The sequence below is a fragment of the Tripterygium wilfordii genome, chromosome 23 (genome assembly GCF_013401445.1).
Source record: "Tripterygium wilfordii isolate XIE 37 chromosome 23, ASM1340144v1, whole genome shotgun sequence".
Lineage (NCBI taxonomy): Eukaryota > Viridiplantae > Streptophyta > Magnoliopsida > Celastrales > Celastraceae > Tripterygium > Tripterygium wilfordii.
Window position 1 is genome coordinate 4,969,948 of NC_052254.1, and position 268,321 is coordinate 5,238,268.

A 268,321-nucleotide genomic window follows, 5' to 3' on the forward strand; every position below is an offset into this window, starting at 1 on the left:
GGAGAGAAATTTTAGGGGCACGGGGTTTTGGGTAATCGAGAAAGGAAGGACCCTCACATGGTCTCCACATGGATGTTTTAAAAGGTGTGGTCTCCGACTCTTCTGTAGCTTCTCCTCATTCATATATACATTATCGTCCTCAATAATCACACACATCTTTGGCTAATTTAATAAATTAGTTTCTTTATACCTGTCAAGGTAAAAAGGTATTGATTGATAAATATGGGATGGAATGAAAAGGAAAAGAAAAGAAAAAGATAGAGGAGACACTCCTCTTCTTAATTTTTTTAAAACGATGATGACCGAATTGTATTCATTTATTCAAAGGGTAAGAGAGATTGATGTCCTAAAGCACTCGAGTCATCATAAAGATAGGTTATAAGAGAATTAAAAAAATACAAACAACAGTTATCGTTGGATACTCCTAGACGACACCGTATTACACTAGATATCGCTGAACAACATATTGTTGAACGACACTTTACTCCACCTGACTGAGCGGGTCTTTTCTGAATTATTAGAAGGGAGAATGATCATATAACAACGTAGGCAAATCTATGTGTGCATTGTTAATTTTCAATGGCTAATAAGGATGAAAAGCTGCATTGATTGACGTTAGTTAATATTAATATACGTAATATACAATGCAATGTGTTAGCTAGGCAAAGAATGATATCATCACATGGGAGGTATGGCCACAAGGGATTTTGGCAACATGCCATCGTCTCGGAGAATCCCTAATAAAAGGGATTCTCCGAAAGACAAATCTCTAGCTTTGCCTTTATCATCACATAAATTTCATCTTATGAATTAGAGGATATAAAGCTCCTCTTCGTATGCAATAATAATTTACTACAATTAGGTCACAAGAGCTGTAATGTTTTTTTTTTTTTCCTTCTTTCTTAGATATCTTTTTGAGTGAATTCCTCTCGTTCCTGTTCAATCCATTTGATTTCAAAAGTTATTTCTGTTTCTTCCTCACTTTTCCTCTTTTTTCCATTTGAGATTTCTTTAACAGTAAATTAATGGAAGGCATTGTAATTGGCAACCCGTTAGCCAAGATGATTAAGGCGTATATTCGAATTGTCGTGCTACCTAAATTTGAGTCGCCCTCCTTTTTATTTAACCAAAAAAAAAAAAAGAACTTATTCTCCATGCAATAATAAAAATGTGGCTCCAAGTATATGTGGAGTTGTGGACCATAAAGAGCCATACAAAATTAGTATAATATTATATATATAGGTACATATGGAGGGGTGTTGATGGGGTCCAATAATCCAAACCCAAGTGAAGGGGAGGGAATGAAAGGTCAACCCCCGTGATTAACGGGTAACCTTACAATGGACAACATTGCCCACTTAGTACATGTTTAAGATTGCAAGTAATGGGGTCCAATTTCCAAACAACAGTCGCTCACTCACTCACACACACACCGGCTGCATGTGGTTTAAGAGAGAGGAAGAAGAGAGAGCTAAGCATTCAAGTGAGAGTGGTTGCTCGTGCATGCACAACACAGTCATGTGCACACATGGCTATGGGACCAACTCTGTCTTAACAAAGGTTTACAGCTCTACAAGGGGGGTTGAAATTTGAATGATGGCTGAAACCCTCCGAAAACCTCTTTTTACTTTTTCTTTTTTAGTCCAAAAAGAAAGACCACTTGTTCCCTCTAGCTTTTTTTGTTAAATCAAAAGCAAAGCCTTGGGATTGGTTTGCTCCTCTATCAATCACATCCCTTAAATGCTCATTCATGTGTTCAAACAATACAAAATCATTAAAGCAAAATCTGCTTCGCAAAAAGTAATGCAGATCGATATATGTTGGCCGGAGGCGGCTTCTTGCTTGTATAACAAGATGCGCATATATTGGTATACTAACAAAAATCTAAAAATGACTTCATTAGCTAGATGGTAGTCAAAGATAGGCTTTTAGTTCCTTGATGCACAATTTTTACAGCCAAAAGGTCATTGAATACCGAGTTAAGTTTACCTCATTGTGATATATATATGATGCCCTTGTGACAAGCCTAATTGGTCCCTTCTAAGGTGGCCTATGGAAATAAATAAAATTACTCCGATTTTTTCTCCATTATAAGATGTGAATCGTAGACTTTAGAGAATTGTAAAGTTTTCAAATCACTTAATATCATGTGAAGGACATTGTATTCATTAAAAATGACCCGTTACTCGAGAAGTTCAGGGCAATCAGGGCATATCAAATGAAGTATTGGTATATAACTATATATTACCAGGTATCCAATATCCCATTTATCACGTTTATAATTTGTAATCCTTAAATATATCATGATGCCTGTGTTGTTTAATTTAGCTCAACTTGTTCATGCTGTTAAACTGTGCAGGCTGTCAAAATATCACATGGCTAACACCTCATGAGTTGCCACAAGATTTGATGGATGATGTAGAATTTGGTGTCATGCATGCTAAAATTCTTTGGAGTTTTATGAGGTTAAACCTTTCACAATAGCCGTTCTTCATCATCCTTCTTTAATGTATTGGTTCATTGTGTGAAGGCTTTGTTTCGTTGATTTGATGGTTATATTCTTTCTTCATTTCTAAACTATGGATTGTAAAGTTTACTTTACTGTGCTTGATTTATTTTGTTGGGTATCTTCTCAACATTTTCTCATTCTTTTCGGTGCAGATTTTCCTTGCCTTTATAACTTTTAGAGTGTATTTGGATTGAGGGATTTGGGGGAAGAGAAGAGAGGGAAGAATATTTTTCCCTCTCTCATGTTTGGATCGATAAAAAATAAAAGAAAAGAAAATTGATTTAATTTACAAATTTATCCTTATTTTTTTTGTTAAAGTATTATGTATAAGGGTAAAATAAATCTTTAACTTATAAATAACTTAATTCGTCATCAAATTCCCTCCAAATAACTTCATTTTGGAGAAGGAGAATTTTGACAAAAATTTAACGAAATCTTCCCTTCAATTCCCTCCAAATCTCTCCCCTTAATTCTTTATAAATGATCCAAACAAGGGAATTGGAAGAAAACTCTATTGCACTTCTATTCCCTTCCCTCAAAATCCCTCAATCCAAACACACTCTAGTATATGTTTGATAATGTTTTCAATACATGTATGGATGTTAAGCAGAAAGTAAAGGATAATGCTAAGTCTTGATTGGATCTTTCACATTATTGTAAAAAGATAGAGCTTTGGAGTTAAGAGTATGGTAATGGTAAATCCTTCAAACCAAAAAGCATAATTTTGTCTCATCATAGAGCAAAAAAGGACTATTTGTGCTTGGGTCTCAAGTTTGAAGTCGTCAGACGGTTATGCATCGAACCTAGGCAAGTGCGTAGACATGAGGGAAGGAAAGCCTTTTGGGATTAAAAGTCACGACTGTTATGTTTTCATAAAGTGACTACTTTCGGTTGCATTGCAGGCATTGCTCGAGCCCATTTTGGTTATCCTTATTGAGCTGAGTCACTTTTTTAGAAATATATGTTCGACTACGTTGCAAGAGAATAAACTGAGCAACATGGAGGACAACATTTTTGTGATCCTTTGTAAATTGGAGTGTATATTTTCTCCATTTTTCTTTGACTCGATAGAACAATAGCTCTTGGTACATCTATCATTTGAAGTAAGGATGAATGGTCTAGTACAATACATATGGTTTTATCCTTTTGAAATGTATCATTTACTTCATATTTTTGGCCCATTACAATTTTCCTAGCCCTTGTTGAAGAAGGCCATGAGCTTTAAGATTTAGAAAATGGGATTAGCCCAATCTAACTTTAGCTAGCCTTTTAACAAGTTTTGGCTTTCACGCAAAGCCACAAGAAAGATCCTGGAGGTACAAGTGTAAAGATAGATAGGCCACACCATTTCGTCTGTGAGTCTAGGCATGGCCCTGGTCCGCGGACCAACGCTCAGCTTGGCTCAATACACAGTCAAGCTTGGGCTCGGTTTCTGTGGTTGGACCCAGCCCGAAGCCCAACAAACTAGGCTGAATTTGGGCTGGCCGGACCCAAAAAATGCCCACTCTCTTCCTCATACATCTCATCTCTCTACTAGACTCCGGTACTGGTAGTCTAGTTCTCTGACTTCTCTCTGTCGCAGTCTGACTAGTGAGCTGTGAGTAGTGACTGTCTCTCAGCCTCTTTGATTCTCTGTCTCTCATCAGTCATATCAACTCTCACCATTCACCAATTCACCATTGCTTTTGCTTTCAAGCTTTTGTAGCTTTGCCTGTTGATTTTATAGGTGGCCGTTGAGGAAATCCGAGTATCCGACCGTTGGTTCATCAACCATTCAACCTACAAATACCCATTCTCATTCTTCACAATCTCACAATTTCTGATTCTCACAATCTCACTCACTTAGTCACTTCTCAATCCCACAATTTCTCTCTCTAAAACCCACTACTTCAATTCTTCGATCAGTTCGATGCACCTCTGACCTCACATTCTCAAATTGATCGTTCTACTTCGTAGCTTTAGTGCACCTGCACCTCAGCACCTCTCAAAGAGAATGGTCGAACGGACATAATCCACTAGGTCTGCTACTGCTACTCTGCAGTTTGCTTCCATAATACACTGCGTCTGATTAATTGTCAAAAGATGAGAGTGATACAAATATTAACAGGTATATTGTATATTGGTGTCAACCTAATTGAGATATATATATAATATATGTAATATAATTTCACCCTCTATAAAAATATTTGTTCAATATTATTCAATTATAATAAAATTTTAATGCTATTCAATTGTATATTAAAAAAATTCAAAAAGTCAAAAAATAATCAAAGCCAGAGACCAAGCACGAGCTTTATGGGCCCGGGTTTATTTTGTTATTCAGGCCTGGGTTAAGTCCGAAGCCCGATAATCAAAATGGGACTTGCGCCTAGGCTGGGCCTGATACTGAAATGAGTCTGGCTGGGCCGGGCCTAAAGACAGAGAGCTAAACGGAGAAAGAGAGAAGGATCTGGAGAACATAGCAGAAGAGGTGAAACAAGGAGGGTAGAGTGTCAATCGAATAGATTCTTTCATATAGCTGCCAAGGTAAGATCCAAACTAGAAAATTTAAGAGAATTTAACCACATGATGGAAGGATCATGGTTCTCATGCTAGCGGTTGATCGTACTATATTTTACATATTTTTAAACCTCATTTTACACTTGTTTTTGTCTCTTTTAATTGAACTAAGCATGGATTCTACATAACTTCTCATTATTTTGATTTTCAGAATATTTATGAGGAAAGTGATGAAAAATGCTTGCCTTGAGATAATCCAATACACATGAGGAATGAAGGATACTTGCAGATCAAGAAAGAGAGAAGAAAGGAAATAAATAAAAGAACAAAATGGGTTACTAGTGCTACTCGTGAAACATTGCCAAGGAAAGGACAAAGAAAGTTCAATAAAAGTCAATCTTGGGGTTTTGAAGAGTGAAAGAAGTAGAGCCACCTCTTTTAACAATGAGAAAACAAGGTAAGTAGAGATCAAGGAAGGAAAGAAATAAATAAATAAAAGAAGGAAATCAAGACAAATAAGCAAAGGAGAATGAAAGTCAAAAAGTTGCATGGAAAGTTAGAGCTATGCGTGGGACCTGGTGAAACCAAAGGAGAATGAAAATCAAAAAGTTGCATGGAAAGTTAGAGCTACACGCATGAAGGCGTTGGTCATTAAAAGAGCAAAAGCAACCATGAGATTTGCACGGCAAGTAAAGGAAATCGAATCAAATTAAGTGAAGGAAACCGAGTTTGACAAGGTGATTAATTGAAGGAAGCTTTTGTCACTATAAAAGGGAGTCCTCTAGCACAATAGAAGGCATGATTTGGAGAGCCACATTCTCTAGCTTTTGTTCTTGTCTCTAGCTTTTCTCTTTGTTCTTGTTCTTGGTTCATGATGTTCTCATATTTAGTTTCCTTGTGTTCTTATAACATGAGTAGCTAAACTTCTTTGCTAGGGCTTGATGTAGCCTAGTATGATTATTGAAAGTACTTCAAGTAATTGAATGCATAATTTTGGTTCATGATTCTTGTCTTTAATTTCTATGCTTATAATCTATTGCTTGTTTGGTTGATTGGCCACCAATTGAATGCTCAATTAGATTCATCTAGCTAGGACTAAGGAACGAACCGAATTCACGTGTCTTAGTGGAACTGAAATTAAGGAAATCAATTGTCGACTGCCATGAACAAGGTTTAGGGGATTGATTGGTTGTTATAGTTCTTTAGATCATAATGAGTTGTTAGCCTTGGATTAAAAACTGCGAACCGAACTGGATTAATCCATTGTTAATAATATTTGTTGGCACCGCGAACGAACGAACCAACATATTTAAGAAAGAATCAACCCTTGAATCGGAACCATAATTATGTGTTTGTTAATTGGATGCTTGTGATAGGATTACTAGGTGAAATCATTGCCCTAGTGTTCTTCTCATATTGATATCACAAAAATCTGAATTTTATTTCTTTGTTTTTATTTTATTTTATTTACATCAATCATTCTTCCTTCTTTCCCAAATCTCAATCATTCATCAAGTTAGGTACATTAATTAGATTAACTAGTCTCTGTGGGATCGACCTCATACTTGCATGCACTGTACTATTCGTAGACTCTTGTGCACTTGCAAGAATTATTACATCAAGTTTTTGGCGCCGTTGCCGGGGAATAGTTTAATGTAATTGTGTACTTAATTTTTTTATTTTGATTTTTTCAGGTTTATGCAAGGTAGACGCTCTTTGAAAGGAGAGTTACAACCTTACATAGACGACATTGAAAGTTTGTTGAGGAACAAGAATCAAGGCAAAAGTAACGAAGAATCCTCAACCGAAGACAAGAAGATGGCGGTGGTTGTGCAAGCCGAAACGATGGGTGATCTTGACATCCCCACTATTCCAGAGTCCCCATCTTGCATCGTACTTCCGACGGCAGCTAGGAACTACGAGCTTAAGACCATACACTTTAACATGATGCCTTCTTTTCATGGTCTAAGTTCGGAAGATCCACTTAGTCACATTCGTGAAATTTTTAATATGGTTTCTAGCATGTCTTTGTCTACAGGGGTTACTGAGGAGCACTTGAGGTTGAAAATCTTCCCTTACACTATGAAGGACAAAGCAAGGACATGGCTTAATGGTTTGAGGCCGGGTTCACTGGCGACATGGACTGAGGTACAAAATAAATTTTTGGAAAAATTTTTCTCAACTCAGAAAACTGATGCTCTTAGGGATAAGATCATGCAATTTGAACAACAACTTGATGAGTCGTTTTCTGAAGCATGGGAGAGATTTAATAATTTGTTAACTCAATGCCCCCATCATGCTTTGCCTTTATTAGTATTGATGCGCATTTTTTATAAAGCACTAACAGTTCCTAGTAAGGTTGCAGTTAATAATTACGCAGGGGGATCTATCCGGAATAAGACTCCAGCAGAATGTCAAACTTTGTTTGATAATCTAGCAGTTGAGACCCAACATTCAGAGACGCGAGGTAAGCGAGCTGGTGTTTATGAACTTAACAATTCTGATATTTTTGCACCAAGATCGCAGGTTGACGCAATTGCTAGTAAGTTGGACATGCTTTTAGCAATGAATGGGCATACAATTCCACAAGAGCTCTGTGCCTTATGTCATGTTCCTGGCCATGCCACCGTCACATGCCCTCAAGGAGTGGATTTTCCGGAGTTTGTACAAGAACAAGCAAACATGATGAACTCTTATAACCGGAATCCAAGGTTTGACCCGTACTCCAACTCTTATAACCCAGGTTTTCGAGCACATCCTAATTTTTCATGGAAGAATACCCAAAACCAAGCCAATCCGCCAACCACCACATTGGAGGACATGGTGCGGCAATTGGCTATTGGTCAACAGAAATTGGAGGCTCAAGTTGGTCAGATCGCTGAAGCATTAAGCCAAAGGGAAGCTGGGAAATTCCCTAGTCAGACTGTTGTCAACCCAAAGAATAATGAACAAGCCAAGGCCATTCATCTCCGACGTGGTAAGGTTATTAATAATGATGTTGATGACACTAATGACGTTGTGGATGTAGGTGAAAAAGAACAAGAAGAGGTTCAACAAGATGTTGAAAAATCTGAGCCTACTCCATCTGCCACTCATTCTAAGGAAGGCAGGACGAAGGCAGTCAATCCTTACATGCCGCCTATTCCATTCCCGGGTCGCCTTAAGCAAAACAGACAGGATAAGTATTTCAAAGAAATTTATGACGTGTTAAGTAAAGTTCAAATTAACTTGCCCTTGCTTGATGTGATAGAACAGATACCGGCATATGGGAAATTCTTGAAGAGTTTGAAGACTCACAAGCTAAAATTTGCACCTAATGAAGGAGTCAGGTTGAATAAAAATGTGAGTGCAATTCTTCAAAGGGACCTTCCGCCCAAGCTATCCGATCCGGGTAGTTTTGATATACCAATCACCATTGGCAACAAGCGACATGGACATGCGATGTTAGATCTTGGAGCAAGCATCAACTTAATGCCATTCTCGGTTTACAAGGAACTTGGAATTCAAGGAATGAAGAAGACAACAGTTCGCCTCGAGCTTGCCGATCGTTCTGTGAGGCACCCTAAAGGTATTGTAGAAGATATTTTGGTTCAAGTAGATAAACTCATTCTTCCTGCAGATTTCATTATTTTGGATACGGAAGAGAGTGAGATGAATGGACATGATGCACCTATACTTCTTGGTCGGCCATTCATGGCGACAGCAGACACATGCATCCGAGTAAAGGACGGTACCTTGACAATGACAGTTTTGGGAGAAACTGTGGAACTTAAAGTGTTTGAAGCTCTCTCTTTTCCTTCTACTTCACTTGATACGTGTTTTTCTATTGATACAATAGATACATTGATTACATCTACATTTGTGCAGAATAAAATTATGGATCTTGAACAGGTTTTGATAGAATCACCTAGTGAAGCAGAAGCAATTGAAAGTGTTGGAGCGGTCTTAGAGAACACCAAACCATATCAAGCAAGGTACACGCCTCCAATTGAGCCATTGGTAATGAACAAGACAAAGCTCGAACCATCTATCATCTCTCCACCAAAGTTGGAATTGAAACCGTTGCCACAACATCTCAAGTATGCCTACATAGGTAAAGATGATACTCTTCCGGTAATTATTGCTGCGGATTTGACCAAGGAAGAGGAGGAGAGTCTCATTCAAGTGCTTAAACGTCATCAAACGGCTTTGGGATGGACTATTGCCGATATCAAAGGCCTTAGCCCCACCTTGTGCATGCATAGAATTTTGATGGAGGATGAGGTAAGACCATCACGAGAATCACAAAGAAGACTCAATCCAAACATGAAGGAAGTGGTGAGAGCAGAAGTTCTCAAATTGCTCGATGTGGGGGTGATCAATCCAATTTCGGATAGCAAGTGGGTAAGTCCGGTTCAAGTAGTGCCAAAGAAATCCGGTATCACGGAGGTGAAGAACAAGGATGATGAACTCATTCCTACAAGGATGACTACCGGATGGAGAGTTTGTATTGACTACAGGAAGTTGAATACCGCCACTAGAAAGGATCACTTTCCTCTCTCTTTCATTGACCAAATGCTTGAGCGCTTATCGGGTCATTCTCACTATTGTTTTCTTGATGGATTTTCAGGTTATAATCAAATTCCGATTGCACCTGAAGATCAAGAAAAGACCACTTTCACATGCCCATTTGGTACATTTGCTTATAGAAGGATGCCCTTCGGATTGTGCAATGCCCCCGCGACTTTCCAACGTTGTATGATGGCAATTTTTTCCGACATGGTGGAGCGAATAATTGAGGTATTCATGGATGATTTCTCAGTTTTTGGATCTTCTTTTGATGCATGCCTTGAGAATTTAGCTCTAGTTTTGCAACGATGTCAAGAGACGAATTTAATTTTGAATTGGGAAAAATGTCATTTTATGGTTAGGAGGGGTATCGTACTAGGACATGTAGTGTCTCATGATGGGATTGAGGTAGACAAAGCAAAAATTGACCTGATAAAAAATTTACCTCCCCCTACTTCTGTTAAAGGTGTTAGAAGTTTTTTAGGACATGCGGGTTTTTATAGACGTTTCATCAAAGACTTTTCTAAGATCACAAGACCTCTTTGCGATTTATTGGCTAAAGATGCAGTTTTTACTTTTGACAAAGAGTGCTTGGAAGCTTTTAATGTGTTGAAACATGCATTAACCTCGTCTCCTATTATCTCTGCCCCTAATTGGTCATTACCGTTTGAACTTATGTGTGATGCGTCTGATTATGCTGTTGGTGCTGTTCTTGGCCAAAAGGATGGTAAGGCATCTCATGTTATTTATTATGCTAGTCGCACTCTGAATGACGCACAACTTAATTACTCCACCACAGAAAAAGAGTTGTTGGCGGTTGTATTTGCTTTGGAAAAATTTCGTGCTTATCTAGTTGGTTCCAAAGTAATTGTTTATACTGACCATGCGGCTTTAAAGTATTTGCTGAATAAGAAAGATGCCAAGCCCAGGTTGATTCGGTGGATTCTCTTACTTCAAGAGTTTGATTTGGAAATCAAAGATAAAAAGGGTAGTGAGAATGTGGTGGCCGATCACCTTTCACGTATTGTGGAAGAAGGGTTTTGTCAAACGAATAAGGTGCCGATCAATGAGACTTTTCCGGATGAGCAACTCTTCATTGTCCACTCAAAGGAACCATGGTATGCTGATTTTGTTAATTATCTTGCTTGTGGTGTACTTCACGAGGGACTAACTTTTCAGGAAAAGAAGAGATTCTTGGCTTCGGTCAAGCACTATTATTGGGAGGATCCTTACTTATTCAAGCATGGACCCGACCAAATAATTCGCCGGTGCGTTCCTGAAGGAGAACAAGAGAGCATTCTACGCCATGCACATGAGCTTGCTTGTGGTGGACACTTTGGAGCCAAGAAAACGGCTTTAAAAGTGCTCCAATCAGGTTTTTTCTGGCCTACTCTTTTTAAAGATGCTTTTCACTTTTGTGCTAGATGTAATAATTGTCAAAGGTCGGGCAATATTGGTAGAAGGAATGAGATGCCTTTGAATAGCATTCTGGTGGTTGAGATGTTTGATGTGTGGGGTATTGATTTTATGGGTCCTTTCCCCCCTTCTTTTGGCTATACTTATATCCTTGTAGCGGTGGATTACGTCTCTAAATGGGTTGAAGCCCTAGCTACTAGGACCAATGACCATAGGGTTGTTCTTACATTCCTTAAGGATATGATTTTTACTAGGTTTGGAACCCCTAGGGCCATTATTAGTGACGGTGGTAGTCATTTTTACAATAAACCTTTTGCGGCCTTGTTGAAAAAATACAACATCACTCACAAAATAGCCACCCCATACCATCCTCAAACATCGGGTCAAGTGGAAGTTAGCAATAGGGAGATCAAACGAATTTTGGAGAAAACTGTGAACTCCACTAGGCAAGATTGGGCTATTAAGCTTAATGATGCTTTGTGGGCATATAGGACAGCTTTTAAAACACCCATTGGTATGAGTCCTTATCGTCTTGTGTTCGGAAAAGCATGTCATTTACCTATGGAACTTGAGCACGGTGCGTATTGGGCTATAAAGAAATTAAATTTTGATATACAAGCTGCAGGTGAAGAAAGGAAGTTACAACTCAACGAGTTAGAGGAACTTCGTCTTGAAGCTTATGAAAATGCAAAGATTTACAAGGAACGTACTAAGGCGGCACATGATAAATTGATTCAGCCGAAAGAACTTACCGAAGGTATGCGTGTTTTATTTTACAATTCTCGACTTCGGTTGTTTCCGGGTAAATTAAATTCTAGGTGGACGGGACCGTTTGAGATCATGAAAGTTTTTCCCTATGGTGCGGTGGAAATTCGGAATCCGAGAGATGGTAGCACGTTCAAGGTGAATGGGCAACGATTGAAGCCATTCTTGACTGACTCTCTCACAGATGTTGACCTTGGTGTCGTTGTTGATCAAGTCCCAAATCTAACACCATAGTCAACGAAGCTACGTCTTGCCTAGACGTTAAATAAAGCGCTTGGTGGGAGGCAACCCACCCGGTAAATTCGTTCCTTTTATTGTATATTATTTTAGTTCATTATAGAAGAGCACTCATCCCACACTGAATTGAATTGCTATTTGTGCATCAAATGCAGAAAGAAAAAGTTGTGCCAAAGCGCTGGATTGAAATAATTTTCTGGAGCAACTCAGGACGAACCAGAATGTGTGCCATATATGTGCAGAAAGCTATGGATGTCTAGTTTCTGCAGAATTTTACGGTTAGTGAATCCGAGCTCAGATGAAGGAGAAATTGATGATTTTACGACAGCTGCGCAGTACAGAATTTTACGCGGGAATTACTTCCCGAATGTTTTCGTAGTCAGGTTGTCTCGCTCTAACTCAATATTTTTTCTTCGTGTTATTTTTCACATTATTCCATGCACTGAGGACATTGCATAATTCAAGTGTGGGGGTGAGAATAGCTTGTTTTGAAAAAAAAAAAAAAAATTTTTAGTTCCTTCCAATGCGATGATGAGACATAAATTGTTTAGGTCTAAAATTAGTTTGTTAGTAAAGAGAATTTTCACTAGAATTGAGCTTGAATTACAATTTTCATGGGCCAATGTTAACATGATATGTTGATTGAGAAATAAACATGTTTAGACTTGATGTAGACTTGCATAATTACCCTTGTGAGTTTTGAGCCTATATGATTGATACATTATGCATATCAATCCAATTTCTTTCTTGTGTGCTCTCATGATTACATGTTTCTATAGAACTTGCTTTAAACCTTTTTGAGAATATATTGATACATGTGATGACATGAATATGATTGAGGCATTAGGATGATACCTCTATAGCCAAATTGCCTATATCCTAATGTATTTATCCACTAGAAAACCCTTTGAGCCTAAATAAGCCTTTCTATTCATGAAACTTATCGACTTGACCCTTTAACCCGAAAAACAATTATTTACCTATTTCTAAGGGATTAGTAGAGCATACCATGAGATTTTTCAAGTGTTGATGGTGTTCAAGTATGTTGAGTTTGATGATGAAAAGAATTAAGTGTGGGGGAGTTCTTGTTTATTTTGAGATGTCATTTGGTGGAGAATAAATGTGATGTCGAACACATGTGCATTAATGTGTCGAAAAAGAAAAAAAAAAGTGAAAGAAAGAAAAAAAAAAGGGAAAAAATATATAGTATGATTCGACATGGTTGTGAAAAAGAAAAAAAAAAGAAAAAAAGAGGAAAAAAAAGAAAATTTTATGTGTATAGTGAAAGAAATCTTGAAGTTGAAAAGAATTGATGGAATATTAAATATTGAGAATGAAAGTTGGGCCAACAAGATGATTTATGCCCTAATTTTTGTGTGCTCTACTAGTTCTTTAGAAATTTTGTGATTTCCTATACCACTTTTTCTTTTTACCTTCACCCTTGGCCCCATTACAACCTTGAATAAAGACCTCTTGATTCATGAAGTTACATGTTTTTAATAGTGTAGAATGGGTGGACAAGCAAGCGTATGGTAAGACTGTTTTCATGAGATTAATTGAGTGCAAAACACTTTACTACCACTAAATTGAGTGAATCTTGAGAGAATTCCTTGTGAGAAGTTGAAATTGAGTTTGAATGTGCACTATTTCGATTGAGATATGTTGTGTTGATGTTGGCCTAATTCTAAACATATATATTTGAGCATGATTCTTTGTGAAATTCTTTAGCTAATGACTAGTTTATAAGACATATTTGGTGCTTGAGCGATATTGGAAGGACTAGTTTAAATGTTTGTGGGTATCGTTCTGGTAAACCCTCACGAGACTATAACTCGTCCACTAGAGACACCTAGGGGTTTAAAGGCTTGTGTCACATGCTGAGTGCCACCGCGATTCCTGCGAAAGTGAGTTAGGTTTTTATTTTTATTTTTATTTTTATTTTAGTTTTACTCAAGGACGAGTAAAAACTTAGTGTGGGGGTATTTGATCGTACTATATTTTACATATTTTTAAACCTCACTTTACACTTGTTTTTGTCTCTTTTAATTGAACTAAGCATGGATTCTACATAACTTCTCATCATTTTGATTTTCAGAATATTTATGAGGAAAGTGATGAAAAATGCTTGCCTTGAGATAATCCAATACACATGAGGAATGAAGGATACTTGCAGATCAAGAAAGAGAGAAGAAAGGAAATAAATAAAAGAACAAAATGGGTTACTAGTGCTACTCGTGAAACATTGCCAAGGAAAGGACAAAGAAAGTTCAATAAAAGTCAATCTTGGGGTTTTGAAGAGTGAAGGAAGTAGAGCCACCTCTTTTAACAATGAGAAAACAAGGTAAGTAGAGATCAAGGAAGGAAAGAAATAAATAAATAAAAGAAGGAAATCAAGACAAATAAGCAAAGGAGAATGAAAGTCAAAAAGTTGCATGGAAAGTTAGAGCTATGCGTGGGACCTGGTGAAACCAAAGGAGAATGAAAATCAAAAAGTTGCATGGAAAGTTAGAGCTACACGCATGAAGGCGTTGGTCATTAAAAGAGCAAAAGCAACCATGAGATTTGCACGGCAAGTAAAGGAAATCGAATCAAATTAAGTGAAGGAAACTGAGTTTGACAAGGTGATTAATTGAAGGAAGCTTTTGTCACTATAAAAGGGAGTCCTCTAGCACAATAGAAGGCATGATTTGGAGAGCCACATTCTCTAGCTTTTGTTCTTGTCTCTAGCTTTTCTCTTTGTTCTTGTTCTTGGTTCATGATGTTCTCATATTTAGTTTCCTTGTGTTCTTATAACATGAGTAGCTAAACTTCTTTGCTAGGGCTTGATGTAGCCTAGTATGATTATTGCAAGTACTTCAAGTAATTGAATGCATAATTTTGGTTCATGATTCTTGTCTTTAATTTCTATGCTTATAATCTATTGCTTGTTTGGTTGATTGGCCACCAATTGAATGCTCAATTAGATTCATCTAGCTAGGACTAAGGAACGAACCGAATTCACGTGTCTTAGTGGAACTGAAATTAAGGAAATCAATTGTCGACTGCCATGAACAAGGTTTAGGGGATTGATTGGTTGTTATAGTTCTTTAGATCATAATGAGTTGTTAGCCTTGGATTAAAAACTGCGAACCGAACTGGATTAATCCATTGTTAATAATATTTGTTGGCACCGCGAACGAACGAACCAACATATTTAAGAAAGAATCAACCCTTGAATCGGAACCATAATTATGTGTTTGTTAATTGGATGCTTGTGATAGGATTACTAGGTGAAATCATTGCCCTAGTGTTCTTCTCATATTGATATCACAAAAATCTGAATTTTATTTCTTTGTTTTTATTTTATTTTATTTACATCAATCATTCTTCCTTCTTTCTCAAATCTCAATCATTCATCAAGTTAGGTACATTAATTAGATTAACTAGTCTCTGTGGGATCGACCTCGTACTTGCATACACTGTACTATTCGTAGACTCTTGTGCACTTGCAAGAATTATTACATCAGCGGTGTGCGGTCTACAAAGCTAAAGTTCATTATATGATCGAAATTCTGATCGAAGGTTAGAAAGAGATTGTCTATATTGTACTTGTGCTTGTACGTGGAAACCTTGATGGTCAAAGCTAAAGGTTGGATTTCATGTGCTACTTGGCTCGGGTAAGCCCTAAAATCAACTAAAATTTGAATCTTTGACCTATACAAAATGGGAAGTGCTACATGCCCAGTGATGTGGTATGGTGAAAATCTTGTAGGAAATTGGAGCGTTTGGAAGTCTAAGAAATTCGGTTAAGAACTAGATTTTCAAGGGTAAGTGGGATTTAATTATTGTTTTCAATTAAGATGATGTTTGTGCTTGTAGTAAGGCAATGATCTATTGAAGTTCTATTTACTGTTGCTACTTGGTTATTGAATACTATGTCGTTTTTTTTTTACGATCAGGCGGTGGACATTGCTGCAGGATTTGGCTAGCAGCATACTTCAGGTGAGTGAGTAGATAACTTTTTCAATACACTAAACCTATACACACTTATGATCCGAGACATTCTTCAGGTTTTGTCATAGTGTGCGTATTTGTTGATCTCCGTATATCTCAATTCATGTACTGTTTATCGAATTACCTATGTGACCCTTGATAGGCCTATGTTTGGGACCAGTACTGAATTGTTTGCTACCTTCCGATATGACATTGCTATAAGTTACTCTGGTTCTAATTCTGTTTCTGAATTATGTGTTATTCTAATTTCAATTTTTTATCATATGCTATTCTGATTCCGTTCAATAATTGATTGATTAATTATTATCTGTTTCTTGGAAGTTACTATTTTTCAGAATTCTGTATGCTAACGACAGTAGACGTTAGCCTTGGTGCACCATGTTTAGCCTTAGCTAGCATGGGGTTGCTAGCCCCTTGTGTTGGCCAACAAATGTGGTTCTGATATTTGGCATTATATGTGTTATTTGATATTTGGCACTGTGTGTGCTATCTGATATGTGGCATTGAGTGTGATGTCTGATATTTGACACAATGTGCGCTATCTAATATGTGGCACTACATGTGCTGTCCGATGTTCTGATCGATTCTATATGACAGTACTCCCTTCCAACTTATTGATTGATCTGTTCTTTGACTCCCATTTGCTCGGCTTGTCCTCTTTGTATCGTCTAAGTTACTATTAATTCACTGAGTCTTGTGACTTACGCTTTATATGTTATTTTTTTAAGATAGAGTGGATCCAACAAATCCCAAACCATCCTCAGCTGTGTCGAGTTCAACTCACTTTTTGGAGAACCCGCCACTTGTTGGGTGGGTATTTTCTATGTTGTGCTCTGTTTAGCGTTTGGAACTAAACTCTATATCCAAAAGCCCCATTAAAACACAGTTATGAATTCTGGTATGTAATAGGCCTTGATTGTATTCAGATTTCTCTGTGTTATGAGTATTTCTATCCATTTTGCATAACTTATGTGTCTGTTCTGAGGCTTGCATGGTCTCAGTGGACCTCCGGGTTCATTGGGGTCATGCGTCGGTCACGTGCCATCATTTGGGTCGTTACACTATGATAGTGATATGGGAAGGATGCTTGGATGATATGAGGAGTTCCTATGGTTTTGTTCTTGGGTTAGGGTCTGGAATGTGAACATAGGCATCAAAGAAACAAAAGACAATGGCTCTCTCTTCAGCTGAAGAAGAGTATGTAGCAGCTTCACAGGCAGTGTGGATTAGGAGAGTCATGGAGGACATTGGAGTAGCTCAAGAAGGTTAAACAGTGATATCTTGTGATAGCAAGTCAGCAATTGCTATTGCAAAGAATCCTATTGATCATAATCTGACAAAGCATATTGCTATCAAGTATCAATTTGTGAGAGGTGCGATTGAAGAAGGATTTATTAAGCTAGAGCATTGTAGTACTGATGATCATTTAGCTGACATCTTCACAAAAGCACTTCCCAGAGATAAATTGTACTTTTTGAGATCCTTGCTTAGTTATGTGTTTTCGTCCTAAGTGTACTTCTAGGGTTTATGTCTTTCCCTTTGATACAATGTTAAAACTATTGAGCTCTGCCCCAGCAACTCAGATTTACAAAAGAATTGTAGTGTTGAAAGAAGATAGATCTGCTTGCATCATCTGAAATCTGTGAGATATTCTTGTTTCTACAGCTAACATGATGCAAGTCATAAATCTTAAATTGTTTTAATACTGTACCAACATTTGAATTAGATTCGCAGCTGGTTTTCAAGTTCTTTTAGCGTCGAAAGTGAATTGGCTGTGTTCTTGAATAATGTTGGTCTTTGTTTGTGGCATAATTAAAAGATTAACTAGTGATCTTCTATGTTCTGAAATTTACTAGATTGAATCTTCTATGGCATTTGTGCAATTGTGTGCGAAAACGTTCTGTGTTATATGATTTATTTCGCGATTTAAACTTTTATGAATTTCTTTGGGTTTATTGTTTTGCATAATTGTGACCAAGTCAAATTGGTGGAATATATCCAACAAAGCTGGAAAATGCAAATATGATTGACAGTCATTAGAATGTACACAAATAATATATGGCAAAACCAAGCAACACGGCACATTAACAACAAATGTTAGGAAAAAACTAGCACTTTGAACCCAAAGGAGAGTCTTCCTCTATGCAGAATGGACTAGCTGACGTGCATTCTTATTGACCCCCAAGTCACCCTTAGGTTATGCCTAGTTTAATAATTCTCTATTTTCACAAAAAAAAATAAAAACGCATGGCTTGTAAAGAAGACATTTGAGCCTCTTCAACATCTATATTAATCAACAACATTAATGGTGCAATTAATATTCGATATATTGTGGGGAAACTGCCAAAGATCTCTATTTTACATGACTTAAAAAGTCAAGAACTGTCTTTATGAGTTGAAGAATTTTTTGTCAGGAATTATTTGGATGAAGAAAAAGTTGATGTTGAATTTCTGGGAAGCCACTTCTTTTTCTTCTACCGTGTTATTCAAACATTGAACCTTTTTTTTGTAGAAGTCAAAGTCATGGTCTTCTTAAATTAGAATAATTAATAATAATTAGAATGCAACACCTCTAATAAGTATAAATGAATGGATCAGCTTGTGTGGTTGATCAACATACAAAGATATGGGACCAAAGTGGATATGTGTTATGGTAATTATATGGGTATCAATAGATGGTGGGTGGTGCCATGGGTGTTGGGAGCAGGAGAGACTTGCTCTCTTGCAACTCAAGCCTTTATTCAATCAGCTAGACTGGTTGGAGGGTGAGGAGACTTCAGACTGTTGTAAGTGGGGATCGGTTAAGTGCAATCCTGCCACAGGACGAGTAATTACACTCTCCCTTAGTAGAACATTGAACTCGCCGGTGTTGTACATCAATGCCTCTCTGTTTCTCCCGTTTGAAGAACTGAATATACTTTACTTGTCGTTCAATAATATAGTTGGCTGTATTGAGAATGAAGGTCCTCAAACGCGTATTTGGTGAAATTAATTTGATTTACTTTAATTATTTTCGAATGCGCTCTAATTTTTGTTGTGTTTTTCTTAACTACTTGCTTACAGGATTTGAAATATTATCGTCAAGGTTGAACAATCTAGAGGTGCTTGATTTGGGTCAAAACTCATTCAACCAGAGCATGTTAGGATGTCTGAGTGGGATTTCATCTCTTAGGACTCTTTATCTAGACAATAATGGAATGAGTTCAATTCCATCGGATCAAAGCAATGGTGTGCATTCCACACATATCTGCTATTCTTATGATTCAGTGAGAAGTTCTTGTGGTTATTTATTTCAATAGAAGAAGTAAAATAATGCATACGGCTCTCCTTAGTCAGACTTAATGCATGCTGATCTCTTTATTACTGCAGGTTTTGGAAGACTGTCCAGGTTGAGCAATTTGGAGTTTCTTGATTTGAGCTCTAATTATTTCGACAACAGCATCATATCGTCTCTGCATGATCTTTCTAACTTAAAAGTTTTAAATCTGGAAAACAATCAATTGAAGGGAACAATTCGTACGCATGGTTCGTATAAGGTTTCCATATTAATCAAAAAGCATACGATTGTGGAGGCTTCTGGTTTTGGTTCAACCATTTCTAGATTGAGAAGTGCTTCATTTTTTTGACAGAATTCTTCGGTCTGAACAACTTGGAGGAGTTACACATGAGCGGGAATAAGATTGAAGGCTTTGGATCTCTTCAAGGTATAAATAGAGAATGGTTACTGAATATTGTGTTTTTCCAAAAGAAAGCCTTGAATCTAATCTAATTCATGTTAAAGGTTTTAATAGTTTGCATTTCCTCTTTTGTTTTATTTTTTTCTTCTTTCTTTGCAGGCAAAAGAACTTTGAACAAGTTAAGAGTTCTTGATCTAGGAAGCCAACAAAACAATACAAGCATTCACCTGCAATCATTAGGGTCAATCCCAAACCTCAGAACACTAGTTCTTACAAATAATTACTTAAACGGAACTACAACTACTCAAGGTATGTAAGCAAATCTTTGGTTACCTATATATTCTGTAATTAATTAAAGATTGATATGTTTAATAAATTGGTGGTCTACCTACATGTGTATGTATAGAGTTGGGCAATTTGAGTGCGTTGGAAGAATTGTTCCTGGATGGTTCTATTCTACGCACAGACTTTCTCCAAAGCATTAGATCATTGAATTCTCTAAGAGTTTTAAGTTTGGGAAGTTGTGGACTCAAGGGAATCCTGCCTAATGAAGGTTTGTTTCTTTTATAATATCAATTTCACATTTTTCTCCCTCAATTAATTTATCTTATTTTTTCTTCTACAAGTAACATTTACAATGTTCAAAATTTTAATATAAGAAGCGAATCAATTATTTAATCTGCAGGCTGGTGTGAATTGAAGAACTTGCAAGAACTTTATCTCAATTCAAATGAACTTGAAGGGACACTCCCACAATGTTTACGAAATTTGTCATCTCTTCGATACATGGATCTCTCTTCCAATCAATTCAATGGAAATATTGCCTCCACTCCCATATCCAATCTCATTTCTCTTGAAGTCCTCTGGCTGCTAGGGAATGACATTGAAGTCCCAATGTCATTAAAGCCATTGGCAAATCTCTCAAATCTTAAGGATTTCTATGCTGATAACATTGTTCAAGATCTTGATAGCCAATTCTGGATTCCAAGATTTCAACTACGGAAATTGATTTTTAGGAGTTCTCTATTCAAGAAATCAAAACCACATCTTCCCAATTTCCTCTATCATCAAAATGATTTGGAGAGGATTTATCTAATGGGTTGTGAGTTTGGAGGTGTGTTCCCAACTTGGTTGCTTGAGAATAACACATCATTAGATGATATTGTTTTGGGTGGTAACTACTTTACGGGCCCATTGTTATTGCCATCACATTCGAATCTACATCTCTCTGGGATAGATATATCTGACAACCAGGTACAAGGTCAAATTCCTACAAATCTAAGTGTCATTTTTCCAAATCTGCAGTCCTTACGTATGTCTGGAAATTTTTTCCTTGGCGAGATCCCTGCTAGCTTGGTTGAGATGGAGTCATTAGAACTTTTGGACTTATCTAACAATCAATTTTCTGGAGGAATATTATGGCAGTCTGACAAGCAGAGGTCCTCATTGAAGTTTATTAAACTATCAAACAACAGATTGCATGGGCGTATACGGTCTTACTGATTTTAACTCTACCACATTGGAGAGTCTTGAATTGGATGGCAGCAATTTTGTGGGAGAGATACCTAATATCTCAGCCTTTTCCTCTTTGCAACTATTGGCCGTCAGCAACAACTTCTTATCTGGCAAGCTTCCAAGATGGCTATCAAACATCTCATATTTATCTAGTATTGATATGTCCAATAATTACTTTAAGGGAGCTATTCCGTCGGATTTCTGCAAGCTTCATGGACTTCATTTTCTAGATCTGTCCAAGAATTATCTGTCTGGCTCTATACCACCTTGCTTCGGCCAGTTACAGTATCTTAGCCATGTCCATTTAAATGATAACAGGCTGCGAGGTCGATTACCACATGATTTTCTTAACAACTCTTCTATTGTGGTGGTAGACCTTGGATATAACAGCTTCAGCGGCATCATTCCAAGTTGGATCGGCAATGTCGCAAGTTTGGGTGTTCTTCTTCTGGGAGCGAACCAGTTCCATGGTGAGATTCCCATTGGCTTATGCAATCTAAACCAATTAAGCATCTTGGATCTTTCGTCGAATAATTTATCTGGTCGTCTACCTCCCTGTTTAAGTAATTTGAATTTTGAAGCTAGAGAAGACATCAACTTGGCACATAATTTTACATTCGATGTCGAAGAAGTTGTGGAGTTTATGGCAAAGAGTAGGTCCCTTAATTACTCAGGAATAATCCTCAATTATATGTTTGGAATTGATTTGTCTTGCAACAAATTCTCTGGTGAAATCCCACCTGAATTTGGAAAGTTAAGCAATATCAAATCTCTGAATCTATCATACAACAATCTGACGGGACAAATCCCCACAACGTTCGCAAACTTGAAGCAAATTGAGAGTTTGGATCTTTCTTACAACTACTTGATTGGTATAGTCCCTCCTCAACTTACAGAGTTGAACTTTCTAGCAGTTTTCAGAGTGGCATACAACAATTTGTCAGGTCCACTTCCGGACAGGAAAGGCCAATTTATAACATTTGATGAAAGTAGTTATGAGGGAAACCGTTTTCTCTGTGGACCTCCATTGACTGAAAGTTGCAAAGAAAATGTTTCTACATTACCATCTCCAAATGCCTTTCTTGGTGAGGATGAAGATGATGGTTTCATGGACAATGGTGTTTTCTATGTGAGTTTTGTGGTGTCTTATGTTATGGTACTATTGGCAATAGCGGCAATTCTATACATAAATCCATATTGGCGACGAGCATGGTTTTATCGAATAGAAGTGTGCATCACCGCTTGCTATTATTTCGTGGAGGACAATTTCTAGAATGTGTAGCTTTTTCTACAGATGGTGGTGGTCAAGGTTCCCTGTTAGCCTTTTGTTGTTCCAACTCTGATTTTGGATCAATCAATCTGTATGAAAATTTGTCTACTAAATATCTCTCTTTTGTAGCAACTGTTTGAGAAATTGTTCAAGTTCATGTGAATTGCAGTGTTTAGTACTTGAAATTACCTCTACATCTAGTTCTATAAGAGCCCCTGGATACAGCTACATAATGATACGCATTTGATCTCCTTAAACTGTCCAAAACGTCTCATTAGCAGAATGTATTGAAAACACATGGAAATATAGTTTGAGAAGCAAAGGCATACATCCCCACCTCATATAGCTATAACATTCGGAAAAATTATTTCATTAAATTTCAACAGAGATCAGAAGAACAAAAGCTTTCAAGTTCAAGCATTTCATAACATGTGTTCTACTTATTAATTTTGATGCAAAACCATGTATGGTTGTTGCCAAAAGAGAGAAATGAAACATCAAAAAGTTATAAACTTCATTATGAACTTCCACTCGCAGTTGTTGCCTGTTTCCTAGCTTCTTCTCGCATTAGTGCCTTAACGTAGATTTCATAGCAACATCCTGCAACACACAATATAAATATGAGAGAACTGAAAGCTTCACAAAAAAAAAAAAAGTACCAGCAATTTCTTGCGACAGGCGAATCCTTTTCACATATTCTTTTCAATATTTATATATTTATTTATTTTCTTTTACCAATTATATATGCTCCTTCTTCTTCATTTTTTGAGAAAAATACATATCCCTTCACTATTTCAGGCAACCATATCAACTTCAGAAGTACATCAATCAAGAAAAGGAAAAACCAATCACGTAAATGTGGTTGAACTAATTCAGAAAGAAGAAACTACAAGTGCACAGATAAATTGAAAACACACTTTAAGTCTAGGTTTGGGGAATACCACTTGATCACATCAATCATCAGCAAGTTAATCAATGCCATAAGGCTGGAACCATAATCTCACAATTGTCATGCTCATGGCCTAGGATATCTTTGCAATTCCTAAGATATGTTTTCTTGAGCAATTGCATTACAATTTACAACAGAACAAAGACCCTCCATAGTTCAGATATTGTATCTTGAAGTGGCAGAGACAACATTAAAAGGTTGAAAATGGAAACCAAGAACTAAAGAAGCAGACTAAAAATTGCCATAGAGCATTTATTATCCTTCGACTCATTTCCATATTTCAACAATCACTCATACTCTGTCCTCTCTTATTCTCTGATAGACCTATTACTAAAATGTATTAAGAGGAGGAGAGGTCCGATACAACAAGGAGGGACATGTGGCCGATTAAGAGAGGAACACTTGTAGCTTTTCTATTAGTGTATTTTGTTATTCTAGTAGTTTCTGCTTTTGTAGTTAAGGGGGGAGGTAGTAGGAAGGGAAGTTGGTCTTTAGGGTAAGGAAAACATTGGAGGTCCAGTGGTCCTCGAAAGCTAGGGTTTATTCTGACCATTTTACTCTCTGTAATTCCAGTTTTCTGGTTTTATCCATATCAATTACACGGTGTTTTGCTCAATTTGTAAGTCCAGTGACTGCTGCTACTTATCATTCTCATTTCTTTTCCTTCTTCCAAAACAAATACCGACTGAAGATGAACAACAATGTCATGCAGCATCCTTCATTCTACGAATTTTTCCTCTATTCTACCCATACACAAAGACACCAAACAAACAACGAAAAAATCTTGCCACTTGTGCAGATCTAGATCCCTTCTCGCCTCTCCTCTTTAATTCTTCTATTCGTTTTCAAACACTAAATGATGAAGAAATTAGGGTCTATCAGGTAAGCCACTAGCAAAATTTTGAGCATATTCATATTCATGTCATTTCTTTATTATGGAGTACAAAGATTGGATAACAGAAATTTTCAAAACTGATTTCAAAATGGCCAAACGCATAGCATAGCACATTACTCGCCTACACATCATTTCTTCTAATTAAAGAATAAAATCTTACTGATTGCAGTTAATAAAATTTGAAGTTTATCTACACATTAGAAGGCGTTCTTACAAGTTACAACCAACAAAAACAAAAGAACATATCATTTCACAGCAATACATTTACATTTGAAATCTATAATCTACAAGATCAAGAAATAGAATCACATTAAGCAATTGAGAACTCAAAGGTGAAACTTTGTAATGAAACGTCTAGCGGTCTAGGTAACGTCAACATTCATATACATAAAATTTCAGCTTCTTGCTTGGAAGCTTATAAGATCTTTTAGTAAGTGAAGTTGAATCTCAAGCAAGGATCTCAAAAACCTCCCTCTAAAGAAGAAAATTTGAGATTCAAATAAAACTAGCAAACACCAATCAAAGAGTCAATAATATCTAAGATGGGTGAATTACCAACAATGAAATATAGTCCAGATGCAGAGTTTTCTTAAAATCTAAAAGGATCAAATTATATTATTATAATAGATGTCTTTGTCAGAAAGTTAAGCCAATAACTTTACATGATTGAGTATTCGTAAAGTAAATTCTATGATAATTTATAGCAGAACTGCCATCATACCTGCTACAACAATGACAGTGACGACATCACCAACTCTTTTCAGTCTCCACACAGTCTTTTTATGAGATTTGAACCGCTTAAGTGAAGGGTCCTCTGCCAAGAGCTGCAAAGAAAATAAGTAGTAAACAGTGAAAAATCACATATCAAGTACAGCAAACGAGAGGAAATACTCAAAATACTTAGAACACTCAAAACATGTCCCGGAAAGTATCAAATAAGATGTCATTTCTAGCTTTATTGAGCAAAATGTGGAAAGGATCATTCCTTCAAAATGAGTAACTCATATCAAAGAGCCCACCAATAAGAATCATAAGGGTTCCAAAAAAACACTACCTTTATAGCGAAAATAAAGAAGAAAAAAATGTATAAATTTCTTTCCTGAAGATAATAGCATATGAAATCTTAATCGTATTTCTTTCAATAATTTACCAATATAATTGTTGCCCTAGATTGGTGTCTTTCATAAGTAGCTAGATAAAATATAAAATTAACAATCCTTACAACTTGCAAGAAGCCAATAACACACATAGCAAAATCTCTCAGCAGTTCTAGTTGATTGAGAAAATCTATTATCCACGATCAGAGAAAATAATATCTAGAAGAGGCATAAGCAAAAATGAAAATAAATACGATTTTCAAAATCCAAAGGAACTAACGATCCTCGCACCAATATGCCACAAGGGGAGACAAACAAGACAGAGAGAGAGAGAGGGAGATGAGACTCACAGCTTTCTCACGAGGCCCTGGTCCGATGTGAAATCCACGACGGGACAGAGCAAGCGCGTCCTCTGACTCGAGCTTTACAACAAAACATGCGATTAAAGAGTCAGATCTTAAGCAAACGAAATAAACAATAATAGAAGGATGATTTGATACGTATGCATAACGAACCGGAGAACGGGATCGGAAGTGCGAAGCAATGGAGGTTCTGTTCAGTAGGAAGGCCATCCTCTATTCTTCTTCTCTCCTTTCGTTCGGGTCTGATTCCAACAGCAGTGAGTACAAAAGGAAAACAATCACAGACTGGGTGGGCCGTAATTGTAGCCCACAAAGCTCCAAACGTTCATCATTGGACCTTCCTGGCCCATCTGACACCGGTGGAAGCCTTTCAGCCCAATTTCATTCGAATTAAAAAATTTAGGGTGCTCGAGGGAAATTACTTTACTCTCATCTTCTATTAGTAGTTCTTTGCTTGCTATAGTTATAACATGTTTATTTTTTCAATTAATAATCATCAAAATTTAGTACCATATTATAAAAATGAAGAAGACTATTTGCACTCCTCATTTTTCCATTGACACCTCATTTCCCCCAAAGTCTAAACGCGACCCTTAGCCACCCCGAGTCTCTGACTGGTGAACTCCAATAGGGCATTTCGGTGTCAGTTCCGACAGGCCAAGAACTGGGTCTGGTTCGTCTCTGGTCGGTGAACTCGTTGGTGGTGGTGGTTCGTCATTTTATCGTCGGATTCAGTCGGATCGAAGCTTTTCTTCACAATGCCCGTCAGCTTCCAAGGACAATTCCGGAGGCTACAGGCAACGGTTTGAGACGAGGTTGGTTGGGTCATGCTCGTGAGGGTCGAGAAAAGCTTTTTCGATAGGTCAGTGGCCGGACCAAGCAGTGGCAGTGGTGGTCATTGATGATGCGCGTGAGAGTAGAGAGAGAAATGGGATGTGAATGAATTTGTTAAGGGCGTGTTTGGTGGTTGGGGGAAAAGGGGTGTGAATGGAGAAATAGGGAGTGCAAATAGTCCCGCCTATAAAAATTAATATTAGAAGCTTAACAATTAAAATATGTTAGTGTTGTGGGGTAAAGCCAAAGATATTTATTGAAATGACCAAACAATAGGAAGAACCAAAGCTTCAAGATGAGAAGAACATTGTGCAAGTCTTGATAGATGATACTTTAGACAACAAGAGTCCTGAAGTGGAATTGAAAGGACCACTTCATGATAAATCTACAAATGTTGAAATGGTAGGCATGTAATGTCTAAAATGTGCTTTTTTATACAAGGATAATTTTGTCCATTTAATAAATACATTTGCCTAAGACATGCTTTTTAAACAGTCATCATTTTGAAAAAATATTTAATGTTTATATTATCCAATATTTAGTGATACCAAATACAAAATGCTTTCAAAAAAAAACTATGAAATGCTCTATTTCTCCATGAAAAATCACAAACTCTCCTCTCCTCTCTCTCTCTTCCCATAAACAAGTTGTGCTCCTCCTCTTCTCTTGAACATTATTGATTCCCAGGCTGTTTCACTTCTTTTTTTTCAAATCATTGAGAGGTGGCCAGGTTTTATAACTCTAAATTACCTTCTTCTTTTTTTTTTGATGTTGACATATATATATATATATATATAATATATATATATATATATATATATATATATTACGGTCTTAACTTACGGACTGAAATTTTAGTCGTTGGATTTCATCAACGGGTGAGATTTCACTTTACCAAAAACGCAAAATCTCCTCTCTACAAAAACCTCCTCTGACACCTCCGACAACACACCCGAGACACATATTCTCAAAACAATAGCAATTGAAGTACACAACCAAAGATCTGAAACCAAAACACATACCCAAAGATCTTAAACAAGGGACGATTGCCCAAATCAGAGAAAAATAAATCCTCCAATAGCCCATTTTCCAAAGATCTTAAACAAATAATCAAAATCTACTTGATTTCGCAGCTCTAGATAGAGGATTCTAAAACCCAAACATGAGATGAGAGAAGAGCACATGAGGAGGTTGGGAGTTTGGGTAGAGCCATGCTACCAGGTTAGATGAGAGGAGAGCGTAGAAGATTCTGGGTCTTTGGTGTCATTTGATAGACTGATTTTCAATCGTTGATGAGATCCAATGAACGACTGAGGTTTAGTCCGTAAATTAAGACCACATTATAGGTCCGTAGGAGAGAATTCTCCACATATATATATATATGTATATATTCATTTTATATTAATTCTCCAATGTGTGGCTTGAATTTAAATTAATAAATAATAATCATAGAAATAAATATTTAAATAATTTAGAGAATGATTTAGAATACATGTACATAGAAAGAAGTAAAATAAAGATATTTCATAATTGTCATTCCAATTCTCATGGCTAAGTTTTGAAATTGTTATTGGTTGGTGCCTTGTGGAGTCTTGTCTTTTCGGTCGCATCCTTTCATGAGATTTGCCTAAACAAATACTTCCAATAAAATAGGTTATAATGTCACATTTCCCTTTTTTTTTAGGAACACATTTCCCTTTGTCTTTAACTCTTTATTAGCTACTAGACAATTAATTTCCCCGTCTTTATTAGCTCACACGACTCGTGAACCTTTAAAGGTACAATTATTTTGATTCAAACTAAGAAAACAAGTATGGTGTGGTTGTGCGGTCCAATTTGGGTCGGACCAGGCTGTTCCCATTACATAAAACCATGAATCCTTACTCTGTTGTTCTGAGAATTTGACTGCAGAATGGGATGGCTGGATGCTTACAGCAAGCCTGTAATGGCACTTGTAGCACTTCAAACAACTTATGCCGGAGTCACTCTCCTCGCAAAGGCCGCGTTTTCCGATGGTCTGAAACCAATGGTCTATTTGGTCTACAGGGCGGCGATTGCCACTTTGTTCATGGCACCAATTGCTTATTTTTCAAGCAGGTGATGATTTCATTTCATCTCTCTGTTACGTGCACGTCCCACATCGCTCAGATGTGGGGTGAAGTGCCACTTATAAGGGGAAGGTATGGGCCTCCCCTTGCAGCTAGAGTTTTCAGGGCATTGGGCCTTGGGCTCCCTGGAGACTCTAGTTACAGCCGGCCCATTAGGTGGGTGTCGGTTGGGCTTTGGTTGCAAGGAGATCCTTATCATTTGGTTGCGTTCACGGAAGGGGCGACCTGTCTTAGGGACAGCGTGGGCCAACGTGGGCATTGGCCCTGTAAGAGCGGGGGTATGTTACGTGCACGTCCCACATCGCTCAGATGTGGGAGTGAAGTGCCACTTATAAGGGGGAGGTATGGGCCTCCCCTTGCAGCTAGAGTTTTCAGGGCATTGGGCCTTGGGCTCCCTGGAGACTCTGGTTACAGCCGGCCCATTAGGTGGGTGTCGGTTGGGCTTTAGTTGCAAGGAGATCCTTATCACTCTCTTATATTTTTGAACGGAAACAGAGTGCTCTGTTTTCTCATGTGTTGATTTTGCTGGCAGGAGTTCAACTGTCCATGTTTCTTTGGGATTCAGAAGCTTTTTTTGGCTGTTTGTCGCCTCTCTTTTTGGGTTAGCCCTGGTTTTCCTTTCAATTACGTGCATAGTTTACAGTTCTGCAAATATAATTAACATATTAGTTTCACTGGCAGAACGGTGTGTAATCAGGTCACATATTTCTCGGGCCTAAAATTATCGTCCCCAACTGTAGCAAGCACAACTGTGAATCTGATTCCAGCAGTTACTTTTGTGTTGGCAACCATTGCAGGGTAAATGCACAAAACTCTCCTCATCTTCTGTCTCTTTTTTAAAGGAATTGATAACTTGAATGTATGTTCTTTCTGTACATGGGATTAGCTTGGAGAAAATTAACATCAGAAGCATAAGAAGTATTGCCAAGATTGGAGGAACAATTGTCTGCGTCGGCGGAGCCATTTCTGTGGCATCACTAAAAGGCCCTAAAATATTGAACACAGAATTTGTTCCACTAAATTCTTCATTTGGTATTGGAGGTGATACATGGTTGATAGGTTGTCTACTGCTCTTTATGAGCAATTTTTGCTGGTCAGTATGGCTAATTGTGCAGGTACTTACATTACTGCTCCAAATTGTCTTCAACTGTGCAATTTTTCTGTCGCTAATTTTCTCCGTCCCCGATTAGGTCAAGGTAACAGCAAACTGTCCTGATCACTTAGTTGCAACATTTTGGATTTGTTTCATGGGATTATTGCAAATGGCAGTCCTTTCATTATTCATAGAACCTGATATTCAAGCATACAAACTGCATTCCAATATAGAGTATATTTGCTGCCTCTTCGCGGTACGTACCACATTTTCACTCATACTCAAATTGGATATTATCTAATTAAACTGCTAATTGAAATTATGATGAATAGGGAATGGCATCAGTTGTGTCTGTGTTTGGTCAATCATGGTGCATTTCACAAAGAGGTCCACTCTTTTGTGCAATGTTTAACCCTCTATCCACTGTCATTGTCGCAATCTTGGCTGCTATATTCCTACATGACCAAATATATATTGGAAGGTAATGCACCAGCACCACTAAAATCTTCAACAACTATTGATGTTATTAATTCATGAACCAAGTAAGTCATTTTTTTGTTTCACTTCAGTTTGGCAGGTGCTATTGCTGTGATTACGGGTTTATACGTCGTGTTATGGGGTAAAGCAGAAGACATTAAGGTAATCAAACAAGAGAAGGCCGACCCAGAAATACAAAATGATCAGAGGAGTACCAGTCAAGGTCCAAGTTATGAGCCTCCAGAGAGAAATGTTGTTGAGGATTTGAAGGAACCACTCATTACTCATATCAGATAGGTCTGTCTGTTGTTTGTAATAAGGGCAAGGGAAAGATGAGATAAATGAAAGTCTGCTAGACTTAATAATACTGCAAGTATTTATAAGAGACTTATCTAGATGCATATGGGCCTACAATTGTGCCCAATTTTGAAACATAAAATTATAGTAAGCTAGAAATGGTGGTACGGGCCCAAAACTCAACTCATCTACAGGCGCAAGTCCACCTCACATGCTTTTAGTTAGGGCTAGACAAGGGACGGTTTATTGGCCAGCCGATAATCCACAATCAACCGACCTATGGAGTCGAGTCGACAATTTCACCGAACCCATACAAAGATGGGTCGATTGGTGATTTTCAGAATACTTGAAATCCGAATTTAACCTTCATTTAGCTCAATAGAAAATTAAAGGGACAAGTAACGATAAAGCCCCTATACTTTCAAAAATGGGTCAACTAAGCTCCTTAACTTTTTTTCGTGTCAAAGAAGCCCTTCAACTTTGGATAGTGGATTACATTAGCCCTTCCGTCTCATTTTCTGTCAAAACATGCTGACATGGATCTAATTTGCTGACATGACTTTAGTTTAAGTAAAAATCGAAAATAGGTGTAAAATTGAACACTTTTTACAAAAATTAGAAACAAACAAAAGAACACAAAAATGTATGTCTACAATACATATATCCACTCTCTCTCTCTCTCTTCGGAGCTCACAGCTTTCTCTCTCTACATATGTTATCTTCTTTGTTTTTCTCTAAACAATTTCTTCTAAATTGTTTACTTTTCTTAAAATAGAAAAATATAAATCCTAAATTGATTTAAGGATTTTGGGGTTTTGATTGTCTGATGATTTTGTTGTATGAGGATTGAAATGGTGAAACCGAAAGACAGAGTATTCTGCAATTGATTGAAACAAAGGGGTGAATTGATCCATTTTTAAAATCTATAAGGGCTTATTTGTCCCATTTATGAAAGTATAAGGGCTCCAATGACATGTTGGCATACACATGGAATATCAAAAAATTAAAAAAAAATTACATGTCATTCACTAACTGCAATGTCAGCATGTTTTGACGGAAAATGAGACGGAAGGGCTAACGTGGTCCACTATCCAAAGTTGAAGGACTTCGTTGACACAAAAGAAAGTTGAGGGGCATAGTTGGCCTATTTTTAAAAGTACAGGGGCTTTATCGTTACTTGTCCCAAAATTAAAAGACAAACTTAAACTATTAAGCTCCATTTGGAGCTCCGTATAGGATAATATAATTTTGTTATTCAATGTATAAGTTAATCATTGGATAAGTGGATGTATAATTTAATCCTATTTAGTGTTTGAAAAAAATTTGGTATTAGGCTTGTATAGTATAATTCTTATACAATACAATGTTTGGTTTATTGTTAGACAAAATGATAATATAAGATATGTGCTAATATGTCTGAATTAGCTTAACTAAAATAATTACTATTTTTAAATTTTTGTTACTTTTATAAATTTTTATGAAAAATTAAAGATAAACATTAGATTTTTTATCTTTAATGTGGCAAATTTTTTTTAAGGAGTATAAGCAGTGTATAAAGTGGTAAGTGGCTACGGTGTGTTAATTTGAGCATCTCAATTGTCCTTGTACCAAGAATCTCCCTCAACCACAACATTTGGGAATCCCGGAGAAAATAGCCAAAGCTTCAATATTGTCAGCATATGCCCACCGCTCTTTCTCTCTTGCTAGCTGACACTAACACCCGCCCAGCCAGCTTCATCCCCCTAGTCGAACACTGCTCTCCCACCCCCCCGCAACATTCTCGGAAACAAAGATCGCTCCGTCCACATTCAATTTGAACAATATATTTGTAATTAAACTCTTTCTTTTGCAATAGTTTCATATATATCGTTTCAAATCATATGATGTATTTAGCAACAGTTATATTAATTGTTGCCATAACTTAACATAACGCAACACTATCTTAAAAACTGTTGCAAAAGACCACATCCATCGGCAACACATAAATTAACTATTGCAATTGATTTTTCTTTAGCAACGATATAAATGAATGTTGCAAAACTTTCGACTCTATAGCAACAGTTGCTACTAACAATTGCAAAATGCGCTATCCGGCAACAATTAGTAATAAACGTTGTGAAATCGTGATATTTTGTACAACATTCTGTGTAAACGTCGCAAATAAACTAATTTGCAACATGTATATAAATGTTGCTACGAAATTGTTGCAGAATAGGAGTATTTCTTGTAGTGGTTACATGCATTTCTTCTATTCAAATATGGGGAAATTTTGAATATGTAAGACTAGCTCCAAATAAGTAGAAAGCTTGTCATGTCTTCTCATGGAATAGTGAACATAGAAAGAAGTAAAATGAAAATATTTCATAATTTGTCCTTCCAATTCTCATGGTTAAGCTTTGGAAATTGTTTGTGTATAATGCTGTCCTGTCCTACAGACTTGTCTTTTTTCTTAGGTTTTCCTCCTTTCATGAGATTTGCGTAAACACATACTTTCAACAAAATGGCTAGAGTTTTACCCAACAGCCATTAACTCACACAACTCATCATCAACCTTTAAAAGTAGAATGATTATTTCCATTTGATTGAAACTCAGAAAAAAAAAAGGGTTTGCTGTGGATGTGCCGTGCATCGGGTGTGCAGTCCCATATGCTGCTACACATGAACACTGCATAAAAGCATGAAGTTGTACTGAGAATTTGACTAGAGACTGGTATCAAGTTAGATTGGAAAAGAATGGGATGGCTGGATGCTTCAAAAAGCCTGTAGTGGCACTTGTAGCACTTCAAACAACTTATGCCGGAGTCACTCTAATAGCACACACTGCTCGCAACAGTGGCGTTTTTAGATGGTCTGAAACCAATGGTCTTTTCTGTCTACAGATTGGGGATTGCCAGTTTAGTCATGGCATCAATTGCTTATTTTTCAAGCAGGTGATGATTTCATTTGATGGTGCAGTCCCCGTGGGAACTGGAGTTGTCTCCAAATTGAACGATCTACACCTTCGGAGAATCGAGAATACCAATTAAAACTCTCATGTAGTGATTGTTGAATATAATGGGTAGCACTATTAAAACCCCCTACTTTAAACCCCTGTCTTAGATCCCCTTTTTGTCATATCATGTTAACATCATGTCATGCTAACATATATACACACATATGCCAACTGACTTTTTCACCCTTTTTTTTTTTTTTGAAAAAACCGAAGCTTAACCCAAGAAATGAGATACATTATATGCCAAAATGGTATTGTATTTTTTTTTATTAATTTTTTAATTATTATTTTCTTTTTAATTTTTGTGTAAAGAAAAGAGAAATTATATTTTTTTTGATATTAATTTAATAATTTTGTAAGACATAGACAATAATTTATTCAAGCACATGAATAAAAGTTTCAGATGAAGATTTGATGAATCCATATGAGTGCATGTACGCATCTAATCGTTCCACATACGGGGTCGCCCATGCAGCTGCGCAAGTATGACTACAGTGAACCCATTCAGGTGTGATGGGAGGCATTGGATAATCCCTTATCAAATCAACTTTGACGTAGTGATTACCATTTACGTGCCCTATAGCGATGACAACGCGCTGATAAAGTGATGGAGGAGCTGTACGTAGTGGTAGATATGTCCAACTCTCTACATGATGAAGATCATGCAATATCACATTGTATGCAGAAGCAATTAATAGACCCATGTCTGACATTGTCATCCAGTGCTCAAATGGTGCTGCAACATCATCTCGAAAAAAGTTTAGTGAGTGTTTAACACTGTATGCCCTCTCTTCACCACCAAGTATTTCAACATATTGTTTCCAAAATGCATCCAACTCTGCCATCAGGTTATACCGAACATTGGGCCATTCATCTTCCCCATGATCAAGACACACAGCTATCGATCGAAAGCCGCAATTTCCATCAGCTTTTACATCTTGTACGTCCCTAATGTAAGGATGCAGTATAGCTGGAAACTGATCAATATAGATCGTAAAGAGTAGTTTTCCTTTCTTAGCATCGAAAATATCACTCAAGTAATACATATCCACAATAGGTTCACTCTCTTTTTATCTCAAAGACAGACTACTTTGAGGCTCTCTCTCGTTTTTCTCTCACTCACTACTGCTATCTCTTGCAGCTTCTTAAAATACTCTGCAAACTCTTCTCAATTTATAGATTTCTTACGTATTGCTTGCATTGAATGCATGCATATCTTTCAACCGTTCATATCTTGGCTTTGTCAAACAAAGATTTTAACCAAGACAGAATATATTCTGTGTTGGCGTGTACATATACATATATGTATACACATATACAGACAGAGAATATACAAACATAATATATTCTCTGTCCTAGACATAGACAGAGAATATATCACTCCAAACTCGTGCAGATATAAATGATGAATGGGTCAACATTTCACATGCTGCAGGATATGTATGTAATATATATATTAGACTGAAATGACTTTAATATAACATGGACATGACAAAAAGAGAGTCTAGGATAGGGGGTTTTACACAAAAAATAATAAGGAAAATGATAATTAAAAAATTAATAAAAATAAAAATAAAATACAATACTAGTTTTGCATATAATGTATCTCATTTCTTGGGTTAAGCTTCAGTTTTTTCAAAAAAAAAAATCGGGTGAAAAAAATATTAAAAAAATAAAATTAAGAATGTGATATTTTTCTTTAACTTTTCAATTATATATATATATATGTTAGCATGACATGATGTTAACATGACATAACAAAAAAGGGGTTTAAGATAAGGGGTTTAAAGTACGGGGTTTAAATATCCTTGCCTTTTGAAAATGTTGACAAGAACAAGTAGTCAAATCTCTCTACAAATGGGTTCAAAAACTAATAACTATCTGAAGTCCTAACCCCAGCCAACTTAAAAAGACCCTAAAAGAAAAGCAACGGCTATCGGGCTATAAAACAAGGGATCTTTCTAAATACACCCAATCTATTTGCTATTTAAACTCAGCTATACATGATTTGACCGACTAAAAAGCTTTGTTGACATTGATGTTTGTGCGTGTGTCATGTTGAATAAAATTTTTTGTATTATTTGACATGACAAGTGCTAAATATGTCAGGAGAATGCAGAAAAATTCTGCCCAGACTTGCAAGAATGGACTCAGGGTCAGCTACCCAACAAATCTTCATAATTAAATACCGTTACTGTATTGGGTGGATCTCCTTGTGAAATGTATATTACTGGATAATCCCATAGGTAGAGTCAAAGAGTGTGAACTGTACAAGTTAATATATTGATTAAATGAAGAACGAAGAAAGGGGAATCTAATGTGATTTTTATTTTTTATTTATATTTTCTTTTCTTATCATTTTTTCTTTGGCTCTTTCTTGCCTCGTCCACTTTCAATGGTTCCCTTTTCCTTCACTACAATTGTATATTTTGTATGCAAGTTGAGGATAATATGTTACTGATATGATATTGATTTTCTAATTATATTTTTTATTTTTAGATAATTTAAATCAGAGAGCGTGGAGGATTAACTTTAACAGCGAATATATTCTCTTCAAACATATAACATAGGACAAGACAAGACGTGAGTATGCTTATCACTAGGCTAGGTAAAAACCCAAGATTTTTATAAAATTCAATAATAAATTCGAAACAATGCCCAAAGGCTTAAATATGTTTTGAAAACCCTAATCCAACTAAATTAAAACAAAATTAAAATAAAATATGTTAAAAAGTAACCTCCGAACTTTGACCACAAATATGAGGCCCTAAACAAACTCGGATGGCCAAAATCCATCAAACATCTACGCCAAAAGGCCTAGAGTATGATTTCTGTCGTCGTTCTGCTTCCGAAAAGGTATGGTTCGCCCGAAATGGAGCTCGTCAACAATTACTAAAACACTGACTACGTCCTTTTTTAATGATGACTATGTCCTTTTTGTATTTTGCATTTCTTTCTCTCCAATATATTCTGTATAATTAAAGACTTACATCCTTTTATAGAGAATATATTTTTTTATAATTAAAGAGTTACATCATTTTACAGGGATTTTAGAGCAAGAAAACTATCATATTATATACATCTAGTAAATGTAAACTGTTTTGAGCAATAGATTTGATTTGACATAAATATAATAAATTAAAATAAAGATAGGAAGTAGTACTTATTGATGAGTTTTGACATGTGATGACAATGCTTACACGTTTTGTCTCAAGGAATCACTCAACGTGAATGAATTTATGAAGTTACAAGGATAATCCATCAATCATAGGTAATAGACTAGGTTATTAGGGTGGGTTTGCATAGCAACACCCTAAAACAAGACAGGTCCCTGACACAAGGAGCCAACTTTTGATCCACACGCAAAGTAAAGTTTCTGAGATGACAAAAGACAAAAAGAGCTTAGCTGGACTTCAAGTGCAAGCACGTGCTACCCTGCATCATTGAATCTCTCTCTTTTTGTTTTTTTCAATCGAGAACAACCATGCCTTTTTGTACAATCCACTAAGCCCGAGCCAGGTTAGGCACGTGCAAATCTGTCCGATAAGTTAGTTGGGTCGAGACTCAACACACACCATTTGAAAATAACTGCGTCAGTTTAGAATTGAACTTCCGACCTTGGGCGAGATCCTTTACGCCCTAAGCCATGGGAGATAACCATTCTCATGTGTTGATTTTACTAGCAGGAGTTCAACTGTCAAGATTTCTATGGGATTCGGAAGCTTTTCTTGGCTGTTTGTGCCCTCTCTTTTTGGGTTAAGTCTTTTTTTTCCTTTCAATTATGTGCATATTATACAGTTCTGCAAATACCATCAACATATTAGTTTCATTGGCAGAGTTGTGAGCAACCAGACCACATATTTCTGGGGCCTAAAACCATCATCCCTAACCGTAGCAAGCACAACTGTGAATCTGATTTCAGCAGTTACTTTTGTGTTGGCATCCATTGCAGGGTAAATGCACAAAACTCTCCTCATCTTGTGTCTTTTTCTTGAAGGAATTGAAAAATTGAATGTATGATCTATTTGTACATGGGATTAGATTAGAGAAAATTAACATCAGAAGCTTGAGAAGTATTGCCAAGATTGGAGGAACAATTGTCTGCGTCACCGGAGCCATTTCGGTGGCATTACTAAACAGCCCTAAAATATTTAACACGGAATTTGTTCCACTAAATTTTTCATTTGGTATTGGAGGTGATACATGGTTGAATGGTTGATAGGTTGTCTACTGCTCTTTGTAAGCAATTTTTGCTGGTCAGTATGGCTAATTGTGCAGGTACTTTCATTACTACTCCAAACTGTCTTCAACTGCCCAATTTTTCCTGTCATTAATTTTCTCCATCCCCAATTAGGTCAATGTAACAGAGAACTGTCCTGATCAGTTAGTTCCAACATTTTGGATAATTTTAATGGGATTATCGCAAATGGTAATCGTTTCATTGTTCGTAGAACCTGATATTCAAGCATACAAGCTGCATTCAAATATTAAGTACATTTGCTGCCTCTTCGCGGTATGTGCCACATTTTTACACTTACTTTTGTTACTATTAACTTATATTATCTAATTAAACTGCTATTTGACATTATGATGAATAGGGAATTGCATCTGTTGTATCTGTGCTTGGTCAATCATGGTGCATTTCACAAAGAAGTCCACTATTTTCTGCAACGTTTACCCCTCTATCCACTGTTATTGTTGCAATCATGGCTGCTATATTCCTACATGAGCAAATATATATTGGAAGGTAATGCACTACAAACCCATCTCAGGTTGCATCGTGTTAATGAAAAAAGTAGTCATTTTTTGTTTCACTTCAGTTTGGTAGGTGCTATTGCTGTGATTACGGGTTTATACGTCGTGTTATGGGGTAGAGCAGAAGACATTAAGGTAATCAAACAAGAGGAGGCAGACCCAGAAATACAAAATGACCAGAGGAGTACCAGACAAGATCCAAGTTGTGAGCCTTCACAGAGAAATGCTGTTAAGGATTTGAAGGAACCACTTACATCAGATAGGTCTGTTGTTTCTAATAAGGGCAAGGGAAACATGAATGAAATGTAAGAAGATAGTAGCAGAACTCATGTTAATGCAGAGTCTAGGACTTAATAATACTGCAAGTATACTATTGATAAGAGACTTGTATCGAATTTTGTGACACAAAATTATGGTAAGCTAAAGCTGATGGCAAGGCCCAAGTCCACCTTACATGCTTTTAGTCTTTTCCATTGATTCTGGTTAAGCCAACAATTGCTTAAAGTCAAGGCCCCATTAGAATGCCAAAGTCTTCTTGATGGTTAATTTGAAAATTACATCCATGATTTAATTTTAAGTGGTGGGATCTTAATCTCAAGATAAATTTTATTTGCACACAACTAAAGTACCAATTGTACCTCACTTTTAAAAATTTTAATTTTACATAAATATCCTTGTTTAGAAATATCATAATAACCCTTAAATAAAAAATAAATTTATATTTACATATTATATTAAAAGTACTAAGTTTACACCATAATTATAAAAAGAAAATAGTAGAGTTTACAAGCTGAGAAGCTTTGTAAAGTAAAATAGATTTCATTGAAAAATCGTAGAAGAGAGAAGATAACGAGCTGTAGAAGGATTAGATGAATAAATATCAACTACAAAATCTTAAAATTGGGCTCTGAAATAGTTAGTATTTAATGGTGTGTAAATAAAATTTCACTAATTCAAAAGGTGGGCTTTGAAATAGTTGAGCGACTTTTCCTAAGTCCACATATAAACATAAACAATTTTGAGACTCCAAATCCAAATTATGATCTATCATGTGCCAAATGTCATAAATTAAGGATAACGAAGCTGTTAAGTCGGACGTTGGTTGATTGATTGGGACAACAGGATAAAGATGCTTCAAAGTGCGTGTACATATTCTCCTTTTCACTCTTACTTTTTGGATCCACAACTCTATTGGATTTGGTCAATTCACTAAAAGTCATCTATCTTTGCCAAACCACGACCATGTCCCCCTGCAATTATTCTAAGCTACAAAGTCCAAACAACCAACCAATTGCCATTGCAGAGTGATGGAAATGCATCCACAAACATGTTCAGAAGATTCAAAACCTCTTCCTACTAAAAAAAATGAACTGAGAACAGCTTTTCTAAGTTTATCCAGCCAAAGATCAAGATAACATGGAAACAATGTGCCAGAACTATATGGTAAATTGGTAATCAACAAAATCGTGAAAATGATACTGATAATAAGTATATAAACATGGTCTACATATCCAATAGGTTTCAAAATAATGAAAAATAAACATGGTAGCTATACACAGAGTGAAAATAGCCACTATAACATAGAAGTGCAGAAAATATGAGGAACCCGCCTAACTAATACTAAAAGCTGTTATTTCTCACCACTCTGAAACAAGCTCAAGCTTTTCCCCATCCAGGGTGATAGTTATTGTCCCTTCTGTTGTTTCTAAATGCACAGCATCCGACCGAGTATACGATGATGAGGAAGATAAGAAATACGATGTTGATAACAGCAACCTTCTTCCAGTCTCTCTTGAGGGTATCTAGGAGTCCAGCCTTGCATGAATTGCAGCTGTAGCATAAAACATCTGGATTATTCTCCCAAGCATTGCAGTCAGAGTTTGTGGAATTTGTGTTTGTCTTGGTCCAAGTAGTTGGGTTGACATAGGTAAAGCCACAATCATTTGATGGCTTACAGCAACCAGACTGCAAAAAGGAAAATATATATCAGATATCAGTTTCACAACTAAAAGCCAACATCTAGATGGGTGTGAAATCCCAATTTCTATAGATGATTCAGCAACTTAAAAACTGATTGCCAGTCAAAGATTACACCTAAAAGCATCTTATGTATACAGCTACTACTATCAGGAACTATTTCTGGTACCAAGTGCCAACAGATTCGGAGATTACTTGAAGTATGCATGATCCTATAAAAGACATCCCAACAATTTCAAAGAATTTTCATTCAAATATATAATGCTGTTGGCAATTTACAGTCTCTACTTGAGAAGTTATCCTTGGTCATGAATTTTTTTCCTCTTCCTCTCCTCTTGTTGGATTCTTCAATAAATGTAAACCTGTTAGATTCATCGAATACCTTCTCCTCCAACTATCGGTATAACTCAGAGCACCAACTGATTGAAAATTCTCTCACCATCACCATTAGAGGACATTTACACACATGTAATTACTCTACAAAAGAAAAACCACAATCTCTGTATTTTTTTTTCACTTAATATCAAAATCAGCAAGAGAGGAAATTAAATTCTATGCAATTTGACCGAGAAGATCATAACTCGACAGAATTGGAGCAAACTCAATAAGCAACAACCAGAATAGGAACAACACTATTTGAACAAATTAAACTTCTCAACTAGCATAAACAACACATTCAAGATCCAAACAAACAATCAGACATAAAATATCATAAATATAAACAAAAAAAAAGAGTCAATTAAATCCCAATCAACCCAGACCTGCAGAAAACCATAGACAAGATCCCCAAATATGAATTCGAAGACAGAAATCAAATAACCAGAAGAGTACAAAGAAGAAGAGAGATCAAAATACCTGAATAGCAGATAAGTGCTCTAGATAGAACTCCTCGACCTTATCATTGATAAAGGTATCATTAAACTTGGAGCAGACTTTGCTATCGTGCAAGCAACTCTTGATTTTGTTCCAATTCTTGGTGCTCAGGACTCTCTTCTGCAGCCAATTCGAGTAGTCCCCGAGGCGGTACTCCTTGTAGCCCCTTCCAGAGAGGGCCTCACCAGCGCCTTTGTTAGTGACAACGAAAGCAAATATGGTGAAGCAGAAGAGCACAATAATGAGCAAAAACATAACCACAAGGTAGATCCAGAGGAGACAGGAGTTCTTGCACCAAGCGCCGACTAGACCAGCGATGGAGACCACCATAATGAAGACACCGAGCACAATCACAGGTGTATCAAGGAAGCGCTCGCAGACGGTGTCTCCTCTGTGTTTCAACCACACTCCGGCCCATATGATCGGAATCGAGAGGACGAAGGTCACGACGTTGAGGATTCCGAGCAAGGTGTTGCTTAGACGAAACATTATCGCTTGCGATTTCACTCTGTGTGTATTAGTTTTCTGTAACCGTGTTTGTTCGAGTTACTGAGGATTCAAAGAGAGAGAGAGAGATGCGAGTTATATAGGAGTGAGGGATTGTCGTGGTGAAGGGGAAGTTACACGGTTATTACTCAGAAGTTTCTTCAGAATTCCTTCACGCGTTGGGCGTACGCGATTTTGTGTGCTACTGCTCGTTTCCATTAACATCTGTCCTCTTCCTATAATAGGTTTCTGAATCTTGCAGATCCTTATTTATTTTCTATGATTTTTTACACGTGAAGAGTCGTTGAGCTATCGAGAATTGAAATAATTATTTCTTAATTTACGATTTTTTTAGGCTAAAATTAAAACAATATTCCCAAATTGTGATACTTGTAGCATAAAAATTCCCCAGCATGACCTCTTTCAAATTCTATAAAATTCTTTTTTGAGGCACCATCTGTTATACCAATTCAAACATTTGTTTACAAAAAAAAAAAAAGTGACTCGATTATAATCGATTGGATTAGAGATACGTGTTCCTAAAATTTGATTATAAAAAGAAAAAATAAAAAAGTCCAGGACTTGGGAATATATGGTCAACGGAAATTAATAAAATATGGGGATCCTAATTCAGCAGTAAAGGAACGATTGGTTACGAAAGTCGAGGATGCTACGATCACTATTTTTCAACTTTTTAAATCCAAAATTCAAATTTAAAAAGGTTTACGACTTTTTGTCACCTTGCTTTACTACTAATAATAATAATAAATAAATAGATTAATAAAGTAGGTAGCGTCTGAAACAGAAAGCATTAGGTTGGTCAACACACGGTTCGTAAGGCGTGCTGTGGTTTTAATTCACACGCTACTCTTTATTTCCATTGGGCATTTTATTTAGGTTTATAAAGTACGACCTGATTTTTTTTAATTAGTACTTTTTTACATTTGTAGTGAGATTTTGTCTTTTTGGAATAAAATGTTTAAGGAAATCAAAATCATCAAATTGGGATCAATCTTAAACTATTCCCCAATCACATGCCATATTAAAGCAACTAATCTGACAAATGGAACCACTTAATTTTTATTTTGTCAACAAAACAGGTTTCGGGTATCCCGTATCCATATCAAGTAACTCGTTAAACCGATAGAATACTAATTTTTTTGTTTTAATTGAAGAATGAGTTCTTCAAGTATCATTATGAACATGAAAGCACTACATTGATATTCTTATTTTTTTATGTTTTATGGCTGAGGCTTCATTCTTGTTTTGGGAGATTTTTTTCAAGTTGGTAGGTAATGGATTTGACTCATGGTGTTCAACGCATGAATAAGTGATCATCTACAAATTTGCATGTGTCTAAAATAAAAAGCGATTATGATCCATTTCAAAATTGCATTTTAGTATAATTATCTGTAGGACAATGGTAGAGACCCCTAAAATTTGATCCCTAAAAGTTCCCCAAATCTATGTGGCATTAAAATAGCCATTGATTAAAAACACACATGTAGGGTCCACTTCACATCCAACACTCCACATTAAATGGAGGTCTTTTGGGGGTCACTTTTTTAGGGTTTCAAGCATTATCCTTCTCTATATGCAGAAAAAAAAAATGTTGGTGGCGAATTGGGTACGTATTCAAGTTATCCATTATCCGAACCTGATAACCCGAATATTCAATCCAAATAACAAGTAAACAGACGGATTCAGTATCCATTAAAAATTAACATATCGGGTTAGGTTGGATTCTACTCGAAATTCTTGTAACCCGTTGCACAACTCTAAGTATATCATGGAGGAAAAAGAGCTCAAACAGAGATTTCTCTATATTTTACAAAAAACAATAAGAAGAAGAAAAGGAAAGTTAGAAAAACAGTTTGAAGAAAACTTCAATTAAATTGGCTCTCCTTATAACCAACTACTACAAAAATGCAATGCTTCATGTGGCTTGCTTTCACGAACTCTATATTGTACGCGCCACTTGACTTGGTCTAATTAGGCTTGGTCTCAACTACATAATGATCTCCATGACCTAAACCAGTTCCTATATATAGATAAAACTATCATTGTTTTCAGGAAATATTCTTCTTATACTATCTCCATTTTCTTAACAATATTGACTATATATAAATGACTTCATATATTGATGCAAATATGGTTTGAAGTGGTGGCACAACCACTTTTAGCCTTCACTCTATTATTTGAATATCTAGGTTATTAAAATAAAAAATTTTATTGTTCATGTTTTTCTCAATCTTTGAGCGCACAAACTCTAAGAAGGTCTGTTGTATCTTGGGAGGTAACCGCTTCAATCTGTTGCACAGAGTCGTTCTTCGATGGGTGAAATCTACCTTTAAGGACAACTAACGTGCCTTGGACGTTTTGCTATCAAACACATTTATGCACACAAAAATGCTTTTACATCCTACAGCACTATTGTAAGAGAAGAAAAAATTATCTATCTAAGAGACTGTAGTTCTTGAAAGAGGCTCAAACTTACTTCAAGTAAAAATGTTAGCCTTGAATGATGTGCTTGATGTTCCTAATACAAGAGCAAATCTTATTTCTGTGACTCTATTGGGAAAGACTAGAGTTAGGTGTCATTTGAATTCGACAAGATTGTTATAACAAAAAATAATGTTTGTGGGCAAGGGGTACAATAATCAGGGACGCTCAAAAGCTTTTAATTCAAATGTCAGTACTATGTTGAGATCAAAATTAATAAGAAAATATATATTCTCTAGAAATACAATCAGAAGTATTGGGTTTAATACATACTGATCTACGAGATTTAAAACAAGCCACGATTAAAGGTGATAAAAAACATTATGTAACATTTATTGATGATTTTACTAGATATACAAAGGTATATTTGCTAAGGAATCAAGATGAGTCATCTAATATGTTTTTATCGTATATAGCATAAGTAGAAAATCAATTAAAACAAAAACAGATCAAAAGGGTTAGATCAGTTAGAGGAGGTGAATATGTATCATTTTAATGATTATTGTGAACAACGGGAAATAATTCATGAAATTACACCTTTTTATTTATCTGAATCAAATGAAGTACCAGAAAGAAAGAAAATGACACTAAAAGAAATGATGAATTCCATGCTAGTTAGACCTAATGCTCATGAATCCTGATAACCTTTGGGTTGAAGCAATTATATGAAGTCAGAGATGAACTTGGCAGATCCCCTAGCAAAACCTTTAGAAAGGAAACTCATTTTTGAAACATCGAGAGGAATGAGAATAAAACCAATAAAAATTAATCAACAGTGATGGTAACCAAGGTAGTTAAAATCGCGATTTTGATCGTAAAATCGTACGATTTTACGATCATACCTATAGAAACCTAGTTAAATAGCAATGGAATCGTAAGGGTTGTAAAATCGCACAAAATCACATAAAATCGCGAGTAAAATCGTTAAAATCGGTAAAATCGCGAGTAAAATCGTTAAAATCTGTTGCAATTGTTTGTATTTCTTTTTTCCTTTTTTTAATTTTAATATAGTTTTAGATACATATTTGGGTGTAAAAGGAGTGTAAAGGGACCCTGTCGGACCAAAATAAAACAAAAATATGGTTCAGAAATATATCCAATAAATTTTATGTTATTTTTGGAACATTATTGAGAATTATTCTTAATGTTACAAGGTATGTAAAATCTTACGATTTTACGATTCGAGTTTACGATTCCGATTTTACACCCCTTCTCCGATTCCGATTCGATTTTACGATTTAACTACCTTGATGGTAACCCAACCTTTGTGAATAGAGATCCTATGAAGTACGTTCATATGAGTAATAACAAGTCATTAGTTGATATAGTGAAGCACAATTATTTAATTTTTAATATATTCTTTCCTATGATGCATGTAGTTCAAAACTGCAAATAAAGAGAGGTTAAGCAAAACTCTTAATAAATTTCATATCTCTTATGGGTGGTGTATAAAATTGCTATATACACTTATGAAATTATCTATGTGAATGTAGGGCCGCTCTCATGAGATTTTTGGCAAGAATATCTAGAGGGCTTATGAATAACCGGGCAAGTGTATGACTAATTAACAAAACTGTTTTGAACAATAAAAGTTGTGAAGATGTGATGTGATGTGATTGATGAGATTTATAATGCACAACAAGACTTTTTGGTTCATAAAATATCTTTCATCAATAATTTTTTTGAGTTATGACTCATTTTATCTAAGCTTCATTCATAACTCAAAAGGCACCAGGTTTAATGCATTACCCTCAATTTTATTAGCCCAGATTATGTTTGATACTTTTGACATTATCTAACTAGATTTGGTCTCAACTAATACGATTGCGAAGAATTTATTGTAGATGTTGAGATTACAAATGAGAGCATGACCCACAGAGTTCTTAGTAGATCCAATCAAGACAGGCCGACTGTGATTGTCGTTGTTGCAACTACAGGTCTTGTCGAAGGGGGAGAAGATAAGAGATAATAGATAAGAATAAGGAGAGACAAAATGGGCCACATTGAATTTTCAATATCTACATAAGCAATTGTCACGTTTGTGTTGATTTATTGCCATGTAGGACAAAAGCTTGCCCGAATTTATGCCATTGGTAGTGCTAAACATTCATAAACTTAAATGATTGAGGTGACATGTCACATAAGTTTGTTGTACTGACAATTTAAAAAAAAAATTGCAAAGATAAATACTTACACTTCCCTAGACAATTTTGCAAAAAAAATTAAAAACTTAAAAGAGTTACACTTTCCTAGCCAATTTTAAAAATTTTTAAAAAGGTAATACTTTTTTTTGAGAGAAAAAATAAAAGGTAATACTTACACAGTTACACTTACCTAGACAACTTCTGAAAATTTTTTACTTTTCTTTTCTTAAACAAAATTTCAAAACAATTTGTTATCAAAATACATGTTAGATTTTAAAAAAATTTACATATTCGGATTCAACATTTAAAATTCTTTCTAACAAAATCTATTGTTGATATGTTTTACATGGACGTTCTTAATTACATTATTTTTTAAAATAGTGTAATAACAATTTGGAACACTGAAAAATAATGTGATAACAATCTGAAAACTATTAGAATCCCACATCAAAAGATGTGTGGATATATTTCCCTTAATAAGAGCAAGCCCACCCCTAACTTGTCAACTAGACATTTTCTCAAACTCAAGTGAATTGGACTTTGACCCATGGGCTTCGGCTCTTAATAGCTGGGCTTGGGAGAAACAAAGTCGTACGAGCATAATGTATCCACGAAAATCGAACAACCTAAAGTGGACAATATAGTTGAAATATATGGGGACTGTGGATTTACAACAAAAAGTAAAAAAAATATAATATAAATTTGTAATACACAAAAATAATGGAAATACATTGTTTTAAAAAAATAACGAAATTTATTAAGAAATTGAAATTAGGCCTTATAAAGTGAAATTTAGACTAAATCCGCTTTTCAAATAAGTATAAATCCTTATAATTATATTATTTTTAAAAAATATTATAATTATTTGTATAACATGAGAAAACTTATTATTTTATTACATTGTTTCTTAGCAACACATATATTTATTGTATTGTTTAAGATTTTTATTACATTGTTTTTTTTATCAAACACAGACTTTTCTTACATTTTTTCATCCTTCTTTTACAATATATTTTATTACATTGTTGAACATGACATGTTGGGAACAATTCACACTTGCTAAGTCATTTTGTTATGGAAAATTTTATGCGATTTTATGGTAGATTATTTTCTGCCTTCTTATTTACGGTATGACCGGCCGACAAGCAACATGTGGTGTGATTGACTGGTTCAATTAATTATGTGAGACAAATAGTAGAAAGAAATAAGTTAAAAATTTGAGGTTCAGGTTTATTGGATGGGCTTGGATATGAAGTTTATCCTAGTTTGGCTTGTGTTGGGCTTGGTCTTCAAAACAAAGGTTGACGTCCCATGAAGGGCCGAGCTGAGCTCACTTTTTATCAGCTCTATGCATATGGTTTAGGAAAATGACAAAGAGCCCAAATTTTTGGTGGCCCAAACTACCCAAATCTATATAGCTCTTAGTGGCATTGCCATGTTATAATCCAAGGTGGAAAATTTTTAAAATTTAAATTTTGAAAGCCTCTCACAAATACCTATTTTCTCTCCCATCATCCTCACGCTCATGTTCTCTCTCATCCTCTCTCTTTCTCCCTCACTGTCAGAACCAAAGGTCCACTGTTCGGCAACCGATGGCGGCTGACCCACCAATCTGAAGCGTAGGAGCACCATGACTCATTCCTAGCTGTCGTTTGCTGCCAATAGCATCCTATTTCGCCGGAATCTTGCCTTAAAGTCGTGGCCAATGAAACTTTTGGAGCCCGATCTGGCCACCATAGGCAACCCCTCTGCTAACCACCACCACCGTTGAATTTGTCTTGTCGAGCTCTACATGTTTCAGCCATTGAACAGCTAGAATAGTCACCGAAAAGTGAAAACTCATTTGTGGCCCAGATGTAACCCATTTTTGGAGCCATTGACCATTTATATTTTTTGTTTGCCTTCATGTTATGAATGTGAAGTGGATTTTATTCTGAAATCTATTAATTTTTATGTCATTCAGCTGTTTTTAATCTCATACAGATTGTTTTTCCATTTTTTTTATGATTATCCCACTGTTTTTAATATCAAACAAATTATTATTCCACTGTTTTTAATATCAAACAGATGATTATTCCATTAATTTTGATGTCATTACACTGTTTTTTCATTTGATTTAAAAAAATGATTTAGTTATTTTTTAATTTCATACCATTGATTTTTGAGTGTTGATATATGATTTTTTTTATGAATCTCAGTTATGATATGATAGCTAATAATAAAGGCATTATATTGGGGGATGAATGATGTCGTTAATGGGTTGAATAACAGCAATAATGAGGCGGTTGAACAAATCAACAATATGATTCAAATAAATCTCAATGGATTTTAAGGAAAAAAAAGGATTTAGTTATTTCAGTGTTTTAATTCAGAATAAGCATTGTTCTGGGACGAAGAATGGAATTAGTTATTCCACTCATTAATTCAATGGAATAACCATTGATCTGGGACGAAATTTAATGAAATTAAGTTATTCCATTCTTTTAACTCATTGAATAAATATAGGTTTGAGATGAATTCTTTATTTTTTAAAAGCAAAGTCCGGGATCCATTGGTTTTTAAAAGCACAATTCAAAATACATTATTTTTTAAAAGCACAGTCCATAATCCATTGTTTTTAATCCAGAATCCATTATTTTTTAAAAACAAAATCCATGTGTGTAAGTGTTGTTCCACTGGTTCAAACAAATGGATTTAGTTGTTCCACTGATTCAAAACAATGAATTTAACTATCCCAACAACACCACTCAAGAGGATGTCTGTTTACTTTGCCCAAGCAGACCCAACAAGACTCACTCATGATTCTACAAAAGTAAAAGTTTTTGTTCAATAACTATATATCTTGCAATAAAATCAACGATATGACATCCAAATCAGTGGAATGATGAGTAAATACATTGTTTTATATCAACTAAATAACTAGATGTCTTGAAAAATAATAATGGAATGACATACGAAATCAATGGAATAACTAGTCCAGCCATCGAAGGCTGAAACCTGTAGAGTTTAACAAGACGAGTCCAACGATGGTGGTGGTTCGCAAAGAGGTGTGGCCTATGTTGGCCAGATCGGGCTCCTAAAGGATGGCTGGGGATGAGTCATAACGCTCCGACGCTTCAGTTCGGTGGGTCGGCGTCTCAGATTGCTGGCTGAACAATGGTCTTTGGGTTTCGACAGTGAGAGAAAAGAGAGAAAAAGAAAGAGAAAGAGAGAGAATGTGAGAGTGAGGGAGATATGAAAGAGTGTAAGTATTTGTTTGAAATTTTTTAAATTTAAAATTTGTCTCAGTAGCCCAATCATCTTGCCACCTAGATTTGGGATCTTTTGGGCTACTTAGCACTACTTTATTGTTTAACGCAACTTCATATGGAATTAGCAGCCTATATTAATTTTAGTATATGACCATCACTACTTATTCTTGGGCATAATTTTTAGTGAACGAAGAATTTTCTTGTAGCTTTGTTGTTTAGAAATTTGAATTAACTATGCCAATTTTCAACTATACATATATTACTTCCAAAGCCGAACAAGTCATGCATCAGAGTGAGAACCACGAGTAGTTCATATGACACTAATTGTCTCGAGTTCGAACCTCTCCATCCCCTTCTACTGTATTAAAAAAAAAGTTATGCATTAGAGTTGGGATAGCCTGGTTAAATTATATATATATATATATATATATATATATATATATATATATATATATCCACAAAGCATATCACTCTAGTGAGTTTGAGATTAGCGATTAATTAGTACAGCTAAGTGACTTGAAACACACACTCTATTGTTCCTTCACAAAGTAACATCCAGGTTTTCATTTTAACACATAAATCATTAGATAACCAAAGTACTTATGGAAGTGTGCATAATACACATATTGCTTTCAGTTCAATACAAGTCTCAAAGTAATCAAAACATATTATTGTATTATTTTGTCTCCACCACATTATAGAAAACATTATAGTACGATATCGAAGTAATGATGGATTAAAATTAAAAAACGTAAAAATTAACTATTCGGGTAATAATTTAATTGGTAAATATTTTTGAGGTTAAATTGTATGAATTCGGAAGGTATTAAGTTCGATAGGGTAATAATTTAATTGGTAAATATTTTTGAGGTCAAATTGTATGAATTTGGAAGGTATTAAGTTCGATACTTACGAGAAGCAACATTGTTGTGGTAATGCACTGGATTTTGACACAATTTACTATATAGTTAGGTGTGAAAATTCTGTACTCACGGATCTGACGAAAATTTTAGGTCCATATTAGATATTAAAAAAATAATTTGAAAGCGTGTATTGTATTTTATAGTAATAAATGTAAGAGAAGTATCCACGAAAGTTCAGCGACACAGAATCAGAGAAACCCCCATGTAACAGTCTGCCAGCCAATTTAACCGTAAAAATAGCTCAGAGCATGTCCAATGGACACTTGAAACATAGTTTTCAAGTGTCCAAAAGTGAACTTTATGGAAAATTTAGAGTGCTAGAGTTTTACAATGGATGAAAATGAACACTTGAAAACACACTTTCTTGATAATGACACTTGTTTTATAGGTTGTTGTGGAAAATGACACTTGAAATATGAAGTATGGATATAGTTGATGAATAGTGAAGAGAGAGATGATGAAAAGGAAGAGAAAGGTGATGAAAATGAAGATAGAAGTGATGAAAAGTAAGAGAGAGATGATGGAAAGAAAGAAAGAGAAAATAGAGAAATGAGTTTGAAGTGTTGGAAAGTATAAAATGTTGATGAATAATGTATATTGTGGGACTCATTCACCCAATTAAATTATGCCACTCAGGATAGAGAAGAAGAGAGAGAATGATTTTGAAGTGCTTGATATTTGGTTTACCACTGGAGTTGCTCTCATCGCTAGACTACGCTTGATTAGATTGTAGACCCCACCAAACAAGAGATTGCTTATCTGGCATTAAAAAAATCTGGAAAATCCGAGTCAAAGTGAAGAACCACCGTCCAATTCCATCGGCTTCGCTGGCTACCCCGGTTTCCCCATTTTTGTCTCTTGTGAACTCTCCAACGCATATTCTCTTGCAGTCACGACGGATTCTTCCGGTGGACAGTAGCGTTAACTTATCAGTTATCACTATTAATTATTATTTTTTTTATATTCTGCCCTAAATTATTCTTATTAATTTTGGTAATAGGGAATGTACCCAAATTTCTCCATTTGGGGCTGGTATGGTATCCATGGTCTCTCGTTTCTGAATTAAATAATAATGAATAAGTCCACTCCCCCAAATTTATAAAATGGAATTACACTCTTAGTTAGCACACATATTGGTGTCTCAAGAAAGGATGACAGGACTTTGTCTGTTCCGGATGATTGAATTTGTTTGACCCATATTAAATCACTTATATGTCTAAAATTCGGGTCAAAATATAAATTTTTTATCCAATCCAAACATAAAAATCTTGTCCAATTTATTTATCTGGACATTATCCCGGATTAAATTATTATCCGATTTACTTATCCGGATTTAAATCAATCTAGGCTTGGTCAATTAAGTACGTCCGAAATTGTTTATAAAAAAAGTACATTTGAAATTAAGATCCGGACATATAAATATTTCGTAAGCAAGTGCTATTATCTAACCCGAGATCGACTCAAAACCAACTTCTTGCCATCCCTATATCACAGTGTGAACGCGTATTTATTTTAGTTATAGAAAGTCTACCGAAAAATAAATGAGAAAAATTGAACTTTAGTGATAAGTCACATAACAGTACTCTTGTTTTTTTTTTTTAATTTTATTATTATTTTAAATTTTCTCAACTACTAACTCGCTCGGTGGTGGTTGTTTGTCAAAAGTCCAAAAACCAAATGATCGCGAACTTCCAACCTGGCCGTCCTTAAACGCGTTCACGCGTATGCTTTGTCCTTCTCTCTGGGGTGGATTCACTATATATACCCCTCCATTACCTTCCATCGATCAGCAGGTGCGGGAAAATTAATCACCCATTATTTTCTCTGCATCTGTACGGACCACACACCACCATTTTGATCTCTCCTCCAATTAAATCTCGAAAAGAGTTAACCTTGCCTTGAAATCAAGAATACCCACTTGAATTTTAGGAGAATCAATTAGAAATCTGTTCCGAGAAAAGTGAAGAGAGAAAGAAATCAAGAATATGCCGTCGTTGGAAGACGAATTGTTTCCATCTACGCCTGGTAAGTTCAAGATCGAGAGGACTCACGCCATGAATCGCCAATTCTATCGGTGTTTCGCTTCTACAAGCACTATGTTCTTGTGGGCTCTCTTCTTGATTGCTCTCACCGCTTCGTATCTCAGTTTTCAGAGCTTTGTCGATTCTGGTAGCCGGTATTTTGCCGCTTCTTGGGGAGGAATTCAGTGGGAGAAGCAGGTGAGAAACTCCGCCCAGATCCACCGGTCTGGTGGCATGGCCGTATTAGTCACCGGTGCTGCCGGTTTTGTTGGGTCCCACGTTTCACTGCAACTGAAGAAACGCGGCGATGGCGTGGTTGGGATCGACAATTTCAACAACTACTATGATCCGTCGCTCAAGAATGCCCGCAAATCGCAACTTGACAACCACGGAATCTTCGTCGTCGAAGGGGATGTCAACGACGCGCGGCTTCTCGCCAAGCTATTCGACGTCGTGGCTTTCACTCACGTGATGCACTTGGCGGCTCAAGCCGGAGTCAGGTACGCAATGGAGAACCCTCACTCGTATGTCCACAGCAACATAGCCGCGCTTGTCACGCTTCTTGAGGCTTGCAAATCGGCTAATCCTCAGCCTGCTATCGTCTGGGCTTCTTCAAGCTCGGTTTACGGCTTAAACGAGAAGGTCCCATTCTCCGAAGCTGATCGGACGGACCAGCCGGCGAGTCTCTACGCGGCTACAAAAAAGGCAGGTGAAGAAATCACACACTCATACAACCACATTTACGGGTTGTCAATTACCGGGTTGAGATTTTTCACTGTTTACGGTCCATGGGGTAGACCCGACATGGCCTACTTTTCTTTCACCCGGAATATCTTGCAAGGGAAGCCAATCACGGTATATCGGGGCAAGGGCCGGGTCGACTTGGCGCGGGATTTTACATACATTGACGACATAGTGAAGGGTTGTTTGGGATCATTGGATACAGCAGGGAAGAGCACCGGGTCGGGTGGCAAGAAAACGGGTCCTGCAGCTTACCGGATCTTTAACTTGGGTAATACTTCTCCGGTGACTGTACCGACATTGGTGAGTATCTTGGAGAGGCACTTGAAGACGAAAGCGAAGAAGCGGTTCGTAGACATGCCCGGAAATGGTGATGTGCCGTTCACGCATGCGAATATCAGCTTGGCCCGAAGAGAATTCGGGTACAAACCCACAACCGATTTGAATACCGGGTTGAGAAAGTTTGTTAAGTGGTACCTATCTTACTACGGCTACAATCCCGGCAAGGCTGTAAATTAATTTTCTTTTTCTTCTTTTTTTGTTAAGAAAAAATTCTGTAAAAGAAGAAATTGGGTTAAAAAAGAAAATTCCGTTATGGAAAAAAGGGACACAGGATATTCTTCTTTTCTTGGGGAGCAGTCAAAAAGGCAAAACGGCTGAGTCCTCTGTAGTTTTGTTGTTTTCTTTTTATTTCTTTTGTGCAAGTAAGGAAGGCTCTCAATTTCCAAGTTCCTATTGTTTTTTCCTGATTTTATTTCTGGTTAAGTAATTTTTCTTTTCTTTTTTGTTTGAATTGGGACGCTTTGGTCAATTTATGGAAAGTGACAGCTGGGAGCTACCGTGATGGACGGTTAGATTGGTTTTCTGTATAGCTATAAATTGTACAACAGTTGCACGAGGGGTTTGGTATAGATGGGCTTAGGCATGTGACCTCTGTAATTTTTTAGACTGAAGAGGGGAAAGAAAAACACAGAAAATATACGTACATCGCTTCAAAGTGACGTACGAGAGGCTCAAGAACATATGACACGTCATTATTTGAAAACACATTTGGTTTGAAGTAATATCGAGTCCCATAAAAACCACACACTCACTACATCACCGTGTGATGTGGGATTATTGATGGGTAATGTTCACCTAGTCCTACTCCAGGCATGTCTCAAATCATTATTGTTTTTATATGCATGACGTTGGAGTAGGGAAAGGAGAAATACACGCGATGCACGTCGCTTCAAAGTGACACAAGAAAAATTCAGGGACAAAAGTAGTTTTGAGTAATGTAAAGTCTCATATACACTCATTACATCATCGAATTAACTTATAATGATGGATAATGCCTACCTAGTCCTACTTCGAACACATCTCAAAGAATAGTTCTTTTTATACGAATAGGGGAAAGAAAAATGCATATATAAGAGATGTACATCATTTCAAAGTGGCACAAGATATTAATCATGTAATTGCTTTAGGAGGATTAAGGTGTTGGGGTTCTTCTTTTTGTGCTTTATCTTGTTTTATTTAATCATACAACTTTTTAAAATTAGACAACGATGAACGCACCATTTGGTAAGTTTGTATGAGTGTATGCTGTAAACAGGAGAATCCAATGATGATTGGATTAACTGCACATTTAAATACCAAAAAGAAAGTTAAAAAAAAAGAAATAAAGCCACCGACAGTGTGTGGGGGCATGTTTGGTTGGTTAGCATGTGGTCATAATTGGCTGTTTGCTTTAAGTCCTAAATAGACTACTAACATAAAGTGAGTTTCTAGAAGTGTATAATTAAGCTAGTAAAACTTATCACATGTTAAAATATATGGTTAGATCACCATTTTCTTCTCTTGAAACAAAACTTCTCTCTATTGTTTTATTTTGGACAATTACTAATAAGGATAAAATCAACAAAATTTATTCCAATAAAGAAGGTCGGGAAAATTGTTTACTTGAAGATGGCCTACGTTGGAGAATTGACAAAGGGAATCAAGTGAAGATATGGCAACATAGATGGACTGATGAGCCACTTCTCCATGGCATAAATGCAGTTGAAATGGGATTATCCAAGGATGTTCGAGTTGAGGAATTAATAGACTGGGAGTCTGGTTGGTGGAACACAAGTTTGATTTGAACAATTATTTTCAGATATTGAGATGCAATCAATTGTAAAAACCCCATCAGGCTCTCGGTATGTTAATGATGTTCTTTATTGGAATGGGACCTTGAATGGTTTGTACTCCGTTAGAAGTGGTTATCATAGAGCAGTTGAGATTAAACACAGAAATGTATCTTCATCGGGACAGTTATGACACTTACGATTTCTTAACTAAAAGATGAATTTATACCGATCCTTTATGCCCAGTATACCATAAAAAGGAAGAGACCATACTGCATGTTCTTTGGGAATGCATAGCTACAAAGGATGTATATAGTGCTGAGTTTGAAAAGAATCTGGAAATTTGGTGGTGAAGTCCAGGATAATTTTGACCAGCTATGGTTGAGACTTTCAAATACTTCTACTCCTTTGGAGATCAGTACAGTGGCTATTACTATGCGGCTTATTTGGATACAACGCAACAAATTTCTTCATGAAGGGTACATTCATGCATCCTACCCAGATTGCTATGCAAGGAATGCTGTTGGCCACTGAATATTTTTGCCATCCATGAAGCCCCATCTACTCAAAATTTGTCCATCTCTACTTCGGATGTTCTGGTGATACTTGGAGAGGTCCTTGTGATAATTTTGTAAAGGCAAACTAGGATGCTGCAATTGATTCTCATAATAACCAAACGGGAGTTGGAGTTATAATCAGAGATAATCAAGGGGATGTTTTTATCACCCTACTTTTTAGAGTGTGTTTGTATTGAAGGATTTAGAGAGAAGAGAAATAGAGTTTTCTTCTAATTATCTTTTTTGGATAGTTTAAAAAAAATTAAGAGGGGAGATTTAGACGGAATTGAAGAGAATATTTCATTAAATTTTTGTCAAAAATATTCCACCCAAAATGGAGTCATTTGAAAGGAATGAATGACTTGTTAAGTTATTTATATGTAAAAAACTTAATTTATCCTTGTACATAATACTCTAACATAAAAAAATAAAAATAAATTAGTAAGTTAAACTTATTTTCTTTCTTTTCATTTTGTATCTTTTCAAACATGAGAGAGGGAAAATTATTATTCATTCTCTTCTCTTCCCTCCCCTTCTCTTTTCTTCTCTCTCATTCCCTTCTTTTCAAATATCTCAATCCAAACACACTCTTAAGGTGTGGGTAGAACTGTGGAAGAAGTTCCAGTTGCAATCTCAGTAATAGTAGAGAAGGATCGGTTAGCATGGCTGAATGCACTTGCCGTGACCGAAGAGTCAGCTGTTGGCTTGTTGTCTATGGTTCTTGTCTTGTTTATGGTTCATATTTCAATCTTTGGTTATCAAATGTGTGGGGAAAATAATCATTCATTTATTGTGGATGACACGATACTGGTGATAATAATTATGCGCACTTCATTTATTTATGGTTCTAGTCTTGCTTAGATTGTTGTCCATCTTTCTCACTTTCTATACTGTATTCCATCATTATGGATGACACGAGTGTCTATGGCCTCAAAGTCTCTCTCTCAGTTCGGAGAAAAAGTAGTTATCTTTAATTAGTTTATTTTGGTAAGAAATTGGGGTTTTTTTTTTGGGGTCTGTGGGTCCCTGTATCTGAGCTGATCTGTTGGAAAATGGAAAGTTTGCACCACGTCATTGTAGCAAGAGGGGGCTGGACCTTTTGGGCCTGGGCCATGCCTTTGAAGCCCGGTCAGAATTGTTACACTAACGTGATGAATGTAATGCACTATTTTGCAACATTACAATGGAATAGCTCTATCATATATGATTCCTTCAAAATGGTTATCGTTATTCGTTAACTCATAACAGTTATGCTTCCAAGTATTTGTGCATAATTTAAGAACTTTTCCATACAAACAACATTTGTATGCTTTCCTTCCTTACTTCACTAGCACACACACCTTCATACTTCATTCATGTATATAAATAACCCCATAGTTCCCCAAGTAAGTAAATTTGAAAAATGGGTTTGATTCAAGTTACTGCATTATTGCTGGTGCTGATAATGTGTGGGGGAGCAGCACAAGGTCAGATCCGGTTGAATCGATGCCTGAATCGCTGCGGGCAAGGCATACTCGCGTGTTCAACAAACTGTGTCAACAAACTGTGTCAACAAACTGTGTATCAAAGGCAAACTCATCATCACATGCTCAACCCTCTATGCAGGAGATGGCAACATGTCTGGGAACATGTGGTGCAAGAAACGTTGAATGTATGGGTCAATGCTTTGTTATGCCTACTCCATTTCTTGGAGCACCAGGAGAACCGCCCCCGTCACCGTCGAGTACAGGTACCCCAACAGCAGTTCCACCAACACCGCCACCATCACCGTCACATACTCCTTTTGCCATGCCACCACCGTCAGATATTCCACCAACGCCGCCATCATCTTCTTTTTGGGTAAATCCAACACCGCCACCGTCGCCAAAGAAGAATTCCTACCATGTCAAAGGACTATCTGCATAACTATGATATCATAACTATTGGAGGATATTGTGTGATTAGATTAGCTGATTCTATGTCAATATTTTCGGCTGATTATTGTGTGATTAGATTAGCTGATTATGTCAATAATTTCGGCTATGTCAATAATTTCGGCTAATTAGATTAGCTGATTCTATGTCAATAATTTCGGCTAATATGTCAATAATTTCGGCTGATTAGATTAGCTGATTCTATGTCAATATTTTCGGCTGATTCTATGGCATAATTCTAGTGCCTATATATGTAAGCAATACGAGTTCATGAATAATAAGAAAGAAAAGCTTTCTGTCTCTGCATCTTTATTTTCTACATGGTATCAGAGGAAGTTCGTCCTCATAAATCTGCTTCTATTTGTTTTGCCTAAAAATGGCAGAAATCACTCCTGTTATTTCAAAAGCAGAATCATCTGCTGTTGTTGTTTCTAATCCTTTTGAGACCAATTCAAATCTTCGTCTAAGTTCGAGTCTTTTAAATGAATTTAATTACCTCCCTTGGTCAAGAACTGTTTCTTTGGCCCTTGGAGGGAGATCCAAGCTTGGATTTATCAATAAGGATATTGTTGTTCCGAATGATAAATCACCCGAGTATGAAACTTGGCTTGCCACAGATCAGATGGTGCGATCTTGGCTATTGAATTCGATGGAAATACATTTAGCTGAAATCTTCAGCTATGCCGACTCTGCTGCAGACATGTGGGAAGCCATCAAAGAGATGTATGGCAACCAAAATAATGCTGCCCGTGTGTTCCAACTTCAAAGAGACATAGCTTGTCTTCACCAAGAAGGTAAATCTTTTTTTCAATTTCTTGGTAATCTAAAAAGCATGTGGAATGAACTGGCAGTGTACAGACCACATACTACAGATTCAGCAACCTTGCTAAAAAGGGCTGAGGAGGATAAGATTTTTCAATTATTGGCCAGTCTAGCACCAGAATATGAAGATCTTCGCAGTCGTATTCTAATGAATCATGAGTTACCGTCTCTCGCAAGTGTGTGTTCTACCATTCAGCGGGAAGAAGTTCGTAGAAAAGTTATGAATGTTAACATCAAATCTGATTTGTCTGAAACTCGGGCATATGTCGCTCATGTTAGGCAAACTGAAGAGAAGGGGTACAAAGGAAGACGACCAGACTTGAAGTGTACTCATTGCAACAACTCAGGCCACACAAAAGATAGATGTTGGGTTCTACATCCCGAATTGAAACCAAGATTTTCAAAAGATAATAAGGGTACTCCAAGACATTCACAATCATCAGGATACAAGGCCAATCATGTGACTACGTCTACTTCAGATGAATTGTCAAGGTTTACATCTAGCCCTGTTACTCTTATAAATGAATTTGCATCGTACCTTCAGGCTAAACAAGGTGCTCAAGAGAAGAATGAACCTGAAAATTCACAATCATATGCCTTGCTCGGAAAGTTTGCAGGTTTTTTGGCTGAGAATAAGTCTGTCTCTACCAAAGACATATCAGGTATTTTGAATGCCTTTTCCAATGCTCTAACTGTTAGTAAAGTACATAATTGTTGGGTTATAGATTCAGGTGCTACTGATCATGTGACTAATAGTCCAAACAATCTATTTGACTTTGAAACATTATTTCCTCCATCTCTAATATCTGTAGCCAATGGTAACGATGCAACTGTGGTTGGACGAGGAAAGGTAAAATTGCTCTCTAAAAATGTGGCATCATCAGCTCTTTACGTCCCTTCTTTTCCCTTTCAACTTCTTTCAGTTGGAAAGCTTGTAACTGCCTTAAATTGTTGTGCTATTTTTTCTCCTCACAAAGTTGTTTTTCAGGATCTTATCACCAAGAAGACGATTGGTGAAGGGTTTTTCTATCAAGGGCTTTATTACCTTTCCAATGATGTTCCCACCTCTCGGGGTTTTCATGTAAACGCTACTTCATCTTCAAATCAATCGTTGTGGCATCAACGCTTAGCTCATCCTTCAGAGCCCATTCTATCCAAGATTTTTCCAAATCTGCATAAATCTTCAATAAGTTGTGATGTATGTCACCTGTCAAAATCTACTAGACTATCATTTCCCTCTTCTGATTCTCATTCCAATAAAATATTTGATTTAGTGCATTCCGATGTTTGGGGTCCAACTCTTGAATCTTTTGATGGCTACAAATATTTTGTTACTTTTGTTGACGACTACTCTCGATTTACTTGGCTGTATCTTTTAAAATCAAAAAGTGATGTTGCCAATGTATTTCAAGATTTTCATCAGCTTGTTCTCACTCAATTCTCAACCAAAATCAAAGTCCTACGATCAGATAATGGCACTGAATTTATGACACACATTATGTCACAATACTTGAGCATGCATGGCATTATTCATCAAACTAGTTGTGTTGGTACTCCACAACAAAATGGAATAGCCGAGAGAAAAAACCGTGACTTATTGGAGAAAACTCGAGCATTAATGTTTCAAATGAGTGTTCCCAAAGTTTTTTGGTCTCAAGGGGTGTCCACGGCAGCTTATCTCATTAATCGACTACCAAGTCGCATTTTGCACTTTAACTCTCCTTATGAGTTGTTGACAGGTCAAAAACCAGCTTTAGAGCATCTTAAAGTGTTCGGATGTTCTTGCTATGTACACATTCAAGCTTCCCAGCGTGACAAGTTAGAACCCCGAGCTGTCAAGTGTGTCTTTCTAGGCTATTCACCAACCAAGAAGGGGTATAAATGCTACAATCCTACTACTAGACGGCTCCTTGTTACTAGGGATGTCAGGTTTGAGGAGAATGTTTCCTTCTTCCTTCAAACTAAGCATATATTCAATCAGGGGGAGCTAGATCAATTTCCTTTGCCTATCACAACATCTGAATTGTCAGTACATGATCAGGGTGCTCCTACTCCAGATTCAGTATCTTTGTCTAGTGAATCAAGTAATGGTGACATAGCTCAACAAGATACTGCAAGTGAAGTAGTGACACCACCAGCATCAATTTTGGGTGATAGTGTGGCTCTTCCTAAACAACGTCACTCCATTCGTACACGACATCCACCATCCAAACTACAAGACTACATGGTTTACTCGGTAAGACACCCAATCACTGATGTTCTTGGATATCAAAAACTGTCCACTTCACATGCAGCCTATCTTAGCAGTATTTCTAGCAACATGGAACCTCAAAGTTTTCATGAGGCAAATAAACAAGAAGTGTGGCAGCATGCAATGCAAGAAGAGCTTATGGCTCTAGAAGAAAACCACACCTGGAGTATTGTTCCATTACCACCAGATAAACAGGCAGTTGGCAGTCGATGGGTATACAAGATAAAATTCAAGTCTGATGGATCAATTGAGAGGCATAAGGCTCGCTTAGTTGCGCAAGGCTTCACTCAAACTTATGGAGTAGATTATAAGGAGACCTTCGCACCCGTTGCAAAGATGACTACAGTTCGTACATTGCTTTCAGTGGCTGTGAATCATGGATGGTCCTTGTCTCAAATGGACGTTAAAAATGCATTTTTGCATGGTGATCTCAAGGAAGAGGTGTATATGAAATTGCCACCGGGACATCCTCAAAGCAATAATTCTAGTCTTGTGTGCAGGTTGCATAAATCAATCTACGGATTGAAGCAATCTCTTCGTGCATGGTATGCAAAGTTGAGTGCCGTGCTTGAGGAAATTGGTTTCAAAAGGAGTAATGCAGACCATTCTTTATTTGTTCGCACCAAATCCAATGAAAGGTTGGTTGTTCTAATTTATGTTGATGATCTCATTATTACTGGTACTCATGATACAGGTATTCACAACCTTAAAAAGATCTTTCATCAAAGATTAGCTATTAAGGATCTCGGTGCTCTTAAATATTTCCTGGGAATAGAAATGGCCACATCGCACAAAGGGCTTTTCTTGAATCAACGGAAATATGTGTTAGATTTACTTCGTGAAGCAAATATGGTTGATTGCAAATCAGCCAAGACACCGCTGAACAGTAAGCTTCAGCTCTTTATGCATGGTGAGCCTCTTGATTCTACTCGACCTTATCAACAGTTAGTTGGCAAACTCATCTACCTTACCATCACAAGGCCGGATATTAGTCATGCAGTCAGCCTCGTAAGTCAGTTTATGCATTCTCCTACCATTGATCATATGATCATGGTCAAAAGGATTCTTCGCTACCTAAAGGGATCTGTTGGTCGCGGCATTCTGGTGCAGAATAACGGTCACTCTCAAATTCTTGGATATACCGATGCCGATTGGGCAGGTAATACTCTTGATCGGAAATCCACAACTGGATATTGTGTGTTTATCGGGGGGAACCTGGTTTCATGGAAAAGTAAAAAACAAGTTGTTGTTGCGCGTTCAAGTGCGGAAGCAGAATATCGAGCTATGGCTTCTGCTACTTCTGAACTTATGTGGTTAAAGGCGTTGCTTATTGACCTTGGTATCTCTACCTCTCAACCTATGACTCTTTGTTGTGATAATCAAGCGGCTATGCACATAGCCTCTAATCCAGTTTTTCATGAACGAACTAAACATATCGAGGTTGATTGTCATTACATTCGGGAACAAGTTCAAGCTCAAGCCATTGCTACTAGATACACTCGGACTCAAGATCAACTTGCGGACATATTCACAAAGGCTCTACCTTCGGCTCAGTTTACTCGAATACTTTCCAAGCTTGGCTCGATCAACCTACTCGATCCAGCTTGAGGGGGAGTATTGGAGGATATTGTGTGATTAGATTAACTGATTCTATGTCAATATTTTCGGCTGATTATTGTGTGATTAGATTAGCTGATTATGTCAATAATTTCGGCTATGTCAATAATTTCGGCTGATATGTCAATAATTTCGGCTGATTAGATTAGCTGATTCTATGTCAATATTTTCGGCTGATTCTATGGCATAATTCTAGTGCCTATATATGTAAGCAATACGAGTTCATGAATAATAAGAAAGAAAAGCTTTCTGTCTCTGCATTTTTAAAGAAAAGCTTTCTGTCTCTGCATCTTTATTTTCTACAATAACTATCATAATAGGTTTAACACGATGTATTGGGTTATGGTCCAATCTAAAATAAATTGAGTCCTCTCTGTCATCGTTTTCAGTTTCTGTTTAGAGTCAATTTGAACACATTCTTCAAGCAATACCAGATATATATACACACGCGCACACACACTACAATGAGGCAGCTCTACTACAAATCTAGGACTACAATATTGACCACAGTACGTAATCTTTTTTACCACAACAGTGTTAAATGCCTAATCGAAGATCTGTGAATACTAAAATATATCAAAAAAAACAAGCAGACAAAAAAATATGATGAAATGACAATTGTATAAAAGTGAACAAATTTGTTCATAACAGAACCTGATTGTAGATTTATCTTCGTGTCGCCGTATCCGAGTCTCACACAGCAGGACAGAGACCCAACCCTACGGGTATGGGGGCAATCTGACAAGGAAGACCGCCACCAACTCTCAAGAAGAGGGTCATTTTAGTATTGCAAGGAAGCAACCAATGTTCTAAAATTATTTTGGTATGTTTTTACCTAATGAATTTTGAGCAAACTAACAACAGTTGTACTTTTCCAAAGACATCTGCATGTTTTAAGCTTATGCCGTGTGGTCAAATCCCAGCAATATTAATGCCTCCTTAATTCACGATAGCAGTGTCCCATACATCACTTACACACTCCTTCAGTTCTGTGTATAAATATATCCTAAATTTGCATAATGTCATGTCCACAGTGATCCATCTGAAATTGTAAAAGATGGGCTTAAGAGACAAGTATTCAGTAGTAGTGCAGGTTATTGCATTAGTCCTAATGATATTTATGGGAGCAGCAAAAGGTCAGATGACCCAGTTGAATCAATGCCTTGGTGGGTGTGGGCAAGACATACTCATATGCTCAACTGAATGTGCATCAAAGGCATTCTCAGCACAAGAACCCAATATCCAGATCCAGGTCCTGGCTACTTGTCTTGGATCATGTGGTGCACAAAATCTTGGTTGCTTGGGTGAATGCTTTGCTCTACCTGTTCCATTAACAGCAGCACCACCACCAGCACAGCCACCAAATCCAAGAGAAAAGTATCCTACCATTTCATAACTTATCAATCTTGTATAATTGGGTTATGTTCCCATCTAAAAATAATAAAACTAGAAAAATCTTAATCAACAGAACTGCTACAAATTGAGTTGAAACAATATATTTTCTACAATTTATTTGTGTCTGTAATATCAATACAAGATATATATCACATTACATGTAATTTGGCAATCACATAACTAAATGCAGGGAGAGCATGCTTCCTCATTTTTTTTATGAAAGGGGAAAGAGATGGAGACACACGAACTCGAGTCTATAAGATACACAAAGATGAGTGTCATTTGAGCTAATCATGGTTCTTAGCATGTTCCTCATTGATCAAGTACTATTTGGCAATCCAAATATTTGTATGTTTTTCTTAAACTTTCTTTCTATTAATTTGAGGAGATCGCTTATGGATCATGATTTAATATTTGAAAGGTCTAATTGTCACAGGAGCTCAGAGTAGTTAGGGGTTCGGGAGGGAAGAAAAGGGAAAGACAAGTCCCAAACTCTTGATTGCCAAATAACATATGAGAGGTTAGGGAGGAATAATATTCATCTCACCTTCTAACCCTCCCACGATCTCCATCTTTTAAACCCCCAAAATTTGGAGTTCATAATGGCTAATTTTATTTGAAATGAAACACAAATACTCAATTCCCAGTAATAATCTCTCTAAATGTAGGTGGTGATAAGATTTGCGTACATTCTATATATCCTTGCCACCTTCATATATATAAAGAAACTTCAATATATCTTGTCAAGACTTGCAATCCCACATCGGATTAATATAACCCAATTTGAATGGTATATAAGCTAAGGTATAACTCCTCTCACACAAGTAGTGCATTTTCTGAGCCTAATTAAGTACTTTGGAGATGCCATAATCCAATTAAGTGATATATTAGCAACGACGGATGCATGATTTTATCTCAAAGCAGCAAAGTTGTGTGGGGGAGTCCGGGGCAGCGCTCCTTGAAATATTCTTTTAGGGTTATGTATTAATTATGCCTTCAAAAATATGAAAAACAACACTACAAATCAAAATGTTAAAAAATAGCGGTAAGTAATAATTGAAAGTTTATTTACAAATGTTATCGATGAGTTTCTATATTTTGAAAATTTTTCATGATAATCTTATTTGGAATAGTATAATAATATATTTCTCAATATACAGAACTAAATTAAAATTTAACCATTGGTCTCCCATTCGATCCCCGATCCCGAATCCCAATCTTGACGATCTTTACTGTAGAAAATGCTCTCTCTAAAATAACAATTGCTATTGGTAGAATCAATGTCAAATTTAGAAGTCTATAAACTAGTGTATATATGCTATGTCTTCTTGTATCAATCATTTTTTAAGCATGATCGTTGATTTCGTGAAATCAACGTTGGAGCGCACATCAATAACAAAAGTATCGATTTGATCATAAAGTGCTATAGAACTCTATATCAGAGACGTTCCTTGGATAACATGTTTTTGAAGACACTCTATCTTCTTCCAATTTATAAACCCGTCAACAATAAAAGAATCGCCAACCCCTTGATCTTCAATTTGTTTGAAAAGATAATAACAAAGGCAAAAGACAACATCACTTCTTTATCTTGTACTCCAACCAAAATATTACAATCTCAGTGTAGGCAAGACTATCATTATTATAAAAATTCAAAACTAACATTGAGGATTAAAAAAAAAAATCAGAGTAGGCAATTGCCCACCCTTAACCTTTGTGTTGTGAATTAACGAACAAAACTCGACTATAGAAAATTTGCGGAAACAAAAGAGAGAGAAGACACAAGATTTAATGAGGTTCGACACAACTTGCCTACGTGCTCAGGCGAAGAACAACGGAGAATTGCACTAATATGAAGAAATTTACGAAAGAGATGAGCTCTTGAACTCAAGAATTAACCTAAATCCCTCTCTCTTGCTCTAGACAACACTCTCCCAGTGTTTACAACTCAATATAACGTCCCTCACTAGTCAGCTCTCACGATTCCCGACCTACAAATAAAAACTATTTATAAGGACTGTTCCGAGTGCAGATCTGTGAGATCTATCCGGACGGTTCGAAGAGCTGTTTGTACGAATACTAATCTATCTTCCAAAAAAGAGTCTGTTGTCTGGACAGCTCCACTAGACATGCTCGTATGAGCTAAAAATCATAGGTAGTAAAGGCATCCCTATAAGGAGACACGTGATAGGCGCAACCCAAATCTAAAATCTGCTCTTCCTTGGAGTGAAACTATAACAGGAAAAAAAAAAGTTGAATCTTTATCTGAGCAAACATTCACATTACCAATATTCGATTTTGGACCTGTCTTCCCACGATCTTTAAGCTTCAGACACTCCAACTTGGAATGTCCAAACCAATGACAATAACAACACTGAACACTCTTCTTTGATTTACCGCGGCCTTTTCCTAAATCGTTCTGACCCTTAACTAACAGACCAAATGCTTGATTTTGGGGTTTTTAGGGTGTTATTAGATGAAGGTTTTTTTTTTTTTTTGAGCTTTTGGTGTGTACTTAATTAAGCCTATAGTGTAAATAATCGTCATCACATTTAATAGGCGACGATGCTTTTGCTCCACCACCCTATTTTGTTGAGATGTGGAAGTGCAACATCATTGAAATATGGTTCCATGGTCATCAAATTATGATTGTAATGAAACGAATTTCTCCCTTGTCGGATCTCAAGATTTTTATGTCATTGAAATATTTGTTTACTTTTGCCACTACCTAACAAAATTGAGCCGCAATGTTTACAAACCGAAGGATTTTTTCTTGATTTGCACACCGAATTGCCCCTCCTCGTCCTTAGACCATCCACAACAGATACTCTAAACATAAACTTGTTCGATACTTTTTATTGCAAGAAATACTTGCAACTCAATACCGACGGGTTTATCCCAATCGCAAGTGTACGTGCCAACTGACAGTATAATAGTGAAAGGGGTCGAATCCACGAGGACTGTATTAATTACCAACTATAACTACCAACAATAGTGTAAATTAAATTCAGATGCTTCTAATATTAATCTAGCAATAAAATTAAACTAAATATCAATGGATGAAAAACTAGCTTGGGTTTGGCTTGCCAACTACCTCCACCTGTGCACACAGATTAATATGCAATCACACAATTTAAAAGTCTAACAATGTCAATTGAAAGGCCTTGGTCCAGCTGCAGTCAATTAGATTTCCCTAAACAACGATCCTGACTTTGGTCCAGTTGCAAGATCTTTTCTTATCAAAGGAGTCTTGGTTGGTCTATCCTAAGAGTTTCCTAAGACAAACATAAGCACTAGGAAATCGACAGTTGCACAATTTAGGATAATGGTCTATTACCCAATCAATTATGTCCTATGTTCCCAAAACTTGGATCTTACGCAAGTTCTTGTTACTTCGTCAAACACCGGGTCATGGTCAGCCGAATATGTTTAACTAACAATTCCTAAAATTATGATGTTGATCAGGCATGCATAACAATAGGAAATAAACAATCAATCCAGAGAACAAAGAATTAAACTTAGTCTGATTGTCAATCAAATCTGTGCACAAGGTTTATGGTAGAAGAATCACCAAACCCTAGCTAGAAAAGAGTTTAGCTACACATGCTCATAATTAAAACCATATAAATACTCATAGACAATGTTTAAATCAATGGAAGAGTAGAAATTTGCTGAAGAATTGATGTGCCCAGCTTTGATGTTGCTTCTCCTCCTTCCTGCCGACACCCACTTCTCCAATCTTTGGTCTTCGGCTGCGCAAAGTAAAATCCCCTTGTTGTCTCAGCTTAACACTCTTTATATAGTCTTTAGCAAGCCCTAAACTGGCCCATCTATTCTTGCCACGTCAGCAACTCAATCACACAAGTCTGATTCCCGCGATCTGCGGCCGCACAGGTTGCGAACAGGTTACAAATTCTGTCCAGTAATGAATTTATTCTCCAGCAGTACCTGTTCATAAAAATACCAATATGGGCAGTATTTTGCACTAATCAACATAGAAAAATAATACTTTTAAGCCCATAAAACTAGGTGTATTTTACACCTAACAAAATCCCCCAAACTTCAACCTTGCTTGTCCTCAAGCAAGCAATCAATCACGAGAAAGTTTAAATCATTTAAGCATCAGTTGAAAAACTTCAATCAAGAATTGGCACTACAAGTACTCTCTCATTATTGCAATGCAATATTGACATCTAGTAGAAAACTGCACAGCCCTAACTCTGCTCACAACCACTTTAGTTTACACAATTATTCTCACACACCCTCACCAAGGTACACACATAATATGTAGAAGAAAATTTTCACTCAAGTGTATAAGGGTGGTGTTTACTCTCTTATGAATTCATACCCTGCAGCCATATGCTTGCATGTCCACCAACCTTACTTCACACTAAAATTCTCATTCAATGAATCAGAAGGACTTTATTGGGAGCAAGAAATTTGGCTAAGGAAGGCTCAAAAAAAAAAAAAAAAAATGCACAAAATAAATATAAATTGGACTCAAACTAAAGTCATCATAATCCAATCACAATTAAGTTCAATGCATAAAGGATAAACTGCAGGGAATAGCATAAGATATATAGAGGTCTGGTTTAACAAAATATGTGATGATCATGCCATATATCACAGTCTCAAAAAATAGGCATCCATCATAAAACTAATCCTAACTCCATCTAACCATCCCAACATAATATAGTACCAAAAGAAAACTCCCCTACTCCAAAATAACAAGTCAGATTTTCAGCAAACTAGCTAGAACATCAACATACAACCACATAACTTCAGGGTAGGCTTCCATCACGAATCAAGTCAACCATCTCCCTCTGTTGAGCCTCAAACCTCTGCATTGCCTCCTTCATCTCATGCATATGTGTTCCAATACTCATTTGAAGTGACTCAACTGTTGATTCAAGATGCTCCAACCGGGTTATAACCTGCCCCTGCAAACTCCCAACTTGCTCAACCTCGACACCCAAATCAGTCACTCTCTCCTCAACAGCTTCCAACCTTTCGTCCAAATTACCACAACCTGCACCAACAGTTCCTTCTTCAGTATTATGCACCCGAGACTCCTCAGCTGTCCCAGAAGGTTTCTGCTGCTGCCTAACAAGCTGCACTTCACTTCTATCAAACCAAAACTTGTTCAGAGGTGCTTTCCTTTTCTCCTGAACATCACCCAACTCCTTTTCCACACTTTCAGCAAGACACAAGGTAGTAATCAACACCCCAAATGGCAGCACTTGACCAGGTTTATTGTCCTCTTTCACTTTAACAATGTGATCATATATAGTACTTGCCATGCAAAAATCCAAATCACAAATAATGGCATACATCAAATAGCAAGACTTTGCATTGACAGTGGAGAGATGAGTCACAGGTATCACATTCCTGGTCACTATCTGCGCTAACAGTCTATAAGGCTGCATCAAATCTACATATAAAATCACATTTTTGTTCGGCTCATCACTACTATTCCCAGTCAGAGTTTCAACCACAATTCTCCAATCAGGCCACACAATATCAACATTCGAAGTTCCAAAATCCCTAAATTTAAAGCTAGGTTTCTTCAATGGTTCGGGTAAGCTTAAAACAGATGAAACCCTTCTTGGGTTGAAAAAGAACTGCTTACCTCGAACATATGCCATACAGTGGTTATCATTAACTATCAAATTGGCATAAAACTCATAAACCAGTTGCCGAATAGCCACACCTGGAACACTGGTGATACCGAGCTATCCCCTCTCTTTCAATTTGTAATACCAGTTAACCCGTTGGAAGTGCTCCACCACAACATGGCGTTCCACATGCAAAGCCCGCTTCGACCACACTTCCTCACACTCGATCTGCACTGCCGGGGATATGAATCGGTCAAAACCCTCTTCTTCCTCCACAGGGACATCCGCACTCTCAACCACCTTTCCCTTCTTCTTGCTTGCTAACTCCTTCTTCCTCTTTGCACTTCTTGTAGCCATTAATGAACTCGGTATTGTTGCCAAAGTTGAGAGAATTAACCCAAGTTCTTTTTTTTTTCTTTATAGAAAGGTAATCTCCCCTGTCTTTATGTGCAAGAGGTAGAAGAGAAAATTAGGGGCTGCGGCGGCTGTAGGGCCTGGCACCAACCCTACTCCATATATATATTTATTTATTTATTTTTTTAAACATGGGTCCCCGCTTAATTGTATACACTTCAGGCCACACTTAGGCTGCACACAGGCTACAAAGTCCCCAGCACTCTACTTATACACTTCTCTCCACTGTTCAGATTTCTCCATTCAACACCACACTTAGACTCCTCATAACCTTCCTAACACCTCGACCATAGCCTCATGATGGATACTATTTTATGACTTATGACACAGGCATAACACATCACATAGAATGGAAGGTTTATCGCAAGAGCAGACAAATTCAATGAAAGGATTGGAAGCAACAGCCGGGTTCAAGGTAGGCCAAAAATTAACAAAGAATGCCTTCATCACTTTCAAAGAACAAAAACATAGTATTTACTTCAGATGGTCTAATGCAAGTTCTAGCTATACAAAGTCATGAAATTCATAGCACACAAAATTTTCTGAAGGCTCCTCACAAGCTAATTGGTGTTGCAAATAATATGTAAACTCAGCAGACATTCATTGCAAAAGGTCATGCAAATAATCATACCATCAATCTCAAGAGCACTTCATAACAATTAAGCACAAGTATGCCAATTCTCTTCTCAAAACAATTTCAAAAACTTTTTCAAAAACTTTCGGAAAATTTTCGGCAAAAGCAAATTCCCTCTCCCCCAAACTTGAAATTGACATTGTCCTCAATGTTTAATAAGAAAGAACAAAAGAAAATTTGCAAGGACGAAAACAAATAACAAAAATAATGGAAAGAAAAGAAGAGATACTTAGCTGATTGAAGTTGTGTAAATTGTGCTCCTCTTCCACATGGGTTACCTCCCATGAAGTGCTAAATTTATTGTCTTCAGCCGGACATAGCCTAATACTCGGTCAGAGATCAGTTGAGTGGAGATATACCACTTCATCCACAGTAACTTGTACATTCTCCCAATAAGGCTTCACGCGATGGCCATTAACCTTAAATGTGTGATCAGAATCTTGATGTTTTAACTCTAATGCACCATGAGGGAACACAGCTTGTATCACATATGGCCCATGCCACTTTGATTTGAGTTTCCCCGGAAAAAGTTTCAAGCGAGAGTTATACACCAGCACCTTCTGTCCTACAGAAAAAGTCTTTCGTACAAGCTTCTTGTCATGGTACTGCTTGGCACGCTCCTTGTATAACTTAGCATTGTCATAAGCTTCATACCGTAATTCTTCAAGCTCGTTTAGTTGCAAGCGACGCCTATCTCCAGCTGCCTTCATGTCAAAATTTAGCTTTTTAATAGCCCAATAAGCTCGATGCTCTAATTCAACTGGCAAGTGACACTCTTTCCCATAAACCAACCGGAATGGAGACATCCCAATGGGTGTTTTGTATGCAGTCCGGTAGGCCCACAAAGCATCAGTCAAACGAAGAGACCAATCTTTTCTGTTTGGATTCACCGTCTTCTCAAGAATGGCCTTGATCTCTCTATTGCTTATCTCCACTTGCCCACTCGTCTGAGGATGATATGGGGTTCCCACACGGTGAGTGATCCCATATTTCTTCATTAAGGCCGAACATGCATAATTATTGAAGTGACTTCCACCATCACTAATGATAGCTCGTGGCATCCCAAAACGAGAGAAAATATTGTCCTGCAAAAACTTCACAACCACTCGATGATCATTAGTTCTTGAAGGGACTGCCTCGACCCATTTGGACACATAATCAACACCAACTAAAATATATTCAAAGCCAAAAGAGTTAGGAAAAGGACCCATGAAGTCAATTCCCCATACATCAAAAAGTTCAATGACTTGAATATTTGTTAAAGGCATTTGATCTCTGGCAGCTATGTTACCGGTCCTTTGGCATCTGTCACAAGTCTTACAAAAAATCCAAGCATCTTTAAAAATAGTAGGCCAATAAAAACCAGCTTGAAATACCTTAATTGCAGTCTTTTTAGGCCCAAAGTGGCCTCCACATGCATAAGCATGACAATGAGTCAAGATCTCTTGTTGTTCACATTGTGCTACACATCTACGAATAATTTGATCCGGGCATATCTTGAAAAGGTAAGGATCATCCCATATGTAATCTCTAGCCCGTGAAATTATCCGCTTCCTTTCCTGATAAGACAAATCAGTAGGAAAAGAATTAGTAACAAGATAATTCACAATGTCGGCATACCATGGCAGTGTGTTTATGGACAGGAGCTGTTCATCCGGGAAAGAGTCACCCAAAGGAAGTTCTTCATGTTCATTGTCAGGTAGCAGCCGAGAAAGATGATCAGCCACTACATTTTCGCTTCCCTTTTTATCTTTAATCTCCAAGTCGAACTCCTGCAAAAGTAGAACCCAACGTATTAGCCTTGGCTTTGCATCTTTTTTTGTCATTAAATACCTCAATGCAGCATGGTCTGTATACACAATAACTCGCGAGCCAATGAGGTAAGATCTGAATTTTTCCAATGCAAAAATCACTGCCAATAATTCTTTTTCCGTTGTTGAATAATTCAGCTGAGCATCATTCATGGTGCGCGAGGCATAATAAATGGCATAGGGTGTCTTATTTTTCCGCTGCCCCAGAACAGCCCCCAAGGAGTAATCGCTTGCATCGCACATTAACTCAAATGGCAACTCCCAATCAGGTACTTGCATAATAGGAGCTGAGGTGAGTGCTTCCTTTAATTTGTCAAAAGCTGTTCTGCACTCATTTGTCCATACAAAATCAGCATCCTTTGTCAGCAATACACACAAAGGTTGGGAAATCTTGGAAAAGTCTTTAATAAATCTCCGGTAGAATCCCGCATGACCAAGAAAACTCCGCACACCTTTTACTGTTGTAGGATGGGGCAGCTTTGAAATGACTTCGATTTTCGCCTTGTCCACTTCAATGCCACGGCTGGAAATCAAATGACCCAACACAATTCCCTCTTGCACCATGAAGTGACATTTTTCCCAATTCAAAACGAGGTTGGTTTCTTCACACCTCTCTAAAACTAGCCGCAAATGCTCAAGACATTCATCAAAATCAGTTCCAAATACACTAAAATCATCCATGAAAACTTCAATAAACTTCTCTACCATGTCAGAGAAAATACTCATCATACATCTTTGGAATGTAGCTGGTGCGTTGCATAACCCAAACGGCATCCTTCGGTATGCAAAAGTGCCATATGGACATGTGAACGTAGTCTTCTCTTGGTCCTCAGGTGCTATGGCAATCTGATTGTATCCACTATAGCCGTCAAGAAAGCAATAATGACTATGCCCAGCTAGTCTCTCCAACATCTGATCAATGAATGGTAGCGGAAAGTGGTCTTTTCGAGTTTCATTGTTCAACTTCCTATAATCTATACACACTCTCCATCTCGTGGTCATTCGTGTAGGTATCAATTCATTATTTGCATTCTTCACTACAGTAATGCCACTTTTCTTCGGTACTACATGAATTGGACTAACCCACTTACTGTCTGAAATCGGATAAATTACCCCCACATCAAGTAGCTTTAGAACTTCAGCTTTGACAACCTCCTTCATATGTGGGTTCAACCTCCTTTGTGCCTCTCGGGTAGGCTTTGCATTATTTTCCAGAAAAATCTGATGCATACATCTTGACGGGCTGATCCCTTTTATGTCCGCAATGGTCCAACCAAGAGCTGTTTTGTGCTGTCTCAAAATTCGGATCAACTTTGCCTCCTCCCCCAAACTCAGATTTGCAGCCACTATCACGGGTAAAGTGTTATGTTCACCCAAGTAGATGTATTTCAAGTGACTTGGCAGCTGCTTCAGCTCCAACTTAGGTGCTTTAACTGTGGAAGGAACAAGAGATGCATTAGTAGGCGTCAGTTGCTCAAATGGAGGAGTATTCTTACCACCATAAGGCCGGTCCAACTGGAATGCTTGGATGGCCTCCTCTATACGGTCATCCTCGAACTCTCCTTCCAAACTTGTCTTCTCGTTCAAACCATATGCCACCACTGCTTCGATTGGATCCACTCTAGTAACCTGAAAAACCTCACTCACAAGATCTTGTGTAGTGTCAACATTAAAACAATCACTATGATCATCATGAGATTTAAGAGCATCAAACACACGAAATTCCAATTCTTTGTCATTTACTTGCATAGTTACTGTCCCCTTTCTCACATTAATATTCATGTCAGCGGTAACCATAAAAGGTCGTCCAAGTATGATAGGCAAAGATGCTGATCTAGGACTATCCTCCATATCCAACACAACAAAATCAGCAGGCAAGATCAAGTCATTTACAGTCACCAGAACATCCTCTAAAATTCCCTTGGGTCTTTTGACACTACGGTCAGCTAGTTGCAGTGTTATAGAAGTCTCTTGAAGATCTCCTAACCCAAGTTTTTCATAAACAGAGTAAGGTAACAAATTAATGCTGGCCCCTAGGTCCAGCAATGCCTTTTCAAAAAATTGATTTCCCACTTTACATGGTGTAGTAACCGGTTTTCGTCCGGCCAAAAATACAAAAATATAAAATAAATATAAAAACAAAAAAACAAAAAAACAAAAAAACAAAAAAAACAAAAATGGAGTAGCCGAAAGTGGAGTAAAAAAAAAAGAGAGAAAGGAAAAAAAAACAAAAAAGAATGAAGAGGAGATGGTGAAGTGGAAGACAAGAGAGAGTGGGAGGGGAAAAGAAGTGGCAAAATTTAAGGAAAAAAGGAGAGACAAGAGAGAGTGGGAGAAAAATCGGTGGAAAAGGAGAAGAAAGGAGAGAAAAGGTAGGGGAGAAAGAGAGAAAAAGTAGGGGGAAATTGGGTAAATAAAAAAGAAAAAAAGAAGGAAAGAAAGGGGAGAGAGGAGCCGGGTGAGAGGAGGAGACAAGAGAGAAAGCCAAAATGAAGGGAGAGTTGTGGAGAAAACCTTTGGTCATTCAAGGAGAACTTTGATTCTAAGAAAAGGAGGACTTTCTATTGTTCTAAGAAGGTAATATCTCATATACACTTTGGTTCTTTGGATTCCATTTCCTCGGCTCCGTTTTCGTTTCATTGCAGATTCATTTTCTGAGTTTCTTTGGGTTCTTGGTCTTTGTTTCCCTTTCATGTTTGTCATGTTTGTTCTATGTTGATGAATGACTGAGATTTGGCCCATATTTGAGACTCTTCCTCATGTATGTGGTTTTTGTATATTTTGTATATTGGATTTGTTCGCTGTATTTGTGCCCTTGCATTTTATGTAGACATATGTTGATTTCTATATGCATATATATGTTGTATGTGTTTATATCTGTTCATATGTGATGTGTATATATATATATATGATATGTTACGTGGAGTGTATAATATATATACATATATATATATATATATATATATATATATGGCGTGTCTATGAGTTCATGTTTGTTTGTACGTGTATATATGCTGTATGTATATAAATATATATATATTTATGTTGTGGATGGATGGATTTGCTTGAATGTATATATACACTGTAGGTATGGGTGTTTATATAGACCGTGGGTTATGTGTGTATATTTTATGTGTTTATATATATGTATATGCATGTATATGTGGTTTGTAGATGTATGTGTATATTACCATATATGTTTATACGTGCATGCGAATTCTTAAATATTGGGTTTTAGTTTGATGTTATGTTTGGACAACCATTTGACCCATTCTTTGATTTTGGACATGGACCGGGCTGGACACTATTTGAGCCGGAGGGCATACTTAAAAGGTTTGGGCCGGATTGGAGCAATGGGTCCCAAGGGCAATATTGGGTTTTTGTACATTTGTATAAATTTCGTTTTGTCACGTATCCTTGTAAAATGTAAATCTTTGTAATAGTATAGTGGAAAATATTGGAAATGCATACATAAATGTTTAGGGTGCTAGAAGCATATAGACATTAGGAGATGATTTTGTGAATGATGATTGCATTAGAATGCATGCTTAGGATTTTGATTTTTCACACCATGCCATGATGATTAGACTTATGCTAGGATTATTTGAATGTCATGAAAATAAATGCAACGCGTTAGTCATTGGATTAATCCAAGCCGTCTCACATTAATAAAACACATCAAGATTAAATTATGGAATCCTTATGTTTTGATTAAATACCAAGGAGCCTTCAAGATATTGGGGTTCCATTGGCATTCATTGAAAACATTTGGATTTCGTGGATCCGGAAAGCAAATGTGTTTTTAGGGATTAGGAGAATTTATTTACGGACTCAACGGTGGGTTTAAAGATATTTGACTCATTCAATGAGCCATAAATGGATTCTTTCTTTTCTCATGAAGAACATAATTGTGAGTAAGACTTGAATTGAACATTATTCCTTGATTGTGGGCCCTTTTGGTACATCAACCAAGTCCTCAAGAGTTCCCTTTTCCCCAAAATATCCAAACCCACTCCAAGTGGTACCTTATCCAATCCTTGGCCAAGCCGGGAATGGCCCCAATGATCCCGTGCACACCTTTTTTCAAAACCCCCAAACCCACCCCAAGTGGTGTTTTCTCCAATCCTTGGCCAAGCCGGGAATGGCCCCAATGATCCCGTGTACCTTGTTCTCCAAACCACTCCAAGTGGATTTTTCATTTACATTTCAATAAGACTCAAAAGCAAATTAAAGCCAAGTAGGAAAACATTTAAAGGTAACCGATTTCGGGAGTTGTGGGGTGCCTAACACCTTCCCCATGCTCAATAGACCCCCTTGCCCATTTTTTCTCGTAGACCAGAACGGATGTCCAATTGCATCCTAAAAATCAATTGGTGGCGACTTCATTGTTTTTTAAGCCGGTTGCTTCAGCTGGCGACTTCACTGGGGAAAATTGGTTGTTGTACCAAAGGGGTCGGGCCTTTTTGTTATTGTTTTCCTATTTGGTTGATTTGTTTATTTTGTTGTACATTTTTCTTTCAACATTTTGAGGAATCTAATGTGTTTGTTCATGATTGTAGATAAAATAACAGGTTTTTGGTTTGATAAAATTTGAGTGTTTATTGAGGATATGGTATGATTCCCCCGCACACACATCACTATTCACATGCACACAAATGACCCATAAAAACCGGGTCCTACTAGTGATTAGTGAGGGTTGATCTTTGCTTTTGATGGATTTTGTCCTCACGTAAGCAAGGAAAAACATCCTCCTGGATTGACGTCCCTTCAAGATATTGGGGGATGGGTTCCACTTCCAGATATGGGGTGTGAACTAACCTGATCCAGTGGCCTCTCGCGTAGCCGCGTTATAGTTAGATATGCCACCCATATGCACATTACATAACCCTAGATCCGGTTCGAGACCTTCAGAAATTGGTAGGAACCTGATTTTGTTAGGAACAATGGGGGATTCTCCTATCCTTAACTCCATTTATTTCCTGTACATTTAAATACCATGTACCTTTATTCCTCATTTACATGTTTATATGTATTTGATACATACCTGTATATATATATTCATCAAACCATACATGTACATGTCTTATACACTTGCCATGAATATGTTAGCCTAGGTTATGATACTTGCCATACGTGTCCATATATGCTTGCATGTTTGTTAATCACTCATACATGTTCATACATATCTTATATTCATCCTTTTCATGCCCCCATGCATTCACTAGGCACATTCTTTGCAATTGGACAAGAGGATGTTTGCGGAAGCAGTGATAGGAACCAGTGACATAAGACGAGACAACCCGTGGGAAACTAGAGATGTGTTGGAGGAATTGCAGGCAGAACTCGGAGATAGTTTAAAAGACGATTTACCATTGGGAATTGTTCGGAAGACACAGTTTCAAGAACAGGCACCACCAGGGTTAGCACAGTTTTGGGAGGCACAAAGTAATGAAGCACGCAATAATTTTGGGAAAATTTACGGACGTATTGGGCATCTATTAACTGTCAAAACACCGGTAACTCTTCTTCAGGCTGCTATGCATTTCTGGGACCCTGCATATCGCTGCTTTACTTTCAATACAACAGATTTGTCTCCTTTATTAGAAGAATATGGTCAGTTGTTGGGATATGATCCACATGTGAACAAGGTTTATAATCCGGAGGAAGTTACTGATGGAAGGAAGATTGTTCACCGTCTTTTACAGATAGAGCATACCAGGACTCCTGGAAAGGATAAAGGTAATATTTGGGTGTTTCCAATTGACAGGCTTGTGGGTTTCGCTCAGGGGAGGTTTGCAACTCCGGAAGGGCAGATGGCTTTTGCCCTTGCAGTGTATGGAGCAGTGTTATTTCCTTGTGCAGGAGGATATGTAGAAAAGAACGTGATTAAATTGGTTCACCTTGTCAAGTATGGTACCAATCCAATACCTGCAATGTTATGCGAGACAATCCGGTCCCTTAATCATTGTCGCATTCAAGGAGAAGGCAGCTTTCGGGGGTGTTCGCAATTATTAGGACTCTGGTTGGTGAGTCACTTAAAGTACCCAAAAAGAATTGGAGCTCCGATGATTGTATTTGAAGATCATACCCGGATGCTTAGAGATCCCATTCAGAATTTCAAGATGGCCGAGATGCAATCTAATGTACCGGCTGTTGACGTGTGGAGACAATTCCTAGAGGAATTAGAACCGAAGGAGACATTTGATCGAGCAACGTGGTACAAGCCCAAAGGTTTGCTTTACAGATGTGGTAATTACAACTGGGTGCCTTTGGTGGGACCATGGGGAGGTACCAGTCAAGCACCTGCAATGTTCTTGCGTCAAGAGGCTGGCAATTTATGCACGCCAATTACACATGGCTTGTGGGAGTTTGAATTCGCGCATGGAGATGAGAAGGCGAAATATCTGTCTCACCAAGTGTTAGAAGCATGGAAAAGGACCCACATAATGGAGCGCGGAAGGCTTACTGCAGACCCGGAAGGGAAGTATCGATACGTGCAATGGCTCCAAGGAAGGAAGAAGACTATCACCCAGTGTCATAGCTTTGTTAGCATGAAAAAGAAAGAGACGATACCTGGTGGAAATGAAAATTCAGGTCTGGAAATACCATCAAATGAGCTTGAGGAAGCAGTAGACACCTTGATTGCTGAAGAGGTAGAAACAGCTCAGAATTCCTGGAGAGAAAAGTATAACAGATATAAGAACAAATGCAAAAAACTGAAAAAAAAGGTCCGTGGGGAGAGGGAAGCCCGAGAAGTAGAAAAAGGACAGTTTGATGCACTGAAGGAAAAGTTCTCGAAGCTACAGAAGAAGGTGAAGAAAAGAAAAGAGAAGGATGCAGCAAAACATTGTAGGACACAAGCAGAACTTCAAGAAATGCAGGAGCATATTCAGAGGCTAAATGAAGAACTTGCATCTCGGAAGGAGGACGCTTATCAACTGCAATTGCAGATGTATGTAGACAAAGAAGAGCAAAGAAGAATAGAAGCTGAGAAGAATAGATTGACAGACCAGATGAATGAGATGCTTGAAGAGAACCAGCAACAGATGGAAGGGATCACAACTTTAAGGGAACAGAATGATTATTTTCATTCAATGCTGGAGGAGGTCCAACAGGAGCAGACAAGTACCAAATTCAAAGTAAGGTTGATGATGAGTCGCTTGATGACCCTATCAGAATGGGCTGAGGTTTATGAACGACGTCTGCAGAAGTTGAGTTCCAATCCTATTTTGGAAATGCCAGAGTTGACACAGATATGGACATTTTTGGAAAATTTGAAAAGTGACTTACAGGAGCTTCAGAGGAGGTTGGATGCAATCCAAGCAGGAGGTGCTGTTATGGTTGAAATTCCGGTTGTTCAAGTGGACTGAATCAAATGTTTTTTCTTGTATGCTTCTAATGAATGAAATGAATAAAAGAAGACCACCTTGTTTTAATCCTCTTGTCCAATTACAAAGAAATCTAGGAAGCACATAAACCCACAATCATGCATATGCATAGTTAACAGATCTGATTAACTAATAAATGTTTCTTTCATCATGAAGGTGGCACATAAAAAAGAAAAAGCACCAATTCATTCATATCACCGTCATCCTTATCGTACCAGACTACAGTTGCGAATTGCTAGAACAATGGAGAACGAACAGCAGAAAGAGCTGATCCAGAAGCAGAGCCAGGAAATTACAGATCTGAAAGAGCAAATGGCTATGTTGATTACTCAGATGTCGCAGCTTATGAAAGGAAAAGCAGTTGCAGAAAGTTCAGCACAGAAAGGAGAGCCCATGCTTCAGCTTTATGACAACGCGGCAATGAACTTCTCAGGAAGTGCGCCGGTAGTTGGGCCAGCCCGGGATGGTGGATTTCCATCACTGGATTGCCAGCAGAAAACATATGTCATGCCCGTAGAGGCTAAAGGGGAGCAAGGAAGAGGTCTTACTATGGAGCAATACAAAAAGATGGAAAAATGGATGAATTCAATGGAAGGATTTGGGCCTGTTGGCGCTTTAAGTCCCTATAAGTTATGTCTGGTGAAGGATTTGATCATTCCTCCTGATTTCAAGCTTCCGGCTTTTACTCTCTTTGATGGTACTGGAATCCCTCTAGATCATCTGACCATGTATTGTCGGAGGATGCAGCCATATGTTCATGATGAAAAGATATTGATTCACTTTTTCCAGGAAAGTTTGACGGGGAGTGCAACTCGGTGGTTTACAAGCTTAGATCCGTCTACTGTTGAGACTTGGGAGGATCTGGCTAACTTATTCCTTAAGAAGTATGAGCATAACATGGAGAAGGTCCCTACCATCTATGATCTTCAGGGTACTGTCATGAAGGAAGGAGAAAGTTTTCGGGATTGGGCCCATAGATGGAGAGACTTAGCATCCCAGATGCACCCTCCATTGGCGGAACAAGATCTGGTTAATGCATTCATTGACGCACTTCGAGAGCCTTATACTTCAAAAATTGCTGGAGGGGGGCATGCAGGTTTAGGAGAAATGATCCGAGCAGGGGAACGTATTGAGAGATGCATGCAAAGAGGAAATATTAGCATTAGCGTCCCGATGCTTGAGAAGCCAGAGTATCAGAAGGGAGGGAAGATGAAGAAGAAGGAAAACGAGGTGCATACCGTTAATTATAGCAGCAATCCCACTTATGGGTCTCCTACTTCTGATTACAGGCCGCGAAGCAATGCTCCCAGGCTGTCTAGTCCATATAACCACCACCTAAACTCAAATTCCTACTCGCCACCTCAGCATTCTTATCGACCACCTCAACAGACTTACCAACCACATCAGCAAGCTTATCGACCACCTCAGCAAGCTTACCAACCACCCCGCCAAAATTACCAAAACTTTGAAAATAACCCTAGACCCCGAAGGCAGATAGAGCAGTTCGCTCCGATACCCATGACTTATGCCCAATGTTATGACAAGTTATTGTCTAATTCAGCTATTGCACCTATCCCGGGAGGAGGACCCCAGAATCCACCTTATCCTCATTGGTACAACCCTGAGGTGACGTGTGCCTATCACGGGGATTCGCCTGGACATTCAATTGAAAATTGTCTGACCTTCAAGAGAATCGTGCAAAATATGGTCAATTCCGGATGGTTGAATTTTGATGGGATCAGAAAGCCCGATGTGACTACTAATCCTTTGCCGGATCATGGCAATGGAGGTACCAATGCTGTTGAGGGTTCAGGTGAGTTTAGGAGAAAAATTGCAGAGGTAACTATGTCTTTGAGTTTGGTGTTGGGTGCTTTGGAAAATGAAGGACTTATTAAAAGAGAAGAGTTGGACTTGACTCTGAGATACGATGGTTATGATGAGTTGAAGACTTGTGAATTTCACAAAGACGTTGAGGGACATTCTCTGGAGAATTGTTTTCAATTTCAAGCAAAGGTGCAGGATTTGATTGATAGCAAGAAAGTAGTATTTGGTGTGAAGTCAGGGTGCTTGAATGCAGCCAATGTTATTGGGGATGAATTCTATAAAGGACCAAGGCCTGGTGGGAGGGCGAAGCCAATTGTTTTGCAATACTTTTTAGAAGATCAACCGTTTGTCAAAAGTCCACACCCTTCAAAGCCTTCTTATGTGAGTGATAAGGCTGTTCCATGGGTATACGAGAAAAATGATCCTGAGGTTGCTGTGGATAACATCTCAGGGGTGAGTAGGATAACCCGAACTGGACGGGTTTATTCTCGTGAGGAGTCAGGTGACCCAATGTCAGGAGAGGAAGCTGAAAGGAAAAGGAAGGGAAAGGACGTTGTAGGAGCGGAAGAGAATTTGAAAGATTTGAAGAAAAATCAGATTGTATGTGAGGAAATTAAGAAAGCAGTGACTGATGGAGAAATTCAGGAGTTTCTGAAGATTGTCCGTCAAAGCGAATATATGATTGTAGACCAGTTGAAAAAGACCCCAGCAAAGATTTCCATCTTAGAATTAATCATGAGTTCGGAGCCACACCGTAAAGTGTTGTTGAGAATGTTGAATCAGGCCTATGTGCCAGAAAAGATACCGACAGAATCTTTTGACGGGATCGTCGGAAATGTGCTCGCAACTCACTTATTATCATTTACTGAAGAGGAGATTCCAGATGAAGGGATGGGCCATAACAAGGCGTTGCATATTTCTGCCATGTGTAGGGGTTTTGAAGTGGCGAGTATCTTGATTGACAACGGATCGTCGTTGAATATCCTACCAAAGGAGACTTTTGATAGGCTGCCAATTGATAAATCATATTTGAAGCAAGTACTGGTGGTGGCTAAAGCCTTCGATGGAACCAGGAAGGAGATAATGGGGGAGATCGAGGTCCCTCTGGAGATCGCAAATGTCACATTCAATGTCCCCTTTATGGTGATGGATATATCGCCTACTTACAGTTGCTTGTTAGGGAGGCCGTGGATTCATACTGCTGGGGCAGTACCGTCGTCTTTACATCAGAATCTCAAATTCGCTCATGGAGGGAGAGTCTACATTGTTAAAGGCCAGTCGGAATGGATGGTGGCTAGCATTTCAAACTCACTCCATATTGACGCGCCCCTACAGGGAATTGAAAGCTCATTCCAATCCTTTGAGATTGCAACTGCTACTTTTGTGAAGGAAGAGCAGCTTTTGGTGCAGCCTCGTTTATCAAAAGCGGCTAAGTTTATTGGAAGAATTATGTTAAAGATGGGATTCCGACCAGGAGGAGGTTTAGGCAAAAAGGAACAGGGGATAAAGAAACCAATAGCTGTATTGAAACAGGCTGAGCGCTGGGGGCTTGGGTATAAGCCCAGTAGAACCGATAAGGTCCAGGCCCAAGCTGAGAAACAGGCAAGGCGAATCGCTCGTTTTGAGGGTCGAGAGCTGAATATTCTGAAAAGGTCAATCCCCTGGTTGTATGACAGTTTCATGTTTGGAGATTTCTTGGAAAAGGTCAATCCGCTCAGTGCAGAGGCAATTCCAGGGAAATTGACCCTTGATTTTCCCGTCGATCAAATTGAAAGGAGTCTAGCTGGGGCAAATTTTGAAGAGCTATGTGACCAGTTGGAAGATTTTCATGTTGCTGCTATAGAGGAAGATCAGAACTTTGTTGCTAAGCCTTATTTTGTCATTCCTCGGCCTCCAGGCTTTGAGCTCAACAACTGGACCAGTTTTGAACTGCCAGTCTCGATCAACAGCCTTCAAGAGTAATCTCCATATGCACTATGATCTGTGGTCTAGCTCACGGCCACTGATTGGGTTTTTGTAATGAGCATGTCTTTACTTTATCTTTTGATGAATTCGCATAGTATGGCCTTTGCGTGTTCTCATGTTTCTGATGATTCTGCTATGCTTATCATAAATAAAAATCTTTGCTCAAAATTCTCACATCTATTCACCTTATTTCACGCATCACTTCTAAAAAATCCAAATCTCACACATTCCATTTTAACAGGACTGAAATTGATGATAATAAAAAAGATGAACCGAATGAACCAGATTTTGGGGCACCCATTAACAATGTTGAATCTGATTCCGACACTGAGGATGAATTTGAGATGTCGCCAGAAATGTTAAGGCAAGTTAACCAAGAGGAGAAGATAGTTCAGCCGCATAAAGAAATAACTGAGGTTGTTAACTTGGGAACTGAAGATCAGAAAAAGGAGGTTAGGATTGGTGCAGCTTTTGAAGGAGGAGATAGAAAAAGATTGATAGGTTTGCTGCATGAATATCAGGACGTTTTTGCATGGTCATATCAAGATATGCCAGGACTTGATACCAACATAGTGGTCCATAAATTGCCATTAAAACCAGATTGTCCGCCGGTGAAGCAAAAGTTGAGAAGATTGAAGCCGGAAATGCTTTTGAAGATTAGAGATGAAGTAAAAAAGCAATTTGATGCAGGATTCCTTGCTGTAGCAAAATACCCTGATTGGGTTGCAAATATCGTACCAGTCCCGAAGAAAGACGGTAAGGTTCGGATGTGCGTGGATTACAGGGATCTTAATCGGGCGAGCCCGAAAGATGACTTTCCTTTACCCCAAATTGACATATTAGTAGACAATACTGCTAAACATTTTGCGTTCTCCTTCATGGATGGATTCTCAGGATATAACCAGATCAAGATGGCACCGGAAGATCAGGAGAAAACTACTTTCATCACTTTATGGGGTACCTTTTGTTACAAAGTCATGCCATTTGGTCTCAAAAATGCGGGAGCTACTTATCAGCGAGCCATGGTTACTCTGTTTCATGATATGATGCATAAAGAGATTGAGGTGTATGTGGATGACATGATTGCTAAGTCAAAGGAGGATGGAGATCACGTGATTAACCTGGAGAAGTTGTTCAAGAGGTTGAGAAGGCACCAATTGAAGTTGAATCCCTCGAAATGCACATTTGGGGCAACCTCAGGGAAGTTGTTGGGTTTTATTGTCAGTAGAAGAGGTATTGAAGTGGATCCTGAGAAAGTGAAGGCGATCATGGAAATGCCTCATCCTCGCACTGAGAAAGAAGTCAGAGGTTTCTTGGGCAGACTCAATTATATTGCAAGGTTCATTTCACAGTTGACAACTACGTGTGAGCCAATTTTTAAGTTGCTTCGGAAGAATAACCCATCAGAATGGAATGATGAATGTCAAAGTGCCTTTGAGAGAATCAAGCAGTATTTACAAAATCCACCGGTCTTGATGCCTCCCGTTGCTGGGAGCCCGCTTATTCTCTACTTAACTGTATCGGGCAATTCGATGGGATGTATGTTAGGGCAACATGATTCATCGGGGAGGATAGAGCATGCGATCTACTACTTGAGCAAGAAATTCACCAGTTGTGAGACAAACTACTCCATGTTAGAGAAGACTTGTTGTTCATTGGCATGGGCTGCGCATAGGCTCAGGCAATATATGCTGTATCACACTACTTGGTTGATCTCGAGGATGGATCCGATCAAGTATATTTTTGAAAAACCATCTCTTTCAGGGAGGATTGCAAAATGGCAGATGTTGTTGTCAGAATATGATATTTTGTATGTTGCCCAGAAGGCAGTGAAGGGAAGTGCAATAGCAGATTACTTAGCAGAGCAGGCGATTGATGACTCTCAGCCTATGAATCCAAGGTTCCCAGATGGAGAAATCTTGTCCTTAGAAATGGAGAGTCGGAAAGATATGGACGGATGGGTTATGTTGTTTGATGGCGCTTCTAATATCGTTGGTAATGGGATTGGGGCTGTGCTTATTTCTCCAGAGGGAAAAGTTACTCCGTTTACTGCTAAGCTTTATTTCAACTGTACCAATAATGTGTCTGAGTATGAGGCCTGTGCCATGGGAATTCAAGCTGCTATTGATGTTGGGATTAAAAAGCTTCAGGTTTATGGTGACTCTCAATTGGTGATCAGGCAATTGTGTGACGAATGGGAAACCAGGGATGCCAAGTTAGTCCCGTATTATCAACACATCAAAAAGTTAATCAAATTTTTTGACTGTGTGGAATTTGATCATATTCCAAGAGAAGAAAACCAGATGGCAGATGCTTTGGCCACTTTGGCAGCCATGTTTGGTTTGGACCCTCGAGGAGAAATGGAGGTTATCAAGATTGAGAAACGTGAAATTCAGGCACACTGTTTGAATATAGCAACAGAACCTGATGGCAAACCCTGGTATTATGATGTAAAACAGTATTTGGAGAAAGGAGAATACCCTCCAGAGGCCTCAGATAATGACAAACGCACCATCCGAAGACTCTCAAGCTCTTTTTTCTTGGATAAAAATGTATTGTATAAGAGAAGCTCGGGATTTGTGCTTCTTCGATGCGTGGATATCGATGAAGCCAAGCAGATTATGGAAGAGATTCATGAAGGAATATGTGGTACTCATTCGAGTGGATATTCAATGGCAAGGAAGATATTGCGAGCCGGTTACTATTGGCTTACCATGGAAAGAGATTGTATTAGATATGCAATCAGATGCCATAAGTGCCAGATTTATGCTGATAAAACTCATGTCCCAGTGAACCCTCTGCGGGTATTAGCAGCACCTTGGCCCTTTTCAATGTGGGGTATCGATGTTATTGGCCCTATCGAGCCCAAAGCTTCCAACGGACATCGTTTCATCCTGGTTGCAATTGATTATTTTACAAAGTGGGTGGAAGCAAATTCTTATGCTAAAGTGACAAGTAACGTTATCGCCCGATTCTTGAGAAAAGATATTGTATGTCGCTATGGGGTTCCCGAAAGGATCATTACTGATAATGGCACGAATTTCAACAGCAAGATGGTGAACGATTTATGTGAGCAGTTCAAGATCAAGCATCATAATTCATCTCCTTATCGTCCCAAGATGAACGGGGCTGTTGAGGCAGCTAACAAAAATATCAAGAAAATCATCCAGAAGATGACAGAGAATTACAAAGATTGGCATGAAAAGCTTCCTTTCGCTTTATATGGGTACCGGACTTCTGTGCGTACATCCACTGGTGAAAGTCCTTTTGCTTTAGTATACGGGACAGAGGCTGTTCTTCCCATTGAAGTAGAGATCCCCTCGATAAGAGTAGTGGTGGAAGCCAATTTGGATGAGACGGAGTGGGTCCGAACTCGTTATGAACATCTAAATTTTATTGAAGAGAGAAGATTAGGGGCACTTTGTAGAGGACAGCTTTATCAAAGACGAATGATAAGAGCACATCACAAGAGGGTGCGCCCTCGTTGTTTCAGAGAAGGGGATTTAGTGCTAAAGATGATTCAGCCACCTCAAAAAGATCACCGTGGAAAATGGACTCCTACCTACGAGGGACCATATGTGGTGAAGAAAGCATTCTCTGGTGGAGCAGTAATTTTGACAAGGATGGATGGAGATGATTTGCCTCACCCAGTAAATGTTGAGGTTCTCAGGCAGTATTATGCTTAAAAAAAAAAAAAAAAAAAAAAGAAAGAAAAATCCCACTAGAGTGAAAGCCTGAAAGGGCGCTCTAGGCAAAAATTAGGGACAATAAGAACTTTTATTGGAGTGAAAACCCTCACGGGTACTCTAATTATGGCTGCAAGAAAGGAGGTCGAGACATGAGTCTGTTGGTTGTTAACTTGTCTTGCATTGACATTGGTGCGGAGTACAGAATCGACCTCGTAGTTGCCAGATTGGAGGACAGTTATTTGGGCAAGTACCCAAAACTGGGGCAGTTCTCAGGATGCTCTTTAGGCTATCATTTGTTTGTTCGTTAAACAGAATGAGAAGTTTGTTGGCAAAAATGGAGGACTCAGAGACAGTCTCAGACGAGTCAGATTTGATCATTGTTAATTGGGTGCACACCAAAACTGGGGCAGTTTTGGTGGAATCTTTGAATTATTACATATTTCATCTTGGAGAAGTTGGGTTTGTCCCTTCTTCCTTTGACTTCTCTACATTCTTGTACATACCTTTGTCAATCGGCACTCGTCCTTTCAATAAAAATGGTGAAGAAATTCATTTCTGTAGTTTTGTCACTTGTGACATCTGTTTTCCATACCCCAACTCCATTCTCAATCCATGTTCCAAAAAGTTTATCACCTGCATTCATTAATTGACATGCATGGCTATACTATTGAATTTATCACTGATAAAGTTTTGACAGGAAATGTGGAATATGCATTAGGACATTACTCTTGCTAGGAATTTGATTGGATTTTGGCATCCTAAGCTGGAAAGGATTTGAATAAAAGACTTGAAGCCGAGGTAAGCATTAGCAGGAAAGGGAAGATCATAATCATGTGACCCGCACAACGAAATGAAAATAAATCCAGATGAATTGGCAGCCTTGAGCTCAAAAGTGGGCACACATGCAAATAAGCATAGAAGAAGAAAACAGATAGCTGAAGGGTTGAGTTTGGGAATGAGCGAGAGCCTTTGCTAATCGGCATAGAGAAGATACATTGAAAATCTAGAGTCAGAAAATCAAACCCTACAAAGAAGCAGATTTGTTCTAGCAATTCGCAACTGTACGCGTGACTGAGGAGGGCACAACCTTAAGAGAGCATGCATTCACTCATTAATGAGACATTCATATTTGAGCAAAGTAGGTCATTACATGCATCATTTTTGCATATGGTTTGTCCTTTTTGTATTATGGCAGGTTTATGCAGAAGATACAGCTTGGACGTAGTCGTTCTCCTCAAATCAAAGCATATCCTCTGCTTGAAACATCTTTCTGCCAAGGTGAGATTACAAAAACTCCCGAATACCTTTCTCAAAAAAAAAAAAAAAAAACAAAAACAAAAAACAAAAACAAAAAAACAAAAAAAACAAAAAACAAAAAAAAAAACGAAAAAACAAAAAAAAATTTCAGCCAAGCCGGGAATGGCTCCAGTGATCCCGAGCAATTTTTCTCAAACAAACAAGCATTGGCCAAGCCGGGGATGGCCCTATGATCCCGTGCACACTGTTTTTTTTCAAATTACAAAACCCACTCCAAGTGGGATTTCATTCAAGCATTGGCCAAGCCGGGGATGGCCCTATGATCCCGTGCACACTGTTTTTTTCAAATTACAAAACCCACTCCAAGTGGGATTTCATTCAAGCATTGGCCAAGCCGGGGATGGCCCTATGATCCCGTGCACACTGTTTTTTTCAAATTACAAAACCCACTCCAAGTGGGATTTCATTCAAGCATTGGCCAAGCCGGGGATGGCCCTATGATCCCGTGCACACCGTTTTTTTTAAATTTACAAAACCCACTCCAAGTGGAATCTCATTCAAGCATTGGCCAAGCCGGGAATGGCCCAATGATCCCGTGCAAACCTTATTTTCAAATTACCAAACCCACTCCAAGTGGGGTTTCAAACACAACCTTTGGCCAAGCCGGGAATGGCCCCAATGATCCCGAGCACTTTTTAAGCCAAGCCGGGAATGGCTACAGAGATCCCGCGCATCTTGCCTTATCCTTTCCGTACGAAATTCGGTTAACTACACCTTTGTCCGCCTTTTACTTCATAAAAGACATACAAAGGGGGGCAGCTGTAGTAACCGGTTTTCGTCCGGCCAAAAATACAAAAATATAAAATAAATATAAAAACAAAAAAACAAAAAAACAAAAAAACAAAAAAAACAAAAATGGAGTAGCCGAAAGTGGAGTAAAAAAAAAAGAGAGAAAGGAAAAAAAAACAAAAAAGAATGAAGAGGAGATGGTGAAGTGGAAGACAAGAGAGAGTGGGAGGGGAAAAGAAGTGGCAAAATTTAAGGAAAAAAGGAGAGACAAGAGAGAGTGGGAGAAAAATCGGTGGAAAAGGAGAAGAAAGGAGAGAAAAGGTAGGGGAGAAAGAGAGAAAAAGTAGGGGGAAATTGGGTAAATAAAAAAGAAAAAAAGAAGGAAAGAAAGGGGAGAGAGGAGCCGGGTGAGAGGAGGAGACAAGAGAGAAAGCCAAAATGAAGGGAGAGTTGTGGAGAAAACCTTTGGTCATTCAAGGAGAACTTTGATTCTAAGAAAAGGAGGACTTTCTATTGTTCTAAGAAGGTAATATCTCATATACACTTTGGTTCTTTGGATTCCATTTCCTCGGCTCCGTTTTCGTTTCATTGCAGATTCATTTTCTGAGTTTCTTTGGGTTCTTGGTCTTTGTTTCCCTTTCATGTTTGTCATGTTTGTTCTATGTTGATGAATGACTGAGATTTGGCCCATATTTGAGACTCTTCCTCATGTATGTGGTTTTTGTATATTTTGTATATTGGATTTGTTCGCTGTATTTGTGCCCTTGCATTTTATGTAGACATATGTTGATTTCTATATGCATATATATGTTGTATGTGTTTATATCTGTTCATATGTGATGTGTATATATATATATATGATATGTTACGTGGAGTGTATAATATATATACATATATATATATATATATATATATATATATGGCGTGTCTATGAGTTCATGTTTGTTTGTACGTGTATATATGCTGTATGTATATAAATATATATATATTTATGTTGTGGATGGATGGATTTGCTTGAATGTATATATACACTGTAGGTATGGGTGTTTATATAGACCGTGGGTTATGTGTGTATATTTTATGTGTTTATATATATGTATATGCATGTATATGTGGTTTGTAGATGTATGTGTATATTACCATATATGTTTATACGTGCATGCGAATTCTTAAATATTGGGTTTTAGTTTGATGTTATGTTTGGACAACCATTTGACCCATTCTTTGATTTTGGACATGGACCGGGCTGGACACTATTTGAGCCGGAGGGCATACTTAAAAGGTTTGGGCCGGATTGGAGCAATGGGTCCCAAGGGCAATATTGGGTTTTTGTACATTTGTATAAATTTCGTTTTGTCACGTATCCTTGTAAAATGTAAATCTTTGTAATAGTATAGTGGAAAATATTGGAAATGCATACATAAATGTTTAGGGTGCTAGAAGCATATAGACATTAGGAGATGATTTTGTGAATGATGATTGCATTAGAATGCATGCTTAGGATTTTGATTTTTCACACCATGCCATGATGATTAGACTTATGCTAGGATTATTTGAATGTCATGAAAATAAATGCAACGCGTTAGTCATTGGATTAATCCAAGCCGTCTCACATTAATAAAACACATCAAGATTAAATTATGGAATCCTTATGTTTTGATTAAATACCAAGGAGCCTTCAAGATATTGGGGTTCCATTGGCATTCATTGAAAACATTTGGATTTCGTGGATCCGGAAAGCAAATGTGTTTTTAGGGATTAGGAGAATTTATTTACGGACTCAACGGTGGGTTTAAAGATATTTGACTCATTCAATGAGCCATAAATGGATTCTTTCTTTTCTCATGAAGAACATAATTGTGAGTAAGACTTGAATTGAACATTATTCCTTGATTGTGGGCCCTTTTGGTACATCAACCAAGTCCTCAAGAGTTCCCTTTTCCCCAAAATATCCAAACCCACTCCAAGTGGTACCTTATCCAATCCTTGGCCAAGCCGGGAATGGCCCCAATGATCCCGTGCACACCTTTTTTCAAAACCCCCAAACCCACCCCAAGTGGTGTTTTCTCCAATCCTTGGCCAAGCCGGGAATGGCCCCAATGATCCCGTGTACCTTGTTCTCCAAACCACTCCAAGTGGATTTTTCATTTACATTTCAATAAGACTCAAAAGCAAATTAAAGCCAAGTAGGAAAACATTTAAAGGTAACCGATTTCGGGAGTTGTGGGGTGCCTAACACCTTCCCCATGCTCAATAGACCCCCTTGCCCATTTTTTCTCGTAGACCAGAACGGATGTCCAATTGCATCCTAAAAATCAATTGGTGGCGACTTCATTGTTTTTTAAGCCGGTTGCTTCACATGGTATGGTAAAACTACCAGGATCCTTGAGCTTTGGTGGGAGTTTATTTAACAACACAGCACTGACCTCTTCTTTCAAAGCAATTTTTTCATGAGCAGCAAATTTTCTCTTTTGAGTACAACATTCTTTAAGAAATTTAGCATAAGATGGAATTTGTTTAATAGCATCAAGCAATGGAATATTAATTTCAACCTTACGCAAATTCTCAAAAATATCTATTGCTTTAGAATCAGTTTTCTTTTTGGCAAACCTTTGCGGAAAAGGTGGAGGATCTCTTTCCCATTCCTGTGTCTCCACTGGTGCAGTTTTGCGGCCTGTTTGTACCCTGTCTGTAGCTTTACTGCCATTTGTGGACTCTGTTTGCAGCTGCTCTGTTTTGTTGATTTGCTTCCCACTTCGGAGAGATGTTACAGCTTTCAATTGCTCTGGTTGCCCAGCTGGGTTATTCAAGGGCTGTGAAGGTAATTCTCCCTTCTTCCTCTCACTCATCTCCTTAGCCATTTGTCCCACTTGGGTCTCCAACTTTTGAATGGCTTGAGTCGTTTGCTGCATGAATTGCATCATTGTGGTCTCCAAGTCACTCCTCCTTGCTGGTTGCTGTGCAGGAGCTGTTGTTTCAGCAGAATTCTGTTCATTCCTCCATGAGAAATTTGGGTGATTTCGCCATGGGTGAGATTGATTTCTCATGTTGAAATTTCCTTGCCCCACGTAATTGGCTTGTTCTTGGTCCGTCATAGAAGTCAATGGACAGGCTTCAGTCACGTGGTCATTATTTGAACAAATAGCACACACAATAACTGGTTTTGCTGGCACCGAAGTTTTCATATTCATTCCCTTCATGGCTTCCACAATCATGTCAATTTTTCGATTGATATTTCCCATCTCAGCTTGTACCATAGTGTCGGCACTTACTTCGTACATGCCTTGCTTCCTTGTTGAGCTTCTACCCCGTGTAGAAAACTGTTGAGAATCTTCACTCAATTCTTCGAATAGCTCCATCGCTTCCTCACTACTTTTTCGCATCAACACTCCATTACAAGCTGAATCAACCTTCATCCTATTAATCTCATTCAACCCTTCATAAAAGTGCAGCACAACATCATCCTTATGCAGATTATGAGTTGGGCAACGAGTTAAGCGGCTCTTAAAATCTTTCCAAGCCTCATAGAATAAATCACCATCTTTTTGCTGAAAATTCTGAATTTCTCGCACCAGCTGCTTAGTTCTATGGGCTGGGAAAAATTCCCTTAAAAACTTAGTTGCCATCTACTCCCACGTGCCAATAGTACCTGCTTCAATAGAGTTGTACCACATCTTGGCTCCTCCTCTAAGAGTGAATGGAAAGAGTACCAATTTCAGATTATCAGTAGATATCCCTGTCATGTGTTGAGTACGACAAAGATCAGTAAAATCCTTCAGATGTTGGTGTGGATCTTCATCAAACCGCCCCTCATAATGTGGTACAGAGTTCAGCAATTGAGGTGACAGGCTGACATTAGCAGCTCCCGTAGGTTGATATGTAATACATGATGGCTGGGCAATGTTCTGCGGAATGTATCTGTTCATCATGGGTATCCTTGCATTACCCGCTGCATTCCCAGCACCACCAGCAATTTGAATCTCACGATTGTGTGGGTTTTCAGCCATGTTTCTTTGTCTCAAAGCTCTAGTTGTTCTTTCAATTTCTGGGTCAAATTCTTCTAATGGTTGATGTTGAGAACGAGTATTGACCATGCAATGTAAGCAACAATTCTGGACCTGCACAAGAAATTTTTTTTTTTTTTTTTTTTTTTAAAAGTAAGTTTCAGTAGGATAAATCAACTAAATAAATAAGTAAATACACACTATTGCCGTAAGAAACAACCGATAATAAACTTAACAGTCCCCGGCAACGGCGCCAAAAACTTGTTCGATACTTTTTATTGCAAGAAATACTTGCAACTCAATACCGACGGGTTTATCCCAATCGCAAGTGTACGTGCCAACTGACAGTATAATAGTGAAAGGGGTCGAATCCACGAGGACTGTATTAATTACCAACTATAACTACCAACAATAGTGTAAATTAAATTCAGATGCTTCTAATATTAATCTAGCAATAAAATTAAACTAAATATCAATGGATGAAAAACTAGCTTGGGTTTGGCTTGCCAACAACCTCCACCTGTGCACACAGATTAATATGCAATCACACAATTTAAAAGTCTAACAATGTCAATTGAAAGGCCTTGGTCCAGCTGCAGTCAATTAGATTTCCCTAAACAACGATCCTGACTTTGGTCCAGTTGCAAGATCTTTTCTTATCAAAGGAGTCTTGGTTGGTCTATCCTAAGAGTTTCCTAAGACAAACATAAGCACTAGGAAATCGACAGTTGCACAATTTAGGATAATGGTCTATTACCCAATCAATTATGTCCTATGTTCCCAAAACTTGGATCTTACGCAAGTTCTTGTTACTTCGTCAAACACCGGGTCATGGTCAGCCGAATATGTTTAACTAACAATTCCTAAAATTATGATGTTGATCAGGCATGCATAACAATAGGAAATAAACAATCAATCCAGAGAACAAAGAATTAAACTTAGTCTGATTGTCAATCAAATCTGTGCACAAGGTTTATGGTAGAAGAATCACCAAACCCTAGCTAGAAAAGAGTTTAGCTACACATGCTCATAATTAAAACCATATAAATACTCATAGACAATGTTTAAATCAATGGAAGAGTAGAAATTTGCTGAAGAATTGATGTGCCCAGCTTTGATGTTGCTTCTCCTCCTTCCTGCCGACACCCACTTCTCCAATCTTTGGTCTTCGGCTGCGCAAAGTAAAATCCCCTTGTTGTCTCAGCTTAACACTCTTTATATAGTCTTTAGCAAGCCCTAAACTGGCCCATCTATTCTTGCCACGTCAGCAACTCAATCACACAAGTCTGATTCCCGCGATCTGCGGCCGCACAGGTTGCGAACAGGTTACAAATTCTGTCCAGTAATGAATTTATTCTCCAGCAGTACCTGTTCATAAAAATACCAATATGGGCCGTATTTTGCACTAATCAACATAGAAAAATAATATTTTTAAGCCCATAAAACTAGGTGTATTTTACACCTAACAAAACTCTAAATTTACAGTAAAAGTACACTTTTCACATATTTGCAGTTTCTCTAACAGTACCACCACTCAACAGATACTCTAAACCATACTCTAAATCATTTAAATATTCATTTATACTATCAATTTTTATTATTTAAATTGAATTCTTTTTACATTTAAATCAATTAACATAATAATAAATCAATTGATATTTATATATTCCAAAAATTAAATATATATTAACTACTAATATTTGACAAATTAACAAATTTGGAATCATAATTGATAAAAGTCAACCGAAGACCATGTCATGCACATAGAACCCTCTATTTTAACTTTAAAAAAGACAAAAAAAAAAAAAAAAAGAGAGAGAGAGAGAGAGTTCGCCAGTGAGAGGTTCAGAAAATGAGAGAACAAGAAGAAAAAAAAAACAAAACAAAAAAGAGACAAAATAAATGGATATTTTAATCAAAATATTATATCCAGTATTGAATAGTGAAACAAGACATTTACCGTTTCGCTGTTCACATATGCAGTTTTAGAGTATCTCATCCGGTATCTGCTGGAGCATGATTTTTAGTCAAAAACTGGAAATGGTACTCTAAATTCACAGTATATACTATTTTACAGTAACTGCTGAAGGTGCCCTTATCCAATCTCAAATGATCAATTTGATAGGGCCCATGGAGGAGATAGAATCCATATTATTCCTTGAAAAGACAAAACTCCCAACCAAAACTATGGGTGCATAATATCCCAATGTTTTCCAGGTGAAATGTACGTTATGCAATTTACACAAAAGCCGCAAAATGACATAGCTAGGGACGAGGAATACTGCTCTCTCCAATATTGTTATAATCTGTAACGCATTTCCTCTCCTCAAACAGTTTTGTCGTTTAAGGACTCTCTTTCACAAAAAATTGTCTCTTTGTTGTATCAGCGCGTGAATTTTGGTATGCCTCCCGAGCTCCATCACCGCTCATCCGGTGATGCACCAGCAATATCACAACCACAACCACAACCACCGCGACCAAAAGCGAAGCAAAAGGTTTTTTCTTTAATATTGAAGGCTATAATCATGACCTTCATTACCTCCAATTTCTTCTTGCTTCTGGGTTTGGTTTCTCTTCTTCTTTTCAACATCCTCCTCGCCACTGCTGCTCTCCGCCACCGCGGCAGCCGTGTCCAGCATTTCCACCAAGACAATCCATCAAATGGGTTCTGTCCAAAACACCTGAAGAAGCTTCCCCAGTTCAAGTTTTTGAATGGACGAGATTGCGAATGTGTGGTTTGTTTGGATGGAATTAGACAAGGGCAATGGTGCAGGAGACTTGTAAATTGCGGTCACGTCTTCCATAGGAAGTGTGTGGATGCGTGGCTGCTGAAGGCCGCTACATGTCCAATCTGTAGGACCCGGGTTCGATTGGATGGGGAAGGAGGAGGAGAAGCAAGTAGCAAATGCACTCTTGGTCGGAGCAATTTGAGAGTATGTTAGATTTTGCAAGGTAAGTCTTTATGTATTATATGTAATATAGCTTCCCTCTTGTTTCCCCTTCCTTTTGGGGAAGGAATAATTTTGATTGTCAATTATGAAGTCTAGAACCCATTCTCTTTTTCAATTTTGGTGATATAATTTCGCATGTGGGAACTCTCCTAGCTGATTCCAACTAATTTTATGATGGATTCATGTGGCAGCCCCAAATTGTTCGGGATTTATGGTTTGATGACGATGACGTGATTGTTGAGTAAATTGTGAACTGCGAGTTTTTTATTGTTAAATGATTGACGTTTAACTGAAATGAGAAGTATAAACAGCAGGAAGCTGGGAGGTCGTATTTTGATTCTTCTTTCTTCTTGGTGACTACAAATTGAAAGATTGATGCTTGATTGATGGAATGAGTTCTCTTTGTTTTTTGAATGAATTGATTAGAAAGAAAACCGGAAGCATTGGATTGGGTTATGAGTAAAGTCTAGTATATTGATTGGCTTCTCGAGAAAGATGTTACATGGATGAGCACTTGGTACAATCACTTTTCGGTGCTGGCTTTTTTGAGCACATCAGTATTTTATCTTCCAGCAAGTATAACAGATATATGGCAGAATGCTTTGCTACCTTACAGGCTTATGATGTATGGGGTTGTGGGATACAAATTACAATAAACGCGTTGCTGATGGACCAAAGTCGGCTGGACTTTTGTTTAGCCGCCTCCTAGATTATTGCTTAAATTTGTTGTATGACAAAGCAAATTATAACCGTCTCCTAGAGCCAGAAATTTGGATTCTAAAATGAGTTTTTTCATACCTGAATTGGCAACTTACTGTTACTACGTCCGTCTCTATCATTTAGGAAAATTGGATTTTTGATGTTTTCGATGGAGGTTCCTGAATTTGGGATTTGAAGCTAGAATCCCATTTTATCAGGCCGTTTTTTAGTGCTGCAGACTTTTGAGAATCCTATGGCAGAAGGCCAGTTGGGCCTATACTCGGGAACTAGATGCCTAGACAGTTTTCCTGTTTTCATCCTCGCTACTGCCAAAAGAAAGGAAAGGTTTGTGTGCATATGCACGTTCGTTCATAATCTTTAAGCAATAAGCATAATTCATTGATTTAGATTTGCATTCATTTAATGTATTTGTAACTTATCCATGCCATTTTAATCGTAATTTTGGTAACTTTTTGGCTGATCAAGTCTAAGACTATACTCATCCCTTTGAAATTAAAATTATTTTGAGTGTACGAATGTGAGCTACTGTTTTCTCTACTTTCAGGCCACTCCATCGTTGCCAAGCAGGAGGTGGGGTCTCGGTCTGGGACTGGCAGATTTTCTTTGGCACAGAAGTTGATCAACTTTTTAATCTGAGGGTGATGGTCTTAGCCTTTTAGGTAGTTTCGGGTTGGTTGGTCGAAAGATACAATCTCTTCACTGTACGACCATTTTACAAGGAACTTTTCAAAAGTTCTTATCAGTTAGGCAACCCTAACTTCCCTTTGGAAAATGTATGTGGAAATCCAAATCACCTCCAAAGATAGCATTGTTTATATGGGAATCAACTTGGGGAGAAAGATCCGACCTATGGGGTATGGACAACTTTAAAAAGGGAGGAGTTCAACTAGTGAAGGGAATGTCTTTGCATAAGTTGAAGAATAAACAAGAAGTCATTTGCTGCTAAATTGCATCTGGACAAGGAAAATGTGGTCTGTGATTTAGGCAAAGATCGATTTATCATCTGAGTTGTGCACTTGGAGATGTCTCACCAATGACCTAGCAGAAAGGGACTCTATCACGCTTTGATCTTTCAAGACGGGGAGAGGATCATTGATTTCTTCATTGATAATTGGTTTACTAGTTTAAAAACTTTGGGATTTTATGACAATTTATTTGACAGTATCAGACCAACTGTCTTATAACTTCTTTTCTTGTACCATCATGGAGATTGTGTAATGAAAGATCTTTTGCTTCAAATTTTTTTTTTTGCTTATTACCATATTCTTTTGTTTATAGTAAGATACTAGGATGTGAGTTTGTGATACTTCTAAATCTTCTAAATTTGTTTACAAGATTAGGTTTTTGTTTGGTGGTTTCATTGCCTATATTGCAGACAATTTTGACAACGGCGTTGCTATCTACACCCCCTATATTACTTTATACACCTCCCGTCAAATCATTTCACGTATTTCCTTGTAATTGTCTGCCAATTTTTTTTTTTTTTGTTTCTGTTTGTCTACTTTCTTTTCCTTTTTTCTTTTACTGGCTTGTTGGGATATGAGACTTGAATTTTATAAAAACACGTGTTTATTATTGAAAAAGTAGGAGCACTTACAATTATTTTTACATTGAAAGGAATCTGGACACACTCTCTCTCTTGTTCTTATTGGCTTCCCAAGAATAATAACATCACACGGTCAAAGCTGGTCAAAAATTAATTGATATTTTTCATTAATATCAATTATTTTTTGTTAAAATATAAATGAAATAATAATAAAATTGACGAAGGATAAATTTAAAAAATTTTAAAAAGATATCTCGTCAATCAAGTTTTGTCGGACGTTTACCCATGTATCATCTCCAAAACCAAGTAATCCAGCAATAGTCCGGATTTCATCAGCTCTTACATCTTTTATGAACATAATGTAAGGTTGCAATATAAGTGAGAACTGATTAAGATATATATGCTCATGGACAGTTTATATATACACATACATAAATAAATTCAATTTAATTAAGATTTTTATTTTATTTTTATTACCGCAGCATAAAAATATTTCAACATACACATAAAAAATTATTTTCATTTTCATTTTAAGATTTTTTATTTTAAATTTGTTTTTTTATTTTCATTTGTTATTATTTTTTTTCATTTTTTACTTCTAGTCTATCTGATTCGCAAAAGTTTAATGAATTATAAATGGAACATGCCCGATCATAACAGCTCAAATAACATTTTGATACTCAAACAATTGATGCAAATTACAACCCTGTGCCCAGAAAATCAACAACTACTCTCTGATTTTTCTGGGCAATTGGTTGCTCCAGCTCCTATATAAGGAGACCTGTAGCTTCATTTGAAACACAAGAAATTTCTCTTTTTCCTCTGTTCCCACAAAATTCCTTTCTTTCTCACCTGTTGAAACTCTGTCAAAATTCTAGTATGAGAGTGCTATTCTTACTTGGTTCGACTGTACTATCTGTTTTGGAGTGTCACTAACAAGGCGGTGAAAAGAGCGTTGTATCTTGGGAGGTGATTGCTCGGAGTTGCTAGACACCGATAGGCAGGAGCAAATTCACTTTAAGGAGATTCGCGTTAGCGTACCTCGCTTCCTCATCTAATTCCGGTTTTGGTATTTTAATTCCAGTTTTTATTCTTGTATGTGATACTATTTTGATCAATATATGATACTGTTTATGCATGCAATTTGTTATTGTTATGGTATGTGATACTGTTTTGATCAATATATGATACTGTATATGCATACAATTTGTTATTGTTATTGCTATTGTTAATTAATTAATTATATGCATGCATGTTTATTCCAACAATTTTCAACTGACAATGACATATCACTCAATCTCTACCATCCATATTTCTTTTTGAAATATATATATATATATATATATATATATATATATATATATATATTCCTTGGCGGGCTTGTCAGGTAGGCTTTTGTAGAACATAACTTGCGTGTTTTCAAAACAATTAATCCAATTTTCAAGACACGTGTCTTTTCAATAGGGAGTGTATATAGTAAAAATAGGGGGTTTGAATAGCAACACCCTTTTGACAATAGCATATATGGAAGCATATAATATTGTACAATATATGTTAGTACAAAATGGTAGCAGATATGGTTGTACTTTTGTTGGTAGCATATATGAAGTTAAAATTATTTTTAAAATTACGTGCAGGGGTATCATGTATTGAAGTTGTAATCGATTAAAATAAATAAGAAAATTTATAATAATAATAAAAAACATTTAAATTAATTTAATAAAATCAAAATATTAAATTAATTTACATGCATGCAGTAGGGAAGGGGGCTGAAATGACTTTTATATGAAATTCCTGAAATATCAATTGCCACGTCTTTCCTTCTTTACTCTTCTAATCTTCTTCCTCGACAGTCTCTCTTTCTTTACCTTCTTCATCAGTGATGAGGACCAAGAGTCCCTACACCAAGTGAGCCTGGCAAGATCAAGATCTACTTGTTCGACTTCTTGTTTTCCCGATTTAATTTTGTTTGTAGAATTTCATACGGTTTCATAGTTGACTAATGCCGGAAAACAACCATAATTGCGATGCCAAGGATTTTGAGGGTCGATAAGAAGACTTGGTCGTCTATCTGAGTAACGAGGAGTACAGGTCTATGTACTTGGGTACCAAATCAAGAAACAGGACCCGGAGCTATGTAGTATGTACTGTCGGCACCGACGAAGGAGATATAGGGTATTATAATCAGTGTAATATAAAATCAAGGGCATAATACATAAAGGCAGCCAAAATTGTCTCAGAATTGTTCAATTTCGAACAATTTCAAAAGGACCATAATATGGTCATAAAATTGTCCAAAAATTCATACCCGAAAATTGTTGTTTGGTGTAGCTATACAATATATGCTACTTGAACAATATATTGTGGTATGATATATTGTGTGTCAAACGGGTACTTATTTGATATTTTAGTTTGGTGGATGGTGGTTTCATTGTTTATGTTAAAATTTGGGTCACTGGATTTTGCTTGTGCAATTTTATTTTATTTTTTTAAATTTTATTTGTGACAAAATGATTTGAATGGATGATTCCATTCATATGCTTTCATCTGGTTTGGATTTTGTGTTAGTACTGAGCATGATTGAAATGAATGATTCATTCATGTTTATAGTGTCATGTGAAAATACCATCTCCAGCACTCCAAATGGGTACCATCTCAAGCACTCCAAATGTACAACTGTGCGTTTAAGCCACTTGCATATGGATGATCTGAACAGTTATTACAACTTCAACACTTGATAATTGCATCCTCTATTTGTTGTATTATATTTTTCACAAAATTTGGCCTTTCAGTTTTATAGAAGTTGTGCATCTAGTTTATAGGAGTGGTCATAAGGAGCGCATTGTATCCATAGAATACTACCTCTTGTGTCAAACATCGACAAAGACTTAATAACGTGAAGAAGTACGATAAATCTTCATAAGGTAGTCACTTTAGTTGTAATTATCATGGAAAACAAAATCCTTCTCAATGATATGTATAGATGAATTAAAAGGTTTTGCTTGAGAAGATCTGAAAATGATGTGTGAATAAGGAAAAAATGTCATTTCTAGTCAGCATGACAAGCGACACAGAGAGGGAAGACCTCGCAGAGAAGAGTCAACTCAGGAAGTCAAGTCAAAAGGGAAGGAAGACAACGAGGAATCAACACAAATCCCAACGTATCATGATTCTTTATATCTCAATCAATCCCAATGTCAATATCAAGGATCTCAACAGTCCCAATAACCAGGAAGTCTTGCAGGTACAACAATCTCAACAAACATACCACATTACCACAACTCTTATAAAAGAAACTATAGAATTGCAACATTTGATTCTTGATTGACTTCAAATGAATTAGTCCTAAAAATGTTGGAAAATCCACAGGTCCATCTTCACCAAGTCAGCTTTGATTGTCTTGGTGACGTAGAACGGTCCGAGGAAGAGTTCCTTGAGAAGTTGGAACGTGTTCGAAGGAATTCAAATCGAAATCGGAATTGAAGTTGCTGTTTTTGGAAATTAAAGTTTCAGTTTCCAACTTTGACCATCTATAACTTTTGATTCCCTTGTGTGTTTCCTTCTTATAATATGTTTTCGAGGACTGATTTTGAAGACCTAAAGTTTAGAATTGGAAGGAGATCGAAAAGGCATCGTTTTAGAGTCCAACAGAGTTAATTAAGTTTCCTATACGTTTTATGTTTCTAATTTTCCAATTCTAGTTTAATTAGGAGTCCAATTAGAGTTTGATTGTTTTGTCAGTCTATAAATAGTTTCATAAACGTTTGTAATTGATACAATTCAATACATTCAGTTTTATTAATAAAATTCCTTGAGGTTTTCTCAATTGTTCTTGGTGGATTCCAAGTTTCTTGATTTCGTCGTGAACAAATTCAAGTGTTCTAGCTTCCGCGCTGCGTCAGGTGGTATCGGAGCAGGTGTTATCCTGTCGGATATGTCTAACACAGAACGGAATCGAAATCCCAACGACGCTGGTCAGGGATAGGTGATCTATGGACTGCGTTTGATGAGCATAGGCAACAGATGATAGAACTGATGGCCCAACAAAGGCAGCAGATGGACCAACAAAGGCAGCAGATGGCCGAAGTTCTGCGTATGCTTGGCGAATTGCGAGTCAACGCTGGCCATAATCAACAGGCAGCAAGGGCAGATGCTCGTGATGTGGCACAAGATCTCCCTGATGGCCGAGCAGCTGTCAACCGACGGAATCAACAGGCGAACCGTGGTAGACAGGTGTTGCAACCAGCACATCACGACCTCATGGAGGATGATTCTGATGTTGAAGAAGTCGTCGATGATGTGTATGGTGATGATGGTCCGAATTACAATCAGGTCCCTGGAGGATTTAAGCTTCGTGCGGATATTCCACCGTTTGATGGAAATTTATCGATTGAAGGGGTACTTGATTGGCTTTCAGAAGTTTCACGATTCTTTGATATGACTGAAATCGAAGAACACAGACGAGTTAAGATGGTAGAATACCGTTTGAAGAGCGGGGCTGCTGTTTGGTGGGATGAATTGCAAGCAACCAGAAGACGACAATTTAAACAGCCAATTCGTACATGGAGGCGGATGGAGCAGCTCATTCGCACTCAATTTTTACCTGCTGATTATTTGTAGTATTTATTTCAGCTATATCAGAATTGCAGTCAAGGAAATCGAACTGTTTGTGACTATACGTCTGAGTGGCAACGGCTGAAGATGCGTAACAACTTGAACGAGTCTGAACATGTTCAAGTATCACGATATTTGGGTGGATTAAGACCATCAATCCGGGACAAAATTGGGTTGCAAACGATTTGGACAGTGATTGAAGCATATAACTTGGCTTTGAAGGCTGAGGCTAAAGAGAGAGCATCTAGTAGACCTGGATATCAAAGACAGAATGAATCTGAATCCTCTAGTGTTGCTGCTAGTAGAGGAAAATCGCCACAGGTGGGTAACCAGTTTCAGTCTAAACCTGCATACCAACAGTCAGAAGGAAGGGGCAGTGGTAGTGCAGGACTAAAACAACCCGTGGCAAATCAGGCACACAATCAAGCACGTTCAGCTCAAGGGGGCAGAGGTAACAATTCTAATAATCCATATACTCGTCCTACTGGTAATAAGTGTTTTAGGTGCAATAAACCTGGTCACCGTTCCAATGAGTGTCCAGAACGTCGACCAGTTAATATGGTGGCACAAACGGACGATCAGTATGATGGTTTAGATGGTGAGTGTGATGATGTCTTTGATGGAGATTATATTGAGGAGGCTGATGATGTGCCTGAGGAAGAAGGGCCTTTAGTGAACTGTGTGGTGAAATGTGTGATGTATGCACCAAAACTGGAGGAGTCTCAACGAAGGAAAATATTTATGAGCTTTTGCAGTGTTGATAATAATGTTTGCGAGCTTATTATTGACAATGGAAGTTGTGAGAATTTTGTGGCGAAGAGACTAGTGGATCACCTAGGGTTGCGTACAGAAAAGCATCCGGCGCCCTATGCGATCGGATGGATTCAAAAAGGTCCGAAACTACAGGTGACTGAGATTTGCAGAATACCTATTTCTATTGGTAAATTTTATCGGGATGAAGTAGTTTGCGATGTGGTCGATATGGATGCTAGTCATGTTCTTCTTGGCAGACCTTGGCAGTATGATGTTGATGTTAACTATAAGGGCCGAGACAATATTTATGCATTCATATGGAAGGGAAAGAAGATAGTCATGGTTCCCCGACAGAAAAAACCTAACACCTCTAAAGTGGAGGGGAAGGCTTTAGTGATTTTCGTAGATTTCGAGCAAACATTCGAGGCTGACATGAAAGCATCTGGAGAATGTCATGCTCTGGTAGTTCGATCTTTAGTTATTGGAGACCAACAAGATTTGATGCAGAAGCTGCCAAAAAAAGTTCAGTCTATATTGGTAGATTTCAATGAGCTGGTGGCGGATGAGATACCCGATGAGCTGCCGCCTATGCGAAATATTCAGCACCATATTGATTTGATGCCAGGTGCGAGCTTACCAAATCTGCCGCATTATCGCATGAGTCCAAAAGAGAATGATATTTGCAGGGGAAGGTAGAAGAGTTGCTGAAAAAGGGGTTCATCCGAGAGAGTATGAGTCCATGTGCTGTACCTGCGTTATTGACGCCAAAGAAAGATGGAAGTTGGTGGATGTGTGTAGACAGTCGCGCCATCAATAAAATTACAGTCAGGTATAGGTTTCCCATTCCACGCCTTGATGATATGTTAGACATGCTCTCTGGGTCAAAATTATTTTCGAAGATAGATTTGAAGAGTGGTTACCACCAGATTCGTATAAGGCCAGGAGATGAATGGAAAACTGCTTTTAAGACAAAAGATGGATTATTTGAGTGGCTGGTTATGCCGTTTGGTTTGTCTAATGCTCCTAGTACTTTCATGAGGATCATGAATCAGGTATTATGCCCTTTTATTGGCAAATTCGTGGTTGTTTATTTTGATGATATTCTGATTTATAGTCGTACTGAGGAGGAGCATCTTTCGCATCTTCGAGAAGTCTTAATGGCCTTGCAAGAAAATAAGTTGTATATTCAGTTAAAAAAGTGTAGTTTTCTTACGGAGAGTTTGATGTTTTTGGGTTACATTGTGAGTCACAATGGCATTCATGTGGATGAGGAGAAAGTGAAGGCAATTCGTGATTGGCCAACACCGAATAACCAGGAAGTCTTGCAGGTACAACAATCTCAACAAACATACCACATTACCACAACTCTTATAAAAGAAACTATAGAATTGCAACATTTGATTCTTGATTGACTTCAAATGAATTAGTCCTAAATGGTGGAATAAACCAACTTAATTAGTAATGATCCAGCTTTGAGTGGAAAAAAAATGTTGGAAAATCCACAGGTCCATCTTCACCAAGTCAGCTTTGATTGTCTTGGTGACGTAGAACGGTCCGAGGAAGAGTTCCTTGAGAAGTTGGAACGTGTTCGAAGGAATTCAAATCGAAATCGGAATTGAAGTTGCTGTTTTTGGAAATTAAAGTTTAAGTTTCCAACTTTGACCATCTATAACTTTTGATTCCCTTGTGTGTTTCCTTCTTATAATATGTTTTCGAGGACTGATTTTGAAGACCTAAAGTTTAGAATTGGAAGGAGATCGAAAAGGCATCGTTTTAGAGTCCAACAGAGTTAATTAAGTTTCCTATACGTTTTATGTTTCCAATTTTCCAATTCTAGTTTAATTAGGAGTCCAATTAGAGTTTGATTGTTTTGTCAGTCTATAAATAGTTTCATAAACATTTGTAATTGATACAATTCAATACATTCAGTTTTATTAATAAAATTCCTTGAGGTTTTCTCAATTGTTCTTGGTGGATTCCAAGTTTCTTGATTTCGTCGTGAACGAATTCAAGTGTTCTAGCTTCCGCGCTGCGTCACTTGGCCTATTAATACCTACTTCGTGAATTGCCTCAAGTCCTCAACCATTCATACTATTACGATCCATTCGAATTTCTATTCCCTAGGATCGATATGTCTAATTCTAGTGTTAAGTAAACTTTTGTTCCAGATTTGTGTTCTTCGTTGTGGGGTTTGTTGGGGTTTCTTTGGGGGATTCTTTGATTACTGCCATGGGTCTTTGATAGGTGTGATAATACCTATTGTTTTTTGGTAGGAATTTCCCCCTCTTAGGCTTCCTTTAAATAAATAATGAGTGTATTTATGTGTTGATTTGTATTTTGATAGGTTGATTGCGGTTTGGATGAAAAGTGATGAAAAAAGGGCTGAATTGAAGAAAATGTCCACCGACCTTCGTGTGTTCAAATACTTATAACTTTTTGTCATGTTATTGGAATCGAGCGAAATAAAAGGCATTGGAAACTAGACATCTCAAGCTTTCCGTAGACGCTAAAATATTTGGAATCATTCCACGCCTAGGCGATATATTTGTGCACGCCCAAAATCACTCCTGCACGCCCAGTCCAGAGAGATGGACTTGAAAGTGAAGTGGTGCACGCCTAGGATCGCGCCTAGGCGTGAATTCAACACGCCTAGGCGCAAAAGGCAGATTTTGGGTGTGTTTTAATTCACGATTTTCCCGAGCGGAAGGAACTTTTGACTTCGAACTGATTTTCTGGAGAGCGAAACCAGAGGGGGAAGGCGACTCTTGGAGCTAGGAGGAGAGATTCTTCAGCTCAACTTGGATTTACTCAACTAATTGGGTTTATTCATGATTTTCTCATCTCTCTTCTTGTGTTTTTCTCTCATTATGTGTAACTAAACCTCTTTGCCAAGGCTAGGTTGAAGCCTTGGGTTTGATGACTTTGTTTATGACTTGATTTACATATATATGAGTTGATTTGGGTATAAATCTTGTGTTTCTATGTTTGATTGCAATTTCTTCATGCTTGTGGTGTTTGGCCAACACTTTAGGTTTTTGGATGAAATTGTTTGGAGAATTTGCTTAGACAATAATATGTCAAGTAGATTATGCTTCTTGAAACACTTGATTATGAATGTGTCTCCCTTTAATTAGGTGACAATTTGTATGAATTCTAATCTCCATAGAACTCCATGAATTCCTATGCATGTTTAGACCAATAAGATGGCTAGAATGTATTTAGGAATATCCGACCTAGACCAATAAGATGGCTAGTAATCGATTTTAGGGAGATTTGGCTTAAGTGCGCTAAAACCGACTTAGGTATGGATTCGTTATGCCCGAATTAGCAAATATGTGTGTGAATTTGTGTCATTGCAAGTCATTTCCCAAGGGGGATTCCAAAGCCTTGGTGTTCATCTCATATTCGTTAACTAATCTCATTTGCATTAGTTGCATCCTTATTCTAAGATAATACCAAAAACACTTTGCTATTTGCTTGTTTTAGTTTAATTACCAAACCAAACAATCTTGAGTTGAACTTTACTTTTGATTGCATTGTCCATATATACATACAAATATACATTTGGATTAGACATAACACCGTCCCTGTGGATTCGACCCTTGCTTATCATTGTGCTGTAGTCGCCGACTAGTACACTTGCTAGTAAGGTTAATTTAGACCCAACAAGTTTATGGCGCCGTTGCCGGGGACGGTTGCTTATATTTGATCCATTCTTGTTTATATACATAGATACTTACATACTTAGTTTAGTTTTTACTTACTTGACAATTAGTGATCCTTATACGATTCCTTCTTGTTTGTAGTTCATGCAAGGAAGGCGTTCTCAAGATACAGAAATTCTTCCTGTTGATCTAGACTTGGAACGTGCACGAAGGAACAAGAGAGACAAGGACCCCCTTGAGGAGCAATCTTCCACTCGGTCTATCTCTCCTACATTCAGCTCTAGTTCATCTAGTGACAATACTTTGGGAGAACATTCTGAACAAGCGAGCATGGCTGAAAATCGTGAAAAAGTTGGCAACAATGCCAACAATGCAAATGCTCCTGTTACCATCATGGACTACTCTATGCCACAATTCTCTACTAGACAATCTTGCATCGTATTACCAACCATTCCGCCAAATCTATCTTATGAGCTTAAATGTCATGTGATTAACATGCTCCCATCATTCTCAAGAGCGGAAAATCAAGATGCTAGTGATCACATTGATAATTTTCTGGAGATTTGTGGCACTCAAAAAATTCAAGGCATATCTGAAGAGTTCATACGGTTGAAGCTATTTCCTTTTTCTCTTAAGGAAAGTGCTAAGATCTGGTTCAAGACTTTGCCACCAAATTCTATCACTTCTTGGGATCAACTTTCTGCTAAGTTTATTCAGAAGTTCTATACTCAGTCAAGGACACAGAGGCTTAGGGATCAGATTTTCCATTTCAGGCAGAACAAGGGAGAACCACTTTTTAAGGCTTGGGAGCGATATAAAACTTTATTGATTGGTTGCCCACATCATCAATTCTTGCCATGGCAGATTATATCATACTTTTACCAACATCTGGCTGATGAATGCCGCCATAGGTTAGATGCAGCTGCTGGAGGAAATATTATGGCTAAGGAACCGACTGAAGCCAATGAAATTATTGAGACTGTGGTAGCAAATTCCTCACAATGGGATAATCGTGATCTTGATGCTCCTAGACACATGGTTTATGAGGCTAGTGCTTCAAATTCAGAGATGGCATCTGTGGCTAGGAAATTGGATGCGGTAGTAACTTTGCTGAGCAGAAATTTGGAGCCTTGTGACATTTGTGGAGGCACCGATCATCCTACTCATGTATGTTCTAGAAGTGGGACATTTCCTGAAGCTGAAGTTAATGCAGTTCAACCTTTTCATAGGCAGCAGAATGATCCATTTTCTCACACATATAACCCAGGATGGAAGAATCACCCAAATTTCTCCTATGCTTCATCCCAGAATTTCAATCAAGGGCCTAGATCTTGGCAAGCTCCACGACAAGGACCACCTTCTCAAGATGCAAAGAAGTCTGCTATGGAGGACCTTATCACCCAACTTGCTCAATCACAAGTCACAATGCAGCATTCCCAAGCAGAGATGAGCATCAATGACTCAGTTGCAACAAACTGTTTCCAGTAATACTCAGTCCATCGCAAAGCTTGAAATGCAAGTAGGACAACTTGCTCATGCCTTGAGTGAAAGACAGCCAGGAAAGCTGCCGAGTCAACCTGAGGTAAATCCTAAGCAGTATGAGGAGGCTAATGCTATTACTGTTTTGCGAAGTGGGAAAAATGTGGATAACAAGATTGAGTATAAAAAGCTTGAAGGTGAGAATCATGATGAGCCTATAGTGGTGGAGCCAAGTGTTTTCAAAATACCTCATGTTGAGAAGGAAAAGCCGAAAGTAGAAGAGTATGTTCCAAAAGTGCCGTTTCCATCTCGTCTTGCACTGGCTAAGAAAAGCAAGTATAATCGGGATATTTTTGAAGTTTTGAAGAAAGTGGAGATTAATATTCCACTCATTGAGGCAATTAAGTCTATTCCCGCATATGCAAAATTTTTGAAGGAGTTGTGCACTAATAAAAGGAAGATAGGTGATCATGAAGAAGTATTTCTCTCCGAAGAAACGAGTGCTATTTTACAAAAGAAGCTCCCGCCCAAATTAAAAGATCCGGGTAGCTTTACCATTCCTTGTATTATTGGAGAGAAAGAAATTGAAAAGGCCTTGATGGATCTTGGTGCAAGTGTAAATATCATGCCTTATTCTGTTTACACTACATTGAAGATCGGTGAGTTGAAACCAACATCAGTCACTCTCCAATTAGCGGATCGCTCTTTAGTGCATCCTTTTGGGCTAGTTGAAGATGTTCTAGTGAAGGTGGGAGAGTTTGTTATTCCGGTGGATTTTCTAGTGCTTGATATGGAGGGTGAACCTAATCCGGGAAAAGATGTACCAATCATTCTGGGCCGCGGTTTTATGGCAACCACCAACATTGATGTCAAGATGGGAGTTCTTACTATGATAGTTTTTGATAAAACTATTCAGTTTCGGCTCTTTGAGGCCATGAGACATTCTAATGATTCAAAGACTTGTTTTTGGGTGGATGTGGTCGATAGAAGAGTTGACATGGAGCTGCATAGAAATGATAAAACCATTGCTTTGGAAGCTTTTCTAATGGGAGATATTGAGAGGACTTTGGACAATGATACTCAAGAAGTTGTAAACATGTTTGAGGCTTCTCCTAGTTATCAACACAAGTGGCGTCCGACTTTTGAAAATTTGAGGGACTCTCCAAATCTTGAGAAGCTAGTACCATCTATAGTGAGTCCGCCAGAGCTAGAGTTGAAGCCTTTGCCAGCACACTTACGATATGCATTCTTAGGTAACTCAAAAACTCTTCCTGTTATTATTTCTTCTAATCTTTCTCTCTTGGAAGAAGAGAAATTGCTCCGTGTTCTCAGAGAATACAAGAGTGTAATTGGGTGGACCATTGCGGATATTCGTGGCATTAGCCCCTCTGTGTGCATGCATCGCATTTTGATGGAGGACGGAACTAAAGCCACTAGAGAAGGACAAAGAAGATTAAATCCCAACATGAAAGAAGTTGTCTGGAGTGAGATTTTGAAGCTCTTGGATGTTGGCGTTATTTATCCCATTTCTGATTCCAAATGGGTGAGTCCAGTTCATCTTGTGCCGAAGAAATCTGGGATTACTGTCGATGCCAATGGGAACAATGTGCTTATTCCTACTCGGAAGGTCACAGGGTGGCGAGTTTGTATTGATTATCGGAAACTGAATTTAGCTACCCGAAAAGATCACTTCCCATTACCTTTTGTTGATCAGATGCTTGAGAGACTGGCAGGGCATGAGTATTATTGCTTCCTGGATGGTTATTCTGGTTATAACCAAATTGCCATTGCTCCCGAAGATCAAGACAAGACTACTTTCACTTGTCCATTTGGAACATTTGCTTATCGTCGGATGCCTTTCGGCCTATGCAATGCTCCTGCAACATTTCAGCGTTGCATGATAAACATCTTCTCTGACATGGTGGAGCGTTTTATTGAGATATTTATGGATGATTTTTCTGTCTTTGGGTCAAGTTTTGACAATTGCCTTAAAAATCTGTCTATTGTGTTGAGGAGATGTGAAGAAACCAATTTGGTTCTAAATTGGGAAAAATGCCACTTTATGGTGCAACGAGGAAATGTGTTGGGGCATATTATCTCCAAAAATGGGATTGAAGTTGATCCGGCAAAGATTGAGCTTATATCAAAGCTTCCTCCTCCGATCAATGTGAAAGGAATTTGTTCTTTTCTGGGACATGCAGGGTTCTATAGGAGGTTCATTCAAGATTTTTCTAAAATTGCTAGGCCTTTATGCAACCTTTTGGCCAAAGTTGCAATTTTTCTATTCGATGAAGCTTGTATGAGGGCATTCGATTTGTTGAAAGAGAAACTTACTACTGCTCCAATTATGATGCCTCCGGATTTTTCTTTGCCATTTGAAATTATGTGCGATGCTTCTGACTTTGCCATTGGAGCGGTGCTTTGTCAACGAGTTGACAAGAAGTCTCATGTTATATATTATTCAAGCCAAACACTCAATGATGCTCAAGTTAATTATACCACCACCGAGAAAGAGTTGTTGGCCATTGTCTTTGCCTTGGACAAGTTTCGTCAATATTTAGCATGCTCTAAAGTGATTGTCTACTCTGACCATGCAGCATTGCGGTATTTATTGTCAAAGAAAGACTCCAAGCCAAGGCTCATTCGTTGGGTACTGCTTCTCCAAGAGTTTGATTTGGAGATTCGGGATAAAAAGGGGTGCGAGAATGTAGTTGCTGATCATCTCTCTCGGCTCGCTATCAAGGAAAGCGGTGAAAGAGATATGGATTTCAATGAGACCTTTCCAGATGAGCATTTATTTGAGGTCGAGGAGGTTCCTTGGTATGCAGATATAGTTAATTACCTGGTAAGCCGAAAGTTACCTCCAGGCATGACCACACATGAGAAAAACAAGTTTCTATCCTCCATCAAATATTACTATTGGGATGATCCTTATTTATTCAGATGTTGTCCTGATCAGATTATCAGACGATGTATTCCGATTAATGAGCAAGAAAGTGTTCTTCACTTTTGCCACTCTCATGTGTGTGGAGGGCATTTTGGGGGGAAGAAAACTTCTGCCAAGGTACTTCAATGTGGATTTTATTGGCCCTCTTTGTTCAAAGATGCTCATTCTTTCTGTTTGACATGTGATCGATGCCAACGCACCGGGAATATTTCAGCAAGAGATCAAATGCCATTGAACAATATATTGACTATTGAGCTATTTGATGTGTGGGGGATTGACTTCATGGGTCCATTCCCCAATTCCCATGGAAATCTATATATTTTGGTGGCGTTTGATTATGTGAGTAAATGGGTGGAAGCTCTACCGTGCAAAACCAATGATCATGGTGTGGTTGTGAATTTCTTGAAAAATATGATCTTTGCAAGGTTTGGAACTCCAAGAGCTATTATTAGTGACGGTGGATCGCATTTTGCAACAAGTACTTTGAGAAATTGATGAAAAAATGTGGGGTAACTCACAAGGTTTCTACACCTTACCACCCGCAAACGAGTGGCCAAGTGGAGATATCGAACCGGGAGATCAAGCATATTCTTGAGAAGACGGTTTCCTCTAATAGAAAGGATTGGAGTATTAAGCTTAATGATGCTCTTTGGGCTTATCGGACCGCTTTTAAAACTCTTATTGGCATGTCTCCCTACCGGTTAGTCTTTGGGAAGCCTTGTCATTTATCGGTGGAGCTGCAATATCGAGCATACTGGGCAATCAAGGTTTTGAACTTTGATCTCCAGGAAGCTGGCAATATGAGGAAGCTCCAACTTAATGAGCTTGATGAGCTTCGGAATGACTCCTATGAGAATGCTAAAATCTACAAGGAAAAGACCAAACTCTTTCATGATAAACATATCTCAAGGAAGGTATTTGAACCAGGTCAAAAAGTCTTGCTGTATAATGCACGCCTTCGATTTTTTCCGGGAAAGCTTCGATCAAGGTGGAGTGGTCCGTATGAGGTGATTAAAGTTCTTCCTTATGGATCTGTATTTATCAAGGACCCTCGCACAGGTTTTGAGCAACAAGTAAATGGTCACCGCCTCAAGCCCTATTTTGAGACTTCTTTTGATATGGAAAAGTACAAGTTACGCTTGGAAGATCCTCCATCCCTTTGAAGATCTCAGTACCGCTACGTCTGGCTGAAGACATTAAACTTAGCGCTAATTGGGAGGCAACCCAATGCAGTATATCCTTTTGTGTATTTTTATTGGCAAAATTTTGTGTGGATGTTAGTTTGCATGTGCTGGAATCTGGCTGCAGGAAAATTGAAATTTCTGGGCAATATGTTACAGCCAGACCACGCCTAGGCGTGCATGTCCACGCCTAGGCGTACACCACGCCTAGGCGCAGCTTATCCACGCCTAGGCGTGTATATATATATATATATATATATATATATATATATATATATATATATATATATATAAAAACAAATCTTGATTATATACCACACAAACTGTACACTCACTCACATACCCACGCCGAGCTCTCTCTTTACCGCGTGCCTAGGCGCACCTCTCCAATCCTCGCCTAAGTGACAGTCTAAGCGCATCAGGTATGTAATAGTTTCTTCCACATCTGGTTTTTTGTGATCTTTGAGTTCTAAGCTTGCTCTATTCCAAGCAAGAATTGAAGTGAGAGAATTGCCAAGTTTGGCAATGGCATCTCCTAATTTTTGGAGTTTAGGGCTAAAGTAAGGGATATCTTGGTTGATTCTCTCATTCTGAGTCATGTAGGACGTATGGGCTGCCGGATCTGCTGTTTTTGTATACAAATTGTGGGATTTGGAGCTTGAAGCTCGGGTTGCCATGGCAACCCGTGCGTGTTGGGGAAGAAGGGACCACACCTAGGCGCGGTTCCCTCACGCCTAGGCGCGGTTCCCTCACTCCTAGGCGTGACTTCGCCTAGGCGCGGTTCCCTCACGCCTAGGTGTGACTTCGCCTAGGCGTGGTTCCCTCATGCCTAGGCGTGAATTCACCTTTCATTATTCCATCGTTTTCATCTTTCTGTGCAGTAATGCGTTTATGATTATCCTTGCTATTCTTAATTGTTGTACATTGCTTTTGCAGGAATTATGCCGCGGCAAAAGATATTGGCAACCATGCACAAGAAGCGCACTTCTCAGTCTACAACACCTCAGCCACCTCCTGCAGCAGAGGGGTCTACTTCTGGAGCTGCCACTGATTACTTTGACATTGCTACTCTTATGCCGGAGATATATTTATCAGCTGATCTGTTGAACAAGGTTGGGGTAAGAAGTGAGCCTTTCGGCCGGCTCTGCCACTTTTGTTCTTTCATTGCTACCCCGGATGTTTCTGCTGCTGATGTTCCGGTCTATCCAAACCTGGTGCGTGCATTCTATCGCACCGTGGAAGCAACAGGGACTGGCCTCTACCAAGCTATATTGCCTTCCGGGATGATTACTTTTTCTGCTGCTGATGTTAGTGCCAGTATTGGACGTCCTACTTCACAGCCTCCTGATAGTGGTTTCCAGCCACCTATTCCTTCTGCCCAGCTGGAAAATCATGAGTGGATTGTCCAACATTTTACTGGTCGGCGGGGAAAATTTGTTCGGAAATCTGCTCTTCCGCAGGTTATGTATCTTGTGGACCGGCTAGTGCATGGAAACTTATGGCCAACTGGGCACCAAAGTGAGAGGAGGGAGGAGGCATTGGAGATTCTTTATTGTATCTGGACTGGTACTTGGTTTGATCTCGGCCAATATTATATTCAGTCCTTTTTGGCTATCCATTGGAGCGTGGAGGACACCAAAGTAAAGGTGAAGAGGCTCTTTCTGCCGCGGATCATCACTTGCTTGCTGAAATATCTCCAGGTGCTACCTCTGACTCTGCAGTCTGTCCCTCTTCCCATGGAGGCGTATGATTTGAGCAACTGGCGTATTAGTATAGCTCGTATTCGCTCTGCCCCTGCTGGGAGAGCTCGATATGCTCCGGGTGTTCAGCAGTTTGCGGAGGAGGACGAGGAGGAGGACACCGCTCAGAGTGATGCCGATGCTGCTGATCATGATACTCGGCTCAAGGAGATGAGCGACCAGCTGACTCGTCTTGAGCAAACCTTCCAGTCTCATGCTGAGTATGTCCAGCAGCAGTTCCAGACTCAGGGTCAGCAGATTGCTGATGTCCTATCCACGCTCCAGGAGATGCGGCGCGACAAAAATCTCACTTATGTTCGCCGCAAGACCTCTGGTGGCCCCTCTCAGTAGTTTCCCCTGCAGGTTGTATTGTTCTACGCTTGTCCTCCATTTTATTTTGTTCAGTTTCTTCCTATCTTATGCTTTGAGGACAAAGCTTGTTCTAACAGTGGGGTGGTTGGGTAGTCTAATTTTATGCTGTTATTAAGGTCAAGTACTATGGATGATGCCCACTTATTTTCTGTTAATCTGTGCTTGGATGGACTCCCTTATGTTTCATATTTAAGTTGCGAACCCATCTTATCCCCTTATATGCTTGAGGAATCATTGATGCCTACTTGATTATTTACGAAATTGATTCACTTGCATTGAAATGTAGTGGGGTATGACTTGGTTGGATATATGTGTGGAATATGGATTTTCTCTTAGATGAGCCAGAACATCATGTCAGTAATATCATTGGCACTAGTTATTTGTATACAATTACACCGAAAAAAAAAAAAAGAAGAAGAAGAAGAAGAAGAAGACTCGAAAATTGATGAAAATCATGTTCCGCTCATGTGTTTTTGCTGAGTAACCGGGGCTCTTGTCTAACCAACTTGAGTTTCGCGTAAAAAGGTGAGGCAGTCATGATGAACATACTAGGCCAGCTTAACTTCGAAACCTTGTCAACTCGAGAAATTGATCCGAGGGGTGCTTTGTCACCTAATGCCCTAAACCAGCTGGTTGGGAGTCATTGGTTGAGAACTCGCTACATGGGTTGACTAGAAAGTTTAATGGAGTGAGCATTGCACAGTCCTAGATAAAAAAAAAGAGAAGACATTTAGACAGAGTAGTATGTATATAAATAAATGTGCCTTGGTACCATTGCTTGGTTGTTCTTGGGAGTCTTGGAATGTGACTATGTTTAGCATGTATAAACTCTTGGAAGCCACATTTTTATGCATTTCCTCTTAGCACTACATGCCATCTAAAAAGATTAATTGAGTAGGCTGAAAATTTTCCATGAGTATATCGTGCGGATGAAGTGTGGGGTGCTTGATATCTTGAGACTAAAACGTTTGTGGGTGTCGTTCTTGTAAGCCCTCAGGAGACACAACTCCTCCACTAGGGACACCTAGGGGTTTAAAGGCTTGTTGCATATGCTAAATGCAACCGCGATTCCTGCGTTAGTGAGTTAAGATGTTAGTGGTACATGTACTTAGTCTAGTTTTACTTGAGGACAAGTAAGGTTTAAGTGTGGGGTGTTTGATAGGTGTAATAATACCTATTATTTTTGGTAGGAATTTCCCCCTCTTAAGCTTCCTTTAAATAAATAATGAGTGTATTTATGTGTTGATTTGTATTTTGATAGGTTGATTGCGGTTTGGATGAAAAGTGATGAAAAAAGGGCTGAATTGAAGAAAATGTCCACCGACCTTCGTGTGTTCAAATACTTATAACTTTTTGTCATGTTATCGGAATCAAACGAAATAAAATGCATTGGAAACTAGACATCTCAAGCTTTCCGTAGACGCTAAAATCGTGCAAATCGGACGTCATATGGAGATTTTGGAATCATTCCACGCCTAGGCGCAATATTTGTGCACGCCCAGAATCACTCCTGCACGCCCAGTCCAGAGAGATGGACTTGAAAGTGAAGTGGTGCACGCCTAGGATCGCGCCTAGGCGTGCGCCTAGGCGTGGTGCGCCTAGGAGTGAATTCAACACGCCTAGGCGCAAAAGGCAGATTTTGGGTGTGTTTTAATTCGCGATTTTCCCGAGCGGAAGGAACTTTTGACTTCGAACTGATTTTCTAGAGAGCGAAACCAGAGGGGGAAGGCGACTCTTGGAGCTAGGAGGAGAGATTCTTCAGCTCAACTTGGATTTACTCAACTAATTGGGTTTATTCATGATTTTCTCATCTCTCTTCTTGTGTTTTTCTCTCATTATGTGTAACTAAACCTCTTTGCCAAGGCTAGGTTGAAGCATTGGGTTTGATGACTTTGTTTATGACTTGATTTACATATATATGAGTTGATTTGGGTATAAATCTTGTGTTTCTATGTTTGATTGCAATTTCTTCATGCTTGTGGTGTTTGGCCAACATTTTAGGTTTTTGGATGAAATTGTTTGGAGAATTTGCTTAGACAATAATATGTCAAGTAGATTATGCTTCTTGAAACACTTGATTATGAATGTGTCTCCCTTTAATTAGGTGACAATTTGTATGAATTCTAATCTCCATAGAACTCCATGAATTCCTATGCATGTTTAGACCAATAAGATGGCTAGAATGTATTTAGGAATATCCGACCTAGACCAATAAGATGGCTAGTAATCGATTTTAGGGAGATTTGGCTTAAGTGCGCTAAAATCGACTTAGGTACGGATTCGTTATGCCCGAATTAGCAAATATGTGTGTGAATTTGTGTCATTGCAAGTCATTTCCCAAGGGGGATTCCAAAGCCTTGGTGTTCATCTCATATTCGTTAACTAATCTCATTTGCATTAGTTGCATCAGTTGCATCCTTATTCTAAGAAAATACCAAAAACACTTTGCTATTTGCTTGTTTTAGTTTAATTACCAAACCAAACAATCTTGAGTTGAACTTTACTTTTGATTGCATGGTCCATATATACATACAAATATACATTTGGATTAGACATAACACCGTCCCTGTGGATTCGACCCTTGCTTATCATTGTGCTGTAGTCGCCGACTAGTACACTTGCTAGTAAGGTTAATTTAGACCCAACAGTCTTGAAGTTCATCTATTTCTCTATTTTGAGTCAGCTATCACCTTCAATTTTGGGGGATTCTTTGTTTTGGGTGCTCGTCGCTATACCATAGGTCAGCAGATTTGGGGGATTCACTCAACACTTCCTTTGTATCTGAAAGGATTGAAGCTCTTGAGACGAAGTAGTACAAGAAGACTCTTGTGGTGGTGGTGGTGGAGGTTTTTCAGTATCTGGGTTTGGAAGGATATGAATGGATATCTGGGTTTGGATTTGGAAGGATATGAATGTGGATCTTGATTCTCTTTCTCTCTAGCGTGGCATCAATTGATTTTTGTAATCTTTTTCCATTTGTAATTTTTTATTTAAATAGTTATTTTTCATATGAATGTGGATCTTTATTTTCATTTTGATTTTTTGCATTTGTAATTTTTTTTAATACTTATTTTCCACTTTGGCAATTGTCAGGCCATACAAGCAAACATATAATTGCAATTAACGGTCAACGCGCCACATCAACGCGTTGAATGATCGAAAAATCTATAATTTGCCCGAGTAATCAAAGTGTAGCAAAAATAATTTTTGAGTGACTGACTTGGAACACTTGATCTTTGAATGACCAAAATGAAATCTTGGATATCTTTTAGTGATCAAAAGTTTACTTAACCCTCTAATTCTATGCCAACTAGCATAGAGCAATTGTAATGATACCATTTTAGGGGGCATGGATGGTATTTGTTGTCACTTTCAATGGGACATAGAAATAAAAGAGTTTTAAGAGTAAGCACAATGGTGGTTTTTTTGTGGGACAACAAAACGTATTGAGAAAAAGGTTTTACTGATGTGGTTGGATCAATAAAATATATTGGTACAATAGTGTAAATTTGCTGGCTAAATTTTTTGTGTAATAGAAGTGGAACCCAATATTAATTTTTGTGTATAAATGTGAGTGTGCTAGTGGCGGGACCCACATAGAGAGCAAACATGGTGGCAAATCAATGTCCCCTCATCTCTCCACGCCACAACAAAAATAAACCAACAAAATCTCATTATTATATCCATCAATTCATCCATGTCCCATCAAATATTACTTTTTGAGCATCCATGCCCTCTTAAAATACTTTCATTGCAATTGTTAATGGTGTCAATTATATGGTCTCCATTTTATTGGGTCAAACATGCGGGGATGGACTTTGACATGCCGTTTTATTGGCTTGCTTGGTTGTTTTATTATCAATCGAGACCCACCTCACTATCAAGTCATACCAATAAATTTACATGCAAAAAAGTCTCTCAATACAAACAAACCAAGCTAACAAATATTTGGGAAAACATATTCAAATAAATCACTCTAAACTCCTACTATCAACTTGGTAGATTCCACCAAGAAAGGGTATTTCTGTCATATCATCCTCACACAATATATCCGGGAGGAGAATTGTGGACGAAGCGGCAGCCACCACCAAACAGGCCTCCGATCCGCCCCGAAAATGTTCGAACGGGACTCCGTTGGACTCCCCCAGGAGAGAGAAAGAGAAAGACCTTCGTCAACAAAATCCTCTTCCTCCTTCCTTCTCATCCTTCTCGATTCAATCAAAATTATCTCCAGAAACAAGCAGATCTTCTTCTCCATCTTTGCCCTCCTCGCTCTCCCTCTGTCCCTCCACCTCTTCTCCGTCTCCTTCGTCTCCCTCCCCCTCAAATCCCGCGTCCACCATCTCGAGGCCGTCGCCTTCTACTCCAGCCGTTTTGAGGCCGGCCACATCTTGAAGGAGTCCCGAGAAAGCGCAATTTCGCTCCTCCGCCTCAAAGCCCTCTTCTTCATCCCTTCCTTTATCCTCTCCCTCCTTGGCGCCATATCCTCCGTCAGCTCCACCGCCGCCGGGGTCAGGAGTCAACGCCCCAATCTTCATTCGGCTTTAACCGCAATCAAGCTGACCTGGCATCGTCCAGTCCTCACCACAATCTGTATCTACGCTGTTTCGCTGTTGTACTTCAATGTACCACGCGCTTTAACGGTTGTAATTGGGGGAGGCAGTCACTTGTTGAGCTTCTTTATTTGGGTGATTTTATCGGGTCTTCATGTGTACTTGATGGCGGTGATGGGTATTGGTCTGGTGGTTTCTATCACGGAGGAGAGATTCGGGTGGGATGCGATCCAGGTCGGGTATAGGCTGATGGAAGGGAGAAGGATGTCCGGGTGGATATTGTCCTGTTTGATGGTGTTAATATCAGGTATGATCGGGTGGAAAATGGATAGACTCCTGATAATGGCGATCGATCGCCAAGATCCATCGAGTTGGTGGATGGCAGTGAAGGTGGTTGTAGGCGGGTCGGAGAGATTCGGGTTGGTTTGTTTGTACGGGTTTGTGGTGGTTTGGAGCTATGTGATTGCGACTGTGTATTATTGCGAGTGTAGGAAACGACATGTTAGAGTAGAAGAGAATGGAGAGGAGCTAGTCCCTGTTTAGAGAGACACGCCATTAGTAAGCATATAATTACAGTTCAAGTAGCATTGAATTGAACAAACCACAGCGTTGTAGTTCGTGGGGAGTTGTGTTGTTTTTCACCATTTTTATTTGCTGTATATTGAAGTCGTCCTCAATCCCTCTTCATTATTTTACAGCGTGATTTTTGATGATTGACAAGCAGAACTAGAGTGATGTTTTTCCAATTGTACTCTTCCCCATTATATGTTAATATGTTTTCATTAGTAGCAGTTTTTCTCTAGTTTGCCTGGTAGTTTTTTCTAGGACGAGAAACCATGTACCTTCTTTGGTCCTTATAAATTCCGGATACTTGAATCGCTCTCCTCTCCCCATATACTGATCAGTTGCAGGGTGTGGATATGAAAATTGAGTTGAATTTGGGTCCCCCAACATCTAACTCGGCCACCCCTGGTTGGATAGTTTGCCTGGTAGTTGATGTTCTGAATTTTCCTTGATGAGGAAGAGGAATCATTGCCAGTTTTTCTTCTACATTTCTGCAGAGGTACTCTGCTTCTTGTGGCAGGAACAATATATTTCTGTAGTATTATTACAGGCAATTTGACCGACTAACATCGGTTGGTTTGCTAAATTATTGACGTGTGATTTCGAATCAACAGTTTCTTAATCCAGTGCATAAGGAGTTATCTTGTCAAACTTGGGAAACAAAGAACAATTTATTACTTTTCCTTCCCCTTTTTTTCAGCCAAACTTGAATATCAGAAAGTTCAGTAAGCAATACGGCGAAGAATAACTTGTCAATGAATGCTATTTTTCTTGAGTTTTGACCAAATCAAACCATCAATAGATTATGACCCCATCATTGATGGTGATCTTAAAATATCAGAATCTTCATGGCTCTTTACTGGTCCTTTGTTCAAGCTAAATTAGTAAGCAGACTTGGTAATCAACATTATATAAACCCCAGCTTTGAAAAATAAGCCTCTCTCATGGTAAACTGGTTCAATGGAAAATAAGTTACAAGGAAGCCTTCTAATAAATTGCGGCCAAGTCAATGAAGTATTCTTCCACTAGTAATTTAAAATTGCTAGCAAATGACTGGTTCCAACCACAAACACAACAAAGACTTGAATAATTCAAACAATACTCAATATATGATCCATCATATAAAGAAAATCGATTTTCACAGAATCATTCCACCATTGGAGAGATGGAATCGACAAAGGTTTTAGGTTTTGTAGAAATTCTTACACAAGCCCTCAAAATCCTCTTCAAAAATGGGAAACTCTTGGTTTCCATAGCCTCTCTGACACTATTGTTTACCTCGCTCATTTTCTTGCTCAACGTCTTCTTCATTAGTCCAAGAATCACCGACTTTATCGTCGAAAATAGCTTCCTGCTTGTCACTAATCCTAGCAGCCCCGAATTCACAACTCTCCTTGTCGGTATGAAACAAGACATTCAGATCTTCCTGGGTTTCCAATGGATTTTCCTGGTCGCCAACATCATCATCACCGTACTATCATCAATAGCATTAATCTTGGCATCCGCGGCATCATATCAATACGGTGCAAATAATCCATCATTGAAGGAACTGATGTTGATATCTTTGAAATCATTAAAAGGACCATTCATTACTTGGTTTTACACGACTCTACTTGGTGTTGGCTACATGTTCTTTGTACTGGGAATTCTGGTCCCTGCATTTATCATGATGGGAAGTATCGCATTCGCAGCGTCCAGCGTTACCTCTATGTTGCTCTCTTTTCTAGCAGCAGCATCTTATTCATACCTAGCAATGGATTGGACATTGGCAGTAATTGTTTCAGTAGTTGAAGAGAAATATTGTGGAATTGAGGCACTAGAGAAGGGTAAACAACTTGTTAAAGGCATGGAGCTATATGGGTCTGCTCTAAATTTTCTCTTCTCTGTATTGTCACTAGTTGTGTTGCAAGGGATGAGGTTGATCAACTTCAAGCAATCTGCAGCTGTTGAAATCACAATTGGGTTGATCGTGTTGAATTCTGTTTGCTTGATTAGGATGTTTTGGTTGTTGGTGTACACAAGCTTCTATTATCAGTGCAAGAAGAATCATGGAGAAGAAGTTGAAATGCAAGTAAACATGGAATATTACAAAGCAGCTGGTCATGTTCCCTTGATCAATGAAATTGTAGTATGAAGAAAATTGGACCTTGGTGTTGTACAATCTTGTAAACAGCTTTTATGTACTAATTCCTTGTTTTGTTATGAGAAAATCTCCTTGATTTAATTTATCAATCTAATTTTAAAAAATATTACATGATATATACTCGACCTTGAACTCCCGAGACAAAGAAAGGGGCTGAGAATATTACAAGTTGATTCTTGAGAATTGAGATCGAGAGAGGAGAGTGAGAGATTGAGAGAGAGAGAGATCAGACTGAAAATGAAGGGTTTGGGCTTTTGGGCTTGGGGTCGAACCATGGTGATAGTGGATTGGAGACCTGTTATGTTTTGGACCTTTTGTTTCTGTCCAAATTTTTAATAATCGATTGGCCAGGTGATTATCGACCATCAACTATCGAGTATATATGTTGGCAACCACCAACCGACCCATCTTTATATTGGTTGGGTCAAATTATCAGCTGAACATTATGGGTTGGTTGTCGATTGATTATCGACCAGTATAAATGGGTTCATAATGGGTCAGTTGCCTTGTAAAACCGATTCATTCCCAACCCTAGATGTGATTGGTTAATAAATAAATAAGTGCTTTATTACGGCTCATCCATTGAGATAGGATGGGTGGAAATCTCGAGGTTGTTTCAAGGAGGTGACCAAGCAACCTTTCAATTGAAGTCTTAGTTGTGATTGGTCAAGACCAAGAACGAGGCTAAAAGTTAAAACGAATGATGAGGGCAAAGAAAGGGGAGCAAGTTTTGTGTCAAATTGTCTGAAATTTGCTGTCCCTATATGCATGTTATACAATCTGTAAAGGTGAGAGTAGGGGCAGAGCCAGGAATCTATGCAATGTGAGGGGGTTCAAAAGGTTGGCAGGAGCTTGGGGGGCAGCACCCTAGGATTTTATTTTTTTTTAATGATTATGTGTTAAAAAATTACCTAATTTCTCATTAATTATAATAAAATTAAAGTGAAAAACAAAAGTATCATTGAATGTATAAAGATAATGTATTTACAAGAAGTATAATCACCACCGTTGAATCCATTGATTCAGATCATGCATATGCAAAAAAAAAAAATCATAAAGTATTCAACATAAAGTCTTGTAATAAGGTTTAGCGTTGTGTTGGTGTTGCTTCTTTTTCTAAATTCCATGTTTTATAGGTTAGGAAAACAAATAGGAATCATATGACCAAACCATAAAGAGAGGTGATACACATGATGACCACTAATTCAAGAAAACTTACTCAAACAATCCTCTCTTGTTACCCATTTCTAATCCTCCTAAAAAAAGTGTTTTGATATCTAAAAGTTAGAACCTCATTTTAAGAACTCATGAGAGAATTTCTATATATCATGAGAGAATTTCTATATATACCTAAAAAAAATTTAGGTATCTTGCCCAACTCTAATGACCAATCTATGCTTAAACTTGAGGCTTCCCTTTGGCAGTGGGAACTCGACTGCCATAAAGATAAAGATAGGTTGCTATCATTTTAACCCCATCCCTTTTCTCTGGAGAAGTAGAAGTAGAACCAATTCCACTCCAACTCCCACCCTAAACAGATTTCCTGCATGAAAATCCTTTTTGTAAAGCATCCCTCCAAAGGTTTCAGGTGTCTTACATATATATGCTTTTAGTTTCAGGATGGAAAAATATTTCAACATGCATTACACACAAATGCCAATACATACATAGATGTCTAACTTTTTTTATAAATTAATTAATTTCCATTGTTGCAATTCATAGTGGGAGGCAACCATTGCTAGCCTATGTCGACTTCATACAACACTGGTTTCAGGTTCATTCATATGATAAAATCCCTCTCAGGCGTGGCATTGTTTAGAGTAAGGCTGCGTTTGATAAAACTTATTTGTAAAATATTGTCCTCCTTTATTTAAGAAAAGAGAAAAAAAAAAAAAAATAACTCCTCAGTTAGAGAAAATCATACAGGCAGACCTCTAAAAATAGGGTATAGCCAGTTCATACTTTTTTAGGGTCCACAATATTTAAACAAAATTGACTAATCAAAGAAAATGGAGAAATAAATCATTGATGAGAAGAATGCTTCATCGTATTACTTCATCATTATAAATAACTAAAATAAACAATGTATTATCAATTTCTATATATATACACCCGAGCTACTAGTTAAAGTGGTAAAGATGATCTGTATCACCCTGACGACCAAAGTTCGAATTTCCTCCCTCGTTTCAAAAAAAAAATTCTACATATATATTTTTTCTAATAGCAAAAAAAGGAATAAGAAAGTGCTAGACATTCTCAGACAAAGGTCTCAACGTCCCCTTTCTTTCTAACGGTCAATTACTCTTCACCCGCCAAAAACAATTTTTGTTGTTGTCGAGTAATATTTACATTTCTATATCCAAACACCCAAGTGTACAACCAAACTCACAACCCATCCACCACAACCTTGATGCTACTAGGCAACAAATCTCCATTACTACTGTTATCAGAATTTCCTTCTGGTCCGAGCCGGACGATGACGACCCCCAAGTCATCCACATTTGTTGGTATCCGTAACTTGAGCTGGTGCAAGCTTGGAACAAGAGCTTTCTCCATCCAGTCCTCCATACCAGTCTGGCCTAACCATACCCCACCAGCAATTTTTTCAAGAGCCTCATCTTCTATTTCAATTGAGAGCCCACCGCCAATGATGGTGGAGAACTTTTTCTTGATGGAGTTAGCAATGTCGCGTCGAATGGGGCTGATATCTACGGGCTTGAAGACAATGGTGTCATCTACAGAACTTTGCAGCTCGTGAGATGCTGATGAGGTTGTGGATGATAATTGTCTGCAGTTAATGACGACGTTCTCGTCTTCATGGTCGATTGTGAGATCGCTTGAATTGTTTGACCCGTCAGCTTTATCATCCCCTGTATCAGCAGCTTCATTCAGATCGAATGAAGGTGCTGGAGTGGACTCCTTCCGAGTCTTATTGGACCTTTCTTCATCACAATGCCAACTAGCTCGTCGCTTTGCAGTTTTTACTTGAAGGCAAAGCATCAACTGCCATCCTCCCCTTGATAAACAGGCAAGCTTTTTCTCATCTAGTGAAATGCCACTTGTCAAGGACTTGGGATTGTCTGGCAACCAATTTTCAGTAAGAACGAAAATAACGTTCCCAACACTGATTTCGTAGCCGTATGAATCCGAAAGTCTACCTCCTTCCATGGCCCGCTTAATGCTCGCACGAACAAGCATATTTGCTTCATCAATGTCCTCAAGCATGATGACTGAAAAGGGGTTCCTTTTAATTGCCTCAACAATTCGAGATAAAACAGTTTTACCACGGAAATTTACATCAGATTCTTCACCATCACGTCGCAAGCCAAGACTGATAATTACTGGATCGGTACCACATACCATCTCAGACAATGCCGACACCATCTTTTTCTTGCCAACCCTATCAGGACCTGTGAACAGTAGCCATGTATCACGCTTTGATCCAGCACCCCTCTGTTTTCCATTGCCCAATTTACATTGTGTCACAGTTGTAGCCACTGCAGATGCAGCCTCTTTCTGCCACCACACTTTTTCCATTAAACCTTTGAGAAGCTTCTTGAATGAGTCGGCATCTAATGAACTAATAAGCTTGTTGCTCTGCAGTTCATGTGACCTGTTCTGTGGATCAGAAGGAATGCATCCCAGAAAATCTTTGGTTATCCCCCTCTGAGTTTCCAGGGTTGTCTCCTTTACCTTTGGCCACCCTAGAACAAGGTCTGTTTTCACTGGGCTTGCTGGTGGTGAAACTACCTGCTCAGATGGTGGAAAAAACATCGCATTTTGATTCAATTGTGGTGTTTCCCCAAGGTTTCTATTGTGTTGTACTTTAGGCTGCAAAGGTTGGCGAACAAACAAATTTGGATTGTACAAGCATGGCATCGAGAAAGTGGGAGCAATTCTCTGAGAATTGCTGTTGGACAGATGATGAAAATTAGGATGAAGGAATAAACAAGTGTCATCCCATTTCTTCCGTAATTCCATGTATTTTTTCTTCATTATTAGTTCTTTATCCTTCGTCTGCAAAACAGATAAACAGAAACAACAGTCAACATGATCTGTCTAAATGCAAGTAGGTCTTTGACAAAAAACAAGTAAGTTAGCTCAGGCCTATTTAAATCAGTAGCTTCAGTGGAGCAGAACTTACTGGTGTCTGATCAACTGTTATAGCACTGTCATCCTGCACCTTGGCATCTTGCAACCACTGAGGGAGTGCTGGCCGGTCTGCTTCGGATTTAGTTTCAGATGAGGTTTTCTCATAGTCCTCAAATTCAAGTTTTTCAAGCTCTTGTTCATAACTCTGCATGCATTGAGGACAGCAGCTTGACTTTCGAGCAGGATCCAAGATCTCAGGCACACACCTTGTCAAAGCAGATGTAGTTTGAAAACATTTTAATGGAGAGAATAAATCGACCGAGCTCCCTAGAATCCCATTGTTCCCAAGCCTAGATCAATATCAATAACAAATATTATTTTGAAGCAAAATTAAAATTTACAATTTTGTAATATCAAAACTGTATGATAATTTTTTTTTAAAAAAAAAAGTGAGCACAAAACCATAGTACGCAAGAATCTGTCTTTTTATCCAGAATCATGCTTGCCTCCCCCAATGTCAAAAATCAAGCAAAAACCCAGCTATCACTATTTGCCTTTTCATCTTAATTAAGAAAGTTTCATACTGACAGAAAATATAAACTACGTACAGATCATACGTTTTGAAAGAAAACTCCTCCAATGATCTATAATCTACAAACAGTTACAGTTAATGCCAGCAGGCACGCCACAAAAATAATTAACACACCAAAATTAGCTATTAATCTCAAGCTAGAACAAGTCATTAACACAAAAATCAATTCACAAAACTCCGATGACGGAAATCATTCACCTTCAACACCCAGTTTAAGCACTGAACTGTTCAAATTAGAGCAAGTACCAAGAGAAAAATACCTTGGAAACATCCCTGCAAGAGGTGCTCTGGCAACAATTGGCACAGCCTGCAAATCCCAATCATTTTCCATTGAAGGATGATAGACCTGGCACCGCAAATAAGTTTCACAAGTGGCAGTCCCAGTTAACCAAAGCCTTCTCATGCCAGCACCACACTCCGCAAACCTCGCCAACAGCTTCCCCATCTCTGCAACCGCAGCCCTCCCTGCCTCTGAAACCACCTGATGCTGCTGCTGCAGGGGCACAGCACCGAGGCTCGTAACCCCAAAGCTCACTGGCTGCTCAACCAGCCACTTCAAATCACCCAAATTAAGAATCACCCCTCCACCCTCCAAATTTGACATCTGGGCCTCAAACAATCCCCCTAATTCCTTAATCTTAACTGATATGTGTACCTTGTCTGAAAGATGCTCTTTCTCTACATGAATCAGCTTCTCCAACTGAATCACCTGAACATTCTTCAGAGGGCCATCTCCGATTTCCTTATTTTCAATTCTTCTCAATAGCTCCTTTAACACCGCATCCGGCTCTGATTCCCCTACCAAAACAGGGTTCCTCTTCTTGGTCCTCAATAATATATCCAAAACTCGTTTCACTTCCTCATTCCTCTGATGCCCGGATTGGGCAGCGTTACTGTGCTGTTGCAATCGTGGATTTAAATACAAATTCCGACCTGCAAGACCCGGAACCGCCGTTACCGGTGTCGGTGCCCGAAAGCCCAACCCAATTGAACCCGAATTAGCAGCCACCGTACTCGACGAATTCAAAGACTGCTCAATTATATCCTTCACGGCTGGACTCGAAAAGCTGGCTTCGCGCATGACTCTGCTCACACTTGGATCATCGAGTATGGATATAACAAACTGTTCAAGCTCAACTTTGACGGCCAACAGCGGTTGCTGCTGCTGCTCCGGACATCCACGGCGCTGATGAGCCTGAGCCCGCTTGAGGGCGGCCATTAAAGCATTCGATATGGGAGGTTCAAGGACCGGGCTGAGGTTCTGAGCCGTCGGTAGCCGATCCAAGGCAACACTAAAGCAGAGCTCGAGCGCCCGACACTGTAAAGGATGGGACGAATTGGGGTGGGACTTGATGCAGGCTTGCCGAAGAAACCCAGATGGCGAAGCAAGAAGAGTCGCCGCCACATGTAGAGGCGTAGTCTGGCCATGATTCCGGCGACCCGCTTCAGCTATCGAATGGTTCAATACGCTCGCCGCCTCCGGCGTCAGAGTTTGCTGGATCGTGCTAAACCCGGCTCTCATTTCTTACAAAAAAGAAGAAACAGAAACAAATGTCTCTGTAATTGTATAATTATTACTATCTCCCCTTCACTTCTCCTACCCAGCTAATCGAAAGAGTCCAAAAAATTATCAAGAAAAGTAATATAGCTTTTCCTTCGCCTGGGGTGATCTTTATCTCTCCCTCCGTCAACAAACAGTGTGTGTGAGAATTCAACGCTAAAAAGGAAATATCAGATCAATAATCCCATTTCTCTCTATCTATATGTCTTGCGTGTGCTGATTCAGTAACCGAAATATCCAGGAAAAAAACCCAGAAAGGCTTCTTTTAAAAAAAACTAAACAAATGTTTGTGAAAAGTACATGGACCCCAGTGAAGTAAAGATTACTAGATTAGTTATATAGTGCATGGAAAATGTTTTGTTTTTATTGACTCCATTAACAATTACAATAAAAATGTGAAAAAAAAAAGGTTTTGTGGAGAATGATTCTAGAAATTAGAGAGAATTTCTTGAAATAAGAAAGTTGAAAGTAAAAGCAATCAGAATGGTGGTTTTTTATTGAAGCATGAATAATATATTGGTATTTGTGTTTTATTGATGTAACTGTATTGGAGATATATTTTGTAGATGTGACTGAAACAACAAAATGTATTAACACAATGATGTAAATTTACTCACTTTACTTTTTGTGTAATAAAGGTGGGACATAATATTAATTTTAGTGTATTGGAAGATGTGTTGTGAGTGTGGTATTAGTGAGATCCATATGTAGGAGTCAACATGGAGGTCATCCACCTTTCCTTCTCCCATGTTGTTCCAAGTAAAAATGAGACAACACAAATACACCATTGGAACCTCTTTTTTCACATCTCACATCTCCTTATAATGGACAACAAATAACATCCATGAACCATTAAAAACTACCCATTGTGATTGCTCTAACATCAATTTTTTACAAGGATTTTTGTGGTGTCATCTTCTTCCATTTTATTATTATTATTATTGATAGAGAGAGAGAAAAAAAGTGTAGTAATAGGCTAGAGATTGACATTCTTTATTATCTACATTCTACACAGTCAATTAGTCATAGGCTATTATAGATTGACTGCCTATTTTTACCTTCCCTCTCCACGCTCTTCCCTAGCACGTGGCAGTCTATTTATACGATCCATGAAGTCGCATGGGAATCGAGTCTCTCTACTTTTCTTCTCTCAATTAACTTTTTACTTTTCGCACGCTGCAAAGCGACCGCACGACTTTGACCTTTTTATACTTATTATTCTCTCTCACTACAACTTTCACACTTTTCTATCTGATTTTCTACGTCAAATGAAAGAACACATACATAATAATTACGTAGGCAAATTAGGCATGGAATATGACTAGGTTGAAGTTTGACAATAGAAGCTGATTTTGAGTGTATTTTACGTCTGTCTAATTTGCTGCACATGATAAATAAATAAAAAAAAGTGTTAGTGTGACTGCTAGTCGATAACTCGGATACCCAAATGCGAAATTTTGAGAGTTTGGTTTTGCTTTGGTTGCATGTTTTCAAAATGATTAAAAAAAATGTGTCTTTTGATGACAAAGGTGAAGTGGGTATGTGGAATATGTTTCAATATTCGTGCCCTTGAAGCTAAGACAACCATATCAAAAGTATTTAAGGCATGCCATGATTCATGATTTCCTTAGTAAAGGGAAAAAAAAGTGATCTTCATCTTAAATTTATAGATATATAATTTTGTTATTATATCCTTTTTCAATGAAGGTAAGTCACTAGTAATTGGATGAAATTATTAATTGAGATGACTAGGTTAGTTTGGCAATTCATTTGAAATATATATGCTGCTTCACCAACCAAACGTATATTTGAAGTTGCATTCAAAAACAATGAAGGCGTCATTCTAAAACCATTTGCGGAATTGTCTCTCGACCAACCAGAATGCCCCACTTTTTCAAATATATTCCAAATACATCATTCTATTATCTTCACTCTTCACTGCTATTTTCCTCGCGTAGTTATGGTTATAACTCTCTAAGGAGCAGTCAAATTGAAACAAAAAAAAAAAGGGTGTATCACACGACTCTTTTTCTTCAACAATTCCGATCATTAGGGTTTGGTGTCGCATGTTCACCTCCAACATCTAAAAAATCAACCATTTTCGGGTATGTCATTTTCACCAATTTCATGTATCTAAAGCTAGATACATGAAAAATCATTAATAATAGAAGAGTTAATGAAGAGGATCATTTAATGCAATGAAAATGATACAATCCTACCCATATCACATGTGCAACCGTCCAATAAAATCCCTCATTAAATTTGGTTTGCAACTTAGCCCAACTTCATTTAAAATCAAACTTTCCTATCTACTTGTCTTGCCTCAATAGTACCATTACCAAATTGCATGGTTGGTGACAGAGAGATCCCCAACTTCGTGGTACATGCATCTTTCTTAAATAATATTTTGAATAACATATATATTAGCATTTTAAAATGCATTGTAAAACCAACATATATATATGTTAAATTGTCTATTGAACGGAGCCATGGTCTAAGTTATATTGCAACTTGCTTGGTAAATAGGTTCTAAAATAAATGTTAGCACGGCTTGTTAGAGTTTTTTTTTTTTTTTTTGAGAAGTTGTTAGAGTTAATTTAGTGACTAAACAAACCCTAAATATTTTCATGATATCATCTAAAAATGAGAAATAATTAATTAAGAGACCCCAAAAAGGCATGCTTTTGCATAGGAGGGAAGTAGTTTGAACTTTTGAACCAAAGCACCACCTCTTTTGAATCAAATCATCATCTTCCAATGTCTAAAAAGGAGAAGAAAAAGAAGGTAATAGAGGTGTCAAGGGGTCATGATTAAAATGTTAATTAAACAAACATAATAATACAAAAAGATTAGTACTAATACTTTAATAATTAACAATATTATTATTTCTCTCTTTTGTATTCCTTCACTTTTCTTTTTAAATAAAGGGAAGGAGATGGGAGGTTGGAACTCAAAATTTCTAAGAGATATCACGTATATGAATATCATCTGAACTTTTCGGGCGTCTCGGATTCCTTCACTTTCAACAATATAATAACATCATCATCATCATATATTCTTCTTACCCCTTTTTGCAACGCACGCCCTAATTAACATGAATATCTCCCTACCTTTTACGCGTTTTTCGAGCTCGTCAACTTCCACAAACCTTTTTACTTTTAACGGGTCTTTTTTAGACAACTCTCTTTTCACGCGATTGCTTGGCGCGTGTATGTAGTCGACCTACACGTGTAGGGTAGACCGCGAGAATAGCTAAAAAGCTGACGCGTAACAACTTCTTACTCATTTCCTTTTCAGCGGGACCAAGTGCAACTTTCAACTTTTTGCATTTATTATCTTTGACGTATCACATGCTTGTTTCCACATGTGCCCTAACTCTTTCTTTAATTTTCGGTTATTGCCCTTTACAACAATTTATTTTATGTTGGAATCCAAAGAAATTGATCTTCTTTTTACACTAATATTTTTTGGTATTAGTATAATCCTTGATCTTATTATCAAAAAAAATAAAAAAAAGAAGCAATAACAATTCCATATAAGGTAAATAAATGTTAATAAATTGAATAAAGGGTACCAAAATTTGTGCTTTCAAAGTAGTAAAAGGTCTATTTGGACAAATATATCCAAAACAATTTTGATCTCTTCTATGTTATGGGATCTTTTTATGTTAGATAGAAGGCATCCTCCACATAATTCAAATTGAAGCAATTGGATGCTACCCAATATTTAAGATATCCTTTCCACGAATCGATACGCATTTATGTATTTCTTACAGTAATCGGTTTGTCTAAGCCCGTAAGCGGCTAAGGACTAATTGTATCGCTTAAGGCCCTAATTGATTAAGTCATCGTCTAGGTCTTCTTGTACGAGGGCAAGCTCTACTTGCCTGATTGACAAACCGCTTCGTTTCCTATTCTCCTTCGCTTGTGCAACTATGTAAGTGTGTAACCGTGTCTGTATTGCTTCATAAATTTGTCTCAAGACTCTCAACTCTCAGACCCCATCAACTTTTAGTAGTCCCCTCCACATCAATTTCTAGCTCCACCCCTGATCCTAACCCATATATTCTATTTGTTGGGTTTTGGATTCACAAAATTTACAAGTACGATGGAGTGTTAAGACGACAATAATCTCACATCGGTTGGTGAAAGCCAAGTAATTTACTTCACAAGCTTGGTCCAACATCATAACACTCGACTTGAAACATCTTTCAAAGGACAAAACCATGAGGGTCTTGGATCCATAGTAAATGATATCTCAAATAGATTGGGTGAAACGACTCAAACCGCTCTCTTCTCATATCTTTCAAATTCTTCACATCATAACATTCCCAACCTCCCAATACCTATGATCCCACTTGCCAAATATGTAAATAATAAAAATATTAGAATAACTCAGGCGGCTAACACGCATAATTCTTATAGTAGAAATTGGAAAACTTAGACTTATAATAAAAGTATTGACTGTCTGTTTCAATGCTAAAATATTCAAAGGCAAAGAGGGGCGCACTTGCTTTTACTTCGCTCCCTTGCACAATAAAAGCAAATGTATGATATCATACATGCTCGGTCATTTTAAATTAATTCAAGTTATTTGCTGATAGATTTATGTCATTTATAATTTTAAATTACTTGGAAATTACTTTCAAAAATACTAATAAACTATGAATACTTGAGTAATTAAATAGGTCTGCCCTATTAGTCCAGTCAGACCAAGTTGAAGTAATTAAACTCCTTCCTTACTGGTAAGTATTTGCTCCCTTCCTTCCTGCACAAGAAGCAAATGTAAGCTACGGTAGGGTTCGGAGGTGTGCTTGGGAGGACCTCTTCGACACTTAAGTCAGTACGGTGCTAAACTTGGGAGAATGACTCGTTACTTGGAGTATTGCTCTTGCTTATTAAGTAATTTAGAGTGCAGAGTTATAATCTTTACCTAAGGGTGGAGGACTCCTTTTTATATGAGCTGAATAGTTTAAATTGTAGTAGGAGTCGTACTCTCTTTCATTGGTCTTCCTGAGGATTTCTCTCATTGGTCTTATGTATTATATGATTAGTACTAGAAAATGGATCTTGAATTATGTTTTCCACACCAAAGATTGATCAAAATGGATTCACTAAACATCTCTTTTACATGCTCCTCTCCTCCACATTAATTGTTGGGTTTTAAGCAAGTATTTTTCTTTCTCATGATCATGGGGCCGGGGTAATTCACTATATTTATTAAAGTATGTTATTATTTTTTGGATGTCTAATTCCATGCAATACATAACGACTAATTTGATTATGTTTTTGCAAATGAGTCATTGGTTGAGTGACAATGACTTTGCATGTCCCTGACTGAGGTCATGAGTTCTAGTCTCACCTCCTCCGAATATTTATAAGGAGGTGTGTGGGCTTAGTCTGCCCCTACGTGGGCTTGATAGTTTGCCCCTGCGTGAGCTTGATTTGTGCCCCTGCGTGGGGCCTGTTGACACTTGTACTTTTATAGGCTTGATCTGATGGTGTGTCGTATATTGTATTTGTACTTATACTCATTTGATTATGTTTTTAGAGCTAACATATGGCGTATTGAATCCATTGTCACCTTATCTTCCTATGCCTTTTGGAATACATCTTTTTACGAGTAGAAAGCTTCCTCCAACATATCTGAAACATCATGATACCATAATATATATATATATATATATATATATGTATGTATATATATTCCTTCAACTTTACAACAATAGACATGACCTCCTCATCACTTTTGGTTGATTCATTCACAAAGGGAAAAAGGGGTTTCCCCACTACACCAAAAAGCCTTCTAGCCTCACCAATAATAGAATAACCATTATTCAAAAAGACCCTTTTAATTTCTTTATTTCTTTCTCCTCCAAGGATGAATATTGTAGATCCAGCCAATGACATAATTTCCTATTCAAAAAAAGGCCCTAACTTTTCATGCCACAAGATTTCAAAATGGCAATCTATTACTAGATGATCAATTCTTGGATTAACTTTGCTCACAAAGTCTCCAATTGATGCAATATCATGAGACAAAAATGGGCCCATAAACTCTTCACTTGTGCAATAAGCCAAACCCCACCTAGCTAGCTTTTACAAATGTACATAAAATGTATATCTATATACATGTAATCATGTCATGAAAGGTCAAAATTTAAGCAAGCACATAAAAGAACAAATCATTCAATTCATAGCCACCACCAACACCATATAAAAAGTTTTTAGTAGCTTCTTGCACTCAAACAATTGTAGACTTTTTTTGGGCCAAGAATAAAGGAAAGTGACCCTACTCTTTTTGATAGGGAAAAAACAACATCAATCATCAATTAAGCAAAAGATGACCATTGGTTTTTCCCTTTTTAAATTGCAAGACTTGTACTATCATTTCAATAATAATAACATGGAGGAAAAGTTTGAATTTGATATAAGGTTGTTTTCCAAACAAAAAAAATTAAATGATGTTGGATGCATCTAGACCTAGAAAGGGCTATCTATTATGTCTTTAGTACCATGAAATAATGTATTATCAAATCATACTTGAAAATTTAAGAGCATTATTATAAGACTACCGTATTGGTAAAATAATTTGGAGAAGACGGCCTAATTAACCATTACATTTTTTTTATCATAACCATCGGATAACATTATTAATTTGTTGAGAGAGAAAATATCGAGATATAAGTGGTGCGGTGCATTGCCATCAATACTATACCATTAGAGTTCAAATGTTATTTTTGATTGTGTAATTTAAATATTATATTTACGACTGAACTAGAACATAAATTAGGGCGTAATGCTCTTCGAAATGTACTATACAAGTTAAACATAAAATTGGTATCATGAATCAGAATTATGGTTTCATTGAATTAATATTATTAGGGGGGACACCGACCAATCAAAGACCTATACATTCACTATCAAATCATCCATTTCTTTTCAATTGAAAGGAACAAACACAAGGTGCCAAATATCCACCTCAAAAGCATTTTTTTAGAAAACATACAGCATCTATTATTATGTACACTAAGCTTCCTTTTTTAACTTTTGGGGAGTTTTGGGAATCCTTAAAGATTTACCCACAATAGAAAATCCCACCCAAAAAAGAGCAGATAAAAAAAAAAGTTCTCTTTTTATTTTGGCCACTAATCCTATGTATACTTTACACAGAAGCATTAACGAACCTCTTGGACACATATGAAACACTTGGAACATATTAAATCAATGTATGTTTTGATGTTATTATGGGGTTCAATATTAAACCCCATAAATTAGGGGTTTAAAATGTGTTTTTAAAAGTAAAGACAAATCTTTTAAGGGCTTTTGCATCAGATTAAATTAACTAAAACTTAGGTTAGTGCGAGAAAGTATGCTTTCAATAAATAAAGAGAGGCCTGTTAGAAATGTGTAACCCACTCACATCAACAACACATCAACAACATTGTTCATTTTGTATTATCCGATCCTTGTGGTGTTGCAAAACGGGGTTTTTCACAAACAACCACAGATTATAGAACAATATAGAGAAGCAATCGAAAAGATAAAGAGAGAAGAATAACACAAGATTTACGAGGTTTGGCAATGTGCCTACGTCGTTGGGGTTTGCGGCTGCCAAGGTTGTCAAAATCGGGATCTTATGTAAGATCAGTGGAAGGCATGCAAAATCGAATCGTGAAATCGTAAGATTTTATAAAATTTAAAAAATAAATGTAAAATAATATAATTATTTATTTCTAAATAAATAATTAACATGATATAATATACTATAGTTTATAGGTAATAAAAAGTTCAAAAATGTGATTATTATTTATTTATAGACATGTTAATATTTCATAAAATTGTAATTTTTTAAGACCTCCAGAGAACTATGAAAAACAAACATAATAATTGTGCACGATTATATCATGTTAATAAATTAGAACCAATTTTTCAACAAAAACTAGAATTAGAAACATAAGCACATGATTAGTAGACCACAACCCATAAGCCCATGGCCCCATAAATCTATTAAGGTTAAAATCGGTAAGATCTTAAAATCGATAAGATCGGGTAAAATCGTAAGGTAAGATCGATGAATTTTATCAATTTTGGGATTTTACATCGATTCAAATCATTTTGGTTACCTAAGATCGTAAAATCGTACGATCTTACGATTAAAATCGGGATTTTGACAACCATGGCGGTTGTTTTCAATATAGGAAATTCTTTAATACATTCGATTAGGGTTTTTAACCCTTATATACCAGCTACATTCGGCAACCCGCTCCCCTCTCTCACAACTTTCCCATTTCTCAGAGCTTTTAGGTAGTAAATAATAGTATACTTCTAATATGATCCATTATTTAACATGTGAATACATCGGGCCCACACGATTTTGTATTTTCTGGACCATCTCACTTACTTAATGATATTTAAGCCCAAAGAAAATGTTTTGTTAATGAAGATGGAGTGAGACTTTTCTTATAAATCAGATTGTTTGGATTTTCCCAAGTAATATGGGACATTTAACAAGTCTTTGAGTCTCAACAATACCTGATGACCATTCAATTAGTTCATTAATAATATCGAACTAACTGATGTCTACATGCTAGTTCCAGATTCAATGTCCTACGACCCCAAGCCATTAATTTGGGATCATGAATTGTCAATTTGTTGTTTATTTTCGACAGTGTGGGATGATAAGAGAAAAATAGCCCTAACAAGGCATGCCTATTATACCCACCTACTTCAGTCTTTATCGCATTTATGTGTTCTTTGATCAAATTCGAAACTCAAAACAGCCAAAGTCTCTCTCACAACACATGTTTAAGTTTGCAAAAAATAAAAGAAAAAAAAGAACTTGTAGTATTAAGATTGTAATGATCAGAAGATATATATATATATATATATTTCTTTTTGCTACACCAAAGCAAATGAGATCCTGAGAGAATCAAAAAAATCTTCTTATGATTGTATTTGGCCTTTAAATGGTTAATACAAAAGATTTGTGTCGGTTGTAACATTTTAATCTTTTTTTAATTAAAAGGGGGATTCAAGCTATAATTAGCCTTTAACCTTCCCATTTAAGCTTGCAAACTTAAACATGTGTTGAAGATTAATTTGCAATTCCAATTCTTCCATTAATTAAAATTGTCATGATTTCATTTAATAATTGGAACAAAGAAGAAGTGAAAAGATAAGGGAAATAATAAGTATAAATCTTTTGAATACAGGGAAAGGGGATGGAGGAGGCTCGAACTCGAGACATCTATGAAATACCACATACATGAGTATCATCTGAGTTACTCATGTTCTCTAATAAGTATTTATCTATACATTACTGATTAGCATGTTCTCTAAAAGTGTATTGTAAATACAAGACAAAAACCACATGACACACTCTACTGATACACTTAAAAAAAAATATTGTGTGCCTACAATACTACACAAAAAGGCTGTCTGCGCACAGAGCTTTTACCAATTCAATCGCAGGTCATGAAAAATAGACATGTGAGGAGGCAAACTGACCAAAAATCCAGAACCTTGAGATTTTATTCATGAAAAAAAGGAGAGCTCATGCCAAACCCAGAGAAAAGCTGACGATGAACCACTATCGTGTCAGGGAAAGCATGCATGCCACAAATGCCAATAAAAAACATCTTTTGAACAAAACAACTCTCTGGTCTGGGGTGATAAAGATGCTCAATAGTACACAACTTTATTTTTTTTACTTTTCTTTTTCTGTTTTTCCTTTCACCAAAACAGCCTTGAAAAAACATGTATTTAGGCTGGGCTCACATCTACTTCTTCATTGGTGGTATTTGAAATCCATATATAATAGAATATGTGTGGATCGGAAAAATCATACTCAGTCAGCAGGACACGTGGAAAGGTTTGAATTGCGGGAGAGTTTTCATTAGTGAAAATAGTTGCAGAGAAGCTTCCTTAAGCAGTGTTATCAGAACCGGCCCGGCCCGTCGGTCGGACCGGTTCAACCAACAATTTTCATCTATGTCAGGTCGATCCTAATGTTGAACCGAACAAGCAATTGACCAGTGCCAAACCGGTATGACCCGCGGTTGATTCTTGAACCGCACGGTTTAATGATTCACGGGTTAAAAACTTTTTTAAAAATTATAACTTTTTTATTGAAGCACTCAGCATTTAAGTCAAAATATTTTACCTACAAACCCATGTACTTGTCATTCTTTTATGTTAAGCTTGTGTTGATAAATTTTGTAAGACTTTGGATTTCCCACCAAAGAGAGAAAATCAGAAAAGATATAACAATAAATTAATTGAAAATTGTTCAATCATATTCACTTCATGGATTGATGGGCCCATGACAGGCGTGGGTCCCATATTTGCTTTGGTTTGAAGCATTTTGTTTTTTATTTTCTCACTACTTTAATAATAAATTTTTTTTATAACTTTTTTTATATTATTGTAAGTTCATAACTGTTTTTTTATGAAAATTCTTAAAACTAATTTCAATACCATGTTTATTACTGTCAAGTATGATATTATATTACTATATTTTTTTCTTTCTATCTTAAATTAATTAATTATCATTGTTGATCTATTTAGTAATTGATATAAAACGACACATAATTAAGTTAATATTTATTTATTAATATTTATAAATAAAATTAATTAATTAAAAAAAAGGTACAGTTCAACCCCTTAACCCTTCGGGTTAACCGGTTGAACCTTCAAAATTTCTTCCACGGGTTGATGCGCGGGTCGAGTTTGATAACTTTGTCCTTAAGTCAATCCATGAAGATACGGATTTAAATTCAAACCATGACATCAAGAGGAATCGTTGAACTCAAAATTCAAATTAAATTGGGGATAAGAAAATCCCAACAAGAATCACTCCACAACAATTATAAAAGGGACATCAGGCTTGTGAATGAGGTATGCATTAAAAATTCTCTACAGGAATTTCTTGCTTTCTCTCTTTGAAAAGATTTTTAACTTGAGTGCCGGAGTGTCTCCAGGCTGCAAAGGGCCGTCGGTTCTTGTCTTGTAGGTAGGAAGGTTCACCATCCATATTATTCCTCGGGATTGGAAGTTAACGTGTTAGTCGTGCAGAAAAACGCATGGACAATATGCTTATACGATATGCTTTAGTCATTAAATTAGATGTTCTTTTGTCAAATTTTCAAAAAGCAAAAACCCAGAAGAGGAAGTGGGGTGGGCTGAGCCCACTGGATTTAACCTAGCCCATCGCTGATGTATGGGCCTTTCCATGGGGTTAAATATTATTAATTGTATATATTATAATAAAATTCTTTTTTAAGACAAAGAATTATAATCCAGTTAAATAGATTTCAAATATAATTACCATACAAGTTAAATATAATTTTATTTTTAAATAAAAAAATTTATTGACTACCATCTTACGTAGCGTAACGTATAACTTTATATGTTTTAGTTTGTAATTGAGGGTGAATAATTCAAGATGAACACGTGGTACAGGACACATCAAAGAGTTGACCAAGCCATACTTAATGGCTCCAAGATTTCCTTCCATGATAGACCATCAAATCAATTAATCCCGACTAATTAGTCGACTGAACGGAAAAGCACTCAAGTCTTCTACTGTATAAAGAGGAGAAACACTCAAGACAAAGTTGAGCTTTAATTTGTGATTATTAGATTGGTGATAACCTTGAAGACTTACTTGAGCATCGGAGTGTTCGCGTCGTCCCACGACCATTGGCAAGGGCGGAGTCAGGAATTAAGGTTGGGGCTACTTATAATATTACACATATTTAAAATGATATTATCGATGTACATTTATCTTGATATTTTGTGGCATAAATATATATTAAAATTGATGAAAATTAATCAGAAATTATGTAAGATGAAATAAAATAAATATATATTTACATGTACAACACGTTTTAAAGAAACTAACTAAAGACTAAGCCCATGAGGACTGAGGGAGATGGACACATAGTATATGGGGAAAATTTCAAGCCGGTACCATTTGTGAAATTTTTGCACACTTAAGTCCAGTCCAAATAATTTTATCCCTTTAAGGTATCACTAGTATACTAATTACTTTTTTACCCTTGTCTTCTTCCTCCCACAACAACTACACTTCTCTTCTCTTTCTCTCTACTTATTTTTGCCTATTGGCATCCAACCTAAACTGAAGCTCACATCACCTCAACATATACTCCGACCTTCCACCACCACCAACGACCGTCCATTTGACCGAAAAATGATCGAAAAGCCGCGACCATCGCAAGATAAAGGCCTCAGATCCTGTCAATTTCGGGGATGGTTTGTTATACCACCACTATCGTTGGACTCCTCTCATTGAGACGCACAATGTCCAACTAGAAATGGACCAAAAAGGCCATCGAAAATGAACGTTTTAAAACAATAACATTGGTCGGCCAATGTTACTATTTCAAAACAATAATATTGATAAGCTAATGTTACTGTTTGGAAAAAACTTCAGATTCGACTGATTGCGGTAGCGATTCGCCATACCACCATCACTGTTGGACTCCTCTCATTGAAGCACACAATGCCCAGCCATATACAGCCCAAAACGGCCATCAGATATGTCTCTTGAAATAGTAACATTGGTTTGCTAATGTTATTGTTTTAAAATAGTAACATTGATAGAATAATGTAACTATTTTAAAACAGTAACATTGGTAGGCTAACGTTATTGTTTTGAAAAAAACTTTAGTGTTGGCTGATTCTGACGGTGATTCGCCACACTACCACCACCATTGGATTCCTCTTAAGGAGACGCACAATGCCCAGTCATATTTGGACGAAAACGGCAGCTAGAAAAAGAGATGAGAGAGAGAGATAGAGAGAAAGATGTAATGATAAGAGAGATATGCAGCTGGAGAGAGAAAGATGCACTGATGAGAGAGATGTAGTAGAGAGAGAAGATGTAGTGAGATGAGAGAGATGTAGCATAAAGAGAAAGTAACAAGAGATAAAACATATTAGATCTATTCCTCCTTGAAAAAAGGGTAAAAAAGAAATTTGATAAAATTTAAATGATTTAAATAATTATAAAAAATAAAAATGAACTTACGAGGGATAACGTTTTTTGAAGTGGACCTATATATCTAACTGTTTGAAAGTGGTATTTATATGTCATTTTCCATAGTATATGTCTATATGACAAGAACCTAGACTAAGCCCAACTGAAGACTAAAGACTAAGCCCAACTAATGACAGCCTATATGTCCCAACTAAAGACTAAGCCTAGGACTAAAGACTAAGCCCATATATATATATATATATATATGTAATGGTAGTAACTTTTTTAAAAAAATTGGTCGCTATAGCTTAGTGTAGGCCCCTCCCTCCATCCTTGATAGTCGGGTTCATCGATAATTTTTGTTTTTAGGGTTAGGGCAATCGGATCAAGGAGGAGTAACTAGTTCAATAGCCCCTATCAACACTATGGAGTGTTCAGCCAATGTAGTGATGAATTTTCGTTGACTACAGTAACCATTATATATTGAGAGATTGCTTTGTTGTTTTATCAATGACTTAGCTTCCCCAGTTCCATTATATTGGATAAAAACAATTCTTCTTCTCATTTAGTTTGTTTGACTTGCTCTTTGACTTGCTTCTAACGATCATTCATCTTTTAAAATTTCTTTTTTTTTTTTTTTAAATTTCATTTGGTTGCACGTTTCATGTTACAATGATATCCTCTTTCATTATTCAACATTCTTGCATATCCTAACAACATCTATCCCAAAAGTATCTCAGAAGTGGATGTTACTGAGATTTTTATTATTTTCCTTCCTTATCATCTAGAAGTGGTCAGGGCTAAGAGTTAATATTTCAAATTGTTAAGAATCTCACATTGAAAAACCGTGGGGATCCCATTTGGCTTATAAGGACAAACCCACCCCTACTATCAATGAGGCCTTTTCCTAAGGCTTAGTGAGTAGGGCTTAACTCATTTGCTAGGCCTAAGAGGAACAAAGTCATACGGACCCTATATATCAGGTATGTGAGTGCCCACCCCTTATTACTAACAAAGGCTTTTTCCTAACCCAAGTGAGTTGGGCTTTTGACTTATGGGCTTCGGTCCTCAGTAGCTATGCTAGGGAGGAACAAAACCTTATAAGTCTGATGTATTCTTGAAAATTAAACAACTTAAAACGGACAATATTGTTGGTGCCTGGATTTACAACAAAAATTGAGCAATCTTCCAAGACAAAGGCGCGATTGAATTTCAAAGATAATAGATTGAGTTTGCGGTAGGCCCAGCCCATTTCTGGCCTCATTAGAATTGCGGTCGCCCCAGCCCATTTCGACCTCTACATTCAACATCAGTGAGTCAGTGACCAAGGTACGCTCGAGCTTCACAGCCATGGCGAGCACAAAAGTTCAAAGGATTATTGACACAGAAAGCTCGCATCCGGATTTGGCTCTTCGAGCAGAAAGATTTAAGGATTGAAGGCCGAATAATAGTAAGTTCCTTGCATATTGCATTTGTCTAACATCTTTGAATGTAAGTGCATATGGGTTTTAGGGTTTATTTGTTGCCTAATTAACCACATGCTCATGCTTATTGGCTTGTTAGGTTGTACACAAATGGTGCTGTATTTTATTTCTGGGAATTTTATTTTGGCTCTGTGTAATTCTCCATAGAAACCCGAATTGTGATAAAATTAGTGAACGACTCTTGGGAAAAGTCATTATTTATGAATTACCTTCCAATATAATGCTGGAGACCTATCAGTATTCGTGACTTCCGCAATAGTTGTCTCTTCTGCCAATGCTATAGTATTTGTTGAAGGTATAAAGGCGGACAACTACCATGCACGAGGCTCTTGTAATGGAGTCAAAATTGGGGAAGACCCATATAATTTAGCTTTTGACTTAGAGGGTACCATTCATTCACTCAAATTTCAGATGCACTCATCGACTTCGTCTAACCAGCTTTAGGGTGATTTCATTTCAAATTTCTCTAATTTTTGAAGTCTCCCATCAAAATATTTGTCGCATGAAATCAATTCATTGAAAGAAGTCACAAGATGAATTTGAGTTTGCAAACTTCTACTTGGTGAGGATTTAGTTAGGTACGCACTAAATAGTTGGTATAGTTGAATAGAGGGAAAAGACTGCTCATGTTAGAATACGTAGAAAACTAAAACTTGGCATTATTATTTTTTGTGAAATGATTTGATTCATTTTTTTTCTTTAGATTTTGAAAGAAAATTTTGCCAAGCCTGAGTTTGAACATTCTCACCATTAAGTTCGTATTTGTCTAAGAAAATTTTGCCAAGCCTGAGTTCGAACATTCCCACCATTAAGTTCATATTTGCTTACATTTATTTGTGGTTTGTATGTTTTGTTTCTGAGATCTAGTTATTGGTTTGATCATCAAACACCAATTCTGAATTTGCTGTCGGAAAACCATTTAAAATGTCAGTTCAGTTGCACAGATAGCGTAAGTAATTCTTTCAACTTTCCTGTCCACTCTAACGTGAAATAACTTGGAGATGAACAAAAAATTTTGTGATTTTGGAGCTTTGCAGCATTCTTGGTAAGCAATATGATATCTCTGATTACTGATTAGACAATGAAGCAAATTCTGAGTTACTCTTTTTCTAGCTCCTCGCTGTCCACCTCTGTTAACAAAGGAAAAAAGGTTTATTTGCTTGTTTATCTAATGGTAATCAGGATTATGTTTTATTATTTCATTGATTACTGTGGTCATCATGCTGTTGCTCTCATACAGGGTTTTGATGAGTACATGAATCTAGTCCTGGATGATGCTGAAGAGGTCAGCATTAAGAAAAAGAGCAGAAAGTCTTTAGGTGAATAACTTTCTGAATCCCCATGCCCTGCTGGGTGCAAAAACCTTCTATCTATTCTTCTCGTTGTGGCTTTCATGCTCTAAATTGTTTCCTTCCTCTAAATTGTTTCCTTCAGGAAGGATTCTTATTAAAGGAGACAACATAACGTTGATGATGAACACATGAGTGCACTGAAATAGACCTCGCTCTCTTTTTCTCTATATCAGAGTTAATGATATTCCTTTTCTGTACTGTGCAGAGGAACATAATTTGCATCACATCCGCTACGCATAGTGCCTTTCAATCACTTGGATGTTGATGTATTTTTGCTGCTGCTATTTTGGTTTGCTTCCTGAATGCTATATACTAATTAGTATTGGATGTGATTTGTGTACCCATCTATGATATAGGCAGAGTTTATCCATTCTGATAACTTGAGCCAGGGGTCTGCGCTTGGAAAACGTCTCTACAAGCGAGTTAGTGACACCATCGTGCTGAAATTGGGTCTTCAGTTCCATATTAGATATGTGGAATGGGCAACTGTGAATTTGCTCAAACAATAGGAATTCTAATCCAGATTCTCAAATGCTGTAACTTTGAAGGAGAAGGATGTCTCACCATTACTATTTTACAGCCCCAACTATCAGTAACATACACAATGCTAGTTGATTGCATTAACATTTTCTAGGCCGTTATATTAGTTTTAGGATTTGCTTTACGTGGAGCAATAATGAAAAATGTCAGTGGCACTTGTGAATTTCCTTGGAGAATTTCACCATTTTGTGACTTGAGAAGGAAGTCTATTACTTACTTGTATTGAATGTATGGGTAGACCTGGAAAACATAACAAGTCTAGGAAGCTAAGCTATTTAGTGATGGATCCTATTCCTAGAGAAGGGAAGCTAACCTAGCAGCCAATAGCCTCTCAGTCGAGGTGATTAAGGTATGTACTTGAATTGGGTGCAAGGTGGTATTCAAGTTCGACCCTTCACTAATGCTTACATACCAAAAAAAGCGGTAAAAGACTATAACCTAACATTTTGATTGTTTGGTGAAATTGGTTTTTACAAGTGGATCATGCTTGCCTACAATACTTTACAAGGGGTTTTCTATGGTTTAATTTGTCGTCTGTGTCTTGGATCATAAGAGAAGTAGTATTCTCACCCCCTTAAATTGGTTATCCCACCCTCAAATCATTGAATTGTAATTTTTTAATATTATTTTATATGATTTGATATTTGATTCTTTTGATTTGCGTGTGATTTGATATTTGATTCTCATTCTAAAAATTAGTTTTCTCACCCCCTAATTGGTCTTCTCACCCTCATCAATTAATTAAAGTAAACTTATTATAATACATCAATGCAAATTAGCGAGTAGGAGTCGACATCGGACCTGGCCCTAGCCTGTGCCTGATTTTGAGAATCGAGTTTCAATTCAGGCCTTTGGGCATTAATTGATGGTAACCCAATGCTTCCTATTATGATTCAGTGGTTTAAATACATGTATGATTATGTGAACGAATGAGTCACTCCGTATAGAGAATAACTTGCAATATACATTAAATGTATCAGTTAATCTGCATTGATATGATATACTAAGTTTGCTTTAAATAATTGACAGGGATGAGAAAACTAATTTTTAGAATGAGAATCAAATGTCAAATCATACACGTAATACAAAAGAATCAAATATCAAATCATATATAAATTAATATTAAAAAAATAAAAATCAAAAAGTGGGGGGTGGAATTATCATTTTTAAGGGGTGGAAGTAATATTTCTCGGATCATAAATGGAAATGGTCAAGTAGAAAGTGGTGAAAGTGATAGCCGTCCCTTGGGAGGTTGGAGTGGGTGGGCAGGCCAGGGCGTAGGAGGAAAGCGACCAGAGAGGTTGAGAGGTTTTGAAGGTGGTGGGGACGGTGGGGTCTGTTCTTGGTGCAGTACCCCCTGGTGTCTTTAGACAGCAATTTGTGGGTAATGTGTCTGCTATTGCAGCAGCAAGTGTTCTGAGTCTCTGACCCATTTTACTTTTTTATAATCACAAAGAGATACTGATGACTGACTCAGCCTCCACACAAATCATATCCCACTTCTCAGCTTTAGTGACACTATTTTCTGTGCACTTGTTTGGTTCTTCTTTGATTACTGCATCAGCCTCATATCAAGTTGAAGAACGCATTATTGCGACTTTTCAGAGGTCTCATTAGTGATGACATCAAATAAAATGATTCTCATCCTCTGTGCGTGTATATCTAGGTCATGTAACTAATGTTAATATTTGTTGGGCTTAGATTAATTACTGTATTAGGCTCATTTTCAAGTTAGATAAGATTGAATTTATGAACATTTTATAGAGGTCTGGCCCAAACCAAAAGACCGGCCAAACTGACCAAAACCAATTGGTTAATTATGGTCAAAACAATTACAAGATTGTTGGTCAAAAGGTTTTTAGATATATTAAAATCGAAATGTTGGACGGTTTCAAAATATGGTAAAAACCGACCAAAATTGACTGTCGACGTCCCTATATATAAGAAATCTCCTACGTCGACTTAAAATGGGAAGAGTATGAGATAGAGATTCGAAGAAGAAAGACAAAGAAAAAGGTGGATTTATTGTGGGTAAAGATGTGACTTGTGAGGGTGATTGCAGGTAGAGATATGGGCTCTAAGGGAATCACTTTGGAGAAATTGAGTGCTGATTTGGTGGTTTTGAGGTTTTCTAGGAGTAAAGATTGAAGTCGGAAATTGAACAAATTGCACGATAATAAGTAATTTTCAAGCCACAAACTTGTTAGGCCACACCAGCTCAAAATATGAGTATATTGACTTGTGATGTTGTGTTGGGTCATTGATGTAAGTTTAATGATCAAAACGTAACGTTTGAAAAATGTATGACGGAGTTGTAACATTAGTCATCTTTCTTTACCCATGGGTAGATAGATAATTGATGCGCATGCATGTGTTTGGGTATATAAAGTAAGAATGTTCTTTCTTGTCACCATGTTAACAATGCGATGTACTTTTGACATAAAATACTTATAAAATGATTCTTATCACATGAATTTATCAAGAGTGGGAGCCACCAAAATGATATGCTTTTTCATAATATTCTGATTGGATCATATAATATCTACCATTCAAGAATGTCATTCATTCTTTCCCATTGGTGAACTAACTAATTCATTGATTCCTTGACATGTGATTTACTTCCATAATTTACCACGTGCTTTAGTACAACTTTTGCAATTCTACTAAATTATTGAATAGATTATGGTTTCTCTCTAATATCGAAAAAGATAAAGATCTCAACAATCATATGCACATTAAATAATGTACATACATCTCAACAATTAGGATAACTGACGTCCGAACAATCGTAGCACTTATGCTCTAATATATGTATGTGTTGGATTTGAATTTGGAGTTTTGATAGCAAACAAGGCATGATTACAAAAGGATTTTCAAGATGTTGTATGTTGGGGGCATGTTGGTCCCTCTTGCATTGTCAAATTATGTTGTTAGTTTGTGTGGATGGCAAAAGGAGGATTAAAAGTAAGTTGGTTTTGGGGCAAAAGCACATGGTCATTTGTTTGTACTCATTCCACATGGTACCACTTGGTGTAAAGTGATCGATGTGTTAAAAGAAAAGATAGAAAGCTCTCCCCTTTTCTCTCCGTGCAAGGCAAGACAAACAATGCGTTGAACTTGACAACCATTCTTGCACCAATCTCTTTGTTTAATTGATCAATAATCCTTGCTTATTTGGTCCGATAATCCTCGAGTACTTAATACTTAGATCGGCCTCCTCTTCTCGAGCACAATGGGTGTGCTTGGATGATGGGTTTGGGGGTGCTTTGGAGGGGTTACTCTCTAACACTATGTTAGAAATTAATCCCAACCTATTGACATCAACGAAATTATCCATTTTGGGTTTATCGGTTCACCACATCGCTTAGGTTATGCTAAACGATGTTGCATATTATAAGTCGTAACACTCCTGCACTTAGAGATCTTTCCAACAGGACTAAAACTTTCCTTTCATACCATGTCAGAAATTACAGTTCACTCACATCAATGACATCGTCTGTTTTGTGTTTACCAGTTCCCGTAGATGCATCGGGCTCATACGTCTTTTGTTCTTCCTAGATCATCACACTTAGATAATTAGGCCCATGAAAAAAGTTTCGTTAAGTGATAGAAACATGCGTTTTTCTTATAAACCATATCGTTGGGATATATCAAGCAATACGGGATATTATAAGTCGTGGCACCTTAGTCAATGTGTTGTTTGATAGATTCAGTCCACTTGGTGTTTGTGTTGCAGAAGACACATTCTTTTAAAATCTCTTTCAAGTAATATTCAAAGTATGTCTATTTCTCAAAAAAGATGAAAAAGGGGTTCAAGATTTCCGTGAATTTGATGAAGTTTGCTTCATACAATCTAATAATTCACCACTACTACTTTTGCTTCTTGTCTATATATATGTCTATATAAATATCATATCCGATTATAAGAGTTAATTTTGAGTCAATAATGAGATGGGGAGATTCGAATCCTAATCATCAGAGTGATACACACCATCTTTACCATTTTAACTGGTGGCTCAGACGTATCCAATGAGGAACCCTAGTTGTAGTTATAAAAAACAAAAAACAAATCCCTATTTGTATCTCTTCTTTTCTACTTTTCCTTTTCCTCTTTCGCATACAATTATTGTCCATCATGACACAAGTTGCCACTGTAAAAATCAAGACTCAATGTTTGAGTTTAACTGCTAATTCATGGGTTCCATCACTTGATCCTCTCAAAAACAATCATTAATTTAATTCTCTTTAATTTTTTTATGACTATAAATTGCTAGTGACTAATCATTAATATTTCCACATTTACAATATTTTAGATCCTGCTATCAACATCACAATTTTATATTGCACTTAATTTAATTAGTTGTTAATTCGATCATCAATCACAGAGCTAGAGGACACAGACTACTCGTGGCACCTTCCACTAATTTTTCTTTAAATTTATTTAATTAAATGCGAGTCGTCAGACCCGAAAACACATAAATTTCTCATCGAACAACAGCATAAGTTGGGCATACACCCAACACGTAAGCACAAGAGTATTGCTTCCAATGAGACTCAAATTCAGGACCTTTCGAGTTTATACGATTTGACTCCAAAGAGATTGACATGGCATACCTAGTAAAATTGGATTGATATTTTCATTATGCAGTATATGTATCTTCACCAATAAATAATTTGTCATATTTTATTCTTAAAGGTACTTTTATTATATATATACACACAATGAATTACTTTAAGGGTGCTTCCAATTAATTAAACAAAATACTTAATATATGTGCTTTGCTTCTCAGCTTGTATTATTCTCTAACCACATCATAAATTTTGTATATTATTGTTTCAAGAGAAAGTACATGTGTTAATTGTACCTAGGACATACATGTCCATGTACCATTAAAAAAAGCAAATGTTTCTAAATCTTCAAATGCTTTTGTGCCAAATCTGATACCCGTAGTCTATATTTACAAACCTTATCTACATTGTATTTAATAATTATATAGTAGTTTAATATGAAACAAATGCTACCATTGAGTTTGATTAATAACACTTATTAACCCACTAAATAAACACTTATTAGCCACTTTATCTCAACATTTTTTTTGTTGTTGTGACTATAGGTTCCAACATTATCCTGTCAAGTTATATATATAGGTGGGCGTCTCTATATCTATTATCTATGTGTGTAAATATATGTGTGTGTGTGTAATTTACGCAGCCCTGTATGATTAAAGTGAGATTATGTGCATAAACAAATGGTCCAATCTGTAGCTGTGTTTGAGTGCCTCATACCCTATATCTTAATTAATCAAGTGTAGTGTATTAGGACCAACTTTTCTTAATCAATCAATGAGAAAAGAAAAATTAATCAACTTTAGGGAACTTATCCTGTAAGCAATCGAAAGCGCTGCCTGAAAAAATGAGAGCAGCCAGAGCTTAATAATGGTTTTGGTGGTAACCCCCATTAAGCAATCAATCACACACACATATAAAACTTATTTGGTTAGGAGGGAGCCTTTACTTTGTGCAGGTCGTGAGTTCGATTCCTACCATGTCCATACATTGTCTAACATGTATGATTTGTATTTTTTTGGTAACGTGAAACCCCCACTCAGCTACTCATTGGACAACTGACTGGTAAATCGTGGGCCACATGGAAGACCCTGCAGCCCCTATGGACTAATTGAGATTTGGGCTGAGGCCTAATACGAGAAGATAACGCGGGATGATATTCACACGTGGACTCATCTCGATAATTGTAGCACTTATGCTCTAATATATGTATGTGTTGGATTTCAATTTGGAGTTTTGATAGCAAACAAGGCATGATTACAAAAGGATTTTAAAGATGTTGTATGTTGGGGGCATGTTGGTCCCTCTTGCATTGTCAAATTATGTTGTTAGTTTATGTGGATGGTAAAAGGAGGATTAAAAGTAAGTTGGTTTTGGGGCAAAAGCACATGGTCATTTGTTTGTACTCATTCCAGATATTGGACCACATAGTAAGTCTTTACCAGTCCAACAATGGTGTAAAGTGATCGATGTGTTAAAAGAAAAGATAGAAAGCTCTCCCCTTTTCTCTCCGTGCAAGGCAAGACAAACAATGCGTTAAGCTTGATAACTATTCTTGCACCAATCTTTCTGTTTAATTGATCAATAATCCTCGCTTATTTGGTCCGATAATCCTCGAGTACTTAATACTTAGATCGGCCTCCTCTTCTCAAGCACGATGGGTGTGCTTGGATGATGGGTTTGGGGGTGCTTTGGAGGGGATAGTCTCTAACACGTTGTCAGAAATCTCAGTCCATTCACATCAATGAAATTGTCCACTTTGGGGTTTGTCGGTTCGCCACATTGCTTGGGTTATGCTAAACGATGTTGGATATTATAAGTTGTAGCACTCCCGCACTTAGAGACCTTTCTAACTGGACTGAAACTTTCCTCTAATACCACGTCAGAAATTACAGCCCACTCACATCAATGACATCGTCCGTTTTGTGTTTACCAGTTTTTGTAGATACATCGGGCTCGTACATCTTTTGTTCTTCCTGGATCATCACACTTATAATTAGGCCCATGAAAAAAGTTTCGTTGAGTGATAGAAACATGCATTTTTCTTATAAACCACATCATTGGGTTATATCAAGCGATATGAGATATTATAAGTCGGTGACACCTTAGTCAATGGGATGTGGGATAGATTCAATCCACTTGGTGTTTGTGTTGCAGAAGACACATTCTTTTAAAATCTCTTTCAAGTAATATTCAAAGTAAGTCTATTTCTCAAAAAAGATGAAAAAGGGGTTCAAGATTTCCGTGAATTTGATGAAGTTTGCTTCATACAATCCAATAATTCACCACTACTACTTTTGATTCTTGTCTATATATATGTTACTATGTATATATAAATATCATATCCGATTATAAGAGTTAATTTTGAGTCAATAATTGTCACACTTGATTCGTACCCAATCAGCTTTTTTTTAAAAAAAAAAAGAGGAGGGGAGATTCGAATCCTGATCATTAGAGTGATACATAACATATTTATCATTTTAACTGGTGTCTTAGATGTATCCAATTAGGAACCCTAGTTGTAGTTATAAAAAACAAAAAACAAATCCCTATTTGTATCTCTTCTTTTCTACTTTTCCTTTTCCTCTTTTGGGTACAATTATTGTCCATGCATGACACAAGTTGCCACTGTAAAAATCAAGACTCAATGCTCGAGTTTAACTGCTAATTCATGGGTTCCATCGCTTGATCCTCTCAAAAACAATCATTAATTTAATTCTCTTTAACTTTTTTATGACCATAAATTGCTAGTGACTAATCATTAATATTTCCACATTTACAATATTTTAGATCCTGCTATCAACATCACAATTTTATATTGCACTTAATTTAATTAGTTGTTAATTCGATCATCAATCACAGAGCTAGAGGACATAGACTACTCGTGGCACCTTCCACTAATTTTTCTTTAAATTTATTTAATTAAATACACAGTTTTTCATTTTTTAAGAAACTGAAAATGACATCATACAAACTTGTTATTTGGACATTCGATATGAGATTAAACTCGAGTCGTCAGACCCGAAAACACATAAATTTCTCATCGAACAACAACATAAGTTGGGCATACACCCAACATGTAGGCGCAAGAGTATTGCTTCCATTGAAACTCAAATTTAAGACATTCTGAGAGTTTATACAATTTGATTCCAGAGATATTGACACGACATACCTACTAAAGTTGGATTGATATTTTCATTATGCAATATATGTATCTTCACCAATAAATAATTTTTCATATTTGATTCTTAAAGGTACTTTTATTTTATATATATATACACACACAATGGATTACTTTAAGGGTGCTTCCAATTAATTAAACAGAATACGTAATATATGTGCTTCGCTTCTCAGCTTGTATTATTCTCTAACCACATCATAAGTTTTGTATATTATTGTTTCAAGAAAAAGTACATGTGTTAATTGTACCTAGTACATACATGTCCATGTACCATTAAAAAAAGCAAATGTCTCTAAATCTTCAAATGCTTTTGTGCCAAATCTGATACCCTTCTAGTATATTTTTACAAACCTTATCTACATTGTATTTAATAATTATATAGTAGTTTAATATAAAACAAAAGCTACCATTGAGTTTGATTAATAACATTATTAATTAACCCACTAAATAAACACTTATTAGCCACTTCATCTCAATATTTGTTATGTTGTTGTGACTATGGGTTCCAACATTATCCTGTCAAGTTATATATATAGGTGGGCGTCCCTATATCTATTATCTATGTGTGTGTGTGTGTATAATTTACGCAGCCCTGTATGATTAAAGTGAGATTATGTGCATAAACAAATGTTCCAATCTGTAGCTGTGTTTGAGTGCCTCATACCCTATATCTTAATTAATCAAGTGTAGTGTATTAGGACCAACTTTTCTTAATCAATCAATGCGAAAAAAAAAATAATCAACTTTAGGGAACTTATCCTGTAAGCAATCGAAAGCGCTGCCTGAAAAAATGAGAGCAGCCAGAGCTTAATAATCGTTTTGGTGGTAACCCCCATTAAGCAATCAATCACACACACATATCAAACTTATTTGGTTAGGAGGGAGTCTTTACTTTGTGGAGGTCGTGGGTTCGATTCCTACTATGTCCGTACATTGTCTGACATGCATGATTTGTATTTTTTTGGTAACATGAAACCCCCACTCAACTACTTATTGGACAACTGACTGGTAAATCTCGGACCACATGAAAGACCCTGCAGCCCCTATGAACTAATCGAGATTTGGGCTGAGGCCTAGTACGAGAAGATAACGCGGGATGACATTCACACACGTTGAGCTAGACAATGACTCATCTCACAAATTATGATTATTGAAACACGCATGTGACTTTTATGTTTTTAACTCATGTCATGCATGATTTACGTGTTATTACTTATTACCCATATCTATGTGTTTATCCAGAAGACATTCGAACGATAATGCTGCGAGTTTTCATGTCAAAAGAAATAATGGTGGCGGCAATCCCACTTTCAACAAAATAACTAATATTTCAGAAAGGAAGTTGTGGAATTATTATCTTTGTGGCTGTGCCTTCTATCTATTTTTGGAAAATTAATTAATCCAAAGATAATCTATTAGGGGAATAATTAACAGATTTAACTTTTGGATTTTTTATTGACTTAATTAGCTAATTATAGTGGGGTAGTAGATTACAAGATTGTTAATGGTTTTGAAAGAAAAAAAGAAAAGAAAGGTCATTACTGCAATTTTTTTTTTTTTGCTTGGAGTCTGCATCAATTGTAATTAATTAATTAAATTACAAGATAACAACCCCATCTTTTTTTATTACAACCTAACTTGACTATTGTCAACTTAAGATGGAAAATCACCCAATACTTGCTAATAATGAGATTTAAATAAAGGAAAAGAAAAGAAAAGAAAAGATGTTTTAACCAATCAGAAGAAATTAAGAGAGATACGTTTAGTTAATTTAACCTGAATAAATTAATCAACGAGTGGGATTTGGTTAGCATTTGTAGGTCCCATTTATTATTTTTTTACTATGGAAGTTCTTTTTTTTCTAACGAATCCATCTATTTTTTAATAATAATTAACAAGATAAATATAATTTGAGTGGAGAATTAACAAAAACGAATAATATTTATTTAAAAAAAGAGTGAAATGACGTGGAGGAAAACGTATCGTAGGGGAAATTGGAAAGGATATGCAGTTTGTCCTTGGCGTGTACGTTTGGGTGGTGGAAGCTGAGTAGCTGACGATATAAGAGGATGGACCCCACCCACTGCCACTTACTTTTGACGACTGGGACCCACGTTCCACCACCAAAAACCTCTCTGTTTTTAAAAAAGCTTAAAATGATTGAAACCAAAATTGTGCCAAATTGTCATCAAGGATTAGATGAGTCATTAGTCATTCTCGGTTTCATCCAAATTCCGCACGATTTTATCCTTTATTAAAAGGCGTCTCAAGTATTATGGAAATGAGTCATCTTTATAAAACACATGGTTTTAAATCGATATACGATATTTAACATTTCACCTAATTGATTTAGGGTTGAAGTTTGTATTTCGGAAATTATCAATGATTTATCTGGCGTAAGTGATATAGGGTTGGATTCTAAGTTTTTGAATTTATCAAATAGGGTAGATACGAGAGTAGACTAGTTTATCTAAGGTTTGAAGGTAAAGAAAGAAAATGAAATAGTGACTGTTATGTTTGGGTTGCAGAGGGACAAAGAAACACCACTTTGAGTAATGCAATGTCTAATATGATATCCTCAATTTGCCAACATGAAATATTGCTGCTTATATGGAAAAGAACCCTACATGCACTACTTTAGTGGTAGACCCATTGAGTGCCACAATCTCTATTGGATGATCACTCGAGGGATAAATTGGATCCATATATTTATTTAGGATCGATATTAAAGATTTAAAGACATGAAATTATTTAATTATAATGAAAGAAATGGATTTTAACCCTATTAAAACACATATCCCACATCGGTTGGAACATTCTCAACCGATGGGTATATATGGGTAAGTCCCTCCCTTAATAATCAACAAGGCTTTTTCTCGTCCTAAGTAGCTGGACTTTGACCCAGTGAGTTAGGTTTAGGCATGTAGTAGCTTGGCTAAGGAGGAACAAAGTCGTGGGGGTTTGATTTGATGTATCTATTGTAACCGAATAACCCAAAATGTGGATTTCTGATAAACCCTACTCAGAATTGTAGATTTTAAAGTGTATAAGCTAGATAAACCATCTTTGCACAACGTATGAAAAATCAAGATGGAGTGTTGTAATGGAATAGACAAATAAGTTTAGAAATCAAATTTTATTCCAACAAAACTTGGCTTCAATTCCATGTTATTTTTTAAAAAAAAGACCACTATATGCATAATTTGATTCTAGGGTTTAATTATTAATGACTTTTTAATTGGAGTAATATTATTTTCGCATTAATATAATAATTAATGAGTCACTACACGACAACATAGCTTTCATCCTTCACCCAACGACTCCTCCTCCACCACCATCTTTTCCTTGTCTTCGCAGCTTTTTCTCAAACCGTTTTGGCTATCGCAATTATACTCGAGCATGTTTGTTTGTTTGTTTTTGCATTCAAAATCAATATAAATCAAATCAAAAAGAATTATTTATTTTTGAAAATATTATATGTATCAAATGGAGAGAATAACAAGAGACTAGGGCATAACCACTATGAACAAAAGTATTAGTAAATGTCAGTCCATTGGATTAATCATGTGTCTGATGAATTGTGCCCACTTTGGAGCTTATTCGGATATAATCTCGAGTGCAAACGCGACCTTATAAGACTAACAAATCATAAATAAATAAATAAAACATTGGGGTCCCACAATGCATATCACGTCACACCATAAGCAAACAAAAATAATAAACATCCTAGTAATAACAATCACATAAGCATCCCAGCAGTGTGTGACATGCATTCATTGGGTATGCTGACATTATAACAAGGGATCCATTGAAAACCACACCCAATCAATGCATGTCACACACTGTTGGGATGCTTCTGGAATGATTATTACTGGGATCTCTAGCATTGTTGATAAACAAATGATGAAATTAAATAGAAGTGATAGGAATCCCAGTAAATGGAATCTCAGTCATCCCAGTGATTTAGATGTCACTGTCTGATTTAATCACCAAGTTTTGTGAGCTCCTATACTTACATCAATCGAGGAACGAGATGAATTACTAGGATGACTAGGATCCCATTTACTAGGATCCATAATATTTTTGGAAAATAAAAGAAGCATTGACTTTCTTTTTTATTTTTTTAATATAATTAGACTATAGTAAATATTGGGGCTGTCCAAAAAAAAACCGCATCAAACTAAACCGACCGATTGATCGGTTATTGTCAAATATATGTTAGTGAGGATTGACAAAAAAAATCGATTAAACCGACAATAACTGATCAAATGATAGGATTAATTTTTGTCAAAAAACCGACTACGGACACCCCTAACAAGAACGATAGAGATTTCCATCAGCTAATATATCAGTTATCTCAATTGTAGAGTTGTACACACATGATTTCATGTGCTTTTATGTGGGGCATGTGGAACTCACAAATTTACTTGAATAATATATATCGACGCAATAACTGGGATAATCGATAGAGCTTTATCATTTTCGATTAGATTATATGAATCATGATTTTGCATTTGTATTTTGTGCTGCCTGTGTAAGTGCGTTTTCACTGTTGTTGTGTGCTTGCTGTATCTATCCAAACCTATCCCCCAGGAACGATGGAGATTTCCATCAACTAATATATCAGTTATCTCAATTATTGAGTTGTACACACATGATTTCATATGTTTACGTGGGGCATGTGTAACCCACGAATTTATTTGAATAATATATATCAACGCAACCACTAGGATAATCGGTAAATCTTTATCATTTTCGTTTAGATTATATGAATCATGATTTTGGATTTGTATTTTGTGGCGCCTGCTGTGAGTGCGTTTTCACTGTTGTTGTGTGCTGTATCAATCCAAACCTATCCCCCAGATATGGGCCCCACCTTTCTCATGCAAAATGACGATATCAATCACTCAGAAATTTACCAAAAACGCCACCCTCCTTCACCATCTCTATTATAAATACCACTGCCCTCTGTTTCACCTCTCAAAACCTACTAGTCTACCACTCTTATATTCTCACTAAATTTATTAATTAATCTCTCTCTCTCACACGCAACAATCACCAAATGGCAGCAAGAGAACCATTCAACGTGACGGGGACGGCGGGGGCGGCGGCGACTCCGCAACACTCGCCGTGGCATTCGCCGGTGCCGTACTTGTTCGGCGGATTGGCTGCGATGCTTGGGTTGATTGCGTTTGCTTTATTGATCCTGGCATGTTCATACTGGAAGCTGTCCGGGTACTTGGAGGGCGGAGAGGGAAGCGGTGACGGAGAGCGAGATTTGGAGGCCGGAGAGGGAGGCAAGGGCGACGACGTCCAGAAGGTGCCGGCGGTGATGGAGGAGAAGATATTGGTGATTATGGCTGGGCAAATGAAGCCGACTTACTTGGCTACCCCAATGTCAAGTAGAACGTGGTCTTTTGGTGATGGGAGTGAGAAGAGCTGCTGCTGCGATGAAAAACAGTGTGAGAAAGAAAAGAGTGGTGATGGAGGGGTTGAGTTGGTTAAACAGGAGGGTGATGTTCAGGTACGGATAGGGAGTAACAATGAATCATCAGATCAAACCCATTGAATTTCTCTTTCCATTTTTCGAGTTTTTTGTTTTCTTTTTTCCCATCTTTCTTGATGGGTTCTTGGGATAGGGCAGCTTTTTTTTGTGAGGGATCTGTATCTGTATAATGATGTTATGAAATGTTGAAGAGTAGTGTTCACTTCCTTCTCTTTCGGGAAATGTAAATTTGATGGAGATTGAATGGAAAGATTAGTTAATCACTGAAATCTTACGATGTTCTTCAAGTTTGTTCCTTTTTACTGCTGTTGATTTCCTGTAAATTTCCCATTTTTGAATTTTTATTTACACTGCTTAAAATTGTTACAAAAAGAAGAAGAATTTTTGTTTTTTTGGGTGGATTTCGGAATTATTATGTATGAAATATAAGGAAGAGGACAAAAATATGTATTTAATTACAGGATGCTCTGCTTTTTTTACCTCTGACTCTGAGAAAACAGATGGAAGGGTAAGCGAAAGAGCAGGTAAGAGGCAGGCACGTGTGGTGAGACCTAGCTACGACCACCTTGACGCGGCGAGGTGAAGCTGCAGAGATTGCGCAGAGATATATTGATGAGATGACACAAATTTTCTTGACTTTTGTTTGTGGCTAATTTTATGTTTGTCAAAGGTTTCAGACTATATCTGTTTCAACTATTCTGAGGTCACGCCATTGTCTACATTGAATTCAATGCCAAACCATCAAACTACTGACAATCACTCATTCCTGTACATTAGAAAAATGATTGAGACCTCCCATTTATAACTTAATTCATCTGCAGTATTAGATGTTAAATCGGCTCTACGTGTGTATCTATAATCAAAAATTATCACATACCCCACATAAAACACCGAGTAAAATGAGGATTATAAATTAGGGGTATGTAGCGTTGTTATTCTTTTAATAAATCCGAGTTAATTTATTGAAAGGAGATTAAAAAAAAATTGTACAGAGAGCGAGGACAGTGTTGCAAAGCTCCAAAGCTAGAAACACCCCAAATCATCCTTCCAAAGCAGTAACAGGGGGATCAACCCAACAAGGGGAACAAAACCACAAAACCCATATGTGATTAGACAAAATTGAATTCTCGATGAAATTAAGAATGTTTATGCAAGGTCGTAGATTTGTGAATTATGGTAGAAAAATGGGGGTGGACACTTAGAATGGCGCACTTTTGTACAAAGCAAAGTGGGTACATACTAATTTGTGGTCACCAAGGCGCAATGTGTCCATTCTAGTCGTATATCATTGGTAACTAACTAGGACAGTATGTATACATAGATATTGCTTTGTGAGGGAAGAAATGCATGCACACTCACGGAGCCCATTCTGAGAAAATGATTTGCTCCTGAATATGTTAGAAAGAAACTACATCGATCAATTCAAACTGTTTGGAGTGGTATGTTACGTTGAAGAAATATTCAGGCTTCGCACAAACTGAAACCACTGAGTTCATAGACGACGCGGCAGCCAGAGAATGCATTTATGCTATATATATATATATATATAATACTTGAATGTTGTGTATGCATGTGAGATAAAACCGTAAGGGGAGGATAAGAAAACCCGCAGAGGTATATATATACACACGTATAGTACTAAACTACTAATTGAGAGAAAGTGATAAACCTTGTACGATCCTTTGGAGCTAAAGAGCCCATAGTTTCTGGTTTGTTCACTTTCTATGGCAAACTAACGTTTCAGAACCCTATTTGGCCTTATGTACATGATTGGAGTAAAAGAAGAGCAGCCTCCCCTTTTTTCTCATTAATTTTTAAAAAATCTCAAAACACAACACATAAAAAAAAGTTTGTAAGATTTTGATTTTTTTTAAAAATGACATATATTACACATTTTACATCCAACGGATTAGAACCATTCGAATTATTCGTGCATTTTCTGTAATAAATTTTATTTTTTTTATTAATATAAAATACAACATTAGATTTAATATCATTGATATTTACCACAATCCGAATCCCTTATCCGGCTATCCCCCCACTGAATTATAATAACATGCATGTGCCAAGTGTTTCGTGTAGTATTAGTATTCTCTTTTTCCTTTTCTTTCTTTGCCTTTTTGAAAACTCCAAACACTTCTTTCTCTCAATTTTTGCTAAAGTTGATGATAGATGCTTTTGATTTCTCTTGCTTTATTTAGTTCAATTTCTTCTTTACTCATCTTTGGTCGATTTCAATTTTCGGTTTTTGTTTTCTTCGGTGTTTTTATTAAATGAATAATATATATATATATATATATATATATATATATATATATATATATAAATTCTCCAATGCGCACCTAATTTGTCCAATATTTCCAATTGTGGGTAGTTGATTACTCAACAAAATACAGCATTAATGGGAATATAAGAGAAATACGAAGAAATTAATAAAGAGGGTTTAACATCATTTTCGTGAGTTTAATTATGGAACTAATCTCTAGTACTATCCTTCATAGGTCATAACCAGCAGCAACTTTGATTTGAAAAAAACGATTTGTACACATTATATTAAGTATGGGGCAAGATATTTCCTTTTTCAACTAAAATGGACCCAAGCCATTAACGTGTTAATTTCTCTTCCTTTAGTACCGTACAGCTGTTTTTTAATGGACAATTGACGTCCCATGGATTAATTCATACATACTTGGATATAATAATAAATATTCTCTGTTTTTAGTTGTTTACCACTAAGTTTCTTACAACACAATGTTTATGGGATTGGGGGTAGGTTCAGTGTTGAAAAATAATGGATCTAATCGATGCACCAAAAATTTTTAAAAACTCTGAAAATTATAAATGTGTAGTATTTATCATGACGATTCCGATGGTATTTTTTTTTTCAAAAAAAACGAAATCCATCGCGATAGAATGTTTTGAGTTTATATCTGATGGTCTAGCATTGTCCTGTCTTTTTCATGTTGAATTTGATTTTTTGTTTCGAACAAAAAAATATCATTGAATTCGTCATGCTAAATACTAAACATCTATAATATTTCCGAATTTTTTAAAATTTGTTTGTTGTATCGGTTGGGTCGAATGTTTTTCAACACTAAACCTGCCCGGATCTATGTTTATGATGTCATGCACAGTGAATGAAATATTCATTTGATCATACAACTTTACATGCCTTGGTTATTTAAGCCATTGTTTACCCTTTGTTCTTCTTTCACTCTTTTCATGTGGGATTACATGTGGATTCACTCTCTAGAAAGAAAGATTATGGAATAAACCGTATAACGTTGAGATCAAACTCTTAACTTGACATCATCTCATGGATGGATCTCATGATGGATAGTTTTTAAAATATATTCAATTTAGGAAATAGTTTTAGTAGGGTTTTGAACCAAGAAACCCTAGAGAATAAATAGAGAAGTTAGCCACATATTGAAAGGGAGCCAGAAGAAGACATAGCCGTAGACATAAACCTAGAAAGAGGGAGCTTTTCTTGCTTTTATTTTTCTGCGTTTCTATGGATTTTTAGCTTAGTCTTATTGATTTTTTGTGTCTTATATGGGGGAACTAAACCTCTTTGTTAGGGCTCTAATGTGGCCTAGTTTTGTTTGTTCTATGAATTTGATTTTGTTAATCTATGATTAGTTTCCATTATTGAGTATCTATTGGTGTTCTTAATACTTTTGAATACTTATCACTATTCGAATGATTTGATATTGCTAAAATGAGACTGGAAAGTGATGTTTAGATTTTATTTCTTGCAATAGATATCATAGGTTGCATGCTTCATAGGAATGTAGGAGTATGACTTGTGTGATTGTTATAATTTTTCGTAGTTCTTAATGGGTTCTTGCTATCTTAATTCGAATGTTAGGAATAATAGAAGTTGGTAGTGAGAATACTTTTGATATTGCTAGGAATAGAGTATTGCATATATGTCAAAATGAAAAATCTTTATGATTAACAAGTCAAAGGAATTGAATAGGATTAATTGGTGATGGTGAAATTAGATGTTCTACTACCTTTTATTGCTTGAATTCATCAATTGTGTTATGTTTTATTTGCTATCTTATTGTTTTAGATTAATTAGCCAATTCAACTATTCAATTATTCCAATAGGATTTAAAATTAGGCACAATCGGTGCTTGACAAATTTTAAACAATTTTCACAAGTTCACATTCTATTTGTCACTATGTTACTTGAGCGATCCATACGGTTACGAATGTCACACAACAATAATCATTGCTCTTCAAAAAAAATAAGATAAAAGAATAGCACAAGTCATGATGTCATTGCTAGTGTTAGAGGAAGATGGTGGATTGCTTAAGGTCAGCAACACAAGCCACATTGGGTTTTTGATTGGTACAATTCGTAGATTTACACGGCTAATATTGAAAGACTGCTATTCTCCACAATGCATGTGTACTTAAACCTTTGAATGTGTGTATATATATATATATATATATGACAGTGAAGTGTCATTACAGCAACATCCATTATATATGTTGTATATCATGATTATATTTGTACACTCCAATGTTCAATCTAAATTGGTTCCACTTGCCATATATATATATATATATGAATGGGAGACCCCTTTTGACTTTGAGACCTCCCAATTTGTAGTTTCTTGTGGTTGAAGATGAAGTCATAGCTAGTCTTGTAAGAAAGAAATTTTGTGGAACTGAATCACCAAATTATTTGATGTCAATTCACAACATTAATTCCAACAAACCAAAATATAATTGGTAGTAAGAGGAAGGAATATAATGTACCATGACAAGTGCATTTTTTTTCCTAATTTTGTTTTTATTTTTTATTTTTTATGTGATGATCAAGTTGTGAAAGTAACAATTCATGTGCATAGCACACACACACACACACACACACACACATATATATATATATATATATATAGAGAGAGAGAGAGAGAGAGAGGTGTATCTAACCAGAAATAGTCCATGTCGACTTATATGTATACTTGGGCAATATGTTTTGTGTGTCTATGTTGCTCCTACAACTTTCTTTTGTGAGGTTTGAATTTTTAGTAAGGGTTCCAATTTTCAAACATGGGTACTAATTAAAAAGCATTTTCAAACATTTCAATGCATGTTCATAGAGGTAGTTTTAAGGAACCAAAAGCAACAAATATTGGCCATAAATATATATATACTTGCAAGATATACCACATTAGTATAAGACAGTGTTCCAAACCAACGAAAGGTGGTTCGGTTGACAATCGGTTGGGTTAGATATATGTGTACTTAATGTTCGATTTCAATGTAAAGCATATTTTTCAATGATATTTAAAAAAAAAAGACAGGGTTAGGTTTGGTGCAAAAAATCAATGCTTTAACTACTATAAGTTCTATATACGCGCTGTCGTCACCGTTGTTGTCTATTTCCGATCAAGTATCTGTTGGATCCACGACGCAATATGTTTTTTGGCTTTTCCAATACAATTGCAGGGGCTTTCTTCTAAACTAATCAGGCAAAGCGATTCATTCATATAAAACATATATATTTTTTTATTATTGGGGAATCAAGGGAAAAAGATAAAGAACTCCACTTTATCGGAAAATACTTGTCCGGCCTTGATCGAGAAAAGATCACAATTTCCCTTTGGTTGGAGAAAAGAGTTGTGTGTTTTGTTTATTGGTGTAGACTTAACAATTTCCAATCTAATATTTTAATAGTTAAGGTCATTTTGGTCTATTCATTCATTTTTTTGGTATAGGCTTATAAAATTTTGGTGCAAACTAATAATGTGAATTAAGTGGTGTAAACTTAATGTTTTAGTGGTGTGCAAATAAAATTTTCCTTTATGGTGCGTTTGGTACAAGGGTAATGGGGTGTAATAGTTACAAGGGTAATTATATTTTAAGTTTACTTGTGTTTGTTATGTCAGTATAACTTTTACTCCTGTAATAAATTTTAGTAATTGAGCTTATTTTTTACACATAAAGTTTACTAATGGGGGACCTGGGTAATCAAAAGTAATGAGAAGTTTTACTCCAACCTATTACCCGTTTAAATAAAAAATTCTAAAACTTCATAAGTTACACACACACACATATATATATATATATATATATATATACACATATACACAGACACATATATACACACACACATATATATGTACACACACACATATGCACTTATATATATGTATATATATATGTATGTATAGATATATATACACACATGTACATACACACACATACATATATATACACACACACATATGCACTTATATATATATATATATGTATATATATACATATATATATATATATATACACATATACATACACACACCCACATCTATATATATATATATATATATATACACATATGCACAGACACATATACACACACACATATGTATACACACACACACATATGCACTTATATATATATATATATATATACACATAAACATACACACACACACACATATATATATATATATACACATATACACAGACACATATATACACACACACATATGCACTTATATATATATATGTGTGTATATACATATATATATACATATACACACATACACACACACACATATATATACACATATACATACACACACACATATATACACACACACACATATGCACTTACATATATATATATATATATGTATACACATACATATATATATATATATATACATATACACATATACATACACACACACACAAAAATTGTTAACAATTGTTGTTACATATATATATATATATATATGTCTGGCTGTGTGTGTATATATATGCATATGTATCTATATTTTTAAAATTTTGGTACATGATAGTCGTAACAATAAAAAACATAATCTCACTTTTTTCTAGTTTGGTTCATTACAATAATAACAAACAAGGGTAATGGTATTACACCAGTAATGTATAGTCGTAACAAACAAGAGTAATGAATACTTGGGTAAATTTTACCCTTCTTTACCAAACAAGGGTAACACTTATTCTCCATAATTGTTATTACCCTTGTAACATTTACATGGGTAACAAATTATACCTATAAATTCTTACCCCCATAGGGTGCGTTTGGTATGGGAGTAAGAATTTAGGGGTATAATTTGTTACCCATGTAAATGTTACAAGGGTAATAATAATTATGGAGAATAATTGTTACCATTGTTTGGTAAATAAGGGTAAAATTTAGCCAAGCATTCATTACTCTTGTTTGTTACGGCTATATGTTATTGGTGTAATACCATTACCCTTGTTTTTTTTTTTTTTTTTTTTTTTTTGAAAGACCTACAAGCCACACTCACGCTAAACCATGCCCGAGGGGCATGAAGGCCACCACAACAGATGGAAAACTACCCAAATCCCAAACCCCCCTGATGAGAATAGAACCCTGCACCTCAAGGTTCTGGGCAGACAACCTGACCAACCAGGCTATCTCTCATTCTCACCATTACCCTTGTTTGTTATTATTGTAATGAACCAAACTAGAAAAAAATAAGATCATGTTTTTTTTTTTTATTGTTACAACTATCATGTATCAAAATTTAAAAAATATAGATACATATGCATATATATATACACACACAGGCAGACACATATTATATATATTGTCCACAACAAATTAGAGACAACAAATTACCACCATTGGAGCTATTTTATTCTCATTCCCCATTAAAAGAAACAACAAAAGGGTTGCATGCTCCTTTAAAATTGAGCCATTGTAGTTGCTAAAACATACGTGTTTTGCAGGCTATTGTAATTTGTACGGACCAATGAATTTACTCCTCGGATAATGATTAATGACTGTGGATTCTCATGTCATAAGGAAAAAAAACCACATTATTAGATCTAGGGACTAGGATGATCCATCCAAAATTTCTAGCATAAATGATAAAACTAGACATTAAAAGCCCAAAGTTGGTATAGGCTAAAAAGACAATCCGGGGACTATGGGCCTGGTTAACAAGGTTGGATTTATTGTTGGGCCAATGAAGACAGATCAAGGGAGAAGAACTAGTTGGACATAAGATCACCAACCCCAGTTTTGGGTAAAACGAATAAATATTATGATTATATACATGGTTAGTGGTTTCTGAGAACTGAATGCAAGTAAAATCCAAGCCAATTAAGATAAAGATTTTGGAGAATATGTCGATGAGCACTATTTGAATCCCATTTTTTACTAAATACATTTCAATTTTAAAAAATCCCCATTAAAAACATAATAATACTTAGTACGTCCTTTTTTTTGTGTTTTTTTCCTTAAAAGCATAGTTTACACCCCACTTTCCCCTTCCTCTATAATGATATAATAGAACCCTATAAATTTGCATGGATAAAACATTCCTATGTGCCATCCGGATGCTTGTTGCCCCTTCTTGCGGTGCTTATCAAGAAGAGGATTAGCCAATGGCATGTGATGGTTTTGGTGGTGCTCTGCCCGTCCACCAGAAGTTCATCAAATCCCAAAGGATGCTGACGGTGATGACCCTCCTGTAGTCGGATTTTCTCCAGCGAGGTGCCTTGCCAATTCCATTAAATAGAGGAATGAGAAGGATTTTCTAATTTGGGTTTGGAAGAAGAAGGAGAGAAAGAATTTGGGTTTGCGAATAGTAGGGTCAATGGGGCGTGGAAAGATCAGAGTTTTTGGAGAGTTAATAAGGTGTACTTAGTTAAATGTGTTGCAATAATTGTATGCATAAAACAGATGCTTGAATTAAAACAGAGCACATTAGCATATATAGAACAAGCAACAGGAGCACGGTAACATTTGAGAACAAGAATAATTGCTTGAATTAAAATACCAAACCAACAGTTGAAGCAACTAGACTGGAGATGAGGGAGCAAGGTACGCGTCAACGAATCTCCTAAAAGAGAATTTGCTCTAGCCAAATTGGTGCCTCCGGTTTCTAGACAATCTCTTCCCAAGATACAACGTTCCACTCCACGAGTTTGCGGCACAACAATATAGGTGGACTCAATCAAACCAAATACAAATAGCACTCTAAGACTGAAGGGAGAAAGAAGAGCAGTAAGCTACACAGACTCTAGGAGAAAGAAGAAGAATGCGTTTGTTGTGGTGTGTTAGACTTGTTGCCAAGCTCTCCTTATATAGGAGAGCCTAGCAACCACCAACCCAGAAAAATCAGTGCAATTGACCAGAACACGCAACCACCAGCCATTATCCTTGGGCTGCAACAGATAGATATTACGGGTCTGCAATTGACCAGAACACGCAACCACCAGCCATTATCCTTGGGCTGTAATAGATAGATATTACGGGTCTGACTGTCTTTTGTCCACATTCAATGTATTTGGATTAATTGGTCAAAAATAAAAAGAACTTTAGTGCAAAAATAAAGGAGACAATTGGGCTGTAGAAAGCCCAAATTCACGCACGGGCCCGGCCCGCCCGCTCGCCTTGCCTCGCTATACTGGCTTGGCTTCGGCACCGGCGCCTGCGTGCGCATGCATGTTTTTAATCCAAGCTCATAATGGAGAGTCTCTCACTCCTACAAAGGCTTGGGTGCCCTTGGGCGCAAAGTTTTATTTCAAAACTTAAGTTTATAAACAACACATCCACATTGAATTTCTCCAATGTGGGATTATTCAATGTGGGATTCTCATACACACATTTATTGTACTTTATTCTTCATAATTAACATGGCTATTTTGGAGTCAATTTTCATTCAACCAAAAAATGGTTTTGAACCAAATTAAACTCTAAACTCTTCTCTTTATATTGAAGATAAATACCCATCTATTATTATTCTATTACTCTCATTCATTAGTCATTAAATTTAGGTTAAACTATGATTGACCATTTTTCCAACAAAATGAATGGTGCAAATATTGCCCATCGAATCCATTTGGTGCGTACAAAAAACAATCAATTTGTCGAAGGTGAAAGAAAATGACATAAGAGGAAGATTGATTACCAAAAGATTCTCCATGTGAGACAATTTTTTATTTAAAAAAGCTTTTAATCAAAATAATCTAGGAAATGGAAAAATAATTAATATAAACCCATACATATTGATGGAATTAAAATATAGCCGTAGAATTTATTTCACTTGAAAACCTAAATCCATAGTATTGCAATTGACGGAGGCACCCGCAAGACCAAAGACAAGCAGTGGCAAGATCTAGAAAATGAATCTAGGAGGAGTTTGGTCATAGGAGGGGACACTCTATTTATCACTATATTACTTTACCGATTCATGCATTTCCCAATTTCACACAAGATTATTGCTCGTTAAAAAAAAATAAAATAAAAAATAGCACAGGTCATGATGAGCGAACAATCATTGCTAGGTGTTAGAGGAGGATGGTGGATTTGCTTAAGGTCAGCAACACAAGCGACGTTGGGTTTTTGATTGGTACAATTCGAAGACTGACACGGCTTCTAAAGAAAGACTGCTATTCTCCACAATGCATGTGTACATAAACCTTTGAATGTGCACAAACATATATATAAAGCTAAACAAGATATGACAGTGGTGTCATTACAGCAACATCCATGATATATGTTGTATATCATGATTATATTTGTACACTCCAATGTTCAATCTAAATTGATCCCACTTGCCATATATATATATATATATATATGAATGGGAGACCCCTTTTTACTTTGACACCTCCCAATTTGTAGTTTCTTGTGGTTGAAGATGAAGTCATAGCTAGTCTAGTGAGAAAGAATTTTGTGGAATGAATCCCCAAATTATTTGATGTCAATTCACAACATCAATTCCAACAAACAAAAATATAATTGGTAGTAAGAGGAAGTAATATAATGTACCATGACAAGTGCATTTCTTTTCCTAATTTTTTTTTGTTGTTTTTTTTGTGATGATCAAGTTGTGAAAGTTACAATTCATGTGCATAGCATATTAACACACACGCACACACATATAGAGAGAGAGAGAGAGAGGGGTGTATCTAACCAGAAATAGTCCATGTCGACTTATATGGAACGTATACTTGGGCAATATATTTTGTGGGTCTATGTTGCTCCTACATCTTTTCTTTTGTGCGGTTTGAATTTTTAGTAAGGGTCCCAATTTTCAAAAATGGGTACCAATTAAAAAGTATTTTCAAACATTTCAATGCATGTTCATAGAGCTAGTTTTAAGGAACCAAAAGAAACAAATATTGGCCAAAAATATATATATACTTGCAACATATACCACATTAGTATGAGACACTGTTCCAAACCAACGAAAGATGGTTTGGTTGGAAATCGACTAGATTAGGTATATGTGTGCTCAAGATTCAATTCCAATATGAAACATATTTCTCAGCGGTATTTAAAAAAAAGGAAAAAAAAGACAGTGTTCCAAATCCATTCAACATTTTCTTCTTCAGAGGCATTATCATCGTATGATCAACCACATTAATAGGAAGTCTTTCCTTTTTGGAGGTCGTGTGTTCGATTGCACCACGTCCAGTACATAGAATTGTCATGTGCTTATCTAATATACGTGTTTTGCAGGCTATTGTAATTTGTACGGACCAATGAATTTACTCCTTACACACTCAAAGGATAATGATTAATGACCGTAGGTTCTCATGTCATAAGGAAAAAAAAACCGCCACATTATTAGATCTAGGGACTAGGATGATGCATCCAGAATTTTTAGCATAAAACTAGCGGAAAATGTTATTTTAATACCCACTTGATAAATGTTGGACACATAAGTCAAATAAAAATTCTCTTTTCCATTGAAATACTTTTTTTTCTTATAAGTATCTTTTAAAAAAACTAATAAATACATAATCTCACATTTACCCTTCTTCTTTAATAGATAGGAATCTAAAAAAAACCTAGATCTAAGACACATACTCTATCTCCATCATTGTCATGTTTGCCTCCATCTCCATCTCTACCATTGTCCGCCCCCATCTCCATCACTGCCACCACCATCGCGCCTCCACAATCATCTTCTTCATTTTTTTATTATCCTTCTTCTTGTTTTTATTAGTCTCCGTCTTCATTTTGTTAGATCTGATATGTAATATGATATCTGAGATGGTAATCTAATCGTTCAGATCTGAGATCACACAAATCTGAGGTCATATGTTACTGTTTCAATGTTGTTATCGATCTAAGATCATATGTTACTATTTCAATGTTACTGTTTGAAACAGTAACATTACATGAGCAAAACGAACCAACTTCGGGTCTCCCTTTTCAGTGGTCATTTTGGATAAAATCAGTCTGGGCATTGTGCGTCTCAGTAAGGGGAGTATAACAGTGGTGGTGATGTAGCAAACCGTCACCGGAATCGTCTGAATTTGTGACAATGGTTTTGTTTATTACGTTATTGTTTGAAACAGTAATATGAACATGTCTGAATGATTTTGTAGAATTTGGCAGATTAATTATTTCAGATCCAACACTCATAAACTCAAGAAAATTCTGAACGAAAATCATATATTCGACATCTACAACTAAATGAAAGTAAGAAAGAATAGAAACAATAAATCTAAAGTTTTTTAAGCTTTAATTGTGAAAAAATATATCTATAGAGAGAGAAGAAGAAAGAGAAGAAAGATACGAAGAAGAAAGAGAAAGAGAAAAAGAGAAAAGAGAAAAGAGAGAAAAGAAGAAAGAGTAACGAAGAAAGAAAAAGAAAAGAAAGAGGTTGAGGGTATAAAGGTAAATGATTATGTGTTTTTTTTAAACTTAAATGTTCAAAAATACACTAATGAGTATTGGTTCGTCATTATCCCTAAAACTAGACATTAAAAGCCCAAAGTTGGTAAGGGCTAAAAATTCATAGACTATGGGCCTGGTTAAAAAAGTTGGATTTACTGTTGGGCCAACGAAGATAGATTAAGGGAGAAGAACTAATTGGACATAAGATGAGCAACCCCAGATTTGGGTAAAACTAATAAATATTAAAGGCAAAACCAAACTTTATGTCTTTGAAGTTTCACGGAATTCTCGTTTATGTCTTTAAAGTTTAAAATTGATCTATTCTATTCTCGATCTTTCAAAAAGCTATCCAAATCTATCCTAATCCACATTTTCCGGTTGTTTACTCGACGGAAATTCCAGATGTGGCAATCAAAATCCAACGTGGCATGACATATCTATTTAAAAGGCAAATTAAAAAAGGAAAAAAGCCACGGGGTATTTTTTTTTTAAAAAAAAACAGCTTCCATGAAGAGGGATGAGTTCAGGATTGGGAAATTGCTTGAAGACCTTGATGCATTTACTGGGACCATCTCCTTCCCTCCGCCTATGCCGCAATCTCAAGCTCTAATTCCTATTATTCTTCTTCAAGACCCAACTCTCTGATCACGTTCGAGCACCAAGGCAATTCGAGACCCATTTTGCGATGGACACGGCGACCCACCCGAGGAGCTCACCCAGATCTAGTATTATTGTTGGGCAAGATTCCTCATTTGTCACAATTTCACAAGATTTATGAGGAAAATCGAAATGGGTAGATCCCAAATCATTGTCTCTATGAAAACCCGAAAGGAATTTGTACCCAAAACAGAGCTGGTTCTACATGTTGGACCTTCTAGCTCTCTTGAGCTCTCACTTCCAGATCCAATAATGGCTCTATAGTTAAAGACGGAGGGTGTCGATGAATATTATGATTATATGCATGGTTGGTGGTTTCTAAGAACCTGAATGCAAGTAAAAGCCAAGCCAATTAAGACAAAGATTTTGGAGAATACGTTGATGAGCACTATTTACACTCCATTTTTTATTAAGTACACCTCAATCTTAATAAATCCCCGTTAAAAACATAACAATATTGAGTACATCCTTTTTGTGTTTTTTTCTTAAAAACATAGTTTACACCCTACTTTCCCCTTCCTCTACAATGATCTAATAGAACCCTATAAATTTGCATGGATAAAACATCCCTGTGTGCCATCCGGATGCTTATTGCCACTTCTTGCGGTGCTTATCAAGAAGAGGATTAGCCAATGGCATGTGATGGTTCTGGTGGTGCTCTGCCCATCCAGCAGAAGTCCATCAAATCCCAAAGGATGTTGACGGTGATGACCCTCTTGTAGTCGGATTTTCTCCGGCAAGGTATGTTGGAAAATTGATGGTCAATCATAATTTGACCATCATTAATTGAAAGCTCAATAATATCTATTGAATGAAATTTATGAGTAATTAATCCTTGTTATAAGGACAATAAATTGGAGCAACTAGTGTGACAAAATCATTTTTTGGTTGAATGAAAAAAGACTCCAAGGTGACCATGATGAGCATGGTGAACAAAGTGCAATAAGTATGTGTGTGGAACACCACATTGGAAAAATACAATGTGAATGTGGTGTTTATAAGCTCAAGCTTTGTAGTAAGACTTAGGGCCCAAGGGCACCCAAGCCTTTGTAGGAGGGAGAGGCTCCACATTATGAGCTAGGATGAAAAACACACACACACGTGCTTGCCGTTGTCCGTCTGGCTCGAGTCGGTTCGGTTCGGTCGCTCGTGGTGGGCTTGGGTTAGGCTCAGTCCAATTCACATCTTAAATATTTTGCACATTGTTACAAGCCCATTAACCTAAATACATTGAATATGGACATGAGACTTTTTCAAAGTCATACCTGGTTTCGCAGCCCAGCCCACTCTCATGACTTGGTCAAGTCTGTTGCAAGATATGGGCTCGTGGTTGCACTTTGCAGGCCCGAATAATCAGTGATAGGTTCACTGATTTTTTGGCCATTTGGTTCCATGCTCACCTATATATAAGGAGATCATTGCACCAAGCTGAAAAGAACACCGACTCTTCTTCTCTCTGCCTGTACTCCATCTTCTGAGAAAGTTCTCTATTTTACTCCCTTTCATCTTCATCTGTCTGAGAGAGTGTTGTTCTAAATTGGTTCGTTAGACCACTGGCTTTGGAGTGTCGCAAACAAGGTGATGAAGGAGCGTTGTATCTTGGGAGGTGATTGCCCGGAGTTGCTGGACACCATGAGACAGGGGCAAATTCACTTTAAGGAGATTCAGTGCTCACCGTACCTCACTCTTCCTTGTTGTTCTTCTCCAGTTGTTACAAACTTCGGTTTCGATATACTTAATTCATGCAATTTATTTGTGTTACTGTTTTTTGCCAGTGTCACTGTTTCTGCTAATGTTATGTTTCATATTGTGTAACTAGACTGCAGTATATTCAATATATTAATTACTACATTTGTTAATGCATGCTATATATCCAACATGGTAGTTATAAGAGAGAAGACTTTTGAAAGTTTTGCACACTTTTATTCACTGCCTTGTATTCCAATATATACAGAATATGTTTTGCCTAAGGATGGTAACAACGTATAAATAGAATTCACAATTCTAGCCTTTATACATGTATTTCCTTTAGTGTTTCCTTATGATTTGCCTAACATTATAGTGTTTTATTTGTTCATGATTTGTTGATGCTGGAATCATGGCTGGGATCCACATGCCTTCCATTATTTTCTTCTGATTTATTGTTGTGTTTGACTTGCATGGAATCGTGCACGGAATCTTCCTTAATAGTACTGAGGTACCTTGTCAATTCCATTAAAGAGAGGAAGGTGAGAAGGATTTTCTTATTTGGGTTTGGAAGAAGAAGGAGAGAGAATTTGGGTTTGAGAATGTTAGGGTCAATGGGGCGTGGAAAGATCGGGGTTTTTGAAGTGTTAATTGGGTGTACTTAATTAAATTAAGGATGTAAATATTGCCCATCCAATCTGTTTGGTGCGCACAAAAACAAAACAATGAATTTGTCGAAGGTGAAAGAAAATGACATAAGAAGAAGATTGGTTACCAAAATAATTAATATAAACCCATACATATTGATGGAATTAAAATATAGCCGTAGAATTTATTTCACTTGAAAACCTAAATCCATGGTATTGCAATGGACGGAGGCACCCGCAAGACCAAAGACAAGCAGTCGCAAGATCTGAAAAATGAATCTAGGAGGAGTTTGGTCATTGGAGGGGATTAAAAGTTTATGGTATTCAGGGATAATTTCTGAAAGTTTTTAGGGCTATGGAATAGTGATAACAAAACGTAAATATTTATATAGTCATTAAATTACACATCACAAAGTGACCGTGAGGGCTTTCAAAGTAGGTTTGGGCAAATAGGTTAAGCAGCTTAGCTTAAGAATTAGGATTTTAGTACTAAATCTATATGAAATGAGTTTAATTTAATTTTTAAGGGACTTTCGCTCGAGTGCTCGACTATTGAACTAAAATATAACGGTGTTACTAGGGAACCTACATTTATGTAGCCAGGGGCATAGGTAGGGGGCTATACTAGGTTGTAGCTCTAGATTTTTATATATATAAAAAATATTACTACATATAACAAGTGCTACTTTAAAAATGAGTAGTTGCAAATTGCAATTGTTTGTAAATAGTCTTTGGACCTGCTAACTTAATAAATAATGGGCCTTACAAATTCAATGAAAGAAAAAGTGCAAAATGCTCTATAAGAAAACATTTCATGGCCCAAGTAAGCCCATATACCAATAATAGTTCCAGGTTTTCAACTCTACAATGACTCTCTTGATCCAGCAAAGCCTTACGAACAGTGAAACCGTGGCCCACATAGCCATTTAGAATTAGAGGTAGAGGGAAATTGCAATATCCGCTCAAGGTTGACAATTCCTATTAGTAAAATCGATGGAGGTTCATCGATAATATCATTTATTATTGTAAAATAATCTTCATATTTTTTTCTAGGGACGTTGTTCTCGAACCCCTGTTAAATTTTTTTGGACAAATCAAAATACAGTAGTCCACCCTATTGTCACTTCATGGCTTCGCCCCGGAAAAAAAGTATCGCGGTTGATAGTAGTTTCTGTAGTGTAAACCACTGTCTCCATAAAGAAACAGTGTCATAACAAATTTATACATTCCAAAATATTTGAAAAGAGTGTATGTAGTGGCGGAGTCAGGAATTTACGGAAGGGGCGAAAATGTGGACGAGGCTGCCCCCGAAATTTTGTTTAAAAACAATTCACTGAAAAGTGATCGAAAACATGTAAATATCTATATAATTTTTAAATTAAAAGTCACAAGTTAAAACATAAATATCCAATATAACAAAAAAATCATTTAAGTTGTGTTCGACGATATTTTATTTAGTATAAATCATTTATATTCGAGTCTGAACTAAAAGTGTCAGCAATCTCCCTTTCAATATAAAGAACCACGCAACCTGCAATAAACTCATTTCCGAAGTCACGTTTTGGTAACATCAAGATGATAATGCTGCAATTGAAACTTCAAAAGAAGTCTATCTTGTTCCGTAAAATCCTCAGGATAATATTTTTCAACAATAGTACAAATATTGCTTGCATTTAAAGATCTATAAGCTAATGACAAACAATTGTCTGATGATCAACAAATGTGTAAGGATCAAGGGAGTGATAAGGTGTTGTTATGGAGTGATAAGACAGTCACATGGAGAGATAAGGAAGACTACTTGGAGAGATAAGGCAGGTCCTTCACATATTCCTCCACAACTGGATTGGTTTGCTGAATAATGAGTTGTCCCAGGTGAAACTTCCTCAAGGCAAGTATTAGTTCAATCAAACAAGAGCAAGATCAAGCTTATTCTTCCTACCAGAACAAACAGTACTTAACAAACATACTGATCAATCAAGGGTGGAGCTTATTCTTATCTACAAGTCATGTTTCATGTTTACTCTTGTACAACAACTTAATTATGATAGGATTAGTTATCATGTACAGCATTAGGTAATCAAGGTCTTGATATATAGCTGCTTGTGTTCAACGTTGTTGAAGATCAATAAAAACTGCAACTCTCAATTTCTATTCTAAGCATTCTTAGAATCCAACAAGGAAACTATATTAAAGAGAATTGGGCCTAAATTGATTAAAAGAGAATGGAGCCATGATATTGATTGAGTTTTCATATTATTTATAAACTCATAGTATAATAGTAAAGATGAATTATACTTGTATATTTACTATTATTATATTAACAAATTTCTTTTTGGGGGGGGGGGTGGCCGGGCCCCCCTAGCCACTTCATTGTTTGGTGGGTGTATGTAACATGCTCAGAGACACTGCTGTCATCTTGCTACACACTACTGTTGCAAAAAATCATACATAAAAGCTATCATTCAGTTTCCATAAAACTAATTACACGGTCAGACACAACAATTTCTTAATTAAGCAATTTTATCTCTATATATAACAGTGTCATAACAATTTTATTCATTCCTCAAATATTTGAAAATAGTGTATGTAACATGCTCAAACAATGCTATCATCTTATTACACTCCACTGTTGCAAAAAATCATACATAAAAGCTATCATTTATACATTCTAAAATATTTGAAAAGAGTGAATGTAACATACTCAGACAATGCTATCATCTTATTACACTCTACTGTTGCATAAAATCGTACATAAAAGCTATCATTTACACTCAAACATGGTATGTAACCTACTCAGAAATGCTATTATGTCTTTCCACTATACTGTTATAAAAAAAAAATCTTTTAAAATGCTATAACTCAATGTCCCAGAACACCTAATTACATTGTGATCCTTATAAATCATGAACAGAACCAGTCGAAAATTGCAATAAAAATGGTTAGAACGTTTACATTTTTAAAGCTTTTTTTCCATGAAATTACCCTGTTCTTCTACCGACGTTCCTAAACTTCAACTATGGAGAGAATTAAGTTGTAATCATGAACCTAACGATGGCATTTAACCGGAACAAACGATCCACCTCACGAACCCTGCTGTTTGCACTGCAAATCACTCGCAAAAAATGAAAATTTGCTTCGCTCAAAGGCTTCGGATGTTCTTCGAAGATTTTTTGGAAAGCTTAGGGTTCTCGTTTAAAAAAAAAAATTACAACGTACCTATTTAGCATCAATTTCGGGTTTGCTTATTTTGAAATTTTGAAATTGTTGAGTCATTAGACTAGGTGGCATACCATGTCATTTATGGAGGATTATGGACATAATCTCTATGTCCGTGTAGTACTACCGCTCTAAAAACTTATGCTTGTTTAATAAGATTAAAAACTAAGGTGGTCATAATAATCATGCCTTTGCTTCCCCCCTACTACATATTATTAAGAATTTTACTGTGTTCACATAATCATAAAATCAAAGTATCAAACTGACTGAAACTGAACATCACAACGATTCTACTCTGCAATGCACAACCATGTTAAACCTTCATCTCCTGCTAAAATACTTGCAGGAATTTCTTTAGAACCAGAAGACAGCAAAGAAATTCTCTCATGGGCAAACAAAAGTGTATTTACTTTAACAATTATGTTTCATTACTTTCATATATACGAGGATCTAGGCTTCAATGGAACATAAAAGAGACAAAATAGAGTGAATTCGTAGTTGCCCAACATGACATGAAATAGTTCCTGGAAAAGTGCTACATAGATATTTTGCAGAATCCAATGTTATGTCATGTGTTGATTGGTCGAAAATCTAGCTATTACAATAATTCATTGATGCACGAATATTCACGTGGAGAATTGTCAGTTGACGACAATCTTATTATGTTCGACCTTTTAGTCTAGTCAATGCTCAGTCTCAGTCGGTTGTTGGGTTTCTGTAAACAGCTTTGAATTGTCATGAGCGTGTAGACAAAATTATAAGAATGGTTGAGAGAAAAAATAACAGGTAAACCAAATGTAAGGAATCTTTCATAAATTATACGTGTCAGTTCTATATACAAATTCGGATAAGAATCGAACCCATGCCTACACGGCGTTCAACTGAGCGGTTGTGCTGGGCGGGTAGTTGGCATCAAACGCCTCACAATTTTTTCGCTAACATTAAAAATCAATCTAACTGCTCCTCCAAACGGATTCTAGTTGACGTATGAGAAGTGGTGAAGTGGAATGGGCAATATCGGAAGCAATGTGAAAAAGACAAGAAGAGCCCACCAGGATGTGGCGTGGCGTGACGTCGGTGGGATGGCCACGTGAAGAGCTGATGGGTCTGGGCCCAACAACATGTCCCACTCTGGACTGGACTGTTCTTTGATAGCTACTTCCACGTGATCTACTTTTACTGACATTTTTGTCTATTCCCAAAAATCCAAAACTATATTTTCCCCTCATTATTTTTTTTTCGAGATTTTAGAGTAATTAAACAGTTTAATTACTAACCTATAAAAACTGTTTAATTTCTTAATTCATTTTTAAACAAATTCAAAGAAAGAACAGAATCAAACTTGTGGAGATTGAATTATAGGAGAGTCCACAAACAACATGTGATACTGTCATTAGTAGAGTTCATGATTATCTATTTGTTTTGGTATGTAGTTAATCTCGTATCACATATATATATATATATATGTTAATATCAAAATATCTCTCATTTAATACACTGAGACCTGCCTATTTCCAAATAATCTACATTGGGAGCACTTTGGCATAACCGAGTGTCACCTCGGTCACCAAGATGATCCTTATCGACAAATCGATAAACCATCCCATCATAAATGGGATGCGCATTTTCCACTCCCACGATCATAAAGGAGTTACAATCACAAAAGAGCAGTTACATACGAACCATATTAAAAGGAGATCTTCATTTAGGTAATCTCTCTCACTTTTTCACTTATTACTATTGGCAAAATAGAAAGCTCTCAATACCGGATAGTCTCCTTAGCCTTCTATGCTATTAAAACTAACTTAAGCGTCGGAGTGTCCCCTAAGGAAAAGCTTGGGGACCCCGGAGTTCACATGTACTACATGTGTAGTGAAGATTAGCAACCTAACAGTTCCTGATCTAATCAACTAAGACGATAACACAGTCATGCAGTAGCTTACCGAGCAAATCACAAAGCAAGTCCATTTCTGCTCGTCATCAATATATAATAGGTAGGTAGTGTAGATGGTAAAATCTAAAATTGATGTGATATCGATGGGGTCACCAGCAACCTATAGAGTTTAGGAAGAAAACAATCGTCATGAGAGTTTTCCACATCAATATATGAGGTAGTGTCGGCCGATGAGTCTCCGAAGGTCAAGTCGGTGAGGAAGCTGAAAATTTAGAGAGAGTGGGAAATTTTTAGAGATAGAGAGAGCTTGTGAATGATACCGCTGGAATTATATACTAGTTAAAGAAAATAGGCAGGAAAAGTTCGTACTTAGACAATTGTTGGTCGTTTTGGAGACAGCTGCGTTAAGAAAACTAGGGAAAAATGGACCCAAGAAAATAAAATAGAACTTTCCCTAATAAAGTATGTGTGAAGCTTTAAATTATCCTACCTAATTAAAGATTTGGCTCCCAAAAGGCACAACTTTTATTGGTATGATTAACTTGGTATCTTATATTATCAAATATTTAAGTGGCCAATTAGAGAGAAGCATGAGAACCTGAATTTGCCTTAAACATCCAAACCGGTACTTTTTTCGTGCAAATTTGGAAAGCATGCTTGGTCATAGTGTGCATGCCATGCCCTTTATGAGGGAAAGCCAAAGAAACTCTCTCGCTATCATAAACTTTAAAATGGTTGGAGCTGCATTCCCTATTAATTTATCGAATGTCCAAAAGACAAACATTTATGTTGTCATTCTCGGTTAAAAAAGTTAGACATGATCGTAATCTATAATATAAAATATATTATTATCTGGATCAAATTTTCTATGGGTTAATTATACTTTATAACACTGAAAGATAAGGTTTGTTACATTTTAATCACGCAAAAGAAATTTTGTTATAAAATCATCATCTAATATTTCCAAATGACACAAATTAGTGACCTGAGCATATTTCATACTGTTTCAGTCAGGGTTTGAGCTAATGTGGCATCTAGTCAACAAATTTTGACCGACATATACTTATTTGTCTTCCGACTCAATAAAAGCTTATGTGATTGCTTAGGTGGATACCGATGAGGCTTAGGGCTCACATAATGGGCATGAGAAGACATCCAAAAGATGTTTTAACCCCAATCACAAATCAGAAACTTGCAAACCCTTCTCGTCTCAGATTGGACTAAAGGATCATCTTGGTGGTGAGGCGCCACTGATGAGTGCAGCTAGTCAATGATAGCGTATCGTCCCACCACTGTTTGAAAATATCTCGACACGTTCTTTATTGGGTATTTATTTGCCAGACTATCCTGTCTCTAAGGCATCAAAGCATTTGTTGACTAGCTAAATGCCATATCAACGGAAACCCTGATTGGAACTGTATGAAATCTGACCTGATCACTAATTTGTCTCAGTTTGAAACATTAAATGACGATTTTCTAACAAAATATCTCTAAGTGATGAAAATATAACAAGTAATATGTTTCGGTGCTATAAAGAATATTAAATTTTCAAGAAACTAAGCAGCATACAAATTTTCTATTCCACTTCCCTACTACTGTGGCCAGGTTGGTTGGGGTAATTAGTGGTAATTAATTAGCATTCAATTATGATTTATAGTAAAGTTTTATGACGTCGATGTGAGAGCCAATCAGAATAGAGAAATAGATCTACAATCATTTTCAGAGAGTTTGAAAAAAAATCTTACTAGAGATCAGCGAGCAGGACAGAGAGTTGCAGAAGCCCCAGAAAATTATAGAAAAAGAAAGAAAAGGAAACAGGCTTTCTGATCAATATGCATAATGATGATTATTTTACTTGCAAAATAATATAAGTTGTGAGAGTACAGGATGACAACAATAGGAACGTCGGAGTCAAAATGATGGAACGATGCCGTATTGAGTGTCAGCCATGAACGCTACAGATGCCTGAGAACCATAGAAGCGATCCATTCCTACTTGCTTATCGACTTCGGTTCGTTTCGCGAATCGGCCTTTAATTCTTGGTCTGGTCTCGGCGTAGGCTTTGCGTGAAGCATATCGAATGGTTTTCTCAAATTTTCTGTTCTTTCTTTTCTCCCTGTATCTCAAAACCCTCGCTTCCCGATCGATTCCACACAATTGGACCGCTTGATTCGCCCCCGCTGAGACCCATACGCTGGGGTCGACGCCGCCGTTTGTCATGGTTCCGCTAAAACTGTATGATATGTCGGACATGGAATTACCATCCGGAACAACTCCTGCATCCATCGACGACGATGAAACCTGAAAATTCGAATTCAAATTAAATTTCAAAAAAACTATTCTTCTCAATCCATTTTCAGTCCCAAAGAAACCACTTAATTTCAAGGAATTGAAGTAATTACACTTTGACTGAGTGTATGAGCTGCGTAGTTGAACGGAGAGATCTTCGATTTACAGAAATCGATGTCCAAACAATTCTTGTTGTTCATTACCGCAATCGGAGCTGGTTTGGTCTGTACCGGTACCACGCTATCGGTAACCGCACGGTGATGTTGTGGACCGAACCTTACATCTATGGAATTCGGGTAATCGAAATCCAAAAAAGGATTCGGATTCATTTCGGAGAACAACAGGTCCGCTGCTAACTTAACGTCGTGATTTTCCAGGCCGAGTTTTGACGGCAGGTTCTGATTAGGCACAAACCAGGAGGTCCCTTCAGTGTCTTCGTGCTGACACGTGGATCCAATCAAATCGGTTTCAATGGGGACTAGAAAATTGATTGGCGACGATGAGTTGACAATGGACTCCGCGGAGTCGTAGAACGGCTCCACCGGGACCCGCTCGTGGCGTCGCGCTAGTGGATTGGCGGCGTGGATGTCAGCATCGCAAGTAACACACAGAGAGGCCGCGTCTGCCTTGCACGTGACGGCCGCAGGCGCCTGCTCGCACACCTCACACATCCACACGCGCTCGTGTCGCGACGACAGCTTATTCACTTCGTGAATCTTGGTGTCGCAGTTTAGGCACAGGAAAGCCGAGTCAGAGCGGCAAAACGCAGCTGCAGCTGCCGTTTTGCAATAATCGCACCGTTTCCCCGCCCCACTCCACCCGCCGGAAAAACCTTTCAAGTTCTCTATTTCAATTCTCATTTCTTCGGCGATTTCTTGTTTTCTTTTCTTTTGGGTCTCCAAAATCTGTTGCGGAGCTCTGCGTGGGTTCTTCGTGTGAAGCTGAAGAGAAGCGCCTGACTTGTGAGTAAGATGTCTGGGTTTAAGATTTGAGAGACATTATTTATTTCTATGGAGTCGGAGAGAGGAAATCTGGATGCTGACGAGTAAGAGAGGAGTACGTGGAAGATCGTTGGCCACACAAAGAGGGTACCAATTTTTGGCATTTTAATAATGGTTTTTGAGTAGAAGTAATTGTCATTGGTCTGTGCCGACATGGGTCCCACTTGACTTTTGAGGGACTCTATACGATATAGGATTTCTATTTTTAGGAACGGCGCCACAAGCCCTTCATATGCTCATGACCCACATTGCATGTGGGTTGGATCCTGAACATATGGTATCCTATTATAGACACTGTTTTTAGTAAGTGGAACTCATCCAATTGTTCATTGAATAACTAATTGATAGATTTCAAGCTACAAGGAAGATTCGGCGAATCCCCTGGACCAGTTACGACTAGCACAGAGACTTTGTACAGGAGATAACGCATGAGACTTAAAATTTATGAGATCTCGTTTGCGTCAAGAGTTATCACAGTTAAGTTCACCATTTCAACCAATGATCCATTATTATCCTCTTATAGACACATAACATATGGAATTCTGAATATAACAAGAAATTCGGGAAGAAGTTGAGTTCGACTCTTCACCTATGACGTTTCAAGGTATTTGGAGAGAGATGATTCAAATAATTCATGATATAAAGTTATAAACTGACCTTATATTGTAATGGTGTTGATATCAAAACTGTTTACAATTCAGGGAAAATCAGTAATGAAGATATTTATACACTAATTGGTTAGGAATGAGTTTTCCTTTTCGAAAGTCGTGGGTTCAATTCGTGTTGAACTCGTACATAAAATTACTATATACTTAACTTGCACACGTGATTTGTATATTAATACTTAACTTATGAGTTTACTCAGTACATACAAGAACAAGGATGAAGGGTGGGGGTACACTAGGCTGTAGTACAGCCCCAAAAAAATTGTTAAAAAATATATATATACTACTACACATATATTGTATATATTTTTATGCGTATAAACGTTTTTTATGAGTATTTTTTAATAAGTGTATATATATGTTTGTATATTTATACTATAATATTTGAAAATTTTCCTTTTACGAATCACCTAATTAGTGAACAATAAGTAACAATAATAAATTTGAAACTATTCATTCTATTATTGTTAATATTGAACAATAATACATAACCATACTTATGTGTTCTAGTTATACATTTATATATTATTTCATCTTACATGGTCTTTATTTAATTTTCATCAATTTTACTATGTTTTTTTTAATCTTTCGAATTACTTTATGATACCAAATATTAAGATGAAATAATATCATGTCAATAAATTATATTGTTGTAAAACAACCCTAAATTTGTTTTTTTCCCGAGCAAATTGAAATGCATTAATCCACCCGTCGTCAAATCCCCCAGCTCCGCCCTGTACAAGAAGATAGTGATTTTGTAGAGTTTCCATCTAAAAAAAATTGTGACTGTTGTATATGACAAACATTTTAGATATTAATGTCAAAACAGCATTACAAGCTAGAAAATGACTATATCAATTGAATTTAGCCAACTTTGAGAGCTATTCCTTGTACCCAAAAGGCTTTTTATCATCTTCCAACTTCAACTTTTTTACAATGATAATGGGTTAAAGAAGGCCAACGCCCCCACTCAGGACACATCCATGAGATCTCTCCCTGTCGCACGGTCCACTACTACAATTTATCACTGTAATTTGATAGTTTTGGATCCAACGTCATCAATTGCGTGAGCTGTAGCTATAAAATAGTATACCCACTAAAGAAATTGATTGGATAATTTTGGCCTTGAGTTATAAAATGAGAGAGATATCGTGGCCCCAAAATCTAGAACAGCACTGTGAGAGTGCCAGATCAGATGTGGCAGACAATGGGTCGGCCAACCCTATTTCGTTTACTGATTTGGGGATTGAGTCGTTTTCTTATTTTTTTTTTCAAAAAGTTTTAAAGATATTAATAATTTTGAATATAATTTTCTATTTATGCTGAATAAAAAATCAAATTTATTATAAAATACATGAAAATCTGAATAGTTATAAATTGTTGGATACAAGATGTGTTATATGATATTTTTTTCAAAATTTTTTTTGTGTAAGGAAAAGACATATAATAGTTGAGGAGATGGCTTCCATCTTCTCCTCCTACTCCATTCTCTCCTCTCTTTTTTTTATTTGTTCTTTTAATTTGTTGCTATTTTGTTGACTAAAGATTACATGCAAATCATAGTTTTCTCCCTAAAATTCCATTTGGGATATAATTTTGCTTCAAGAACGTTGTATAGTCGGAGATTCTTTAGCAAATTCTGAGATCCAAACTCCAAGATCAAGTATGGATAGTCATGACTTCAGTTGAGTTGGATTTAGATTTAGATCTAGATCTTGATCTACTTCCATATCTGTTCGAAGGAGTTCTCAAACGGTCAGATTTGTTTCGTTCATGTTTTTTTTTTTATTTTTAATTTTATGTTTGTTTGATTAATCCAGCAAAATCCGGTGTAACTAGGTATCATTCGGTTTTCGACGATATCTGGTGGAATTCATCGTTGTCCGGGGGTGTCCGGTGACGACCGGTCTTGTGTTTTTATTTTTTCTTTTTCATTTTTAGTCATTTTGATTGTAATACATTTTTATCGTGGCTCGAGTGCCTTAAAATCTCAAATTCTCTTTCTCAATCTGAGTTAATGAATATATTTCAGTCTCCATGACCTTTTTTGGAAAAAAAGTCAAAATATTAAACACTTTCTATTTACTATTTTTCAGATATTTAAAAAATATTTGTATCTCAACAATTAGGAAAATGAGGTAGTGCCTACCAAAATTCCAGATTTGGACACTCTTTCGAGTCTTTCATTTCTTTATTCAGGGACGTTTCCACCCCACTTTTTGTCTTGACAATCTGTGTGTTCTTTTGGATAATTTATTGTTGCTAAGAGCATGTCCAATGGACACTTGAAACATAGTTTTCAAGTGTCCAAAAGTGAACTTTATGGAAAATTTAGAGTGCTAGAGTTCTACAATGGATGAAAATGAACACTTGAAAACACACTTTCTTGATAATGACACTTGTTTTATAGGTTGTTGTGGAAAATGACACTTGAAATATGAAGTATGGATATAGTTGATGAATAGTGAAGAGAGATGATGAAAAGGAAGAGAGAGGTGATGAAAAGTAAGAGAGAGATGATGGAAAGAAAGAGAGAGAAAATAGAGAAATGAGTTTGAAGTGTTGGAAAGTATAAAGTGTTGATGAATAATGTATATTGTGGGACCCATTCACCCAATTAAATTATGCCACTCAGGATAGAGAAGAAGAGAGAGAATGGTTTTGAAGTGCTTGATATTTGGTTTACCACTGGAGTTGCTCTAAACCCAAATATGTATCGGTGATCTGTCCAGTAAGTGTAAGAGCAAAGAGGATTACGAGACAAGGTTTACCCTACAACCACTGCCATTCAACAATACATACGGGTCAGTTGATTCATAATTAAATGAGTGTGAGTGTTGTCAAATCACAGTTGTATAATATCAAGCAAGAAATCAATTCAAAGATTCAGCAGATTATAGGAGTCTAATTGTAGAAAGAAGTCAATGATTAGTTCCTAAAATCACTCTGTAAAATATTTCATTATTCTCTGTATATAATTAGTCTATCACGACATATTGAAAAGGTAATAAGATTATTCCACTCTTCCAACTTTGAGATGGTATCAGAGGAGTCGATACTGGCCGTCTCTTAATCAAACCCTACTCATTCATTCATCACCAAACACAGTCTGTTGAAACTCATTATCTTCTCATTCTTGAGTCATCATCATGACAAGTGAAGATGTCTCTCCCAAATCAAATTCAATCCCTCAGATTGTCACCATACAAGGAGACAATTCCAACTTCTCAACTGGCATAAAGTTAGATGAAAATAACTATTCTCTATGGCACCAAGTCATGGAGATGAAAATTGCTGGACGAGAAAAACATGGTCACCTAACCGGTGATACTATCCAACCTGCAGCTACAGATCCAGCATACAACAAGTGGCGTGCATCAGATTGTCAAATTAAGAGTTGGCTAGTTGATGCCATGCACCCCAGTCAGATGAAACGATTCATTCGTTATGATACAGCCAAGCAAGTATGGGATGCCATCAAGAAAACATACTCTGATGGTTCTGATGAGGCAAAGATTTATGATCTACATCGACAATCATTTATGATGAAACAGAATGGTAGATCAGTTGCAACATACTATAGTGATCTCACAGAGATATTTCAGGAACTTGATCAGTTAAGCCCCAGCAACATGCAACACCAAGAAGATATGGAAACAAGACGCAAGGAGATTGACCATCTTCGAGTTTATATTTTTCTTGCAGGTTTGAACAATAATTTTGATCAAATCCGAGGAGAAATTTTAAGGATGGAGCCTAAACCTGAACTCGGGGCAGTATATGCACATATTAAAAGAGAGAGTAATCGTCAAGGCACTATGTCTGAAGCAGATTCCACATCTGAAACCGTAGCCTTGGCTACCACAAGGTATAAGCAATCTCGCTCTCAGAATTCAGGTGCTACTCGTAATAGAACTCCAATGAAGTTTGCAAAATGTGGTCTTGAAAATCACACAATTAAAGGATGTTACGAGATTATTGGTTATCCAGAAGGATGGGTTCATAAAGGCCGAAAGAAGGAACCAAGTCGGGCTTCATTCGTCTCTGCTGGACCATTCCAGGAGAAAGACTCTGAACTTCCATCAGGTACATCTGAATCCAAGGCTTTGGCGACCTCAGGTACTTCTTCACTTACTTATAATAGATCATGGATTATTGACACTGGTGCTACTGACCATATGACATCTAGCTCAATTGGATTACACTCCACAAAATCATCATCTCAAACTCATGTTACTAGTGCAAATGGAACCACTTCCCAGGTTTTGGAAGAAGGGTCCCTCTCTCTTACACCTTCATTAAACCTAGATCACATCTTGGTTGTCCCTTCCCTAGACTATAATTTGTTATCTGTTCCTCAGATTATTGATTCCCTTAATTGCACTGTGTGTTTTTGGCCATCTTATTGTCTTTTTCAGGATCTACTCACCAGGGCCGTGATTGGATGTGGTACTAGGAAGGGAAAGTTGTATTATTTGGACCTATCAGATGATTGCAGTAGCAGATTGAGTCGTGTGCATCATGTAAGAGGTACAGAGTCAGACAGAATAAAGCAGATTTGGTTATGGCACAAGCGACTAGGACATGCTTCCTTTGGTTACCTAAAACTTTTATTTCCAGATTTATTTTCTCAATTTGATTTATCAGACTTTCATTGTGAAACTTGCATTTTCGCCAAAAGTCATCGTGTTTCTTACCCATTGAGATTAAATAAAAGTTCTATACCTTTCATGGTTGTCCATTCGGATGTTTTGGGACCATCAAGAGTTCTCACTATTAGTGGCTTTAAGTGGTTTGTGACTTTTATAGATGACTGCACCAGGATGACATGGGTATTTCCCATGAAACAGAAAAGCGAAGTTACTGCAAAATTCAAACAATTTCATCAGTATGTTGCTACACAGTTTGACAGGAAGATCATAACACTACGGTAGATAATGGCAGAGAGTATGTCAACAATGATCTTTCTTATTTTTTTAACCAACAAGAGATTGTTCACCAAACCATATGTGCTTATACGCCACAGCAGAATGGTGTAGCAGAACGAAAGAACCGCCATCTCCTAGAAGTTACTCGTGCATCTTTATTCGAGGCTTATATGCCCCACAAATTTTGGGGGGAGGCTCTTTGTTCTGCAGCTTACCTCATCAATCGGACACCATCCAGTACTCTCCAATATCAAACTCCATTTCAAACATTGACCAACCTTCTCACAGTGCCACCTACACCAAACCTTGAACCACGGATTTTCGGGTGTGTTGCTTACATTCAGTTACATACTCACCAACGTAGCAAGCTGGACCCATGTGCATTACGTTGTGTCTTTGTAGGCTATGCTACCACTCAAAAAGGCTACAAGTGTTTCCATCCACCTACACAAACCTTATATGTTACATCTGATGTTACTTTCAATGAAAGTGAATTTTATTACTCAAGGAACACTTCTGAGCATCCTCTGCAGGGGGAGAACTCTATATTTGCAGAAGATACTCAAAACCAAGTTGTCCATGTTTCCCAGTGTTCCGATGGTAATATTGATGGGTCAACTAATCCTGTGGAAGAACAACTTCAAGTAGGTCAAACCATAAGGGACGAAGAGCAAGGACCAGAAAATTAAATTCAAGAGGAGATTGACCCAGACCATGCCAATCCTACAACAATGCCAGAACAACCACCTACGAATCCAGATAGTGTCCCAAATACAACGTCCCCTATAGTACCATTGCCAGTCAATCAGTCCAGTCCTGAAAACCCTACACAGGTACTTGAACAATCTAACTCTGATTCCCTACCTGAGTCAAGTCATTCAAGTTATAAATTGCCTCCTCGTTCAAACCGAGGAATTCCTAAACAGCAATATGAACCTGATCCAACTTCAAGTGTTAATTACCCTATTGCTAATCATGTGTCTCTTCATAGGTTATCCCCGTCATATGCATCATTTGTGTGTCAATTATCTACTGTATCTATTCCAAGTAATGTGCAGGAAGCTCTTAAGGATCCCAAGTGGACTCAAGCCATGAATGACGAAATGGAGTCTCTCCAAAAGAATTCTACTTGGGAGATGACTCCTTTGCCAGAAGGGAAGCAAACAGTAGGCTGCAGATGGATCTATACAATCAAATTTAGAGCAGATGGAGCAATTGAACGATACAAAGCAAGACTGGTGGCGAAGGGGTATACTCAGACATATGGAATTGACTATTGGGAGACTTTTGCACCTGTAGCTAAAATCAACACAATTCGGGTACTTATCTCATTGGCAGCCAACCTAGATTGGCCTTTACATCAATTTGATGTAAAAAAAATGCTTTTTTACATGGAGACCTAGAAGAAGAAGTCTATATGGATCCTCCTCTTGGATGCAAGATTAAGCCAAGTCAGAGCAACATGGTATGCAAACTCAAAAAGTCTCTTTATGGATTGAAGCAATCACCCCGAGCATGGTTTGGAAGGTTCAGCAAATCAATGAAGAATTTTGGCTACAAACAATGCAATTCTGACCACACTCTCTTCTTGAAACATAAGAAAGGTAAGATAACTGCACTCATTGTGTATGTTGATGACATGATAGTTACAGGGAATGACCCGGAAGAGAAGGAAGCGTTGCAACATTATTTAGCAGCTGAGTTTGAGATGAAAGATCTCGGCGAACTAAAGTATTTCTTGGGCATTGAAGTGGCACGATCAAAGCAAGGAATATTTCTATCACAACGAAAATATGTCCTTGACCTTCTAACCGAAACTGGAATGTTAGCCTGCCAACCAATAGAGACTCCAATGGAGGTGAATCTTAAACTTCATGAAGATGCTGATCAAGTACCTACCAATAAAGAACGATATCAACGTCTTGTTGGTAAGTTGATTTACTTATCACATACAAGACCTGACATAGCATATCCTGTTAGCGTCGTAAGTCAATTTATGCATGCATCGAGAGAGGCTCACATGGATGTTGTGATTCGAATTCTGAGATATCTTAAATCTGTCCCGGGGAAAGGATTGATGTTCTCAAAACATGTTCATCTTGATGTTAAAGGGTATGCAGATGCAGATTGGGCCGGTTCAGTTACTGATAGAAGATCAACATCTGGTTACTTTACTTTCGTGGGAGGCAATTTAGTCTCATGGCGTAGTAAGAAACAGAACGTGGTGGCTAGGTCAAGTGCTGAAGCAGAATATAGGAGTATGACACATGGAATATGTGAACTACTCTGGATAAGAAATTTGATGAGAGAATTGGGGTTCAAACAAAAAGAAGCAATGCAATTGTATTGTGATAACAAGGTTGCAATAGACATCTCACATAATCCAGTGCAACATGATAGGACCAAGCATGTTGAGATTGACAGACATTTCATTAAGGAGAAACTCGAGGCCAAGATCATTGAGGTACCATTTGTCAAATCTGAAGATCAACTTGCAGATATTCTCACCAAAGCAGTTACAGGCAGAATCTTTCACAGCTCACTTAGCAAGTTGGGCATTAAAGACATATATGCACCAACTTGAGGGGGAGTGTCAAATCACAGTTGTATAATATCAAGCAAGAAGTCAATAATATCAAGCAAGAAGATCACAGCTGTATAATATCAAGCAAGAAGTCAATAATGTCAAGCAAGAAGATCACAGCTGTATAATATCAAGCAAGAAGTCAATTCAAAGATTCAGCAAGATTATAGGAGTCTAATTGTAGAAAGAAGTCAATGATTAGTTCCTAAAATCACTCTGTAAAATATTTCATTATTCTCTGTATATAATTAGTCTATCACGACATATTGAAAAGGTAATAAGATTATTCTACTCTTCCAACTTTGAGAAGTGTGAGTGTGAGTGTGAGTGTGAGGTGAGTGTGAGGTGATCATGGCCACATTTGATATGAAATAAAGGGATAGTATGAATATAAGAATTTTAGTAGTATGATTTTCATATTAGCCCACCAGATGCCCCATTAGTGTTATTGTTCGGGTTTTATTTTTTCACTAACAAGTATTTTCATTGGTCCTTTTTTTTTTTCGAATTAACAAGATGGGAAGCAAGAAAAGAAGAAAGCCCTGACAAAACAATGAACCCAAAAAAAACTTAAAGTGATTATTGAAGTTATCCATATTTTGTTGCCCTTTTAACCAAATAGTGGCAACAATAATACTCAAAAACGAGGACACAAAATTATCAATTGTCGGCAAGCATGGACATGCCAACAATCCCTCTGTCGAGCTGGTTAAGGCATACACTCTATTTGATGGTACCCAAGAAGTTTGAATTTCCCCTCCCCCACTTATTTTTTTTTTTTTAAAAAAAGGGGCAAGCATGGACATATATGTAAAACCATGACCTTTCCATTGATGGACATTTTGAGTATTAATGTAAGTCCTGGGCTTATTCTGTAACTGGGCTTAAGCTTTAGTTACTAGTTCAAAATCTATGACCGTCTTCACAGGGCCTCCCCCTTGGGTGCACACAATACACAAAACCTTCGGCTCTTGAACACAATGGCAAAAGAAAACAAATTTACATACCTAAAAAAGAACTCTATCCGGAAGATTTACCCTTACACCTTGATCATTCTCCCTATTATATCAAAAGCCTTTGTTTGCTGTTCACTTAATTCTGAACTACGGTCCATAAGGTATCTGGGTTGACATGGCTGAACATAGTGTTTAACGACTCAGGGTTGGACCCTTAAGTTTGGTGGTGATGGAGTTGGTGACACTAAAAGCAGAAAATAAGGCCATAAGACAAAGAAAGAAAGGTGCTGGTGCCTGGTGGTGGAGTTTGCTGCGTTTATGCTTGCACTTCAGAGCTTATTAACATATATTTAAATTGGAGATATTATAACAATCACACTACCTAGACAAGTACTCGATCTCCTCGCAACATTTGATGCCTTCTACACGTACATTCCTACTGTAACCCCTTCTTTCTTTTTGAACATCCGATCACCTTCTCTTTCTCTTTCGCTTTCTGAGTCTGTGTGTGTCACCTGAAGCACGGGTTAAGTACACATTTGATCGCCGAAAGATTTTCCAAATTCTAATTTGATCACCGAAAATTCAAACGTTGCAACTTAATATATGAAAGTTCAAATTTGTTTCAATCCAGTCACTCGGACAGATTTCTCATTTTTTTGTGCAGTCAACTCGTTGATATGGCATAAAAAGTCAATATAATTGTTATTTTAATTGGTGTGGCATGAGAAGCTTGTGACTATATATTTTTTATTTTTCAAAAATGAAAATAATGACACCAACAAAGATTATAACACCGTGTTGAAATTGGCTCATGTTTGAAATTTTGACATACTTGTCTGGACAACAAATGGGGATTCCTAGATAGTAGGTGTTATTTTGGATACAGAGAACAATACGTCCAGATTGTTCTTTGAGCCGTCCGGATAGATGTCGCAAATCTGTAATTTTCGGGATACTCCTTTATAGAGAACTATAGGGTTTTATTTTTAGAGAGAGAGCTAGCATGACCAAGGACGTAGTCAGGATTTGGATTGAGAGAGGATACTGCGGGAATTCGAGGCAGCACTTCCAAATATTTTTAGGGCTATTTATATGTTATTTGTTAAAATTTAGTATGGTAAATATAATTTGTTCAGCAAAATGATACAGAGAGCAATACGTCCAGATTGTTCTTTGAGCCGTCCGGATAGATGTCGCAAATCTACAATTTTCGGGATACTCCTTTAAAGAGAACTATAGGGTTTTATTTTTAGAGAGAGCTAGCATGGCCAGGGACGTAGTCAGGATTTGGATTGAGAGAGGATACTGCGGGAATTCGAGGCAGCACTTTCAAATTTTTTTTAGGGCTATTTATATGTTATTTGTTAAAATTCAGTATGGTAAATATAATTTGTTCAGCAAAATTAGAGTCGTTTTATTTGAATTATTATAAGAAGAGTGAAGACCTTGTTTGATTCGAACTCGATCATGGAGGGAATGCAACAAACACTCTGACGATCGCACTAAGCAACATTTCTTTGTTAACATTCCAAACTAATAGGTATGCATAGTAATTTAAAAAAATTCAAGGGGGCACGTGCGTGCCCCCCTTGACACACTGAGCTCCATCCTTGAGCATGGCCACCTCCTATAGAGAGAGTACTTTCAAAGGGGAAACACTTGAGAAAGAATGAGGGGATCCAAGAGATAGGCGAGAGTGCGACTCTGGGGTTTCGATTGTCTTGTGGGTAAGTGGTTTCTTGTCTTTGTTGTCTTCTTCATTGGTTTTCTTGTTGAGAGAACTTGTAGAAACAATATAGTATCTAAAGTGGGCTTGTTCTACATGTATTGAATAGTCTCTTGATTTGTAAACTTCTTCATATAATGAAATTGGTTCTCTATTACCTAAGGACGTAGGTCTTTGTGTGTCGAACCGCGTATATCGTTGTGTGTTGTCTCTTTACCGCTTTGATATTGTTTATTACTTGATTTTCTGTATACCTAAGTTGGATTGTTTGATTTAGTCAATCATGTGGTGCTATTAATAAGTTGGTATTGGTAATTTAGCATAATAAGTTGGTATCAGAGACTAGGTTTGTGATTCTAAGTGAAATGGGGGGTTTCCACTTGTGGTATCATAGTTGTTTCACAGCTTAGACCTTTGATTTTTGCTTGAAATTAATTGAATACTGTTAGGTAGAAGATGAGTGAGGAGAATCCAAAGAGGGATACACCATCATTGTCATCTTTCACATCGAGTCCATCTTATGGGAGGGCTATTTCCAATGCTAGGTTTGAAGTAGAAAAATTTGATCGTAAGAGAAATTTTGGTTTGAGGTAGCATGAGGTTAGAGGGTAGGTAAATTTTGGAAGCCATATGTTTAACTTACCCGTATACGTATATGCTTTGTATTTGGGCTTCTTGGTTGGTTTGTGATTTTTTTTGGTGCGGTGTTGGTCTACTCCTGGTGGTGGAGTACACTTGCTTGTTGGCGCACATGCTTCCTTTTTAAGTTTGACTTTGCAGTTCACATTCTTGCAATCCTTGATGGTTGGTTAGTAGGACACTTGGGCTATGTATTGGCCACTTGGTTGCTTGGATTTATCGATAGCTTTTTGGACGAAAGTTCACCACACTCATATGTGCACTGTTAATGACTATGTAGTTTGTATGGTGGTGCATGCTTGGGATCTATGTCCAATACCCTATGGACATGATCAACTTTGGCTTTGACATTGTGGTGCCATTTGGAGGCAGTAGAGTTTAGTTGGAGATAGTTTTTGCTTGGTGACGTCGACATTGACTTGTTCACGCTTGATAAAGTTTGTTTGGAGCACACGTAGGTGTTGGCTCGATTCTTTTTGCCAAGGTGGAGATTTGTGTTGGCTCAAGTTGAGCATTGGTTGTTGATGTCATGATTACTTGCTTGTTAGAGTTCTTTGTTGATTTATCCCATTCTTGCTTGGTGAAGTTTGCTTTGAGTAGGTGAAGATGTTTGCTTGCTCGGTATTTGCCAAGATCTCTATTTGCTGAAATTGGCTCATGTTTGGATTTTTGACATAACTGTCAAGACAACAAATGTGGCTGTCTAGATAGCAGTTGTTATTTGGAATATAGAGGGCAAATAACATGTTTTATGGGCTTAAGAAATTGAACACGTTAGTAACATTCACATAATATATGAATCAAAACAAGAATCAAGAATGGAAAACAAACCAAGTCAAGGTGTTCTCCCCAAAAATTTCGCTCGCAATTAAGGGCAATTAGTAATTCAAAATTCATATAAAATGATACCTCCACTCAAGCAAGTCTCTCTCACTTTATCACTATTCAATATTAGCTAAAGTGAGAGCTTCAAGCATCGACCAATTGCAGCGTCCCCCTAAAGTATAGCTCGGGGACCCCAAAATTCACCATTTTTAATTGTGCAGATAGAGAATAGTCATATTTTAATTCTTTGTTTCGGTGAACATTGTTATAATTTTCAATGTCTTATGCATGACGACTTCTCAATTTCTCTTATATTTGGTGCACGATGATTATCGTGATGAGTTAAGCAATGTTAATTTCACCTTTCAAAGAAAGATAGGTGCCCGATGGTCATACAAAGTATTAATTTTTAATTTTGGTTTAGGCAATTTAGCTAATGGACTTAGGTTGTTTGATAAAAAGTAACATGTTAACGTAATCAAAAGGATAATTTGTTACACTTGATTTTCAGTTATTTAATATTTATTCATTTTTTTGTTTTTAACCATACTGATGGCAAATCGTAAAGTCTAGATTGAATGTTCACGGAAGAGTTAAGGGAAAGAATCTAGCAATGGAGAGAGAAGAATCTCTTTTATGTAAAATGTAAATAATAACATATATTAGTGACATGCTCAAATCCAACATTTGAAGAGGGATATAACTCTCGGCAAGTAGATTATATTTCAATACTAACATTTTTTTATTTTGTTTGAAATGTGCTTTTTCAACTCTACAAGAAAAATTATTCTTAAAATATGCTCTCCCGCTCCATATCGCGATTTTTATATTAGCTCTTTCTTGAAATATGCTCTTCCGCTCCATACCACAATTATTATTGATATGTTACCTCTTAGTATATTCTACATTATAGATTATTCAACCTATCTGAGATATGCATGAAAAAAAGTCATTCAACTTATAATGTTGCATTATTAATATCTCCTGTCTTGTCTACTATTGTCTTGTTTAGGGCTGTTACGGTAATGGTAACCGTTACCAAACACGGATTACCGTTATCGTTACTGATAATATCGGTATCACATAATTAGTATCCATTACTGTTACCGGTAATATTGGTAAATGTTCGGTCGGTATACCATTGAATTGGTATTGGTAGCCGGTAATCATTATATTTACCGATCTACAACAACCAGCAAATTAGCCTTGAAAGTCTGAAACAATACCATATTACTGCTTCCAAAATCCAAACTTACCAACTAAATCTAAGCATCAAACATTCAAACAAGTGAAATAAGAGAAACGATAAAAGTGAAAATATATAAATATAAATATAAATATAGTTATATATATATATATACATATATATATATATATATATATATATATATATATATATAGTGACAAATTAGATCTGCATATAGTGGATTTACATGTTACGGATACAAGACACACGTATTTAAATACATTGTAGCCATTGTGAAAGTTTTTTTTTGTGTCTGTCTATCCATATTTACATGCATTGTAGCCATCCATGATTGATTCATCTCCATATTTAAATACATTGTAGCCATCTATCAAAACTTATAAACTATGTTGTTCACCTTAATGCAACTACCTTCTGGCATATTTTGAACACCAAATTTCCCCTATCTCTCGTCCAACCTAATGTATCTATTTTCAAATGGTAAACAACATTCCAATTACTTGTTGATAGGCCATAGGCTCAGCCCGTTGCATTTATAGTAGGCCTGAGCTCGTTAGGGCCTTAAAAATCCGAGCTTAGCTCTGTAACAAACCCAAAACTTGAGCTCGTTTTATGCAGTCAAATTTGAACAACAAAGCTCTTCAACCAATTCAAAGATCTAATTCATCGATATGACCTTAGATTTCATTCATATAACTACAAAAAGGCCACAAAATGAAAACCATAATTCATTGATGTACAAACCTCCATCGATAGGAAAACTAGAGAGTGACAATTGATTAAACAAACACCAGACAGATATGCTACACATTCAAGATCAAAGAACCGACACTTCAAAATAACTTCTCTTTGTCAAAACTCACAAAAGCTAGGCAGCTGATACAAATGTAACACATATCAAAATTTACAAAATGCCAAAGAGGGTTATTAATAGTGAGAGATGAAAGTGGGTTAAGTCGTCTTAGGGCGGCTCACTTTCATACTCTCAAAGTCTTTTATGACACTCCTACTCTTCATATTCTCAAAGACTTTTAAGGCTTTCCCTATTTTGCCAGATTTTGCGTACAGTCCTACTCTTCTTCCAATTCCATATGCAATATCATATCCTCCGATGTTGGATTGCTCTCTGACAGGTCATGGTTTTGTTGAGTATGGAAGTGGAACAATCGCCATTGCAGAAGCTATATACACACGCACACTATCATGTACATGAATGCTATTGCTTCTTTGATATTTATGACTTTCGAAAATAAGAATCCAGATCATATAAATTGAAGTCGGTAACTGCATGCTTCAATTGTGTATCCGGGCTTGCGGCTTCATTATGTGCATAGACATCAAGACTTCGTTAGTTTTTTCTGTGTTAGATGATTGAATTACACAATATCCTGGATCAATTATTCTGTCTTCTTATTTCTAGTTTAGTTAATAATTTTTAAAATCATTTAGAACAAGTGTCAATTACTAAACACTCAAATGGGACACATTATCAGAATCATAATACTAAAAAAAAAATACTTATTTCATAATTGTTAAATGACTCTCTTATTGGAGAGAAGATGGATTGGTTTTATGAGGCAGAAACCTGTTCATATTCTTATCCTATTAATCTCTATTTGTCACACTATAATTTGCTTATAATTGATGGAGAGAACTCACACTTTTGCTTAAGCAAGTCCTGGTACATTTATTTTCATTGAAACGTTCGAGCTCATTTAGGGACTAGAAAATGAGCTCATTATGACATTAATTATCTTCACAATTTTTTTTTGCCTTTATGACATGCAGGAGGAATCGTGAACAACACATTACTACCGTAAATTTCAGCATAGTGTGATCTAGAATGAAAGTCTTTGATGGAAAGTTGTTGGGCATCTGATCTTGCTGAGAGGCCATCGTTTCTCAGAAATCTCTCAAAAACTAAGGAACTTGGCTGCTATAATCAATGTGAAATGATTTTTAATTTATCACGGCAGTTGATTTCACTCTCTGGCATCTTCCTTGGTATATGTAAGAAAAATAAGAGTTTGCATAGGAGATATATGTCAGTTTACGGTAACTTGCTAGTTTTGAATGATAAGACTAATAAATTATACTATGTCTTGGCTCATGTCTCAAGCCATGAGATGTCATTGTTCTTTATTTATTGTAGCTCAATGCATTGTACTGAAAATATACCTTGAAGTTGAAGGATCATGCTTAACACAAGAGGGAGGTGAATTGTGCCCCAAATTCCAATTGGAATCCCTTTTTACAAAATCAAACAAATTAATGCCAATTAACATATCACACAAATTTGGACTCTAATGATTATCCTAGTCAATATTTAATCCAATGCAAGATGTGATACAATATGGTAATGATCAAATATCAAATAATCAAGAATTGCACAACACAGACTTTTCAAACAACCCACTGTGCACAGATTTTGCAATACAATGTTCACTTATCAAATGATGTCTAAATGCAACGAAATTTTATATGCAATGTCACAAAACCTTGATAAACACTATATCAAAATTTCATATAAAAATTCAAAGATTAATTGAGCCTGCGAATTCCGAACAGATTAGGGTTTTTGAAAATCCTACAATTTGAAACAAGTAGCAAATAGGAGCAAGTAAACAAGCAAAATCAACACAACGATTTATAGTAGTTCGAAGACCCTTCTCCTACGTTTACTACCTAGATTCACCAACCTAGGATTTCCCAACTCCAGTAAGGTGTGGTTTTAAGAGACCCACAAAACTACTTACACAAGGGTTATTTGAACACCCCCAAACTCAACAACACAAGTTGCCCTCTCAAGGGACTTTGTACAGTGGTTAAAGAACAAGGTTCACACAAGGCTATTTGATGTGGAACTCTCTCAATACAACAAAGACCTCACGTTTATGGATGGAATTTTAGGTTTAAAAGGTACTTCGGTATACAATCAAGTAGAGCCTAAAAGGATATAAGAACTTCTTTTTGCAAAAGCAAATGTAGTGAGAAAACTTTGAGTATAGTGGCTCAGTTGGAGAAGATTTTCAGTAGCTAGTGAGTGCTTGATTCACAAGTAGAAGCTTCATGTAGCAATAGCAAGGTAGTTTGAAGATTGATGAAAGTAGTAGCAAGAATTTCTCTAGTTTTCTCTAGTTTTCCTACTGCATTTGTCTCTACACAATCTCCACCATTGGATCAATCTTCAATCTCTCAATCTTGGCCTTCCATCTTTCTTTAAATCTCAACCCTTGATTGGTTTGAATAGAACAAATCCTTGCCATATGATTTCTAACCGTTGCCCACATCTTCAAAGGTTAGAGTTTGGCACATTTTGATATCAACCATTGGATCTACATGTACTTGTAAATCTTGACCATTCAAACTCTCTTTAATTCTCAGCCATGGATGCATTTGTACTAGCTTGATCTTGTCCATAGATTTTGGCTCCAAGAATCAAGTAAGATTTTCTTTTAGTAAGTCTCCTTTGGTTGCAACAATGGAATCCCCAATAAAGCTCAAGTCTTGAATAAGAGAATGCCAAACAGGGAATATAGGTGGTGTGGCCTCTTTTCCTCCAAGTATATTCCTTCTCTCCTTCTTTTCTTGACATTCACGAAATGGTGCCACTGCACGTGTTTTGATCGATCGGACTTGGTCACTGATTGATCGCGAATCAACTCTGTCATAAAAGATGAAGTGCTGTCATCCACTTCCGATCGATCGAGAACCCAAACTGACGATCGATTTTCTACTCAGGTATAGAATTTTACACATCTTCATTTCATGCCTTTTTGACTCCAATGACTGCTTGAATACCTTCCATATGAACCCAATGCTTAGCCCTAAGGCTCGTTTTGATCATCATGTCAAGTCCTTAGTGGTAAGTTTGTGAAAATAGGATTTTCCATAGTTTCCTAGAGTTCCAAGCTTATTCTTGAAAACCAGACTTCAAATCTCTTGAAAATACTGAATTCTGAGTTATATGAGACCACAATGATGATTAACTTACAAGAAAATGGGAGGTAGAACTCCCTAGTTACATGTAAACTCAAAGAGCTTCATATCAAGAACATAGGTTAATTATATTTGAAAAATAACCCAGAAAATCAGATTACTACATGATAAATCATTTTATACATATTAGAATGCCCGTATAAAATTTCATAACAATCGAAAATCGTTTGGTCACTCAACCAAGTACAAAGGTCACTAATAGTGAAAACCGATAAATTCTAAGTGTAAATTCAATGTCATTTTGCCAACTCAGTGTAAATGATCATTTCTATTGAACTTTCCTTAGTCAAATATGTTCATAGTGATGAAATTAAGGTGCACACAAATTTTCATTGAAATCGGGGTTCATTTGATTCACCACGTTCGGAAAAAACACATATGCACAAAATTAGGTTAAATCTAGTTTTGACGGAATTTAAGCATATGAACAAACTTGATGATGAGAAATCAAAATGTGAGTTCTTTTGTTTTATCCTTTTGTTTTATTTTTTATTACTACAAACTTGATGATGGTTCTTCTCTTCAAGATGTAAAGTGCATATGATAATTATGCAAGGACCTTGTATTATCTTTTTGGCTGCATTGAGATATCAATGAAGGCATTGGATCATAGAGGAATGATTTTCAAATTCCTGAATCCCTGGTAGATGTAAACTGTAAAATTGTAAACCTCTTTATTTGTGGTACGTTCAGAATACAATTATGTAATAGTTTATTGAATTATAAATCTTATAAACATTGTACATTGCAACATCTTATGAAGCAGAATCTACAGTGTTTGGTCTGATTTTATGACATGGATGAGGATTCAAAACTATGGTCTATCTCAATAGGGGATGCTTAATTGGGCAATATCAAAATATGTTGGGTCCATGGAATAACAGATACATATTTTGTTAGATTTGAGCACACACATTTTCAAACCCCCCCAGTTGACTCTATTATTATTCTTTTAAATTCTTCTAATTACACAAGTCATATCATGTGCTTGGGAACATCTCATCAAGTACTAACAACTCCTACGGAGGTCAAATTCTATGACACCATCTCATGACTTCTCCCCAAAATTTTGTCCTCTATAGAGGAGAAACTATTCACTCTCATGACCTAACACACGGTTATGAAGGGTCTCTATCTATTGCAAAGAAAGTAGCCAATTGTGTTGTTACAATGTCAAGGGATTTTGGTACCAAACACAGGAAAATGAAGGGATAGTTGACGAATGGTACAAGTTTTGAGACCCCATTACCATTAGTTTTGAGCTCAGCAACTGCGTCCATTTGTTGCATCTCTCACATTATATTTTACATAAAGTGCATGCAAGACGACAATGACTCTTAGAGTAATGTATATATCTTCAGTTCTTCACGCGTTGGGTTTTGGTTCAACTTACCCTATAATCAAGTGGAAAATTTCTATGCACACAGGGCTGACGACCCGAGTTTAGACACATAACTGATGTACGAAGAGTAAATTTGTAAGGTGTCAATGTCGGTAATATACTAAAAAAATATTTTTTCAAAAGTTGATCAAAGTCATTAGGACTGATTTCACTTACTGATTCACTGTCCTGTTCAATGAATTGAACAATGTAATCATGTATATAATACTATTTTATTGCTATAAGAAACAGGTAATCTCCCTTGAATTTTTAGTCCTTAACTTTACTATCAAAGAATTAATTCAATCTTATCTTGATTAACCCTTGTTTAGGAGAGACAATAAGGTCTTATGTTAAAGCAACATAATCACCGCATATATGACTATTTGTGCATGTGTTTTGACCAATAATATTACTGAGAACACAATAATCAAAGAATTTTTTTAATTAATATGTGAAAAGCTTAGTAACTTTCAAAAACCTTGTATATTATTTATTTGAGAAATTAGTTTTATGTGTGCACATGAAAAGCTTCTAGTAAGTTTGGAGAAAAAATATTTGTAATTAATGAAAAATTAAAAGCTATCGAATAAAGTTGGTTATTATATGAGTGTAATTAAATAGAATAATGTTTGAGACCCCAAAATATGATCCCCATTCCACCCAGAATTAATGGGAAATGTTGAATGTTAAGTTAGCCCTACATGTATGTTTATAATCAATGAATATTTCACATGTCACATAAAATTGGAGATAAAAGTGAGTGTCATATTTTGGGGGTCCGTAGCATTACTCAATTAAATATTAAAAGAACTTGACTTATAATTTAGAAATGTAGGGTAGTGACATAAGCAAAAGCACCAATAATTATCTACTTGCAAGTCAAGCTTATCCTCTAATCAGGATCATCCTCACCAGCTCTCACTCAAAGAGTCTCAATTAGTTTGGTCTTGCTGATGATGAAATGAAGTTAGAGATTCTACAATTGAGAGAAAGACAAGCAGAAGCATGTTTTCTACCTCACAAAGAATATATGAGTCTGCATTTGGTGTTAAGATATAGTATTATTATTGTGTGGGAGTGAGTGAGTGCCTTTTGAAATATGGTGGTTTTCTTCTTGTAATTTCTTTGTGGGTGTGGTTCTGTGCCTCTTTTTTCCTTCTCTTTTTATTAAGATAATCATGCTAAGAATTATTAAAGTAGGAATCCAATAAGGTCAATGTGTACTTGCTTATTTTAAAAGGTTTAAATTCTCATGTGTTTCTGTTTGGTTTTTATTGCATTCATGTCAAAATAGTGATTCCTTCTTCTTCTTTTTCTATTGAACCTATAGCTAGCCCAACTTGTAAAATATTTATTGCATTATACTAAACATTATCATATACTATATAAAATAATAACTCATAAGAGACTGGTTTCATGATCTTGTAAAGTAACTGCTCAATCAAGCTTAACAGATTCGTCGATGTATTCTCTGAAATCAGCATCCTCAATTACATGCACTCAAATGAAATTGTGCAAAATCATGCATGTAACCACAATCTTCACACACCTAATGTACGCTCAATATATTGCATAACTATGAATAATGCCTCCCAGGGACCCGATATATATGGACCGTTACGAAATACTTCAAGGTGATATTTTGTCTTTAATATATCACAAGTTATCCCCTAAATTATCGCACTTGTTCTTAAGTTGGGTTTGGTCATATATTACCTGTTTTTTCAAAGAACAACGCAATCACTTTCCTCCAACCTTAACGAATGCATTGAGTATTGGGTCTATCACCGGCTTGACTCACATATATTTATAGAGTTCAAATACAATTGCGTACAAATACATTATTTTTTATTTTTAATAAATTCTAATTGGCTAACACCACGTAGCGCGAGGTATAAGTTCTAATTAAATGTTTCAAGCTTTAATTAGTGTATACAGAATATATGAACAAAAAAAGTCCAATATAATAAAGTCAAATTAGAAGAATATAAAAGGATAAAATGGTAGAGGTTTGCTCCAATAAAGACGGCTAAAAAAAATTTAGAAATAAGAAAAAAATTACAAACTTACCAAAGTGTCTTTCCTTCTTCTTTCTTTCACCGTAGAAGAAGGTTGCCCGTCCGACCATTGTTCTCGAGGAACAAACCACCAAATGAAGCTCTATGACAGCCTGACCAAAACTCAATCATCACCGACCGTCGATAATCACTTGAGTCGTCGAAAAAGCTTGGTAAAATCATGGACCATCGTTTGGAAATAGTTCGATCCAACCAATGCCGGTGACCAACAACACCACCAATCAATTCCTAGAACCAAGGTTCATCACTTCTTTTTTTATATTTTCTTTTTCTTATGGTTCTGGTTATATGGAATATTGTATTAACTTTATGTTTTTATCCAGACAAAACTAATTTGACTATCTTTATTGGAACAAAACATTTAATTGGGAGCTGATTTATCTCTAATTTTTCCTCAAAAGAACAACTAGTTTCTACAATTCATGTCTAAAGTCTAGACCAGTTGCTTTTTATGGTTTACAAAAATATGGACCAGCTAACTACTCCAAAAGCAAGAGAGAGACCTAACAAAAAGTATTAGTAAAAAACCCTAGATTAGGGTTGAATTGTGAGGTACTTGGACTTTTTGTCGTAGTAAACCATCACATCACCCACTCTCTCTCTCTTCCCACCCTATAAATCTTGGTCTTCCTTCTCCAAACTTTCCCAACAGTACCTCAAACACAATAACAAGAAGATGGGTAGAGCCCCATGTTGTGACAAAACCAATGTGAAGAAAGGACCATGGTCTCCTGAAGAAGATGCTAAGCTTAAGGCCTTCATTGACAAGTTTGGCACTGGAGGCAACTGGATTGCACTTCCTCAAAAAATTGGTATTCCCTCACTCACTTATATATAGATATATATGTACATGTTTGTATTATAAACTAATTATGTTAATAATGCTTTGGTGGGTATTGATTAATTTCTAGGGCTGAAGAGATGTGGCAAGAGTTGCAGACTAAGATGGTTAAATTACTTGAGGCCAAACATCAAGCATGGTGGATTCTCTGAAGAAGAAGACAACATCATTTGCAGCCTTTACATTAGTATTGGAAGCAGGTGTGGGAGCTATAGCTTTCTAACTTAATTGCTTGTCAATTAGCTCTCTTTCTTTTACTTAATTAATATGTTATTCATATATTCTTTTTAATGTATGTATAGGTGGTCAATTATTGCTGCACAATTGCCTGGAAGGACAGACAATGACATCAAGAACTACTGGAACACTAGATTGAAGAAGAAATTACTTGGAAAGAAAAAACAATCTAATTCCATCAATAGATTATTATCTTCTGAACCATGTGAAGCTAATAGCAGTATTGGAGAAGACAATTCACAGCCTTTAAGTAACACAACTATTGAAAGGCTTCAACTTCATATGCAACTTCAAGGCCTTCACAATCCCTTCTCAATCTATAACAATCCTGCACTTTGGCCTAAGTTACATCCTCTCCTTCAATCATTGAATCAAACCCCAAATCCTCTTATAGCTCTACAAAATGGTATGTGTAGTGCTACTCATTTTGTGAATCATGGAAAATCAATGGCTCCTGCCACACTGCTTCAACAAGGAATGAATGGTTCTTTAAGTACTCCTCTAACATCCTCGGAAATTATGGAGCGATCCGATGTGGGATTACAGCAAGTTTCGAGCTTCGAAGCTGAGCTTGAGAACATTCTCAATACCAAACCAGTTGCTACTTGTTATGATTTAGCGCAAGAGAATCATCAAATGGTGGAGTTTGATTGTTTTAAAGAGATGAATAATGGCTCAAAGGACAACTTGATTTGGTGGTCCAATGGCAATTTGGACTCGAAATCGGTGTCTCCGAACTCCTGGGATTCGACGAATCATCAGTCTGAGGGAATGTTCCAAGATTATGAATTGCGTTACAATATTTGATTTGGGGTTATGTTTTTATTAGGAACTATGTTAATTGTTTCTAGTCATAAGCTGGAGAAGTAGAATATATATGTGTCTTCATGCTCTGTAAATTGTGTGCATTATACATGTTTGATCTTGCTGTTACTAGAATCAATGAGTCTCTCTCTCTCTCTCTCTCTCTGTCTATATATATATATATATATATATATATTTATGGGCACATAAAAGAAAATTTGTGTGAGTTGTATTACACTAAGGACAAGTCCAAAAAAACTTTCGAAAAAAGAACAAAATTTACAAATTTACTAAAATGCCATTCCTCCTTATTCTTCCTTGAGCCACTATAAGGGAAGATTGCCGTCCGATCATAGTTCATAGAGAGCGAAACACCAAAATGAAGCTCTATGACAGCCTGACCAAAGCCCAATCATCACCAACCGTCGATGATCACTTGAGTCGCCAAAAAAGCTTGGAGAAATCACGAATCACCGTTTGAAAAAAATTGTCCAATCCAACCAATTTGTCCAACATTGGTGACCATCACCACCACCAATCAACTCACTGAACCAAGCGGCGCATCAAATCTGGAACTCGATATGGTAAAATAAGTGAAAATCATTCTAGTTCTTAGATATGATTTTTCAGATCTCTAGAAATTATATCTGTTTTAGATTTGTAGATATTATATCTATTTTGGATATGATGATATTATAAATGTTTAAATGAAATTTTCGTGTACCAACCTTCATTGTGACGACATTATCAAATGAAATTCTCGTGTTTCAGTATTCAAACATATACAATAAAACAGATTATAAAACAGATATAATGAAACAGATAACATATGCAACATATAACAAATTACCAAATTCGTGGGTGTGGTGGACCATCACTGTCCAACCACCGATCAAAGCCGCCGACCAATCAAAAAGAAGTGTCGAAGCACCATGACCAACCCCAAACCATCATTCTTCGCTGTCAGCTACTGATTCCACCTAATTGTGACATTGAAGTCGCGCCCAACCGTAAAGAGAAGTGTCCAATCTGGCCACCGGAGATGTTGTCTCCACAAACCACCACTACGGGAGTGTAACGCAGACCTAAACGCACCATTCCCACCTATTGGCTGGCCGAAATAGTTGCCGGAGGCAGAAACTCATATTTGGGTGTCATATGGGGAAGATGAATGTATTTTTGTTAATAAAACAAATATTTATAATTATTTGTCCTTTATGGAATATTTATTAAACTTGATGGACTTTATGAAACAAAACTTATTGGAGTGTCCTAGTGGTAACCAAATTTTTAATGGAGGGAATTATCTCCAAATTTCCATATATATTACAAGAATTCTCACATAAGGGTTTAAAGCATAAGGGTCTATGTTTATACCATTGATTTGAAACATCTGAGACCAAAAAATAGTGAGCCCCATTATATATATATATAAATAATTGAAACAAAATTTGATTAATTTTTTAAAATATTCTTGTTGGTTTGAAATGGGTCAAGGGGCACCCATGATGGGTTAACTCGACCAATTTACATATTCAACTGCCATGGGCAGTTGAGCGAGATATGGAGGAATTATAACTCCTGATGGGGTGGTTAACAACCATCCAAACATGGAGATTTCTCTATTCTAACAAAAAACATCAAAAATTCACGATATCTCTCTCGAGGCGCTCTCTCCAAATTCGGGTAAGGACTGCACTTACATCAAAGTACACTCCATTCAAGTGATGTATTTTTGTTTATGTTCATATTTAATGCTTGGATCATTTTACAGTTCTAAATTATTTTTGTATTATAATGATGGATGATTACAAATGTCTTCATCAAACTCCTGCCTCCATTCTATCATGCTTAATGTCCAATTATATGCCTTTTTATCTTCTAATTGTATTTCAAATAAGTATAAAGGAACAACATGTATAATGAATTTTTATATTATAATGTGTTTGTATTGATATTTTTCGATCTAGTTTCTACCCACTGAAGACACTGTGAACATATTTTAACTTGGAAGTACCCATGTTAAAGGGCTTTTCTATTTTTTTTAATATTTATATATAATAAAATCAAAGCACAAACTAATCCACTTCCGGATTCTAACACTTCAACCCGTAGACTTGACAAGAAAACGTTAACCATTCTTGATAAAGGTGAAGTCTTTGCTGGGAGTGTACACCGGGCCGGATCACTGGTTATCGTTCCGAGTCAGATCCGACCCGGTAATTTTTAAGATTCTATGGACCCCTAATCCTGTTAAGGGTTATTGGATAATTTATTCCGGGATATATATATATATACACATAAATTCATAATCTTGGAATCAACTTTGTGGACCCATAGTTCACCAAAAAAAAACTTTGTGGATCCATAATTCATAAAGTTGGTTCACATTTTTTGTTCACATAGAAACATTTTTGTGTATATATATATATATACACACACACTAATTAAAACTCATGGATTGACGACTTCTTAAAAGATTGAGGCATGCAGTAGTTAATATTGCACACAATCATGAAGGCATAGAAATCATGGTGAGATGTTATTATAAAATTCAAATCGTGGTGAGAAGTTACATAGTGCATCTGCCTTATTCTATTAAAAGCTTCATCATGAGCTCCAACAATTGGCAAAACCAACAAGAAAACCAACATACATGCATGACTTCATATATTAATAGACACACAATAAGCATAACATCAGTAGCGACTAGCGATTCAATCGCTACCGCTTACATTGGAATTGCATCGATGAATAATGACTTGATGATATCCTTCAAACTTGCTGAATAAGTGTACGCATCTTTGTATTTGTAAAGGACATCCATTACGCGTGCCAAGTTGAGAAATATCATCAGGAGAGGCCTTGTAGGTTTGATTAATTCCTCGTTTATATCCTTCCATGCATTCGATATATTTCTCTGAAACTCTTCTACAGCTTCTTCTTCAGAGACACCGTACGTCTTCATGTAACACTCGATTCCCGTAGGAATATGTTTCCATTGTTTCTCACGCTAAAAATATTTGAATGTAGTTAGGAGTATGCTGATTTTGATTGATTAAAGCAAGTATAAATGCTTAAACACATTCGTTCATACCTCGGTTGTTACTAAATCATCCATAAGACGACATATTATCATCGTTGCTTCATCAATCTTTGGAAAACTCTTAAGCCATTCAAATTCCTTCACCCCCGCGATTTCTCCCATACCAGTGAAAGCTACATTTGCCATTACATGATAGCAAGTTGAGAGTCCAGCATTGTCCATGTATTCTTCAAATCGTGGCATGTCACCTTTGTTTAACCACTCCGCCTCAAGGTGGTAGTATCTAAATTGAGCTTTCAGCTATTGATAAAACACGTTCAAATTAAATTTATAACAGATAGGATAATTAGTTAAGTATGAGAAAATCAAACAAGTAATTAGTCAATCAATACCGCATCGATTGCATAAGAGAGATGGTAGGGTTTTCCTTCATTGTTGAACTCCTCTTCTTTTTCATGGAATAAATCCAAATAAGCCTTGCATAGAAATTTCATGCTATTTGGTGCCTCTTCCAAGTGATCACTGTCCCACCTAAAGATCGATATATCAGTGAAGAATGGTCAATGTAGAAACAAACAATAAACAAAAATTAATCTACCCAGCAAACCTTTGTATTGCATTTGTTAGCAGCCGAAGTTCTTCAATCGTACCATATGCGTCATATGTGTCGTCCAAATAAGTCAACAGAATAGTAAATTTGGTAAGAAACTTCCTTGTGGTCGCATAATGTGATTCGAAAAAGGTTCCAACAGTCCACAAGTAGGTTTCCACTGGTCTATCTCTCGAGTAAGGAAAGTTCACTTCAACGTCTAACTCTTTATGCCACCTACATTACATTACATTATAGATAGCAATTCTGATGAGTTAGTAATATATCTAACCACATGACTTATCAAATACATACATATACATATATATATATATATATATATATATAGAAGAATAAGAATATAATGTGACATAAGTACTTTAGTTCAACGTTTTTAAGCTCTCACGCCACCTATATATATACCTCAAAATCTCAACTAGCTCTTGTTGGTGCCATATTTGTACTCGATTAAAATCAATTTTTGCCAGCTTCAATAACAATTGATTGCATGACTCGTCTTCCTCATAGAAAGAGATGTATTGTCTCGACTCGATTCTCGATATGCCCTTATGAAAGGGATTTTTCAAAGCATAGGCTATGTGTTCTTCAAATCTAGGGCTACAGTGGGTTGCCATGGACTTGAGGTGTTCACTTGTGTAAGTGCTTCATCCATAAGATCTTCCCTCTTCATACTCAAATGGGTAACTTCATGTAAGCTTAGGACGCTATCCACATCACTAGGTTGTTAGAACTTGAATGTCTTAATCTTATTCTCTCTCAAGGAGGCATTATATATGAGTACAATCGTACCACAATAAGTGGGATACAGAATATCAATTAGTCTAGAATAAGGAAACTAAAAGATATCATGAATCCTAAAGATACTTGATTATGCAATAATATATTCTGTTGACTCGTTTACACTCCCCCTCAAGTTGGTGCGTAGATATCACCTAAGCCCATCTTGTCTATTGAGTCAAGAAACACCTTGGTAGGAACGGCATGTGTCAGAACATCCTCAAGCTGCTCACCCGATCTTACAAACGGAATATCAATAATCTTTGCTTCCCACTTTTTTTTAATAAAATGCCAATCAACTTCAACATGTTTTGTTCGGTCATGTTGCACTGGATTATCCACAATCTCCCTTGCAGCCTGATTGTCACAAAACAACTTCATGGGTCCTTCTGGTCTAAACCCGATCTCTGTAAATAGAATTCTAATCCACAATAACTCACATATACCCTGTGCCATACCTCGAAACTCAGCTTCAGCTGAGGACCGAGCAGTCACTTTTTGTTTCTTGCTTCTCCAAGTCATAAGATTTCCTGCCACGAATGTGAAATAGCCAGAAGTGGACCTTCTGTCAGACATATTCCCAGCCCAATCAGCATCTGCATACCCTTTCACCTCCATATGCCCATGCTTTCGAAATATTAGACCTTTCCCTGGACTTCCTTTAAGATAGCACAATATACGCATCACTGCCTCCATGTGATCCTCACTTGGTGCATGCATAAACTGGCTCACTACACTTACGGCATAAGCAATATCCGGCCTTGTTAAAGACAAATAAATTAACTTTCCTACCACCCTTTGATACCTGTCTTTATTAGTCGGGATTTGGTTTTCATACACGGCCAGATGATGGTTTTGCACAACTGGAGTATCAACCGGTTTGCATGCCAACATACCATTCTCTGATAGAAGATCTAGTACATATTTTCGTTGGGACAAGCATATTCCTTCTTGAGATCGTGCAACTTCAACTCCCAAGAAGTATTTTAGACCTCCCAAATCTTTCATCTCAAATTCCAATGATAAATACTTTTGCAACTTCTCAATCTCCTGCACATCATCCCCCGTAACAATCATATCATCAACATAGATAATGAGTAAAGTCACCTTTTTACCATTACGTTTGATAAACAAGGTATGATCAGAATGTCCCTGTCGATAGCCATACTTCTTCATTGCCTGAGTGAACCTTCCAAACCATGCTCGTGGTGACTGTTTTAGTCCATACAACGCCTTGTGGAGTCTACAGACTTTTCCCCGAGAGTTAGGAATACTATACCCCGGTGGAAAATCCATATAAACTTCCTCCTGTAACTCCCCATGAAGGAATGCATTTTTTACATCAAACTGCTTCAAAGGCCAATCGAAATTAGCAGCCAAGGACAACAAAACTCTAATAGTATTCATTTTTGCCACGAGAGCAAAAGTTTCTTGATAGTCAACACCATAGGTTTGTGTATAACCTTTAGCTACCAGTCTCGCCTTGTAACGATCAATCGTCCCATCTGCTTTGTGTTTAATGGTAAATATCCATTTACACCCTACGGACTTCTTCCCTCCTGGCAACGGAACTACATTCCAAGTTCCATTTTTCATCAAAGCATCCATCTCTATCTTCATAGCCTCAGTCCACTTCGGATCTCTCAAAGCTTTTTCTACTTTAGTAGGTATTTTGACTTCATCCAACTGACGAATCAAAGCACAGTATGCTGGTGAAAGTCTATGAGTAGAGACATAGTTCGATATTGACTACTTCGCCTTGCCATCTGGAGAGTACCTGTCAGGCGGTTTCCCTTGATTCTGTCTAGGAGGTAACATATATGTCCTTTCAGATGAATCAAAATTTAATAAAGTTTCAGCATCTGATATACTAACCTCTTGGATATCAGTCGGACTGGGATTATTGTCACGTGGAGATACTGGAGGAGAGGGGTTAGTCATAGCAGCAGTGGCATTATGTTGTACCCGTGGGCTATCATCCGACACTACATGATCAATTGAAGCATCAACTTGATCATCGACAACCTTCCCAGTTGCTACGTCCTCAACATCCTCAACCCACGCATCAGTCATCTCCAAAGCAGTAACAAACCGACCATAGTCATCATCATATATCTCCCCCTGAGGTCCATGGTTGGTTTGCGGAGTAAAGAACAATGAATCCTCAGAAAATGTGACATCCATCGTTGTATACCAGTGCTTAGTGCTAGGATAGTAGCACTGGTAACCTTTCTGGTGAGGATTGAAACCAAGAAAGACACACCTCAAGGCACAAGGGTTAAGCTTGCTACGTTGATTCTTGTGTAAGTGAACATAAGCCACACATCCAAACACCCGAGGTTCCAAGTATAAATAGGAACAGGGAGTAACATGGTCCGCAAGAACTGCCAACGGTGTACGAAAGTTGAAAACTCGAGATGGCAGCCGGTTCATGAGATAGACTGCATAGGTGACTGCATATGAGCAATAGATGGTAGGAACACTGGCACCAATCAATAGTGCGTGAGTAGTTTCAAGAATATGTCTATTTTTCCGTTCAGCAACGCCGTTTTACTGTGGAGTCTGAGGACAACTAGTCTCATGAAGAATTCCATTATCCTGAAAAAACTGAAGAAGTTCACAATTCAGATATTCACCACCATTATCAGATCGCAAGACCTTGATTGGAAGTGAATATTGATTTTGTACCATACGATAAAAAATCGAAAATATTTTCCCAACGTCACTCTTATGCTTCATCGTATATAGCCAAGTCATCCGAGTGCAATCATCAACAAACGTAACAAACCAACGAATTCCAGATTTCATAGTGACAGGTGATGGACCCCATACATCAGAGTGAATTAATTCAAAAGGAATAGACTTTTTATTAAGACTGATAGGATAGTGCGTACGATGACTCTTAGCCAAAGTGCAAACATTACATTCTAAAGTAGACTCAGGGATATGTTGAAACAATGCAGGAAGTAATTTCCGTAAATAACCAAAAGATGCATGGCCTAGGTGACGATGCCACAACTGAATTTTTTTCAACTTGGTATCCTCAGTACTGCTAACTTAACAAACTCTGCCAGACGTTATATCATCCACGTAGTATAACCCCCTCCGTTTAGTACCACGCCCAATGATCTCATGAGTCCGGATATCCTGTAAGAGGCAAAAGTTTGGAAACATTAGCACAACACAATTTAATTGTGTGGTCACTTGTCCCACAGAAAGCAGGTTACTAGATAACGCAGGAACAAGTAAACAGTTATGCAAGGACAAAGTATGAGTAAGGGCTACAGAACCCGCAGCAATCACTGGAATAATACTACCACTGGCAGTAATGATATTGTCTCGTGGAGGAGGAACACTAGAGTTGAGAAGGGTCTGATCATATGTCATGTGATCCGTAGCCCCTGAGTCAATTATCCAACCTGTGTCACGGTAATCAGAGCTAGTGAAAGCAGAGCCTATATTACCTGTGTCATCAATGTTTTCATCGGGAGAGATCATGGTGAGAAGAGATAACTGAGAAGATAAACTATCTGGTTCAGCAGTAGACTGTGTCTCGGTAAGAGGTGTTATGTGGCCAGTTGCAATAGCCGCAACTCCAGATGCATTTGTTGCAAGTTTGGTTTGGCCTGTTCTTCTATTTCCCTTCCCCCGATTTTGTTTCCTTCGTTCAAGAAACCAATCGGGATATCCATGTATTTCAAAACAAGTATCCTTTGTGTGGCGAGTTCCATTACAATGACTACATTTCAACTTGTCCTTTTCACCTTCATCTATGTCACGGAGAACACGGGAAGGAGGGCCAGTAGGGGAAAACTTGCTCACCATAGCTACGGGCAACTCAACATTCTTCATCATAGTATCCTGTCTTTGTGCTTCACGCCTGATTATGTTGAAGCACTCATCAATGACAGGGACAGGTTTAGTCCGAAGGAGATTACTTCTAGTTGAGTCGAATACATCATCAAGCCCTGCCAGAAAATCATATACTCGGTCTTGCTGAATTTCTTCCCTCCGTGTTTTCATGTCAGCCGCACAAATCATCTTATTCGGGCGTCTCTTGTCAAGTTCCTGCCATATGCTTTTTAGTTCAGCAAAATAAAGATTTACTTGACGTCCTGCTTGTTTGGTTCCTGTTGCCTTGCAACGTAATTCATAGTATTGTGAGTCATCCGCACCATCGTAAAACATCTGGGTAACACTTTCCCATATGTCTTTGGCCGTCGAAAGTTTCACAAATAACCCAATTATATGTTCGTCCATGTTTTTGAGCAAGCATCCTCGTACGGTGGCATCTTCGGTACGCCACTGGATGTATCCAGGATCTATCTCTTCCTTTTGTTTGGTATGACCAGTTAAATATCCGAGTTTATTTTGTCCGGCAACATGAACTTGCATCATCCTCGACCAGATTTTGAAATTAGTGTCATTCAATCTGAAGCCGAAAGACAAAGTGTTCATGTTGCTAGTTTCATGGGAACTCTGTGAAACAATCATGGTTCCACTAGTAGTTCTGGTGGTGTTGGCTGGTAGGGTGAACTGCGAAAGCTCTCTAGTGCCGTCCGTCATTCAGAAATCAATTCCTTGTTTCGGAATTGGATTCTGCCAAGAGAAAGAGGTGTCAAAGGTGGTGAGATGAATTAGGGTTTCTAACCGGCTCCGATACCATGTTAGAACTTGAATGTCTTAATCTTATTCTCTCTCAAGGAGGCATTATATATGAGTACAATCGTACCACAATAAGTGGGATACAGAATATCAATTAGTCTAGAATAAGGAAACTAAAAGATATCATGAATCCTAAAGATACTTGATTATGCAATAATATATTCTGTTGACTCGTTTACATAGGTAAGCTGTTCTTGAACTTTCCATCACTACCTTTGAATTTCTCGAATACATCTGATCTATCGATCAATATGAAGTATAATCAAACACCATCATCCATATAACAATTGGAATTGATTAATACTATAAGTAAGCGATAACTTCACTTACCACAAGACATCTTGTAGCCATGTTGTCGGAATACTCGAAACAGAAGTGCAACAGTGCGTAGGTCATACTCATTATCATCCAAAAAGTTTGAGTTGAAGATTTGATTTAATTGATTTTCAATCTCGGTTTCGAAGTGATATGACACACCTAGGCGGCACAACCTGTCGATTAATTTCACTTTCTCCACCGCGTCGCCTGTCGAAGCCATCAATAGATCTTTAACTTGCACTGTGAGAACTTCTATTTGTTCTGTGTACATCTTGTATACCTGCAGTGACCATACAAGTCATCATTAAGACTGTTTGTTTCAAGAAAAATTATACTTTAGAAAAATTCATAAACTAACATAGGGAAACTAACTAGTTTCCAGAAGAGTTTGCTTGATAAAATCTGATGTTGTCAACATAGATATGTAAATAATGCATATATAGGTATCGATTGATCTGGATAAAGTGAAGCAAATTCAGGTAACAAAAGCAATATTGATGGGGGGAACATCAACCACAGGGCGAGAAACTTCTGCCATTGACATCTCTGAAAGTGAAGAAATACCAAGTAATATAAAATGAAGAACTTGTTTAATTTTCTGAGCTGAAGAAAACACAGCAAAATTGATGTCTTTATAGACAACATTGATCCATGAATAATGTTGGTAGGTATGCCACTGTTTTACGAAATAATTTTTAAATGACAGTCAACAGATACTGTACACTGTGTGTGAAAGAAAAACGTGATTCTCAAGAATGTTGTTGGCCTTCCTTCCAAAGTTCAAACTTGTAAGAGCCTCCACAATGGTGAGGAGTAATTCAGCACTTGAAACACCTAAAAATTTGTGTAACATTTGTGTTTTCAAGTTTTTGTATATTATACACTCACAATAGAACCAAATCTCCAGTGCTCTAAAATACATAAACTATCAACTACCAATCTATCATTCCCTCCATCTTTTCCCTCCTAGTTGTAATGGTATATGGTAATAGAAATTTTGTATTGATACAACTATAAATTTTCACAATTAATTATTAATACAATTTTATTTATTATTTAAACATGCCTTAATTTTCAGTTACATCTATCCCACCAATAATGAAGACACACACGTTTTAATTGAGGGAATCTCTAATATGTGTTTGTATTGTCAATATTCACTCATGGTCATCCTAGAAATTATTCATGCCAATGAATTTAAAGTTCATTTGAGCCGATGTCCTTCAAAGTCATCATTGCATTATATTCCCTTCATTCACGATTTATCTTTATAAGCCAATTCATAATTTCATACATTTGTGCAACATCCTAGTTGTGTCATCTCTTTTACCCAATTAAATGGCAAGTCCATCAAACTGGCGCTTTCAATCACAATTTATGGAGGATTTTATGTCTCTACAACAACAAGAGCTCGACGACAGTGCCAATCTATCATTCCCTTCATCTTTTCCCTCCTAGTTGTAATGGTATATGGTAATAGAAATTTTGTATTGATACAACTATAAACTTTCACAGTTAATTATTAATACAATTTTATTTATTATTTAAACATGCCTTAATTTTCATTTACATCTATCCCACCAATAACGAAGACACACACGTTTTAATTGTTTTAATTGAGGGAATCTCGAATATGTGTTTGTATTGTCAATATTCAAAAATGGTCATCCTAGAAATTATTCTTACCAATGAATTTAAAGTTCATTTGAGCCAATGTCCTTCAAAGCCGTCATTGCATTATATTCCCTTCGTTCATGATTTATCTTTATAAGCCAATTCATAAGTTCATACATTTGTGTAACATCCTAGTTGTGTCATCTCTTTTACCCAATTAAATGGCAAGTCCATCAAACTGGCGCTTTCAATCACAATTTATGGAGGATTTTATCTCTCTACAACAACAAGAGCTCGACGACATTGCCAATCTATCATTCCCTTCATCTTTTCCCTCCTAGTTGTAATGGTATATGGTAATAGAAATTTTGTATTGATACAACTATAAATTTTCACGGTTAATTATTAATACAATTTTATTTATTATTTAAACATGCCTTAATTTTCAATTACATCTATCCCACCAATAATGAAGACACACACGTTTTAATTGAGGGAATCTCTAATATGTGTTTGTATTGTCAATATTCACTCATGGTCATCCTAGAAATTATTCTTACCAATGAATTTAAAGTTCATTTGAGCCAATGTCCTTCAAAGCCATCATTGCATTATATTCCCTTCGTTCATGATTTATCTTTATAAGCCAATTTATAAGTTCATACATTTGTGTAACATCCAACTTGTGTCATCTCTTTTATCCAATTAAATGGCAAGTCCATCAAACTGGCTCTTTCAATCACAATTTCTGGAGGATTTTATGTCTCTACAACAACAAGAGCTCGACGACATTGCCAATCTATCATTGCTTCCATCTTTTCCCTCCTAGTTGTAATGGTATATGGTAATAGAAATTTTGTATTGATACAACTATAAATTTTCACAGTTAATTATAAATACAATTTTATTTATTATTTAAACATGTCTTAACTTTCAATTACATCTATCCCACCAATAATGAAGACACACATGTTTTAATTGTTTTAATTGAGCGAATCTCTAATATGTGTTTGTATTGTCGATATTCACTCATGGTCATCCTAGAAATTATTCTTACCAATGAATTTAAAGTTCATTTGTGCCAATGTCCTTCAAAGCCATCATTGCATTATATTCCCTTCGTTCATGATTTATCTTTATAAGCCAATTTATAAGTTCATACATTTGTATAACATCCTAGTTGTGTCATCTCTTTTACCCAATTAAATGGCAAGTCCATCAAACTGGCGCTTTCAATCACAATTTATGGAGGATTTTATGTCTCTACAACAACAAGAGCTCGACGACATTGCCAATCTATCATCCCTTCCATCTTTTCCCTCCTAGTTGTAATGGTATATTGTAATAGAAATTTTGCATTGATACAACTATAAATTTTCACAGTTAATTATAAATACAATTTTATTTATTATTTAAACATTCCTTAATTTTCAATTACATCTATCCCACCAATAATGAAGACACACGTTTTAATTGTTTTAATTGAGGGAATCTCTAATATGTGTTTGTATTGTCAATATTCACTCATGGTCATCCTAGAAATTATTCTTACCAATGAATTTAAAGTTCATTTGAGCCAATGTCCTTCAAAGCCATCATTACATTATATTCCCTTCGTTCGTGATTTATCTTTATAAGCCAATTCATAAGGTCATACATTTGTGTAACATCCTAGTTGTGTCATCTCTTTTACCCAATTAAATGGCAAGTCCATCAAACTGGCGCTGTCAATCACAATTTATGGAGGACTTTATGTCTCTACAACAACAAGAGCTCGACGACATTGCCAATCTATCATTCCTTCCATCTTTTCCCTCCTAGTTGTAATGGTATATGGTAATAGAAATTTTGTATTGATACAACTATAAATTTTCACAGTTAATTATAAATACAATTTTATTTATTTAAACATGCCTTAATTTTCAATTACATCTATCCCACCAATAATGAAGACACACACGTTTTAATTGTTTTAATTGAGGGAATCTCTAATATGTGTTTGTATTGTCAATATTCCCTCATGGTCATCCTAGAAATTATTCATGCCAATGAATTTAAAGTTCATTTGAGCCAATGTCCTTCAAAGCCATCATTGCATTATATTCCCTTCGTTCGTGATTTATCTTTATAAGCCAATTCATAATTTCATACATTTGTGCAACATCCTAGTTGTGTCATCTCTTTTACTCAATTAAATGGCAAGTCCATGAAACTGGCGCTTTCAAGCACAATTTATGGAGGATTTTATGTCTCTACAACAACAAGAGCTCGACGACATTGCCTTGCTTGAGCATGCGCTTGCAGAAGTAGAGGAGCCAGAGCCCGAGCCACCACGAATTAATACACGAACTTTCATTAATAGAGATCGTGCAAAAGCGCATGAGGATCTTGTCAAAAAATACTTCGCTGTCAACTGTATTTACCCACCATGCATGTTTCGATGTCGGTTTCGCATGAGATTTGAGTTGTTCCATCGGATACGAATCGACTTAGAAGCAGTGGCACCATACTTTCAATTGAGATATGATTGCACAGAAAGGGCTGGGTTTTCATCAATCCAAAAAATTACAGCAGCATTGTGGATTCTGGCTTACGGTAACCCAATTGATCGTGAGGATGAAACTCAATGCATTGTAGAGACTACAACTTTAGAAACAGTTCGTATATTTTGCAAAACTATTATCCAGTTGTACTCAGATCAGTACTTACGAGCTTCGAATCAAAGAGACCTTTCTCGTTCGCTAGAAGAAAATAAGTCTCGTGGTTTTCCTGGTATGATTGGTTCATTAGATTGTATGCACTGGGAATGGCGTAACTGTCCCACTGCTTGGCACGGTCAGTATGTTGGACACTATGGTAGACCTACCATGGTCCTAGAGGCTATCGCATCTCGAGACCTATGGATTTGGCATTCATTCTTCGGTATGCCTGGTACATATAATGATATATCTGTTCTAGATCACTCACCGCTCTTCGACAGGCTCATCCGATGTCAGACTCCAAACATCCCATATGAAGTAAATGGTTGGGTATACCATATTTTGTACTACCTCACTGATTGCATATACCCTCACTATGCAACATTGATACAATCGATCAAGCACCCAAGGACCCAAAAGGAGAAACATTTTGCAAAAAAAAAAAAAGAAGCGGCCCGCAAGGATGTGGAACGAGCATTTGGGGTGTTGCAAGCCAAATGGGCGATAACTCAAGAACTCGTACGATTCTGGGATGAAGAAACTGTTACAAACATCATGAATTGTTACATTATGCTGCATAACATGATAATCGAGGACGAGATGCATGCTAATATCGAGCCTTGGCAACCTGTAGCTGGTGAAATTCTACCAGATGGTTTACTGGAGCATGATGAGCAACTACTAGGATGCTTTATACGCTCACGTATGGAACAAGTACGTGAACGGTCCATTAATGGTATGCTTAGGCATGACTTAATGGAAAATTTATGGTCCAACTTTGGGGGAGAAAATACCCTTATGTAAATTTTATATTTATTTAACACAATCATGAAGGGGTATGGACCTCAACAGTTATTATATAGTACGTAAATCAATTAATTATGGTAGTATTTGAATATTGATAAACCCCATGAACTAACAAATTCAACATCCAGTGACCAAAATGCAACTCAGCATACATGTTTTGTTCAACAGAAAAGACCAGTTACCAAAATCCAACTCACATACAACAGAAGCACAAAACAAGTTAAGCTATTTCGTGCAATAATTAACAAAATCCATCAAGTATACTATAAACATCCATCACCCCTTATTGTCATCCTTCAAATTCATTATTTTGAGAAATAGTGCAAGTAAATAAGTACATTCTTCCACCCAATTGTAATCCATCAAGCTGACTACAAACATTACTAAAAGGCTATCAAATAGTGCAAGTAATAATGAAGGGATACCATGCAAGCACATGTTTACAAATGCATGTTTGTTCCAAACAGATCATACTTGTTGTTCAAGTACGATCCCCCATTGACTCAGCATCATCAAACCTGCTCTCGAGGTTGCATGGATTAATGTTATTCCCTTGCATTTCATCACGAATTCTTGCTGATGCTCTAGGTGAGAATTCCATAGCTCGAATGCCTGTGAAAAATAACTATAATATATTAATATAACAACCTGAAATCCTACCAAAGAAAACCCTGTACAGTTAATAATAATGGGTTGTATTCACGATTCACTTCTATATTTGTTCCCTTCGAAAAGCCAAAAAAATGATAGAATGCCTAAAGTGAGCAGGAAATTGTTGGCATTATGGCCTTGAAAGAGTTAACCATGCATATTTCATTGACAAGCGACATGTAATATATGTAACAAATCATAACAAGCATATCATAACAAGTATATGATGCTTACGTTGGTGCTCTTTGTCCAACTCATCAAGCTGCCTCATTCTAGCAAATACTTAAGCAGCGACCTCATCTGTAGGGAGTTCTGGCATCAAGGACAACAAATCCTTCTCAGTATTCACAAGATCTTTTGTTATTTGTATACTCTTTTGAATCTCCTCAAGCTTAGCAAACTTAATAGCATGGAACTGTTGCTCTTCATTTATTTGTTTCATTGATTCTAATCCTGACTCAGATTTTTGTTTCCAAGCACAGATGGTTGAATGCAATCTTTCACTTGCAGCATCATAGGCTTGGGAGCTTGTACCCATAGAACGATGACGTTTATCCTTTGCAGATTTTCGCCCTAATGGTCATTCAATATGCCTTTCCAGAAGGACGTGAAGAGGCTATGAATTTTCGGAAGCAGTGTTGGGTGTACCAGATGTAGGGGTTGTAGGCATGCTAATATTATTGCTAGAATCACCTATGCCATCCAAACCTGGACGTCAAGATGCAGAAAGATTGATTGATGGCATTCTAGATAGAGTGTTTGATGCCTGTATTCCAGAATTTGCATGCCTATCTCTTCTACCGTCTCCTCGGTTTTGTCGTTCATCGATGGAAAGATGTCATTTTGTGCATTTGCATAGTTCTTCCTAACAATGGACTAACTTGAAATCCCGGCCATGGTCACTTTTAAAAAGAATATAGCATGCTCCCCACTACAAGAGTCAAAAGCATCAATGTTAAATTTGTAGATAAAAATAAGTCAAACACGAGCAAAAGCATCAATTCACATACAAAGCGAAAGGGGGGTGTAGCCCCAAACTCATGAGTTTCATAGAATGCCAAGAACCGAATCCTCCAACCCTTTTAAGTTTATTGGACTTCCAGCAGTTGTTTACTGCAAATGTACCACTATAAATGTCCAACACTAAAACACCATTATACATATACCACTAATTAACTCATGGCAAACAAACCAAAGACATATAGTTTAATTTTAACCAAAATAACTATAGCAGCACATAAATCTACAAACCTTAAAAATGGTGGGAATGGGAAAGTGGGGATGGACAAATACATTGAACATATATATATAAGGTCTCACTCAAATCTTGAGCGAGTATAGTTGGGAGGGGAAAAAAACATTCATGATAGGTATGGCTATACATGGGATCAATTGGAACATCATGCACAACCAAAAATCATTAATTAAATGTTCTGCAATCAACTGCACACACACTCAGCAGAAAACTCATATATTTCAAAATCTAGAATATGCAGATATTGTGGGTGGATCGATGGGCATTTTGAAATAAATCTAACCTTGCATAAGCTATACTAAAAAAAACCAAAAAGACAAAAGACCAAGCAAACAACTCAACCCAATCTTATCCCCCACTCTCTCCACGATAAAAAATTAAAAATAGATAAGAGTGTTGAGTATGCTATCATCATCTGCAAAAAAACACTATCTATTTACATATACATATAAATGAAATGCAAGAAAGCATGAGCAAAATATAGCATAGAAGAACAATGCATCAACAGTATCCAAACAAAAAAAAAACCAATCCCTCCATATAAAAGAGAGAGTTAAATATTCACATGCTTTCCTAACGAGATCCTCACTTCTTCCATGCCAGAAGGTAAAGTTTGGACATTAAATTTTAAGAATTAAAGTTGATTATCACTGTCAACAAAACAGGACCAAGTGACAATCTCTTTTCAATTCTTATTCTCATAGACAAAAAAGCATTGCAGACCAAGTTCGAGGATTTGGTATTCTATACAATGGAAGAGTAATGCTAACCGGCAAGATGTCCCACGTTATCTTATATATTGTTATCACTTATCAGGCTTGAGATGATAATAAGTAGATCCATTCAAAAGAACTGGACTTTGGAAATGAATATAAGGCTATAAGCATAAGATGTTTGAAATCTTGGGTCTTCAAAAGAGAGAGAATCCAAAAAGATGAAATCTTTTTCACTATTTGCCCATATATATGTGAGCTTTCAGTGGTGAATGTCTCTATCTGTTTGTGTTTAAGCAGGATTTTGTGCAAAAAAATTTTTTTAAAAAAAACCTTTCTAGACTTGTAGTACCCGATTTTCGTCCAGCCAAAAAATACAAAATACAAAAAAAAATAGAAAAAATAGAAAAAAAACATAAAAAGAGGGAATCAGGGTTTATTGCTCTTGTTTGCTTAGATTTTTGCATGACAGACATATGAGAATATGGGGAGTTAGCAGATAAGCATAATACTACCCACCGAAAGTCTTTTGTCTGTATTACACCTATTCGACATTATTCTACATTGATATTAAAATGAAGTAGAAAGAAAACAAAAAGGTTTGGAGAATTTCGTCGGAAAAGAAAATAAGGAGAGACTTTTGGGAAAAATGGGGGCCACAACATAATTGAATTTGAAAAGAAAGGAAAGTGTGGAATAAAAAAAAGGGAAAAGGAGAAAGGTGAAAGAAAAAGGGGGTTTGATTGTTTTTAGTGGAGGAGAGAGTGATAAAATGGCCAACAATTCTCGTGTGGTTTTTCTTCCATGGGTCCCATTCTAGAAGGACATATCTGGTTTTTAAAATGACTCGGCTATATCATCCTTTTGGGGGAAGAAAACCAGGAGGAAAAAAAAAGACAGAGAGGAGAAGAAAGAGAGAGGAAAAAAGGTTTTCGGGGGAGACAAAGAGCCAGTGAGTGGTGGTAGCTTCTTATCAACGGTTCCGACGAGTTGAGCATGCTTGGAAGAACTAGGTATCCTTCACTCTTCTCATTTTCATTCCATTTCGATTTCTATTTGTGATTAGGTGTTAGATCTAAATAAAATGTGGTGATGTGGTTTGTGTTTGCTTTGATTTTCTTTGCTGAAATCTGTATTTGGAGGTCTACATTCGGTTTGATTGATCTGAGATGGCTGTTTTATCATTTTGTTAGATATGGTTCACATTGCTAGTTCACTTTCTTTTCCTTGTGATTCATGGCTATGCAAGAAGATGATTGAGAATCTTAGCTGATGATGATGAGTATCTACTTTGATTTTCCTTGTTGGGATCTATATTGGGTTATGAATCTCACTTGTATTTTGTTTATATATTGGGTCAGTTCATGATATTCACATGTTTTACAAATATTGTTTGATTTAACTTGTTTATGGAGTCATTGTGTTAGAGAGAACTTGGAGTGTGGCGGTCATGGGGAATACTGCCACCTTTCTAGAAAGCATATGCTGTGTGGTATGGTAGCCATCCTTCGAGATTCTATTTGTTAAATCATAATCATTTTGGGACTATTTATTTGTTAGTCCAATTACTTTGAAATGATGGACTGTAATTTAAAGTGGATCCATATCAATGTTGTTGTGAATGCATTTGTAGTTTATGAAGAATGTGCGTGTGTGTAGGTGGTGCGTTTATTTATATATGTATACATTTGTGTCTGAGTATATATTATATATATATGGTGTGTCTGTGTGCATATGTATATATATGGATCTGTTTGTATACACGTAGTATGGTTTGTATATGCATATATCGTATATATGTTTATATGTATATGTAAATCTTTAGGTATGTGTTTGGTTTGATATTATATTTGAATACCCATATTGACCCCATTTTTGTGTTTGTTTGTTGGGTTTGGATTGAGTTGAACAACATTTGGGCCGGGATCAAGGAGAGCTCGAATAATTTTAGGATTTTGCTTAAGATATTCTGTATTTTTTGTTTTAAGTATGTATATTTGGCCCTTATGTTGGGCATATCACCCCATTAACATGTATAACTTGGACATTAATTATTTGGATTTTTTTTATTTATTTATTATATGTATATGAGTTTAAAATGAAATGTAGGTCATTTCAATTAAGGGAATCATAAGTTGATTTCCTTTATTTGGATCATGGACCTTATTTGATTTCATTTATGAATTTGCCATAAGTTGGCAATAATAGGTTAAATTGATAGATGACACTTTTCCAAACAATCATTTATACCATAAGTTGGTGTTTAAAATTAAACCTACCAAAAGTTGGTAGGACATTTTATCATTAACACCATAAGTTGGTGTTTTAAATTAAACCTACCAAAAGTTGGTGGTGTGTTTCCAAATAAACACTATCATAAGTTGATAAGTGTGTTGAAAGTAATAATTCAAACTTTAACAATTATATCTTGCAAAGAGCAAGTATCCATAAGATAGCCATGAAATTAATTAGGGTAACCGTTTTCGAACGGGAGTTGTGGGGTGCCTAACACCTTCCCCACACTCAATCGATCCCCGTACCCTTTTCTCTGGTTCGCAAGTTTTTTTTTCAGTGTCCAATTGCACTTTAAATCAATTGGTGGCGACTCTAAACATTTTCATCCTCCCACCCTGGTCCGCGTCGTGACCCTGGTTGCGACAAGACTTATAGCTGCTTAATTAGTACAATAAAAGTACTTCAACTTTGCAATAATATGTGAAACGATTCGTTCTCTCAACTTTTATCGTCGCAATATAAAAGCAAGGTTCAATGGATGTTCAGCTTTGCTCGGAATCTGGTTAGTAAGTCACATTAAATACTATAGGGAGCTTGATTTTCCAAAGATTGGCTTTAAGGATCACACGCGGCCTGAAAGAAGACCGATATTGGAGTTCACAGAGGCAAAATGGAAACCTGGCCACCCGAATATTGGAGAATGGGAAAAGATCTTGCAATCCCTGGATGTTCGCAGTGTAGAAGGAAAAGCACCTTGGTTTTTGCCTGACACATTTCTATATAGGTGTGGAGATTTTCCTTGGGTCCCTCTTTTAGGCCCGTGGGGAGCTGTCAGTCAAGCACCAGCATTAGTATTTAGGCAAATAGGGTCTAATCCTTGTATTCCAGCAACACATGGGTTGTTAGATCTTAATTTTTCTTATGATGATGGAGAAGATTTGGAGTTGATTGTACCTAGGGTACGAAAGATACTTCAAGCATGGAAAAATCTCAAGATTACGAATCGAGGCAAACACACATCAGATGGTACCCTAATTTACTTTAAATGGCATGAGAAGAGGGGCAAAACTATTTCTGAAGATCATATCCAAGGAGGAAATACCCATAAGGAAAGAGCAAGGGTACCTCAGAATATAGCAGGGGAAAATGAATTGAGGTTTCAAGGAAATAAACATACGGGTCACAGAAGGAAAGGGCCTGACACTGAAGAAGTCGAGGACTTAACTGTGAAAAAGATTCAGAATTTAGAAGAAGCGTTACTGAGGATGACTCAAGAAGCCGAAAGCTATAAAAGGAAGTATGAGCTAACACAAGAAGAGCTCTCTCAAGCAAAGATACAAGAGATGGAGGAAATGAAAGAACTAGAAAGGGTGAGTAAGAAGAGGAAGCAGTTGGAACAAAACAACATACAAATGCAATTTGAACTCCAAAGAATTGAGCGAGCAAATGTCACAATGGAAGTAGCCATGAGAAGAACGAATGAAGAAATTAAGCGGCTAAGAGCGTTACATCAAGAGTTGCTAAACCATAACCGGACTGAAATGGTCAGGCTAGCAGATGAGAATGAGGCATTACTTGATGGACTTGTAGAGAATCGTGAGGCACTGTCTACGCTTACCCGTCAGATTGGGATAGCAATGTGCCAAGTGACAAAGTTGTCTGCATGGGCTATTGCTTTTGAGGAAGAAGCTGCAAAGTTGAGCCAAACTGAAGTGCTTCAGGGGCCAGAATTCGGAAAAGTCCTACAATTCTTGGCCAATCTTCGCAAGGACCTAGAGATAATTGGAGTGCTCCAGCATGGAGGGTTTCCAAACTAGGGATTAATTTTATTGGACTATCATGTAAAAGTAAAAGTCGTTTTAATGAAATGATGTTTTGTTTTTATTGTCTTTTTAAATTGCAATGACTATATAGGATTCACACACAATCATGCATAAGAAAAATAACAAAACAAGAAAACTAACCTTGTTACTTTTTTTCAAATCAGGGGATTTTAGTGCATCATTAATCATAGCTTTCAAGAAGCAACATCGTCACCCCTATCAGACTCGCCTACAATCAAGAATTATTGAGAACATGGAGCAGGAAATGGGTGAGCATAATCAGAATCAGGATATAGCTGAAATCAAAGAACAGATGGCCTTATTGATGAAGAATATGGCCTTGCTGATGAAAGGAAAGGGAGTAGCTGAAAATTCTGAAACACTAGAGATTCCTGAGAATCATCTGCACCAGGAAATACCAACTTACCCACCCGGGTTTACTCCTATTCGTAATCAGCCTTTGCCTGGTTTGCATCAGCATCAGTATGTTTCCCAACAGGCAACCACTCAGAATCCAACATATATTCATCCAGTTGAGACCCACGTGCATGATAATCCCTTCCCAGTTGATGCTAATATTGCAGGAGCTGTAACCGCCAGAGTAGTGAATGAGGGAGTTCAGAATGAAGAAAATAACTCAATGGATGCCATTAAGAAGTTGGAAAAGAGATTAAGAGCCATGGAGGGTGTTAATGTTTCAGGGATGCTGAATCCGGCCAATTTGTGCCTTGTGAAGAATCTGAATATTCCGCATGATTTTGTACTACCAAAATTTAGTTTGTTTGATGGCACTGGAGTTCCATTGGATCATCTAACGATGTATTGTCGACGTATGCAGCCATATGCAAGTAATGAGAAGGTGTTGGTGCATTATTTCCAAGATAGTCTAACTGGGGCAGCTCAAAGGTGGTTCAATACCCTTAATCCTTCGTCGGTATCTTCGTGGGAGGACTTAGCTGAAATGTTTATGAAACAATATAAGTATAATGAAGAGAAGATCCCTACCATTTACGATCTGCAGAACACAACAATGAAGAATGGGGAAAGCTTCAGGGAGTTTGCTCATCGTTGGAGGGATTTGGCAGCTCAGGTAATTCCGCCACTGTCAGAGAATGACGTTTTGAATGCTTTTATTGACGCCCTCCAAGAGCCTTATACGTCTAATTTGGCAGGCGGTGGTCATAATAACCTAGCTGTAGTAACCGGTTTTCGTCCGGCCAAAAAAAAATACAAAAACAAAAAATATATAAAATATATAAAATATATTAAAAATAAACAAAAAATAAAAAAAGATAAAGTGGCCGAAAATGGCCGAAAATGAGAAAAGAAAAAAGAAAGTGAAAAAATAATAATAAAAGAAAATGGGATTGATTGTTCCTAACAACAATGGTTGCCTTTCGACTTACCCACTTGGAAAAAGGATGGGTAGTGGCTCAAAAAGAAATCTTTTTTCAATCCCATGTTCTTCAAGAATAAGAGGTGGATCAACTTTATTTTGTCTGCCATGATGCCATTGACTTTTTGGTGGGTTGGGTAGATATCCAGGGAAGCGCATAGAGAGGAAGGAGAGGCGTGAGGGAAGAAAGGAGAGGAAGAAAAAGAAAGGAGAAAAATAAGAGAGGAAGAAGAGGTGTTCAACAAGAAGAAGGAGAGGTAACGATTCTGTTTCCTGTTTATTCATTTATCTTCGTATTGATACCTGGAATTTGTCGGTTCACTGTGTTAAAATCTGGATTTGTTTGTGCTATGTTGAAATCTGAATTTGTGCTATGTTGATGCCTCTGTTCATGCTCAGTTTATATCTAATTCATACCCGATTATTCTCCGTTTATATCCGATTTAGATCTCCCTGCTTATTCTTTGTTTACTTGGCCATTGTTGTCCCGGTTATTCTTTGGATCTGATATCAGCTTGTGTTGATTCATATCAGACTCTAAATCTGACTCTGTTCGTATAGCTTTTGTTAATTATTTGATATCATTGTGTATGTATATATATATATGTGGTGTGCATATATATATCAACGTGTGAGTATATATATATGTCTGTATGCGAGTGTCTGTATGTGTATATATATATATATATGTAGTGTACGTGTATATATATCAGCGTGTGTATATATATATGTTTGTATGTGCTGTCTATATATATATGGTGTGTATATGCTGCATATATAGGTGGTGTGCGTGTATATATATATACTCTGTGTGTGTTTATATATATTGTATATGTGTTTGCATATGAATGTATACCAGTTTGTATATTTGTATGTGTGTGTTTATATGTTTATGATGTATATGTACTTAATTTGATATTGAATTTTTATGGCATTTGAGTACAACTTTACCCCCTTATCTTGTTTGTTTTGGATGTTGGCTCGGGCTTGGATACTATTTGGACGAGTTGATGGAGGCTTGAGCAATTTCAAGATTTTGTTTGGTTTATTACAATTTGTGTATATTTGGCCCCCCATATTGTGTAATTTATCTTATTCATGTCGATTTGTATAATTTCGACATTTATTATTTGGATTATTTGTACAAGTGTGGATTATGAATATATAGGCTTAAAATTGAATATAGGTCATTTCAATTAAAGAAATCATAAGTTGATTTCCTTTATTTGAATTATGAACCTTATTTGATTTCATTTATGAATTTGTCATAAGTTGGCAATAATAGGTTAAATTGATAGATGACACTTTTCCAAATAATCATTTATACCATAAGTTGGTATTTAAAATTAAACCTACTAAAAGTTGGTAGGGCATTTTATTAAATAAACCATAAGTTGGTATCTAAAATTGAACCTACCAAAAGTTGGTAGGGCATTTTATCATTAACACCATAAGTTGGTGTTTAAAATTAAACCTACCAAAAGTTGGTAGGACATTTTATCATTAACACCATAAGTTGGTGTTTAAAACTAAATCTATCAAAAGTTGGTAGTGTGTCTCCAAATAAAAACTATCATAAGTTTTAGTAAAATTACAATTTTTTTTTAATGCTATCATAAGTTGATAGTATTCTTACAAATCTTTTCCCAAAACTATGATAAGTTGATAGTGTTATTTCAAATCTATTTCCAAATAAAAACCATCATAAATTGATAGTAATATTCCAAGCTTTTTTTTCAAACACTATCATAAGTTGATAAGTGTGTTGAAAGTAATAATTCAAACTTTAACAATTATATCTTGCAAAGAGCAAGTATCCGTAAGATAGCCATGAAATTAATTAGGGTAACCGTTTTCAAACGGGAGTTGTGGGGTGCCTAACACCTTCCCCACACTCAATCGATCCCCGTACCCTTTTCTCTGGTTCGCAGGTCTTTTCGGTGTCCAATTGCACCTTAAATCAATTGGTGGCGACTCTAAACATTTTTCATCCTTTCAAAAGTTGGACTGCGTCGTGACCCCGGTTGCGACAACTGGCGACTTCACTGGGGAACACCAGGTTTTTTAAACCTAAGAGGGTCAAGCCCATATGATTAAACTGATTGGCTACGGTTACTTCTTTTTTGTATGATTAATTGTTTGTTTCCTTTATATGGCAGATATGTTGATTTATTTTGTTGTGGTAAAGTATTTGTCATCTCATACATTTACACTCACTGTAGCCTACCAGCTGGGCTCTACCTTTAGTATTAGAGAGGGTTGACCACTATTCTCGTGAGATTCCGTCTCCGCATGGGTAGTGGAAGATATCCTCACCGGATCGACTTCCCTTAAAAGTTAAGGGAGGAGCTTTTGTCCCAATTGTTGGGATTTTAAAAGCAACATGATCTGGGGCCTCGCGGAATAGTTAGATAAACTTACCCAAGCACTTTATAAAACCCTAGATCCATGTCCGAAACCTCCAAAAATTTAGGTTACCCCATATAATGACATTTTTATTTTTGTGTGATTTATTCATTTACCGTTGACGTTTTGTTTTACACATTTTTAATTGTAATTTCCATTACTGGTTTCTTCTCTCATGCATTCACGTAGGTATAGTCATTGCATTTTGTCAAACTAAATAAGTTCATAGTCATGCATGAAAAAAAAAAACAAAAAAAAAAGAAGAAAAAACACCAATTCACTCATGTCTTTGCCATCCTTATAGTACAATATTACAGTTGTGAATTGATAAAACAATGAAAAATGAACAGCAAAAAATACTGGGGCAGTTTTGAGGAAATTGACTCTGAATTTTCTTGTTGATCGAGTTGGAATAGATCATTTTATATCTGATTATGAGGAGGTTCATGTTTTGGCTATCGATGACAACCTTGTTGATAGAATGGTCATTGAAAGGTTGCTCAAGATTACTTCCTGTAAAGTGATGGCGGTGGATAGTGGAATAAGAGTACTTCAGTTTCTGGGATTAGACGAGGAGAATAATTGTTCTGTTGGGTTTGATAGTTTGAAGGTGGATCTAATTATCACCGATTATTGTATGCCTGGAATGACAGGAGATGAGTTGCTAAAGAAAATCAAGGAATCGTCTGCCTTGAGAGAGATTCCGGTAGTAATCAGGTCATCTGAGAACGTAGTGACTCGAATCGACAGATGCTTGGAAGAAGGAGTAGAGGATTTTATTGTAAAGTCAGTGAAGTTGTCCGATGTGAAGCGCTTGCAAGGTTACATGACCAGAGACGGAAACCAAGAGAGATGCATCAACAACAAGAGAAAGCTTCCGGAGACTTGTGATCTATGGTCATTACCACCATCACCATCAGAGCCATGTTCTCCACCATCGCTGGAATCTCTTACCAGACGGTTTAAAAGATCCTGCTTGGATTAGATCCTGACCGTCCGTTATGTACCCTGCCTCACCGTGCAGATATTCGTAATTTCCCGGGGAGTGTGACAGTTTTTTTTTTTTTTTTTATTATTTTTATTTTATCTAGTTGAAAAAAGAAAAAAAAAAAAAAGAGAAAAGAGTCGTCCTCAAGCGGGGAAATCAACAGTTGAGTGTGAAAGTTTTGTTTTTTTTATTATTATCTAGTTGAAAAGAGAAGTAGGAAGAAAAAAATTCGTCCTCAAGCGGGAAAATAACAGTGGAAGGTGACAGTAAAGTGAGTACTGATGTGACAGGCACCGCGAATGTCTTTGCATATGCAGAGCCATCTTCGTCTTCATCTCAATCTCAATCATTTCTGGCAAAAGCGTGTTTTCACTCTGAGCCATCTTCATCTCCGTCTCCATCTTCACAATCATCAAAAACACAATGTTGACCTAGACGCTAAGTCTTGGTCCAACACTTCCTTCATATTCCATTCGTATAAATATTCAAAAGTAAGAATCAGCAGAAACCAATTTCTTCCTCAAGAAATCTTCAAGGATGGATACTCCTAACTCTCCACCTGCAAAAAGGTCTAGAACTGATGAAGGTTCTACTTCTAAAGAAGATGAAGGTGGAAATGATCTCAGATTCAACCTCTCCCCTATAAGGGAAGACGAATACGAAGACGATCCCCAGGAAACTATCGAATCTCTACAAGAAGCTTTGAGGGAAATCAAAAGGAGACTTAAAAAAGCAACCGACAAAGTTCAAGACTACAAAAGACAACTTATGGTTTCAAAGCATGCCATACAAGGTGTTCGATATATGTCATGGGGCAGACAAGCAAGTACTCATGACCCAGATAAATTGCACGAAGCAATCACTGAGATCACAGTACAACTTGGATCTGTTGCAGATGGAATAGACAGTGTTCTTTATACCCTAGAATAAAATTGCTGTCCAACAGTATGATTATTACTATGTATAAAGGGCAGTGGTTTGATATTGGGAAGATCTATCTGGCCACGATCTTCAAAGCCAAGGATTTTGTCGAGAAGAAGCCGACAAAGGTGGGGAAGTTATTTTTCCCACGGCTTATCACAAGGTTGCTTTTGTTCAAAAGCATTCGACCTCCTCGGCCTCGAGCCTCTTTGGGATATCAAGTCACCATGCTGGAAAGAAGGACATGGCGTCAGAGCATCAGCCATTTGAAAACAACTTCTGCTGGAAAGAAGCAGACCCAAGAAGGTCACTCAGCATCACCACCTAGTGATTCCTCATCAGCAGTTGCAGCATCTCCACAATCAGATCGCATGCGTGCAGCGATAGCCCGGCTAGAGATGGGGCTACAAACACTAGAAGAGGGACAGCAAAGGCTGGAGCACATGTTGGCCGCAGTCATGGATATGGTACGGAAGTCCAAACACTAGAAATTTTGGGGAGTTATGTTTTAAACTCAGTAACTGGACCAATTTGGAATTGCCAGATTCTGTCAGCAGCCTTCAAGAGTAAAATCCATCTGCACTACCATCTGTGGTCCAGCTCACGGCCATTGATTGGGTTTTAATGATGAGCATGTCTTTACTTTACTTTGATAAAGTTCTCTAGTACAGCTTTTGCATGTTCAATGCTTCCAGTTCTCATGTTTTTGATGCTCTGTTACACTCATCATTCCTACATTTATTTGCCCAATTCCCGTGTTTTTGATGCCTTTGTTACATTCATCATCCCACATTTATTTGCCTTTATTTGTCCATCACTTGTAAATTCCAAATCTTGCAAATTCCATTTTGACAGGATTGAAATTGATGATAATGAAAAGATGAACCGAATGAACCAGATTTTGGGGCACCCATTAACAATGTCGAGTTTGACTTGAACATTGAGGATGAATCTGAGATATAGTCAGAAATGTTGAAACAAGTTTAATCAAAAAGAAAAGATAATTCAAATGGATGAGGTTGTTAATTTGGGGTTGGAAATTTGAATTGGTGCAAACTTGGAAGATTAGAGATGAAATAAAGAAGTAATTTGATGCGGGATGTCTTGCTGTAGTAAAATACCCCGAATGATATGGAAATATTGCACCAGTACTGAAGAAGGATGATTGTAATCAGATCACGATGGCACTAGAAGATAAAGAGGAAATTACTTTCATCACTTTATGTGATACCTTTTGCTATGAAGTCATGCCATTTGGTCTAAAAATGCAGGAGATACTTATCAGCAAACCAAGGTCATTCTGTTTCATGATATGATGCATAAAGAGATTGAAGTGCATGGGGATAACATAATTGCCAAGCCAAGTGAGGATGAAGATCACATGATTAACTTGGAAAAGTTTGTTCAAGAGGTTGAGAAGACGTTAGTTGAAGTTGAACCCCTCAAAATGCACATTCGGGACAATTTCAAGGAAGTTGTTAAGTTTTATTGGTAGAAAAAAAATAAATAAAAAAAATATTCCCGCTAGAGTGAAAACCCACAAGGGCGCTCTAGGCAAAAATAGGGGCAAAAAAAAAAAAAAAAAAAAAAAAGAAGAATTCCGCTAAAGTGAAAAAAAACCCTTATGGGCATTTTAGTTTGGGCTGCAAGATGGTTGGATCACGAATCTGTTGAATTGATGAGTATTGCCTGAGTTGGCTGTTAACTTGTCTCACATTGACATAGGTGGGAGTGCAAAATTAATTTCGTAATTGAAGGGTTGGAGATCAGTTAATTGGACATGCACCCAAAATTGGGGTAGATTTTGGGGTGCTCTTGATACCATCAGATATTTTACCTTGCTAAGGTGCTAGTCTGTTACATAGAAGAAGAAGTTTGTTGGCAGAAATGGAAGGTTCAGAGATAGCCTCATGCAAGTCAGATTTGATTATTGTTAATTGGGTGCACACCAAAATTGGGGCAATTTTGGTACAATCTTTGAATTATCACATATTTCATCTTGAAGAAGTTCGGTTTGTCCTTCTTGCCTTTGACCTCCCTAATTTCTTGTACATATTTCATTCTAAAATATTTTATTACCACCCATCCTTTTCAATAAAAATTGTGAGGAAATTCATTTCTTCAATTTTGTGGTTTGTAGTCTCCTTTTACATATCTCAATTCAATTCTCATTTGATACTCCAAGAAACAAATTGTGAGGAAATTCATTTCTTCAATTTTGTTGCTTGTCGTCTCCTTTTCCACATCCCAATTCAATTCTCATTTCATACTCCAAAAATTTATCATTTGCTTTCAATAATTGACAAGCATGGCTGTACTTTTGAATTTATCACTGACAAAGTTTTGACAGGAAATATAATGAGTGCATCAGGACAATACTTTTGATAGGAAGTTGATGGATTTTGGCATCCTAAGCTGGAAAGGATCTGAGTGAAAAGCCTGAAGCTGAAGCAGGTGTTAGCAGGAAAGAGAAGCTCACATTCCTAAGCCGTGCAAAAAAAAAAATATTAAATTGAATAAAGAAATTCAGATAAATGGGTAGCTTTGAACTCAGATGCGTACGAACATGCAAATTTCAGGGAAAATCAATTGATTATGGGAATGCACATTGGAAAAGGAAAAGAGATAGCCCAAGAGCTAGAATCCAGAATGGAAAAAGGCCTTCACTAATCAGATTAGAGAAGATACATTGAAAGCTCAGTGAGTCAGAAGGTCAACCCTAACAGAGAAACAAATTTGGTTTAGCAATTCGTAATTGTGCGCTTGTTGGAGGATGGCAAAGCCTTGAGAAAACATGCATTCATTCATTCATGAGACATTCATAATTGAGCAAAATAGGTCAGTGCATGCATCATCGCTGCATAAATAAAAATTTTCCAGCCAAGCCGGGAATGACTATAATGATCCCAAGCATCTTTTTCTCAAAAAAAAATCAAAAAAATCAAAAAATCAAAAAAATCAAAAAATCTTTTCCAGCCAAGTCGGGAATGGCTACAATGATCCCGAGCACCTTTTTCACAATAAAAAAAATCAAAAATAAAAAATTTTCAGCCAAGCCGGGAATGGCTACAGTGATCCCGAGCACCTTTTCACCAAAAAAAAAAGTCAAAGATTAAAAAAAAACATTGGCCAAGCCGGGAATGGCCTTGTGATCCCGTGCCCCTTTATTTTCCTGCACCAATATTTGGCCAAGCCGGGAATGGCCTTGTGATCCCGTGCCCCTTTATTTTCCTGCACCAATATTTGGCCAAGCCGGGAATGGCCTTGTGATCCCGTGCCCCTTTATTTTCCTGCACCAATATTTGGCCAAGCCGGGAATGGCCTTGTGATTCCGTGCCCCTTTATTTTCTTGCACAAATATTTGGCCAAGCCGGGAATGGCCTTGTGATCCCGTGCCCCTTTATTTTCCTGCACCAATATTTGGCCAAGCCGGGAATGGCCTTGTGATCCCGTGCCCCTTTATTTTCCTGCACCAATACTTGGGCAAGCCGGGAATGGCCTTGTGATCCCGTGCCCCTTTATTTTCCTGCACCAATATTTGGCCAAGCCGGGAATGGCCTTGTGATCCCGTGCCCCCTTATTTTCCTGCACCAATATTTGGCCAAGCCGGGAATGGCCTTGTGATCTCGTGCCCCTTTATTTTCTTGCACAAATATTTGGCCAAGCCGAGAATGGCCATAGTGATCCCGTGCATTTCAATTCTCGTACGAAACTCGGTTGACTATACCTTTGTTTGCCTTTTATTTCATAAAAGACATACAAAGGGGGGCAGCTGTAGTAACCGGTTTTCGTCCGGCCAAAAAAAAATACAAAAACAAAAAATATATAAAATATATAAAATATATTAAAAATAAACAAAAAATAAAAAAAGATAAAGTGGCCGAAAGTGGCCGAAAATGAGAAAAGAAAAAAGAAAGTGAAAAAATAATAATAAAAGAAAATGGGATTGATTGTTCCTAACAACAATGGTTGCCTTTCGACTTACCCACTTGGAAAAAGGATGGGTAGTGGCTCAAAAAGAAATCTTTTTTCAATCCCATGTTCTTCAAGAATAAGAGGTGGATCAACTTTATTTTGTCTGCCATGATGCCATTGACTTTTTGGTGGGTTGGGTAGATATCCAGGGAAGCGCATAGAGAGGAAGGAGAGGCGTGAGGGAAGAAAGGAGAGGAAGAAAAAGAAAGGAGAAAAATAAGAGAGGAAGAAGAGGTGTTCAACAAGAAGAAGGAGAGGTAACGATTCTGTTTCCTGTTTATTCATTTATCTTCGTATTGATACCTGGAATTTGTCGGTTCACTGTGTTAAAATCTGGATTTGTTTGTGCTATGTTGAAATCTGAATTTGTGCTATGTTGATGCCTCTGTTCATGCTCAGTTTATATCTAATTCATACCCGATTATTCTCCGTTTATATCCGATTTAGATCTCCCTGCTTATTCTTTGTTTACTTGGCCATTGTTGTCCCGGTTATTCTTTGGATCTGATATCAGCTTGTGTTGATTCATATCAGACTCTAAATCTGACTCTGTTCGTATAGCTTTTGTTAATTATTTGATATCATTGTGTATGTATATATATATATGTGGTGTGCGTATATATATCAGCGTGTGAGTATATATATATGTCTGTATGCGAGTGTCTGTATGTGTATATATATATATATATGTAGTGTACGTGTATATATATCAGCGTGTGTATATATATATGTTTGTATGTGCTGTCCATATATATATGGTGTGTATATGCTGCATATATAGGTGGTGTGCGTGTATATATATATACTCTGTGTGTGTTTATATATATTGTATATGTGTTTGCATATGAATGTATACCAGTTTGTATATTTGTATGTGTGTGTTTATATGTTTATGATGTATATGTACTTAATTTGATATTGAATTTTTATGGCATTTGAGTACAACTTTACCCCCTTATCTTGTTTGTTTTGGATGTTGGCTCGGGCTTGGATATTATTTGGACGAGTTGATGGAGGCTTGAGCAATTTCAAGATTTTGTTTGGTTTATTACAATTTGTGTATATTTGGCCCCCCATATTGTGTAATTTATCTTATTCATGTCGATTTGTATAATTTCGACATTTATTATTTGGATTATTTGTACAAGTGTGGATTATGAATATATAGGCTTAAAATTGAATATAGGTCATTTCAATTAAAGAAATCATAAGTTGATTTCCTTTATTTGAATTATGAACCTTATTTGATTTCATTTATGAATTTGTCATAAGTTGGCAATAATAGGTTAAATTGATAGATGACACTTTTCCAAATAATCATTTATACCATAAGTTGGTATTTAAAATTAAACCTACTAAAAGTTGGTAGGGCATTTTATTAAATAAACCATAAGTTGGTATCTACAATTGAACCTACCAAAAGTTGGTAGGGCATTTTATCATTAACACCATAAGTTGGTGTTTAAAATTAAACCTACCAAAAGTTGGTAGGACATTTTATCATTAACACCATAAGTTGGTGTTTAAAACTAAATCTATCAAAAGTTGGTAGTGTGTCTCCAAATAAAAACTATCATAAGTTTTAGTAAAATTACAATTTTTTTTTAATGCTATCATAAGTTGATAGTATTCTTACAAATCTTTTCCCAAAACTATGATAAGTTGATAGTGTTATTTCAAATCTATTTCCAAATAAAAACCATCATAAATTGATAGTAATATTCCAAGCTTTTTTTTCAAACACTATCATAAGTTGATAAGTGTGTTGAAAGTAATAATTCAAACTTTAACAATTATATCTTGCAAAGAGCAAGTATCCGTAAGATAGCCATGAAATTAATTAGGGTAACCGTTTTCAAACGGGAGTTGTGGGGTGCCTAACACCTTCCCCACACTCAATCGATCCCCGTACCCTTTTCTCTGGTTCGCAGGTCTTTTCGGTGTCCAATTGCACCTTAAATCAATTGGTGGCGACTCTAAACATTTTTCATCCTTTCAAAAGTTGGACTGCGTCGTGACCCCGGTTGCGACACTAGCTGATATGATACAAGCAGGAGAACGAGTTGAACGATGTATGAAGAGAGGTACCTTGCATTATCCCATCCTTGACAAACCAGACCCAACCAAAGGAAGTAAAGGCAAAAAGAATGAAGTGCATTCTGTGAATTTTGATCCAAATCCCGTTGTTTATGGTGCGCCTACTTCAGAATATCGTCCTAGAAGCAATGCCCCAAGGATGTCAAGCCCAGGAGCTTACTATAACCATAATCACACCCAAAATCTTTATCCACCCCGATTCAACGTACCATCACCCAATCAATACCCACAAAACCCAAACACTTACCGAAACTTTCAAAATCCATACCAAAACTTTCAAAACCCAAACACTTACCAAAACCCTCGGCCAAATTTTCAAAATCCAAGACCCAGAAGGCCAGTGGAACGTTTTGACCCTATACCCATGACATATGCTGAGTGTTTCACTAAGCTGCAAGCCCAAGGGGCAGTAGTACCAATACCAGGAAGAGTTCACCAGCCTCCCTATCCCCATTGGTATGATCCAAATTCTACATGTCTTTACCATGGGGGTGCACCCGGACATTCAACAGAAGCCTGTATGCCTCTCAAGAGATTAATTCAGGGGATGATTGAAGCTAAATGGCTTAACTTGGATTCTGTGGACAAACCAAATGTCAACAACAACCCCCTACCAAACCACGAAAATGAAGGTGTGAATTGTGTTGGTGAACCGAGTGTCATCAAAAGATGGGTATCAGAGATTACAATGCCACTGAGTCAGTTATTTGACGTCTTAAAAGAGCAGGGGATGATTGAAATGATAAGTTCATTTCTCCAAAGAAATCAACTTGATACAATGAAAACTTGCAAATTTCACAGTGGAATGGAAGGTCATACTGTTGAAGAATGCAATGATTTTCAGGAGAAGGTACAAGAGTTGATGGATTTGAAGATAATAAAGTTTGAGGTGAAGGGCCAATCAAATGAAGTCAATGTCTTAGGAGGTTACTACCAAGGACCAAGGCCGAATTGTGTGAAACCTTTTGTTTTGCAATACTCTATAGAGGACAAGCCAGTGACTGTGACTCCAAGGATAGATCCTTTGTACAAGAATGATAAGGTTGTGCCATGGAATTATGAGGTTGGAGTTAGAGAGAATCAAGGAGAAATGGTAGATAATATTTATGGTGTTAGTGGAGTTACCAGGAGTGGGAGATGCTACGCAAGAAATGAGCCAGAAGGGGACACGGTAGTGGATCTTGAAGCTGAACGTAAAAGAAAAGGGAAAGCAATACCTGAAATTGAAGGATCAGGTCTAGAAGAAGGTATTTTTGTACGCCCAGAAGAGAAAAAGAAAGTTGTAACTGATGTGGAAGTTCAGGAGTTCTTGAAAATTATTCGGCAGAGTGAGTACATGATAGTGGATCAATTGAAGAAAACTCCTGCAAAGATTTCGATCTTGGAGTTGATAATGAGTTCTGAACCACATCGACAAGTTTTGATGAGGATGTTAAATCAGGCGTATGTATCAGACAAGATTCCTACAGAATCTTTTAATGGCATTGTGGGAAATGTGTTGGCCTCCCATTTATTGTCCTTTATTGAAGATGATATTCCGCCTGAAGGGATGGGGCATAACAAAGCTTTGCATATTTCAGCCATGTGTCGTGGAAAGGAATTAGCAAGTATCTTGGTGGATAATGGGTCATCCCTCAATATTTTACCAAAGGGGACTTTTGAAAAGCTGCCGATTGACAGATCCTATTTAAAGCAAGTGCCGATGGTGGTGAGGGCATTCGACAGAACGCGTAGAGAGATTATGGGAGAAATTGAAATACCTTTACAAGTTGCAAGTGTAACTTTCAATGTACCATTTGTGGTAATGGATATCTCACCAACCTATAGTTGCCTGTTGGGACGACCTTGGATTCATACTGCCGGAGCCGTTCCCTCATCGTTGCACCAGATGCTCAAGTTTGTTTATGATGGAAGGGTTTATATAGTAAAAGGCCAGTCAGAATGGATGGTTGCTAGCTTATCTAACAGTTCTCCTATTGATGCTCCGGCGGAGGGGATTGAGAGTTCATTCCAATCTTTTGAAATTGCTAGTGCTAGCTATGTGAAGGAAGGACTTTCTCCTTTAAAGCCACAAGTATCCAAGGTTATGAAGAATGTAGCAAAGTTTATGTTGAAAAAGGGGTTTCGCCCGGGAGAAGGACTTGGTAAGAATCGACAGGGAATTAAGAAGCCACTAGAAATGGTGAAATATTCAGAACGTTGGGGCTTGGGTTATAAGCCAACTAGGGTTGACAGGAACCGGGTGCAAGCAGAAAAACAGGCGAAGAGGTTCGCTCGTCTAGAAGGAAAGGAATTGAAAGTTGAAAAGAAACCGATTCCCTGGCTTTATGATAGTTTTGTGTATGGAGGGATGCAGAGCAAGATAAGTTTGACTGATACTGGGGTAGTTTTTGGAAAACTGCCACTTGGAAACTCGACTGATGTAACTGGGGCAATTTTGGCAAATATATGTGATCAGTTTGAAGAATTCCAAGTTGCGATGGTGGAAAAGGAGCAGAGTTCAACTGCTAGACCTTGCCTTGTCATCTCGCGTCCCTCAAACTTCAAACTTGGCAACTGGACTAGTCTGGAGCTCCCAGTATCTTTCAAGAACCTGCAAGAGTAATCCCGAGTGCACTACCATCGTGGGCCTAGCTCACGGCCTTCGTTTGGGTCTTTTGTAATGAGCATGCTTTACTTTGCTTTCATTAGATTTTATAGTATGGCGATTGCATGTTCTATCTTTGTTCATATTTCCTTTTCTATGAAATGAAAATCTCCTGATAGTCATCCATATTCATGTTTCTTCATCTTCATTCAAGTTTTATTCTCCATTCTCAATACCACTTTCATTCATTTCTTTAACAGGATTGAAAATGATGATAATAAAGAGGACGAACTTAATGACCCAGATTTTGATGCACCCATTAACAATGTTGAATCTGACTATGAAATAGACGAAGAAGTTGAGATTTTTCCTGAGATGTTAAGACAAGTCAATCAAGAAGAGAAAATAATACAGCCGCATCAAGAGTTAACTGAAGTCGTGAATTTGGGAACTGAAACAGAGAAAAAGGAAGTCAAGGTAGGAGCTACCTTTGAAGGAGAAAGCAAAAAGAAGTTGATAGATTTATTGCATAGTTACCAGGATGTCTTTGCATGGTCTTATCAGGACATGCCGGGCCTTGATACAAACATTGTTGTTCATAAGTTGCCATTAATTCCAGAATGTACCCCTGTGAAACAAAAGTTGAGGAGAATGAAAGTAGACATGTTGTTGAAGATAAGAGATGAAGTGAAGAAGCAGTTTGATGCTGGTTTCTTGGCAGTGGCACGATATCCAGAATGGGTGGCGAATATTGTACCTGTCCCTAAAAAAGATGGCAAAGTTCGGATGTGTGTCGACTATAGAGACCTCAATCGCGCAAGCCCGAAGGATAACTTCCCTCTTCCTCACATTGATGTTTTAGTGGATAATACAGCCAGACATTCTACCTTCTCTTTCATGGATGGATTTTCGGGTTACAATCAGATCAAGATGGCACCAGAAGATCGCGAGAAAACAACTTTTATTACTCTATGGGGAACTTTCTGTTATAAAGTCATGCCATTTGGTCTCAAAAATGCTGGAGCTACTTATCAGCGAGCCATGGTCACTCTGTTTCATGATATGATGCACAAAGAGGTTGAAGTTTATGTGGATGACATGATAGCAAAATCCAAAGAAGGTGAAGATCATATTGTGAATCTCCAAAAGTTGTTTGATCGATTAAGGAAGCATCAGTTGAAGTTGAATCCAGCTAAGTGCACATTTGGGGCAACCTCGGGGAAGTTGTTAGGTTTTATTGTAAGCAGGAAAGGAATTGAGGTAGATCCTGATAAAGTGAAAGCGATTTTGGAGATGCCACCCCCTCGGACAGAAAAGGAAGTTAGGGGTTTCTTGGGAAGATTGAATTATATTGCTAGGTTCATTTCACAGTTGACGGATACTTGTGAACCTATTTTTAAATTGTTGCGTAAAAGTAACTCTACTGAGTGGAATGAAGATTGTCAGGTAGTGTTCGAAAAGATCAAGCAATACTTGAAAAGTCCTCCAGTGTTGATGCCTCCTGTGGCTGGCAGGCCGCTTATTCTCTATTTGACTGTTTCAGATAGTTCGATGGGATGTGTGCTCGGACAACATGACTCATCAGGAAGGATAGAGCATGCCATTTATTACTTAAGCAAGAAGTTTACCAGTTGTGAAGCAAATTATTCAACGTTGGAGAAGACTTGTTGCTCGTTGGTTTGGGCTGCGCATCGACTTAGACAGTACATGCTTTATCACACTACATGGTTGATTTCCAGGATGGATCCTATCAAGTACATTTTTGAGAAACATTCTCTTTCAGGGAGGATAGCTAAATGGCAAATGTTATTATCAGAATATGATATTTTGTATGTCACACAGAAGGCAACCAAAGGGAGTGCAATAGCAGATTATTTGGCAGAGGGAGCGATTGATGATACTCAAACTATGGATTTGAAATTTCCAGATATTGATGTCATGACTGTGTCGATAGAACAAGAGAATCAAAAAAAATTGGCAAAATGGACTATGTTGTTTGGTGGCGCTTCTAATATCATAGGATGCGGAATTGGTGCAGTATTAATATCACCTGAAGAGAATGTTATACCGTTTACAGCTAAGTTGTATTTCGAATGTACCAACAATGTGGCTGAGTATGAAGCATGTACGATAGGAATTCAAGCTGCTATTGATATGGGGATTAGGAGGCTACAGGTCTATGGTGATTCACAGTTGGTGATTAGGCAATTGAATGACGAATGGGAAACCAAAGATGACAAGCTTATTCCATACTACCAGCATATCAAAAAATTAATCGAGTTTTTTGATTGGGTGAAGTTGGATCATATCCCAAGGGAAGAAAATCAAATAGCAGATGCTCTGGCAACTTTGGCAGCAATGTTTGATGTAGACCCAAAAAGGGAAGTGCAGGTGATTAAAATCGAGAAACGAGAAGTTCGAGGTTACTGTTCAAATTTGGAGGAAGAGCCTAATGGTAAACCGTGGCATCATGATATTCAACAGTACATTGAGAAGAAAGAATATCCATCAGGGGCAGCAAAAAATGATAAGCGTACCATCAGGAGATTGGCGGGATCTTTCTTCTTGAGTGGAAATGTTCTTTATAAAAGGAATGATGGGATAGTTTTCTTACGATGTGTTGATATTGCTGAGGCTAAGCAAATCATGGAGGAAATTCATGAAGGAATATGTGGGACTCACTCCAGTGGATATGCAATGGCAAGAAAGATTATACGTGCAGGGTATTATTGGTTAACCATGGAGAGAGATTGTATAAGTTATGCAAATAGATGCCATAAGTGCCAGATTTATGCAGACAGGACACATGTTCCCGTTAATCCATTACATGTGTTGACGTCACCATGGCCTTTCTCTATGTGGGGATTAGATGTCATCGGTCCAATTGAGCCAAAGGCTTCTAATGGGCATCGTTTCATTTTGGTTGCTATTGATTATTTTACCAAATGGGTGGAGGCTGCTTCATTTTCTAATGTGACGAGTAGCGTGGTTGTTCGGTTTTTGAGGAAAGAGATTGTTTGTCGATATGGAGTCCCGGAAAGAATTATTACTGATAATGGCACGAATTTCAATAGCAAAATGGTGAAGGATTTTTGCGACCAGTTCAAAATTCGTCATCATAATTCGACGCCATACCGACCGAAGATGAATGGGGCTGTTGAAGCGGCGAATAAGAATATCAAGAAGATCATCGGGAAGATGACAGAGAATTACAAAGATTGGCATGAGAAGCTCCCTTTTGCTCTATATGGTTATCGGACATCAATACGCACATCTACCGGGGAGACTCCTTTCTCTTTGGTGTATGGTATGGAAGCAGTTTTGCCTATCGAAGTGGAGATTCCATCCCTTCGAGTAGTTCGGGAGGCGGGTTTGGAAGAATCAGAATGGACTCGAACGAGATATGAGCAGTTGAATTTGATTGAAGAACGAAGATTAAGGGCCATTTGTAAAGGGCAGTTATATCAAAGAAGATTGATGAAAGCACATAATAAGAAAGTTCGACCTCGTAGTTTCAGGGAAGGAGATTTAGTGTTGAAGATGATCTTGCCACCTCAAAAGGATCATCGAGGGAAGTGGACACCGAATTATGAAGGACCATATGTGGTAAAAAAAAAGCTTTTGAAGGAGGGGCATTAATTTTGACAAGAATGGATGGAGAAGAATTGCCTAACCCAGTGAATGCAGATGCCATCAAAAAGTATTACCCATAGCAAAAAAAAAAGAGAGAGAGAAAGAAAAAACTCGCTAGATTGAAAACCCGAAAGGGCGATCTAGGCGAAAATTAGACCAACAAAAATCCCGCTGAAGTGAAAACCCCTTGTGGGCGCTTCAGGCAAAAATTAGGGAAGAAGGAAAGTCTCTACTAGAGTGAAAAGCCGTCCTGGGAGCTTCAAGTAACATTGAGATCAAAAAGGCATAAAGAAAGCAATTGAGGGGAATTGGCAGAGGCCTTCATGAGGATTTGAGAAGAATATGGGGAAATACAATGAATAAAAGATAGCAGGGCTGTATACAGTTGAACTGGTTATGATCAAAGATATACATGATGAATTTGCGGGGAAGAAGCTTCATATGGAAATAGTCAGATTCAATAATTGCAAAGTGGGTGAACACAAAACTGGGGCAGTTTCGTGCGGAATCAGAATTATTTCATTTATATCTTGCAAAGATTTCTGCTATTTCCTTTGTTTCTAACCTTCTGGAATCATATATGTACCTCATCAGTTTCTCTTGTTATCTATCCATTTTAATAAAATGCTCTGAGGTCATTCATTTCTGAGTTCCTAATTCATTGATTGTTTTCATCAAAATTTTATTTGCTTGCGTAAAATTCTCATATAGTACAAGCATCGCCGTGCTATTGAATTTATTTGAAATTGAGTAAAGTAACAAGAGAATTATGACAAGTGCATTAGGATATTGTTCTTAACAGGGACTTGAAAGATTTTGGTGTTCTTGGCTGTGAATGAGCTAAAAGAAATTAAATGACGTTAAAAGGCATGGGGGAGTCGGAGAGATTTTGGTGTTCTTGGCTGTAAAGGAGCTAAAAGAAATTAAATGGCGCTAAAAGGCATGATGGAGCCAAAGAGATTGTGGTGTTCTTAACTCTAAGAGGGCTAAAAGAAATTAAATGACGTTAAAAGGCATTAGTGGAGGCCAGGGAGATTTTGTTTAGCATTAAAGGTATGTCGGATTTGATGGAAATCAGATGTAAACAGTAAATCGATGGAAAGATCAGACAAAAAGGGAATGAAAGATACAAGAATAAGGGTAACATGGCAGATTGAAGACGGGATGGAATCAAAAGATGCAGTCTTCTCATGATGGATAACGGCAGGATGATGGGGGTGATGATGCTGACAACAATTAACCAAAGTCGAATTTTCAAAATGAGAAAAATAAAATACTATTTCTCTTCATGCATTCATACGCTCATGGATATTTTCTTGCATAAAATTCAAACCAACATTTGGCCAAGCCGGGAATGGCCATAGTGATCCCGTGCATTTTACATTTCTTGTTGGCCAAGCTGGGAATGGCCATAGTGATCCCATGCACTTTATTTTCTTGCTGGCCAAGCTGGGAATGGCCATAGTGATCCCATGCATTTTATTTTCCTGCACAAACATTTGGCCAAGCCGGGAATGGCCATAGTGATCCCGTACATTTTTATTTTCTTGCTGGCCAAGCCGGGAATGGCCATAGTGATCCCGTGCATTTTACTTTTCTTGCTGGCCAAGCTGGGAATGGCCATAGTGATCCCATGCATTTTATTTTCCTGCACAAACATTTGACCAAGCCGGGAATGGCCATAGTGATCCCGTGCATTTTACTTTTCTTGATGGTCAAGCCGGGAACGACCATAGTGATCCCGTGCATTTTACTTTTCTTGCTGGCCAAGCTGGGAATGGCCATAGTGATCCCATGCACTTTATTTTCTTGCACAAACATATGGCCAAGCCGGGAATAGCCATAGTGATCCTGTGCATTTCACTTTCATTTATTGCTGGCCAAGCTGGGAATGGCCATAGTGGTCCCATGCACTTTCATTTATTGCTGGCCAAGTCGGGAATGGCCACAATGATCCCGCGCATTTCAGTCCCGTACGAAACTCGGTTGACTACGCCTTTGTTTGCCTTTTATTTCATAAAAGACATACAAAGGGGGGCAGCTGTAGTACCCGATTTTCGTCCAGCCAAAAAATACAAAATACAAAAAAAAATAGAAAAAATAGAAAAAAAACATAAAAAGAGGGAATCAGGGTTTATTGCTCTTGTTTGCTTAGATTTTTGCATGACAGACATATGAGAATATGGGGAGTTAGCAGATAAGCATAATACTACCCACCGAAAGTCTTTTGTCTGTATTACACCTATTCGACATTATTCTACATTGATATTAAAATGAAGTAGAAAGAAAACAAAAAGGTTTGGAGAATTTCGGCGGAAAAGAAAATAAGGAGAGACTTTTGGGGAAAATGGGGGCCACAACATAATTGAATTTGAAAAGAAAGGAAAGTGTGGAATAAAAAAAAGGGAAAAGGAGAAAGGTGAAAGAAAAAGGGGGTTTGATTGTTTTTAGTGGAGGAGAGAGTGATAAAATGGCCAACAATTCTCGTGTGGTTTTTCTTCCATGGGTCCCATTCTAGAAGGACATATCTGGTTTTTAAAATGACTCGGCTATATCATCCTTTTGGGGGAAGAAAACCAGGAGAAAAAAAAAGACATAGAGGAGAAGAAAGAGAGAGGAAAAAAGGTTTTCGGAGGAGACAAAGAGCCAGTGAGTGGTGGTAGCTTCCTATCAACGGTTCCGACGAGTTGAGCATGCTTGGAAGAACTAGGTATCCTTCACTCTTCTCATTTTCATTCCATTTCGATTTCTATTTGTGATTAGGTGTTAGATCTAAATAAAATGTGGTGATGTGGTTTGTGTTTGCTTTGATTTTCTTTGCTGAAATCTGTATTTGGAGGTCTACATTCGGTTTGATTGATCTGAGATGGCTGTTTTATCGTTTTGTTAGATATGGTTCACATTGCTAGTTCACTTTCTTTTCCTTGTGATTCATGGCTATGCAAGAAGATGATTGAGAATCTTAGCTGATGATGATGAGTATCTACTTTGATTTTCCTTGTTGGGATCTATATTGGGTTATGAATCTCACTTGCATTTTGTTATATATTGGGTCAGTTCATGATATTCACATGTTTTACAAATATTGTTTGATTTAACTTGTTTATGGAGTCATTGTGTTAAAGAGAACTTGGAGTGTGGCGGTCATGGGGAATACTGCCACCTTTTTAGAAAGCATATGCTGTGTGGTATGGTAGCCATCCTTCGAGATTCTATTTGTTAAATCATAATCATTTTGGGACTATTTATTTGTTAGTCCAATTACTTTGAAATGATGGACTGTAATTTAAAGTGGATCCATATCAATGTTGTTGTGAATGCATTTGTAGTTTATGAAGAATGTGCGTGTGTGTAGGTGGTGCGTTTATTTATATATGTATACATTTGTGTCTGAGTATATATTATATATATATGGTGTGTCTGTGTGCATATGTATATATATGGATCTGTTTGTATACACGTAGTATGGTTTGTATATGCATATATCGTATATATGTTTATATGTATATGTAAATCTTTAGGTATGTGTTTGGTTTGATATTATATTTGAATACCCATATTGACCCCATTTTTGTGTTTGTTTGTTGGGTTTGGATTGAGTTGAACAACATTTGGGCCGGGATCAAGGAGAGCTCGAATAATTTTAGGATTTTGCTTAAGATATTCTGTATTTTTTGTTTTAAGTATGTATATTTGGCCCTTATGTTGGGCATATCATCCCATTAACATGTATAACTTGGACATTAATTATTTGGATTTTTTTTATTTATTTATTATAAGTATATGAGTTTAAAATGAAATGTAGGTCATTTCAATTAAGGGAATCATAAGTTGGTTTCCTTTATTTGGATCATGGACCTTATTTGATTTCATTTATGAATTTGCCATAAGTTGGCAATAATAGGTTAAATTGATAGATGACACTTTTCCAAACAATCATTTATACCATAAGTTGGTGTTTAAAATTAAACCTACCAAAAGTTGGTAGGACATTTTATCATTAACATCATAAGTTGGTGTTTTAAATTAAACCTACCAAAAGTTGGTAGTGTGTTTCCAAATAAACACTATCATAAGTTGATAAGTGTGTTGAAAGTAATAATTCAAACTTTAACAATTATATCTTGCAAAGAGCAAGTATCCATAAGATAGCCATGAAATTAATTAGGGTAACCGTTTTCAAACGGGAGTTGTGGGGTGCCTAACACCTTCCCCACACTCAATCGATCCCCGTACCCTTTTCTCTGGTTCGCAAGTTTTTTTTTCGGTGTCCAATTGCACTTTAAATCAATTGGTGGCGACTCTAAACATTTTCATCCTCCCACGCCGGTCCGCGTCGTGACCCCGGTTGCGACAAGACTTATAGCTGCTTAATTAGTACAATAAAAGTACTTCAACATCAAGGGTGGAAGTTGACATCATAGTGTTGAAAATTAAACAACAAAATCTTGCCGTACAAAGCCAAAGCAGAGAAAATTCTTGTGGTGTGATCATAAAAAACAAAGACGATTAACAATAGAAATTGAATATCATATCCGCAATTGTAAGATACAGAGACAAGTGACTTCCTTTGTCATATGACTCAGTAAGTTTAAATCTAGAAAATATATTACTTAATTTCACCATTCTACATCACAGTTTTATTATGAGTATCAGTCCATTGACATTCAATATACTAAGTTTAACCAACACAACTGCCCGAAAAAAATCCAACAGAAAACAATCCAACATATGAGTAACCATTAAATGAATGGGAGAGTACCTCATCATTTGGGTTAGTCCCGCTGCCCCTATTTCTATGCACCCGCGTTACGATAGCCCTCCACTTGGTTACATCACATTGAATCAAAGCCCATCTATTCTCACAAGCCTGTTGGGGACATTTTGTCTCAAGCACACGCTGTTTGAATTCTTTCCAAACAGATAACCAGAAAGCATCATGAGCTTGACCATTCCCCACAATTGGGTCCTCAGAAATACGAATCTAAGATTGACATAGTGCCACATCCTCATTAATTTTCCAGCTTGGGGATTTTCGGTTTGTAGCTTGTGTGGAACGTGAAGTATTTTGAGTTGAGGGGGGTTGAGCTTCGGAGTATGAATGGTTAACTACTGTATTAGTATGTGTGTTGGGGCATGAGGAGGAATGAGGATCTATTGGTTGGTATTCGGTGTTGGAAACACCCCCTAAGAAGTTATTGAAAGGATTAGGCTGTATGAGAAATTGTTGTTGACAGAATTGTGCAAACGCTGCTGCTTGAGCGGGATGCATTGAGGGCGGGGCGAATGGGAATTCAGTTGGCCATTGGATAGGATTGGAAGAATACATTTGGGGGTTATTTTCGCTATCATTTTCTTGAGAGTGGAGATGCTGTTGGGAGGGAGGTGGGGGATCCATTTCGTATCTGATGCTTCAGCAATGCAATCAATAAATAGCATAAATTCAAATCACAAGAATAACATATGACATTGAACTAATTCTAATGGTGATTCCAGAAATGAATAGCACATGGACAATAATATGAATTAAAATAAAATCAATGAAACATCAATATATGAAAGACCATTTTAAAATCACATTGGATTGAGCATGATGTTGATATAGATCAAATATATGTAAGAGAAAACACCATGAAACAGAACCTTGGAATCTGACCAATGATCGATTGCATAAGAGGGGTAATGTGGTTACTGCCTAAATCTCACCCAAAAGAAAGAAATCAATGTGGACCGATTTAAATCTCACCCAGAAGAAGGCAATCAATGTCCACCGATTTAGGGCAAAAGCCAATTCGTGCAGATATTGAAGAATAAATAGGAACTATACTCACAGGTAGATACGAAATGGAAGATATTGATGAAGATACACACTTGAAGAAGAAGCGGCACGATGAATCGATGAAGGGAGATGATATTCTTCTACGCGCACTGTCTGAAGAGAAGGATAGGAGACGGAGGCGAAGGCGAAGAGGGATATTGTGGTAGGTTTGTCAAAAAAAGAAAACATAGGTGGCATGTATTGATTGGATATTGAGTTTACTATACATAAACTACCTCATACTTCTTCACTCAAGTATTGCTAAAATTACCATGATACACCACATGTTTTCAAGTATACGAAAATGGTCCATTGTGGGACTCTAGTGCTGAACTTTACCAAGAAAGGGGGTTACAAGTGTGATTTAACAAAACCAAAACCATTGTGGAGGCTCTAAGAATGGTGAGTCTTTAATGCATAATTCATATAGTATTTTAGTTATTTTTAAACGACCCGAGGCTACTTTTGAAACATTTTCCTAAAAGCTCAGGTTAACGATTAAATTTTCCAATCCTATTGATTGAGTTTCTGCTCGGACAATGCAATATATGGTATTAGAATTTTCAGCTCATATGCACATCAACAATATTGTCCGCTTTGGATTGTCCAGTTCTTGTGAATACATCGAACCCACACGACTTTACCTTATCAAGAGGTCACCCATCGCAATAGTGATCTCGCAGGAGCACGCTTAACTGCAGAGTTACTGCGGAACGTTTTTCTTGAGAAAAACACGTTATTGATGGTTAGACATTGAAATTATCTATATATGTGAACATATGTTAATAAAAAAAATATTAAGAAAATAAATCATATCCTCAAAATGTGCTCAAGGAGAAGTCCACCACATGAAGAAAGTAGTTGAGATAATAGAAACTCATTTTTTCAAACATCCAAATCACATTTAAGATTTATTATTACTCGTTATGCACATATATGGATAAAATAATGCATGGATTATTAACACGGGGTAACAATTGGGACTTGTGAATACAGGCTTTGGGGGCTCTCCATGTCACCCCTTAAGATCATGGATTAGTAACACGAGGTAACAATTGGGACTCGTGATAGTACTAGAGAGAGAGAGAAAAAAAAAGAAAAAAAAAGGAAGGTGGGCGGCCCTCCTAAAAATACCAGGGGCGGAACCACCTAAGTCGATGGCCCCTAAACTTTTTTTTTACAATAGTAATAGTACTAAAGAAAAAAAAAATTAACTTAACTAGATTGCCCCGGCTAAGTGACTTGAGAATTAGTTCGAGAGTTACATTTTTTATATGCGAAGTAACATTAATGCATTTCTAGAGTTTATGAGATTACTCGTCTTGCATAAAAAATAGTTGCGACAAGATATACATGGTGTATCCACTTTTGTATAGACTAATAACACAAGAAATGATTTTTACAACTATATGAGATTGTAAAGTAGCTAGCGATTGCGAAATCGAATGAGAGATGAATGACTCATTAATTGTCTAGTTACATACATTAAGAAAGAAGTGTTTGATCGAATTCTCAATAAGGTTATTATGCAATATTATCAAAATATGAGAACTTGAAAAAAACAATTGTAAACATTTTATCAAATTTGTGGATATGATTTTTACGAGCAATGACATTATTTGATTGTCATTCTAATTCATTACAGAAAATGTAAAGCCTCAGTTCGAGGGAGAACTTAAGAAAAAAAATCTCAAGCGGTAAGAGCCTCACATTGTTTGGATACATGATGACAGAGAGTCCTTGGTGTAAAACCCCAACATTATAGGATATCAATGTTAAGAAGTGAGATATATATAATCCAAAAGAAAAAAAATCCGGCGTCGCTTCCAGCAAAACCCCGTACTAAATTTCGCTCCCCCTAATATTGAATGCTGATTCTGTCCCTTTTGAACGCATATTAATTACATAACATTTGGGGTGCGTTTGGTAGACAATTTTGACAGTAACATTTGTTGTAGCATACATTGCAGCTAATAAATGATGGTAATAAATGGTAGCATATATGGTGATTGAAATGCTGGTAGTATTTGGTTGTACTTTTGCTGATAACATATATGGTGTTAAAATTGTTATGACAAATTACATGCAGGGGTATTATTCATTTAAGAGCAATCTCATGATTCTGTTCTTCATCCATCATCTTTTCTTCAAGCAATAAACTACATTTTTCATCCATTTCTCTACCACACAATCGTTCTTGCTGTTTTAACTACTCACAAGTACAAATCCAACCTGGTTCTTCGCGCATCATCGATCAAACGCACGAGTACGTTGTCCCCAAATCGATCACGATCTTAGCTCAAGAATCAGATAATGAAAACAAATCACAAATTTGTGGAGACAAGGCGGTGGGTTCATTGATCGGACGACGAACCAAACAGGCGGTGCACTGTTGGAGAGGATGAGAGAATATGAGAGAGAGTACAGCAGGCAGAGAGATAATGGCGAGGAGAGAGAAGATGTGAAAGAAGAGGAGAGAGAGGAAAAGTAGATGGGCAGTCTAGTCGTTCAATAAAAAATGAGGGTGGAAATGGAAAAATGTTACGAAAGTGTCTCAAAATTATCTCAAATGGGACAATTTGAGGAATGACCATATATTGTTCTAAAAATGTCTCAATTTTTGTGTCAAAGAATTGTTGTTTGATTGATTAAAACAATATATGGTGTACTAAACACACCCTTAGCGTTCGTTTGGTGCACAATTTTATCAGTAACATATATTGCAGATAATAAATGATTGTAATAAATGGTAGTATAAATGGTTACTACAATGTTGTTAGGTGTTTGGTTATACTTTTGTTGTAACTATATAATGTCCTAATGGTATTGTGTAAATTACATGCAGGGGCACAATTTTTTAAAGTTATAATGGCTTTAAAAAATTTGAAAATAAATTATAAACCCTTTATAAAAATAATAATAACATTTTTTATAAAATAAAAATATTATCAACGAAATCATAACTCATTCAACACTGCATAATCTCATACATATTGATAAATACATGTCTAAATTCACATACCCCTTACGATCATATTAATAAAATTTATATAATTAATCATATTGCGCTAAATAGTTGATCGGCAAGCATATCACGAAACTGAGTCATATTAGCATCATCAATGACCAAGTATTCGTCGACTCCATTATCTACAGCTTCATGGACATGGTCGGGCACCAAAGAATCTCTGCTAGTAGACGTCGAATCAATGTCATTGAAATCAACATCATTAACAGCATGGATGCATATAAAATTGTGAAGCGTCATGCATGCTATCACAATCATCGCTTTGTCACCCCGAATGTCCATTCGATGACATTTCTTAGCCAAGCATGGGCCTTATTGAATACTTCACGGGGTCCTGAAGCGGGTGATCCATTATGGAATACATGAACATGATACCTCTCCCTCTTGTATGGTGCGAGGAAACCTATCTTGTTTGCATATCCAGCATCAACCAAGTAATATTTCCTACAAAAAAATGTAAATATCCGTGTGAAAAAATAAAGTTTAAAATTTATCATACGTAATTCTCACCTGGAGGCGGGTTTGGGAACTTCATACGCTCAACACATAGAGAATATTCTAGAACCCGAGACATAAGTGTACATCATGTCGAAGTCACACACTGCTAATACATTCTGGGTTGCAACTCCTTTTCTCCCAATATATATTTGTCTATTTTCTGGCCCGACAATGGCCGAAATATAGGTTTCATCAAGTGCCCCAATACAATCCTTGAACATATATGATATGGAATTTTGGAATGCTCCCTTATATACCTTGGCGTTTCATGTAATGAGTTGCCCCTTAGTTGAATGATATCCTTAGATAGTTGCAATACTACTTCCAATACCTTATGGAAAAGACGATTGACTGTCTCGCCCGAGTGTTGAAACCTCTCTTGTATCTCCCGATTCGCTTGAGCATGACCCAATATTGATATGAACATCGCTACCATCTCAAGAACGTCAATATTATCCGAACCAATCAATCCATAATCATCCCGTAAAACTCTACATAAAGTACAAAATACCTCAACCGGCATCCTAAATGCGACCTTGAAGTACATCCGCAATCCAATCACATGTTCTACATGGAATATTTCTCCGTGACTGGGAACTCGAACCTCTATCATCAAGCTGACGCTTGAGGAAATGAAGTAACAAAATCTCTGAGAGGTAAACACCGTCATCACTATCACTAGAACTTGAACTTGAATTCATCGCTGCGTCATGAAAAATACAAATTAATGTAAGATACCATTCAGAAATTCCATTACCAATTAATGTAATATAGGTAATGCAATACTTAAATAAGCAATAAAATTCAATAAGCATTGAAAACATCACAGTTTACATAAAACTTCATCTCAAAAATTTTCCAATACATAAATAAATAAGGGGGTTTTGTCCATAAGGACAAAACTTAAAAGTTGTATTCCAACAAGGACAATCTAAAAAAAAATTTAGAAAAAATGACAAAACCTATCAACTTACCAAAATACCCTTCCTCTTTCTTCTTCCTCCTCCTTCTTCTTCCTCCTCCTTCTTCTTCCTCCTTCTTCTTCCTTACACCATCATATAAAAAGTTGGCCGTCCGGCCCGATCAAAGCTCAGTCGATCAAAGCTCAGTTATCACCAATAGTAGAAAATCACTTGAGTCGCCAAAAAAGCTTCTTGAGATCAAGGCCACTGTTTGAAAAAGAGCAAGATCCAGCCAATACGGCCGACGTCGACGACCATCAATACCTCCAATCAACTCCACAGACCAAGGCGCATCACCTTTGAGGTTTTATTGCTTTTTTGAACTCTTTTTTCCATCTGAAATAGGATCTGAATCTGCAAATATTATATCTGTTTCGTATATGATATTATATCTCTTTCGTATCTGTCAATATTATATATGTTTTGTATATGTCAATATTCTTCTGAAATCGAATATGAATCTGTAGATATTATATCTGTTTTGGATCTGTTCTGATATGTTATCGATTTTGGTCATTTTGAAACTTCAAATAGATAACATTTCATTAAGGACAGATAACATTTTAATAAAACAGATAACATTATGACAGATATCAAATTAATCGAAACAGATAACATATCACTTGCAGTCTGCAGATCTCACATTAGAACCAAAAGACCACGAAAATCACCACAGAAACTGTCAAAAATAATGATGTGATGACAGATCGAAGGAAAACAACAAGATCTACAAGTCTCGTGGTGAGTATGAGTAAATCTAGTTCGAACACAACAAAAATCCGATTGCAAAATCACTAAAAAATGTCATAGAACTCTTGAATAAGCCACGAGAGGCGAAGACGAAGCTTCCGGCGGAGGTCCAAGATGAATCATGTGTAGGAGGCATGTGCCATGTTTGAGGGTGAAGATAAGGGTATTTTAGGCAATAAAACTATATATTTTGACTTTTTGTCCTTCTTGGAATATTAATTCAAACTATATGTATTTTATGGAATAAGACTTTTAAGAGTGTCCTTATTGGAACAAAACTTTCTAATGAGGGACTTATCCTTAATTTTCCCAATAAATAACCGAAATTTGTCCTCAACAAACTAAACAAGTTCATTTGACCAAATCCATTACATAAAGAATAATTGATCTCATTCAGAAAATAGAAGAAAAAATTCAAACTTCAGTAGCAAATGATCAACACTAGCTGCATAATGTCTTTCACCAAAATTGACCAACAAGCCATCAATTCATTGGAGCTTTTCCATCATGCTGCTTGAAAACTAGCTAACCAAGCCGTGCACTCTGTGGTAATGCAAGGAAAAATTGTCTTTGACTATTGGTATTAAACAAGTAGACAGCAAAATAAAATATTGCTGGATTTTCCACTACAAGGCTCATGTCCACCAAGGCCTTAAGAGCATCTCCAACGCGTATATCAAAATGGAAAAAAGTCATTTTGGGGGAGAACTGTTCATGATGTTCAGCTCCAACCGATCCCCTACTACAACCCCTACTACAACCCCCATAATGGTATTGATCCGTCTCTCTCTCAAACTTGGAGAAGCATCAACCATGCCTCAAAATTTGTTTATTCATCTCTCTCCTACTTGGCATGTCCATCGCGGGAACTGCATCCTTCTTCCTGTGTACAAATCACAATTCACGACGAAACCCAAGCGACGAGAAAAGAAGCAGAGTGCTTGGTGCCCAGACAGAGATTCAGGGCTAGCTACGGTACTCTCCTCAAGAGGAACCGAGTGGACATGAAGAGATTGGGGGTTGATTTGGGTGAGAAAATAGTTGTTTCGAGGTATGCATCTTTGATTGACGGAGACTTTCTTCCAGTCACGGATCCAAGCGGCGGTGATAGAATTTATACGAAAAAATGTAGGGTTGAAAGGAAATGGGATAGAAGAAATTGTGACCAACCGATTTTATCTTGATATATTTTTATTATCTTTATTTTATCTTAATAATTATCTTTATTTCATTTTGATAAATTTTTATTTTTTATCATTTCTTTATTATTCATCTATCTATATATTAAACAATTAAAATTAATAAGACATTAAGAAATAACTTATTTATTATAATGATAATTATCTATTTCAATATATCAATCAAGAAATAAGTTAAAATTGAAAATAGTTAAAGGTAGTTATATTGAAAAATGATAAATTATTTAATGTGATGTTAGGGATCTCCTAAAATAGATTTTTGGTTAAAATGAGGGAGAGGATGTCCCCAAAATGGTATTGTGGGTTGGAGTTGTTCTAACAGAGGCATCATATGAAGGATGAATAGGCATCAATGGTTGGACAGGAATGACAAGCTGCACAAGTTGTGGGATAGGTTGCACAGGTTCAACTTTCTTCACATCATAATATTCTTGTTTTGTAGATAAATAAGAAAATTGCTTCTTAGAAACTATTTGCAATTGCTAGCACAACTTGTCAAACCTAGGATCTGTGCTATCTTGTGTCACTTTCTTCCTCTTCCTGCTTCCCCTAGTATTAGTAGACCTAGTGGTGGGTGTGCTAGCCTTCACTGGTGATGAATCAGTGGAGAACTCATCAACAAATCTATCATAATTTGAGTCTACTACACTTGTAGTGTAGCAATCAGCTCCAAATGACTGGATGAAGTCATTGTCTAATACGATATGTGGAGATACACCGCTCTCACCATTCGCAGAGCTACTCCCCAAAGCTTATCTTGCTCCCCACGGAGAAGGAAGCCTCCATTCTTAAACTCTTAAAGTTTATATTCTCTTGCAAATTGGGAAATATAAATTAGTGCTTCAATACATATTTGTAGATGACATTATCAAAGAAATAATAAAACATAAATGACAAAGAGAGTTACCTGAATTCTAGCTACCCACCAATCTTCAGTGGCCTCAACCTTTCTAGTCTCAAAATAGAACCCCAAACCTGTCTTAACAGTCATCAGTCTATTGAACAGCTGCCAATTCTGTTTTATGTTGTCGTGCTTGGTTTTCAATTTTTGTGGGGTATAATTTTTACCACTTACAACCTTAAATTCTTCAGCAACCTTTTCCCACTTCAATTGACCATCATTCTTCTTCTTCCACTTATACAGCATATCAAGAAATATTTTGGTGGTTTGAATATCCTATTTAAACTGTACATCTCCCTCTATCAAACTTTCTTTCCCTTTCCTACTCATCTCCTAAACTAGTAACAATGAGAGAATATTACAGTCAATTGTATGTTAACATTTGATAGATGACATAACAATGAAACAGATCATTGCATTCAAGGAAACAGATCATTGCATTCAAGGAAACATAGGGCATGTACCAGCACATTTGACACACTTCTATGGATAAAATTGAAGAAAATATTTAGGATCATTGCATGCCACGAAATTCCAGAGCATTTTAAACAGATACATGTGTTAAAGAACATATTAAACACTGCATAGCTGATAAGTTAACCATTAACAATGACCCAACTTGAACAATGAGCAATGAGACATGACCAATGACCCCAGTTGAAGCTTAACATTCAGTACTGATCAATGAATAATGATGAATGTATAAGCGAGTTAATGCTTCAAAGAGTAAAACCAGCAAGAATTAGACACACATTCACGAACTAGACAATTCGACACAATGAAGAATTAGACAATTAGACACAGTCACAAACTATACAAGCATCAAAATTGATTCACAGGAGCCCAAAATACAAATAAACCTTCAATGGGATCTAAGATTCGCAGGGGTCCGTTTCAACAGAAGACTATAACACCACCAAGATCCGTCATTAAGCAGTTCAATTCAATATGATTAAGAGACAAAACATATGAGGTAATGAACTACAATCGTCAGAAAAATTCTCCATTACAAATGCACGATGCCCTAACAATTGCAGTGAAACTATGCCCTAATTTCACAACATCAATGGAAACCAAAGCTCAAAATAACCTAAGATTGAAGGAGAAGACATAAGGATTATATATGTTTACTGGTGTGTGAAGCTTGGTCGCAATTGCCACATGAAGTGAATGCTGTTGTCGGTCGGTCGGTCGTGTAGGTCTAGAGCCTTCGATGGAGAAGAATAGCGTAGCTACAGAGGTGGGTGTTGTGTCGTGTGTTTTTGAGTAGTTGCGACGACATAGTTGTAATTAATGGGTCCATTCAGGGTATTTCATTCAGCGTGGAGCAATATTGTCTTGAAATGGTACAAAACTTCACAATTTCGAGAAGGGCAATTTATTGTTCGAAAATTACATTGGTTTTTGGACCCAAAAATAGTTGTTTGGTAGCTTAATACAATAATATATTGTGGCTCCAAATTGTGAGCCAAACGGGACCTTAATATCCTAAATTAACATTTCCCCTACCCATATTTCTACCACCTGTTTGGTGTAATGGAACAGAAAGCAGTTCCGCTAACGACACCACTGTGCGGTTCTACTACACCAAACGATGCAGCGGAATCACTGCAATTTCAGAAAGCTCCGTGTTTAGGCATTTAACGCATTATACTTTTGTTTTTCAAAAACTTAATGTGAGGCCCACCAAATTGAAAGAAAACATGTCAGACATGTCCAATTATTGTGGGGTCCAGGATTATTTAAATAAATTAATGGGGCCCACGTTTTGACTTACTTCTATTTTTTGCCTTAAATAATTTGTTTATCTTAACACATTAGTTTAATTAATTTCAAATTTATACTTCACATTAAATTTACTATTAAATTAAATTTAAGATTAAATTAATAACTAAATTATTATAAATCATAAAATATAATATTTAATAAAATTAATTATGCATAAAATTAATTTTAATAAAATTATATTTATTATATTAATCTTATATTAAATTTAATAATAATTTTTAATATAAAAATCATAAATCTAATATTATAATACTTTAAAATTTGTCTAGTGTTGATATGGAAAAAAGCAAGAAACAGAAGACTATTAGTGGAATGAAGAACTTCTATTGAATAGAAATGAAAAATAACACATTGTTTGAATGCATCGAAAATTTTATTAAAAAGGGATACATCCTGAGATGTAGGCGTAGTTTATAAGCTAAAATAAAGATATAGTCCTTGGAAAGAAAAAGACAAATCTAAAAACTAGTTGGCCGGAATCATGCTAAGTAAAGAGATAAGTGGCCTGAGCCATGCCTAAGAACGCAATAAAGGATTGAAGATGCTAGGTATGTGTTTGACGCAGGGTGTCTTGTTATTTCTTCTTTCTCTTCTTTTCTAGTATCAATTGCTTATGACGTCTCTTCTTCTGGTTCTCTGGTACTTACTTCATAAACTCTGTCATGGGAATCGTGATACAAGTTCTTGTGATTGCTTACTTGAATAGCTAAGTTAATGATCTTCAACTGCAACTCTCTCATGTAGATGGGGATCATGGTAACCTCTCTCTGGTCGTGCATCTTATTCAAGGAGGATGTGAATGCTCTTGGAGGTCGTGGTAGTCTCCATTTTGTAGATCTTCTGGCTTCATGCTTGAATATGCGGGAACATGGCTAGCGACAGTTATTTTATTGTTGCTTCTGCACAAAAGATCATGTAAAAATGTGTTCTCCTGTGATGTGCAGGACAAATGTGACTTAGGCTTCGTGGTGTCATGTTTCATCTAGAAACATGCTTGAGAAAAATTAGGAACGTTCAACTAATAGAACCTATATTCTCCTGGACTCTCTTTGAGATAATCTTGCTAAAATCTCAGTTATCTCTCAACAAACTAATTTTGAGAAGACTAAACCGTTAAGACCACAATTCCTTGATTTGTAGTCTTTTGGACACTACATCTCAGACAACCCTGATTTATGGGAACTAACTCCTAGACTTCAAGTTAGTAATCAATCAAAAACCTAAAAAATGAAATATAAAATAAAAATGATCATGTCTCCGCCATGTGTCACCAGGAGATTGATTATTCCTTACAAGCTATGGGGCCCATCTTGACACATGTCAGCTGACAGGTGGAGGTCAATTTTGATATAAACAGAACCTCATTAATATGATAATAGTGCCTTTAAAATGATAAATCTATGCATTTTTTAAACCTCTCTTCATTCTCTCTCTAATAGTTCCTTTTTATTTGAAATATTTTCTCTTTTTCTCTCCTTTCCTATCGATTGTATGCTACTACGGCTACAAGGTTTGACTTTATTAATTTTATCACTCATGATAGGTATAATTAGAAGTTGAAAGTTAGAGTTATACGGTTGTGGACCGTTCTAAACTTTGTGAGACCTGATCAAACAAACACAATTGAGATAATCCTTATGAATGAAAGGGTAACAGGGTAGAAGGATTCATGGCAACCACTGATGTTCCTTCATTGATAGAGTTGAACAATCAAAATGAATGTTTCCTTTTTTTTTACTGAGATATTTCAAAGAATAATGACAAAATTATTCGTGCATTGAGGGAGAATAAAAAATATTCTTAATCCTTTATTTTGTTTTATCATTCCTTTTTCATTTTTCAATGGCATCGATTTCGTATCTGTTTACACCATATTTGTGCAGGCTTATGGGCCGGGCTAAGGTCAGAATGTGAGCTTGACAGAAGTGTTGGAGGTTGGGCTGCAGTTTGATTGCACGGGTTGGACAGAGTGAGGTTATTTGGGCTGAGTTTAGTTGCATGGTATGGGCCGTTAATTAGTGATTAATTTGGCCCGTATTAGGTGCAAAATCATGGAGATAAGATCAGTTATTGGTTTGTTCCTAAAAACATAGGTTTGCTCCTATTTACAAGGTGATTTGTTGCTTAGTTGCCTATTATCATGGAGAGCCACCTTTTGCACGAATTAAACAGTATGAAGAGGGTCTTTGGAGACATGGAGCTTCCAGAAGGGACAGTTGTAGAAGATGGAGCATAATGGAGTGAATTTCGAGACACTGCAATCATGATAATCATGGCCATTTTTCTAGCAGATATGGGCGAAGTTCTAGCTTACATGGAGGTATTGATGCAATATAAAAGCAAGAAAAGAAGAGGACATCAAACACACACATCAAACAAACACAAATCTCAGCCCATTGGCTTAAACTCTCAAGCATTCAAACTTTCAAGCTCTCAAATGCTCAAGCTCTCAAGCATTCTTGTCAATATTCTTGTTCTGAAGCTTTGTTTTTACACACTCTTGTTTTCCAACCTTAATGTACATCTTTGTTCATCAATGAAGTGTTACATTCTGGCATTTTCATTCATTTTTGATTTGTCTAGTGAAGCGCACTTCAGTGGATCTAGAGTTCCTTGGAGTTTTCATGTTGAGACCATGATTTAAACCCTTTTCTCCTTACAATCGTTTGATTCAGAAGTTAGATTATCCGTGTGTTGGCACTAAAAATATTATGGGTTAGGCCTAGTCCATGTACAAGGCCCAAGGTGCAGCGCATACGGTCCATTAAGTTTTGAATCAATTACAAGCCCATGAGCCCATTATATTGAGAATGAGGTAAAGCCCAATTGATGAGTATAACTACCCAAGAAAGAGTGGTGCTGGAAATGGCCCATGAAAAGTGGAAGAAGTGGTGACAGTTACCACAAGGTGGTCCAGGTAGCAGTTTATGAGAGAAGTGAGGAAAACTAGTATGAAGAGGTGGTAATGGCTTCCAACTAACAGGAAATGGCACAAATGAGGGGATAACTGCAGTAGGATCATGGTTTGTGGGGGAGAATTTCGTGCAAGAAAAAGAGTATAAAAGCTGGTAGACAGACAGAGATGGACACACACACAATCAGTCAAACAAATAACATAAACTCAAGCCCAAAGGCACTTTCAAGCTTCCTAGCATTTCAATTACTTTTCCAAATCCTTGTCAATTTCGAGCAAATATTCTGTTGTTCATTCAAAATTCTCTTGTATTTATTTCTTGTCAACCTCCAATGCCAACCATCATTGTGTAAATTGTTCTTGGTGTCTAGTTAGTCTTCTTCATTTCAATCTCAACAAAGTGCACTTCAGTGGAGTTGGGGAGCCTAGAACTATTGAGGTCCCAAGATAGTTCATTCAATTCTCTAGATAGAAGTCTTATTTACATTTGGTGCATTTCATTTCATTAGTGTAGGAAACTATAATCCTTGGCACACCTACAAATCATCATCACCTTGGGCCACTTTTTGGTGACAACAACCTTTTTTGGCACACCCGGTGGGACTGAAAAAGAAGCATCTGAGTACTACCATGGCACCGCGCACTCATTTGTCAGGAAAAGAACCAATTGTTGGGGAGAATCCACAGGAGGAAAACCCATTGGTTGAGATGGAAGAGGCTACCAATGATGGTACCACTGAAGAAAAGCAAGAGCTCATTGAACGACCAGCTGGTTTATCTGATGAAGCCGCCATTTTGTTTGAACATTTTGTCAAAACCATAAAAAATCTAGAGGTACATTCTAACCAAACAATTGAAGATGCCATGAAACAGGTGGAGCGAAAGTTGGAGCAGAAGTTTGAAGATATGACTACGGGGGGACAATTTCCATCGGAACAAACTACTAGGCTGATGGTGGTTACAGCATGTACACTCATTCAATGCGCTCTCTATCTGGTAATGGTTAGAATTTCAGGCCTGTTGCATACGAAATTACTAACTACCAGGAGGCAACGTCACTGCAGAGGTGGGTGCTGCTTGTAGGGTTCAACCTATTATTCCACCACAAATACCACCTCTTGATCTGGAGACTCTCAGACAGTTAGTTTAAGATTTATATGGCCACAGCCTTAGACAGGTTGGTCGCCCAGAGTATCACAAACCCTATCCAACTGTTGTGGATAGGGAGAATCCTTACCCACGAGGATTTAGAGTACTTGATTTCACTTTATTCTCTAGAGAAGAAGGGTCGTCCACTGTGGAGCATATCGACCGTTTCACTGTGCAATGTGGTGAATTGGCGAACTATGACAACTTTGACAACCTTCGTCTCAGGTTATTTCCAAACTCTTTGACAGGAGCTGCGTTTACTTGGTATTCCATATTACCAAGAAATTCCATCAACACATGGTGGGAGATGGAACGGTCATTTCATACTCAGTTCTTTATAGCTAAACCAGAGGTGTCTACGGCTGAGCTATCCAGATTGGTGCAGAAGGCAGGAGAAACCACTGATGCTTATATTGCTCGTTTTAAGAGAATGAGGAATAGATGCCGCATCTATCTACCTGAGTCAGAATTTGTCAAAATGGCCCAGTGAGGATTGGACATTAATTGCGCAAAAAATTCCAAGGTATGGAATTTTATGACTATTATGAGATGGCAGCAAAGGTAACAGAGTATGAAGAATTATTGAAAGAAGAAAGTAGGAGAAATAAATCTTCTATGGGAACTTATTACCAGGAGATAGAGATGGCTGCTGCGAAGGTGACTTCAGAAAAGAAAGTGTGGGTTTGCCCTGCATTATCCAAACCGAAAGCAACTGAGCTAGCAAAGAAACAACCCATGGGTGGTAGCATCAACTACACTTTTGATGTGACCAAAACTGAGGAGATTTTTGATTTTTTATGACAGGAAAAGTTTGTTACATTTTCAGCTGGACACAAAATACCATCTCAGGAGGATACGAAAGGGAAGGAGTATTGCAAATACCATGACCTATGGTCCCATACCACCAACAACTGTTGGACTCTGAAGAACATGATTCAGGAGAAAATAAACAAGGGTGTCCTGCAATTCCCTGATAAGGAGTCGATGATGGTATATGAAGATCCATTTCCTCTAGTGGCGACCACTATGCATGCAATTGATGTAGATCTTCGTGACTATCTGGAGCTTAAAAGGAAACTGAAGGAGAAATCTCAGGTATGGGAACCAAAAGCTCATAATTCTCAAAATTCTCAGGTCCACAAGGAGAAGAAGGGTTGGAAACCGCGCTATACGCAACCACCAGTCAGCACCATTACCAACAGATGGCAGTTGGTGAAACATAAGAAGTTCCCAACACCTCTAACCAGAACTCAGTTGAGGAGAAAGCAGACGCAGTATGCTGCCTATATGAGGAGTCATTACAAGCTTCCAGTTATCCAACACAGGAGCTGGACATGAGTTCGCAAAGAGAAGAAGCAAGAGGATAATCATCAAGTAAAAAAGGATCAACCACCTGCAAAGGAGTTCATGGTGGGAGCAATTCAGGTACTATATGAATGTTCCACTACTACTTTAGTTTTGTCAGCTACTTGGCAGGCTAAGAAGCACATAAAAGAAAATCAAATGCCAGAGCTTGACCGGTTAAGGAAAGGTGATCGACCTTTTAGCTCAGTAACGGTGTAGATAGTGAATGAAGAGACCCCCAAAAGGGTGATATTGGAGAAACCTTCAATCCAAATGTCACAGCATATCAAGCCATTGTATGTCAGAGCACAGATGAATGAGAAACCGATAGACAGAGTCCTGGTGGACAACGGTTCTGCAGTCAATACAATTCCACGATCAGTTATCAGACTGCTGGGTAAGAAAGAAGATGATTTAATTCCAACTAATGTGACTATGGCAGGCTTTACAAGTGAAGTTACTAAGGTAGTTGGTATACTGCCAGTGGAGCTGACTATCGGGCAAAAATCTTCCATGACAGCTTTCTTTGTCATTGACAGTCAGGCCAAATACCAAGCTTTATTGGGAAGAGAGTGGATTCATTCCAATTGGAGCATTCCATCCTCACTGCATCAGCTCTTGGTATGCTGGAGAGGAAATAATGTAGAAATCATTTGGGCAGACAACCAGCCATTCAAGACTACATCAGATCAGGTGGAAGCTCGCTACTACCATGCCCAATGTGGACCAATTCAGTTTGCAAGCAAATGATTTCTTTTGCAAGAGACTTTTGTATGTCTCTTCGAAAGACACACGGGTGAAGGTCTGTTGCGACCTTCACCCTTTACTTTTATATTTTTTTATTATTATTATTTATTTTTTTTTAAAAAAATCATTTACTTTTGTTCTTTGACTAATTTGACCCCAACTACATTTTCAATATTCTTTAATCCTCCCAATAATTCTTTTTACCTTATAATTTTATTCTTTTTATAACTAAAGCCAAATTATTCATTTTATTTTTATTATTCTATATTTTATTTATTTTTATTTTGAGACGGGGTATTACATCCTCCCCTCCTTATAAACATTTCACCCTCGAAATTCACGTATGTACCCGTGGATATGAACAAATCGGGATACTTTTCCTGCATCTTGGACTCCATCTCCCACGTCGCTTCCTCAGTCCCGTGATGCAACCATAGCACCTTTACTAATGGAGTTACACTCGATCTCGTAACCTTTTCCCGTCTATCCAAGATTCGCAATGGTTGTAAAATGTAAGTCCTATCTTCTTCCACCTCTAAAGCGGACCAATCTAGCACATGTGATGGATCCGGTTCATATTTCCTCAACACCGACACATGAAACACGTTATGAACCTTGGACAACCGTGGCGGAAGAGCCAACCAATATGCCGCCAGTCCAATCCGCTCTAAAATCTCAAATGGTCCAATATACCGCAAAGCTAGCTTCCCTTGCTTGCTAAATCTCTGAATTCCCCTACGCAGACTCACCTTCAAGAACACCTTATCACCCACCACAAACTCCAATGGTCTTCTTCTTTGGTCGGCGTAGGACTTTTGTCTACTTTGAGCCGTAAGTAAACGCTTTCATATTCCTTCCACCTTCTCCTGTGTCTCTTTCACCAAATCCGAACCCGATAATGTCGTTTCTCCTACCTCCGCCCAACACAAGGATGATCTACAAGGTCTTCTATACAAAGCTTCATATGGCGCCATTTCAATGCTACTTTGGTAGGAGTTGTTGTATACAAACTCCACCAAAGGCATATGCTCCTCCCAACTACCCCCGAAATCCATAACGCATGCCCGAAGCATATCCTCCAATATCTGAATAGTCCTCTCACTCTGACCATCACTCTCCGGATGAAACGTAGTAGAGAAACATAGTTTTGTTCCCAATGCCTCCTACAAGCTCTCCCAGAACCTACTAGTAAATCACGGATCTCGATCCGATACTATAGAAAGTGGCACTCCATGCAACCTCACAATCTCATGAATGTATAATCGGCTTAAAGACCCCAACGTGCCCGTCTTGCTAACCGAAAGAAAATGTGTCGATTTCGTTAATCTATCCGTAATCACCCATATTGCATCATGCCCACGAGGAGATCTCGGCAATGCCGTAAAAAAATCCATCGTGATATGTTCCCATTTCCACTCTGCCACCGAAAGTGGCTGTAATAATCCTACCGATTTCTGATGCTCTGCCTTCACCTGCTGACAGGTAAGGCACTTCGCAATATACCTTGTCACATCAGCCTTCATATCTCTCCACCAAAACTGTCTCTGCAAATCTCTATACATCTTAGTACCCCCCGGATGCATAGCAAATCTCGAATGATGCGCCTCTCTCAAAATCTCCTCACGTAGCTCCTCATCCTCGGGTACTATCAATCTACCTGCATATCGTACTCCTCCATCCGTGCCTCTAATCCAACCACTCTCTTCTTCAAAAGTATCAAATGTAGCTTCTCCAATTTGAGCATTTATTACTCTCTGGATCAATACATGATGAGTAACAAATACTCCCCAAGTACATCTGGCTACCCTGCTCCTGTAGCTCCAACCCAAAATTGTCAACCGTCTCCAACATCTCCCACTCTCACACCGCCAACCTCGCAACTCGGTTCTTCCTACCCAAGGCATTCGCAACTACATTCGCCTTCCCTGGATGATAATTCAATGAGAAATCTTAATCCTCCAAGTACTCCATCCATCTTCGTTGCCTCTGATTCAACTACTTTTGTGTGAAGAGATACTTGAGGCTCTTGTGATCTGAGAACACCTCAAATCTCTCTCCATACAAGTAATATCTCCACTACTTCAATGCAATTACTACCGCTACCAACTCTAGGTCATGCACTGGGTAATTATGTTCATGTGTCTTCAACAATCGCGAACCATACTCTACAATTTTCCATGTTGCATCAATACACATCTTAGTCCAACTTTGGACGCATCGCAATACACCTGATATCCCACATCTCTCTTCGGAACAATCAACACCGGTGAAGATGTGAGTTTTCGTTTCAACTCTTGGAATGCCAGCTCACACTCCTCTGACCACACAAATAGAACTCCCTTTCGCATAAGGCGAGTCAACGATGAAGCAACACGGGAGAAATCCTGAATAAATTTCTTATAATAACCAGCTAGCCCCAAGAAACTCTGTATCTCCGTAACATTCTTTGGCCGCTCCCACTTCACTACCGCCTCCACTTTCGGTGCATCAACTGCCACTCCCTCCTGAGTAATCACATGGCCCAAGAACTTCACCTCTGTCACCCAGAATTCACTGCTCAGTTTTGCATATAACCGATGTTCTCTCAAGGCCTATAATACTATTCCTAAATGCTGCTCATGCTCCTCTATGGTAGGTGAATAAATCAATATGTCATCTATGAATACGATCACAAAACGATCCAAAAATGGGTGAAGAACCCGCTACATCAAGTCCATG

At 37.1% G+C, this 268,321-nt stretch overlaps 17 protein-coding genes, 2 non-coding genes and 2 pseudogenes across 21 annotated transcripts; 13 read left to right on the forward strand and 8 right to left on the reverse strand.

The window, feature by feature from the left end:
- Positions 1-5,088: 5,088 nt before the first annotated feature.
- Positions 5,089-112,432, forward strand: LOC119992714. Its single transcript, XM_038839507.1, has 9 exons — positions 5,089-5,113; positions 5,375-5,465; positions 6,703-6,971; positions 7,047-7,133; positions 7,356-10,843; positions 10,979-11,709; positions 76,585-76,599; positions 84,401-85,119; positions 110,748-112,432. The coding sequence occupies exons 1-9, from the start codon at positions 5,089-5,091 to the stop codon at positions 112,430-112,432; spliced, it is 7,110 nt and encodes a 2,369-aa protein (XP_038695435.1).
- On the reverse strand, positions 7,203-7,310 carry LOC119993880. The gene has a single exon (XR_005466578.1). It is a non-coding gene; the product is annotated as a small nucleolar RNA R71 (small nucleolar RNA).
- LOC119993261 (receptor-like protein 13) lies at positions 15,486-21,283 on the forward strand. Of its 2 annotated transcripts, none has more exons than XM_038840309.1 (9): positions 15,486-15,780; positions 15,913-16,865; positions 16,953-18,930; positions 19,031-19,195; positions 19,337-19,492; positions 19,597-19,671; positions 19,804-19,953; positions 20,051-20,197; positions 20,330-21,283. In XM_038840309.1, the coding sequence occupies exons 3-9, from the start codon at positions 18,594-18,596 to the stop codon at positions 21,145-21,147; spliced, it is 1,848 nt and encodes a 615-aa protein (XP_038696237.1). In that variant the 5' UTR covers positions 15,486-15,780; positions 15,913-16,865; positions 16,953-18,593; the 3' UTR covers positions 21,148-21,283. The 2 variants fall into 2 exon arrangements, with proteins under 2 accessions (XP_038696237.1, XP_038696239.1); XM_038840311.1 differs by having other exon boundaries at positions 15,913-15,955; positions 17,098-18,930.
- LOC119993268 (succinate dehydrogenase subunit 7B, mitochondrial-like) lies at positions 22,737-26,037 on the reverse strand. The gene is made up of 4 exons (XM_038840317.1): positions 25,886-26,037; positions 25,721-25,792; positions 24,995-25,097; positions 22,737-23,029 (listed from the first exon to the last, which is right to left on the reverse strand). Exons 1-4 carry the CDS (start codon positions 25,940-25,942, stop codon positions 22,947-22,949), a joined length of 315 nt encoding a protein of 104 aa, XP_038696245.1. The 5' UTR covers positions 25,943-26,037; the 3' UTR covers positions 22,737-22,946.
- Positions 28,364-30,698, forward strand: LOC119993264 (WAT1-related protein At4g30420-like). Its single transcript, XM_038840313.1, has 7 exons — positions 28,364-28,663; positions 29,207-29,275; positions 29,356-29,472; positions 29,561-29,789; positions 29,865-30,023; positions 30,100-30,248; positions 30,337-30,698. The coding sequence occupies exons 1-7, from the start codon at positions 28,479-28,481 to the stop codon at positions 30,539-30,541; spliced, it is 1,113 nt and encodes a 370-aa protein (XP_038696241.1). The 5' UTR covers positions 28,364-28,478; the 3' UTR covers positions 30,542-30,698.
- On the forward strand, positions 36,791-37,975 carry LOC119993267 (annotated as a pseudogene).
- LOC119993265 (tetraspanin-8-like) lies at positions 39,717-41,674 on the reverse strand. Its single transcript, XM_038840315.1, has 2 exons — positions 41,121-41,674; positions 39,717-40,253 (listed from the first exon to the last, which is right to left on the reverse strand). Exons 1-2 carry the CDS (start codon positions 41,625-41,627, stop codon positions 39,945-39,947), a joined length of 816 nt encoding a protein of 271 aa, XP_038696243.1. The 5' UTR covers positions 41,628-41,674; the 3' UTR covers positions 39,717-39,944.
- LOC119993263 (UDP-glucuronate 4-epimerase 1) lies at positions 52,215-53,955 on the forward strand. The gene has a single exon (XM_038840312.1). The coding sequence runs from the start codon at positions 52,430-52,432 to the stop codon at positions 53,723-53,725; it is 1,296 nt and encodes a 431-aa protein (XP_038696240.1). The 5' UTR covers positions 52,215-52,429; the 3' UTR covers positions 53,726-53,955.
- On the forward strand, positions 95,504-96,425 carry LOC119993266 (RING-H2 finger protein ATL56-like). Its single transcript, XM_038840316.1, has one exon. It carries the CDS (start codon positions 95,665-95,667, stop codon positions 96,202-96,204), a length of 540 nt encoding a protein of 179 aa, XP_038696244.1. The 5' UTR covers positions 95,504-95,664; the 3' UTR covers positions 96,205-96,425.
- Positions 108,256-108,362, reverse strand: LOC119993885. The gene has a single exon (XR_005466582.1). It is a non-coding gene; the product is annotated as a small nucleolar RNA R71 (small nucleolar RNA).
- A 7,515-nt stretch (positions 112,433-119,947) lies between the features above and the next one.
- Positions 119,948-120,325, forward strand: LOC119992715. The gene has a single exon (XM_038839508.1). It carries the CDS (start codon positions 119,948-119,950, stop codon positions 120,323-120,325), a length of 378 nt encoding a protein of 125 aa, XP_038695436.1.
- Positions 120,326-121,511: 1,186 nt separating this feature from the next.
- On the forward strand, positions 121,512-122,480 carry LOC119992716. Its single transcript, XM_038839509.1, has one exon. It carries the CDS (start codon positions 121,512-121,514, stop codon positions 122,478-122,480), a length of 969 nt encoding a protein of 322 aa, XP_038695437.1.
- A 2,197-nt stretch (positions 122,481-124,677) lies between these two features.
- LOC119993386 (protein SUPPRESSOR OF MAX2 1-like) lies at positions 124,678-128,961 on the reverse strand. Of its 2 annotated transcripts, none has more exons than XM_038840521.1 (3): positions 127,434-128,961; positions 126,634-126,847; positions 124,678-126,506 (listed from the first exon to the last, which is right to left on the reverse strand). In XM_038840521.1, exons 1-3 carry the CDS (start codon positions 128,693-128,695, stop codon positions 124,875-124,877), a joined length of 3,108 nt encoding a protein of 1,035 aa, XP_038696449.1. In that variant the 5' UTR covers positions 128,696-128,961; the 3' UTR covers positions 124,678-124,874. The 2 variants fall into 2 exon arrangements, with proteins under 2 accessions (XP_038696449.1, XP_038696448.1); XM_038840520.1 differs by having other exon boundaries at positions 126,634-126,931.
- A 14,125-nt stretch (positions 128,962-143,086) lies between these two features.
- Positions 143,087-145,269, forward strand: LOC119993737 (annotated as a pseudogene).
- Positions 145,270-157,833: 12,564 nt separating this feature from the next.
- LOC119992632 (protein GLUTAMINE DUMPER 3-like) lies at positions 157,834-158,652 on the forward strand. Its single transcript, XM_038839428.1, has one exon. It carries the CDS (start codon positions 157,922-157,924, stop codon positions 158,426-158,428), a length of 507 nt encoding a protein of 168 aa, XP_038695356.1. The 5' UTR covers positions 157,834-157,921; the 3' UTR covers positions 158,429-158,652.
- A 22,302-nt stretch (positions 158,653-180,954) lies between these two features.
- LOC119992979 (zinc finger protein CONSTANS-LIKE 5-like) lies at positions 180,955-182,390 on the reverse strand. Its single transcript, XM_038839838.1, has 2 exons — positions 181,526-182,390; positions 180,955-181,424 (listed from the first exon to the last, which is right to left on the reverse strand). Exons 1-2 carry the CDS (start codon positions 182,270-182,272, stop codon positions 181,035-181,037), a joined length of 1,137 nt encoding a protein of 378 aa, XP_038695766.1. The 5' UTR covers positions 182,273-182,390; the 3' UTR covers positions 180,955-181,034.
- A 21,686-nt stretch (positions 182,391-204,076) lies between these two features.
- On the forward strand, positions 204,077-205,386 carry LOC119993278 (transcription factor MYB36-like). Its single transcript, XM_038840331.1, has 3 exons — positions 204,077-204,219; positions 204,319-204,448; positions 204,551-205,386. Exons 1-3 carry the CDS (start codon positions 204,084-204,086, stop codon positions 205,290-205,292), a joined length of 1,008 nt encoding a protein of 335 aa, XP_038696259.1. The 5' UTR covers positions 204,077-204,083; the 3' UTR covers positions 205,293-205,386.
- A 2,350-nt stretch (positions 205,387-207,736) lies between these two features.
- On the reverse strand, positions 207,737-208,612 carry LOC119992718 (probable terpene synthase 6). Its single transcript, XM_038839511.1, has 3 exons — positions 208,387-208,612; positions 208,025-208,302; positions 207,737-207,953 (listed from the first exon to the last, which is right to left on the reverse strand). The coding sequence occupies exons 1-3, from the start codon at positions 208,576-208,578 to the stop codon at positions 207,737-207,739; spliced, it is 687 nt and encodes a 228-aa protein (XP_038695439.1). The 5' UTR covers positions 208,579-208,612.
- Positions 208,613-208,685: 73 nt separating this feature from the next.
- LOC119993279 (beta-caryophyllene synthase-like) lies at positions 208,686-209,575 on the reverse strand. The gene is made up of 3 exons (XM_038840332.1): positions 209,348-209,575; positions 208,943-209,161; positions 208,686-208,866 (listed from the first exon to the last, which is right to left on the reverse strand). Exons 1-3 carry the CDS (start codon positions 209,557-209,559, stop codon positions 208,713-208,715), a joined length of 585 nt encoding a protein of 194 aa, XP_038696260.1. The 5' UTR covers positions 209,560-209,575; the 3' UTR covers positions 208,686-208,712.
- An 8,978-nt stretch (positions 209,576-218,553) lies between these two features.
- LOC119992719 lies at positions 218,554-219,822 on the forward strand. Its single transcript, XM_038839512.1, has one exon. It carries the CDS (start codon positions 218,554-218,556, stop codon positions 219,820-219,822), a length of 1,269 nt encoding a protein of 422 aa, XP_038695440.1.
- An 8,041-nt stretch (positions 219,823-227,863) lies between these two features.
- Positions 227,864-231,211, forward strand: LOC119992720 (two-component response regulator ARR4-like; the record flags this gene model as incomplete). The annotated part of the gene is made up of 2 exons (XM_038839513.1): positions 227,864-227,927; positions 230,712-231,211. Coding segments are annotated over exons 1-2 (564 nt in total), but the record flags the coding sequence as incomplete, so codon positions are not given.
- Between the last annotated feature and the right edge of the window lie 37,110 nt (positions 231,212-268,321).

Excerpts from the sequence above, each read along its gene's own strand:
- LOC119993268 (XM_038840317.1), bottom strand. The coding sequence starts at position 25,942 with ATGGCCTTCCTACTGAACAGAACCTCCATTGCTTCGCACTTCCGATCC. Across the intron at positions 25,098-25,720 it reads CAGGGCCTCGTGAGAAAGCT|CTCTTGGCAGAGGACCCTTC; the intron begins GTGAGTCTCATC and ends TTTTCTTTGCAG. Across the intron at positions 23,030-24,994 it reads CACTGTCATTGTTGTAGCAG|GATGTTGCTATGAAATCTAC; the intron begins GTATGATGGCAG and ends TGTGTGTTGCAG.
- LOC119993263 (XM_038840312.1), top strand. The coding sequence starts at position 52,430 with ATGCCGTCGTTGGAAGACGAATTGTTTCCATCTACGCCTGGTAAGTTC.
- LOC119992718 (XM_038839511.1), bottom strand. The coding sequence starts at position 208,578 with ATGCCACGATTTGAAGAATACATGGACAATGCTGGACTCTCAACTTGC. Across the intron at positions 208,303-208,386 it reads ATGATTTAGTAACAACCGAG|CGTGAGAAACAATGGAAACA; the intron begins GTATGAACGAAT and ends AAATATTTTTAG. Across the intron at positions 207,954-208,024 it reads TTCATCGATGCAATTCCAAT|TCATGCATGTATGTTGGTTT; the intron begins GTAAGCGGTAGC and ends TAATATATGAAG.
- LOC119993386 (XM_038840520.1), bottom strand. The coding sequence starts at position 128,695 with ATGAGAGCCGGGTTTAGCACGATCCAGCAAACTCTGACGCCGGAGGCG. Across the intron at positions 126,932-127,433 it reads CTTGCAGGGATGTTTCCAAG|GCTTGGGAACAATGGGATTC; the intron begins GTATTTTTCTCT and ends ATATTGATCTAG. Across the intron at positions 126,507-126,633 it reads TAACAGTTGATCAGACACCA|ACGAAGGATAAAGAACTAAT; the intron begins GTAAGTTCTGCT and ends TCTGTTTTGCAG.
- LOC119992632 (XM_038839428.1), top strand. The coding sequence starts at position 157,922 with ATGGCAGCAAGAGAACCATTCAACGTGACGGGGACGGCGGGGGCGGCG.
- LOC119993264 (XM_038840313.1), top strand. The coding sequence starts at position 28,479 with ATGGGATGGCTGGATGCTTACAGCAAGCCTGTAATGGCACTTGTAGCA. Across the intron at positions 29,276-29,355 it reads TTTGTCGCCTCTCTTTTTGG|AACGGTGTGTAATCAGGTCA; the intron begins GTTAGCCCTGGT and ends TTTCACTGGCAG. Across the intron at positions 29,790-29,864 it reads CAGTATGGCTAATTGTGCAG|GTCAAGGTAACAGCAAACTG; the intron begins GTACTTACATTA and ends GTCCCCGATTAG.
- LOC119992719 (XM_038839512.1), top strand. The coding sequence starts at position 218,554 with ATGGAGGATTTTATGTCTCTACAACAACAAGAGCTCGACGACATTGCC.
- LOC119992979 (XM_038839838.1), bottom strand. The coding sequence starts at position 182,272 with ATGAGAATTGAAATAGAGAACTTGAAAGGTTTTTCCGGCGGGTGGAGT. Across the intron at positions 181,425-181,525 it reads CTCATACACTCAGTCAAAGT|GTTTCATCGTCGTCGATGGA; the intron begins GTAATTACTTCA and ends TCGAATTTTCAG.
- LOC119993266 (XM_038840316.1), top strand. The coding sequence starts at position 95,665 with ATGCCTCCCGAGCTCCATCACCGCTCATCCGGTGATGCACCAGCAATA.
- LOC119993261 (XM_038840309.1), top strand. The coding sequence starts at position 18,594 with ATGGGACCAAAGTGGATATGTGTTATGGTAATTATATGGGTATCAATA. Across the intron at positions 19,954-20,050 it reads CGGAACTACAACTACTCAAG|AGTTGGGCAATTTGAGTGCG; the intron begins GTATGTAAGCAA and ends GTGTATGTATAG. Across the intron at positions 20,198-20,329 it reads GGGAATCCTGCCTAATGAAG|GCTGGTGTGAATTGAAGAAC; the intron begins GTTTGTTTCTTT and ends TTTAATCTGCAG.
- LOC119992716 (XM_038839509.1), top strand. The coding sequence starts at position 121,512 with ATGGAATCGACAAAGGTTTTAGGTTTTGTAGAAATTCTTACACAAGCC.
- LOC119993265 (XM_038840315.1), bottom strand. The coding sequence starts at position 41,627 with ATGTTTCGTCTAAGCAACACCTTGCTCGGAATCCTCAACGTCGTGACC. Across the intron at positions 40,254-41,120 it reads AGCACTTATCTGCTATTCAG|TCTGGTTGCTGTAAGCCATC; the intron begins GTATTTTGATCT and ends TCCTTTTTGCAG.
- LOC119992715 (XM_038839508.1), top strand. The coding sequence starts at position 119,948 with ATGGCGGTGATGGGTATTGGTCTGGTGGTTTCTATCACGGAGGAGAGA.
- LOC119993279 (XM_038840332.1), bottom strand. The coding sequence starts at position 209,559 with ATGGCAACCCACTGTAGCCCTAGATTTGAAGAACACATAGCCTATGCT. Across the intron at positions 209,162-209,347 it reads GAGCTAGTTGAGATTTTGAG|GTGGCATAAAGAGTTAGACG; the intron begins GTATATATATAG and ends AATGTAATGTAG. Across the intron at positions 208,867-208,942 it reads CTAACAAATGCAATACAAAG|GTGGGACAGTGATCACTTGG; the intron begins GTTTGCTGGGTA and ends ATCGATCTTTAG.
- LOC119993278 (XM_038840331.1), top strand. The coding sequence starts at position 204,084 with ATGGGTAGAGCCCCATGTTGTGACAAAACCAATGTGAAGAAAGGACCA. Across the intron at positions 204,220-204,318 it reads TGCACTTCCTCAAAAAATTG|GGCTGAAGAGATGTGGCAAG; the intron begins GTATTCCCTCAC and ends ATTAATTTCTAG. Across the intron at positions 204,449-204,550 it reads TACATTAGTATTGGAAGCAG|GTGGTCAATTATTGCTGCAC; the intron begins GTGTGGGAGCTA and ends ATGTATGTATAG.
- LOC119992714 (XM_038839507.1), top strand. The coding sequence starts at position 5,089 with ATGGTTCTCATGCTAGCGGTTGATC. Across the intron at positions 6,972-7,046 it reads CATGATGCCTTCTTTTCATG|GGGTTACTGAGGAGCACTTG; the intron begins GTCTAAGTTCGG and ends CTTTGTCTACAG. Across the intron at positions 7,134-7,355 it reads GCTTAATGGTTTGAGGCCGG|TTCCTAGTAAGGTTGCAGTT; the intron begins GTTCACTGGCGA and ends AAGCACTAACAG.